The sequence below is a fragment of the Cuculus canorus genome, chromosome 23 (genome assembly GCF_017976375.1).
Source record: "Cuculus canorus isolate bCucCan1 chromosome 23, bCucCan1.pri, whole genome shotgun sequence".
In the NCBI taxonomy this organism is placed as follows: domain Eukaryota; kingdom Metazoa; phylum Chordata; class Aves; order Cuculiformes; family Cuculidae; genus Cuculus; species Cuculus canorus.
This window is the reverse complement of record NC_071423.1, coordinates 253,442-515,782: the sequence shown is the minus strand read 5'-3', so window position 1 is coordinate 515,782 and position 262,341 is coordinate 253,442. Positions and strand designations below refer to the sequence as shown.

Below are 262,341 nucleotides of genomic sequence, written 5' to 3'. Positions count from 1 at the left end.
TTTCCTGGGTTGTCTGGGCTGTCTTTTGAGTGAAGATGGAAGCCCATGGATCCTCCTGCCCAAAACCCCTGTGCGTGCTACCTCCCAAAGGCACCCTGTCCAGTGCCACAATCCTGGTGAACACCAGCAGACAGGTTACTCAGCCCAGGTTTTAATTGACTAGAGCAGAAAAAAAACTGTTTCCATAGCAATTGGGCTGTCAGCCCCAATCTGTACAAAACCAGAGTTAAAAAAAATAAAAGCACCAAAAATATTTTTTTTAAAAAAAAAACACCTCGAAATGGGCATTTATTAAAAATACAAAGATACAAAAGCATCTCTGCCAGCTCACAGTGTCCCTGCCTCCTGGAATCTCTTTAGCAGGGGCTCGTCAGCCCGCAGGGGGAAGGTCAAAGCCCGTTTCTGGTAATACGCGGCGTCCATCGCCAGGTTGTCGATCACATCTGCCAGGAGATGGGCTCTCTCGACAGAGCTGCCCGGCGCGTCGTAGCTCAGGGCGGTGAAATGCACGTGCAGGTGGTAGTAGGAGGGTTGGTAATGCAGGTAGATCCGCAGCTGGGATCCGGGCACACCAAAGCGCTTCACTACAGCTTCCTAAGGAGACAAAAACCCCACGGGTCAGGATTTAGCAATGCACAGTGAGGGCATGGGCAGCTCGAGGCAGGCAGAGCATGGACAGCCAGACCTGGCAATGGACAGAAAGGAGCATCCCCAGATGGCACAAAAGGCAGAGAGAAAGGCAGAAGTGATTTCTGCTTCCTCTATCCTCACAGCAAGGGAGCGGGAGAAGCTGGGAAGGACAGAGCTCTTCCTCGTTCTCTGACAGCCCCTGCAGGGATGGAGCGATGCCTCCAGCCACCCCACGATTCTCCCTCCGTGACGGGACGTGCTCTCCACTTGTATCATTTTCCATTCCACCCTTATCGCCTCGGCTCACTCAGCAAGAAACAGGGATCCTGTTACCAGCCGGTGTAATTAAAAATATCAACGGCAACGGCGAGCTCCGGCACGCTGCCTTGGTTCTCTGCTCAGCACACTGCAGTCCCCTGAGTAATCTCTTAATTAATCTTTTTCCCCAGTGCAATTACTTTTCAAACTTATAACATGGTGAAGGAAAGAGAAGCTATCGCACACCCATCTACTGAGCAAACCCCACAACAGGGCTGGAAAAAACTCATCAGCTCATGGAAACAGTCAATGGGTTGGGAAGGATGTGATTGACCCGAGGAAGGCAGAGCTCGCCTTCTGCGGCTCCCAAATAATGAAGAAACACCAAGCACCTCTGTGCAGCTTCCCAGTGCCCCAGGGGAAGGTGCTGATGGAGCAGCAGGGACAGGAGTCTCTGGGCAGAGATGCCAGAGCCCAGCACAGCCCCCAGCTCACAACAGAACATCATCTCCTGACTGCTGGTCTCCACAGAGATGCCATGCATGGGCTGTGAACTGTGACCTCGTGGCAGACAGGCTGCGCTCTCCCTGGCCAGGACAGCAGTGTCAGACTGGCCTCGCACTTACTTTGCCTTCTTGCAAGACGTTCCTCAGCAGCGGGAGGTGCTCGGCGGTGAGGTCACGCAGTGACTTGATATCCCGTCTGTGGACGAGGGCGATCAGGTAGAGGTCATCCAGCTGTGGGGAGGGAGACAGGATGGTGACAAAGGTGACCACAGGAAGAGCAGGTGGAGGCAGCGGTGCTTTAGGTGTGGCACACCAACCATAGCATCATAGAATGGATTGGTTGGAAAAGACCTTGGAGATCATCTCTGTCCACTATTAAACCACATCTCTGAGCACCTCAGCTTTTAAATCCCTCCAGGGATGGTGATTCCACCACCTCCCTGGGCAGCCTCTGCCACTGCCTGAGAACCCTTTCAGTGAAGAAATTGTTTCAATACCCAATATTAATCTCCCCTGGAGAAACTTGAGGCCATTTCCTCTTGTTTAATTGCTCATCACTTGGGAGAAGAGACCAACACCTGCATGGCTCCAACCTCCTTTCAGGAAGTTGTAGACAGTGACGAGGTCTCCCCTCAGCCTCCTTTTCTCCAGGCTAAACAACCCCAGGTTTCTCAGCCACTCCTCATAGGATTTCTGCTCCAGAGCCTTCCCCAGGTCCATTCCCCTTCTCTGGACATGCTCCAATGCCTCAACGTCCTTCCAAAGTTGCTGCTGCCGTCCTGTCTGACCCATACCCAGGCTGGTTGAATCCAGTAAGGATCTCCCAGTACCAGTCGCACTTGCAAAGTCACTGCGCCTCAAAGCATCATTTTTGGACACACTGGGTTTTGCCTAGGAAGACCGAGAAGAAGAGAGTTTCACACCAAGATGACAAATACCTCCTCAGCTTTGAAGGCTGATCGATCAATCCAGCCTTCCCTACTGAACTCCCAGCACCTGCTGTGCCCTGGCATGTTCCCAACATCCCCTTGAGCATCTCACAAACACCATCCTGGAGCAGATGGAGGCTGGTGGACGAGGTGCTGGTGGGGGGAACTGAGCTCTGGTGGCTGTGGGTTCCACCAACAACCCCCACGCCAGGCCAAACGCAGCTTTTTTGCAGAGCAAGCGAGTGGTTTATCACCACACTCAGACGAGGATTTACAGTGAATCGCAGCAGCCGACACTGTGACTGTACATTTTTCCAAGTGAAAAGCTTCCTGTATTTCCATTGTGCAAACAGCCAGCCACTTTCCAGTCGCACCAGTTCCATAAATAACTATTTTCAAGACTTAATCAGTCACCAGACAACTCCGGTGTGGTAAAATATGGCTCTTCAGCAGCTCTCAGCCAGCCCTCTGGCATCTCCCAAGGCACTCAGAGTTCAATGTTTAACGAGAGGCAGGGTTGTGGATCACTACACTTAAATAAAAGTAAAATTCCCCATCTCCTTCAGCTCAGCCAGCAGCTTTCGGACAGAAACACTGCAAAGTGAAAGGCTTAGGTACTCAGGACCCTGTAGATCTTCTCAGGGCTGTGAGGAACCCATCTGGCTATTCAGAAACTGATGCTTGTGCCAAACGCTGCTCTCAGGACCCCATCTCAGTGCTCTCAGAACACAAAGCTGCTGTTTGCACCCAGCCAGCACAGCCATGCTCGTGGGTCGCTGTGATTCCCAAAGCAGCCTGTACACAGCTCCGGAAAAAGGCATCGTATCAGCTTGTCCTCTTCGGATCAGGGCTGGCTGGTGGGAGGAAAAGCAAACATCTCTTCTCCTTAGAACAACATCTGCATGTTGCTGTTTGAAACAAATAAGCCTGTTGCTAAAAAGGCCTTGAATGATGTCATGCCGGGCATGGTTTCAGGCAACCCCTCAGGGCTCTTGCGGGTTTGAAACCAACTCAAAAGAAATGGAAAAAAACCCCACACCCAGCAGATTTAAAAAAATCCAATTCAAGAAACCAACCGAAGCCACCCTCCAAGCTGCTGTGGCACCCAGGAGGCCAAGGCCAGCAATGGGCACGCAGACTTCACGCTGCAAGTGAGAGATCTTCCTCTCATCAGCCAACCTGAAGCAATTCCAGGTGAGTTCGCAGCCCTTGCAGCAAGGTGCTCAGCCAGCGCAAGGCAATGCTGTGGAAGGAACTTCAAAGTGGAGGACTGTCTCCCTCCCTAATTTCACTGAGCAGCCTGGCCTGTTCGGTGGGACGCAGAGAGAAGCGCTGCTTGTAGCCCTGGGGCTGCCGGGATCAGCTCTGGCTCAGCATCACCCACAGCAAAGAAGAGATTCCTTGGCTCAAAGGCAGGAGTCAACAGCCCTCGCTGGGATGCTGGCTCACCTGCCTGGGAAAAAGACAGGCAACGCAGAAGTCCCACATGGCTCCCGGGATGACAGCGCTCCGGTTCAGCCAGCAGCCATTGGGAAGAAATCAGGAAGATCCTGTTCAGCACACTAAGAGGTAACAGCAGCGCACAGGGAAATCTCTCCTAAAGACAAATCCTACCATTTAAGCACTCCCTGACCATGCTCGCTGCAACACATGGATACAACAGTTCTCTAGAGGAGCTGAAGCACAATTTTTGGCCCACCTATCTCCAGTCTTGATGACAGTTGTGGAGCTCAGATGCAGCGAGCAGGGATTTGCACTGAGGCTTTGCTAGAAGCAAGGAAAGGGACGGTGAGGTGAGCTTTCTACATCCCTCAATATTGCCACCCTGAAAGTAAAGGTCACTGAACAAACATGGTGGCGCAAGTACAACTGCAACCTTTGTAAAGTCTCTCCAGGAAGAAGGTTGCACCTTCCAGTGAGCAAGCAGGAATTCAACCCCCCTCACAGTTCAACAAGGGATTTTTGGAGCAGGTGATGTGCAAAAGCACTTGTGGCCAGAAACCACCCTGCAGTGATGTATTCACCCCATCCTTCCCAACTCACTCCTCTCAGCAACTCTGCACTAGGCCAGAAATGGGTGCTCCCAGCACAGAAACACAGAACTGTGCTGCCCTCAAACAGCTCACGTTCCCATTTCTTTACTTTTTGATCCCCTTTTTCAAGTTTTACTCATACCTTCACCCCAGCCACCAGAAGCATTTTGAGGATCAGAAACACGGATGGGATTTTTTTGACTACGCTGACTTCAAGAGGTACACGCATGGAGTTTCACCTCTCCAGGCACATCTCCAGAAGTACAGACCAAAATGGGCTGGAGCCCAAGGGAATAATGAGCCTCTCCATTTAGGATTACACCCTGGGCTTAAACCCCTCTGCACTTCAGCGAGTGGCAGCTCCCACAAGGGCTCAGGCAGCTGCTCAGAAGCTGATGGCATCTGCTTTATGTTGGGTGGAGGAGAGCGAACTGCAGCAACCGAAGGACAACACGTCTGCCTGGCTGGCACCTACAGCTGAGGCTTGCAAAAAAAAAAAAGACCAAACGCGTTCAGCAGGGAGAAATCCGCAGCTGGACTGAGGTTCAAACAGTCCACAGCAACATTTGGGCTGACACAGGAATGAGAGAGCGAAGCGGACAAATAAATCCCCTGGCAGCAGTAAGCGCAGCCTGGGCTTTGCAGCGACCTGGGCATTGCAGTGTCCACAATAAAGACCCTGGCAATGTCATCAATGACTGACAGTGAGAATAGCAGGGAAACATTCCCCCACGCAGCCCTTCAGCATGCTGTGAGTAGCACAAAAGGGCATGTTTCTTCTGGATTGCCTTCAGGGAAGCCGCATCCCTTCAAAATATCAGAAGAGCAAACAAACCTGGTTTTGATTCCACTTAAAATCAGGAACCAACACAAAGCCATTGCAGGGATCTGGGTTTTCATGGATGATGCGATCAGCCTCAGCCTTCTTCTCCAGGATATTGTACACCCACTGAAAGAGAAACAAGCAATTTATCTTAGAATGGAATCACAGAATGGTTTGGGTCGGCAGGGACCTCAAAGCCCACCCAGTTCCACCCCTGCCATGGGCTGGGACACCTCCCACTGAGGGGCTCCAAGCCCCATCCAACCTGGCCTTGAACAGCCCCAGGGATGGGGCAGCCACCACTGCTCTGGGCAACTTGGGCCAGGGCCTCCCCATCCTCACAGGAAAATATTTTTTCTTAAGATCCCACTTCAATCCCCCCTTTTTCAGCTTAAAGCCAGCAGAGGAAAAAAAAACAGCACCCAGGCACATTTATCCAATCTCATGGATGAGCACACAGTTGCTGAAAGCAGAATATGAAACAAGGAAACCCCAACAACTCGATTCTACGATGACCAAATAATTTCTTGGCAGTTAATATTTGTAGCTCATTATCCACGAAGCGCTCCGACACCAAACTCCAGGCTGTGAAGAGCTCTGCAGAGATGGGGCAGCTCCTTGTGGCCCTGCCAGCTGCCTGAAAGATTCTGGGATGTTTGTTCTCCTCGCAGAAACAAGGAGCAGGCACAACTGGGGGAGGTGTGGGACAGAGGGGGTTTCACCCACAGCAGGAACAGCAGTATTTACCCTGAGAGGATCTGGAGATTGTCCTCCAGGATGGGCTCCAGTAGCGTGGACCCAGACCTGGCTGCTGAACGTGGCCAGATGGAGCTGCTGCAAGCACCAAACAACCTGAGGTGCAGCAGCATTCCTCCTCCACACTCCCACTGGCCAACAGCAGATAGGTCCAGGCATTCTGACAGCTCAGCCACCAGTACAAGCAACTCTGAGCACGCCAGACCTCAGTGAGGCCGGCAGTAGTGGAAGCCAGCTCCAGTGGGGCTCAGCAGACACCTCCCTAACATCACAGGGCTGTTTGCACCTTTCTACCTCCCAGGCTGCACCAACACCTTTACAGCCAGGTCCAGGAAGGGAACTTTGCTGAGTTTTCCCCCATCCCAAGAGGAAGGAGCAGACTGCTAGAAGCCTGAGGCTGGATACAGCTCCAGCTGCTGGCAGCCAGTGCTCACCAGGTGAACACGAAAGGCCTGTGTTCCCTTGGGCAATGCACGTCCTTGGTTTCCTGACCAATGAGAAAATACCTCATTGCTTTTCTTCCCCTCTATTTAAAGCTTGGGCCCTCACACTGCCCATAATCCCTGCTCTGGTTATTGCCCTGTGCTGCTCTTCAAAGCAAAGCACCATCCAGGGAGGAGTTCCAGCTATGGAATGGAAGAGACCAGGAATACAGGAATAAGTGACAAAGCAGAAAGCGCCTTTGCTCTTCCTAGCTTCCTACTTGAGCTCGACCACCCTTCTCTGTCCCCCAAAACGCACTTTACAGTCCAGCCTCAGCCCAGCGTAAGCACTGGACTGCAAAGAGGTCCCCAGCCAGGCCCCCTGGAAGACTGGACAAGGCAGCAGGAAATGGCCAGGGCTTGGAAGCTGAAAATGTTTTGAACCATCATTTCTCCCATCACATTCAGGCACAAAACCCTAAGTGGGCAGCGAAGGTGCAGTCGGTCTTGCAGACACACGGAATGAGCTGGGTTGTGGGTGCTGCGCACATCAGACACTCCAGACACACTCTGCCAAGAGTTTAATTAATCTAATCAAAACTTAGGATCATTGTGAACTGACCTGAATGGATCCTTTGGGAGAAACCAACTCCTTCTCCCTTGATCTGTTTTTTTGCTCAAATGTCTGGCCTTTTCTTGCTAGCAACACCGTCTCAGAGAAGCGCAGGTTCACAAAGCGGTTTGGACAGCACGGCACAAGCCCGCTGTGCTCTGTGACTCTGGAAGAAAAGCAGGGCAGGAAGCTCAGCAGGAAATGAAATTTTGCCCTTAGGGTTTGAGTTTTTCTCATGTGTGCTCTTTTCCCAAGGGTCAAGCTGTCAGTGCCCGAAACAAGCCCCAAACAAGCTCCCCGGCCAGAGAAGCTGCATTTCAAGCCCAGCGCTGCCTCGTAGGATGCGCAGCTCATCAGCCGACTGCTCCTGCTGCTTCCAGCACAAGCCCAGTGGGGCCAACACATGTCCAGAGCCTCGCACCACAATAAAGCCATTCTGTGGAGAGCAGCCATGTTGTGCCTCCTCCAGCAGAAAACAAAGACAACAGAGATGCCTCTGTCATCCCCTCATTCCTGTTACCCTTCACATTTCTCCTTCCGCTCGTCAAATCCAGCTGGATAAAGACACAATCAAACTCCAGAGGTCAAGGACTGACTGCGCAGACCATGATTTCTCCTGATGGTCCCCAGGACCATGTTTCCATGTACAGAAATCAGCTCACAAGCGTTTTGTGGAAGAGGCAGAGTGAGAGCTCAAGCAGACTTTAGCCTTCGGGGCTGAAGCATGGAGGAAACACCCATGCAGGCAGCAGTCTGGTAAAAACACGCTCTTGCCTTTCTCCAGCCATAAATGCTGCCTATCGGTTGCTGCTGCTGCAGCCTTGCTGCCAGCAAGAAAGCCGGGTGATGGAACACAGAAAAGCAGGTGGGCAAGGAGACACTGTGTGCCTGCTGCAGCTTGCGAAGTGCTGCTGGTCCCAGTAGCAGAGAGCAGGATTCACGCTCGTCTGCAAGCATTCAGAAAATAGGCACGGCAACAGTGAGCCAACAGCTGTCCTACTGCTGGTTAACCAGAGATGGGAAAGGCCTGGGGTGGTCTGGTTTGGGGTATTCTTGAGATAAAGGGGGTTATTTTTTAACAGATGGCCTCGGCAGGCCCAGGATTTAGTCTATTCCCCCTTCTGCACAGACTGGCATGAACTGATGCCTAAAGAAGAAAGATAGAGAGACGAATGGTCGGGGAAAAAGCCCATTGCTGTTGTGTGGGAAGACAGGAAAAGCACAGCTTCACCCCATGCAATACAGACCAAAAGGCTGAATGGCAGAGAAGCAATAAGCAAAGCCTGAGGAGTGAGCTGTGATGCAGGAATCTAAGAACAATCTGTCCTTTCCCAGTTCCACAACACCCAGGAGACTCCCAAAAGCCCAACAAAGTGCACCAACGCCCAGGGAGTCGCCCTGGGAAAGGAGGAGGAACGCCTCGGCACAGAACGTCTCCAGGAACTTTGAGAAAGGCGACTTCAGGTCCATCCTCAAGACAAATAGTTTCCCACAAAGATGGAGAAGGATGCCCTAGAGGACAAGAGGATGAGAACACCTGAAGAGAAAGAGAGCCCTGTTCAGCCTCACTGAGCTTACCCCAAAGGTCAGGCAGCCTCCAGAAAATCCGACTGATGCGGAGATGCATTCAGCAAAGCAGGCAGCATCACAGCTCAGGACTAGCAGAAATAATCTGCACCCGCCGCCCTGGAGAAGAGGCTGCCCCGTTTGATGCGAGGGTTTGGAACCACAGAGCTGACCACACACTGATGAGAAAACCACCACGGAGACAGGGACAGTGCTCCTGACTCTTCTGCCTCCAGCTCAGGCTTCAGAGGAGATATCCAACAGCCCAGCGTGTTGAGGGAGGAGACCAGAAGCATCTATCTCTGCAAAAGAGAAGCAGTCGTGCCCGTACCTGGATGCTGAAACTCTGGGACTGGATGAAGGGCAGCGTTATGTTCCTGTAATCCTCCCAGGTTTCACGGACGAGGTGCACTTCCTGACGGAGGTATTTCTGGAGGTGTTTCTCAGTGGCAGGGTACACCACGGTGGCTTTCAGCTCTGGGAACAAAAAGGTTTACTCAGTTACTGTCACAGAAAAGAAACACATTACTTCCCCTTGGTCTCCAACAATCCTGCCTTCCCTACCACACAAACACGTATAAAAGATTCCACTAAAATAGCCGGGTGGGGAAGAACCTCCCTGGCTCCCGCGGCTTTGCTCAGGGAAGGAGAAGCCGACAACACAGCCAGGGCGCTTATCCAGCTCCAGTGGAGGAGTTTGCTGTCTGAAAGGCTTTTCCCACACTCGCTCTTTCAGACCTATTAGCAATATCACAGCAGAGCCAGGGCTCACAGGGAAAAGCTAATGTGCAGCCAACATCACAGACAGAAACAGGACCAGGGGCAGGGGTGCATCTTCCACAAGCTGAAATCTGAAGCTCACAGGATGTCATCGAGCGAGCACCCAGCAACTATCCACAGCCACAAAAGCAGATGTTGCATGAGCTGCAAGCAGTGGGGCCGGCAAAAGGAGCAGCTCCCTTGCAGAGTCCTCAGCTGTTGAGACGCTTGTCCTCCCGCCCCAAGCACAGGAGGCAGAGGCCAAGGGCACAGGGATCGATCCCGAGCAAACAACGCAGGCTGAGGGGTTAACAGGGCACAGGAGGCAGCTGTCACCAACAGGGGAGGATGAAACATGTCATTCTGTGCTCCCAAGTAGGACAGGCTGAGAGACCTTGGGTTGTTCCACTTGGAGAAGAGAAGGCTGCAGGGAGACCTGAGAGCTGCTTTAAGTACTGAAAGGGGCTCCAGGAAAGCCAGGGAGGGGCTGTTGGGATGCATGTCCTCCGACCCCGAGCGCAGGAGGCACAGGTCAAGGGCACAGGGATGACTCCTAAGCAAACGACACAGGCTGAGGGGTTAAGTGGGCACAGGACGAGCTGAGGGCAGAGAGCTGGGCGATTCCCCTGCACTAGCGATAGAGCGCATTGAGCTGTTCCTGCCAACCAGAGGAAAACAACTTAACACTTAACTGCCTCAGAGATTAACACTTGACCGTCTCATTTCTGAGGCACTAAACTGGACGCGAGTGCGTGCTTTGTCAGCCCGGCAGCTCCAACCACAGCAGCAGCAAATCTCACCTGCAGGGGAAAAATATCCTGCTTCGGCCAAGACTGGCTGTACGATCCAGAGCCTGCCATGACTCCAAGGGCTCCAGCAGCGCCACAATCTTCCCAACTAAAGGTAAACCGCTAGAAAACTTCACACATGAAAGGAAAAATCCCATGAGGCTGCACAAAACCCAACTGACTGGACTGGAGTGAAGGGGCTGGGGCACCACAAACACTGCAGCTTGTGCCCAGGGTCTGCCATGCACATGGACACCAAGGGCTACACTCACAGGGTACCAAAGAGCCGTGCTTCCCACTTTATATAAGGATATACACCAGCCAGACATGGACCAGAAATATTTGTTCCTAAAGCTCGGATTTAGGGTGGGTTTGAGTTTTTTTTTAGTCTTCTGGTTGCTGTTTTTTTAAGGTCAGTGCTGCATAAGACAGTGCCTTTTCCTTTCATGCCAAACCCAGCTTAATGAAATCCACAGGAAAATGCTGGTAAGATGAAATATGAAAATGCAAACCACAAGGGCAGTCTGGGCTGATTCCCACCACACACATGTTCAAACAAGGTTGTTTTCCAGGACTCAATGAGCACTTCCAGTGGGATGATGTAATAGCAAAAAAAAAAAAAACAGGGAAGGCTGTAGCAGCTCTGCTCCTCACTGAAAGAGACCAGCAAAGTGCTGTGAAGAGCACAAAAAAGGCCAAAGGTAAGAAAATACCATGTCCAGCCTGAGGCCGAAACTGCTGCAGTTTAATTCCGTAGCCCAGCTCGGGAGCAGGGCCAGCAGCAGCACCTGCTCTGTGCAAGAGCGGTGACAACCATCGTCTGTGAGCTGGCTGGGAGGGGGGTGCAGAGCTCCCTCCTGGCATCCCAGCACCCCCTCAATCCGGGGCGGCTGCTTGCAGTGGGAGAGCCACTTGGGAGACGCCAAATCCGGTGCGAGAGCAGAGAAACCCTCTACGTGCAGCTGCAGGCGAGCAGATGTCTGGGAGAAGAGACAGGGAGAGGCTGTGGTTCGCAAAGCATTATTTCCCTTCCAGAGGTCTCATCAAGCCTCAAACACCCCAGCAAAGCTCGTTAGCATAAATCACCATGGCCAGAGGAGCTGTTTGATAAATGCCCAGAGCCCAATGATCATTAGGGGCCCGCGTACCGGATGCAAAATCCTGGCTAAGGCTGGGCTCAGCCGCAGAGAACATCCACAGCGAGACCAGGCTCACCAGGAAACCTTGGCATGGCCAGCGAGCAGCTGCGTCCAAGCTCCTGCTCCTGGCAAAGCCCACGGGCATCACTGCGCCGCGCCCTGTACACCACGGGGCAGCCGAAAGCCATCCTGGCCTGGGAATGGGGTGAAGAACTGCTGGACAGGTGATGTGAGTCTTTAAACTCGCTGAAGGGTCAGGGATTGTCCGGGCTTATGTCTGAGTCATGTCAGTCAGTGTGTTCCTCAACAACAGCACAGGGATGCCTTGGAATACCTGGGCCTTACTCTGGAAGTCAGGACTGATCACCAGTGAACTGGAGGTTATAAGAAAGGAAGTTTAATTGAAGGAATTTAATGGGCAGGAGGCAGAGGGACTGTGAGGACAGGCAACAGCCAATACGGCAGTTAGCCCTGCAAAGGGCCTTTGAGGGGATGCACGGCACCGTTCTTTCCCCGTCCAGGAGAAAAGGAAGGTTGGATTGACCAGAAACAAAACAACTTCTCTCCTGCTAAAAACAAGAGTAAAAAAACAACACAAACACAAAAAAAACCAAAACCAAATCCTCTGGTCAGTTTGGGAATATCATGGAAAAAAGGCCTGGAGAAAGCTGTCACCAACAGGGGAGGACAAAACAAGTTACTATACTGTGCTCCCTACGAGGACAGGCTGAAAGAGCTGGGGTTGTTCAGCCTGGAGAAGAGAAGGCTCTGGGGAGACCTTAGAGCAGCTTCCAGAACTCTCCAGGAGAGCTGGGAGGGGCTCTTGATCAGGGAATGCAGGGAGAGGATGAGGGGAAAGCGTTTTCAGCTGAAAGACAGGAGATTGAGATGAGAACTTGTGAAAAAAAGTTTTGCTGTGAGGGTGGGGAGGCCCTGGCCCAGGTTGCCCAGAGCAGTGGTGGCTGCCCCATCCCTGGAGGGGTTCCAGGCCAGGTTGGATGGGGCTTGGAGCCCCTGATCCAGTGGGAGGTGTCCGTGCCCATGGCAGGGGGTGGGACTGGATGGGCTAAGAGTCCCTTCTGACCCAAACCTTTCCATGATTCCATGATCCCATTCAGCACCATTAAGTCAGTCCACTGCAGTTTTGTTTTAAACAGATTTAAACACACTGGGAAGCCACGAGAAGCAGGCAGGGCAGGAACAACCTGTTCCTCCCTTTGGGAAGGGGCTCTTTGTCCTCCTTTCATAGCAGAAAGCTGAGTTTTGCCTTACAATCTCCCTGATCCACTCACACTCAGAGGCAGGAAGGTGCCAAGCCCAGAAAGCAGCAGAGAAAGTCGTATTTACACTTTCCCAAGTTTTCTTACCACATGCACCCTCCCTCCTTGTGCACACGTCTCCGCGATGGCTTCCCATTGCCAGGCATCTCCTTTGAAGCAGTCCCAAGCACAACGATGCACGACCTCTCTCCCTTCCTCCGTCTTCACCAGCTCAGTTTTGTGGCCACAACTGCCCAGCAGTCGCAAGTGAACATCTGATTTTAACCACCCCAGGCCAGTACAGCCAGGGCTCTTGTTATGGAGCGAAAGCAAAGCTCACAAGAAAAGGACAAAGCTCCAACAGCTCCCAGTGTCTGAGACCGGCACAAGCCAGGGCAAGCCAAGCGCTGACGGGGACTTCTGCCAAACACTGCCTGGCCCCTGGTTCTCATCCAGCGAACAAAGGCTTGGTGGGTTCCAGCAGCAACAGCTATGGCAAAGAGGGAATCTGCAGGTTCCCAAGCAAAAAAAACCAGAGCAAAACAGGGCAACACATTCCACCTTCCCCAAACCAGTCCTCCCATTCTTTCTGCATCCACCACCCGACGGCTCCCACCACTCCAGGCTCCAGACTTTTATGCCAGTGCAAGTGCAAAGTTTCCTTAGTTGGGTGAGCCCTGCAGGCAGGGAAAGTGTGTGGCAATGCTGGGAGATAAACCAGCTTTCCCTGGGCAGCTCCTGCAGGTTTCTCCAGCTCCTCGCTGCCTGCCACCAGGCCCAGGAAGGCAGGGATGTGTATCACTTCCTGCATGACTGAATACTTTCCCTCCACGCTCTCTCATTTCTCCCACAACTTCTCCACCCCATGTCAGAGAGAGGGAGCCACAGTGTCTCCCTATGTGCTCATTTTCACATGTTTTTAAGAAGCTTCAGCCTGCAGCACAGGGATGAGCCGTGCCCAGAGAGTAAAGACTCCTTCAAGGACTGACAAAGAGTCCTTTACCCACGCCAGCACGACTTTGGTGGAGGCAGCCAAGCAAGAGGCAGCTGCTTCTGGCTAGAAGCAGCAAGCTCTCCTGGCTAAATGGGCACAAGCACCACCAGGAGCTGGATGTTATCAGGGAATGTGTTATGTGAACTATGCGGCTTTTGCAGTCAAGCCTTTGTCAGAAAAAAAACGTTTGCCCTGCTAGGAAAGCAGCCTTTGCTCTCCCGGTGAGGAAGATTCTCAGAGCTGGGGTTTCACCTGCTGGCATCTCACACCTCTAGGTGTAAGCTGCTTCCTAAATCAAGGCAATATCTGGCAACTGGCCTGAAAATGAGTGACACCTGCCTGCCTTTGCCAGGAGCTGCACAGTTCCGACCAGAGGGCACTCTCTCAGACACCACTCCTTCTCACAAACACACTCACACACTCTCTGCTCGCCAGCAGGTGGTTTGGGGTCACCCTTCAGATGAACTCTGACCATTATTAAGCTGATTTCCACGTGTTATGTCCTGGTTTAGCCTGACACCTCTCTTCTGGTGTCCAGTAAAACCCACGAGACAAGCAAGACACGTATGAAGTCTCCTTTCTGACCAACACTGTCTTCCCATGCTCCACACCACTGCCCTCTCAGCCTAAATAACACATCTTTAAGCCGCACCAGAGAGAAATTACACTTCCCAGGACAGAGGGGAGTTGTTTGCTCAGGCAAAGTGCTTCCTCTGGCCTCCCTTTCTCTGCCCTCATCACGCAAACAAAGCAACTGGCCCAGCCCCATGGACTCTTTCACCACCAAGACAAATTGAGCTTTCATCGCGCGGGGCCTGTGTTACGGAATTACGGAATGAGCTTGACTCCACAGAGGGAACAGCATCCAACTCACTTAAAATGAGGAGGCGGAGAGATGGGGAAAAAACATCCACTCCCAGCTATCCAGAAACTTCAGCTGAATGAGGAGCCCCCCGGGGATGCTGGACCACAAAGGCGGCATTGAGAAACGCGCTTCAACAAGGCAGAGGCACCTGGGGGTAGCTCCTCACGCTGCCAACGCGCCCCACGTTGCAAGGCACCTGCAGTCGCGACTCCTCAGCCCGGAGGTTTACCTCACCTTTAGGAAGGGAGAAGCTAAGCGCGGGGGCTGCCCAGGATGTTGTGAAATCCCCGGGGTGAGTTCTTCCTCCACATGACACTGCGACCCAGGACTTTCTGGAGGAACTGCTCGATGCCCGAGCCTGACGACTCTGCACCGCGTTCCGACCGCAGTGTTAACCAGGGGCAAACCTACAGCACCAGGAGACAAAACCCTGCATCTCTCTCACCCTACAGCCAAGACAAATCCACCAGGTCTGCACACGACCACTTGGGCGTCCCGGGATTTCTCCCAAGCCCTGACATTGCCTGCAGCCTTACAGGAAATTTCTCCTTCGTTCTAGGTTTATGAGCTGCATTCCTCATGTCAACTCCCTGCTTGGGCCATGGCTCCGCTCAGAAGGGCAATTTCCTTCCCCTTCTGTGCCAGCCCAGCTGCCTGCCAGTGGCTCATGCAATGTGTGGGCAAAACCCGCTCCATGGCTTGGAATTACTTTGAAGGAAGAAGCCTCCTCACTCAGTCCTCTAAGCTGGGAACCTGGAGGGCCCCACTGAGGCCCACAGTGCCCCCAAGCAGGCGCAGTGATGCCACGGAGAGGGCTGGGAAGCAAAGACGCACCGCTGTGTGATGTTCCTGCAAAACTTGCCTTTCAAAGACTATTTTCAAAGCAATTGAAAAGATAAAGTTTAGCAGAAGGAAGCCGGACGCTTTTCCCCATTCCAACCTGCAAGAGGAACAGCACGAATGCTCACTCAGCCATCCGTGAAACAAACTGCGTGGCTGCACGGGGCAGTCACAGCACAGAAACAGGCGAACCAGAACAACCCCAGCAAAGATTTTTGTTTAACAGGATGTGAAAAGCCCCAGAGTCACCTGGTTTTGCTCCAGCCTCTCAGAAAAAACAGGACCTGTCACAGCACTGACATAGACTGGCAACTCTTGAACAGCTTTTTCACCCCAGCAAGGGCTGGAAAACACCCGGCGTAAGCCTTTAATCAAATAAAACTGTTGCTATTCGAGTAACGCTGGAGTTACAGAGCGCTGCAGCAAAGCACTACAGTGAAGTCAAATGCCAGCAGGGCTGCAGCTGGACAGACCCAAGGGATTTCAGCCTTGCAATGCCACCTCGTGGGAATAGCTGCAAGACGCTGCCGGGAGCGCAGCCGAGTCTGTCCAGCCAGGGCAGCATGGCTCGAACAGCTTCCCACACAGGGCAACTGCAACCACCACGGTGCCATGGGGTTCTCCTGCCACTAATACATGAGCTGGTAGCACTACAACCTCCAACTTTGAGTCCCTGGCAGGACACGAGGTGCTCTGTACAACCCGCAAACTCCCAAAGCCAGACATTGCTTTCTCCTGCACCATGGATACAACACTAAAAGAAGAACATTTTGGGGAAAGCACATCAAATACCCTGAAAATTTTATTTGTGACCGCAACAACACCTTACTTCAGACTGTCACTCTGATTAGTTTTGATCCCGTTAAACTCGTTTGGCTGTCATTGTGTTTATGGAAGCGTCAACGTAAATAATCACTGCACTCCTAGAATTTAAACTCATTCCAGCACCACACGGAAGAGCCCAACCTGCCAGAAGAGCAGACCCGCTGTCAGCAGCGGCCACAAAGCCACAAACACAGGATGCCCTTCTGCCACGACAAGAATCTGGCTCAGAGCATGACAGCCTTCCACAGAAGCTCTGCAACCTGCTCACCTGACCTCGCCATGCTCCGTTATTTCCTGAAGGAGGGATGCGTGAAATCACCAGGATAGGCGGGAAAGGCAGAGGCCAGGTGGTTCCCAGCATTTCCCTCCCTGCAAACATGCTGCTGCCTGTCCACACCAAGCAACGAACGCAAAGCACAGGACAGGATGCCCCGGGTGAGGAGAAGCTGACACATGCGCTGCAGAGACTGTTTTCCAGGTAAACAGGTTTCCAGGTTTTGCTGGTTGATGATAAGCTCAACATGAGCCGGCAATGTGCGCTCGTGGCCCAGAAGGCCAACCACGTCCTGGGCTGCATCCAAAGCAGCGTGGCCAGCAGGGTGAGGGAGGGGATTCTGCCCCTCTATTCCTCTCTTCTGGAATACTGTGTCCAGTTCTGGAATCCTCAATGTAAGAAGAAGATGGAGCTGTTGGAACGGGTCCAGAGGATGGACAAAGATGATCGGAGGGCTGGAGCACCTCCCATACGAGGACAGGCTGAGAGAGTTGGGCTTGTTCAGCCTGGAGAAGGCTCTGAGGAGATCTTACAGTGATCTGAAAGGGGCTACAAGAAAGCTGGAAGGGAACAATTCATAAAAGCTTGTGGTGATAGGACGAGGGAGATCGGGTACAAACTGGAGAGGGGCAGGTTTAGACTGGACATTAGGAAGAATTTCTTCACCATGAGAGTGGTGAGACACTGGCCCAGGTTGCCCATGAAAGGTGTGGCTGCCCCATCCCTGGAGGTGTTCAAGGCCACGTTGGATGGGCCTTGGGCAGCCTGATCCAGTGGGATGTCCCTGCCCATAGCGGAGGGATTGGAACTAGATGGTCTTTTAAGGTCCTTTCCAACCCAAACTATTCTACAATTCTATAAACCTTATGAGGAGACAATTCATTACTGGATTAACTGCCACCACTAAAAAAAAAAACGCACAAGGAAAACTTTCAGCTCTGCAAGCCCTTCTTAGCCTTAAATCAAAGCACAGGCAGATGACTGCAAGTAACCAAGTGATGGCCATTTAAAGGCCAGCTAGTCATGAGCTGAGCCAGGTGTCTGACAGGGCAGGAAAAGGGGGCGGAACACGGCAGCATCCAAAGCCATAGGAGCAATCTGTTCCCACAGATTGGCAGCGATCCACTGCTCTCCCCACCTTGGCCAGGGCAGCTGCTGTCAGCCAAACCACAAGAGGGCTGGCAAGGTCGGGTCCTGCAGTGGTGCTTGCCTGTCTCGTTGCATCCCCTATCTGGCGCCAGCCAACACATGCCGGCTGCCATCCCAGCCACAGCCGCTGCTCCACAGCCGAGCCACAGAGCCAACCACCCTCCCAGGACTCTCCACATGAGACCAGGAGCACTCACCACTCAGCTCCGGGGGAGGATAGAGGTGGTACGTGCTGTAAATGTCATTGCGCATTTGCAGCTCCAGTTTCATGTGCTTCTTCAGCAGCTCTGATATCTTCTCCTCCTGGAAAGGAGTCTTTTCCAGGAGGACTACGGCATTCATTACCTCTCCAGAGGGGCCAGTCACCTGGAATCAGAACAGATAAAGCTGTCAGCCACAATGGACCCAGCACTTGCTGGGGAGTACAAGGCCAGGCCCTGAACACATCCACCCCAGAAACACAGGACACACGCTGCAGCCCCTCAGTTCTCGCATGCAAGCCCAGTCCCAGGGGCAGCACTCGGCCAAAAATAAAGGTCCGTTTGCCCTGAAGCACAGCAGGAATCTGCACCCCATCAGGGAAGCCAGATGTTGTTTTGGGGGAACACAGGATGCAGACAATATCCCGGCCCATCTGCACCTCCCCAGACGCTCTCACCGCCCGCTGCTGCATTCCCACTGGCCCACACCCCTGATTTCATCTCAGACACTTCCACAGTGACTCAGGACCACTGGCCAGGCAGTCAGTGGGTCAGGAAGGGGGCAGAAGCAGGCAGAGGGGTTCAGGCTGTTCTGGAGCAGGGAGTGCTGCTGCCATGCTCCAAGGAACCACAATCCCGATGTGGCCAGAGTGTGCTGGCTTTGGGAGGCAGGGGAGCAGAGCACAGCCTGGAATCACTCCCCTCTGCACCGGAGCCCAGCAAGGCCTCACTGTACACCACATGGGAAGAGCAAAGGGTTCCTTTGGGGCTCCCACTCTGCTTTGCTTGCCGGTCAAAGCAAAGCAGCTTTGTGCCCAGGGGAGCCACCCACCGCCCCTCATCCAACCGCCCTCAAACAGAACCAGTCTTAAACTGCCCGGCCTCTTTGTCTGCTTGGATGTGCAGCTCCAGGAGACAGAAGCTGAGGCAGCTGCATGGCTCCAGCACCACCGGCCTCCCCAGCCATAAAACCTTAAGAGTTACTCCAGATTTCCTTTCCTAGTGTCTGACTGACAGGCCCAACCTATTTACAGCCCCAGAGATAGCATCTTCCTTGCAATTCACTGCCACCTTATCCATCAAATGCGACAAACCCACTCTCAGTACTAAAAGCAACAAAGTGTATCGATAAGCAAAAATGACCCAGGGCTTGAAATAACAGTTCCAGCATGCTGGCACCAAGAACAGTTGCCTCCTGCCACTCACCTTGACGAATTTAAAGAACAGAATCATAGAATCGTCTGGTTGGAAAAGACCCAAGATCATCAAGTCCAACCGCACCTGTCCATTACTGAACCAGATCCCTGAGAACCTCATCCACCAGTCTTTTAAATCCCTCCAGGGATAAGGACTCCACCGCTTCCCTGGGCAGCCTCTGCCAGGGCCTGAGAACACTTTTTATGAAGGATTTTTTCCTAATATCCAATCTGAACCTCCCCAGGCACAATTCAGGCCATTGCCTCTTATCCTGTCCCTTGTTACTGGGGAGAAGAACGCAGCACACACCTCACCACAACCTCCTTTTCGGAAGCTGTGGAGAGTGATGAGGTCTCCCCTAAACCTCCTCTTCTCCAGACTCAACAACCCCAGGTCCCTCAGCTTCTCCCAGAACCCCTGGACTCCAGACCCTGCCCAACTCCATTCCCTTCTTCGGATGCACTCCAGCCCTTCTTAGGCCCAAAACTGAACCCAGGATTCAAGGTGTGGCCTCATCAGCACCGAGTCCAGGGAGACAATCCCTGTCCTGCTCCTGCTGGGCACCCCATGGCTGATCCAAGCCAGGAGCTGGTGGCCTTCTTGGCCCCCTGGGCCACTGCTGGCTCATGTTCAGCTACTATCAGCCAACAACCCAAGGGCCTTTCCCATGGGAAGGGATGGGGTGTGACGGGGGAGGGGGGTGGCCAGGGGAAGAGAGGGGTGACCTCTGTGTGTGTGTGTGAGTGACTTGGGGCAGGGGGGACCTGGAGGAGGTTGTATGTGCTGCGAGGAAGGGTGACCTGAGAGGCGGAGTGACCTGAGGGTGGGGTGACAGAGGGAGGGGGGACAGGGGGAGGGCAGAGTGACCTGAGAAGTTGTGTCTGTGTGACCTGGGTTGGGGAGAGTGGGGCAGGGCGTGACCCCGGGGGGTGGGGTGGGGGGTGCATGTGAGGACCTGCGGGTGGTGACCTGGGGAGGGTGTGACCTAGAGACATAGGTGGTGTGACCTGGGAGGGGGAAGGTGTGACCTGAGGCAGGGAGTGTGACCTGGGAGGGGGTGTGACCTGGCATGTGAGGACTGGGGCAGTGGGCAGGCATGACCAGAGGCGTGTGAGGGCCTGGAGGAGAGGAACGTGTGACCTGGGGGGAAGAGGGGGTGACCAGTCTGTGTGACCTGGGATGTGGGGACCTGGGGGGGAGGGTATGTGGCCTGTGTGGGGCAGGGGATCACGGGGGGCGGGGTGGAGACCGGCGGTATGTGGGGACCGGGGGCACGGGGTGACAGAGGCTGTGTAGGGTCGGGGGACGGGAGGGGAGAGGGGTGACCAGTTCGTGTGTGTGACCTGGGACAGGTGTGACCTGGGAGGGACAATGTAAGCAGGGGCGTGATCTGAGTGGGGTGTGATCTGGGGGGGTGGCCTGGGGGGGTGTCACTGTGTGACCTGAGATCGTGGGGAGTAGGGTGGCGAGGGGGAGGAGTAGCCGGGAGCGTGTGAGGACCAGGGGAGGAAATGCGTGACCTGGGTTGCCCCCAGCCACGCTGAGCCGGGGTAAGAGGCGATGATACCGGGCCGGCCCTGATGGCCGCGGGGCGAGCGGCGCCCCCAGTCCGTCTCAAAGGGGATGGCGGCGCTGGGCCCGACCCCCCCCCGTACCTCCCCGTGCAGGAACACGGCCTTGTCCCGCGCCGACTCCCGCAGCACACGCCGCACGCGCAGCTCCGCCAGCGGGAACGGGGGAGCAGCAGCCGTGGCGACGGCTCCATCGTGGGACGCGGCCTCCTTCTCCTCCTCCTCCCGCTTCCTCTTGGGCCGCGGCGTCTCCGCCATGGCGGACCCGCCCCGCGCTGCGCCTGCGCGGCACCAACGAGAACGCGGGGCAGAGAGGCGCCGGGCCAACGAGTGCGTGGAGCAGAGAGGCACCATTGGGAGCGCCCGCCCCCTGCGGCGCAGAGGTTCAACTCCACCTCGGGGTGCGGGGCGCCTGCCCTGTCCCCCCAACTCGGGGTCACCTCCCCTCTCCCCGAGCACCTTCCTAACCCCGTCAACCCGGAGAGACACCCCCAAACGGGAGGTAAAATACCCCAGAGTTTTAAAAAAAATCTAAAATGGGAAAAAAATATCAAATTAAAAAAAAAAACCCACAAAATTTTAAAAGTGAAAATTAAAATAAATAAATAAATAAAATTTCTGCATTTTCGCAGTTCCAACAAAGCCGGCAAAAGCACCACCGGTGCCTCCCCTACTGCCCCTGCCTGCTGCCTGCTTACCAAGGGACTGGGGAGCTGGGAAGCCATCCAGATGCTGGAGCTCAGGGTTTGGGTGCTGAGCAGTGCAGACATCAGGGTGTCCCAGTGCCCATCCTTGTCCCCATCCCCATTCATATCCCCATGTCCATCCTAGCTTCCATCCCTGTCCCCATCTCCGTTCCCATCATCATCCCCATCATCGTCCCTGTCTCCATCTCCATCCCAGTTCATAGAATAGTTTGGGTTGGAAGGGACCTTAAAGCCCAAACAGTTCCACCCTCTGCCATGGGCAGGGACATCCCCCTGGATCAGGCTGCCCAAGCCCCATCCAACCTGGCCTTCAACACCTCCAGGGATGGGGCAGCCACAGCTTCCCTGAGCAACCTGGGCCAGACCCTCCCCACACTCATCATGGTGAAGAAATTCTTCCTTATGTCCAGTCTAAATCTGTTCCTCTCCAGTCTGTACCCGTTCCCTCTCACCCTATCCCCACAAGCCTTTATGAACAGCCCCTCTCCAGCTTTCCTGGAGCCCCTTCAGGTACTGGAAGGTCACTATAAGATCTCATCAGAGCTTTCTCTTCTCCAGGCTGAACAACCCCAACTCTCTCAGCCTGTCCTCATATGGGAGGTGCTCCAGCCCTCGGATCATCCTTGTAGCGCTCCTCTGGACCCGTTCCAACAGCTCCACCTCCTTCTTACACTGAGGATTCCAGAACTGGACATAGTACTTCAGATGATATCTCACATCATTGGCCCCATCCCTGTCCCCATCCCCACTCCAGTTCCCATCTCCATCCAGCTCCTCCTCATTCCTGTCCCCATCCCCGTTCCTGCCAAGGGCTCCTGGCAGCACGACCCAGACGTGTCTGGCTCCACAGACATTCCGACGCCCCTCTCTGTCTTCGGCTTCTACCTCTGGTCCAAATCATTCAGCTTCACCCCCGAGGTCTGGTGGGACGTGGCTTCATCCAGATCCGCTGGTGGCAGCTCTGCAGCACCCACGGGGATGCCTCTGCCTGCTCCCAGCACTGGTCAGTCCTGCTCATGGAGCTCTGGCACAGCTCCCAGATCACAGAATCGTTAAGATTGGAAAATATCTCCAAGCTCATCCAGTCCAACCACCAGCCCAACCCCTCTGTGACAATTAAACCATGTCCTGAAGCACCACAGCCACATGGTTTTCTGAACCCCTCCAGGGATGGAGACTCCACCCCTGCCCTCGGCAGCCTCTGCCAGGGTTTCACCACTCTGCCAAACGTTCAGTCAATCCTGTGCAACTGCACAGCCCCTTGTGCCTCTCCACCTGGAATCCCTGACCTAGGTTTTGCCAGGGGGCAGGAAATGGTGTGAATTTTCTCTTTCTGGAATAAGGATTTAGATAAACACACCAGGCTTTTTTGAAGGGATGAGAAAGTGTTGTGCCTTACAGAGCTGCACTTTGGTGTCTTTTGGGGAAGGAGAAGAAACCTTTTTGACTTCGGGAAATGGCTTTCCTGTCTTGGAGCAGAGGGCTCTCTGTCTTCAAGAAGACAGCTGAGTGCTCGGGATAAAGAGAGGAGAAGCTGGGAGAGACAGTGCACTTGGCTGGAGCAGAAGGACTTCCTCTGGGAATGCCAAAGGAGGAACTTGGCCTCACCGCAACGAGAAGCAATGCATGCACACGGTGAAAAGCAGACTTATATGGGAAAATCCATGCTTCACCTTTCCCCAGGCAAGGAGGCTTCCCAGGCCCATCCCTGCTGCAGGACAGAATCCCTCCCTGCTCTCATTCCAAGTCCTTTTGAAAGAATCACTCATTCTTTCTAAAGCAAATCTCTTCTTTATTCAATGTCTCCCTCTTCAAAACAGGGCAAAAGAGAAGATCAAACTGTGACGGTGATGGAGAAAGGACGGGATAATGTGGCAACATGCCCAGGGTTTCACCACCACCTTTCTGTACCTGGAACAGAACAATGGCTGCATTCAACCTCAGTAAGAAAGAACAAAAACATTGCTGTATTTAATCAAGGAAGCTCTATGGCAGTACTGCCCACAATTCAACATCTCTCAACCCAACACCTGATGAATACCCAATGTGAGACATCGCTGTCTCAAATTGGTCACAGAGGGATTTGCTTTTGATTCATGATGCAACAACGCATTGGGACGCAGCCAACAGCTCAGTCAGCAACATTGGTGACGGGTATCACTGACGCTGGTCATGAGTTGCTGTGGGAAAGGACACCGGGCTGACCAACATTGTGTCCCAAGCGCAGTGCAAAGGCACCTGCACCCATACACGGGAAGTGATCCTGCCCCTCTACTCCTCTCTTGTGAGACCTCATCTGGAATACTGTGTCCAGTTCTGGAATCCTCAACATAAGAAAGATATGGAGCTGTTGGGACGGGTCCAGAAGAGGCTACAAAGATGATCTGAGGACTGGAGCACCTCCCATAGGAGGACAGGCTGAGAGAGTTGGGGTTGTTCAGCCTGGAGAAGAGAAGACTCTGAGGAGATCTTACAGCGACCTTCCAATACTTGAAGGGGCTCCAGGAAAGCTGGAGAGGGGCTGTTCATAAAGGCTTGTAGGGATAGGATGAGGGGGAACGGGTACAGACTGGAGAGGAGCAGATTTAGACTGGACATTAGGAAGAATTTCTTCACCATGAGAGTTGGGGGACGCTGGCCCAGGTTGCCTAGGGAAGCTGTGGCTGCCCCATATCTGGAGGTGTTCAAGGCCAGGTTGGATGGGCCTTGGGCAGCCTGATCCAGTGGGATGTCCCTGCCCATGGCAGAGGGGTTGGAACTGGATGATCTTTAAGGTCCCTTCCAACCCAAACTATTCTACGATCCTATGATTTGAAATGATCCCAGAGAAATTCACTTGGTACAGTGTGGCCTTAAAACTGCTGGCACCATAAGAGGCCATCGGGGGCAGTTTAAATGGATTAAAAACTCCTATAGGAACAGATCCCAAAATGCATCCAATGGGAAAACATAAAGCAGCACGTCAGAACCTCGCACTGCACTCCAAAATTAAATCCTCACACAACACCACATAATAATTTTATCAATTACTTGGGTAATTCAATGACCTTGTCTATATAATTTACAGGGATAGACTGTGAGGACAGAGCAAAGGTGAGGAATCTGAGGGCTACTGTTAGCAAAACTGGCCCAATCCTAACAGGAACCAGCAGCCGCCTTTCTACCCAGCCCTCTGATGAATCCGCCTGTACCCAAATCACCCCAGGGACCACCACGCTGGCTCTCTGGATCCAGCTGGAGACCCACTGGCCACGATGTTTGTCCTAAAACGTCCCTCAATGGTTTTAAATTAGAAGGGGGAAAATTTAGATTGGACATTAGGAAGAAATTCTTCATAACGACAGCGGGGAAGCCAGGTTGCCCCACCCCTAGAGGGGTTCAAGGCCAGGTTGGATGGGGCTTGGAGCCCCTGATCCAGTGGGAGGTGTCCCTGTCCATGGCAGGGGGTCGAACTGGATGGGGTTTGAGGTGTCTTCCAACTCAAACCATCCCATGATTCTTTGATCCCAGGCAGCAAAACCTGGCATACACCAGGCCTTTCCCTCCCTCACCCCCCTTAAGATGCCCCATGGTTCTTCTGCCGTGGCACTGCCCCTGACCGCGCTCCCAGATTCGCACCCTGGGATCACTCAGGGCAGCTCCGTTTCCTCGTCCCTGAGCACGCAGTGGACGCGCTGCTCTGTGTCGTAATACACCGGCCCGCGGCGCAGACGTGGCTCCTCCCGCTGGTACCAGAGCTGCTCGCTGAACTCCGGGAAGAAGAAGGCAATTTCTCTGCTGGCTGAGGCTGGGGAATCTGCTAGGAAGCAGAGGGAAAGGAGATGAGAGCTGCCAGCCTGGCACCACAAATACCCGCTGAGCTCCCAAGGGAAGGGCAGCACCATCAGGAGAAGCACTAGGCTCGATCACTGCGGGACAAAAGTGAGCAAAGCTTGCAGAAAGGAGCGAATCCTCCACTTTGCCTCTCAGAACAGAAAGCTAGCAAAGACAGATGCCATCCCATCACCCACGCACCCTGAGCTCCGGTCTGGGCCCAACACTCAGCAAAGACAGATGGGGCTACCTGAGCCGTGAGTGGTATTCCTGGTGTCCGTGAGGCCATAAGTTCCTCGGATGGAGTCTGGAACGCTGTTTCGGGCTCGGAATACTTTGGTGGGTCCCATCAGGGATCTCCAGAGGGGAACAGCATCCTCATGGGCCAATATATAAGCCCACATGGGGCCACTGAGGAAAGAACCAGGGAAGAGCAGGAGCAGATATGGTTACAGAGGGCACAGCTCCCTCGTTCCTAGAAATACAGCAAGCGCAAGGAATGCAACCACCACGCCGCGCTCTCCAGGAGGGAATGCAGACTGGCCATGCTACCAGACACGGAGACCATGGCTCAGAAGCAAAGCATTCCCAGAAATGACCTCCTTCATGTGATGGCATCCTCACACCTCCAGGCTGCCACCCCACCAAGTGCTCATGTGGTCCCAGCAGAGCTGGATCCTGACATTTCTGCACCCCTGAGCCCAGTGCTTTCCCTTCACTACACCACCAGCACCAGCTCCCAAGGAGACACATCCCCGGCCGCAGTGGACCCCTCTGGACACAGGAGCATTGCGGGAGCGAGCCAAGTCCAGCCGCGACGCACAGCGGTCTCCCTCAGGCAGGCACCTGGCCATGAACTCCACCAGCCGCTGGTAGAAGAACCGCCCTGCGGGAGACAGGAAGGATCATGGAATCATTCCCATTGGAAAAGACCTTACAAATCATCGAGCCCAACCCTTAGCCCAGCGCTGCCAGCTCCACCATGGAACCACATCCATCAGCACATCCACATGGCTTTAAACCCCTCAGGGATGGAGACTCTGCCACTCTTCCAGAAAAGAAATTTTCCCTAATGTCCAATCTGAACTTCCCCTGGAGCAACCTGAAGCCACTAGCTTTAAACTCGAAGAGGAGAAGTTTAGACCGGATATTAGGAAGACGCTTTTTACGCTGAGAGGCGGGAGGCCCTGGCCCAGGTTGCCCAGAGCAGTGGGGGCTGCCCCATCCCTGGAAGGGTTCAAGGCCAGGTTGGATGGGGCTTGGAGCCCCTGATCCAGTGGGAGGTGTTCCTGCCTATGGCACACGGTGGAACTGGATGGGCTTTGAGGTCCCTTCCAATCCAAATCATGCCATAATTCTATGAAACCTCTTATCCTATCACTTATTACTTGGGAGAAGAGCCCAGCACCTGCCTGGCTCCAGCCTCCTTTCCAGGAGCTGCAAAGAGCTATGAGGTCTCCCCTCAGCCTCCTCTTCTCCAGACTCAACAACCCCAGGTCCCTCACTGCTCCCAGAACCCCGGGGCTCCACCTCCTTCCCCAGCTCCGTTCCCTTCTCTGGACATGCTCCAGCCCCTCAATGCCCTTCTTGGAGTGAGGGACCAAAACTGAACCCAGGATTAGAGGTGTGGCCAAACCAGTGCTGAGTCCAGGGGGAGGATCCCTGCCTTGCTCCTGCTGGCTACCCCATGGCTGATCCAAGCCAGGATGCTGGCGGCCTTCTTGGCCACTTGGGCTACTGCTGGCTCATGTTCATTGTCAACCAACACCCCCAGGTCCTTTTCCATGGCGCAGCTTTCCAGTCACTTGTCCCCACGCCTGGAGCTTCACGGGGTTGTTGTGTGGCAAGTGCAGGACCCGGCATTTGGCCTTGTTGAACCTCATCCCGTTGGGGTTCATGGATCCAGCCTGGCCAGGTCCCTCTGCAGAGCTTCCCTGCCCTCCTGCAGATCAACACGCCCTCCCAGCTTGGTGTCATCCACAAGATGACCAAGGGAGCGCTCTTCTCCAATATTGCAGCTCATTAAAGTGTCCAATATGTTGTCTTGACCCAAAATTATTGTAATGACTCTTGACTTTACTCAAATAGTTTGTGTCTTCTCCACGGGGATCAAACTGCCTCTCCCAGCATCTGACAGCCCTTTCCATGCAGGAATCTCTCCCAGACCCCAGCCTCCCCCAGTCCCTCCCATCCCCCTGCTCGCTCCCCGGGTGCAGATGCTCCCGCTGTCCCCGGCTTACCCGCGTGCTCCTGGTAGAAGTGGCGGCTCTGCCCAAGCTCGCAGCGCAGCTGTTTGGCGCGCACGATGAGGAACTGGTTACGGAGGATGATTTGGTGCACGGCCTGCGGGGTGAGAGGGGCGGCTGGGGTGGGGGAGCATGGCCCAACTGGCCCCACAGAGCCCCGTGGGGCAGAACGGAGCAGGGCAGGGGGGAATGGGGCACCATGGAACGCAGCAGGGTGGAACGCAACGGGGCAGAATGAAGCAGGGCAGAATGGAATGGAACGGGGCAGAACAGAGCAGGGCATAATGGAATGGAACGGGGCAGAACGGAGCAGGGCAGAATGGAATGGGGCAGAACAGGGCAGAGTGGAACGTAATGGGCAGAATGGAATGGAATGGGGCAGAATGGAGCAGGGCGGAATGGAATGGAATGGAATGGAATGGAATGGAATGGAATGGAATGGGGCAGAACAGGGCAGAATGGAACAGAACAGGGCAGAATGGAACAGAACAGAACGGAATGGAATGGAGTGGAACAGGGCAGAATGGAATGGAACAGGGCAGAATGGAGCAGGGCAGAACGGAGCAGGGCAGAATGGAACAGAATGGGGCAGAATGGAGCAGGGCAGAATGGAATGGAATGGGGCAGAATGGAACGGAATGGGGCAGAACTGGAACAGGTTGCCCAGGGAAGCTGTGGCTGCCCCATCCCTGGAGGTGTTCAAGGCCAGGTTGGATGGGCTTTCGGCAGCCTGATCCAGTGGGATGTCCCTGCCCACGGCAGAGGTTGGAACAAGTTGATCTTTAAGGTCCCTTCCAACCTAAACTATTCTATGATCCTATGACTGGGGCAGAATGGGACGGACTGGAACGGAACAGAGCAGAACGGGATGAAGCGGAATGGAACAGGGCAGGACAGGGCAGAATGGGGCAAGATAGGATGGAGCAAGACCGGGCCGAATGGGGCTCAATGGGGCAAAGTGGAGCGAGACAGGGCAGAACGGAGCGGAGCACAATGGAACAGGGGCAGAACGGGGCGGGACAGGGCAACGCGGGTCGCTGCCCTCACCTCGAGCACAAGCGGATGCGCCACGGCGTCCGGCTTGAGCAGCGCCAGCGTCAGCGCCAGCGGCCGCGACCCCCGCGCCGCCATGGGCACCGCCGGCAGCGGCCCGAGCGGCTGCGATTGGCTGGGAAGGGGCTGTGATTGGCTGGGGAGAAAGGAGAGGGGCTGTGATTGGCTGGGGTGGGGCTGTGATTGGCTGGGGAGAAAGGAGAGGGGCTGTGATTGGCTGGAGAGGGAGGGGAGGGGCTGTGATTGGCTGGGGAGAGAGGTGAGGGGCTGTGATTGGCTGGGAGAGAGGGGAGGGGCTGTGATTGGCTGGGGAGGGAGGGGAGGCTATTGGTTGGGGAGGGAGGGGAGGGGCCTGAAGCTGGGACACGGACAGGGACAAGGGGTGGGATGGGGACAGGGGACAGGGGTCAGGGTCAGAGAGGGAGAAGGGTTGAGGCAGGGAGAGGGACAAGAGACAGGGACGAGGGCTGGGACAGGGAGAAGTACAGGGAGAGAGAGGGACGGAGAGGGACAGGGAGAGGGAGAGGAAACAGGGACAAGGGCTGGGGTAACGTCGAGACGGGATGAGGCTGAGGCTGAAGCTTTGGGCAAATCTGTAAATGTCTCCCTCTTTAAAATGGGGCAAAAAAGACCAAACGGTGGTGTTGATGGAGAAAGGATGGGATAACAGGTCTCGGGCTTAGGGGACCGAGCAGACCCGTTCTGGGGGTTCACGGGTGGCTGGGAGGTGCAGAGATCCTGTTCTTTGTTCAGGGGTTGAGGGGGGAGCTGGCAGGGTCAGAGAGGAGCAGGGGAGCAGAGAGGAGGTGAGGAGAGGAGCTGCTGGCTGGGGCTTTTGCCCCGACTCGGCTCCTTTCAGTATTCCACGTGGGGACTGGGGTGTGTTTGATATTAAATTTGCTTTTGGAAGACAGTTGTTAAAGGGATTTCTGATTGATCAAGAGCGATGGGCTGAGACCCCAGTGCGGATCCAAGTGATGCTGAGCAAAGCACAGCACTTGGAATGCACAGTTCAGTCACAGTCCCGATGGGATCCCCATCACTGATCATGGAATCCTGGAATGGTTGAGGGTGGAAGAGGCTTCAAAGCCCCTCCAGTCCCACCCTCTGCCATGGGCAGGGACACCTCCCACTGGATCAGGGGCTCCAATCCTCATCCAACCTGGCCTGGAACCCCTCCAGGGATGGGGCAGCCACCACTGCTCTGGGCAACCTGGGCCAGGGCCTCCCCACCCTCACTCTTGGTGAAGAATTTCTTCCTAATGTGTAATCTAAACTTCCCCCCATGGTCTGGAGGAGGCCATGGAGAAGATGTGGGGGCTGGAGCACCTCCCATATGAGGACAGGCTGAGAGAGTTGCGGTTGTTCAGCCTGGAGAAAAGAAGGCTCTGAGGAGACCTTAGAACAGCCTCTGTCAGTGCCGGAGAATCCTTTTGGTGAAGATTTTTCCCCTGATGTCCAATCTGAACCTGCCCTGGTGCAATTTGAGGCCATTCCCTCTTGTCCTGTCTCCTGTTGCTTGGGAGCAGAGCCCAGCACCCTCCCCACCATGACCTCCTTACAGGCGGTCGTAGACAGCGATGAGGTCTCCCCTCAGCCTCCTCTATTCCAGGCCAGACAACCCCTGCTCCCTCAACTGCTCCTTATAAGACTCGTGTCCTGACAGCATCTGGGTAGAAGCTTGACAGGACCCCCATGATGGGATGGATGAGGGGAACGATTTTGAGCTGCAAGAGGGGAGATTGAGATGAGATCGTGGGAAGAAATGTTTTGCTGTGAGGGTGGGGAGGCCCTGGCCCAGGTTGCCCAGAGCAGTGGTGCTGCCCCATCCCTGGAGGGGTTCCAGGCCAGGTTGGATGGGGCTTGGAGCCCCTGATCCAGTGGGAGGTGTCCCTGCCCATGGCAGGGGGTGGGGCTGGATGGGCTTTGAGGTCCCTTCCACCCGTAACTCGCTGATCCCACGGTCCCATCCCATCTCTCCCCCAGGGATGCAGGGAGCAGCTCGATCACGCAGAGATGTCCATGGGGGCAGCTCCACACTCTTCCAGGGATGGAGAAAGAATGGGGACCCCCCTGGGGGAGGGGGTGTGATGACGTCAGGGCTCCGTGCACCCCCCCTCCCGGTGACGTCACCGCCTCCCCCGCGCGTGCGCAGCGGCTCCGCCCCCCCCGGCAGCTCGGAGGATGCGGGGCTGCAGGTGGGTGCGGGGGGGGCTCTGACGGGGTGGGGACGGGGGGGGTTTGGGTGCACCCCGAGGCCAAGGAGGGGCTGTTTGTTGCAGGAGGGGGGTCGGGGTGCAGCGCAGGGTCACCCGGAGCTGCGGGCATTGGCGGGGGGGGGGGTGTTGCAGCGGGAGGGGGTGCATTGCGGGTGATGCATGTATTGCGGGGTGCGCGGGGGGATGTGGGGTGCAGCGTGGTGCAAGCTGCAGGGGAGTGCTGCAGGGGTGCATTGCGGGGGGGGCTTTTCAGGGGTGCCTGCATTGAGGGTGCAGCTGGGGATAATGGGGGGGGCAGATTTTGAGGGTGCATTGCGGAAGGGGGCACTTCAGGGGATCCCCTTGATAGGGGGGGACAAACGGGGGTCGTTGCGTGCCCCGGGGGCGCTGCGCATCGGCAGCCGTGCAAGGGTGGTGCCTGGTGGGATGCGCAGGCGTGTGGGGGGAGGCATTTTGGGGTGTTTGGGGGCATTTCGGGGTGTTTGGAGGGGGTCCCTGCACGGGCTTGCATGGGGGCGTGCAAGGGTGCAGCGTGTGCCGGGGTGCAGCGTGTGCAGGGTGTGCGTGCAGCTGGGGAGGGTGCATGGGGGGGGTGAATGGTGCAGGTGTTGGGGTGAACGATGCACGCACAGTGTACGTGTCTGGGGGTGCATGCGCAACCCTGCATGCATGCACTAATACATGCTCGCACAATGGATGTTGAGGGTGCATGTATCCACACAGGCACACGCGCGTGGAGATGCGTGTGTGCCGTGTGCACTTACAGCCATGTGCGTGCATCCACCCTGACACGCATGTACTGCCTGAGCAGGCATGCAGCGTGTGTGCACTGTGCATGCAGTGTGCATGTGTTGTGCACGCGTGGACCTTCATCTGCACATACCCAGTGCGTGTGCATCCCATATATGTGCTCTGCGCGTGTGTCCAGGGCTGCACATGTGCAGAGGTGCAGGCAGGCACAGGGTGCATGCGCAGGGGTGCATGCGTGTGCAGGGTGCAGGTGTTCCTGCAGGGTGAGTGCGTGCACAGGTGTGTGTGCATGCACAGAGTGTGTGTGCATGCAGGGTGCATGCTTGTGCAAGGGGTGCATGCATGCACAGGGGTGTGTGCAGGTTGCGTGTGCAGCCTGTATGTGTGTGCAGGAGTGCGTGTGTGCACAGGAGTGCGTGCGTGTGCTGTCTGTGTGTGTGTGCAGGGCTGCGTGACTGCACCATGTGCATGCGTGTGCTGTCTGCGTGTGTGTTCAGGGCTGCGTGACTGCACCATGTGTATGCGTGTGCTGTTTGTGTGCAGGGCTGCGTGTCTGCACCATGTGCATGCGTGTGCTGTCTTTGTGTGTGTGCAGGGCTGCGTGTCTGCACCATGTGCATGCCCGTGCTGTCTTTGTGTGTGTGCAGGGCTGCATGTCTGCACCATGTGCATGCGTGTGCTGTCTGTGTGTGTGTGTGCAGGGCTGCGTGTCTGCATCATGTGCACGCGTGTGCTGTCTGTGTGTGTGTGCTGGACTGCGTGTCTGCACCGGGTGCACACATGTGCTGTCTGCGTGTGTGCAAGGATTTGTGTTCACTGGGTGCGTGAATACACAAGGGTATATGTGTGTGTACAGGGTGTGTGCGTGCACAGGGTGTGTGCACGCAGGGTGTGTGTGTGCACAGGGTGCATGTGTGTGCATGTGTGTGTACACGGGGTACGTGTGTGTGCAGGGTGAGTGTGCAGCCTGTATGTGTGTGCAAAGGTGTGCGCGCACAGGGTGTATGCATGTGCTGTCTGCGTGTCTGTGCAGGGCTGCGTGTCTGCACTGTGTGCACACATGTGCTGTCTGTGTGTATATGCAGGCCTGCGTGTCTGCACCATGTTCATGCGTGTGCTGTCTGTGTGTGTGTGCAGGGCTGCGTGTGTGCACACGTGTGCTGTCTATGTGTGTTTGCAGAGCTGCATGTCTGCACTGGGTGCACGCGTATGCTGCCTGCTTGTGTGCAAGGATTTGTGTTCACTGGGTGCGTGAATATGCAAGGGTACGTGTGTGTACAGGTTGTGTGCGTGCACGGGGTGTGTGTGCACAGGGTGCATGTGTGCACAGGGGTGCATGTGTGTGCATGTGTGTGTACACCAGGTGCATGTGTGTGCAGGGTGAGTGTGCAGCCTGTATGTGTGTGCAAAGGTGTGTGTGCACAAAGGCGTGTGTGCGCAGAGGGTGTATGCGTGTGCTGTCTGTCTCATTGCATGCATGCGCAAGGGTGTGCGTGTGTGCAGGGTGCCTGCATGCACAGGGTACCTGCTCAGGGGTGTGTGCATGCTCAGGGGTGTGTGCATGCTCAGGGGTGCATGCGTGTGCAGAGTGCACGTGTGTGATGGGATGCGTGCTGCAGAGCTGTGCAGCTTTGTGCATGCCCAGTGCTGTGCACGTCAGGTGCCCGTGTGCGCGGTGGGTGCACAGACACGCTGCACACGGGTGCGGGTGTGCAGGGGCACAGGCTGCGCTCAAAGCCCCAGTTTTGCCAGTTTTCCCCCCAAAGCTGCTATCACCAGTGTGATACTGGTGTGTTTCTGCTCTCCTCCCCCTCCCCAGGGAAGCGTAAGCGGGGCTGAGGCCGTGGCACCTGTACTGGGCTGCTACTGCCTTACTCCCAGGTTATTCCTTGCTTCCTCGCGGCTGCTGAGGAGAGCCTGCCGGGACGCTGCCGGTAACCTGGTGAGAGGGTAGTGAGTGGTGTTCCGACACAGCAGATCCGCGCTGAGAATGCTGCTGGGATGCTGAGGTGCTGTCAGGAGTTCGCTGAGATGCCCTCAGGATGCTCTGTGGGCAGTGCTAAAGCATTCTGGGGAGCACTGGGATCTGGCTCTGTGGATACTGGGGTGCTGTGAGGGAGCTGCTGAGGTCTTGTCAGGGCTCCACTAAGGTATTTCCAGCATGGGATCATAGAATTGCTTGGTTGGAAAAGACCTTTGAGATTATTGAGTCCAACCATCCCTGTCCACTACTGAATGATGCCTGAGCACTACATCTGCTTGGCGTTTAAAAACCTTCAGGGATGGGGACTCCACCACCACCCGTTCTGAGAACCCTTGGCATCTTTCCGGGGCTGCCATTGAGATGTTCTTTTGAAGATAATACACTCCATCAGAGCACTCTCAGGTTACCACAACTGCTACAGTTTAGATGCTTTCAGCACAGTAGTGTGGCACGAAGATAATGGCTGGATGGCGCGTTGCACCACCAAGATCTTACCAGGACACTACTAAATGGCTGTGTCCCATCCCACCACTGTTAGGATCCTGTCGGAATGCTGCCTGTATCCTTCTCTGATACCATCAGGGTATTGTTAGGATGTAACTGGGATGGTCCTGGCACAGTGTCGGGATACTCCTACCTGTGCTGGTCCCACACCAGGCGATGCTGAGCGATTCAATGGGTGCTACTGGGATCCTTGCAGTGAGGCACCAAGGTGCTGTCAGGACCCTGCTGAGATGTTATCAGGGCACTGCCTGGACGCTTGGAAGATACCATTGAGATACTCCACAGTGCTATCAAGGCACTGCAGGGTCATTACTAGGATACTTGGGATGCTGGGGGATGGGAAGCTCCACATGAGCCAGGATTGTGCTCTTGCAGCCCAGAAGGCCAACCACGTCCTGGGCTGCATCCAAAGCAGTGGGACCAGCAAGAAGGGAGGGGATTCTGCCCCTCTGCTCTGCTCTGGTGAGACCCAGCCTGTAGCCCTGTGTCCAGTTCTGGAGTCCCAAATATAAGAAGGAGATGGAACTGTTGGTACAGGTCCAGAGGAGGATACAGAGATGGTCCAAGGGCTGGAGCACCTCCCATGCAAGGGCAGACTGAGAGAGCTGGGGTTGTTCAGCCTGGAGAAGAGAAGGCTCTGGGAGACCTTAGAGCAGCTTCCAGTGCTGAAAGGGGCTCCAGGAAAGCTGGGGAGGGACTCTGGATCAGGGCCTGGAGTGAAAGAATGAGAGAGATGGCTTTAAATTGGAAGGGGGAAGATTTAGATTAGACATAAGGAAGAAATTCTTGACACTGAGGGTGGGAAGGCCCTGGCCCAGGTTGCCCAAAGCAGTGGTGGCTGCCCCATCCCTGGAGGGGTTCAAGGCCAGGTTGGATGGGGCTTGGAGCCCCTGATCCAGTGGGAGGTGTCCCTGCCCATGGCAGGGGGTGGGACTGGATAGGCTTTGAGGTCCCTTCCAACCCAAACCATTCCATGATTCTCTAGTACTACGATAGGATCGGGGTACTCCTGTGATACTATCCGGATGTTATCACAGCGCTGCTAAGGTGCTCTCAGGACAGGACTCATTTTTAATTAGGCTGCTGTCAGCATGTGAGTAGAATCAGGAGAATCCTTCTGAGATACTACAGGGACACTGGAGAAGAGACTGGTGGGAAATGCTGGGGCGTTGTCAGGGCTGTTGGGACACTGCTTGCACATCGCTGGTACCAGTGTGATACTTTCAGTCCATGATAGCAGTGAAATAGTGCAAGGATACTACTAGGATACGAGCAGTTCAGTAAAAAAGACAGTCTTACGATCCATTTTACGTGCTGTCAGGGTAGCACTAGGCTGCTTGGGCCACTATTTATGGCTACTAGTAAAGTACTCCAGGTGTAGTGTCAGGATAGCAGCACCTTCCTCTTAAGCAAGGTGCTGTTGGGATACTACTGGGATGCTTCAGAGATGCTGGTGGTGGTGGGAGAGCCCTGGCAGTAGGGTTTCATCCAGCACGGTGGCAGGGAAGGGAGTGGGGAGCCCTGGTGTAACCTGTGAGTAGCCAGTGCCTGACGGCAGCCTCTCCCTGCAGCTAAGGCGACGCGTTGGCGTTGAGGAAAATGGAGGCGCCCCTGGTGAGCCTCGAGGAGGAGTTCGAGGAAGGACCCGGGGACAATGTGGGGACCCCACAACGCACCGCAGACCCAGCGCTGGCCGAGCTGGAGAGCTTCTCAGCCGAGATGATGAGCTTCAAGTCAATGGAGGACCTGGTGCAGGAGTTTGACGAGAAGCTCACTGTCTGCTTCCGCAACTACGACGCTACCACTGAGGGTCTGGCCCCCGTGCGGGGGCATCTCCAGGCGCAGGAGGAGGAGGAGCGCCTCCAGGATGAGGAGTGAGTAAGGCCCCCTATTCTTAGGGACACCCAAAATCCAACCCCCCCAATGCAAACCAGCTCCCTGCATTGCTGCATGGTGGTGCAATGCATTGGAGTAGCAGCGCGTGGCGTAGTAACCCGGTGGTAAGCTTACTTGCACCCTTCCCTGCATGGTGACACGATCACGCACCATGTCAGGAACAGCGCTGGAGTATCCTATGAGTAAGGACTCCCTCAGGCTGCCTTGCGCGCTGGTGGAGTGCTCCCTGCCTGCGACTCAGCCCGCTGCCATCACAGCGCAGGTGTGTGGTGGAGTGGGGCGATGGTGTAGGATCCTTGGAGTGGCTGTGTAGGATCTTTGGAGTAACTGCATAGCATACTTGGAGTAACCATGTTGGATCCTTGAGGCAGCTGTGTAGCATCCTTGGAGTAACTGTGTAGGATCCTTGGAGTGGCTGTATAGCATCCTTGGAGTGGCTGTGTAGCATCCTTGGAGCACCTTTGTAGCATCCTTGGAGTGGCTGTGTAGGATCCTTGGAGTAGACCACCCTTGGGCTCATATGCCTGCTTGCATGACCATGAGATGCATCCCCCATCCCACAGCGTGAAGACCAGCCTGCCCCACCTCAGCATGGTTGTGGAGCACATCGGTGTGGCAGTGGAGTGTTTGATGAGTAACCTTCCTCTAAGTACTATTGCACCTCCTTGCATGCCTGCAAGATCTCCATCACATATGAATGGGCCCTTTGTGCTGTGGCGTGATCGTGCAGAACCTTGGAGCAGTTCTGTAGGATCTGTGGAGCAGCTGTGTAGGGTCATTGATGTGGCTTTGTGGGATCCTTGGAGCAGCTCTGTAGAATCCTTGGAGCAGCTCTGTAGGATCCTTGGAGCAAATCTGTAGGATCCTTGGAGCAACTCTGTAGGATCGTTGGTGTGGCTCTGTAGGATCCTTGGAGCAGCTTTTTAGGATCCTTGGAGCAGCTGTATAGGATCCTCAGAGCATCTCCATAGGATCCATTGAGCAGCTCCATAGGATCCATAGAGAAGCCGTATAGGATCCTACAGCCTCTGGGGTAGGGAGTATAAACCCTGAGTAAGGTATGAGCATAGAGCGTGCAAGCTCTGCACCAAGCCAGGAAACAGCCGATTTGGTGCAAAATCCCTGCAGCTCTGCACCAAGAGAGTGCTGTTTGCATTAAAATCCAAATTTTCATTAAAAATCGGGGTTTTTTTAATTGCAAAATGCCTTTTTTTTTTGTCAAATTTTGTTTCTTTTCAGCCCTCTTTCTGTATTTAATGCCTTTCCAATTGATTTTTCTCTGTCTTTAATTGGAATTATTCCCCAGGCTGCCATTCCTCGCACTCATTTCACCATGCAAAGCGGTTGTTTTCAACCCCAAAACCCCCAAACCCTCCTTATTTTCTTGCGTTTCTTTCCCTCAAACACTCAGTGCCTGAATCACTTTTCATAATTGGCCAAATTATCGGTTTTTCTGAGGCGAACGCGGCTTGGCCCGGTGCCGGGAGCGCTGCGCCGTCGCCGGCAGCCAGCTCGCTGCACCGCTTTGTGCTGTTTATTGTCTTTTTGGGTCATTTTGGGCAAAACAGGGCCTTTTTTTTTCTCTCCTTCTTGAATGAGCCCAGTGTGTGGGGCTGGGGGATGGGCCGGGGCCCTGAAGATGCTGCTTTTCCCTAATTACAACCAATTCTTGCCATAATTAACCCAGAATCCGCTGCTGCCTCTCGCCTGACCCCGCAGGGCCTGGCCCTTTGGGAGAGGGAGCGATAAAAAGGCAAATTTGGGGGGAAAATGGCTTCATTTTGCCTTTCTTTGTTGCGGTTGTGTTAAAAATAGGAGTATGAGGGGGGTTTGAGGCGTGTTGATTTGTGAAATGGAGGATTTTGGGGGGGAAATCGAGATCGGGAGAGGAGGGAGATGGGATAAATGAGGTGGTTTGGGGCGGGGGAGGCGGATGGTTTTGAGGTGCTTTGGAGGGAATTGGGATGCGCATGGAATGAACGCCATTTGTGGGGGGAAAGGACTGTGTTTGCTTTGCTCAGGGAGGGATTGTCTCATTCTTTTTTGTGCCGCCTTCTCCATTTTTGACCTTCTTCTCCATTTTTGACCTTCTTCTCCATTTTTGACCTTTTACTCCATTTTTGATCTTTTTACCAATGTCACCACTTTTCAGCTCTTTCCTCAGTTTTAGTCTTTCTCCTCCTTGTCTTCCTTTTTCTCCGCTTCTCACCTTCTTCCCCTTTTTCCCACTTATTCCCTCTTTCTGTTACATTTTCTTTTTCCCTATTGCCCCCTTTTCCTCATTTTTTCCTTTTTCCCCCTTTTCCTCATTCCCTCCTTCCAAATTTTCCTTTCTCCCCCTTGCCCTTCTTCCCCTGTCCCTGCTTGCACTCCTTTTTCCCTCTTTTTCCCCCTCTTCCCCCCCTTTCCCCCTTTTCTCCTTTTTCAGCCCTTCCCCCCTTTTTCCCCTTTTTCTCCCTTCCCCCCTTTTTCCCCTATTTCCCCTTTTTCCACTTTTCCCCCTTTTGCCCCTTTCCCCCTTTTCCCCCTCTTTCCTCTTTCCCCCTTTCTCTTTTTCCACCCCTTTCCCCTCTTTTCCCCCCTTTTCACCCCTTTCCTCCCTCCCCCTTTTCCCCTTTTCTCCCCTTTTTCCACTCTTCCTCCTTCCCCCCCTTCCCCCTCTTCCCCCCTTTCCCCCCCTTCCCCCTCTTCCCCCCTTTCCCCCATTTCTCCTTTTCACCCCTTTCCCCTCTTCTCTCCCCCTTTTCCCCTTTTCCCCTTTCCCCCCTTTTCCCCATCTTCCCCCCTTTTCCCCACCTTTCCCCCTTTTCTCCTTTTTCATCCCTTTTCCTTCTTCTCTCCCTTTTCCTCCCTTTTCCTCCTTTTCCCCCTTTCCCCTTTTTCTCCCTTTTCACCTATTTTCTCTCCTTCCTCCCTCTTTTCCACTTTTATCACCTTTTCCCTCTTCTTTCCCTTTTTCCCTCTTTTTTTCCCCTTTTTCCCACTTCCCCCCCTTTTTTCCTCTTTTCTCTCTTTTTCCTCTTTTTCACATTTTTTCCCATTTTTTCCCTATTTTACTACACTCCCCCACTCCCTCCCCCCCTTTTGCCCCTCCCCTCTGCATCTTTTTGGGATGAAATTAGGCAAAATCGGTCCAGCCCTGCCGGGAGGGGAGAGCTGGGCACCACAGGAGAGGCTTAGAGAAGAGGGGGTAGAAGGGATCAGGTCAAGTTTGGGGTGTTTTGGTGCATTTTGGGGAATTGGAGCCATGGTTTGGGGTGTTTGGAGGCTGTTTTGGAGGACGTGGGGGCAATTTTGGGGTGTTTTTGGTGTTTCGGATGGCGTTGCAGATTATTTTGGGGGGCGTCAAGGCATCCCAGCTGTGTTTGGGGTTTTTTTCTGCGTGTTTTGATGGATATTTCAGAGCAGCATTTTGAGGGGTTTCAGGGCTGTATTTTGGGCTGTATTTTGGTGTATTTTGGGTGGAAATTTCAAGGTGACAATTTGGGATGTTTCAGGCATTTTGGGGTGCTGTGACTGCATTTTACTGCATTTCGGTGTGTTCCAGGGCAGCATTTGGGGGGTGTTGCCATTTAAGAGAAGGACCTGGGTGTGCTGGTTGACAGCTGACTGAACATGAGCCAGCAGTGTGCCCAGGTGGCCAAGAAGGCCAACAGCATCTTGGCTTGGGTCAGAAATGGGGTCACCAGCAGGTCCAGGGAGGTTATTCTCCCTCTGGACTCAGCACTGGTGAGACCGCACCTTGAGTACTGTGTTCAGTTCTGGGCCCCTCACCACAAGAAGGATATTGAGGCTCTGGAGCGTGTCCAGAGAAGAGCAACAAAGCTGGTGAGGGGGCTGGAGAACAAGTCTTACGAGGAGCGGCTGAGAGAGCTGGGGTTGTTTAGCCTGGAGAAGAGGAGGCTGAGGGGAGACCTTATTACTCTCTACAACTACCTGAAAGGAGGTTGTGGAGAGGAGGGAGCTGGCCTCTTCTCCCAAGTGACAGAGGACAGGACAAGGGGGAATGGTCTGAAGCTCCGCCAGGGGAGGTTCAGGTTGGATATCAGAAAAAAATTCTTCACAGTAAGAGTCATTGGGCACTGGAACAGCTGCCCAGGGAGGTGGTCGAGTCGCCTTCCCTGGAGGTGTTTAAGGAATGGGTGGATGAAGTGCTTAGGGACATGGTTTAAGGGAGTGTTAGGAATGGTTGGACTCGATGATCCAATGGGTCCTTTCCAACCTTGTGATTCTGTGATTCTGTGATTTCCTCTCATCCTGTCACCTGTCACTTGGGAGCGGAACCCAGCACCCACCTCACCACAACCTCCTTTCCAGGAGCTGCAGAGAGCGATAAGGTCTTCCCTCAGTCTTCTCTTCTCCAAACTCAACAGCCTCAGGTCCCTTAGCATCTCCCAGAACCTTTGTTCTCCATCCCCGGATGATCTCTTCCCTGCTCCTGTGGCCACCCCATGGCTGATCCAAGCCAGGATGCTGGTGACCTTCTTGGCCCCTTGGGCCACTGCTGGCTTATGTTCAGCCACTGTTGAACAACACCCCGAGGTCCTTTTCCATGGGGCAGCTTTCCAGCTGCTTTTCCCCAAGCCTCGAGCTCCACAGGGTTATTGTGACCCAAGTGCAGGACCTGGCGCCAACCCCAAGTGTTGAACCTCATCCCGTTGATCTCAGCCCATGGATCCAGCCTGGCCAGGTCCCTCCACAGGGCTTCCCTGCCCTCAAACAGATTGACCCTCCCTCCCAGCTTGGTGTCATCTGCAAACTGGCTGAGGGAGCACTCAATGCCCTCATCCGGATCGTGAATGGAGATGTTGCGTGGCACTGGCCCCATCTCTGAGCCCTGGGGACACCAGCCACCAGCTGGGCTGGGCTCCATCCCCACCACTCGCTGGGCTGGGCCCCCAGGCGGGTTTTCACGCAGCTTTCCCGGCCAGAATTGCTGTGAGAAACTGCGTCAAAAGCTTTGCTAAGGTCCAGGTCCACCACATTCAGAGCCTTTCCCTCATCCATTACGCGGGTCACCTTGTCACAGAAGGAGCTCAGGTTGGTTTGGCAGGACCTACCTCTCATTAACCCACGTTGACTGGTCCTGATCACCTGGTTGTCTTGGGTGTGTTTTGAGGCATCTGGAGACTATTTAGGACACTGTGGTGGCCTCTTTTGGGGGTATTTTGATGGGAACATTTCAGAACGGTGTTTGAGATCACCTCAAGTGCTGAGACAGAATTTTGGGGAACTTTGGGAAATTTTAAGGGCAGTATTTCATGATGATATTTTGAGACACTTTGGTGTCTTCTAGGGCAGCATTAGAGTGTTTGGGGGAGTTTTGGGGATCTCAGTGGTGTTTTGGGATTTTGGAGGGGCATTTAATGGTGTTCTGGAGCTGCATTTTGGGGTGTTTTGAGGCATTTTGGCGTGCCCTTTTGGGACAGCTTTCTGAGAGGCAGCGTTTTGGGATTACCACTCACCACTTGCTTCCCTGCAGGGTCTGGGATGCTCTCACCGATGGCTTTGCACCCCGGGGCTCCCCCCGACCTTGGCTGCTCCCTGAGGCTGAGTCCTCCAGCGGCTCCGACCTCCAGGTACATCCGCGTCCCCTCCTTGACTCCCCTGCACCCCGAGAACACCCTGGTGATGCCCGACAGCTCTCAATGAGTCCTGGGGCTTGGTGACCCTCAGGGCACTGCAAACGACCCAAACCCGCTATATTTTGGGGTGCTGCAGCACCAAGACAGTGAGCGTCCACATTTTAGGAGGAAGACACACTAAAATGTTAAGTTGAAAAATGAAGTGTTTGGTTCAGCAGTCTGGTCTTTGCCAGTTTGCACCCAAGGCAGAGTTGAGTCAGGTATTTCTGGGGTAGAAAATAACGTTTTCCTCATTGTAGTGAGTTTGTGAGTAGTTGTGTTTGGGGGTGTGGGAGGCCTTCAAATATGCCCCAAGTCCACTGAATTTAACCCATTTGGATGTTATGCAGCTTGGTACTAAAGGGCAAAGAGAAGGTAAATTTCTTGGGTTATTTTCTGCTAAAAAGGTGAAATAACCTGTGAAAGGTGGTAAAAAAGAAGATGTCTCCCCATCCAACATCTCCATCCATCACTTCCCCATCTGATATTCCCTTCTGACATTGCCCCATCTAATGTCCCCATCCAGAGACTCCATCTGACCTCTTCCTCATTCAGCTTCACCATCCATCATCTCCCCATCCACCATCCTCATCATCTCCATCCTGCATCTCCAACACCTCTTCATCCAGTGTCACTGTCCAATATACTCATTTCAAACATTTCTCCATCACTTCTCCATCCAAGGTACCTGTACTTCTCCGTGTCCAACTTCCCAGTCCTGTGTTTCCATGCAGCAACTCCCCATTAAACGTTTATCCGTCTCCCTGCAACACTTCCCTATCCCCTCCATCATCTCCCTCTCCAGCATCACCAGCGTCCCCATCCAAGCGTCCCTATGCAAAGTCCCATCCAACATCCCTGTCCAACATTTCCCTATCCAACATCTCCATCCATCTCTGTCCAGTGTCTCTGTCCAACATCCTTCCATCCAATGTCTCCATTCAACATCTCCATCCATCACCTGCCCATCCAGTGTTCCCCTCTGACATCACCCCTACGTCCCCATCCAGCATCTCTTCCCCATTCAACCTCGCCATCCATCCATGCCACATTTTCCCATGCAACAGCTCCCTCCATCTCCATCCAGCGTCCCTATCCAACATCCTTCCACCCAATGTCTCCAACACTCCACCCAACGTGTCCACGCAGTGCCCTCACCCAGTGCCTTTCCACCCATGTCTCCATTCAACGTCTCATCAAGCAACGCCCCATGTCCCCCTGAGCTGTGGTTCCCTGGTGGCTCTCCCAGGGCCATGTCTGTGTCCATGTTGCGGCCAAGCCTGTGCCAGGCCGGGCGTGTGGTGCCACCAAGGCCGCCCAGCCTGTGTCTCCTGCAGCTCTGCGAGAAGGAGGAGGAGGAGCAGGAGGAGGAGGAGGAGCTCACTGAGAGGAGTGAGCAAGACTCGGGCATCAACGAGGAGCCGCTGCTGACAGCTGAGCAGGTACCCCTGGTCCCCATCGGCACTGGAACGCCCATGTGTCCCCCAAAAGTCAGGACTGAGCCCCTCCGGCGTGGCCTCAGCCCACCCCAGCCCCTTCCTCGTGTGCTGAAGGCACAAAAAGAAGGCCAAATCCCATCATCTTGGGATGCAGGGCATGGGATGCAGATCTGGGTGTAGATGGAAGTGGAGGTTGTGTGTGCTGACATGGGATTTGGGTGCAGGTGGGAATGTGGAGTGAGGGTGCTGGGCAGAAAAGGGTGGCAGGGGATGAAAGATGAGAACGTGGGTGTGCAGAGGCAGGACGCGGATGTGGGATGCAGGACGCGGATGTAGGATGCAGAACGCGGATGTGGGATGCAGGACGCGGATGTGGGATGCAGAACGCGGATGTGGGATGCGGGACCCGGATGTGGGATGCGGGACGCGGATGTGGGATGCGGGATGTGGATGTGGGATGCAGGACGTGGATGTGGGATGCGGGACACGGATGTGGGATGCGGGAGACGGATGTGGGATGCAGGACGCGGATGTAGGATGCAGAACGCGGATGTGGGATGCAGGACGCGGATGTGGGATGCAGAACGCGGATGTGGGATGCGGGACCCGGATGTGGGATGCGGGACGCGGATGTGGGATGCGGGATGTGGATGTGGGATGCAGGACGTGGATGTGGGATGCGGGACACGGATGTGGGATGCGGGAGACGGATGTGGGATGCAGGACGCAGATGTGGGATGCGGGACAGGGATGTGGGATGCAGGACATGGATGTGGCATGCGGGACGCAGATGTGGGATGCGGGATGTGGATGCAGAATGCAGATGTGGGATGCAGGGAAGGGGATTTGGATGCAGATGCAGGGTGTGGGTGCTGGATAGAAGGTGCAGGTTCTGAAGCCAGGCTGCAGGTGGAGGATGCAGTGTGAAGGGAGCAGGATGCGGACACCGGTGCAGGATGCCGGTTTAGATGTAGATGCAGGTCTGATTGTGAGTCCCTGTGGTGTGGGACTGTGCGTGGATGGGGAATATGGGGCTTGGATGCAGGTGCAGGATGCAAACAGAGGACACAGGGTGCAGCTAGATACAAATGCAGGTGCAGATGCAGGATAAAGGGAGCAGGATGCAAACGCGAATGTGGGATGCAGGGTCCAGGGTGCCAAAACAGGTGGAGGATGGAAGGAGCAGGTTGCAGGCGTGGATGCAGGACGTGGATGCAGCGTGCAGATGCAGGATGTGGCTGTGGGCTGCAGGGTGTAGGTGTGAGATGGAGGGAGGACAGAGGTGCACATGGAGGACCCTGACGCCCTGCAGGTCATCGAGGAGCTGGAGGAGCTGATGCAGAGCTCGCCTGACCCAGAAGCTGACCCTGAGGGTGATGAGGATGAGGAGGATGAGGAAGAGGAAGAAACTGAGGCCGATGCTGAAGGCGAAGGTGGCGGTGGGGGCACGGAGCCCATAATTCTGCGTGAGCTGCATGCGTTCTCCCCTGCCTTCAACAAGAACTGCTCCTATGAAGGTACAGCCAGGAAAACCCGGCCAGTTGCTTCTTGGGGGCAATTCCAGCCAAATTGGACAATTGAGTCTCTCCAGGATTCAGGGCCAGCTTGCTCCAGTGTTCACGCACTGTTTGGCCAGGAGGGAGCTCTTGGCAAAAAGTGAATCCCATGGGCATTTTGCTTTTAATATTGCTTGAAATCATAGATTCGTGGAATGGGTTGGATTGGAAGGGACCTCAAACCCATCCAGTCCCAACCCCTGCCATGGGCAGGGACACCTTCTACTGGATCAGGGGCTCCAAGCCCCATCCAACCTGGCCTGGAACCCCTCCAGGGATGGGGCAGCCACCACTGCTCTGGGCAACCTGGGCCAGGGCCTCCCCACCCTCACAGCAAAACATTTCTCCCTAAGATCTCATCTCAATCTCCCCTCTTCCACCTCAAAACTGTTCCCCTCGTCATCTCCCTGCACTCCCTGGTCAAGAGCCCCTCTCCTTTTTTCCCGGAGCCCCTTTCCTTACTGGTTGGAACTGGATGGGCTTTGAGGTTGCTTCCAACCCAAACTGTTCCATGATTCTATGATTCCAACCCCTGTGCCATGGGCAGGGACACCTCCCACTGGATCCGGTTGTTCCAAACCCCATCCAACCTGGCCTTGAACCCCTCCAGGATGGGGCAGCTATGACTGCTCGGGGCAGCCTGGACCAGTGCATTTCACTGATTGCTCCAGGCGTCGCATTTACTGCGCGGGGGTTTAATTTATCGCACTGTGCGTTGCATTTACTGTGCCGAGCGTTTCACCAGCTGCGCCGGGCAGCCCGCTAATCACCCCGTGCATCTTGTTAATCACACCTTGCCCACCTCTACTGGCGCGGTGCGTCTCCCTGTCTCTAACTGCGATGCCTGGCTGGCAGGGCTGGGGCGGCTGTCGGCGCGGGAGCTGGCAGCAGCCGCGGGACGTGCGGAGGCGGCGAGCCGGGCACTGTCGGCAGAGCTGGTGGCGCAGTTGGCACGGCGGGATGAGCTGGCGTTTGAGAAGGAGGTGAAGACGGCGTTCATCGGGGCGCTGCTGGCGGTGCAGGGGGAGCAGCGGGAGCAGCGGGAAGCTGCCCGGCGTCGCCGTCGCGACAAGGGGCTCAGTCTGCAAGGGGGGCGTCCCGAGCGCGGGAACCACATGCCCCGCAAGGTGGGTGACACTGCGGGGACAGGAGGGACCCGTGGAAGGGATCGGGATGTGGGAGTGGGGGGACATGGCCAGAGGGATGAGGGAGGGGAGACATGGGACAGGGCGATGAGGGGATGGATCGGGTGACAGCAGATGGGGCAGAGGCATCAATAAGGACGTGGGACGGGGAGGAGGGGACAGGGAATGGGGGACAGCAGATGGGGCAGGGATGTGGGGTGGGGACATGGGACATGGCGATGAGGAGATGGATCGGGTGAGTGGATACAGCAGAGGCGTTGATGGGGACGTGGGACGGGGAGAGGAGGGGGCGGAATGGAGGACAGCGAATGGGGCAGGAATGTGGGGTGGGAATGAGGGGATGAGGGATAGGGGGACGTGGTACAACAGGATATGGGAACAGGAGATGATGGGGTAAGACAGGGACATGGGGAGGGGATTGCAGGGATGGTTTGAGTGACAGTGGATGGGGCAGAGGGACATGGGACAGGACTGAGGGAACATTGACAGGGAGATGTGGGGGCAGGAGGGTGGAGGGACAGGGTCTGGGTGACGGGACAGGCAGAGTGTGGGGCACGGGGGTGAGGGATGGGAGGAGAGGTTGGCAGGACGTGGGACAGGAGGGTGTGGGGACAGGAGAGAGGATGGGGCAAGAGGATGAGGACATGGGAACTGGGAAATTAGGGGCACAGGGGAGATGTGGGAAGAGGGGGACGCTGCCAGAGGGGCGAGGGAGGGGGGACATGGGACAGGGGGATGAGAGGACAGGGGATGAGTGACAGCGGAGGGGACTGGGACATGGGGATGGGGAGTGGAGGGGGACAGTAAAACGAGATGCAGCAACAGGGGAGAGGGAAGAGGGACGTGAGACAGGGCGTGGGGCAGGGGGTGATGTGTAGGGGAACATGAACAGAGAGAGATGGAGACAGGAGGGACGGGGTCTGGGTGATGGGACGGGGCAGGGGGACATGGGACGCGGGGCAGGGGGATGAGGGATAGTGGGACAGGGTGGCAGGACATGGGCTGGGAGGATTCGGGGATGGAAGAATGGATGGGGCAAGGAGATGGGCACATGGGGACAGGAGGATGTGGGGCATGGGTTTACGCATGTGGGGAACAGAGGGACATGGGCACAGAGGGGGGGATGCCGTCGACGGGAGTTGGAGCGAAGGGCAGTGCCCTGGGTGATGTGTGTCCCTGGGAGCGGACAGACTGACACGTGTGTCCCCAGCGCTTCAGCATGGAGGGCATCTCCAGCATCCTGCACTCCGGCCTGCGCCAGACCTTTGGCCCCGCTGCCAGCGAGAAGCAGGTGCCCTTTTCTCCCCAGAATTGCCCAAATCCATCCCCTCTCACCCCATCCCCACTCACCTGTAGCCCCTTTAAATCAGAGCCATGGAATGGGTTGGGTCGGAAGAGACATCAAAACCCATCAGTTCCCCACATGGACAGGGACACCTCCCACTGGACCAGGTTGCTTCAAGCCCCATCCAACCTGGCCTTGCGAATATCCCCATTTTTCACCCCAGAAAAATCCTCCATAAGTAGAGGTTTGCGTTTGGGTGTGGTTTTGCCGCATTCCAGTTACAAGTGGGGTTCCTCAGGGCTCGGTACTGGGTCCAGCCCTGTTCAATGTCTTTATCAATGACCTGGATGAAGGCATTGAGTGCACCCTCAGCAAGTTTGCAGATGACACTAAGCTGGGTGGAAGTGTGGATCTGCTCGAGGGTAGGGAGGCTCTGCAAAGGGATCTGAACAGGACCGCTGGGCCGAGACCAATGGCATGAGGTTCAACAAGGCCAAATGCCGGGTCCTGCACTTGGGGCACAACAACCCTGTGCAGTGCTACAGACTGGGGGAAGAGTGGCTGGAGAGCTGCACGGAGGAGAAGGACCTGGGGGTGCTGGTTGACAGCGACTGAACATGAGCCAGCAGTGTGCCCAGGTGGCCAAGAAGGCCAACGGCATCTTGGCTTGTATCAGAAATGGGGTCACCAGCAGGTCCAGGGAGGTTATTCTCCCTCTGTAGTCAGCACTGGTGAGACCGCACCTTGAGTACTGTGTTCAGTTCTGGATGTTGAGACTCTGGAACGTGTCCAGAGAAGAGCAACGAAGCTGGTGAGGGGGCTGGAGAACAAGTGTTACGAGGAGCAGCTGAGAGAGCTGGGGTTGTTTAGCCTGGAGAAGAGGAGGCTGAGGGGAGACCTTATTACTCTCTACAACTGCCTGAAAGGAAGTTGTGGAGAGGAGGGAGCTGGGCTCTTCTTCCAAGTGACAGGGGACAGGACAAGGGGGAATGGCCTGAAGCTCCATCAGGGGAGGGTCAGGCTGGATATCAGAAAAAAATTCTTCATGGAAAGAGTCGTTGGGCACTGGCAGAGGCTACGGGTGGAGTCACCTTCCCTGGAGGTGTTTAAGGGACGCGTGGATGAAGTGCTTGGGGACATGGTTTAAGGGAGTGTTAGGAATGGTTGGACTGATGATCCAGTGGGTCCTTTCTAACCTGGTGATTCTATGATTCTATGCAATACATTCATCCCCCCTCCCAATTCCTTCAAATTAAATGCTCTCACAGGAGAATTGCAAACACACTCTGCTTTTGCATTGTTTTGGGGGGATTTCTGGAAAAAAGCAGGCAGGTTTGTGGCATCTGGGTGGTGTTTGCGATGTCTTTTTTGTTTGTAGTACCTGAACACGGTGATTCCCTATGAGAAGAAGGGGTCGCCTCCCTCCGTTGAGGACCTGCAGATGCTCACCAACAGTGAGTATGCGTCCGAGCTGCCGTTTAGGGCAGAACCAGCTTGTTTGCATCGCCGCGATGTGGCTGATTTGGGACGTCAGTGCACATTTGGCAGTGGCAGTGGCTGCGGTTTGGGTGCTGCAGCAAATTTGGGGTGCAATCCCCCTTTTTCTTGCATCATTGTAGCACAGGCGATTTGAGGTGCTGCTACCCATGTTGCATCATTGCAACAAAGCCCATTTTTTTGAGGGGAAAGACCTGTTTTGCATCAGGACAGCCCAGCTGGTGTGGGGTGTGATCACCTGTTGTGCATGAACGCAGCACGATGGGTTGTAGCAAAGCCCTTCCTTCATTTTTGCACCCAATTTGGGGACAAAACACTCGGTTTTGGGGGGTAAAACACTCGGTTTGTGTTGCCACAGATCAGCTGATTGGGTATGAAAGAAGGAGGGGTTTTGGATGCTCTCAGAACTGATGCATTGTGGGAAACTCTGGCAATGTCACTGTGGCAATGGTGGGGCTATTTTGAGGGAGAAAGGGACATTTGAGGGGCAGCGGGGCTGGGCTCATGGCTTCATTCCTCCTCGCAGTCCTCTTTGCCATGAAGGAGGGGAATGAGAAGGTGCCCACCCTGCTCACGGATTACATCCTCAAAGGTATCTACTCACTTCATGCATCACCCGTGTACCCAGGGCACGTCCTTCCTGCAGTTCCAATGCAGCCCTTGTTCCTCTGCATCTCCCGTGCATCCCATCTGCCTCCTTGCGCATCTCCCTTGCATCCTTCGTGCCCTCCTGTGCATCGTTGTGCATCTCCCATGCGTCTCAGACGCATCCCTTGCCCATCCCTCATGCAGCCCTTCTGCATCTTCAGTGCATCCTCCGTGAATCCCAGGTACATCTCCTCATGCATCCTTTATGCATCCCCTGTGCATCCTTCGTGCTTCCCTTCTGCATCTCCAATGCATCCTTTGTGCAGGCCTTTCTGCATCCTTGCACACCATTGCAGGTCGCCGTGCATCCTCCAGGCACCTCCCTTGCACTGTTACATGGCCCATCTGCTTCCTTCATGCAGCTTCGTGAGCTCCTGTGCACTCTGAGCCCTCGTGCACCGCTGTGCGTTGCTCATGCATCTCCATTCCTCCTCTGTGCATCACTTGGGTGTCCTTGTGCATCCGTGGGCATCTCCCATACAGCTCATCCATCTCTTGTGCAGCCTCCTGCATCCTCGTGCGTCCCTCGTGCACCATCGTGCCTGCTTCACGTGTTCCTTGTGCATCCCTTGATGTTTCTCCTGCATCCTGAGTGCAGCCCTTTTGCAGCCTCTGGCAGCGCTCGTGCACGCTTCTGCATCCTGAGGCACCCGCATGCCCTCATGCACACTTGTGAATCCTGATCCGTGCTTGTGCGTGGACCTTTGCACACTCCCTTCACCCCTGTGCACACTCGTGTGTCCTCGTGCAACCCCCGTGCTCCCCCTTGCATCATCGGCCACCCTCGTGCATCATTGCACACCCTTGTGCATCCCTTGTGCATCACTGTGTGTGCTCATGCACTATTGTGCATTGTCCCTGTGCACGCTCATGCACTCCCATGCACACTTGTGTGTCCTCACCTGTCCTGGTGCACACTTGTACATCCTCGTGCACACTTATGCATCCTCACGCGTCCCCGTACGCACTCCTGCATCTCCACATACACTCAGGTATCCTCACACATCCTTGTTCGCACTCGTGCTTCCTTCTTCATCTACACGCACAATCACGCATCCTCACGCGTCCCTGTGCACTCTTGTGCATCTTCACGCATCCTCATGCATCCTCTCGTGTCCTTGTGGACACTCGTGCGTCCTTATGCATGCTCATGCATCCTCACGTGTCCCCGTGCACACTTGTGTATCCCCATGCACACTCGTGCATCCTCATGTGTCCCCTTACCCCCTCGTGCGTCCCTGTGTCCCCTCAGGCACTTCACGTGTCCCCTTACCCCCTTGTGCATCCCCGTGCCCCTCGCGTGTCCTTACACATCCCTGTGCACTCATGCATCCTCATGTGTCCCCGTGCCCCCTTGTGCATCCTTACGCATCCCTGTGCACACCCACCCATCCCCATGACCCCTCGTGCGTCCTTACACGTGCCCGTTCCCCCTTGTACATCCCTGCGTCCCCTCGTGCGTCCTCACATGTCCCCTCACCCCCTCATGCGTCCTCATACGTCCCCTTACCCCCTCCTGCATCCCTGTACCCCTTGTGCATCCTCACTTGTCCTCTTACTCCCTCGTACATCCTCGTGGTCCTCTTGCATCCTCGCACGTCCCCTTACCCTCTCCTGCATCCCTGTACCCCTCGTGCATCCTTACATGTCCCTTTGCCCCCTCGTGCATCCCTGTGCAGATTCATGCATCCCCTTGTCCCCTCCTGTGTCCTCACGTCCCCTTACTCCCTCATGCATCCCCTTGCACTCTTGTGCATCCCTGTGTCCCCTCATGCATCTTCGCTTGTCCTCTCACCCCATCATGCACCCCAATACCCCTTGTGTGTCCTCACATGTCCCCTCACCCGCTCGTGCGTCCCCATACACACTCCTGCATCTTCGCTTGTCCCCTCACCCCCTCATGTGTCACTGTGCCCCTTGTGCGTCCTCACGTGTCCCTTTACCCCCTCGTGCAAATGCACACGTCCCCGTTCCCCCTTGTGCATCCCTGTGTCCCATCATGCATCCTCACTTGTTCCCTTGTCCCTTGTGTGTCCCTGTGCCCCTCGTGTGTCCTCACGTGTCCCTGTGCACACTCATGTGTCCCCATGACCCCTCGTGCATCCTCATATGCCCCGTTCCCCCTTGCGCATCCGTGTCCTCTCGTGTGTCCCCGTGCCCCTCATGCATCCTCACTTGTCCCCTCACCCCCTCGTGCATCCCTGTGCACACTCATGCATCCCCTTGTGTCCCCTTACTCTCTCGTGTGTCCCCATTCCCCCTCATGCATCCCTGTGTCCCCTCGTGTGTCCTCACGTGTCCCCTCAACCCCTCGTTCATCCCTGTGTCCCCTCACCCCCTCACGTGTCCCCTCACCCCCTTGTGCATCCCCGTGACCCCTTGTGCATCTTCACATGTCCGTCACCCCCTTGTGCATCCCTGTGTCCCCTCGCCTCCTCATGTGTCCCCTCACTCCCTCACATGTCCGCTCAACCCCTCTTGCGTCCTCACGTGTCCCCTCATTCCCTCCTCACGTGTCCCCTCATTCCCTCAGGTGTCCCCTCGCCCCTTGTGCATCCTGGCATCCCCTGGTGCATCCTCGCGTGTCCCTTCATACGCTCACGTGTCCCCTCACCCCTTTGTGCATCTGTGTGTCCCCTCACCCCCTCACGTGTCCCCTCACCCCTCGTGCATCCCCGTGTCCCCTTGTGCATCCTCACATGTCCCCTTATGTGTCCCCATGTCCCCTCGTGCATCCCTGTGTGCCCTTGTGCGTCCTCACGTGTCCCCTCAACCCCTCCTTCATCCTTGTGTCCCCTCACCCCCTCACGTGTCCCCTTACCCTCTCACATATCCTCTCACCCCCTCAGGTGTCCCTTCACCCCCTCACATGTCCCTGTGTCCCCTCATGCGTCCTCACGTGTCCTCTCATCCCCTCACGTGTCCCCTCACCTCTTGTGCATCCCCGTGTCCCCTTGTGCATCTGTGTGTCCCCTCACCCCCTCAGGTGTCCCCTCACCCCCTCGTGCATCCCGGCGTCCCCTCGTGCCCCGTCCCGCGTTCCCCCCGCGGTGCCCCCCATGTCCGGTGCCCACTGTGCCCTCTCTCTCCACAGTGCTTTGCCCAACCTGATGCGGCGCTGCCCTCGCACCCCCCGACCCCTCCGGCGCCCCCCGAAAATGGGGCCAAACCTGAGGAAAACGGGTCGCCTGTGCCCCCCCACCCCTGCACTCCCCCCTCCTTTGCACAGCTGGGAAATAAATAATTCGTTTCATTAATTAAGCAACCGGCCTGCGGTGTCTCCGTCCCTGCTTGCGATGTTGATTTGCAACTTTGTGGTAGCAAAATGCACTCTTTTAGCACAAAATCCCAACGTGGACATTGCAGCGAGGCTCATGAATATTCCAATATTATAAGATATGCAAATTTGCCACAGCAGATGGGGGCTCAGAAGGCACCAACCTGATCCGAGGGGCAAAATTCAGTTGGAAATTCCATTTTGAAAGGATTTTTCCCTTCTTACCTTTCCTGTAGCCTGATTTTCTGTTAAAGTTGTGCAAAAAAACACCTTTTTTTTTCCCAGGAAATCAACCCGTTAATTAGCGCTGGCTCATTAGGGAATGGGGGGGGAGCTTCCAATTTGGGGAGAAGTACTCAGGTTTGGGGTTTGTCACTCATTTGGGGAAAGAATCCCGAATTTGGGGGGTCTTGGCTCATTTTGGGGAGATTTACTCCTTTTTGGGGAGCATCTCTTGCTTTTGGGGAGCGTCACTTCTTTCTGGGAGGATCCTGGTTTGGGAGAACATCGTTTTGGTGGAATTTCCCTCCTTTTGAGGACTTTTGCTTATTTTGGGAGAGTATGGCTTATTTGGGTGAAACATTTTGGGGAGGCTCAGTTTTGGGGCACCACTCCAAAAAAAGAACTTTTGTTCGGAGAAGAATCCCTCATTTTGGGGAGAAACACATCAATGTTGGGCAAACATCTCTCATTTTGGGGAGATCATCACTTATTTTGGGGGATAATCAGGGATTTTGGGTGGATATAACTCATTTTAGGGTGAGCATCACTGGTTTTGGGGGAGAATCACTCATTTTGGGTGGATATAACTCATTTTAGGATGAGCATCTCTTGGATTTGGGTGAACACTCATTTTGGGGGAGAATCACTGGTTTTTGGAGGATAGAACTCCTGGGGTAAGCATCACGGGGTTTTTTTGGGGGGGGTAGAATTACTTATTTTTGGAGGATATAACACATTTTGGGGTGAGCATCACCCATTTTTGGATGTTTCTATGTAACATTTTGGGAGAAGCATCTTTCATTTTGGGGTAAAATCCCTTTGGACCTCATTTTGGGGCTCCATCATTTGGGGGGGGGGGCATTGTCTTTTGGATGGTTCAATGCTATTTGCACCCCATCACACTTGCAGATTTGGGTCAATTCACCCATTTTAGGAGGCTGATTCCCCAATTTTAGGGGTATTTTGCCCATTTTGGGTTTTTTTTGCCCAGTTCTAGGTTTGCTCCGCTCGCAGGAAAAGCTGCCAATAAAATACAGCTGCGAAACCTCATCTTGTAGTACTTTATAATAAATGGCCATGAATTAATACTAAATTACAATGACTCCTTTATGAAATTACAGATTACATTCACGCCAGACCAGTATCGAAAAATAGGCTTTTCTGCCCATTGCATCACTTGGGTTTTGTTCCCCGGCTGTTTTTTGTTTGGTATTTTTTTTCCTCAACTCTTCAGAGCCTAAAAAAAAAAAAAAGAACAAATCCGGTAAAAAGCCGCAAAACCCAGAAAAAAAATACCTCTTGGAGAAACCTGCGTTTACAGGAGGAACCTGCAGAAGACAATTCCTTTATTCTTTTTGCCCTGCGTCACCCAGGTTTCTCCCCACCGCCACATTTGAGGCGAAATTTGCCCTTTGCTAGCAGTTAAAAAACCCCAAAATATATTTTTTTTTTGCAGAGCTGCCCTCCCCGTGGCTTATTTGGGGTAAAACGCCATCATTTTCCCACTCAGGTGGACAATATCAGGGAGAAACCACCTTCCCAGCAACAATATTGAATCACATCCACCCGGCTGAATCTTAGGTGTCGCCACTCAGTTTTGGGTGAAAAATCTGCATTTTAAAAGCCATTTTCCCCCACTGTTTTCCTGACTGGTGACAAAAACACCTTGGGAAAGTCTTGCTCCTGGCAGGCTTTGCCCCAACTTTGTGTCCAGTCTCAGCCCTTAAAGACGAGGATAGGGTGGGTTTTTTTTTCCAGATCCGATGAGTTTTTAGTCCATAAATTAAAGGGTTTGGGGAAATTCCTCCCTTTTCCAGAGCGCTGCATCCCGAGTCACCAAACGGCCACAGCACTGGGGCCAAAACAGGGAGATACGGGGCAATCCGGTTGGTCAAGAGTGTGAAACAAACCCTCCTCAGATCCAACCCGAAGCAGAATTCACACTCACTGATACATTCACGCCAGCAAGTTGGTATTTATGCCTGTGAAACATCTTTTTTGAGAGGGAAACCCCTAAAACCATCAGTTCTGGGGTTGGTTGGTTGGGTTTTTTTTTCACCAAGAGATCCAAGCGGTGGATGCGGTGGCCCACGGTGAGAACCTGGTGTCGCCCACAGTGTCCGAGCATTGCATGGGGAAAACGGCTTTCCCCTAAAAAATGTTTCTCTTACCAAAAATGAAGGGGAACGGGGAAAATAAGAATAAAACCTGAAAAAAAAAATAATCTGGCCACAATATGTGCCCTGTAAACATGTGTCCTCCACTTGCGAGCAGCGACATGGTGGTCCCCCATGGGCAGCCAGGGCATCCACCAGCGCCTCCGATTTGCTTCTTTTCTCATGAATTTTCTTTTATTCTTGCCATTTTTTAGGCATATTTTGGGGGGGGGGGAATTTTGTTTCCGGTGCTGTCACTGATTTGGGGAGGGGGCAGGAGGAGCTATTCCAGTGAGTCACTGTGATCCAAGCCAAGGTCAGCGCTGGGCGCCACCGGGAGGCCACCAGGCTCTTCCTCCAGCTCTTCCTCCTCTTCTTCCTCCTCCTCCATCTCATCCTCGTCCTCCTCGTCCTCCTCTTCTTCCTCGGTGCCATCAAGGGAGTCGTCGTGGGCCGCCAGCATGGCCTGCTGCATGGCCATGGTGGCTGTGGCTGACGAGAGGGGCTGCAGGTTGTCCATGCTGAGTGAGCCTGAAAATAAGAAAAGAAATATAAACAAGGACTGCATGGTGAATATAAAAACAACAAAATAGTTCATAAACCAGGAGTAGCCCAATCAAAAAGCTACGCTTGACAGAGAACTCTGTAGGGTGTCCCACCTGTCCCAGCCTCTTGTCAAGTCCAACTCAATTTTTTAGCTTGTTAGCTTCATTAAACAAAAAGAAGTCTTCATTTTTGAGCAAGCAGATGCCTAAATTGGTCAATGAGCCTCTTATCTTCTTATCATAGTTTCTGTCTTCCCTTCTCTTTATCTTCCCTCTGTTCGTCTTGTCTGGTCCATGCTCATTTCTGCTCTTCTCGTCTTCTCGACTCTTTGGTTCTCGCTTCATCTGCTCTTCCCATCTTGTCTCATTTGTCTTCTCATCTCTTCATCATTCTCTTCATCTTTTTGTCTCTTTTTCATTTTATCTTCTCTACTCTCCCCATCTCCTCCTTTATCCCCTCTGCAGCACTTCAAGAGACAGCCCAAGTGATGCTCCATAGTGAGTGATCCTTGAGGGCTGTTCCTGTGCTGAGGAGATGGCAGTGCCCCACTGCCCTGTGATGGGCAACTAGATCTTATGGAGAAATGTTCTGCTGTGAGGGTGGGGAGGCCCTGGCCCAGGTTGCCCAGAGCAGTGGTGGCTGCCCCATCCCTGGAGGGGTTCCAGGCCAGGTTGGATGGGGCCTGGAGCCCCTGATCCAGTGGGAGGTGTCCCTGCCCATAGCAGGGGGTGGCGCTGGATGGGCTTGGAGGTCCCTTCCAACCCAAACCTTTCCATGATTCTATGATATTTTTTCCCCACAGGGAGATAAAGAACTCTAGAATTCTTTAATTACCATTTAAGGCCATAATGTAATCATGGCCACCCCACCCAGGACAGACATGAGGGTTTGTCCTTACCATCAGAATTTGTCCCCGAATTGCCCCCCTGCTGCTGCAGGACCCCAGCAGCGATGGAGTTGGGCCAGAACCGCTGGGTGGGCCGGTGCTGAGATTTGATTTTCTTGGCTTTGGGGGCTGGGTCCGGGTTGCTGGCATCGAGCATCGGCTGCAGGATGCGCCGCCGGGCGTTAATGAACCTTCCAGAGAAGACAAAAACCATCCCGGTGAGTCAGAGTCATTACAGTTTTTGAGACAAGACAACAGACAGAACAATTTAATGAGTTGCAATATTGGGGACGAGTGGTTGGAAAGCTGCCGCATGGAAAAGGACGTGGGGGCACTGGTTGACAGCAGCTCGACATGAGCCAGCAGTGACCCAGGTGGCCAAGAAGGCCACCAGCATCCTGGCTTGGATCAGCCATGGGGTGGCCAGCAGGAGGAGGGCAGGGTTCGTCCACCTGCACTCGGTGCTGGTGAGGTCACACCTCGAATCCTGGTTCAGTTTTGGGCCCAAGAAGGACACTGAGGGGCTGGAGCACATCCAGAGAAGGGGATGGAGCTGGGAAAGGAGCTGGAGCCCCGGGGTTCTGGGAGCAGTGAGGGACCTGAGGTTGTTGAGTCTGGAGAAGAGGAAGCTGAGGGGAGACCTCATGGCTCTCTGCAGCTCCTGAAAGGAGGTTGTGATGAGATGGGTGTTAGTCTCTTCTCCCAGATAACAAAGGACAGTAAGAGAGAAAACGGCCTCAAGTTGTGCCAGAGGAGGATTAGATTGGATATTAGGAAAAATTCCTTCCTATCAAGGGTTCTCAGGCTCTGGCAGGGTTATGGCTGAGTCTCCATCCCTGGAGGGGTTCAAACACTGTGGCTGTGGCACTGGGGGACACAGTATAGTAATACGGTGGGTTTGGACTGGATGAGCTGAGTGGTCTTTGCCAACCTTGATGATTCCATGATTCTATGATTCGAATATAAAACCTTTTTGAAAGTGACTGCATGGTCGAAAAAGCTGGGTGGGTTTTTGTTTTTTTTTTACCATTTCCCTTGTCTGTGCAATATTACATCACATTAAGTTTTCCAGCTCCGAGTTGGAGACTGCTGTGTGTTGGGTTTGCCAGAAGAGGGCAGCAAGACATCGCAGACAAATTGAACTGGTAATGAAAGACTTCTAGAGCTCTTTATCTCTCTCTGGGGAAAAAATATCATAGAATCATGGAATGGTTTAGGTTGGAAAGGACCTCAAAGCCCATCCTCAAACCCCCTGCCATGGGCAGGGACACCTCCCACTGGATCAGGGGCTCCAAGCCCCATGCAACCTGGCCTGGAACCCCTCCAGGGATGGGGCAGCCACCACTGCTCTGGGCAACCTGGGCCAGGGCATCCTCAAAAAAACCATTTCCTGCCAAGATCTCATCTCATCTCATCTCATCTCATCTCATCTCATCTCATCTCATCTCATCTCATCTCATCTCATCTCATCTCTTCTCATCTCCCCTCTTTCCGCTCAGAACTGTTCTCCTCGTCCTCTCCCTGCCCTCCCTGATGAGGAGCCCCTCCCCAGCTTTCCAAAGATCTCTGAAGCCAGCACGGGCCACCAACGCGCTCACCAGTTGTTGACTTGCAAGAGGGTCAGGTTGGTTTGGGCGGCGATTTGCCTCTTCTCATCCTCTGTGGGATAGGGGTGCTGGAAAAAAAGAGATGGGGCAGCAAAATGACATCTTTGTGTGCAAACCGTCAGCCCTGAGTGAAAAAAAAAAACCTGAAAACCCATTTTTTTGTTCATTTTCCCACCCTAAATTTGGTAACTTCTTGCATTTGCAAGATGCAAGGCTTAAGGGTGGCGTCTGAGAGCACCACAGTTTCCCCAGTGTCTCTAGGGCTTTTCCAAGGCTCTACATCTCTCATTCCCTGAGAGAAAAATACTACTAATTGGTTAATTTTAGCAATTTTCTAATAATGGTTGTTGGTAAAGATGGGGTTTGGGCTTCAAACCCCACTGTCACCCATAACATTCTTTGTCAGATGCAGCAATTAAACACCCCGGAACATCTGCACTGGGATACCACCAGCACTCAGAGCTTGAACCACCTCCTCCCCATCGTGCTGAAATCCTCTTTTCCAAGCTCCAAAATGAAATTGTTATCAAACCAGCCCTGTGCGTCAGCTTTTGGAGCCCCAGCGTTGATTGACATGACTTGTTTGCTCCCAAAGTAGTGAAGTTTCCTTGAAAAAAACACCCAAAGCCATGGCATGCGGGAGACTTCTGGCCCACTGGGGCCTCACAGATGCCAAAGTGGTTAAAATGGCTCTATTTTGGCAAACTTATCTTCATTTTTTGCACATTTTGTCCAGGATTCCTTCCTTCTGCTGGTGCTACAACCTCCAAAACTCAATAAAATGACGAGCGTCAATGCTCATCAAGAGCAATGAGCACATGATCACATAAACCCACATCATCTATGATGCCAGACAGAGAAATCCCATGGGGAAGCACAAGCATCTTAAGACCATGAGGACCAGGCTGAAAGCAAAGGTCCAACCATTCAGTAGGAGAACAATTTCTTTGAGTTTTTCAATCCAGTTTTGGAAATCTCAAACCATGGGGTTCTCCTGGCACCACGCAGAAAATTGCTTCTCAGTTTCTGGTCTTTCAAATTGCTTTTCTGCTTGCAAATCTGCTCTTCAGTCCTCCAAAAGCATGAAGGATGCACCACAAAGCTTGGGATGGCAGCCCAAGCCAGCGATGCTTTTGTCCTCAATGCAATAAATCCTTAATTTCCCATTTTAAAAGCCTGGGAAGTTCCCAGCTACCTGCTGCTCCATTTCCTGGGTCACATTTTTTTCCCAGGTTGCTCCTAGAAGCCGATATTTTTCATTTTGCTGCTACCTTGGGGAAGGTCCCACCCTCATGAAGACCCTCATGCAACCAGTTTCTGAGTGATGAGTTGCTCAAATTATATAGGTAGAAGGGGTGGTGTAGCTTTTTGGCCTCCTTCCAGCCCTGCTGGTTGGAGAATGGTCTCCTTGCATGAGAACATCCCGTTGCATCCTCTGAGCTCCCTCCTACATCTCCAGTCCCCAAAATGGTCCAGATTTGCAGTTCTGCTTGCTGATGCACCACAACCGTGCCTCCGGGGCAGCTGTCATGGCCCAGTCTACTAGAAAAAGGTGGTTTTGGAGACATCAGCTGTGCAAAAATTCCCAATTACCCATCTGCAAAAATTTGTGGACATCCCCCTCCAGTTTTGCTTGCTTCTTCATGCTTTAAGGGATTATTTTTACCACCTGCAGTGCAAAAAGTCCTGCCCAAATTGCTCCCAAAAGAAAAGCAAAGCCATTTCGTGCCTTAAGATACAAATTCAGATCAACCACCACCTTGATCGTTCGTTTTTAGGAAGGGTTGCCCTTTTTCTCCCTCTTTGCAGGGCATTTTGGCAGCCGCGGGGCTCACCATGAGGTGCTGGAACAGCCAGGAGCGCATGATGTTGGTGGCGTGTTTGGGCAGGACGCCCCGCTTGTTCTTGGACTTCTTGTCCTCACCGTCAAGGAGGGAGGTGAGATCCAAGTTCACCTGCCAAGGGAGAGGAATGGGGAGAGAACTGGCTGAAAACAGTGATGGACAACCCCAAAACTGAGCAAAACCAACGCCAAACCAACCACTGCCGTCAGTCCCCCACAGCATCCTGCTCTCTAAACTGAAAGATATGGATTTGATGGACGGACTGTTCAGTGGATAAGGAATTAGTTGGATGGTTGCATTCAGAGATCAGTGGTCAAAGGCTTGATGTCCACACGGAGAACCATGACAAGTGTTGTCCCTCAAGGGTCGGTACTGGAACCAGCACTGTTTAATATTTCATCAACGATACGGACAGCGAGATTGAGGTCACCCTCAGCAAGTTTGCAGATGACACCAAACTGAGTGGTGTAGTTGTCACACCGGAAGGATGGGATGTCATCCAGAGGGACCTGGACAGGTTGGAGAAGTGGGGCTGTGAGAACCTCATGAGGTTCAACAAGGCCAAGGGCAAGGTCCTACAACTGGATCGGGGCAATCCACTGTTCCAATATAGGAAGTGGGACGATGTGATGGGGAGCTGCCCTGAGGAGGACTTAGGATGCTGGGGGATGAGAAGCTCCACATGAACCGGCAATGCGTGCTTGTAGCCCGGAAACCACCCATCTGCATCCAAAGCAGCGGGACCAGCAGGGAGGGAGGGGATTCTGCCCCTCTGCTCTGCTGAGACCCAACCCAGAGCCCTGTGTTGTTATAGAATCCCCAACATAAGAAGGAGATGGTTGGAACAGGTCCAGAGGAGGCCACAGAGATGATCCCAGGGTTGGAGAACCTCTGCTATGAGGGAGAGGCTGAGAGAGCTGGGGTTGTTCAGCCCGGAGAAGAGAAGGCTCTGGGAGACTTCAGAGCAGCTTCCGGTGCTGAAAGGGGCTCCAGGAAAGCTGGAGAGGGGCTTTGTATCAGGGAGTGCAGGGAGAGGAGGAGGGGGAATGGTTTTCATCTGAAGGAGGGGAGATTGATACAAGATCTTAGGAAGAAATGTCTTCCTGTGAGGGTGGGGAGGCCCTGGCCCAGGTTGCCCAGAGCAGTGGTGGCTGCCCCATCCCTGGAGGGGTTCCAGGCCAGGTTGGATGGAGCTTGGAGCCCCTGATCCAGTGGGAGGTGTTCCTGCCCATGGCAGGGGGTGGAACTGGGTGGGCTTTGAGGTCCTTTTTGATCTGAACCATTCTGTGATTCTGGGGCAAGTGCAAAAAAAAGGGCACTTGGCAGGGAGTGTCCAAAACCCACTTCCCACTCCCCCAAATGCATTAAATCCCTAATTAACCCCAAAATCTCTATTTAACAGCTCCTTTTTTTTGGACAATGCTTTGCGAAGGGCAATGGGCTTTTTCCCCCAGTGGTGGCACCAGCACAGCTGGGGACTGTGGAGTCCATGCTGACAATTGTGGTGCTGATGTTAATGCTGTGATCATTTTCCAAGGAGGAAAACACTTTTACCTTAAAAAAGAAACCCAACATAACCCCCAAAAGAGGAATCTTTCTAAATTTTTCTGATTTTTCTAAATCTGAGGTTAAGCCCCTTAACAAACCTGTGCTCTTCCCTCAGCTCATTCCCACAACGAAGAAAATCATCTTCATTGAGGGAAAATTCATTCCCCCCCCCAAAAAAAACCTAAAAAAGCCCCCCATCTTGCTGCAAGAGAGGTTTTAATGAGCATGAAAGAACAGAACTGAAATCTCAGCGCTTCATCAAAACGTTTCTCCTGGATGAATTAAACATCAGGCCAGCAGGTCCCCGCGATTCCCCTGGGCTCTGGCTGAATAAATCATGCGGGCGGCGCGGGAAGAGCATCCGGAGGTGCTTGTCCGGGGCTCTCGCCCTGCCCCAGTATTCCCTGGGCGCGTGTTTTTCGCACCATGTGAGGTTTTTTGCTGCAAGATTGAAGCCAGTGCCGGTGAGCTATTAAAGAAAGAAATTCAACAAAGCATCGCACGGGGGATAAAACCCGCTGGGAGCTGCCACCCAGCCCCCAAAATGCCTTTTTGTTGTTTCTTTTAGAGGCCCCTGCAATGAAATTAGTGCATTTCAGAGCAAAATTGGCATGGGGGAATTGTTTCTGCTCTGCTCTTGCGCAGCAGCCCAGCAAGGAGAGATGCTGCAGGTTTTTGTCACGGTGGGTGACACCACCACGGGGACAGCACGGTGTCCTAAAACCATCGGTTCCCCCAAAGTGTAGGAATGCAGCCACGGAAACCCTACAGAGATGGTTGCAGGGACAAAAAGGAAGGAAAACAGAGCAAGTGGCTGAAAAATAACCTGGAATACATACAGCAAGGCAGAAAAAAGAGCCTTTAATGAGAGCACCGTGATTGCCGTGCTGGACAGACAATGCCGATGATCCCACATCCGGAATATAAAGGCAATAATATATCATATCATATCATATCATATTGTATCGTAACGATAATCAGCCTGGAGAAGGGAAGGATCTGGGGAGACTTCAGAGCAGCTCCCAGTCCTGAAAGGGGCTCTAAGAAAGCTGCGGAGGGGCTCTGGATAAGTGAGAACATGAGGGGAACGGTTTTCAGCTGAAAGACGAGAGATGGAGATGAGATCTTAGGGAGAAATGTTCTCCTGTGAGAGTGGGGAGCCCCTGGCCGAGGTTGCCCAGAGCAGTGGTGGCTGCCCCATCCCTGGAGCGGTTCAAGGCCAGGTTGGATGGGGTTTGGAGCAACCAGATCCCGTGGGATGTGTCCCTGCCCACGGCACGGGGTTTAAGGATGGACTTTGAGGTCCTTTCCAAGCCAAACCATTCCATGATTCTACATCATTTCATATATTACATTATTTCTTTTATCTTACGTCTCATAATTGTTTATAATATAGCAATAACTGAAGCACTGCTATCATCTGTCAGGTCATTGCTGTCATTTATTTGATACCCCAAAGGTGGCAGATAGGTTTAATCAAAATTTCTTGCTAATTAAACACTTAGAATCATGGAATCATAGAACCCCTAGGTTGGAAAAGACCCTAAAGATTGAATTTATGGAGAAATTGGGTTATTTCCTTGCCGCAGCCACACAAACCATTGTGTCAAATGGAAAATGGGGCCTCACCTGGGTGCTGGGGATCTGCAGGGCACCGGGGGCGATGGCTTGGGCGAGGACCTGGCCCTGCGATGTCACCATCGTCACAGGCTGGTACAAGGCTCCTCCTGCAGAAAGAAGGCAGGTGGGGGGGTACCGACCCCCAAATTCTTCCCCTGAGCTCCCCCGCGGGCCCTACCTGAGACGGCGGGTGAGCTGCTGCCCGCGCTCATGGCCAGGTTGCCCGGCGGGAGCGCGGCGGCCGGCACCACGATGCCCGGCGGCGGGTTGGAAGCGGGCGGCAGCGCCGCAGGCGAGCTCTGCAGCATCTCCTGCGCACAAAACCATCCAAACATCATTTCAAGCACACAAGGTTTTCATTCTTGCCCTCCAATAAATTCATCCCTTCGCCTTTTTTTTTCTCTAACGGGTAAATATTGCAGAAAAGGGGATGTTTTTTTCCATTTTGTTGAAATTAAAAAAATAAAATATAGGTAGAAAATAGAGAAGAAGTAGAAAAATAAGGATTTATGCTTTGCAAAGCTCTACATCTTTAGAAGAAGATTTAGATTGGACATTAGGAAGAAATTCTTCACGCTGAGGGTGGGGAGGCCCTGGCCCAGGTTGCCCAGAGCAGTGGTGGCTGCCCCATCCCTGGAGGGGTTCAAGGCCAGGTTGGATGGGGCTTGGAGCCCCTGATCCAGTGGGAGGTGTCCCTGCCCGTGGCAGAGGGTGAACTGGATGGGCTTTGAGGTCCCTTCCACCCAAACCATTCTGTGACTCTTCAAACTTGTCCTCTTTGTGCAGCTGCTGTTTCCCATAAGGAAAAAAAGAGGGAAACCCCCAGCATAGCAGACAAGAAGGAATTTCTTCAATATTCTTTCTATTCTATTCCCACTTTTGGGGGGTCCTTTGACTGGAACAGGATACAGCAGCATTTGCTGAAACCTGGGACAATTGCCATGGTTTCCCCTTGTCAGAGTAATAGTAAAATAATGAAAATAATTGTAATGTAAGACAATTTTATAGCATTCCTTGCAGCTTCAAGCTAAATTCTTGCAATTTTATCGCTATGAGTTGTAATATTAATATCAGCTCCAGCTCTGGAGTGTCTTCTGCATATGAGAAGCGATTGGAAAAAGCCCAGATTGAAGGTTTATTTGAGTATTTAATGCAGCATTTGGGGAAGGGAAGAGTGGATACAGGGAAACACAGGATGTCCCACAGCCTCAGGCAGGGGTTTGTGTGTTATGCCAATAATATTTAGAAAAATCTAATTTCAAAAGAAGCCCAAGATAAGGACCCAGTTGTGCTTCATCCAGCTGTGACGGGAATAAAGTGCTCCCACTTCTTGAAAAAAAAATCTTTTTAATGGAATCACAGAATGGTTTGGGTTGGAAAGTACATAAAACCCACCCAGTCCCACCCCCTGCCATGGGTAGGGACACCTCCCACTGGATCAGGGGCTCCAAGCTCCCTCCAACCTGGCCTTGAACCCCTCCAGGTATGGGGCAGCCACCACTGCTCTGGGCAACCTGGGCCAGGGCCTCCCCACCCTCACAACAAAGCATTTCTTCACAAGATCTCATCTCAATCTCCTCTCTTTCAGCTCTAAACCATTCCCCCTCCTCCTCTCCCTGCCCTCCCTGATCCAGAGCCCCTCCACAGCTTTCCTGGAGCCCCTTTCAGCAGTGGAAGCTGCTCTAAGGTCTCCCCGCACCCTCTCTTCTCCAGGTTGAACAACCCTAACTCTCTCGGCCTGTCCTCATAGCAGATGTCCTCCAGCCCTCGGATCATCTCCACGGCCTCCTCTGGATTCACTCCAGCAGCTCCATATCCTTCCTGCGCTGAGGACTCCAGAACTGAACACAGGGCTCCAGGTTGGTGTCTCACCAGAGCAGAACAGAGGGGCACAATCCCCTCCCGTGCCTGCTGGTCCCACTGCTTCTGAAGTTCTTCCCCCCTTTCCTACCCCATTTCCCACTCTGCGTCACTTCCCTGGTGTCTGACTGGTTCTCGTTTTTTGAACAAAATGCCAACAAAGGGATTTTTTTCACCTTTTTATTCCATTTCCCTCATTTTGATGCATATCTTCCAGAAACCTATTTCTCGGCTCAAGGAAAGCGGATTTCTCTGGACTAGCGACATGCAGTGACCCTGGCAAAGGTGACCACCCAAACATGGTCAGGTCAGTAAAAGCCTTAGCTTCTGTCTTCCTTGCAATAAAACTACAGAGAGGGTAATTTGAATGCATAAATCAGTTCATTTGACATGAAGTGAGGCTGTGGGGGTGTGGTGCAGCGGAGAGTTAAGGAACCCCTGTGCCCACGTTGATGCATTTCCCATTGCTGTGGGAAAAATGTCATTTTTAGTCCTTTTTATTCACTTTTCCTCACTACATTTATGCTTCCACCAACTTTTTCCCCATCAATTTGCAATAGTTCTGAATAAACTCTGACTTTCCTGCCTGCTTTTGCTTCTAGAATCCCTGCCCACGTTATCCCCTCCCGTGATGCTGAGCCCAAACCATCGCAACCGCTGCCTCTGCCACATTATTTTTGTCCTTTCCAATGAGGAGCTGAATCCTATCAGCCTGTAAATTTTGCTGCAGTTGCCATGAATTTTTGTTTCACCTCCTCAAATGTTCTTTTTCATCGCTACATTAATTAAAAAGTGGAAATATGACCATAAAATATTTGTACTTTTCTACAATATCCCCTCCCCATCTCCAGGCTTTTTGATGAAATGGGTTTGGGTTGGAAAAATGAGGATTTCTCAGCAGACAGAAAGCAAAAACCAAGTCAGTTTTGCATGTCCTCGGATTTGGCTATTGCAAAGCGTCCAGCTAACAAATGCAGTGGAAATGGTCACATGAACCAAAAGGTGGTGCTTGGAGAACATCAGAAGGTAGTTAGATACAGTCAGGGGTAACCAGAGGTTTGGAGCAGCCCGAAGACCCCCAGCTTGCCGCTCCTTTGTTTATCCCTGATTTCTCCAAAAGAAGGGTATCCACACCACCACTTTTGGAAGTGTGTTGGGAAGAAACAGAATCACAGAATCATAGAATCACCAGGTTGGAAAGGACCCATTGGATCATTGAGTCCAACCATTCCTAACACTCCCTTAAACCATGTCCCTGAGCACTTCATCCACCCGTTCCTTAAACACCTTCAGGGAAGGTGACTCGACCCCCTCCCTGGGCAGCCTCTGCCAGTGCCCCATGACTCTTTCCATGAAGAATTTTTTTCTGATATCCAACCCGAACCTCCCCTGGCGGAGCTTCAGGCCATTCCCCCTTGTCCTGTCCCCTGTCACTTGGGAGAAGAGCCCAACTCCCTCCTCTCCACAACCTCCTTTCAGGTAGTTGTAGAGAGCAATAAGGTCTCCCCTCAGCCTCCTCTTCTCCAGGCTAAACAACTCCAGCTCTCTCAGCCGCTCCTCGTAACACTTGTTCTCCAGCCCCCTCACCAGCTTCGTTGCTTGAATGAGTTTGGTTGGAAGGGACCTCAAAGCCCATCCAGTTCCACCCCTGCCACGGGCAGGGACACCTCCCACTGGCTCAGGGCCTCCAAGCCCCATCCAACCTGGCCTGGAACTCCTCCAGGGATGGGGCAGCCACAACTTCTCTGGGCAACCTGGGCCAGGGCCTCCCCACCCTCACGCTAAAGAAAGGGCTGTTTTCCACTCAGGGCTCAGGACCATTTTCAACAGCATTTTACAATGACAAAACCTGCATTTTTTTTCCCTCCCTGGAAAAATTTCTGGTGGCATAGAGGAGAACTGAGCCAAGACACCAGCTCAGGAGTGTCCAAAAGGGCAGAGTATTCATAAGTACTAAAAAAGAAATGAATTTGTGGTGTTTCTACAACGCCAATGGCAAACCAAGGGCGCCCAATGAGAGGGGAGGCTCTGCCTTAAAATAAATATCGATATCTCCAAGAAGATTTAAAAAATATATTTTTTCCCACTAATTGCCTCGGATTGCAAATGCCAGCCAAGTTATCTAACACTCGTGATTTTGCTGCAGTGGAAAATGCTTTGTATTTTAGGACTCAAAGAAGTTTAAATGTTTCCAGCAATTTTGAAGCTTGAGTACAAGAAACGGATCACTAGGGGTCTCTGTGGATCCACATCTCGGCCCGGCAAAATAGCATTTCTCCAAATTAAAAGTCATAGAATCATGGAATGTCCTGAATGGGAAAGGACCTATGGGAAGGGTCTTCCAATGGAAAGGGATCTTCCAATGGGAAGGATCATCGAGTCCAACTCCTGGCCCTGCACAGGATAATGCCAATGTTTACACCATGTGTCTGAGGCTGTTGGCCAAACGCTTCTGGAATACTGTCAGGCTTGGTGCCGTGACTGCTTCCCGGGGAGCTCTTCCCCTGCTCCACGCTCTGGGGGAAGAAACTTTTCCTAATGTCCAACCTAACCCTCCCCTGGCATCTTCCTGCCATTCCCTCGGGTCCAGAGAGAAGAGTGAAAGTGCAGAGAGCGATGCGGTCTCCCCTCAGTCTCCTCCAGGCTGAACAGACCGAGGGACTTTGGCTGCTCCTCACATGCTTCCCCTCCAAACCCTTCACCAACTCCGTGCCCTCCTCTGGACACTCCAGCGGCTTTAGATGCTTTTTATCCTGTGGCTCCCAAACTGCCCCCAGTGCTCAAGGTGGGGCCGCCCCAGTGTGGAGCAGAGCAGAGAAGGACAATCCCCTCCCTCACGTGCAGAGAAGATCTGGTACATATTCTATAGCTCAAAGACCCCCTCTTTGTCACAACAAGGCAACTGTCAAAGACCAAGTGCCCAAGGGTCAATAAGTGCTACAACTCAGTGCTGCTCAAGCCAACGTCCTTCCCCTTGTGCATTACATTTATTTTTGGGTGGCACATATGTAAAAAATTCTATATCATCTTAAGTTTGTGAAATGTATTTGTGCTCAAGTAAAGCTGGGAAAAACTCAAGTTAGCTGGAGAAAAAAGAAATTTAGGAGTTTGGCAAGAGCTGGCCAAACTGAAACTCGAGTAAGATTCAAAGAGCTCCTTCGTGGATGAATGGGTGGGTGGATGGAGGTGAAAAAAAGGTTGGTTTTAAATAACAGAGAAGGCCATGCTTGTCTCCAGGGCAAACTTGAATAAATTAAGATCTATGTGGAGAAGAACTGCGTGAAAGCAGGCCAACCCAACCACCAGCCTCCAAACACCAGCAAGATGGGAAGGAAGAAAAGAAGTCCTTCCAGTCCTTTAAGACCTGCCAGTACTTAGAGGGGGCCTACGGGAAAGCTGCGGAGGGGCTCTGGATCACGATGTGCAGGGATAGAGGAACAGTTTTGAGCTGGAAGAGGGGAGATTGAGATGAGATCTTAGGGAGAAATGTTCTCCTGTGAGGGTGAGGAGGCCCTGGCCCAGGTTGCCCAGAACAGTGGTGGCTGCCCCATCCCTGGAGGGGGTTCAAGGCCAGGTTGGATGGGGCTTGGAGTCCCTGATCCAGTGGGAGGTGTCCCTGCCTGTGACAGGGGATTGGAACTGCGTGGGCTGTGAGGTCCCTTCCAGCCCAAACTGTTCCATGATTCTATGATAAAGAAGAAATGCTGTCCTGAGAACGTCCATATAATCACTGCTAATTTGCTGCAATTCTCACTCAAAACAAGAGCTGAAGAACTCAAGAGTTATCCCAATTGCAATGTCCCTGGCAGTGCTGTGGTTCCCAAAGAGATTGGCTTTGCGGTGGGATTTTTCTCGCAAGTGAAGTGACCTTGCGGACAGTGAGGGCCACTTGGGTGTTGGAAGAAAGTTGAACAGATTTACATGCAGTGTGGGTTAAATTTCCTTCTTTTCCCCATGCAACGAGCACCTCCTCTGTCAGCTCTGTCTGAAAAACTCAAAAAGCATTCAGCAACTGGAGGGAGGGAGTTAAACAGCGTCCGTTGAGGACTTGAGGAGAGTGAGGAAGCCAAGAGAAAACCAACCATGAAAAATGGAAGAAGAGGAATTGCTTGGTGGATTTGCAGTTGCCAATGAAGAGGTTAAAACCGTTCTGCAAAACAAAGCAGAGCACAAAATGAGAAAGTGATGGAGAAAACAGGGTAGAAGAATGTCTATACGGTAACAAAGGTTTGAGGAAGGCTCATCACATTAGTCCGTTCATCCTGGAGGAGAGGAGACTGAGGAGACACCTCATTGCAGTTTACTGCTTCCTCTCACAGGGAGGAGGAGGAGCAGGCCCTGAGCTCTTCTCTCTGGACTCGAGGGAATGGCAGGAAGACGAAGCAGCAGAAGGTTAAGTTAGACATTAGGGAAAGGTTCTTCCCCCAGAGGGTGGTGGAGCACGGGAACAGCTCCCAGGGAAGCAGTCACGGCACCAAGCCTGACAATATTCCAGAAGCGTTTGGCCAACGCCTTCAGCCCCATGGTGTGAATGTTGGGGTTGTCCTGTGCAGGGACAGGAGTTGGACTCGATGAGTCTTGTGGGTCTCTTCCCACCCAGGACATTCCATGATTCTATGAAAAAAACCCGAAGTTTTCACCCAAACTTGGCCAATGCCAGGACTGATCTCCAGACAGGGCGACAGGAGAAGATTGCAGGAACTGCTGAAGCACCAGTTTGGGTCATCTTTTCCCATCACCTCCAGGCATGTTTGCACTTCCAGAATTTCTTGCATTTTTCCTCCCAGAAAGCATAAAGAACACCAAGCCAAGAGTCATCTGGTTTGGATGCTGCAGGGAAACCCAGCCACGATTCTCCTATGATGACATTTTGACAGCTCTTTCCATTCTCTTCGCAGCTTTTTTTGACATTCTTGGCTTTCCATTCCCATCACTTTTTAAGCAAGCTGACCCATAGTAAAAAAAACTTTGCAAAAAATCAATATATTTTGCTTTCATGACCAAGCTGGTGAATCTTCTCACAAAAATGATTGATGCCCCTGCACCCTAAGAACATCTATTTGGTGAGGAACCTCATTCATTGATTTTAATCACATTTCCATTAATTGGTTTAAAAAAAAAATCTTAAATTATTGAGCCCTGAGCTGGTTTATCTGCCCTCAGCATGAGATTAATAGGACAATAATTAGCAAAATCATCCCACTTGCCATTTTTTTAACCACTGATCCCACGATTCTTCCGCTCTCTGGAGCATCCCCAGTCCTTAAAACCAAACTGACAGATATAGAGTATTTCCACCCATTTGTTTTTAAGCATTGTGCAAACTCAAGTACACTCAATGAGTCACAGCTCTCGAGCACTTGACATTTCTTAGTGGGGTAATCAGAAAACATTTGCCCTTGTATCGTCACTGGAATGTCATCCTCATCCCACAACCAGACGAGATTGTTCAGCCTGGAAAGAGGAGGGGAGACCTTCTCGCTCCCTGCTGCTCCCGGAATTGAGGTTGTGGTGAGGTGGGTGTTGGGCTCTTCTCCCAAGTGAAAGGGGACAGGATGAGAGGAAATGGCCTCAAGTCGTGCCAGGAGAGTTTTGATGGGATATTGGGAAAAACCTCTTTACTGACAGAGTGGTGAAGCCCTGGCAGAGGCTGCCCAGGGCAGTGGCGGAGTCTCCATCCCTGGAGGGGTTCAAAAGCTGTGCAGATGTGGCACTTCAGGGCATGGTTCAGTCAGCATGGTGGGGTTGACTGGGTGAGCTTAGAGGTCTTTTCCAACCTTAATGATTCCAGGATTCTCTGAGATGGCAGCTTCTCCTGGTCTGTCACCACGAATATATCAGCTCTTGGTGACTGCTGCAAAGCCCTTCATTGTTGAGCCAATGCTTCCCCTCCAGTTGGGTCCTTCCTGGTTGTGTTCCCATTTATTTAGCAGCTGCCTCCACATCCTCACTTGAATTTCTCAACTTCTGAGTCTTGCCCGGAAGGGAAACGATGGCACCTCTGGGTCTGCAGGAATCAGAGGCGCTTGGTACCTCTCCATGGGCCCGATTATTTTCCAAAGACTTGTGCTAATTTTCTGATATGATCCCCACCTCTTTGTGAGGCACTAAATCCTCATTACTTTTCCTGACCGATGCATTCTAATTAGATCAACACTTAAAAAAAAAAAAACGAAAAGAGGGGGAGAAAAAAAAATCACAATAGCCACAGGACGGCTTTCCATCTCATTAACTCCCTCACTTATTATTTTCATGAAAATTACTGATAAAAAACGTGCATCTCCATTTGCTGGGACCGGGAGCTTCGTCGGCTCATATCTAACATCTCTCTCATCACCCGGGATGCGAGCTGTTGCCATGGTGACACACAATAATAGAAACTAATAAATTACAAACGAGATGCTCGTTGAGCAATTATTGTTCTCTTTTATGCAAGTGTCTTGCTAATTTTGATCATAAGGAATGCTACCATAAAGCAGCGAAGGGATAATAAGTCCATTTCGAGAGATTATTAGAAAATAGAGAGGGGCCAGGGGTTTTTAGATCAGTGATGGAGAGGTTGGTGCTTTCAGGAAACCCAAATATAAAACTTTTTTGGGGGTTTTTCCCTCCCTGGGTTCTGTTGGGAGATTCTAACTTTGCCATGCTTGGAGCCAAGCTGCTAAAAACAACATTGGTTTCCTTTCCAGCACCCTAAAAATGCCCTGAAAAGCTCTAAGAAGGTCCCCATCCCCACCTCCTGTTGGGCCAGAACTGCAGAGCCGCCCAGAGACACCTGGGCTCATCTGTTCCTCAGCACAAGAAGGACACGGGTCTCTTGGAGCAAGTGAGGAAGTCCAGAGGAGAACATGGAGATGATCCGAGGGCTGGAGAACCTCCTGTATGAGAACAGGCTGAGAGGTGGGGTTGTTCAGCCTGGAGAAGAGAAGGCTCTGGGGAGACTTTAGGGCAGCTTCCAGTGCTGAAAGGGGCTCCAGGAAAGCTGGAGAGGGGCTCTGGATCAGGGAGTGCAGGGAGAGAATGGGGGGAACGTTTCTGAGCTGAAAGAGGGGAGATTGAGATGAGATCTTAGGAAGAAATGTTTTGCTGTGAGGGTGGCCCTGGCCCAGGTTGCCCAGAGCAGTGGTGGCTGCCCCATCCCTGGAGGGGTTCCAGGCCAGGTTGGATGGCCTTGGAGCCCCTGATCCCATGGAAGGTGTCCCTGCCCATGGCAGAGGGTGGGACTGGATGGGCTTTGAGATTCCTTCCAACCCAAACCATTCTGCGATTCCATGATTTTTAAGGCGTTACCTGGGGGTGCAGGCTGATGGAGGAGGGGTTGGGGGAGTAGGGCCCCCCTAGGTCGTTCCTGAGTAGGTTGTCGCTGTGCATCTTGGTTTTGAGGCAGGTGATGTAGCGGTTGCAAAAGTCTTTGCACAACTCGTTGACTTTCTCCAGCTCCAGGAGGTGGATGCGCAGCACCTGGATCGCCTTCACCATCTGCACAAGAACACAACGACGGAGTTAAAACCATTATTTACCTCGACACATAGGAAAAAAAACCCAGAAGATCAATAGTTTCTTCCAAAATCTAAACTGGAACCAATCCCTACAGTAGAATTAAATGCATTTCCTCTCTCAACAACCAAAGAAGCCTCCAAAAAATCAATATTCTTGCCCATAACCCATCCCAGCGCCTATTCCTCTGTGCCTCAATCCTATCTCTGAAATCCCAAGAAACCAAAATTCACACTGATTCCCATTGCCTTTGCGGGGATCGCAACCCATGCCCCAAACAAGTCCAAGCCAAAGCCCTGGCTCTTGAAGAGTAGTTGGTTATTCTCCAGGGGCCACTTCTCCTAAGAAGCTTATGGGGCTACAGCTCCGCCGTACGCTGCTGCCAGCACCAAGCCTGGGCCTCATTAAAACGCACCCCATAAATGGTAAAAAATTTACACATAAAACATTCCTCTCACCGAGCTGAAACTTTGAGTTTTACGGCCGCTGTTTGAAATCTTGCATAATATATAAAATTTCAGCTATTCACTCTGGGGCAATAAATCCAATTTTATGTAAGAAAGCGTCTTTTCATTTCAAAGGCTGGGTTTAAGTTGCAAATTTTAGTGGTCATCTTTACAAACTGCGAGTCTTCGTGGTTGGGAAACGTCCCCTGAAATCCAGGGCCAAACCCAACTGATGGCTCCATGATAGAGAAAGCAAATTTTTGGTTGGTGAACTACCGCAATTCTGGGTTGCGGCTGGAAAAATTCTCTTTTTCTGCCCTTTTTTTTGCCTGTTTTTTCCTCCTCTGTGGTTGGTGAAGGCGAAGCACAAGGTGGAAGCATTGCGCCCCGGCTCTTGGTATCCTCTCGGGGCTCAATGGCCATGAAAGTCAATATTCAAGGGCAAAGGCAAGAAGACCTGACACATATATGTATAAAAAATAAATCTCTCAATTATCTCAGCTCATTTGCTTAGGGTCTCATTTTATGTCCCTGCTCCGCTGCGCCGTATATCTGTCCGGATAAAGAGTTACAGTCCGACGGCGTACGTGCACGGGGTTGTAAAAAATACAGATGCTGAATTAATTGACTGTGTGGCACTCAGCAGCTGATTGAGTTGATAATGGTGAGATCTGACCTTTTTCTAATTTCTAATTATGTGCATCTCGGCGGTGAGGAATACATGACTCTTATTCTAATGATGGCTAATGCCGCTGGCCTTTTCATCCCTGCTTTACCAGAGCCAACTTCCAGAGAATAGGTGGTGATCAAAACAAAAAAGGACCACCTAAAAAGTAACCAAAAGAAAACGATGATGGAAATGTGGAAGAAGTGCCAGCTCGGGAGCAGATGGAAATGAGTTTCGGGCACTGCAAGACTTCTTCATCCAAAATTCCCTCTAGTTGGCACTTCCCACCAAAAGGAACAGTCCTTCTTCAGCATCATATCAACCATCTCCTCTGTCTTGGTGGAGGCCCAGCACACTGAGCGAGTTGGATGGCTTTTATAGAAATTCTGGGCATAGAACAGAATACACACACAGATCTATCCTAGAAATGGGGCAAAAATACATGTACATCCATGAATATGAACATATCCAGTGCTGTGAGGTCATCCAGGGGATCAGCGCAACAGCCCATGTCTGAATTTCACCACAAGCATGAACAGCCACTCCAACATATGCCCAAAAATCACGATTGATGGGTTTGTGTTTTTTTTGAAGAAACCATCAAACCCCAGTGAAAACAGCCTCTGTGGACACATCTTCTGCACGGGCCATTTTGGTGGAGCCGTTTCACCTTCAACTATATAGGAGTAAGTTTTCCTCACTCAAAATTTTAGACTGTTTTTAGCCTTCAGCTGATTCCATCTCCCTCCTCGTGCTAAGTCAGTGCATTCACTCTGATCTAACTCAGTGCAACAGGTTTTCTTTTGGTGCACCTCAACATTCAATGCATGTTCAGTCCCCAAACGAAAATCATAGAATCCTAGAGTGATTTCTTTTGGAAAGGACATTAAAGCCCATCCAGTTCCACCTCCTGCCATGGGCAGGGGCACCTCCCACTGGATCAGGGGCTCCAAGCCCCATCCAACCTGGCCTAGAACCCCTCCAGGGATGGGGCAGCCACCACTGCTCTGGGCAACCTGGGCCAGGGCCTCCCCACCCTTGTCATGAAGAATTTCTTCCTAATGTCCAATCTAAATCTCCCCCTAACAATTTAAACCCATACCCCCTCGTCCTATCACTCCAGACCCTTGGAAAAAGTCCCTTCCCAGCTTTCCTGGAGACCCTTTCAGTCCTGGAAGTTTACCCCAGAGCTTCCTCTTCTCCAGGCTGAACAACCCCAACTCTCTCAGCCTGTCCTCAAAGTAGAGGGGCTCCAGCACTTGGATCATCTCTGTGGCCTCCTCTGGACCCACTCCAACAGTTTAATCTCCTTCTTATCTTGGGGATTCCAGAACTGGACACAGGGCTCCAGAATCCAAAATGCTGCTTATTTTGGTCACTCACCCAGAACGATTCTGTTCATGGCTATGAGAGATTGAGAAATCGGCTCAGCAATCTGCAAACGAAGCCTCACATGCCCCATATTTTTTTTTTGTGAGCTTCCAACAGGCTGTTTAGCCACTCCTGATTTTGTGATCTTGCAAATACCCCTCCATAAGCTGAAATCAGGCATAAAAGCTGCAGAATTTTAATCCATCCTGAAACGTTTCTTGGTCTTTTTATGGTAGTTTTTGCACTCGGATGAGCATTGCTCATTCTTCTTCCTTTTATGACAGGTTGTTTGACAAAATCATCTCCTTAATATTTGTAACATTTGGAAAAAGCTGCCTGGGTTTGCTTCTTTTCTGGGATGGAAATCCCTCTGCTACCTGTCCTGTGACACACCAAGACCTGAAGGAACATTTTTGATCATCAGAAGTGGGAAAATTGTCTCTCTGGACCTTAAAAATTTGCTTGCGGAGCACTAGGATGGTGCCATGGACCCGTCTACACTCCTACTTGCCATGGAGATGACATATGGAGGCTTCCTGGACAAAATAACAGGATTTAGGAATGTTTCCTAAGGTCCCCACAAAAGAAAAGCTCCATCCCAAGCAGAGTCTTCCGAGGAACCTTCCAACTGCAATAATAGGGTAGGATGTTTGGGTTGCTACGACAAGGGAGCTACCAAAAATGGTCCAAAATGTCCCAAACCACTGATATGCATCACTCTTTTTTTGGAAAAAGCTGTGATTTTGTCTTGTTTTTAGGACAAGAGCTGACCATCACACTTGAAACGAGATGATGCCAGATGACAATGAAGATGCCATTCCATGTTTTACCCAAGAGCAGTAATTCCTGCAGAGATGGCAAGTTTTGAGGCACAAACCAGTCATCAATCTTGGCTGTTCCCAGAAAATGTGTTGACCTTGTGGCATTTCTGTGGGAAACATGGCCAAAAACTGGGCATGAGTTTGTCCTCACAGGCAATCTCACGGAAAAGGTCAGAGAGAAGGTCCTGAAGAAGGTCTACAGAGAACATTGCCAAGATGACCAATACTACAAATGGAGCTCCAAGATGTTGCCCAAGGTGGTAGATGGCCATAACTTGTTCCTCATCCCCTACCCTCTCCCCACCCCTCAAAAAACACTCTGCCAAGCCCCAGTTGCCTCTACCAGGTTGTCCAGCTCAGGGTCATCACTGAAGAAGGGCTTGTGCTCCTGCTCCTGCTGGTGGACGAAGTTCTCAATGTCAACGTCAAAGCTGGCCGAGGTGATGCACTCGGAGCCCTGCGTTGCTTGCTCGCACTTCTCAAAGAGCAGCGTCAGCAGCGGGAACAGTGGGTGCCTGCAGAGGACAAAGGAGAAGACACCCCCCCATAACACCCACTCTTTTAGGCCTCGTGTCCATTTTCACCCCACATCATCCATCCATTCCCTCCCAGCTTGCAAGAGCCTGGTGGTGCAAACCTCACTCCCAAGTCAATGCTGGCAATGCCCCCTTCCTGGATCTCTTGAAACAATAAAAAAAAAGGTTTAAAATTGCCAAATTCACCAAATTCTCCATCAGGCAGTGACTTCTTACAGCATTTTGGTGCTTTCCATCATTGCATCAAAGCCAGCATTTCCAAAATGTTTTGCCACAGGCTTCAGGGTGGTTGTCTTGGAGCCATCTGCTGTCCTGGTGGTTTTGTATTTTGCGGATCAACATCAGCACCTGATCATCAGTGCCAGTATTTCATCCAAGAAGGTCTCTCTTGGCACCAGATGGGGGTGGGCTGGTACATCTACGAGCCCACAACATCCTTTGGTCCAACCTTACAGTGGGTTGCTCATAGAATCATGGAACGTCCTAAGTGGGAAGGGACCCACAAAGACCGTTGAGTCCAACTCCTGTCCCTGCACAGGACACCCCTACAATTCACATCGTGGGGCTGAGGGCACTGACGAAGCATTTCTGCAGTATTGTCAGACTTGGTGCTGTGACCGCTTCCCTGGGAGCTGATCCAGCGCTCCATCACCCTCTGGGGGGAGAACCTTCTCCTACTGTCCAACCTAACCCTCCCCTGGCATCTTCCCGCCATTCCCTCAGGTCCAGAGAGAAGAGCTCAGCGCCTGCTCCTCCTCCTCCCTGTGTGAGGAAGACGCAGAGTGCAATGAGGTCTCCCCTCAGTGTCCTCTTCTCCAGGCTGAACAGACCAAGGGACTTCTTCAGCTGCTCCTCATACAGAGCCCCTCCCTCAAGACAACTCTTTGTGCTCCATCAAGTACATCCATGTCTACATGTGAAGTGAAAGATGGGTCAAATCCCTCTTCTTTCTTACCATGAGGCAGCTCTTGGCCAACAAAGAGTTGCAGTTCTTCTTGCAAATCCACAATTCGCACTAACGAGGATTTGAAACTGATGCGATGTAGAATGTAAAGACACGTTCAACACCAAAGCACATGGAGAAGCAAGGGATGAAGACAAGGAGTCAGTGCGACCCTCAGCGAGCATCTCATCGTGCAAGTAAAACAAAAATCAAAGTATTGATGGGTTCTTTAAGGGAGAAAAGCAAAATGCTGCTCCAGGGCAGGTCTCCCTGGCACCCCAGTTATTCCAGCGCAATGGGATTTGCTTCAGCGTTTGATCTCCAAAAGATGTCCCCGAAGATGCTTACAAATCGCTTCCTGCTGGTCTTTTCTGAGACAGAGTCAGGCGAAGGGGTTAAACCCCTGGGCTAAGTCTTCATTTGCAGCTGCTAATACCGCCGCATATTATAGTTTAATCTGTCCTGATCCCAGTTTAATGCAAGATTCGCCGAGGCTGGAGTGGGGAAGGGAGGGGGGGAAATCATTTCATAATTCCAGCGGCCCCGATGGGGCTCAGCTCAGGGATATGAAAGGCAAATTCCAAGCAGCGGGTGGAATTATTGAGACTTAGGAACCAGCGGCTCAGCGGCAGGGGCTCACCGCTGCTTCCAGAGCCGCCCCGGCAATCAGGAGCAAAGGAATTACCCCAAGGATGGGGTTTCTTTGCGGGAGGAGGTATTGAAGCCCCTGAGCAATTTGTACCCCTTTGATTTGAGGGGTGCATCCACAAATTGGGGATTGAGATCATTGCTGGCATCACCCACACCCTTTGGTGTTTAATGATTGGGGCAGCGCTGCCACCGACCCTGGCAAATAGCCCGGAGCATGTGGTGAGGAGGTGACGGTTTGCTTCTCAGTGGGAAGTAAGATAAAATAAAGTGGCATAAAATAAAATAAATAATGAAAATAAACCAACACAAAAAATAAAATAAACACAAAAAAATCCCAAATCAAACTAAAGTAAAACAAAAAAAAGGGAGAGGTACAAAAAGGAAAAAAGGGGTTCTTGCTCAGGGAGTGCAGAGCCGGGACAAGAGGGAACAGTTTTGAGCAGAAAGAGGGGAGACTGAGATGAGACCTTAGGGAGAAATGTTCTCCTGTGAGGGTGGGGAGGCCCTGGCCCAGGTTGCCCAGAGCAGCGGTGGCTGCCCCATCCCTGGAGGGGTTCCAGGCCAGGTTGGATGGGGCTTGGAGCCCCTGATCCAGTGGGAGGTGTCCCTGCCCATGGCAGGGGGTGAGAACTAGGTGGGCTTTGAGGTCCCTTCTAACCCAAGCCATTACATGACTCTATGAACCCCCCAGGCTGGGGAAAGGGAGAGCACCAAGGCCCCTCACTGAGTGCAGGCAGAGATGATGGCATGAAAAATGAAAATTGGGAGCTGGATCTCATCCTTGCTATGAAATTTGGGGTGGAATATCCAAGACACACAGGAAAAGAGGAAGATACTCCCCATCGTGAGTGTCACTGAGGTGGAAAATCATCCCTCTTGCACAAGGCAGAGTTTTGGGGTGGAAAAATCTGCTTTTACTGAATATGGTTTTGCAAAACTGTCTGGTTTTCATCCAAAGAAGAGGGCTGAACCAGCCCTGACATTTTCCTGCAGGAGAGAGGTCGTTCGCAGCCACTAATAAAAAGGATTCGACACGGGCTAATAAAGAGAAATGATTTCCTCTAATGGCCTCATTCCACCCCTTCAGCAAAGTTGGTGCTGGGCAGCACCGGGGGACATCACAACCAGGACTTGTTTTATGCGGCTCCAATAGGCACCTCTCCCCCTCCAAAAAAAATGGAAAATAAAGTTAATGCAAAGGAATCCAGGTGTTTCCTACTTGGAAAAATCCAGTTCACAGTGACTGGGGTTGTTTAGAATCAAAGAATCATGATATCGTTTGGTTGCAAAAGTCCTTTGAGATCATAAGTCCAACCATACCTGTCCACTACGGAATCAGATCCCCGAGTCTACACATCTTTTAAATCCCACCAGGGTTTAAGCAATGGTTCCCATGGAAGCATCATCTTTACTGGTCCAAAATCTGTCAGGAAGTCATAAAATCATAGACTCATGGAATGGTTTGCATTGGAAGGGACCTCAAAGCCCATTCAGTTCCACCCCCTGCCACGGGCAGGGACACCTCTCACTGGATCAGGGGCTCCAAGCCCCATCCAACCTGGCCTGGAATCCCTCCAGGGATGGGGCAGCCACCACTGCTCTGGGCACCCTGGGCCAGGGCCTCCCCACCCTCACAGGAGAAAATTTGTCTCTAAGATCTCATCTCATCTCCCCTCTTTCAGCTCAAGTCCTGCCCCGACTGTGAGTGACACAGCCCCACTGGGCAAAACCTGCAGCAGAGCGGAGCTGCTGCTGGACCGGTCCCGGCAAAGATGCTCCATGCCAAGCACGGAGGTGGAAGATTAGTTTTTCTCCCTTTTTTTTCTACTATAGGTGATAAACTCCCTACTAGAAATCAAACACAGCACAGCCTTGTCCAGTGGTTTTTATATTCCCCGTCACTTTTCTGTGGTGATTTCCACCCCGCTTGGTCAACGATGCTCAGAGCAGACACATTCCACCTTGAAACAGCTATTGAAAATTGATAAAAATCCATCCTTCCGCGTGAAGGATCCAGCGCTGGGAGGGCTGAGCCCCTTCGAGGGGATTTGGCAGCTCACGGCACAACCACTGTCCTTAGTAAATCCTGGACAGGTGAATATTCAGACTTTATACGCGCAACAAAAAAAGTCTCCTTTTGGCTGGTACCAAACCATCCCAGTTTGGACAACCAAGTCCGCGTGTGGGACCAGACAATAATTTTCCCCCACTTTTCTGGGTGGGAAATACCTCCAAAAAAAGAGATTTCTGGAATTTCTTGACCTTCAAATGAAGGCTGTAAAAGTTCCAGAGGGGTTTGGTGTTTTCGTTATTACATCCACGCTGCGAACAAAAGGTGATTTTTTTCTCTCAAACGACCTGTTTTGCCTTGGGAGTATTATTTCCATTGCTGGAGAAAATCCGGCTGCAAATCTTAAAACCCTTTTCTACCAAACCTTTGGGTCTTCCTGGGAAGCTGCTGGGCTCATCCCACGCTTTCTTCCTCCCGTCCAGACCTTTTAAACTTGCAATATTTGAATATTTGAAGTCAAAATATTTGAATTTCTTCACTTCCAAGTTGCAGTGTTTTGGTTCACAAGCCCCCATGGCCCTGGCCATTAACGAAAGGCTAATCCTTAACCCTTATTCCTAATTAAATCATAATATTATGCATTACTGTTACATCATTACTGTATACATTATAATAGTGTAAATAATTGTGTATCACTTACATAATTACATATTGCTTTAATAATTATACTATTTACATAATTATAATGTTAGTTATTATAATTATACAAAAACATGACTGCATATATTATAATATTATATAATATTATATATTATTATCTGCAAAGTGACAAATAAAGGGACCAGGCAGGGTCTTCCCTCCAGCGCTCGTTGCTGCCTGCATCCCGTACAGATGCATGAACAGCGTATTTTGGGTTAATACGTGACTTTACTCCTTCTGGGTGCTTTTTTGACCCAGATTTGGATGTTTTCACCATAAAAAAAAAAAAGGCTTATTTGGATTTTCAGGGGAGTGAAGATTTTGGAAGGGGGGGGAGAGGGTGCATAAGGTTATTATTATTACCGATAGCTATTCCTACTAAGAAGGAGCTAACTGCTAATCCCCCCACCTCTGTGTGTTAATTAATGCATTAGAATAATAGCGGATTAATAATGCATTATAAAAATTAATGCATCAATGAATCAATGCATTAACAACTGCATTAATTAATGCATTGCCGAACTGGTGCATGAATAATGCTTTACAATAAGTAATGTATTAATGAACTAATGCATTAATTATTTCTTGCACACCGATATTAGCTTGCATCACCTGTAGACAGCTCGCTTGTCAGCCTCCAGCTGCGCCTGCGGGTCTCCGGCCGCGGTGGGGACCGGCGCGTTGGTGGCCGCTGCCGGCGTCGCAAGATGCACAGGCTGCGCCTTGGTGGGCTGCTGGGCTGTGGCCGTCATCTGGGAGGGGGAACACAAAGGAGGGAGGAAAAAAGGAAGAAAATAAAAAAAATGGGCTTTAGCGCGCTTTTCCAAGAAGTTTTGCAGCCTTCTGCACTGTATTTTTAAAACTGAGGAGGAGGTGACCCGTGATGGGGTCTGAGCAGGGGAATTTGGGGGTGAAAACAAATTTACATCTCACCTGGAATCCGAAATGTTGGGTTCCCCACTTTTTCCCTACGTCTCCCACTTTTCACTTGGGGAAAATACAGGAAGAAATCCCAACATCCTTATTACCCCGCCAGCAAATCTAAGGCGGGGGGGAATTTATTAAGGGATGCTTTGCCCAAGTCCCAGATTAAATCAGCTGCAACGCTGCTGCTGCCAGGGTTTGTTTCCAAGCAGGTATTATTGTCTAGACACACAGGCATCCTTAACTTGCTTCCAAAATTACGTGAGCCTCTGCCAGCTTGACAGGCCCAGGGATGAATAATTTTTGCACCGCGAGAAGCCAACCGAAAAGAAGAAAATAAATCAACCTTTTTTTTTTTTCGCCAATGCCCAAATCACGCAGCTTTATCCCCAGATCACAGCCGCAATGGGGAACACAACATGGCGGGGCTGGAAAACTACAGCAAAATCACATCTGCTGTGCAAGAAGCCACTCTGCTAATCATAGAAAATCATAGAATGACCACGTTGGAAAGGACCCACTGGATCATCGAGTCCAACCATTCCTAACACTCCCTTAAACCATGTCCCTCAGCACTTCATCCACCCATTCCTTAAACACCTCCAGGGAAGGCGACTCGACCCCCTCCCTGGGCAGCCTGTTCCAGTGCCCAACGACTCTTTCTGTGAAGAATTTTTTTCTGATATCCAGCCTGAACCTCCCCTGGCGGAGCTTCAGGCCATTCCCCCTTGTCTGTCCCCTGTCACTGGGGAGAAGAGCCCAACTCCCTCCTCTCCACAACCTCCTTTCAGGCAGTTGTAGAGAGCAATAAGGTCTCCCCTCAGCCTCCTCTTCTCCAGGCTAAACAACCCCAGCTCTCTCAGCCGCTCCTCGTAAGACTTGTTCTCCAGCCCCCTCACCAGCTTCGTTGCTCTTCTCTGGACACGTTCCAGAGCCTCAACATCCTTCTTGTGGTGAGGGGCCCAGAACTGAACACAGTACTCAAGGTGCGGTCTTACCAGTGCTGAATGAACATTTTGCTTTCTGAAATAGTTAAATATATGTTTGCAGATGACACCAAGCTGAGTAGTGCAGTGGCCACACTGGAAGGATGCGATGTCATCCAGAGGGACCTGGACAGGTTGGAGAAGTGGGGCTGTGGGAACATCATGAGGTTCAACAAGGCCAAGGCCATGGTCCTGCACCTGGGTAGGGGCAATCCCTGTTTTCAGTACACGATGGGGGATGACATGATTGGAAGCAGCCCTGCAGAGAAGGACTTGGGGTGCTGGGGATGAGAAGCTCAACATGAGCCGTCAACGTGCACTCACAGCCCAGAAGGCCAATCGTGTCCTGGGCTGCATCCAAAGCAGCGTGGCCAGCAGGGTGAGGGAGGGGATTCTGCCTCTCTGTTCCTCTCTTGTGAGACCTCATCTGGAATCCTGTGTCCAGTTCTGGAATCCTCAACGTAAGAAGGAGATGGAGCTGTTGAGTCCAGAGGAGGCCACAAAGATGATCCGAGGGCTGGAGCACCTCCCATACGAGGACAGGCTGAAAGTTGGGGTTGTTCAGCCTGGAGAAGAGAAGGCTCCAGGGAGACCTTAGAGCAGCTTCCAGTCCTGAAAGGGGCTGCAGGAAAGCTGGGGAGGGACTTTTTCCAAGGGCCTGAGTGGTAGGACAAGGTGGAATGGCTGTAACTTGGAAGGGGAAGGTTTAGATTGCACATTAGGAAGACATTCTTCAGGCTGAGGGCAGCGAGGCCCCAGCCCAGGTTTCCTTCTGTACAGGATTGCACATAATTAGGGACAATTTCCACTTCAAAGTAACAATTTCACTAAAGAAACAGGAATTATTTGCTGCTGGGCTGCAGAGATGCCGCGCAAGGCATCGCTTTGTCCTCACGAGATTCAGTTAGGGGAGAATTTTAATCGATTTGTGTTCAAATGCATCAGCGCCCCCAAATCCTGCAGTTTCAGCTCAAAATCTCAGTGGGAAAATAACACTAAGGGGATGTTTCACCTTCTCTGATGTCGCAATGTCTTAAAAATCACCATTTGCATGTTTTCATCAGTGACTCTTCAATCCTCCCTTCAGCTGGGCAGCAAAGGCACCCTCTGCCTCTTGCTAAATATTATATATATAATTTATTTATTTGTCTGATATTCTTATGCATTTATTTCTGTGTGTATGCATAAATAGTCTATATATATTTGTTTGCCTAATATATGGGTATTTTAGTACTGTGGTTACTTACATATAAATAAAATGGGTGGGTTTTAGATATATATATATAAAAATATCAACACATATTTAAAAGTACATCTGTGTGTACATGTTTATGCCCACTGTCTTCTCCAGCCAAACCCATCCTTGTAGTCAGGTTCTTGACATGAAATAAAGCAGATTTCCCATCTCTCTTAAAAGCTGCGCAAACCCAAGTCGGGCCAAACCCGTGGCCCGTTTTGCTTTTAGAATGTTTGACTTTAATATCTCCTGCCTGACCTTTCACTGCCGAGCCAGAGCTTTTGCTTTTTAATCTCCTTTATTGTTCATAACTCCACAGTTTGACTCCGGCACCTGTAAACTCACCCGGCGCTATTGGATTTCTGACTCTCCCAGCTCAGCAGCCGGTTCGATTCCCACCCCTCTTCCCTTCCCACTGATAAATAAATCAGTGAAAATGTGGTGCTCCTCTCCCAGCAGGTTGGATTTTCCATTTTCCCCCACTTTTTCATCCCAAAACGAAAAGGCAAGCGGATTTGGGAAGTTCCAGCCACACCACTCTTCACCCTCTTTGTTCCCTCTCTTTTCCTCCCTGTTACCTACCTTGAAAATTAGTTTTTAGGCAGGGAAATAACTTACTTTCCACACCTTTTTTTTTTTTCTTTTTAATTTCTTTCCCCTCATCACACTCATTTACTGGGACGCTGAAGCCCTTTTCACATCCTCGCCAGGAGCCAGAGCCCCACAACCCTGCCAAGCTCCTTCCAGCGGCGTCTGCAACTAATTGGGCTATTAACAACAAACCCCTCCTCTGGGGCTGTTCCCCAGCCGTTACCTCACCTTGGGCTAAAGAAAATAATAAAAAAAGAAATACAAATCATAGAAGGACAGAATCATGGAATGGTTTGGGTTGGAAGGGACCTCAAAGCCCATCCAGTTCCACCCCCTGCCATGGGCAGGGACACCTCCCACTGGATCAGGGGCTCCAAGCCCCATCCAGCCTGGCCTTGAACACCTCCAGGGATGGGGCAACCTGGGCCAGGGTCTCCACACCCTCTGCATGAAGAATTTCTTCCTAATGTCTAAACTAAATCTTCCCCCTTCCAAATTAAAACCACTCTCCTCGTCCTCTCTCTGCCTTCCCTGATCCAGAGCCCCTCCCCAGCTTTCCTGGAGCCCCTTTCACCTCTGGAAGCTGCTCTAAGTTCTCCCCAGAGCCTTCTCTTCTCCAGGCTGAAAACCCCAACTCAGCCTGTCCTCGTAGCAGAGGTTCCTGTGAAGGAACAGAACAACCAGCACTGATTTTCCTGCCCTGCACACCTTGCTGTGGCCACTCATCCAAGCTGAGGTCTTCAAAAAACCCTAAAGTGAGGGGGATTTATTGCATTTAAAGCTACGAGATCCCCTGCTCAGTCAGTGGCCGTGAGCTCCTGCAGAGGAATTTCTTCCTAAAGTAGTGAAAAAACCAGAAACATAAAGGAAAAAGGGTTAAATCTGGGAGGTGATGGGCAGTGTCAGGCAGTGTCACCTCAAAAATCCACCTCCAAAGCTCTGCTTTAGTGCAGCCTGGCAGAAACACAGGGGGGTTACGTATTTCTTAAAAACATTTTTTACTTTTGAAAGCAAACCTTTTCATAACATTTTTTACATTTTTGCATATTTTTAATGCATTGTTAAATTCTTTTACTTTTTAACGCAATTTTATTTCTTTTGACCCAGTTTGCATTTTTTACTTTTCAGTTTCTTGTCATTTTTTTATTTTTGAAACTTTTTTTTTAACATCATTTTCTTTACCTTTTTTAAACCTTGAACTTTTTTCCCTTTCCTGCAATGATTTTTGACCTTTTTCTTGAGGGGGGAAATTAAATCCCTACCTGCAGCTTTTGTTTTGCCACTCCATCAAATTTCATACCCAGACCCTGAGCCGGTTCCCCGATGCTCTCCCCCTGCTGACACACTCCCTGCAGCCCTTCCCCTCTCCTCCACCCCCACCTGATGAAGCCACATTTGGCTGCATTTTTGCCTTTCTCCCTACCCTGTATCCCTGCCGGGGTCCAAATGATCCCATCTGAGCATCCTCCTGCCTCTTTTTCCACTGACTTGGGATCCCTGAGGCTGCCCCATCCCTGGAGGGGTTCCAGGCCAGGTTGGATGGGGCTTGGAGCCCCTGATCCAGTGGGAGGTGTCCCTGCCCATGGCAGGGGGTGGGACTGGATGGGCTTTGAGGTCCCTTCCAACCCAAACCATTCCGTGATTCCATGATTCACCATGAGATTCCTCGTCGCCGTCACACAGCGCTAAGGGCCCCAGGAGTTGGGCAGTTTCACTGAGCCGACTGAAAACCCAACATCTCCACCCCACTTTTAATGTATTTTTAAAATAGATTTATACATCAGGTAAGCAATGAATAAATGAAGTTTTCCCTATTTTTAATTTTCCATTTCTGACCTTGATGTAACCACTCTGGTGGGAGGCAAAGCCACTTCCATCACTTCCGCTGAAAATTCCCTTGCATTTTTACTGAAAATGCCTGTTTTCAAAACAACCCCTTTTTGCTCACTTTGCCTATGCAACAGCTCAAGGCTTTCTTTTAATTTATTACAGAAAACATGCGGATTTTGATGCAGCCTCTTTAATTTTCAACAGTTGGAGCTGCCCAGTGAGCGCGATCGGTTTCGGTGATGCTCCGTATCGCACCCCACTAGCAGAAACCAGGGATGATTAGAGAATTTTTTCCCTACAAAACACAGCTTTCCCCATCATTTCTGCTTCATTTTACACATTCCTGACTCCAAGGGCGCTCACTTGCACAGCCTCTGCAGTAAAATATGAAGGCAAACCTCCCCAAACCCCTTTTCTTAGCACTTTTCTGCTCAAAACAACGACAAGAAGCTGGTTCTGTCTCTCATAATTTATTTTTTCTCTTTACCCCTGCCCTTTCTCAGCTCTTCCCGTCTTTGGGAAGGAGAAATTTGTTCAATCTGCTTTTCCAAACCCCGAAGATGTCAAATTTTCAGGTGAAAAGCTCACAGCAGTGGAAGCGTTGAGGCAAAAAAACCTCTTGGCTGCATCTTTTCCTCCAAAACCACTAAACTGGAGGAAAACTACTTGAGCAGCCCCTACAACGGGGGAAAAAGGAGGGATTTGGGCAACGACGCTCCTGAAAGTCCCCCAAATTCAACATATTAAAGCAGGGGGCAGACAAGGGACGGGGATGGGGAAGGTAGGGGGGACATCGCCATGGGATGCTGCAGGGAATCTCAGCTATTTTAGAAGTCCCTTAAATTGCCCATTAGGACTCAAGCGCCGTTACAGCTCCCGCTGCGTAAGCGAGAAAGGCAGCGGGTTCCGAGGCAGGGAAAAGAAAAAAAAGAGGGAAAAAAACCCTCTGGTAGCGGAGCAGCGAAGCGAACAAATGATGACACAGGAGTTGGAGGAGCCATAAAAGCCCCACCAAGGGGTCGTTTGTGAGAAGTGACCTTTTCCCACCGAAGGAGACGAGCCGAAAGGAGACCCGGGTGGCTTCGAGTTGAGGGGCACGGAAGTTGATTTATTTATTTTAGTTCGCAGAGAATGGGTTTGCTTTTTTTTTTTTTTTTTTGCGCAGGGAGGGGGCACTTTTTCTGCTTTTGCAGCTAAGATTTGCACTGAGTCCAGAGGAGGCCATGGAGAGAGATGATGCAAGGGCTGGAGCACATCCCAGATGAGGACAAGCCGAGAGAGTTGGGGTTGTTCAGCCTGGAGGAGAGAAAGCTACGGGGAGATCTTAGAGCAGTTTCTAGTACTGAAAGGGGCTCCAGGAAAGCTGGGGAAGGGCTCTGGAGGGCAGGGAGAGGACGAGAGGGGATGGTTTTGAGCTGAAAGAGGGGAGATTGAGATGAGATCTTAGGAAGAAATGTTTTGCTGTGAGGGTGGGGAGGCCCTGGCCCAGGTTGCCCAGAGCAGTGGTGGCTGCCCCATCCCTGGAGGGGTTCCAGGCCAGGCTGGATGGGTCTTGGAGCCCCTGATCCAGTGGGAGGTGACCCTGCCCATGGCAGGAGGTGGAACTGGATGGGCTTTGAGGTCCCTTCCACCCCAAAGCATTCCAGGATTCTATGATGATTTGCAGCAAACGGGGGGAAACCTCAACATTTCTGCTGCTTTGAACACAGAGGCAGTTCCACACTCAATCCGGATCATTTAGTTATCGCTGCTGGGAAAGTGGAGACATGATGGGGATTTGCCCCCAAAACATCTCATGCTTGGCTGTGAGGTGCAGGACTATCTCCAAAATCCAGTGTCCACCCCCCATCTCCAGCCCACTGGGGTCCTCCAGTAGAGTTTCTCTTGGACAAACTTCCCTTCCTACAATAACTTAACTCCCTAATGACGCTCAGGAAAGTTATTCGACCCCTTAGAGCAACAGTGTAGATGAAATATTTTCCCCCTCCTGCAACTGATTGCCAAAAAAATACCGTAAAATAAATTAAAATGCCATTTCAGTCTTCCTATAGCCAAACCCATCCCAGTTTATCCAGACATTTCATCTTTCCAGCTCATTAACCTCCTTGCTGAAAACACATAGTTTGTCCCCAAACCGTTTAATCTTGGTGATGTGTCAAGAAGGGGTTTAAATTTCGCCAGTCTAAGAAATGGATGTTTTGGGGGTAAAATCATAGAACACAGAACGTCATGAGTTGGAGGGGTTCCAGAAGGACCATCAAGTCCAACTCCTGTCCCTGCACAGGACAATCCCACAACTCACATCATGTTTCTGAGGGTGTTCGCCAAACGCTTCTTGACTATTGTCAGGCTTGGTGCCGTGACTGCTTCCCTGGGAGCTGCTCTGGTGCTCCACCACCCTCTCGGGGAAGAACCTTTTCCTAATGTCCAACCTAACCCTCTCCTAGCATCTTCCTGCCACGCCCTCGGGTCCTACTAGGTTTGTAATGGTCATAATTTAACAAGGGAGGTTCTTTAATGCTGAAGCTCACGGGTATCTGAAGGAGCCCATGGGTGGACACTCACCTGTGGGGTGTCTTGGTAGGGAGGAGGGGGCACTGTCTGGGTGGCCATCATTGTCAGAGCCGGTGCCGGGGAGACATGGTGCATCCTGGGTGGGAGTCACATCGAGAACCTGTGGGAGAAACATTGCTAGAGTATAGGGAGTCTCCTCCCCCCCAGATCACTTGGAAAGGAAACAAAAAGGGACAGAAAGGAGAGGTGACGTTCCTGGTGCAAGTAACCCAGCAAAGTGCTCCACCATCCAGTTCCTGGAAGAAGCCCAAGATGATTTGATGACCCTTATCATAATTTGATGATTATTTGAGATTCATGGATTTGGATAAGGAATGCACTGAGAGACAAGTGAAGCAGGTTGCTGGCAAGGAGAACTTCCCTGGACTCCAAGGACTAAGCTCTTGGAGATGGTGGCTGCCATCAGCGACCCTCAACATATTTTCCCCTTGTGAACCTTGATGCACCCAGGACATTTTCTTTCCACCTACAACCTACAACCTACAATCACTGTGCTTAAATGGGGATTTCCACCCCCTTTGCTCTTATTACTCCTATTTGGAAGCAGGAAGGAAAATCAGAAACACAAATCCTTCCAATTTCTGCAACTATACACCCAAATGCCCCCAAATGATGTGTCTCTGCCTTTAGTCACCATGGAGTCACATCCACAGACGCTGCATGAAACCAGAAGGGACATTGAGTATCCAGTGTTATGTTGACCAACACAGTTGACTTCTTCATTGAGTTTATTAATGCAGTTGACCCATATGTTGAGTTGACCAACCCTATGGAGACTGAATGCACAGAAGTGAGGAAAGAAGGTTCAAACGCTTGATTTGAACGCTCTCTGCATTTTGTAAGAAGGTGACATCTCTTGAAGGGTTCACCCAGTTGCGATGCCCATCGTTGCATTGGTTCCCTGTTGGTTTCACATCTGGAGAGGACTTGCTGCATTGTCCCATGGAAAGCAGAAACACAACAAGTTATGCACAGTCCTCTGATCTAGTGAAGGGATCTACCACAAAGGGCCATTAGTGTTGCCTTTGCCATGGAACGGTGAAGAGGAAGAAACGCTCTTGCACAAGGCAAAGGAATGGGGATAACAATGAGCTCACTTAAAACCACAGCACACTTGGGATCTTTGGATCAGTCTCCACAGTTGTTTGGGGAAGATTTGCAGTACCCTGGTCTTCTCCATGAGATCCATGGTTGTTTGGGGGAAGATTCATATATTCTGGTCCTCTCCGTGAGACTTCAGGCTTTACCGGCATCACCAGACACCAAAAGAATAAATGCACTGAGCCCACATGGAAACCCAAGTGCTGTCTGCACGGGATGAGCATCAACTGCTTTTATTATTTTCCATGAATAAAATGATATTTAAAGTAAGACAGAGCCATGAACTGAGCATCAGTGTGGCCACCAGGTCAGGGGAGGGGATTCTGCCCCTCTACTCCTCTCTCATGAGACCTCATGTGAAGTCCTGTGTCCAGTTCTGGAATCCCGAACATAAGAACATGGATCTGTTGAAAGGAATCCAGAGGAGGCCACAGAGATGATCCAAGGGCTGGAGAAACTCTGCTATGAGGACAGGCTGAGAGAGTTGCGGTTGTTCAACTTGGAGAAGAGAAGGCTGTGGGGAGACCTTAAAGCAGCTTCCAGTGCTGAAAAAGGCTTCAGGAAAGCTGGGGAGGGGCTTTTACAGGGGTCTGGAGTGACAGGATGAGGGAGAATGGCTTTAAATTGGAAGGGGGCAGATTTAAATTAGACATTAGGAAGAATTTCTGTCCACTGAGGGTTATGAGTCCCTGGCCCAGGTTGCCCAGAGCAGTGGTAGCTGCCCCATCCCTGGAGGGGTTCAAGGCCAGGTTGGATGGGGCTTGGAGCCCCTGATCCAGTGGGAGGTGTCCATGGCAGCGGGTGGGACTGAGTGGGCTTTGAGGGTCCTTCCAACCCAAACCATTCCACAGTTCTGTGACTAAGAGAGCACAGCCAAGATCCTGTGCATTGGGAAGGCAGACTGAGGTCCTTGCACAACGCAGACCTCTTGCACCAAGAAGGACATTGAATTTATGGCATTAAAACAATGCTTTTCCTCTTTTTTTTCCCCAACAACAACATAGCAGGAGGTAAAATTATCCGCTTCTAAGTTCACTCGTTGCTTAAAATCCTTGATATCCAATGTTGACACTCAGCTCACAGCTGCAGGCACTCTGCTACCCGTGACCTCCAGGGTCACTAAGGGGAAAACCTCCCCACGAGAAGGAGCTGCAGCTGGAGAAAATCAGAATTTAGTGCTGCGATGGGCTGGATATCTCGGTGGGACACTAAAAATAATAAGAGATTGATATTTTGGAGGAAAAACCCCTGCTTAGCACCTATTGTTCATGCCAGGAACGAGCCTACCTCTGGCACACGGCGATTTATTGCGGGGCGTGAGCTTTTCAGATGAATATATTCCCAGAAGGTGGCAGTCCGGAGCCCAATTAAATATCCGAGTATCATCTAAGCTGCTAAAATCAAGCCGTTCGTTAAGGCTTTATGGGCGTTGATTTGTTTGGAGAATAGGACTTTGAGCCAAATGTTAAAAAAGGGATAAAAATGAGAGACAGCTGTTGCCAGGAGCCGGAAATTTATCTTGGGGAAAACAAATGGACTTGGGTGCCGTAAATATCCAGGGAAGCGCCCGGCCCTCACGGGAAAAGCCAGACGGGGGGTTGGTGTGGGAGCCCCTGGCCATGAATCTCAGGATAACGGCACAGAGCTGTCAGCCCCGCAGATTTACTGACAGCCAAACGCAGGGAACGGTCGAAAGCCGCTACGTTATGCACTGAGGCTTTCTCATTTTTTATTTTGTGCATGAAGCTCTCTTATTTCATATTTTTCATTCTTTTTTTTTTGTTTTGTTTTCCCATCACTTCTATCAATTCAGCCAGGGCAGCTCTTGACCGTAGGTATCCAGATGACACCAGGAGCAGATCATCGCCAACCCCCTGCAGACCAGCTCAAGGCAATGATGACTTCTTGGGCAAAGAGTGGATTTTGAGTGGGCTGGAGGTTAAGGGAGGCAGGAATTGCAGCCAGCTCCCAGAAAGAAATGGTGAGCAATAAAACCCATCAAGGCTCTTTCATTTCCAGAAGCAGCCGTCCTTTAGATTTTGGCAGCAACCTAAGATCAAAGTATCCTAAATTTCCTAATGAAATAAAATTATTCCAGCTATCACTGAAATATTGCCATTAAGCTGGAAATGGATCTTCCAAAAGGCTTGCATCGACCTAAAAGAGTTACAGATTTATAAGCTGCTTTTTTTTTTGCCAGCAGTATCTTACCTCCTCTTTCAAATCAAAATAATTAAAGACTAAGTTGAGAAGTTGGGTTAGGTTTTTTTTAACGTGGTCACTGATGCCTTAGAACATTAAAAAACCAAAGTATTGCAGAGAGTGGCCCACCAACCCTCAGGTGACCTTGATGAATAAACCAGTGATAAACCCGTATTAGAAAAAGAAAATTGCATTGTTTTAGCTGAAAGAAAGGAGATTGAGATGAGATGTTTTGCTGTGAGGGTGGGGAGGCCCTGGCCCAGGTTGCCCAGAGCAGTGGTGGCTGCCCCATCCCTGGAGGGGTTCAAGGCCAGGTTGGATGGGGCTTGGAGCCCCTGATCCAGTGGGAGGTGTCCCTGCCTATGGCAGGGGGTGGAACTGGATCAGCTTTGAGGTCCCCTCTGACCCAAACCATTCCATGACTTTATGCCTCTATGTTACCATTGTCAGCGCACAACATTCCTCTTAGCTACACAAGGTGCAACTCGTTTCCAAATCTCTGGGAAAATGGAAGCTGTTTCTTACGGCCCATTCAGCAGCTTCACCCCAACAGCAAAAGATGTGCTCCATAATGGGGCATTCGACATGGGTAATGATAAAATCCAGTTTTCAGGCATTTCCTCTTCTCTACCCAAAGTTTCAAAATTATTAGAGCTACTTGAGGATGTTTTTTCCAGCCATGGGAAGGTGTTTTTTCTGTATTAAGGGAAGATTCCCTTTTCTAAACTGTATTTTTTAAACATTCCTTTAAAGATCTGCAATGATGCCGTGTCAGTGGTGGTGTCTCCGCAGCCAGCTGCAAGGTTTTTATGCCACTGTCTTCACAGAGAGCTTGTGCACGTGGAAGCTTATGATATATGCATTCATTTTATGCATACATCTAAGTTAAAATGAAGAAATACAGCCGAGGAGGGAGGGAGAGGCTCCTCCAGAGGACGATACATCTCACTGTGAGCGGCGAGCGAGGACAGGTTCACCCTCAGCGGGTGATGCCGACTCTTCATTGGTCACAAAGCAAATCCCGAGCAATCCTCTCACTCTTGAACACCTCATTTCTATCTGCCCACCTGCACCCTTTTTGCTTTTTTTTACCCAAATTCACCCATTATCTTGATAAATGAAGATGAGGTTTTCACAAGCTGTTAACAGACCCCCTTCTGCCACCTCACGCTCATTACAAATAAATGCTATTAAATGCTTGAAAATGGGGAAGAATCCCATTTTTAAAGACATCACCCATCCTTGGTCATTCCTCACGTTCAAGGTTGCTTCCAAGCAGGAGCGTGTGATTCCTCCTCGATATCAGGAGTGTTTGTACTAGAAATATTACTGAGCCAGCAAATAGTTCTGATTTTTTATAGGGATATTTGGTACCCAAATTTCCTCTCTCTGAACTCAGAAGGGATTGTGCACTGCGAGCATCCTTTGCTTTGGGCCACCACGCTGGTTCTCTAAATGTCTCTTCATGCTGTGCTAAAGCACATGGAGGTGATTAATGGCAGCCAGTACAGCTTCACCAGCGGCAAGTCCTGTCTGACCAACTTGGTGGCTTTCTATGATGGGGTAACTGCAGCAGTGGACACGGGTAAACCGACAGATGTGATCTACCTGGACTTCTGTAAAGCCTTTGACACAGTCCCCCACAACATCCTTCTCTCTAAATGGGAGAGATATGGATTTGATGGGTGGATGGTACAGTGGATAAGAAACTGGTTGGATGGTCAGATTCAAAGAGTAGTGGTCAATGGCTCAAAGTCCATATGGAGATTCGTGACAAGTGGTGTCCCTCAGGGGTCCGTACTGGGACTGGCACTGTTTAATATCTTCATCAATGGTATCGACAGCGAGATCGAGGGCACCTCAGCAAGTTTGTGGATGACACCAAGCTGAGTGGTGCAGTTGCCACACTGGAAGGATGTGATGTCATCCAGAGGGACCTGGACAGGTTGGAGAAGTGCGGCTGTGGGAACATCATGAGGTTCAACAAGGCCAAGGCCAAGGTCCTGCACCTGGGCCAGGGCAATCCCTGTTTTCAGTACACGATGGGGGATGATGGGATTGAGAGCAGCCCTGCAGAGAAGGACTTGGGGTGCTGGGGATGAGAAGCTCAACATGAGCCGGCAATGCGCGCTCACAGCCCAGAAGGCCAACCATGTCCTGGGCTGCATCCAAAGCAGTGTGGCCAGCAGGGCGAGGGAGGGGATTCTGCCCTTCTATTCCTCTCTCGTGAGACCTCATCTGGAATCCTGTGTCCAGTTCTGGAATCCTCAACCTAAGAATGAGATGGAGCTACTGGAACGTGTCCAGAAGAGGCTACAAAAATGATCCAAGGGCTGGAGCACCTCCCACACAAGGACAGGCTGAGAGAGTTGGGGTTGTTCAGCCTGGAGAAGAGAAGGCTCTGAAGAGACCTTATAGTGACCTTCCAGTACCTGAAGGGGCTACAGGAAAGCTGGAGAGGGACTGTTCATAAAGGTGATAGGATGAGGGGGAACGGGTATAAACTGGAGAGGGGCAGATTTAGACTGGACATTAGGAAGAATTTCGTCACCATGAGAGTGGTGAAACACTGGCCCAGGTTGCCCAGAGAAGTAGTGGCTGCCCCATTCTGGAGGTGTTCAAGGCCAGGTTGGATGGGCCTTGGGCAGCCTGATCCAGTGGGATGTCCCTGCCCGTGGCAGGGGGTTGGAACTGGATGATCTTTAAGGTCCCTTCCAACCCAAACTATTCTATGATTCTATGATTCTGTGATTCTATGATTCTATGACTCATACCCTTCCCATCACTCAGTTATCAAATATTTCCCAATAAAAAAGGACAAATCATGTGCTTCTGCTACAGCCACGAGCTAAAACAGGTGGAGATTTGATATTTCTGCCGGATAAACTCTAGACCAGAGCAAACACCTTTGCTCTTCTGCTCCTAAAAATAGCTCTTGCATAAGCACTGGGGTAAAAGGCAAAAGGAAATTCCATGCTGAGTGATGCCAAAAACCTCTTGCCCAGCACAAGTTTGGTTTTCCATTGGATGGGACATCTCCCCTGAGCAAGGAGGAAAGCAGCAGTTCTTTATTTATTTCATATTTGCAAATCCTCCCCGCGACTCCAGCTCCACAGGAAGGAAAGGAGGGAGCTGCCACAGTGAATTTCCAATGCGAACGACAATTACCGCTCAACATTTCTCTCCTCCCTGAAGACACCAATCCCTAAACGGCTCCAGGGATATCTCTGCAACATAAACATGAGAATAAAACCTGCAAGAGCCACTCAGAGCTTTAGTAGACAAGGTTAATGTACCTTGAACGGCAGCATTAAACAACTTTGTTCTTCTTTTTAAGTGGAGAGCTGAGACACCTCCATACATTTTCAAGTGTTATTTTTATAGAGGGAGACCATTAAAGCACCTTCCAAAATAAACCAGTGCAGGGAAACATCAAAGAAGCTTCTTCAAAGTAACCTGAAAATCCTTGCGTTTTGTGCAATCCAGCCCCCGGCCCCAGCAAAGCTCCCAACAGAGCAAATGGGGAATATTTTCACAGGGTAAATTAAAAAGCTTTGAAGCAAAACATAACTGAGGAACCCAAAAATGTTCAAATTTCCTCTTGTCGGACCCAAATTGTCCAGGAAAAGTTCCTGATTGCCTTGAGAGTGCTTGTAAAAAATAGGGAGCGGATTAATTTTCCAACAGTTCTTCCCTGCAAGCAATTAACTGTGAATAATTTATGATTAAAATCTTGCTGGACAGATTCAAATCTTGCTTTGCACACTTGGTTTTCAGAGTATCATGGAATGGTTTGGGTCAGAAGGGACCTCAAAGCCCATCCAGTTCCACCTCTTGACAGGGGCAGGGACACCTCCCACTGGATCAGGGGCTCCAAGCCCCATCCAACCTGGCCTTGAACCCCTCCAGGGATGGGGCAGCCACCACTGCTCTGGGCAACCTGCAATAAAAATGCTGCGAGGTTTTGCTGAATTATTTTTATTCCCTGTGCTACACTCGGGAGCAAACTGGACTGGGCCCCACCTCTACACCCATGGAGGCAACCAAAGAACCGCTGTACGCGTGCAAAACACTACAGATGCAGGAATCAAACTCAGATTTTCAGTTTAACTCTTTAAGGATCATAGAATCACAGAATCATGGTGTTGATTGTGTTGGAAGGGACCTCAAAGCTCCCCCCAAAGAAAAAGAAAGGCAACAGTTTAATTCCATGAATGCAATATCCTTCTTGGCGCAAGAGGTCTGTGTTGTGCAAGGCCCCCAGTCTGCCTTCCCAATGCACAGGATCCTGATGGTGCTCTCTTAATTGTAGAACCATGGAATGGTTTGGGTTGGAAGGGACATCAAAGCCCATCCAGTCCCACCCCCTGCCATGGGCAGGGACACCTCCCACTGGATCAGGGGCTCCAAGCCCCATCCAACCTGGCCTGGAACCCCTCCAGGGATGGGGCAGCCACCACTGCTCTGGTCAACCTGGGCCAGGGCCTCCCTGCTCTCACAGCAAAACATTTCTTCCTAAGATCTCACCTAATTTCCACGATTCGACGTGCACAGGAGCGTGCAAGGATTTCCCCATTCGTGGGAAAGCCCCTAAAACAGAGCAATGCTGCAGCACACCTAATAAAACCCTCTCCTCCCTTAAATCTGCCTCGTTTCTTGCTAAATCCCGCTAACGCACTTGCAAATCTTTCCTTTGGGAGAGGGAAAGAAATCCCTTTGGAACCGGCTGTTTTCCTCTTTCCCATATGGCAGATAAATCAGGGCTCCCGACTCGATGACTTTCTGCTTCGCATCCCACTCTCGCAGCTCTCTGCTCCTCCTGCTCTTACCTCCCCTATGAATTTCCTTTTCAAATGCAGAATTCCCAATGAGAAATGACTCTACAAACCAGAAGACAAAAATAACCTTTTCCTTGAGGTGCGTGGGGCTGCCAGTATCAGCAGAGAGTTGTCCCCACCCAAGCCCTGAACCAACTGCGATGTGAGATGCTAGATTCATTGCCCCGGTTTAAATGCTTTTCATTTGCCCATTTGAAAGCAATTTTACAATCATAGAACCACAGAATGGTTTGCGTCAGAAGGGAACTCAAAGCCCATCCATTTCCGTCTCCCACAGGATCAGGGGCTCCAAGCCCCATCCAACCTGGCCTTGAACCCCTCCAGGGATGGGGCAGCCACCACTGCTCTGGGCAACCTGGGCGAGAGCCTCCCCACCCTCACAGCAAAACATTTCTCCCTAAGATCTCATCCCGATCTCCCCTCTTGCAGCTCGAAATCTTTCTCCCTCATCCTCTCCCTGCACTCCCTGATCCAGAGCCCCTCCCCAGCTTTCCTGGAGCCCCTTCAGCACTGGAAGCTGCTCTAAGGTCTCCCTGGAGCCTTCTCCTCTCCAGGCTGCACAACCCCAACTCTTTCAGCCCATCCTCGTATGTGAGGTGCTTCAGCCATCGGATCATCCTTGTGGCCTCCTCTGGACTCGCTCCAACAGATCCATGTCCTTTCCTTGCTATACTTCTAGCCTCAATGACAGAAGAGAGGTTTAAGATGTGACGTGGTGATTTATACCCAGCTAGCTAGGAAGTTACAAATACTTCTGAACTCTTTTAATTTCGCTTAGTTGCACTGTCTTCTCCATTTACTTCAAATGGTAGACCCTAAGATATGTTCAGCCTGGACTGAACCAAACACAATGAGGAAACTCAAGACAAAAACGGACTGGGAAGCATTTACCATGTGAGGCAAATGTGCCAAAGCCTTCTGCAACATTTTTTGCACATTGACAAGAGGCAGAACCTGGCCTTCAAGGTGCCTCTCTCTGGCCAAACGGGCTTCAGGAGGAGGAAATCTGAAATGGTTTTGTGCCTGGAAATTGAGAGGACCCATGTACAAGGTGGAAGAGTGCAAGAGGAATGAAGTTATTACTCAGAAGACATCTTCAGGATAGGTAATTTCTATTATTAATCACTTAGAACAATGCCAGCCTTCTGTTCCAGAAGATAATTTGGTGGAGGTCCATCATCATGTCTTTCCATGCCTTTACTGAGATGTGTCTGGATCATGTTGGCACAGTTTGCTGAATAGGTTGGGTTTGGTCTTCTTGCTGGAGATGTTTCCTGGCCCAGCCCATGCTTGTGTCCTCCACAGACACATATTCGTGTCCTCCTTGGGCTTAGTTTCCTCCATGAAACTCAACTTACCCAAAGCACGTTGCAGGGTAATGAGCCCTTCCACGCAGGCACCGGGCAGCTCACAGCAAAATATGGATTGGAAAGAAGGCATCGAGGCAGGAAGAATCTTGCCAAAAAGAGTTCCTTGTGGTGGCATCAAGGTCCCACAAACCCACCAAAGATTTCAAGGTAACCCCAACCTGCACCTTTATTAGAAAAACAGCAAAACCAGACTAATGAGAAGTTCAGCTTCTTCATCACTACAGTAAGTCCTTGTTTTTGGTCAAGGGAAGAACATCAGCAAGAATCAGGGCTAAAAGGGCAGTATGGAGAAAATAATCCAGTCGTTATAGAATCATAGAATGGGTTGGGTTGGAAGAGACCTCAAAACCCATCCAATTCCAGCCCCTGCCATAGACAGGGACACCTCCCACCGGATCAGGTTGCTCCAAGCCCCATCCAACCTGGCCTCAAACACCTTCAGGGATGGGGCATTGGCTGCTGTTTATTAAAAGGGACTTTCAGAGGACATGAGACTCAAAGGAAGACTCAAAGAGGAGATGCTCTGGTGTGCTGTGGACCAAATGAAGCTTTTGGGTTTTCCCCTGTGATGCTCTCACTCTAAACAACCTCAGATTAGGAAGAAACTAGGCGCTTTTTCAGGATATTTGCAGAAATTGATGGTGGCACCTCCATTTGCAGTGCCCAAAGATTTTTCTTTGCTCCTTAAGGAGAACAGTTGCAGCCAACAGGGTTTTATTTTCTTTGTCATCTGCAGGGTGTCTATGGTTTTGGCACAGATCAAGCACATTTGACACTCTTTGAAGCCCTAATTTTAGCAATCGGGGTTGCCTAAAGGACTGAGAGACCCTTGGTTTCACGTACAGCTTATTTTAAGCTCTGCGTTGCAGTTATTTTTAGCTGGTGACCATTTCGCCACATCCTACTGACGTGCCAAAATTTTGCAGTGATAGCAGCCCATATTTTAGGGTATTTTTACAAACATATATCCGTGTTTTCCTCCAGGCTGGCCACGGCTCACAGGGCTCATAATAACATGTTTTCAGTCCTTGAGCTTTAAAACAAGATTCCCTGCACAGCCTGATTGTTAAAAAACAAAGAAAATCACAGCAAAAAAAAAAAGTATAATTCCCCCCTAAATGCTCACTGTATTTAGGGATGGAGAGATGTAATTTAATATATCCAAAAAGAGCAGAAATTTCCCCAAATGAAGCCCTGCCAAAGTCACGATTCTCCATATCGGGCCAGATTAATATATATAATTGTTCAATTAGTAGCTATAATTAATACAAAGCAAAGCAGCCTTACCGTTTGGGGGGTGCTCGGGGAGCCGCTGTCCTGCAAGCGTCCTCCTGCGCCCCAAAGCCAACGGTTGCTGGGAAGGGATCACAACCTGGGAAAGCAAAGGAGACAGTATTTGAATATTGAGAGGAAATGCTGAAACAAGAAGGCGAAATATTAAGGAGAGAATAAAGCTTTCTGTGCTAAGAAAGGTCTTTTAAGCAAAGGACGAAGCCTTCTGCGCTAGGAAAGGTCTTTCAGCAGCCCTAGCAAAGCCTTGGGGGGCAAATCTGCTCCTCATGCACTTTCTTTTCAGGGTAGTGGGGAAAATAGGAACAATTAAAGTAGGAATAACCCCTTGGAGGGGAAAGCAGGGCTGATGGCTGAGCTAGGTGCCCAGAGTTTTGCCCAGGAGGGCTGAACAACTCCAAGGAAGGGCAAAACCTAAATCAGATTTTTAAAGGTCAAAATGAGTTGTGCCTGGAAAATGAAGACGTGCTCGTTGCAGGTCTCTCTGCAGAGGATGAAGGGCAATGAGGTCCTGTCCGGTCCTTTTGTCTCCTGAAGGGTGGCAGATTCCCAGCACAGGATCCCACTGAGGGTTAGAAGTACAACCTAGGTCTGAAAAGGAGAAAAAAAGGGAAAAAGCAATGAAACAGCACTGGCAATGGCTGTGCCCCCGTTTCGCATCGGCTGTCACCATCCCCCTGGTTAATTAGAATCTTCGCTTGAGTGTAAAAGTGTTTTTACATTGGGCTCAGATGGCACCAACTACAGAAGCGCCATTAACTCAAAACCAGGAGAGCTCCCAGCTGTTATTTAGGAAGGAAAAGGCCATGTGGTTGTTCAAGAAGATGCTGCATCTACCAAGGATTTGGCCTTTCCGAAGGCTGAGGTTGGGATTTCTAGACCCATCTAAGCAGATCCAGTGGAAAACCGAAGACGGGCTCAGCAAGGATCAGCACGGCCGCAGGGGTGTTCTTTGTCTGACTGCCGAAAGAGGAATAAAAGAGAGAAAATTCCCCAGATCTCTGAACGAGCAGCACCTCTAGACAGCCCCTCAGATCTCCATTATATATCTGATAAATGCTCCTTCAGATACATCACCTCCAGATATCACCTCTATCTTAGGTGATAAACATCACCCAAGATCTGCCTGATGTATCTACTTTGAAATACATCTCCTGGTGGAGGGCTGCTCAGATCTTGAATATATGTCCCTTGGAACACATCATCTCTGTCGAGCTACTCACTCCTTCAGTACCCATTGGATCTCTCCCCCTTGATATAAATCACCTCTAAGCAGCTCCTTACCCATACACATCTGACATCTACGTCTCTGATATATGTCACCAGACTGGAGCTCCTCCAATCTCCATTATATATCTGGTACAACTACCACGATATAGATCAGCTGTAGAGAACTCCTCACATCTTCAATATACGTCTGCTATCTACCTTCATCTATATAACCTGGGACAGAGCTCCTCAGGCCGCTGATGTATGGCTGGCACATATCTGTACACACCTTGATCCGCTGTGCTGCTCCGATTTGAAGGTCCATCTGATATGTGTACCTGGATACACATCATCTCTTCAGAGCTCTTCATATCCCCAATATACATCTGATACTCCTACCACGGTGCACACCACCTCCAGAGAGCTCCTCAGATCTCCACGGCTCTACAGAGAGCTATGGCTCGCATGGTGAGGCCACAGAGGAGACACAAGAACCATTGCCCCTGGTTTTAATTCCATCTCAATCCACTTGCAATAAAAATGCTCACATTTATGTGCTCTCACAGAACGTGTCCATCATCGCAGTCAAGAGTACAGGTCCAAAAGACAGAGGTAGATGGGGAAGCTTGCACAGGAAGTGCCATTTCCAGAAACCTGGACATCACTGATGCTGTTGGCCAAGGAGAGATGTAAGCAACTGGGTGATTTCAGGGCAAAAACAGGGCAGAAACCCCCAAAACATGGAAAATTTGGTCAAAGGAGTGAAAGGTCAAGATGCCTCTTGACTTCTCAGGCAAGCGTAGGTCCTGCCAAGAGGTTTAGAGACACAATCTGGGTTATGCTAAGTGCTCGGCAGGGCCTTGAGCCCAAAACTCTTCCATTGCAACAGCAGCTGAAATATTAAGGACATTTATGATCTAGAATAAAAAAAAAAAAACCTATGGGGTTGTGACCTGGAGGAGCACACATGGGCTGAGGCCAAATACACATCGATGACGTCAGACTTGACTACAATGTGATGAAAAAGCTCATGTTTTGCAGCAATCCTTCACTCCTGTAAAGACTTTTTTCCATCCCATGGGAGAGACTTTTGTCATCTGAATTCACCATTCGAACAAAACACAAGGACTGGAGGAAAAGAAGCAGATAAATAAAGCTCTGACAGTGCTAAAAGAGCTCTTGTAGCCTCATTTTTATCCTTGGAGGTGATCGGGGCTGAGGTCTTGGATGCTGCATGCATGTAGGACAAAAATACAGGCTTGTGCAGATTCTGCACAAAGGAGGCCATTCTTGGCCCCATCATGAAGAGCACCAAGATCCAACCCCACTAGGGACAACTTTGCAGGTGGAGATTAGTCTTTTTGAGGCAGTGAACACGTGTAGTGGTTTCAAAAGGCATCCTTTGAAGTTCAGTGGAGGCTTTTGAGGTCCTCCTGACACAAAGGGGAACGGAGGAGATGCCTCCTTCAAGACACTCTACCATGGGCGAGACAAGCCAGCAAGATCCATGGTGACACAGGCACTGATGGTTTCATGGAGCAGCTGCCTGAGGGTCAGAAGCCCCATCAGAAGCCCCATCCTGGAGGTGTTCCAGGCCAGGTTGGATGGGGCTTGGAGGAACCAGATGTAGTGGGGGTGGGACTGGATGGGTGTAAGGTCCCTTCCAGACCAAACCATTCCATGATTCTATGATTCCATAAATGAGACACCATTTATGACAAGCCATCAGCCTCCCAAAATGCCCAAACAAATCCCCAAAAGTCCCCTAAATTCTGATTTACTTGATCTGAATAAAATGCAACAGTAGAGCTGGGAGCCCAGCACCCCAGGACCTCATCCTGTACCTGGGTTGCAAAAAGCCAAGGGCATCCTTGTTAATAAAGATTTAATTAAGTGTAGGAGAATGCTAATAAAGCTGACATTTAGCAAAACAAAATCCAGGATTTTTGCAAAAAGTCTAAGATTTCAGAAAAATAAGGCTTCTCCTGGTGTGTCACCAAGTTTGCAGCAGATCATGACACTTCCACCCTCACCACATCAGTGCTCTTTAATGGTACTCTCATTTTTTAATAAATTTAATGCCAGCTCCTCAGACTGAACTGGAAACCTCAAACCAGTGAAATCCCTAAAAATGCTGCAAGGTTTTGCTGAATTATTTTTATTCCCTGTGCTACACTCGGGAGCAAACTGGACTGGGCTCCACCTCTACACCCATGGAGGCAACCAAAGAACCTCTGTACGCGTGCAAAACACTACAGATGCAGGAATCAAACTCAAATTTTCAGTTTAACTCTTTAAGGATCATAGAATCACAGAATCATGGTGTTGATTGTGTTGGAAGGGACCTCAAAGCTCCCCCCAAAAAAAGAAAAGCAACAGTTTAATTCCATGAATGCAATGTCCTTCTTGGCGCAAGAGGTCTGCGTTGTGCAAGGCCCCCAGTCTGCCTTCCCAATGCACAGGATCCTGACGGTGCTCTCTTAGTCACAGAACCATGGAATGGTTTGGGTTGGAAGGGACCTCAAAGCCCATCCAGTCCCACCCCCTGCCATGGGTAGGGACACCTCCCACTGGATCAGGGGCTCCAAGCCCCATCCAACCTGGCCTTGAACCCCTCCAGGGATGGGGCAGCCACCACTGCTCTGGGCAACCTGGGCCAGGGCCTCCCCACCCTCACAGGAGAACATTTCTCCCTAAGATCTCATCTCAGTCTCCCCTCCTTCAGCTCAAAACCATTCTGCCTTGTTCTATCCCTGCACTTCCTGATCCAGAGCCCCTCCCCAGCTTTCCTGGAGCCCCTTTCAGCACTGAAAGCTGCTCTGAGGTCTCCCCACAGCCTTCTCTTCTCCAGGCTGAAAAACCCCAGCCTGTCCTCATATAGGAGGTGCTCCAGCTCTTGGATCATCTTTGTGGCCTGCTCTGGATCTCCGAGCACTTTGGCAACAGCCACTGCCATCTGCAGTGAGGACCATTGACACAACCCCCTTGGATGTGGTGGTGCTTTCCCATCGGTCCAATTCCTGCAGCATCTCCACCGTCTGGGCAAGGTGGGGCTGCTTGGAAGTATGAAGAGCAATACGGTATTTTCATCCTTCCAACACCCCAATCCCACAAGTTAATCCTGGAAATCCACAAACCCCATCCTTGCTCAGAGAGAGTGAAAAGATTTGATGTGTGCCCACGTTTCTGCAAAAGCAAAGCCATTTGGCCACAAAACGTGGTCCATGAGAGACAAGTCCATGGTTGGAACCCAACTGTAGATGAAGCGTGTTCTGCAAAGGGGGCACATATGGAAATACCCAACACTGCCCCTCCTGGCTGAGAACATCTGGGCACATCTGGGCACAGGGAACAAAAGCAGCCTTGCTACAGCGCACCGATAAATAATGGGAAGGGAAAGTGCCCCACCGAGGCAACACCACTCTGGTCGGCCTCGGGCGAGACACAGGAAACCTCCATAGCCGTGAGGGATGGAACAGTGGGATTAATAACACATCAATTTTAATGCGGGCTGAGTTGTGGGTTTGGGTTTTTTTCCTCCTTTTTCCTTCTTTTTTATTTTTTTCTGCTTCACAAACAGCAAAGTGAATGTTTGAGCATCCCGGCGGGGGGTTAATGAGGACGCTGATTAGTTATTCAGATTTGCCAATGCTGCCTCCATCCATCCTCGGATGGGGGATAACAGGGAAGGGTTTGCAGAGAAAGCTCTTAAAGGCGACCTTGGCTTTCACAGCTCAGGTGAATGCAGGTTTGTGGGAGGCTCATGCTGCAGGGGGTCCCCAGAACTGAAATCCCAGTGCCAGCTTAGAACATCTTGTAGAGAACCCTTAAAGCAGCTTCCAGTACTGAAAGGGGCTCCAGGAAAGCTGGGGAGAGGCTCTTGATCAGGGAGTGCGGGATAAGAAGAGGGGGAACGGTTTTGAGCTGAAAGAGGAGAGATTGAGATGAGATTTTAGGAAGAAATGTTTTCCAGTGAGGGTGGGGAGGCTCTGGCCCAGGTTGCCCAGAGCAGTGGTGGCTGCCCCATCCCTGGAGGGGTTCCAGGCCAGGTTGGATGGGGCTTGGAGACCCTGATCCAGTGGGAGGTGTCCCTACCCATGGCAGGGGTTGGGATTGGATGGGCTTTGAGATCCCTTCCAACCCAAAACGTTCCATGATTCTGTGATTCTATGATTTTTCCATCATCTGAGGGGATGCAAAAAGCTGCTGCCTGTTGGGTCGTGCTGAGTCCTATAAAGGCTGGAGGGAAAGTGTTCAGATTTGGGGGTTTTTTTCCCATGAAAAACAAATTCTTGGGTCCTTATAATAAAATTTTGTGTGCAATTCTGGTCAGAGGCACATGACCAAACCTGATGGATGCAGAGCTGTAGGGATGAAGAGATACATGGATGCAAGGATATAGAGATTAAGAGATGCATGGATGCACAGATGCAAACATCCACGGGTTCAAGGATAGAAGGCAGGACGGATCACCCCATAAACCACCATGTGGCTACAAGAACACCACATCTTCATCACTGCAGTGTTTTACTCAGCATCCCCTAACAGTCACACCCCGTGCTATACCCTCGCCCAAAAGCAAAGAGCTCACCTCCCGCTCCTTGGCCCAGGAATACATTAAGCAGGTTGAACTCACCTACTGCTGGTGTATTTTGGGGGTTATTTTCCAGATTTAGGCTTTTGCTCTTCACCTGCATAAAAAAACCAAAAGGCAATCAGATCAAGCAGATGGCAGGGACCCAAAATGATGCCGCAAAAGGGCTTAAGGGATGGAGCCTGAGTGGCGTTTTGTGGCCATTGCAAAAGAAGCCCGTCAAAAAAAACTAGGCAGTGTTTTAGGATTGTTTTTAGAATTCATTATTTCTTTGCCAAGAAGAAATATTTTAAGCAGGGACAGGGTGGTGACGGCATTTTCTCCACGGTGAATTCACCCCATTTTTATATCCAGGTGGGTCTAGAGACCTCGCTGGCTCTTGCTTTGAGCATCACTCAATCTAGCATTCAACAGAGGTTTGGGGGATAACCCCCCTGGTATTCACCTCACTCCCCAGAACCCCCCAGTCTCCCATAACCTCAAAAGAAAGACAAACTGATTTTATAAAACGGGTCTCTCCATCCCAAACAAGATCTTTTCCCTGGCACCACCTCCAGATGCTTCCATCTCTGTTTTAAACGGCGCGTTAATTGTTCTGAATTAACAGCTCCAGCTGGAGGAGCAAACAAGCAATTTGCAACCTTAAGATAACGCCCAACTTATCTCAAGTGATTTAAGTTGGGCTGATTTTGAGGGGAAATCTCCTGTTTCTGGCTCAAATGCACTGCTCAGAGCTTGGCTAAAAATACATCCCCGGGGACTGACCCACCCATCCAGGAGAGGGATGGGAGAAAAGAAGAAATAAGAAATCTTCACTTTTGGCTTTATTTTAGAGACAGGAGAAACGTAATCCATCCTCTCCACTGTTGGGCAACCCAATGATCACAGGTAGGGCTCATGAATATTTTCTCTCCAACACACTTTCTTTTTCTGTCACATTTACATTTTGTTTCAAAATATTCATATTCAGAAAAAAAGAGATCTTTCAAGCTTCATCCCTTTGCCCTCTTTCATCTCTTGTTGCCTTTTCTTTTCTCACTTGCTGCCAGATAGAGGAGGAGAGAAAGAAAGACTGTGATGATGTTTTGTTTATGACTCTGGATTTTCAACCCACTTTAAATCCTTCCTGACATCACCCCAGGCGTGGGATCCAAGAAGCAAAGTCACAGGATTATAGAATCACAGAATGGTTTGAGTTGGAATGGACCTCAAACCCATCCAGTCCCACCCCCTGCCATGGGCAGGGACACCTCCCACTGGACCGGGGGCTCCAAGCCCCATCCAACCTGGCCTGGAAACCCTCCAGGGATGGGGCAGCCACCACTGCTCTGGGCAACCTGGGCCAGGGCCTCCCCACCCTCACAGCAAAACATTTCCATCTGCATCTACCCAGGCTGTCATGTCTTGTTTCAAGTGGAACAAATGGTGCTGGCAGTGAAAAGGACTCCATAGAAACGATATTTCTCTTATGGGAATGTAAAACTGCTGAGGAAATGCAAGAAAAGCCACCTATGATTACAACCAAGTGCTTGCTGCCAGATCAGGTGGAAGCTCCTCTTGCTACCCCAGCCAAGGTTGAGCTGGGAGTCCATGGACCCCCAATGGCTTTCCAAGAGCACCAAGCACAGGTCCCATCGCACCAGGGTTGTGGATGGAGTCATGGTCCTCTAATAGGGTCTTCTGCTGAAGTTGTGACAGTTCGTCCCCATTTTACAGGGAGCAAAGGGGTTAATTGTGCCCTGAGGACACCAGCATCAAAATGAAACGATGGATCCTTCGCCAATGATGGGAGGCACCTCCAAAATACAGACCCGACACTGGAGGTCATGGGCAACGCTGCTGGGACTGAGGCAGCCCTGGAAGCCTGGAACTCTGGGGCTGAACCGTGACAACCTCCTACCTCACGTAGGAGTAACAGGAGTATAAAGTAACAGGAGAGGCGACAAAGCACTCGAGCACCTTCCCTGGACTCAGCAGCCCTCGATAAGAGACCAAACTACACGGAAGGCAGCCTGACACCGCACTATTCCCAGCGCACCCTGTTACGTAGATTAATCCTTCTTGATGGAGAATTACAATTAGGGCTCCCTCTTAAGGAGATATCAGCAATCAGATATCTTATCAAATGCCACCTCAATTATTCAAATAATCCCCGGCTCTTCGATTTGGGGGCTGTTTAGGGAAAGCAGTCCGATTAATGTGCTGACACTTCCCCATCACGTCCGACATCCTCAACTTCACGTCTGATTACGGAATTTGCATTCAATTTCATTTTATTTTATTTTTTTTTCCATCTGGAGTAAATGAATAATCCGAGTACCTACCCCAGCCTTAATTACATTTGTTAAATTAAAAACCTGGGATGTGAGAAATTTAAATGCACGCGGCTCGGCGGCCAAACCCGCACGTTCAACCTGCCGCAGCCCCACCGCCTCCTGCTCCAGTTTCTCTTCCTTCCCCACAGCCATGCATCAAAGAAATTACAACTAGAAAACAAAAATTCCTTCTAAACGATGAAACAATAGATGATCTTTTGACATTTCCAGCGCTGTTTGCAGGGGAATGAGATAAAATGTAATAAATTCATATACTTCTGTGTGTTTCTTGGCTCCAGCAGCTAAAATTTCCATCTCTTTATGCAGGAGTCCTGGGGAGCAGAAATCCTTGATAATGCCAAACAATTCGACACTTTATTTTCTCTTTACTCTGCACCGCGTAAAACACAGGCTTCAAGCTGCCAGCTGCTGGGAGTGAAACCAGATGCCACATCCCTTTTCCATATGGAAACCAAAATCGCCCTGTCTGGGGGGGTGCGTGCCAGCGCTCCGGGAGCCCATGGTTGCTACCGGCACGCGGCAAAGCCTCTCCTCAACAGCAAAAGATATTATCACCATGGTGTAAGTGTCATTTTTTACACCCAACTTGGTTCGGGACAGATCCCAGTACCATGAGCCCCGGAGAACAGCAGGGAAGGTTCTTCTTAAGCCATCAAAGTCCTTGGAGTGACCTTCCAGTATGGAAAGGGGCTACGGGAAAGCTGGGACGGGGCTCTTTCCAAAAGGTATGGAGTGATAGGACAAGGGGGAATGGCTTTAAACTGGAAGGGGAAAGGTTTAGATTGGACATTAGGAAGAAATTCTTCACAACGAGGGTGGGGAGGCCCTGGCCCAGGTTGCCCAGAGCAGTGGTGGCTGCCCCATCCCTGGAGGGGTTCAAGGCCAGGTTGGATGGGGCTTGGAGCCCCTGATCCAATGGGAGGTGTCCCTGCCCATGGCAGGGGGTGGAACTGAATGGGCTTTGAGGTTCCTTCCAACTCAAACCATTCCATGATTTTGTGACTCTATGATTTTGAAATGAAAAGGCTAAAAAAAAGGGAGGTAGAAATAAACCCACCAAACTTAACATTTTTTTAAATAGCTTTGCAGAAACTCGCTGAATTCTCCTTCATTTGGAGAAAGAGAAACTTATAAAGCTGGAATTAATAGGTGGAGTCAAGGTGGTGGTGAGAAAAGTGTCCAAATAATTAAATAAGAATTAAACATAAACAGAGGAGAGAATATTTCCAGTCTTGGCTGCCTTGGGAGCAAAGATCTTGTACCGCATGATAGGAAATGGCAAATAAATATATTTGGGTGCTGATCTCGATATCAGGGACAGTGAAAACATTCAGAAAAGTCTGTTCTTAGCACTTCCAAAGAGTGAGTTAAAGAACTTTCATTACTTAGTGCAATGGCAATAACCTCCCTGGTTTGAGGCTTGCAAGATCGGCAATAAAACTCAGCTAAAAATATTCCGTAAAGCCACACTCCGGTAAAGTGAGACAGGTGAGGACAGAGACAAAAATAGCTTTTCCTTTTACTCCCAGTGTGCTCACAGCTCACACAACACCTCTGCACTCCAAAGATCCTAGATTTGACTTCCCACCTCCCAAAAATTCCCCTCAAGCGGTGTAACAGCACCCCCAGCCGCCAGGCACAGCGGCAGGATTTGGCCATCAGAGAAGTCCCCTCCAAGCAGGTGGCTCAGATGCCATCTGATGGATGTTGCAAGTCCTCATCCTTTCTGGCTTTCTTCTGCTTTGTTTTGAGTTAACAGTTATGATGCCGGAGGAGAAAACATCATGTTTTAGCAATGAGGTCCCCAGTGAGGCTGTTTAAAAATTCATTAGTGCCATGCAACATATTAGCGATGAATAGTAATTTTAGCTTTTGTACCTACTTCATCGCTTTCTGCACTGCCTTTATTCATCATTTCTGTCATCCTCCCAGCCAAATGGGTCCTGAGACAGAGGGCACCCAAGAAACTGTTGCCCATGTCTCCTGGAAATACCCCATTCAACAGCAAACACTCCCCTGATGTGTTTTGTGTGGAGCTTTTAAGTAAACTAAGGTCACGCTTGTTGAGCTGGCTGGGAGGAAGGAACGTGCCCTGCTCATGGTACGCGTTCCCACTACCTCAAAACTGCAGTCATCCAAGGGCAAGAGCTCATGGCTCCTTCACAGGGTGGGTATTGTGGTATGGAGGATATCATGGGTCCTGGCTTCATCCAGGATGGAGGACGGTGGTCCTCCCCTCCATGGATGGAGATCCTCCGTGGAGGAAGATTTCCCATCCCCGTGCATGAAGATTCTCCTCAAAACCCAAGGAAGAACCCCATAAGCCAAGTATGGTCACACACATTCCTGGATCTGGAGGTAAAGACACTCAAGCCTTACGGATGGAGCACCACAAAAGAAAAAAAATGGAGATCCTCCTAATAGCAGGGATGGGAATTGCCTTGACCGCAAGGATGGGGAACTCTCATCTCTGCAGGTGATCTCCAAAACCCAAGGATGGAGACCCCCAGACCTCAAGGGTGGAGATTCTCCTAACCCCAAGTATGGGGATCACCCCAGCCTTGAGAACGTAGATCCCGAAAAGCGAAGGACCCTCACAACGCTGAGGATGGAGATACCCCATGCTCCAGCAATGGGGTTTCCCCAACCTAAGAATGAAGACCTTCCAAGGAGAGAAATCTCCTCCAGCCCGAAGGCTGAAGAGCCCCAAAACCCAAGGATGGAGACCCCTTTCCCAGTCCCATGGGACATCACTGGCTGCACATCTCACCCACGCAGTCCTGGAGGCATCAACCTGCTCCAGCGATGGCAATCGCAACCCCGAGTGGGCTACCATCCTGCTCCTTTGGGCAGCGAGGAAGGCAGCAGGGACCGAGGAACCTCACCGCATTGGCTGCCTTCAGGTGGACGGCGAAGGCGAGAGGGGGGGTTTGTGGGGACATCTGGAATATATTCCTTTTACAGCATGTTTCATATCCCAGACAGGACCTCAGGAGCCGTTCAGCGGTAGCAGGGCAGCACGGCCCCATGGGTGGGCTGTGGTTTGCGCTTTCCGTGTGACAAAGGGGCTGAGGAGATGGAGCTGACGTTTCCCAAACACAATTTGCTGCCTCTGGGGGCAAATCCAGCCCAAAATTCCAACCTGAACGTCCAAACCGAATCCCACCGCCCACGTCTGAGCCCCACATCGGGCCATTAACGGCCCCATCGCTAATTGGAAATGGCTCTGATGCATTAAACGGCTCTGCAGCTGCGAGGAAAGGCCCTTCGGAAGATTGGGTTGTGTGGTGGAAAAGAAATGAATTGGGAATTTCAACTCTTTTTCAGCAGGTCGAGGCGGCCGCCCGGCCAGAGCCCAGCCCCGTGAGAGGGAAAGTCCTCCTCAGGCATCCAAAAGCGGGGGGATACACCCCCTCCAGCCAACCTACCGAACGCCTGAAGTGATGAAGAGCCCTGAAAACAGGAGGATTTGACCCAAAACACTCCCATGGTGAGGGAAAGCCAGCGACGGAGCCGCAGTGAAAAAAATAGGGATGGTAACGCAGGGAGGACTCAGAGCAGAGCAGGAAGGGGAGGCTGCACCCCTGGGGGCAGTGGGGGGCAGTGATGCAACCCCCAAAGACCGGAAGATGCAGGGATTTACCCCGGGTGCAGGGACTGGAGTGATTTACCCCAGAGAAAGTAAATGATATTTACCCCAAAGCAGTGAACTGCAGCAATTTGCCCCCAGCTGCACTGATTTACACCAGCTGCACTGATTTACACCAGCTGCACTGATTTACACCAGCTGTAACAAGATGCAGGGATTTCCCCCAGGTACAGGGATTTACTCCAGGTACAGGGATTATTTACCTCATGCACATGGACTGACCCCAGCCACACGAATTATTTACCCCAGCCACAAGGATTTACCCCAGACACATGGATTATTTACCCCAGGTGCAGTGATTTACCCCAGCCACAATGATTATTTACCCCATCCACAGGGATTTACCCCATGCACACGGACTGATCCCAGCCACACGAATTATTTACCCCAGCCACAGGGATTTACCCCAGCCACATGGATTATTTACCCCGGGTGCAGTGATTTACCCCAGCCACAATGATTACTTACCCCAGCCACGGGGATTTACCCCATGCACATGGATTTACCCCAGCCAAATGGGTTATTTACCCCAGGTGCAGGAATTTACCCCAGGCACAGGGATTTACCCCAGCTGCGCACACTCTGCTGATTTACCTGATGCCTCCCCACAAACCTCACACCTCCCTGCTTTTCTAAAGCTTCCATGCGGGGAAACCCCAGGCGCAAGCTGCGCTCTCCACAGCCGCCCTTTCTCCAGCGCTAACACATAAAACAACTGTGTTAAACCTCCCAGAGTTCCAAGGCTTTCCCGGCACAGCCCGGCTCCCCATCCACAGCCCTTGGAGCTCATGCAAAATTGAGGGTTTTTTGCATTTTCAGCTGCTGTTTCGCAGTCGGCGGCATCTCAACCCCCCTGTCAGTGAAGTTCAGAGGTATAAAAGATGCAAAATGCCCCTGAATTATTCACATGGAGTTTCAATCGAAGCCCCGCAATGGGATAAAGGGAAGAATCTGGTGGCAGAGCCACAACCCTGGGATGTCTCCTCATCTCTGTTTGGATGGAAAAACCCTTCTTGTATTTACTGGGGAGAAGGGAGAGGAGGAAAATAAGAGGGTTTTCCCCATCCAGAAAGGGCTGGGGAGTGAGGGAATGCAAGGAGCACCCATTTCTCAGGTGTATCCACCCAGAGCAGCTCAGGTGCATTTGCCCTTTGGAGTTACTACTGTTTTCCCAAATTCTTACAAGATTTCAGGAGCAAAATCAAAGTGGGATCATGGGCAGAGAACTTGAACCTCCACCCTGGCAAGAAGAGACTGAAGCAATCCCCAAAAAGGAAAAAAAAAGGATAAGAAACTCAAAAGTGATTTTGCATTTCAAATACAGGAGGGTTTCAAGCAGAAAAAAAAACTGGAAGAGCTTTTTCCTTCCAGTTTTTCCTCTCTGTTTTGCTTCTTTTTGTTTCATTGAGCATCCAGGTGCTCCCAAGCTGGGAATTCCATTTCTCTGCCTCCGACTTGGGGCAAAACCCCAACAATCCAGCACAAGAAAAGAAAAAACAACCGAAAGTAGGACAGCAAGCCCTGCTCAATCCAAACTCAGCTTGATGCTCACTAATTACCCAGTAATAGTATTTATATGCTGCCAGGCATGCTCAGAAATGCAGCTCCTAATAACAGAGGTCCCCATCAATATTAATGTCCCGGCGTGACTCTTGATACCCAGGGACTGACGGGAGACAAAGAAACATCAGAGCAGAGTGGCAGGAGGGCAGAAAATGAACTCAAAAAAATCATCTTTTCTGTGTTTGGCAGGAAGAAAGTGCTCGGGATCAAATGATGGGATTCCCCCTTTGGCTCATATCAGCAAGAAAAGCAAATAGAGATGGGCAAGTTCCCATCTCTGGGGCACAAATCTTCTGGCAGCAGCAAATTTCTCACCATCCATGAGCCCTCCCTCAAACTTTGAGGTTCCCACAGGCAGGAGCAGCCTGGAAAACCTCTTCTCTGCTTGTTATAGGAGTAGATTTCTAAAATTCGGGGCTTGCCACCGACTGGAGTTGCCACGAGACAAACAGCTTCCAGTATTTATCCCTGCAAACGACAGCCCGCTTGACATCCCTCATCCAAAACCCCAGGCTTTGGCTTGGCTCACAAGAAATTATCCTTGAAACAACTGCCTAGGAAGCATCTCTTTCCCAGGAATGCTTCAATATTTAGGGAAAGAGGGAGCACACTCCAAAATTCACCAATATTCTATTGCACATGGAAGGTGGAATGTGGGAGGTGTCCCTCCCCATGGCTGGGGGTGGAATTGAAAGAGCTTTGAGCTCCCTTCCAACCCAAACCATTCCATGATTCCATGATCCTATGAATATTGGCAGAAACGTGGCTATGCAGAGCCCAGCGCGGGCTGCAAACGTGCCCTGGAACTGCTCTGGAATTCCATTAAAAATCTCGTTTCTTAATAATTTCTATGCAGAGACACTTAGCACACCGGGAGCATTTAGGCTGAGTTTAAACTGAGTTAATAAACTATTAATAGCCTTCCGTAAAGCCATGATAGATTTGAGCTGCGTGTGCTCCACACACCTCGGTGCGAGGTGTTACCACTGACCTCTGCGCTCGCTGCGAAAAAGTCACAAGGGAGAGACAAAGGGTCTCCCACAAAAACTGCAGTTCCAGGAAATCAGAGAATCCTGGAATGGTTTGGGCTGGAAGAAGCCTCAAAGCCCATCCAGTCCCACCCCCTGCCATGGGCAGGGACACCTCCCACTGGCTCAGGGGCTCCAAGCCCCATCCAACCTGGCCTGGAACCCCTCCAGGGATGGGGCAGCCACCACTGCTCTGGGCAACCTGGGCCAGGGCCTCCCCACCCTCAGCTTCAAGAATTTCTTCCTAATCTCTAATCTCAATCTTCGCATTCCCCCTTGTCCTATCACTCCCGGCTCTTGGAAAAAGCCCCTCCCCAGCTTTCCTGGAGCCCCTTTCAGCACTGGAAGCTGCTCTAAGATCTCCCCGCAGCCTTCTCCAGGCTGAACAACCCCAGGCTGAACAACCCCAACTCGTTCAGCCTGTCCCCATAGCGGAAGTGCTCCAGCCCTCGGATCATCTCCATGGCCTACCCTGGACTTGCTCCAACAGATCAATGTCCTTCTCATGGAAATAAGCATATTTTCAGGATTTTTTCCATCACAATGAAATCTGGCAATTTGAGAGTAACCATGAGCATTGGGAGTGGTGTTAACCCATGCTGTTCACCAGTTGATTTGCACTGATCCACGCTTGTTTGTTATTAATATTCAAAGAACATTATGAAAGCCACGAAGTCCATATCCGGAAACTCAGCATTAAGATGCTCCAAGATCATCAGCTTTTGGCGCTTTCATTTCCATGGAATTTGAGAATTTCCCCATTTTTAGCCAAATTCAAAGCAAGAAAAAAGCAAAGCCTGGCTTGAAAATAGATGTTTCCCCAATAAACCGCAGTTATGAAGCATTTACTGACACGGATTTATTTGAGCAGTTATTAAAAAATGGCAACAAGTAACGCATTGACTCCAGAGAGAAGCTAATCTTGCCTTGATGACCACAACAGCAATGAGCAACGCATTGGTCCTTCAGAGAGAAGCCAACCCTGCTATGCAGAAGCAGGACTCAAGACAACTGCCCGAGCACTGCCATAAAACCAAATGCCGCTATAAAGTGACTTCAGATACTGCAAAAAATCCACAGGAAGAGACAATCACCACAATTTGGGCTGGAAGGAGCACTCTGCAGCTGTAGGCCTGGCCATCAGTTTTTATCACACTCAAGAAGGTTTAAAGAGCCATCGAGTGACCCAGTGGAAATAGCAATTTTTTATACAGAAATTTTCCCAAAGCCTTCATCACCTCTTTATTAGATATTCCTTAGTTCTGATTTGTGGGAAGAGGACACAAAGTCTATTCCAAGAGGAGCCACTTAGGAGAAGAAGTCAGAAGGCAGAAACGAGCCTTTCTCAGGGAAGGAAGTGTGGATTCCCACTCAGGAGATGCTGATCTGCACTGGAGGATCCAAATCCATCCCCCAAATAAGAGGTTTTCTATATTTCTCTGTCAGAGTGATGGAATAAGAACATTCTCCCACCTTCCAGGTGCTCATCACCTTTTGGGTATTTAGCAATGCTGTTTCTCCTACTAAAACCATGTCAATCCATGAGAAGACCCGTTCCCACCACTCCCAGCCTTGTTGCAATCCTTCCATCAGTATCAGGTAAAACACCCAAATCACCGTGACTGGCAAATCTCTCCCTGCCTCTCCCCCTCCTGACGGCTGCCTTGCCCTGAGGAAGCTCCAAGATCCCCAAAACCCACACAAAACCACAACCAACTCAAAAACTACCCACTAAATCAGAAAAAGAAGCAAACTAACTGGAAACTGATATGAGTCAACACACTGCACGATCAACTTGCCGTCCAGTCACTTGCACTGGACACGCTGGATTATCAGCTCTTGATGTCGGCCCTCTGTTATTTACCATGAAACAGGAGCTGCGAGGACTCAGATATCTAAGAGTAAATGTGATTTTTGAGAGTTGCTGTAGCTTTTCATCGCTCTGTTGAGATATTATTGGCTGATCTCCTACACAGCTGCTCCCCACTGAATAGGCTCATCCCACCTCCAGTATCGTTGGCCATCAACCAGCATGGGAATGAATACAAATCTGGGGGGTTTCAGCTGATGTGACTGACTTGGGGGAGTCCTCAACACAAGAAGGACATGGATCTGTTGGAGCAAGTCCAGAGGAGGACATGGAGACGATCCAAGGGCTGGAACACCTCCAGTACAAGGACAGGCTGAGAGAGTTGGGGTTGTTCAGCCTGGAGAAGACCTAAGAGCAGCTTCTAGTGCTGAAAGGAGCTCCAGGAAAGCTGGGGAGGAGCTCTTGATCAGGGAGTGCAGGGAGAGGATGAGAGGGAATGGTTTTCAGCTGAAAGAGGGGAGATTCAGGTGAGATCTTACAAAGAAAAGTTTCCCTGTGAGAGTGGGGAGGCCCTGGCCCAGGTTGCCCAGAGCAGTGGTGGCTGCCCCATCCCTGGAGGGGTTCAAGGCCAGGTTGGATGGTTCTTGGAGCCCCTGATCCAGTGGGAGGTGTCCCTGCCCATGGCAGGGGGTGGGACTGGATGGGCTTTGAGGTGCCTTCAAACCCAACCCATTCCATGATTCCATGATTTATCTGATACTGCAATTAGATGGAAAAAGCCCTTTCCTTCCTGTCCTTCCTGTCCCATTCCCATCAACGTGGGCAGCCAGAGCAGGTCCAGCCGTGTGACCAGTTTCCTCCAGTAAAGTGGTCAGGACTACTTAAAAACAAAATGGGGGGGGGGAGGGGAGGAGAGAAATATTTGATTTCTTCAGCAATAAATGCTTCTTTTCCAAAGCGCTTGTTCAGAACGGAGAAAAATGGGAAGTTTTGAAATGCCTCCATGAAATTTCAGTTTTGGTTTGTACCAACAGCTTCACTTGTTGCCATTTTAATGGTGTTTTAAGTTGAAATATCAATGGGAAAATAACATTTCAAAATGTCACAACATTTCACGTCTGCTGACAGCACTGATAGTATTTTGCTTCCGTCTGTCCAAACAGAAAACACTTTTGGAATTCCATCATGAAGAAAATATTCAATAGATATTTAAAAAAATCAATATTTTGACTTCTTTGAATGAAAACAAAGTTGAAATGTAATCATAGAATCATAGAATCACTAGGTTGGAAAAGACCCAATGGATCATCGAGTCCAACCATTCCTCCAGGAATATTTCCTCCAGGATGCAAATAATATTTTCTGACAAGCAGTAATCACCAAAAAGTGATCCCAGTGTTTGCTCCCATGGTCTGGGATCACTGCGTGAGAAGAAAAGAGAAAGACGGATTGTTGTTATTGCAGATTCTCAGAAACCCTTTTGCTGGTTATTCATTGAATCATGGAATTATGGAATGGTTTGGGTTGGAAGGGACCTCAAAGCCCATCCAGTTCCACCCCCTGCCATGGGCAGGGACACGTCCCACTGGATCAGGGAAGGGAAGGGAACCAGGCTGGTTGCTGCTTAAAAATCAAATTTTCACTCATTTTTCCGCTTCCAGCAGCAGACGTAAAACTGCAGCATTACAGAATGCGATCCAAACCAGCGCTTTTGGAGCCACTGCTGGTCTGTAAAGCAAGTTTTCCATCCCAAAGCTCCATCATCCTGGGCTCGGACACCCCTGTCACCTCTGCATCACCCCCAAAATTCTCTTTTTTTTGTTTTCTTTTTTGTCTTTTCTCCCCCCAAGCTTGGGCTCCAGCCCCGCGCGGGGAATAAGCGCAATTATCTCGCCTCGCCACATTTTGCCAGCCCTGCCTGAGGTTTAATTAAAGCCAAGCAAAAAACACAGAGGAGAAGCGCTCTGCTCTGATATCGCCCTAGCGCGTGTGGTAGGGAGGGGGGGGAATGGGGAAAAAAAAATGGGAAGAAAATAAAACCTTTATCATAGACTTTGTAATTCTGCAACCCTAGATATTGCTCCTTCATCACAGTTCCTTAAAAAAAAAAATACATATATATCTGGGCACGCATGCCCACAGCAGTGTATATGCACGTATACAGAGACGCCAGATCTGTGCACCCCCTCTCTCTATAAAATATATCTATAAGTGCACCCTAATCCCCTGTAATCTCCTTGAATTATACCCAAACCCCCCTCCTCGCAGGTGACCTTTCCACAAAGGCTGTTTCTATGCCAACAGCATTGTTTGAGCCAGGCGAGAGAAAAAAATACACCATAATAATCTTTAATTTGTGCTTAATTCAGTGCCTTCACCAGTGGGCAGGAGCTGGGTGGTGCCAGAAGAGTCCATCATGGCAAAAAAACCCATCATGGCAAAAAATTAATATTAAAAATCAATTAATATATATGTATTAAAGTGGGGGAGATCTTATCACTGCCTACAACTCCCTCAAAGGAGGATCTTTTGAGGTTGCTGGTGTCTCCTCCCAAGTGATAAGGGACAAGATGAGAGGTAACAGCCTCAAGTTGCACCAGGGCACGTTTAGGTTGGACATCGGGAAATATTTCTTCACCAAAAGGGTTCTCGAGCCCTGGCAGAGGCTGCCCAGGGAGGTGGTGGAGTCCCCACCCCTGGAGGAGTTAAAAGCTGGGCAGATGAGATGCTCAAGGATAGTTCAATAGAGGACAGGGACGGTTGACCTTGATGAGCTCAAAGGGCTTTTCCACCCAAGTGATTCTATAATTCTATGACGCCAACACCTTTGCGGGACTCAGAAGGGAAGAGATTTCCCCTTCACTCCATTGCGTAGAATGTCAATTGAAGAGGATAAAAATACTTGTTGCCTAAGGAACATAAACTCCCAAGCCTGAAAAGACCAGAATTGAACCCAGCATTAATTCCGGTTCTGAAACACAAGTTTTGGCATCTACATTTTGGTGGGGTCAGGGGTTTGGGAGTAGAAATCTGAATTTCAAGCAATCCAACCAGTTTTGCGCCCTTACAGACATTTTTCCACAGCTGGATGCATTTAAAAAGCAGGATGACATTTATAATGAGTTTTCTAAAATCATAAAATCATAGAATCATTGAATGGTTTGGGTTGGAAGGGACCTCAAAGCCCACCCAGTGCCACCCCGTACCATGGGCAGGGACACCTCCCACTGGATCAGGGGCTCCAAGCCCCATCCAACCTGGCCTGGAACCCCTCCAGGGATGGGGCAGCCACCACTGCTCTGGGCAACCTGGGCCAGGGCCTCCCCATCCTCAGAGTGAAGAATTTCTTCCTAATGTTCAATCTAAATATTCCCCCTTCCAATTTAAAGCCATTCCCCCTCGTCCTGTCACTCCACGCCCTTGGAAAAAGCCCCTCCCCAACTTTCCTGGAGTCCCTTTCAGCACTGGAAGATGCTCTAAGGTCTCCCTGGAGCCTCCTCTTCTCCAGGCTGAACAACCCCAACTCTCTCAGCCTGTCCTCGTATGTGAGGTGCTCCAGCCCTTGGATCACCTCCATGACCTGCTCTGGACCTGTTCCAACAGTTCCACGTCCTTCTTATGTTGGAGATTCCAGAACTGGACACAAGGCTCCAGGTTGGGTCTCACCAGAGCAGAACAGAGGGGCAGAATCCCCTCCCTCGCCCTGCTGGTCCCATTGGTTTGGATGCAGCCCAGGACACGGTTGGTTTCTGGGCTGTTGAGCGCACGTTGCCGGCTCATGTGGAGCCTCTCCTCCCCCAGCACCCCAAGTCCTTCTCCTCAGGGCTGCTCCAATAATGTTGCCCCTCATCCTGTAATGAAATCCCAGATCGTCCTAACCCAGATGTAGGACCTCGTCCTTGGCATTGTTGAACCTCAAGAGGTTCAAATTAACAATAAGGGTTAATTCCGAATTCTGGGATCCCGCCCCCATCCGGCCTGGCCTCAGAGCCAGTGCTCGGCATCAGCTCCAGGACATATCCCAGTGGAGCTCAGCTCCAGGGCGAACAGACAGAATCCCTTGGCTGGAAAAGACCTTCAAGATCATCAAGTCCAACCATTCCTGTCCACTACTGAATCATATCCCTAAGCAAAACAGAAAAAACAACTCACGAGGCTTCATTTGATTTCCTCAAACAAAACCGCCATCCATTAACAAATATTCAGATGCACAAATAGGGCCAGAGCGCTAACAGGGCTCGGCCAGAGCAGCCCCTTTTCCAGCAGCATCGAGGGCTTCGACCAGGCTTAAAGCAGCTTTAGGAGTCGGTGGCTGTGGAACTGCTCAGCCCGAGCAGGGAAAACCATACGCAGAGGACAACCATGACTTTTCACATCATAATAAGCTACAAATGTGGAGTGGCAGCAAGGGGAGGGGCAGGGGGGAACTGTGAGCAGTGATGAAAGGGTTTGGGATGGAAGGGAAGCAAGGGAAATCCCCCGTGCTGAGAGACATTCCCAGCACTGAACTGGAGTTCCAAAGGCAACACAGGAGAGGGAATTCCTCACAGCAGCAAAAGACGGAGTTACTGGAATTAATTTGCTGGTGGCAGCAATAAATCAGCTTTACACCAGGACCTGAGACTGAAAGCGGGAAGGGTTTGTGATGGGATGAAAAGCAGAGCCTGCAGGTTCTCAGAGCAGTTTTTGCAGGTTTCCTGTTCCCAGTGCAGTACCTGCAGGTTCCCAGTGCAGCATCTGCAGGTTTCCAGTTCCCAGTGCAGCGCCTGGAGGTTCCCAGTTCCCAGAGCAGCACTTGCAGGTTCCCAGTTCCCAGTTCGGTGCCTGCAGGTTCTCAGTTCCCAGTTCAGCACCTGCAGGTTCCCAGTTCAGTGCCTCCAGGCTCCCAGTTCAGCACGTGCAGGCTCCCAGTCCCCAGTGCTGTAACTGCAGGTTCCCAGTTCCCAGTTCAGCACCTGCAGGGTCCCAGTTCAGTGCCTCCAGGTTCCCAGTTCAGTGCCTCCAGGTTCCCAGTTCCCAGTTCAGCACCTGCAGGTTCCCAGTTCAGTGCCTCCAGGTTCCCAGTGCCTTTTGCAACTCTGAGTGTGAGGCGTGTTTGGGTTTGGGTATTTTTTTTTGCACCAGCCCTTTCCTGGGGAGCTCTGCAGCCCTTCCGTCGCCCCCAGGGCTCATGTTAAGCTTCCTGCAAAACTCAGACCAATGCTTTTCAAATCCTAGCTGGAAAACTCCAGGTGTGAGGGTCAGCACTGCCCTGCTGCATGCACAATGACCATTCCCAGTGTCCTTTTTCCCAAACTAGGGAGTAAAAAAAGCCCTGTCTGGGGGAGAAACGAGCCTCTGTGCCAAGAAAGAGTGGTTTTCACCCAAATTCCTAGATGGGACGGGAGGCCTGTCCATTTGCACGGCTCTGCCAAAAAGAATCACAGAATCACAGAATCACAGAATCACAAGGTTGGAAAGGACCCATTGGATCATCGAGTCCAACCGTTCCTAACACTCCCTAAACCATGTCCCTAAGTACTTCATCCACCCGTTCCTTAAACACCTCCAGGGAAGGTGACTCGACCACCTCCCTGGGCAGCTGTTCCAGTACCCAATGACTCTTACTGTGAAGAATTTTTTTCTGATATCCAACCTGAACCTCCCCTGACGGAGCTTCAGGCCATTCCCTCTAGTCCTGTCCCCTGTCACTTGGGAGAAGAGGCCAGCTCCCTCCTCTCCACAACCTCCTTTCAGGTAGTTGTAGAGAGTAATAAGGTCTCCCCTCAGCCTCCTCTTCTCCAGGCTAAACAACCCCAGCTCTCTCAGCCGCTCCTCATAAGACTTGTTCTCCAGCCCCCTCACCAGCTTCGTTGCTCTTCTCTGGACACGCTCCAGAGCCTCAACATCCTTCTTGTGGTGAGGGGCCCAGAACTGAACACAGTATTCGAGGTGCGGTCTCACCAGTGCCGAGTACAGAGGGAGAATAACCTCCCTGGACCTGCTGGTGACCCCATTTCTGATACAAGCCAAGATGCCATTGGCCTTCTTGGCCACCTGGGCACACTGCTGGCTCATGTTCAGTCGGCTGTCAACCAGCACCCCCAGGTCCTTCTCTTCCGTGCAGCTCTTCAGCCATTCTTCCCCAGTCTGTAGCGCTGCATAGGGTTGTTGTGCCCCAAGTGCAGGACCCGGCATTTGGTCTTGTTAAACCTCATCCCATTGGTCTCGGCCCAGCAGTCCAGCCTGTTCAGATCCCTTTGCAGAGCCTCCCTACCCTCCAGCAGGTCGACACTTCCTCCCAGCTTAGTGTCATCTGCAAACTTGCTGAGGGTGCACTCAATGCCTTCATCCAGGTCATTGATAAAGACATTGAACAGAGCTGGACCCAGTACTGAGCCCTGAGGAACTCCACTTGTGACTGGCCTCCAGCTGGAGTTAACTCCATTGACCACCACTCTCTGGGCCCGGCCATCCAACCAGTTTTCAACCCAGGAGAGTGTGCGCCTGTCCAGGTCAGAGGCTGACAGTTTCTGAAGCAGAATGCTGTGAGAAACTGTGTCAAAGGCTTTACTGAAGTCCAAGAAGACTACATCCACAGCCTTTCCCCCATCCAGTAGTTGAGTGATTTTGTCATAGAAGGTGATCAGGTTAGTTTGGCAAGATCTGCCTTTTGTAAACCCATAAGAATCAACCAATCTTGTAAAAGAATCAACCAATCACAGAATTATAGACTCATGGAATGGTTTGGGTTGGAAGGGACCTCCAAGTCCATCCAGTTCCACCCCCTGCCATGGGCAGGGACACCTCCCACGGGATCAGGGGCTCCAAGTCCCATCCAACCTGGCCTGGAACCCCTCCAGGGATGGGGCAGCCACCACTGCTCTGGGCAACCTGGGCCAGGGCCTCACCATCCTCAGCGTGAAGAATTTCTTCCTAATGTCTAATCTAAATCTTCCTCCTTCCAATTTAAAGTTGTCCCTCTCGTTCTGTTGCTCCAAGCCCTTGGAAAAAGTCCCTCCCCAGCTTTCCTGGAGGCCCTTTCAGTACTGGAACCTGCTCTAAGGTCTCCCTGGAGCCTTCTCTTCTCCAGGATGGATAAACCCAACTCTCCCAGCCTGTCGTCATAGCAGAGGTGCTCCAGCCCTTGGATCACCCTCATTTCCTCCTCTGGACCTGTTATAACACTTCCATCTCCTTCTTATTTTTGCGATTCCAGAACTGGACACAGGACTCCAGGTGGGATCTCATGAGAGAACCAAGAAACCAAAGAAAACAAAGAAAAGGCAAAGAAAAGCAAGGGGGGAAAAAAGAAGGGAAAGCAAAGAAACAGCAAAGAAAAGCTAAATAAGGAAGCAGAAAAAGCAGCGAAAAGCAAAAAAAGCAAGCTCATCAGAGCAGTTTGGGGTCAAAAAGGTTGAAATCAGCTTCCCTGAGCCCCTTTCCTGTCACCCCATAATCCTTCACTTGTGCAAACAGCGGCGCCCAGCAGTGCCCGTGCTCCAGCCACGCTCCTCTGCGCTGGGGCTTTACATAAATCAGAGAAATCTGCTGTGTGTCCAGGGCAGCGAGAGAGGCTGTGCCTGGCATCCCCGTGCCAGCAGCCATTCTGCATTTTGGGGAAGCTGAGACCTGGATTTGGGGGGAATCTGTTCCTTCTCCGTATCTAATAATATGATTTTCCGGTGGCATAGGAAGGGAAAACTCTGTTGCTGAAGCCAAAGCGAGTGTTGTGAATGGATTGGATGTGGTATGTGGTACAGCCAGAGTTAATTTGTCTTCTTTGTAGTAATGCAGCCAGAAAATTCAAGATCTGGATATGGCAGAGAGCGAGAGGAGAGGCCACAACATCATCTAATTCCCGTATATATAGAGACAGTATTATGGTATATGTATTATATAGTATTTTAGTTATTATTCCAATAATATATAATATACTAATCCCAGGTATGATGATATAGTATGGGATGGGATGGGATGGGATGGGATGGGATGGGACGGGATATGATATATGATATGATATATGATATGATATATGATATGATATGATATGATATGATATGATATGATACGATGTGATACGATGTGATGTGATGTGACGTGACGTGATGTGACATGCCATGCCATGCCATGCCATGATATGATATATGGGGAAAATAAATACTTTAGAGTCTTTTTCCCCTATATGATAATATGTATAATTCATTCTGTATTATTTCAATATACCATCTATTATTCTGTTGTGTTGTGTTGCATTACATTATGTTATGTTACGTTACATTACGTTATGTTCTGGAGTCCTCAACATAAGAAGGAGAAGATGGAACTGTTGGAACGGGTCCAGAGGAGGCTACGGAGATGACCCAAGGGCTGGAGGATGTCCTCTGCTATGAGGAGAAGCTGAGAGAGTTGGGGTTGTTCAGCCTGGAGAAGAGAAGGCTGTGGGGAGACCCTAGAGCAGCTTCCAGTGCTGAAAGGGGCTCCAAGAAAGCTGGGGAGGGACCTTTTCCAAGGGCTTGGGGCGATAGAACAAGAGGGACAGCTTTAAATTGGAAGGGGGAAGATTTAGATTGGACATTAGGAAGAAATTCTTCACACTGAGGGTGGGGAGGCCCTGGCCCAGGTTGCCCAGAGCAGTGGTGGCTGCCCCATCCCTGGAGGGGTTCCAGGCCAGGTTGGATGGGGCTTGGAGCCCCTGATCCAGTGGGAGGTGTCCCTGCCCATGGCAGGGGTGGGACTGGATGGGCTTTGAGGTCCCTTCCAACCCAAACCATTCTGTGATTCCATGATTCTATGATTCTATATATGCCTTGGCATGATATGATGTGACGTGACGTGATATGATATGATACGATAGCAATAAAGAGTATGTGTTATCCCCATATATTGGAATATATATAATATAATGGAAATAATATAAAATATATTATGTATATTACATATTTTAATATATGTCATATAGATGTATTTATATATACATGAGCTTCATTGTTTTTCTGGGGTACTTTGGGACTGAAAGGGTCTTTTCCCAGCACCACCTGATGAGAAGGTGGAGACGACATGCCGAGACCCAGGAGATTCTTGCATGATGCAGGTGAAAGAGCTGATTTTGGGAAAAGACAGCTCTTGCACAAGAGGAAAATCTCAGTGGTTTGCAACCCCTGGCACCAAACCCACTACTTTTCCCCCCAGTAAACCCCACTGCCTCGCTCCAGCGATGCTTTCAGTGCTCCAAAATAGTTCAGATGCTCCCAGCGGCAAAAAAAATTGGGATTTTCCTTATTGAGCATCATCCTCGCAGAGAAAATCCAGTGCCTTTCCCCATCCTGAGTATTTTCCTGTATGCGTTTTTCACCCCTTCCTTAATAAAAACCAAGCCAATAAAGTGAAGATGAAAATACATTCATTAGGATTGATAATGCTCATTAAAACTGGCTGGGGAGGAAAGCGCGACTTCACTTCAGAGAAGTAAAGGGGGAAAATGTAAATTCTCCTGCATGGAAAGAGGATATTTCCCTAATCGCCCCAATCAAATGCCGGCGCAATTATCTGTGGCCAACCCAACGGGTTAAAATTATCCTCTTCATCTCCGGACACAGTAAGGAGCCGAAAAATGTTTCATTTTAATAAAAATGAAATCTGGACCCTGCAGAAACCAGCTTCACTAATGACGTGTTTACACAGAAAAAGACAATTTCTATTTAATGGTGATTACTAGCGAGAAGAAATTAAACTTCCCGGAGTAGATGGGTTAGAGATAATGGGAAGAAAAGAAAGTTATTGAGGGGGTGTAAATCAGGGGGGCTGAATCCGCATGTGCTGCTCGCTGGGAGCGCATCCCTGCCTCCCCAGGCTCGCGCGTTGGGGTTTTCTATGCAGAAAACACAGTTATTTTGCTATGAGGACCTTTGTGCCTGTGTGTGCGTTTGCGTGTAAGGAAATACGCGTGTGCTTGCATGTGCAGACACGCAAAGGCAAAGGTGCACGCAAGCGCTTCCAAACATGCATCTGCAAACACAGACTCATAGAATCACGGCATCAGTTGGGTTGGAAGGGACCTCAAAGTTGGAAGGGACCGCACACGGACTCATAGAATCACGGCATCAGTTGGGTTGGAAGGAACCTCAAAGTTGGAAGGAACCGCATCCAGTTCCACCACTTGCATGGATACCTCCTACTGGATCTGGTTGCTCCAAGCCCCATCCAACCTGCCTTGAACCCCTCCAGGGATGAGGCAGCCTGGGCCAGGGCCTCCCCACCCTCCCAGCAAAACATTTCTTCCTGAGATCTCATATCAATCTCCCCTTTTTCAGCCCAAAACTGTTCCCTCTCATCCTGTCCCTGCACTCCTTGATCCAGAGCCCCTTCCCAGCTTTCCTGGAGACCCTTTCAGCACTGGAAGCTGCTCTAAGGTCTCCCCGGAGCCTTCTCTTCTCCAGGCTGAACAACCCCAATGTGCACACACACACACACACAAACCTGCACAACATGCACACGCACACGTGAGCACGGACTCACCCACGCAAACATGCACACGCAGTCATGCGCATGCAAATGCACGCACATGCCCAGGAGTCCTCGCAGCAAAATCCTGATGGGTGCACGTGCACCTTGCCAGGTCCCGCAGCGATGCTCGCAGGTGTCTGGGGCAACTTTTTTGCTCCCACAATAGAATAAAAGAGCAAAGTGGTGTCTAAAGGGCAGAATTCCAGGCTCTGCCTCATCACGGTATGGGTGCTCTTCCTTCTAGTTAATTTTTTTTCAATTATTCTTTTTTTCCAGGGCAAAAATTATCACTTTTTTTTTCCCCAAAAGCCAAGCTGAGATAAGATCTTTTCCCAATAGGCTCCTGCACAGGATGAAACAAGTTTTTTGGTTCCTCTTTGTGCCAAGGCCATTCCCACATCGACCTGTGCAAACCCATCCTGGGGCAAAACCATTTTGACGTCGGGCTTTAATGTCTGCTCTTTTATAAAGCAGAGCAAACATCTGCAGAACAAGCCCAGATGTGAGTCGTTCCCCCCCTAATTCAGGAATTTCAGCTCCCAGGCACATAATAAAGCAGCGTCTGGGATGGTTTAATAATAGTAAAATTAAAATTGTTAGCAAAGCATAATGAAGAATGCGCTTGCAAGGAGGTTTGCAAAGAAAAACCAACCCTGAGATGAAGTCTCCGGGGAACTGTTGGTTCAGAGGAACAGTAAACAACGTGCAGAAATGCAACTTAATTATCTTTACAACCAGTGTACGCAACTGGCTGCTGCAGCTTTCGAGGGATGCGGGAGCAGCAAGGTGCCTGCATCCCCACGCTGAACCCCTTCAAAATAGGGAGAAAAAGGCTTTTTGCAGAGTGCAGCTTGAATGTCAAGTTAAATGATGAAGTGTGGCAGCTCTGGCTCTGTGTTGGTGATGCTCAGAGAATCACAGAATCGTGGAATGGGTTGGGTTGGAAGGGACCTCAAAGCCCATCCAGTTCCACCCCCTGCAATGGGCAGGGACACCTCCCACTGGATCAGGGGCTCCAAGCCCCATCCAACCTGGCCTGGAACCCCTCCAGGGATGGGGCAGCCACCACTGCTCTGGGCAACCTGGGCCAGGGCCTCCCCACCCTCACAGCAAAACATTTCTTCCTAAGATCTTATCTCAATCTCCCCTCTTCAGCTCAAAACCGTTCTCCTTGTCCTTTCCCTGCACTCCCTGATCAAGAGCTTTCTTGGAACCCCTTTCAGTACTGGAAGGCTTCATCCCATTTTCTCACTCACTTGGGCAAAACACAGCTCGTCGGTAATTTTTTTGCTCCATTTGGTTTTTTTTAATCTCATTGCGGCAAGAAAAGTAAACACTTGATCTGAATCTGAGCAGGTCTGACCACACACACGACCACGTCCCCCCTGCATTAACACCAGCCGGGGATCTGCCACCCCCCATCACTCGCCAGGATGCTCCACCCTGAAAAATTGCTGAAAAAAAAGAGGAACGGGGAGTAAGAATTCCTAAATTCACCTCTTCACCCTATGTTTGAGAAAATCCAGACATGGATTGAGTCTTTTACAAAGCACAACTTCCCCTGCACTTCCCTTTTGCATCAGCAAATGCTAAAACATCCAGCCAAAAGTAGATGAAATCAGCAAGATGCTGGATTTGGGGAGGAGAAGCGTCTGGTTTTCACAAGGACTTGGTCTGGGTCAGGAGCAGCTCAGAGGATGCTGGGTGCAGCGGGATGAGCCAGCCCCCATCATAGCCATCGGAAGCATATTTTTATATATATATATATATTTACCTGTATATATAATATATATATTATATATATATTTACCTGTATAAGCTTGAAAACGTGTTAGATTTAAGCTAAGGATGCTGGTGGAGATGCTGGCTAGGAGCAAAGCAACATTTAAAATCAAAGCATGGGGACTGACTAGGAGCAAACCAAAGATGCTGGCTAGGAGCAAACAAAGGATGGCAGATAAATTCAAACTGAAGATGTTGGTTGAAGAAAAGATGCTCTGTAGAACTGAACCCAGGCCACCAGCTAAAATCAAACCAGAGACGCTGGGTAGGATCAAAGCAAGGATGGTGGGCAAGATTAAGTCAAGGACACCAGAATCAAGCCATGGATGCTGGCGCTTATCAAACCAAGGCTGCTGGCTACAAGTAAACCAAAGATGCTCACAAGGGTCAAAGCGAGGACACTGGCTAAGAACAGTACCTAGAAGCAAACTAAAAATGATGGCTAGACTTGAGGCAAGCTAGAAGCAAACCAACAACGCTGGCTGGGATTCAACTAAGGATGCTGGTCAAAATCAAACAGAGGATGCTGACTAAAATCGAACTAAGAATGCTGGTTAAAAACAAACTAAAGATGCTGCGCCGGATCCATGCAAGCATGCTAGCTGGGACTGAACCAAGAACCACAGCTAAAATCGAACCAAAACTGGTGGCTAGGACCAATGCAAAGATGCTGGCTAGGAGCGAATCACAGAGGCAAGCTGATATCAAACCAGCAATGCTGGCTAAAAGCAAAGCTCAGTGACTCTCCATTTTGATCCTACTTTAACAAAAACGCTACTTCTTCCATCTCCCTCAGCTGCCAGCAGCCCACCAAGGCTCCGTGCTGCTTCACAGCCCCTCTGGCGAGGCAGCGATGGGTTTTTTATTAACCTCACTGAACTAGCTGGGAAAAACAGAGATGCTTTCTGGCACAGTTTGGATCCCAGAAGATCCCTCCTGCTTGTGGCTCCAGAGCTAAGGCAGCCTCGGGATGTCTGCATCATGCTGCCCACACAGCGCAGGCACGCCTGTGAGTCAGCTCAACTCAAAACCCCACAGGCTATTCCTCACCACCACGTGTTTCATCAGCAACAAGTCATTTGCTGCCACTGTTTAACTCCTCGCACAGCCCTGATGCATGAATCTGGTGATATTTCATAGAATCACAGAATCATGGAATGGTTTGGACTGGAAGAGACCTTAAAACCCATCCAGACTCACCTCCTGCCATGGGCCGGGACACCTCCCACTGGATCAGGGGCTCCAAGCTCCATCCAACCTGGCCTGGAACCCCTCCAGGGATGGGGCAGCCACCACTGCTCTGGGCAACCTGGGCCAGGGCCTCCCCACCCTCAGTGTGAAGAATTTCTTCCTAATGTCCAATCTAAATCTCCCCTCTTTCAGCTCAAAACCGTGCCCTCTCATCCTAACCCTGCACTCCCTGATCAACAATCACTCCTCAGCTTTCCTGGAGCCCATTTTAGGACTGGAAGCTGCTCTAACGTCTCCCTGGAGCCTTCTCCAGGCTGAACAACCCCATTTCTCTCAGCCTGTCCTCATATGGGAGGTGCTCCAGCCCATGGACCATCCTCATGGCCTCCTCTGGACCTGTTCCAACAGCTCCATGTCCTTCCTGTGCTGAGGACTCCAGAACTGGACACAGGGCTCCAGGTTGGGTCTCACCACAGCAGAGCAGAGGGACAGAACCCCCTCCCTCGCCCTGCTGGTCCCACTGCTTCGGATGCAGCCCAGGACATGGTTTGGCTTTCTGGGCTGCGAGCACACATTGCTGGCTCAGTTTTGGTCAAAAGGCATTTTTTACCCCAAATCTTTTGTAAAACACACACCAATAATTCCTGCCCCCAAATCAGGGTTTGGCTCATTAGTCATGCTCCTCGTCGAGGGATTCAGCTTTTATCAAGGGCTTCCAGCAAGCCCAAATCAGTCCCAACAGCTCATTATCCTCAGTGACTCCCCAAAACCCAGCCTTTAGCTCCCAAGCTCATTAGAAAACCTCAAAGTTTGGGGTTTTGAGAAGGTTGCGGGGGGGACGTTGACACCCGTTTCCATTGGTAGACCCACTATCTGCATGGATGAGTAATTCAGTCCGGCTGTGTCCTTTACCCACCCTCCAAAAAAATTAATACTCGTTATTTGAAATTTAATGAACTGCTTTTTTTAATTCTGTATTTAAAAAAAAAAATATTTTCCCCAGAAACATCTGATTTTTCACTCCCTGAGCTAGATTTAACCCCAGAAGTAACTCCAGAACAGAGAAAGCTGCAAAAAATGGTGTTTTCCCTGCAAAACTAATAGCAATGCAACAGCTAGGGGCAAAAATGCTCCCAAATCCCACAACCAAATGACACCCAGTTTGCAAACAGGACAGAAAATAATTCCTCTGCTGAGCTTTGAAGTCAATGAAGTTGCTTTACAACAATTTTCTGCCCTGAGATGAAGATAAATTAAGCCCCAGGTGTCACTAAAGCCCCGTTCAATGTTGCATCCTATAAAAATATTAATTGCAAAATGGTTTTATAATTATTCTAATAAAGCTGTAGCTCCGGTATGATGAGATGTGATGCTCTGCAACCAGACCAGGTGCTTTTTTTTCCCATGCATTTGAGTGCTGAAATGCCACGATCCGGGGCCAGGGAGGTTTTGACGTGCAGTTATACGAGCTTTATGCTTAATGACGGGTGCCTAATCAAGGTTGGGGAGCGCTGGCTTCGTCAGGAGCCCCTGTGCCAAGTCTGCCCTGCTTTTTTTGAGAAGGTGAGCATCCCTGGCCGTCTGGTTGCTCAGCACCGCAAGGTCACGTCCGCAATAATGAAGGATTTTGGCTCAACGGGTTACAGCATCCTCATCTCATCAGGGCTGCTTTGTGCTCTGCGCCAAAATAATCCCTAATAATAATAATATCCCAAATTATTCTGCCGATTGAATTGGTGTTCGCATTCCCAGGGAAGGAAAAACACGTGGAAAAACAAGAATTCTCTTAAATTCCTTGGAAACAAGAAGGGCTGAAAGCTGAGAGGGGTGCAAGCCCCAAGCAGGGATGCTAAAGAGGATGAGGAAGACACTGGCAAAATAAGGATGAAGGCAGCGGCATGGATCTGTCCTGAAAAGGATCTGCCCCGAAAGGACAGGGCAAAAATTAGCAAGAGTCATCAACTTAACGAAGTGAAGGTCTGTTGTTAATGGAGCTCTGCAGCAGCAGCTGGCAGCCACCTTGACAAAAAGTGCAGGATTTTGCCCCAAATAAGATGCTGAACCAATTTGGATGTGAGGTGAGGATGCAAACGGCTGCACATCATTGCGGACGGGTGCTAGTTGTTGCTTTCCACCCCCTTGGGTGCACAACCTCATCCAAAATCTATCGAAAGGAGAGCTTTCTGCAAAGACAAGCCTGAATTTGCACCACGTCTTGGCTGCCTGAGCATCGTCCGGCACAAAGTCCACCCCTGCCGTCACATGAAATTCAGCCATCCCTATTTTAGAGGTTTTTCTGCTTTCTAAATCTAAAATCATAGCTCAGGATGGATAAAGCCAATCTAAGTACCCCCCAGAAACAGTGTCATCGTAAGTTGCCCCAGTTTTGCAAAGCTGTTCGGCACCTACACACGTTTCAGAAGGCAGCATGTCTTAAAAATGCCATTTTTCTAGGAAAGATCCCACTACACACACCTCGCTAGAAGGTCAGTCAGATATGTAAAAACATAAATGTTCCAGAGTCTTATTTTTTCCTAGAATTATAGAATGGATTAGTTGGAAAATACCTTTGAGATCATCAAGTCCAACCATTCCTGTCCATTACAAAATCATATCCCTGAGCACCTCATTTGCCCATCTTCTAAACCCTTCCAGGGATGTGGACGCTGCCGCCTCCTTGAGCAGCCTCTGCCAGGGCCTGAGAACCCTTTCAATGAAGAACTTTTCCCTGATATCCAACGTAAACCTGCCTTGGCACAGCTTGAGGCCATTTTGTCTCGTCCTGTCACCTGTCACTTGGTTGAAGAGCCCAGCCCCCACCTCACCACAACCTCCTTTCCAGGAGCTGCAGATAGCCATGAGGTCTCCCCTCAGCCTCCTCCAGATTAAACAGCCTCAGGTCCCAAAGCTGCTCCCAGAACCCCGGGGCTCCAGCTCCTTCTCCAGCTCCATTCCCTTCTCCGGATGCGCTCCAACCCCTCAATGTCCTTCTTGGAGTGAGGAATCATAGAATCATAGAATAGTTTGAGTTGGAAGGGACATTAAAGATCATCCAGTTCCAACACCCCTGCCATGGGCAGGGACATCCCACTGGATCAGGCTGCCCAAGGCCCATCCAACCTGGCCTTGAACACCTCCAGGGATGGGGCAGCCACAATCCCCCTGGGCAACCTGGGCCAGTGTCTCACCACTCTCATAGTGAAGGAATTCTTCCTTATATCAAGACTAAATCTGCTCCTCTCCAGTTTATACCTGTTCCCCCTCTTCCTATCCCCACAAGCTTTTATGAACAGCCCCTCTCCAGCTTTTCTGTAGCCCTTTCAGGTACTGGAAGGTCACCACAAGGTCTCCTCGGAGCCTTCTCTTCTCCAGGCTGAACAACCCCAACTCTCTCATCCTGTCCTCATATGGGAGGTGCTCAAACCTATGTGCGGTCTCACCTAATTACAGAACACCGGCGTTATAATAACAGATCCAGACAGATATAATGTAATGTACCCACTATACCCAACACATATCCGACACAAATATCCCACCTGCTGGAAGCATTAACTTCAACTTTCAACTTTTAACTCCTAGTTTTTCTCTCCTTTATCAAACTGCTGCACCTTTCTCAAAATAACCCACTTTTCTCTATTTTTTTGCTTTTTCTCCTCTACCACAATCATGATAATTCACATTTTTCTAAGATGAGCAATCCCCAGATTAAAGCATTTTTCCCTATATTTTGAGGTGTCCCTTGCATCTTGATTCCAAAAATAGCTGTTTTTTGCAGATCTAACAGGCATGATGCTTATGGAAGAGGTGTGCCCATTTCAACCTGAGTTTTACTCATTTTTCAACATCTACCCAAACTCCTGCTCACTCCAGTGGTGCCTCTGGCTCTGAGCATTTCCTTTAACTGGGAATTTTCCTTTTTGGAAGCTTTTTCCATCAGTTACCAGCTGGATTTTGCTTTGCTGTGAAGCCTCACTCCTGTGCTAACGATGGAGCACTCTGGCCCCAAGCATCCTGCTATGGCCAAGAGTTCCAATTTGCCTTTTTTTGCCAAAAAAATAAAGTCCTAGTGGAAGTCAATGCCTTTTTGGTTTTTTGCCAAATAAAAAACCTAAAGACTCAGCTTCCAGCTCCACGTAGCACCAGGATGGAACCTATCTCCAGCCCAGCCCCTGGACCACGTTTGCATTCAGCAAAAGAAGGGAAAGGATTGGGAAAATGGGAAGAGAGGAAGGTTGGGGAAAATTGGAAGAAAATTAAAAAGAATTTTATACAAATAAAAATAATGCTCAAATAGTATCTGTTTAAGGACAGAAAATTACACCCAGCGAGACTTCAGGTTTCAACAAAACCCCCAAAAAGCTTTGCGTCTTCCCCTGGCTGCAGGGCCAATACGACTGGTAGCAGAAATGGGTATTTCATAGCAATAAATTGATGATACTGCTATATATATCTGTATGAGTATTGCTATTATAAACAATCTATACTATATAATATGTAGTGATATAATAATTATATAATAATCTTCCAATCTAAATCTTCCTCCTTCCAATTTAAAGGTGTTCCCTCTCATCCTGTCACTCCAGGCCCTTGTAAAAAGTCCCTCCCTGGCTTTCCTGGAGCCCCTTTCAGCACTGGAAGCTGTTCTAAGGTCTCCCTGGAGCCTTCTCTTTTCAGTCCTGAACAACCCTATCTCTCTCAGCCTAACCTTACATCAAGCACTAGATATTTCTATAACATAGAATTATGTAACATAGTTAATTGTAAATATGTGTATGTTATACTAATATATTATTATGGCAATGTTATATCACAGATACATCATATAATACAGTAACATTATTTTATAGCAACATTATTATATTGCTAGGTATCATATATTTTTATAATATATAAATATACATATTGTATTTATAGCCATAAATAAAGTTTATCGCTAGATACAGCAAAAGGAAAAGGGAAGGATGACAGCTTTTGCAAGCCAGCAGGAATTGAGAGGAAAAATACATTAAAAAAAATCAAATAAAGCCCTAAAATATTCCAGCCTGGATACAGGGATGCCCTGTGCGCATCACGGTCCTGCTGCAAATATCACGGTCCCTAACACCCAGCCAACACCAACCCAGAGCCGCCCCCCTGTATCCTGAGGAAGGTTATCCCGTAAAATCAAAGAAGCTGTTTAAACATCTTTTTTCTCCCCCCCTTTTTTTTTTTTGCCCAGAGCCGGAGCTGGGAATCCATTAGCCTTTAATGAAGTGAAACCCTCATCTTGCCGGAGCCACCTCATTTAGCGCAATTGTTTCGCAGCCATTACGGAAAGACAATTACAAGGAAGCGGCGAGAGTAATTGGAAATGCTGGCGGGAGTTGGGCGAAATGATAATAAATAAAAATATTCCTCCTAATAAGCTTGCCAGGAGGGGGGTGGGCTGGAGAAAATCAACATAATTAGAACTGAACCTCAGCGAGGAAAAACAGACAGCGGGGTGGCGAGCGCTCAGCACGGAGAAGAGGGGGAAAAGTGGAGAAAACTTCATGTTTTGTCCCAAAACCAGCAGGAAAATAACATACTTTTCCTACCTGTTCGAAGCTATCGGCTGCAAAAATGGGTTGGAAAGGGGGATGCTGCCCATGGGGATGCAGGTGATGTTTCTCCGCTACCCAGCCCAAGATGGGTTTGTTCTTCCATATTCTGCTCCAGGCTGAAATTAAAGCAAAAACAAGGCTTAAAAACAGAGTGGTTTTGCTGGCGGGACAGCTTGGAGAAGCACCACCAGGTAACAGGGATTTCTCCACCACAGATGGGGTTTTTTTTGGCAATTTGCAAAAAAAATGCCATTCCTTCAGCCAAAGACTGTCTTATTGCAATAGTCCCTAAGAATAAATGAGCGTTACGGACAGCATCTGGGGGGATTTTGCTTTGCAAAGGAAGGAAAAAGGGTAAATCACGTCGAAAACCCTGCACAAGCGGGCACCGGTGGGTTCCCTGCTTGCTTCTAGAACCCCAGCTTCTTCCCCCAAAATAAGCTCTGTTTCCTGCACAGGCATCCCGGCTCCGTCCCCATCCTCATCCCGTCCCTCATCCCTGCTCTAGCAGCTTCTCCAAAGTATTGTGCAGCAAAAAAGCCCTTTAAATTGAAAGTTTGCACCCCAAAAAGCCACTCAGATAGGGGTTTGGAGCAGAAAAAGTCCTTTAAATTGGGCGTTTGCACCCAAAACCCCCATTCAGGCAGGGATTTGCAGCAAAAAAAGTTCTTTAAATTGCAGATTTTCACCCAAAAAGTCACTCAGACAGAGGACTGCAACAAAAAAAGTCCTTTGAATTGGAGTTTTGAGCAAAAAAAAAAGCCATTCGGGCAGATGCTTGGAAGAAAAAAGTGCTTCAAATTGGGGGTTTGCACCAAAAAAACCCCATTCAGGCAGGGGATGGCAACAAAAAAATGTTCTTTGAGCAAGGATTTCGAGAAAAAAGCCCTTCAACAAAGGGTTTGCACCAAAAAGAGGAATTTAAACGGAGGTTTGCACCCCGAAAAGCCCATAAAGCAAGATCTGCACCAAAAAGTCCTTCCAGCATGAGTTTTGTACCAAAACAGGGTTTTGCACCAAAAAAAAGTCCTTCAAACAGGAGTTTTCACCTAAAAAGAAGGCTTAAAACAGGGATGTTGCATCAAAAGAAGACCTTCAAAAAAACCCCAAATTAATAAAATATCCTCCAAAATAATAAAATATCCTGAATAAACAACAAAATGCCCCCCAAAATAACAAAATGACCTGGATAAATTTAAAAATAACCTCTCAAATAATCAAATATCCCAATTCAATAACAGAATACTGCCCAAAATAGTAAAATATCCCTAATAAATAACAAAATAATCCTGCAAATAATAAAATACCCTGAGTAAATAACAGAATACTGCTCAAAATATTAAAATGTTGTGAATAAATAACAAAATAACCCTCAAATAATAAAATACCCTGAGTAAATAACAAAATACTCCCTAAAACAATAAAATGTCCTGAATAAATAACAAAATAACCCCCCAAATAATAAAATACCCAGAGTAAATGACAAAATAACTCCCCAAATAATAGAATATCTTGAATAAATAACAAAATACCCCACAAAACAATAAACCACCCCAAATCCTGGCTCTAGCCCACAGAAGGTGACTTTCATTTAAAAGCCATGCATGCTATTTTCCTTGCCGATCTCTGGACGGATTGTTATCCCAGAGTGCGATCGCAGATAAAACAGTTCCATTTCGTTTTCTTTTCCTTACGGCGGGACCTTTCGGTGGCACGGGACCCCCTCCCCGCTCCCAGGGAAGTCGCCTCATGCTGAGAGTTAATGTTTCGATAATACATATATATTTTTTCGCTAACATATATCTTTTTTTAATGTTAATTTTCCATATTTCTCCTCGGTCACCAATTATTTGGCTCTCACAGGGGTGATCGCGATCCTTCCTTCGCCTTTCTACCGTCCGTAAGGCACAGGTGACGCTCAAGCCACAATATCACAACTTAACATCATATTAAGTCATATTAAATAGTATTAAATAGTATGAAACATTATTAGATCTTATTAAAGATCTTATTAAAGATCATTAATTATCATCAAATATTATTCAATATCTTGTGAAGCTGCACACACAGATATTTAGGAGCCGCAAAACACCTCTGCTACCGAACTGGGATGCTGCAGCGGGTACCAGTGGGAGATGTTGGTGGCAGATAGGAGTGGTTGGACTCAATGATCCAAGAGGTCTTTTCCAACTTGGTGATTCTGTGATTCTATGTTGGATGAAATTCCTGCAGCTCAAGGGAAAATTGGCCGTCTTTGGAGTTTTTTAGCTCATGGATAGAGGAGGAGGGGAGAGGAAGGCAGTTGTGGTGGCTGCAGGGAGCTGGAATGGCAACATGCATGGAGAACTCAAGGCGTGCAGGGAGTGAGCAGGGGAACAGCACAGAATCACAGAATTGTTTAGGTTGGAAAAGACCTTGAAAATCACAGAGCTCAACTAGAAACCCAGCACTGCCAAGCCACCACTCAATCACAGCCATAAGCACCACATCCACACATCTTTTAAGCCCCTTCAGGGATGGAGACTCCACCACTGCCTTGGGCAGCCTCTGCCAGGGCTTCACCGCTCTGTCAACGAAGAAAATGACCTAATATCCAAACTAAACCTGCCCTGGTGCAACTTGAGGCCATTTCCTCTCATCCTGTCCCTCGTGACTTGGGAGAAGAGCCCAGCGCCCACCTCACCGCAACCTCCTTTCCAGGAGCTGCAGAGAGCCATGAGGTCTCCCCTCAGCCTCCTCTTCTCCACACTCAACAACCCCAGGTCCCTCACTGCTCCCAGAGCCCCGGGGCTCCAGATCCTTCCCCAGCTCTGTTCCCTTCTCCAGACGTGCTCCAGACCCTCAATGTCCTTCTTCTAGCAAGAAGCCCAGAACTGAACCCAGGATTCGAGGCGTGGCCTCACTAGCGCCAAGCCCAGGAGGAGGATCCCTGCCCTGCTCCTGCTGACGACAGCATGGCTGATCCAATCGAGGAGCTGGTGGCCTTCTTGGCCACTCTGGCCACTGCTGGCTCATGTTCAGCCACTGCTGACCAACACCCCCAGGTCCTTTTCCATGGGGCAGCTTTTGAGCTGCTCTTCCCCAAGCCTGTAGCATTGCTTCAGGTTGTTGTGTTCAACGTGCAGGACCTGGCACTTGGCCTCATTGAACCTCATCCCATTGGCCCATGGATCCTGTCCTGATTCCTTTGCAGAGCCTCCCTACCCTCCAGCTGATCAACACTCCTGTCCAACTTGGTGTCATCTGCAAACTGACTGAAGGAGCACTCAATACTCTCAACCAGATCATGGATGAAGATGTTGAACAGAATCGTCTCCAGCTCAGATACCTGATGACACCAATTGTCACTGATGGACTTCAGCTCTGTTCCCCACAACTCTCTGCGCTCGGTCAGTTTTTACCCAGTGAAAAGTACATTTGTCCAAGCTGTGAGCAGCCAGTTTCTCGAGAAGAATGCCATGGGAAACAGTGTCCAAGGCTTTGCCAAAGTCCAGGCAGACATCATTCACAGCCTTTCCCTTGTCCGTCAGGTGGTTCACCTGGTCATGGAAGGAGATTAGGTTGGTCAGACAGGACCTGCCCTTCATAAATACATGCTGGCTGCGCTTGATCCCCAGTTGACGTGCACTTGCCTGGTGAGCCCCTCAAGATGAACCACTCCATGACCTTTCCCAGCACCGAGGTCAGGCTGAGAAGCCTGGAGTTCCCTTGATCCCCTTTCCAGCCCTTCTTGTAGATGGGTGTCACACTGGCAGCCTCCAGCCTGGAACCTCCCTGGTCAGCCAGGACTGTGGATAAATGATGGAGAGTGGCTTGGCAAATTCCTCCACCTCGGTGCTCTCAGACGGATCCCATCTGGCCCCACTGAGTGTCCAGGTGGTGTAGCAGGTCACTAACTGCTTCCTCCTGGGTTAGTGGGGGTTTATCCTGCTCCCCATCCCCGCCTTCCAGCTCAGAGTGCTGGGTACCTGGAGAACAACTGGTCTGACTGTGAAAGATGGAGATGAACAAGGCAATCAGCACGTCAACCTTTTCCTCGTCCTCTGTCACTGTGCTTCCCCCAACATCCACTCAAGGCTGGAGATTCTCCTCAGCCTCCATTTGCTGCTGATCTACTTATAGAAACATTTTTTATTGTCCTTCACCTCAGCAGCCAGATTAACTTCTAGTGGGGCTTTTCCTCCCTGCACAACGTCACAACACCTTTGTAGGCCTCCTGAGTTCCCTACCCCTGCTTCCAAAGACTATAAACTCTCCTTTTCCCCCCTCAAGTTTCACGCAGTGCTCCCTGTTCAACTGGGCTGGTCTCCTCCTGGCCAGTTCATCTGCTCCTGTGCCATTAAGGCTTCTTCCTGGAGGAATGTCCAGCCTCCTGGACTCCTTTGTCCTTCAGGGTTGCCTCCAGGAGACTGTCAACCAAACGCCAACCCCCGTTGGTGAAGGGTTTAGAGGGGAAGACATGTGAGGAGCAACTGAAGTCCCTTGATCTGTTCAGCCTGGAGGAGACTGAGGGGAGACCTTATGGTGCTCTGCACCTTCCTCTCGTGGGGGGGAGGAAGAGCAGGCGCTGAGGTCTTCTCTCACCCGAGGGAATGGCAGGACGATGCCAGGGGAGGGTTAGGTTGGACAATGGGAAAAGGTTCTTCCCCCAGAGGGTGGTGGAGCACTGGAACAGCTCCCAGGGAAGCAGTCACAGCACCAAACCTGATGATATTCCAGAAGCATTTGGCCAATGCCTTCAGCCACACTGTGTGGGGACAGGAGTTGGACTCGATGAGTCTTGTGGGTCCCTTCTGACTCAGGACATTCTGTGATTCTATGATAAAGAGGCCAAAGTCCAACCTCCGACAGCCCAAGGCAGCCGTTCTGCTAAACTCCCCTCACATCTCCAAGAGCTAAGAACTCCATCATTTCATGATCCCTGTGCCCAAGGTGGCCTCCAACCACCACGTGCATGGGACGATCATAGAATCGTTATGGTTGGAAAAGACCCCTAAGCTCATCCAGGCCAACCATCAGCCCAACTCCACCATGCCCACTAAACCATGTCCCCAAGTGCCACATCCACACATCTTTTGAACCCCTCCAGGGGAGGAGACTCCACCACTGCCCTGAGCACCCTCTGCCAGGGTTTCACCATTCTGTCAATAAAGAAATATTTTCCTAGTCTCCAGCCTAAATTTCCCCTGGTGCATCTTGAGGCCATTTCCTCCATTTCCTCTCATCCTGTCCCTTGTTTCTTGGGAGAAGAGACCAGCATCCACCTCACCACAACCTCCTTTCCTGGAGCTGCAGAGAGCGATGAGGTCTCCCCCTCAGCCTTCTCTTCTCCAGAGTCAACAACTCCAGGTCCCTCAGCCACTCCTCGTCCATCTTGTCCTCCAGCCCCTTTCCCAGCCTCATTGCACTAATGATGGATGAACGGGAGGCTGAGGCAAGTGTGCAAGGGGGTGTGCAGGGGACACAGGTGGACAGGTGGTCAGGAGTGTGAGGTGTGCAGGGAAGCATCCATGGGAGCTGGGAAGAGGATGGGAGTGGGAAAGGGATTTACATGGGGGAGAGTGCACATGGGACCTGGGACTGAGCAGGGGTGAGCATGGGTGGGAGCTCAAGATGTGCAAGGAAGTGTGCATGGGAGCTGGGAGTAGGCATGGGATGGGAAGGGGATCGTGCGCAGGAGAGTACATGGAGAATGCACAGAAACGAACATAGAATCATAGAATCATAGAAACATAGAATAGTTTGGGTTGGAAGGGACCTTAATGATCACCTAGGTCCAACCACCCTGTCATGGGCAGGGACATCCCACTGGATCAGGCTGCCCAAGGCCCATCCAACCTGGCCTTGAACACCTCCAGAATGGGGCAGCCACAACCTCCCTGAGCAACCTGGGCCAGTGTCTCACCACTCTCATGGTGAAGAAAATCTTCCTAATGTCCACTCTAAATCTGCCCCTCTCCAGTTTGTATCCGTTCCCCCCTGCCCTATCACCACAAGCCTTTATGAACAGCCCCTCTCCAGCTTCCTTGTAGCCCCTTTCAGGTACTGGAAGGTCGCTGTGAAATCTCCTCTGAGCCTTCTCTTCTCCAGGCTGAACAAGCCCAACTCTCTCAGCCTGTCCTCATGTGGAAGGTGCTTCAGCCCTCCGATCATCCTTGTGCCCTCCTCCAGACCCATTCCAACAGCTCCATCTCCTTCTTATGTTGAGGATTCCAGAACTGGACACAATACTCCAGATGAGGTCTCACAAGAGAGGAACAGAGGGGCAGAATCCCCTCCCTCCCTGCTGGCCACGCTGCTTTGGATGCAGCCCAGGACATGATTGGCCTTCTGGGCTGCGAAGCGCACATTGCCGGCTCATGTCGAGCTTATCAACCAGCACCCCAAGTCCTTCTCTGCAGGGCTGCTCTCAATCACATCATCTCCCATCGCGTACATGGGACCTGGAATCGTGCATGGAGGCGTGCAAGGAATTAGAATCAAAGAATCATAGAATCACTAGGTTGGAAAAGACCTTTGAGATCATCAAGTCCACTACCGAACTAGAAGCCTTTTAAACACCTCCAGGAATGGTGACTCAAATACCTCCCCGGGCAGCCTCTGCCAGTGCCCCAGAACCCTTTCAGTGAAGACTTTTTCCTTGATGTCCAATCTGAACCTGACTTGGTGCAACTTGAGGCCATTTCGTCTCATCCTGCCACCTGTCACTGGGCAGAAGAGCCCAGCACCCACCTCACCACAACCTCCTTTCAGGGAGCTGTAGACAGTGATGGATAAGGTCTCCCCTCAGGCTCCTTTTCTCCAGGCTAAACAACGCCAGGTCCCTCAGCTGTTCCTCATAACCCGTGTTCTCCAAACTGCACAGGGATGGGAGCATGAGGTGTGCAGGGAAGCGAGCACGGAAGGGAGCTGGGAGCGTGCTCAGGAATGTGCCGAGGAATACGCCTGGGAGCACACAAGAAGCACAAGGATCAGCAAGAGAGCTTTGAGCATGCACAGAGGCATCGGTGGGACTGTGGATGGAGGCCGGCGTGGCAGCATGTGTGCGGGGAGCCCACAGGGAATGCACCCAGGAGGCTCCCCCAGCACATGACCACAGCCAAGAATGACACAAAGCGAAAAAGAGACTTGTAGGAAATGTGCAAGAAGTTGATTTTCAACAAAATTTTCTTTCTTTTCCTTCCAGGAGAAGCAAAAGCCAAAGCCACTTTCAACAGTACAAAACAGTTTGGGGTTTATTCCCATGTAAGCGCACATCTGACCCATTGCCAAACACTCCTGCGGCCCCAAATTTTGGTGCCAAAATCTGAAATTTCACTCAACGGCACCTCTTTGTCCAAGGTCTTTCAGCACTCATTCAAAATCCCAATGGATTTGCCAGATTTGGGAAAATTCAGAGCGTTCCTGCCCCCACCAACCGGCCAGCAATGCTGCGAGAGGGCATGGCATCACCTTTGCATGGATGCGACGCTGGGCAGTGAGCAGCCCCGAAATAATAATAACAGTAGTAATAATAATAATAAAAAGAAGAAGAAGAAGAAGAACAAGAAGAAGAAGACAAAGACGACAAAGAAGAGGGGGTAATTTGGGTGTGAAAATGTAAAGTGAATCAGCATCACTGCTGTCAGCGCACAGGGCTACCAGCACCAAGCAAGATGCAAAAGAATTGGTTGTGTAATAATAGATATATAGCTATAAAAATATATAGAGAGTTATATACTACATACAAAAATATAGAAATATATAGTACAAATAATATTTAAATATATATAGTTATGTATTAAATATAACGGATATTTATATATAACTGTATATTTACTATATATTATCTACATTATTATCGACATAAATTGTTAAGAGTATTATGTATTATATATTACATATAATATAAATACATTGTAAATAGACAGAGTCAATATAGTTTATTCTACATACATACCATAAAATTATATATTATCTATACTATCTATGACCCATGTGATGTATTAAATATAATGAAAAAAAGAGAAGAGAAGCTGTGGGGAGAGCTTACAGCAGCTTCTAGTGCCTGAAGAGAGTCACACATAAGTTGGGAAATCATAGAATTCCAAGATTTTATGAATACAGTCTATCACTATTTATCGAGCATTGTATATCGATACACTGCTTATGGAATGACTCTAAGGTCATTCCTTCTCCAGGCTGAACAACCCCAACTCCCTCAGACTGCCTTCTTATAGAAGGTGCTCCAGCCCTCGGATCATCTCCATGGCCTCCTCTGGACCCATTCCAACAGCTCAAACTCTGTCTTATGTTTAGGATTCGAGAACTGGACACAGGGCTCCAGGTGGGTCTCACAGAGCAGAGCAGAGGGGCAGAATCCCCTCCCACCCTGCTGGTCCCACTGCTTTGGATGCAGCCCAGGACATGGGCGGTTTCTCGGCTGTGAGCACATGTTGATGGCTCATGTGGACCCTCTCCTCTGCCAGCATTCTGTTCTATATTGCACTGTATACTGTATGTCGACTATATGTATATGTATTTCATGCAAAATCTGTGGTTCAGCCCAGATTTTAAATAAAATTTATACATTTTATGTCAAAACCTCTGGTTCAGCCCTTAAAGATACCCAAAAAGCTGCAAAAAGACCCCAAATCTTCGCTCACTGCAGCAAGACATCCCCACAAGGGCAGTGCATCCCCCCCGCTCTAAATTCACAGTCTTTACACTAATTTTATAACACAGCTGAGATTTATTTCCAGGGTCAGGATCTTGCACACGAGCCACTTACGGGGATCATTTCTCCTTTCACGGAAATATAGACTAATAACAGCATTTGAGATAGTCAAGATCTAATATCTCAGTCCTATATCTCAATCGATGTATCGTGAGAAATACTGATATTTGAGATATGCAAGCATCTCATTTATAGGGATCGATTTTATTCCATCCTATTCTATTTAATCTGAAGCAAATTTGCTCAGAGATTCCACAGGGGCTTTCGGGAATGGGGATTCTTAGGAGAAAACTCAGCATTGCAATATAGATATAATATCCAATCTAACTGCACAATTTTTGATTCAATGGGACTTGCCTGAATTTGTGAGAAATTCCTTCCTGAAACTCCTGAATTAATTTTCCTGAATTTCCTGAAATTCATGAATTATTTTCTTGGATTTCCTAAATTTCCTTACTTAATTTTCCTAAATTTCCTGATTTTGCTTCCCCAGTGTTGTAGCTCTTTGAAGAAAATCCAATGTATTCTCAAATAAATCCGCCTGTTGCTGAAACACACCAAAACCCCAAAGACAAATTCTGGAGCTAATTTAGAATCTCAAAACCCCATTCTGACTTTTCCCAATCAACCAATTCTAGAGAAGCCAAAACCCTTCTGAATTTGGTACTTTGCAACCACAAATACATCAATTTTTTGATGCATGAGGATCTCAACGCGCAGCTGCACTAGAGCGAAAAAGGGGATGCAGGGAGTGACTCCTCTGTATTTTGGGGGGATGGAAAAGCTTTTTTAGGGTTGCAAAAAATTAATTAATCTGCCAAGGCGATGTTTATATCCCGCATCCCTGTGGGTTTTTTTCGGAAGCTGAGTGGAAAGGTTGATTTAGCCGGCAGCAGCGACGGCTTCACAAACATTTTCCCCTATCCTGCAGGGAGAACCACACCGACCGAAAGGAGATTTAATTAGCAAAAATCTCGTTAGGCAAACGAAATTATCCGTAAGACAATACTCCTCCGGACAGGGGGTATGATTAAACAAAGCCATTAATTGAGAACGGCACTCCAGCAGTCAGCTCGGCTCCAGGCTGGGGGGGTATTTTGAGGAGGGAGGGGGGTGTTAATGGTGAGACCCCTCCCTGCTCCTCGAAAAGCCCTTGAGCATCTCATCAGCGTCTTGATTGCATCATGCAAATTGCAAGCCAGCATGCGCCGACCTGCCGCTAGTTTTTTAGTTTCGTTGCCCCTCAAAATAGGGAAAAAACCTGTATTTTGGAGGCACATGGGCAGGAAACCCCAAATTTAGGTGAGGGGACAGATTGGTACCCACCAGACCAGCGCACCTGCTGAGCACTGTGATGCAAACTCTGTTGTTTGAAGTTATTTAAGTATTTTAGTATTAATTCCAGCTCTTACTCAAGGTTTTTCACCCTAAGGCTGCAGGCGTGTTCACACTGGTCCCTAATGATGCCTGGAAGTGCCGCAGCTTCCACATGTCGTAACGCTAACAGCGTTCGTTTAGACAGCACTGCACTATAGGGAAAGCTAAAATAGCTGATAGCACAAGCTGCTGTGCTTAATAATTCCCCGTGATTTAAAATCTGAGGTTATAACAACCGGTTGGAGGAGAGGAACGTCGCTGTCCTCTTAACCTTTTGCTTTATTAGTGCATTACGGAGACACCTATAAAAAGCATCAATTCAAGGCAAGAGGAGCCTTACCTTTCCCAGGAATTGCTCCAGAATCCCTTAAAAATGGAGAAAAAAAGGGAAAAATCTCATAAAAGAAGCACTCAGGGTTTATATATACGTATATATACGAATTGTCGGGGAACTTGCGCCTGCGCCGCCCCAGCAGTATCCTCCATCTCCAATTTGTAGCATCCCTAAAATGATGCTTTTTATCCCCGCGACGCCTAGAGGAAAGATGCAATATTGCCATCACTATCCAAAACATTGAAAATTTGGCGTTTTTTTGGAGCAGCGTGAAGATGAACTCAGTGCAAATGGCACAGGGGGGCATCAGGTACCGGGGGAGCAAGACAACGGAATGGGTTGACAATGGATGCTGAAGGAATGACTCACCTGTGCCAGCGGGAGGAGCAAGTAATTAAGAAATCCCAATTAAATCCCAATTAAATCCAGGCCAGCAGAGCCTTGCGACCACAGAAGAGAGTTTGCAAACACTCTTGTCAACAGCACCCTCTAATTCTGGGCAAACCCATGGTTTCAATACAGGCTCGGGGACAACGTGATTGGAGCAGTCCTGAGGAGAAGGACTTGGGGTGCTGGGGGAAGAGAAGCTCCATATGAGCCGGCAACGTGCACTCACAGCCCAGAAACCAACCATGTCCTGGGCTGCATCCAAAGCAGTGGGACCAGCAGGGTGAGGGAGGGGATTCTGCCCCTCTGTTCTGCTCCGATGAGACCCAACCTGGAGCCCTATATCCAGTTCTGGAGTCCTCAACATGGAGAAGGACATGGAGCTGTTGGAACAGGTCCACAGGAGGACACGGTGATGGTCCATGGGCTGGAGCACCTCACATACGAGGACAGGCTGAGAGAGTTGGGGTTGTTCAGCCTGGAGAAGAGAAGACTGCGGGGAGACCTTAGAGCAGCTTCCAGTGCTGCAAGGGGCTCCAGGAGAGATGGGGAGGGACTATGGATCAAGGAGTGCAGGGAGAGGATGAGGGGAATGGTTTTAAACTGAAAGAGGGGAGATTGAGATCAGACATGGGAAAGAATTGTTTTCGTGTGAGGGTGGGGAGGCCCTGGCCCAGGCTGCCCAGAGCAGTGGTGGCTGCCCCATCTCTGGAGGGGTTCCAGGCCAGGTTGGATGGGGCTTGGAGCCCCTGATCCAGTGGGAGGTGTCCCTGCCCATGGCAGGAGGTGGAACTGGATGGGCTTTGAGGTCCCTTCCAACCCAAACCATTCTATGATTATGTATCATATTCCCCCAAATACATATATATATAGGTAATATTATACTATAATATATAACATTATTTCATATATATATTTGGGACTACGATATAATATTGTATAATATTTTCCCAATATATTCTATTCTTCAATACATTCGCTCAATATTCCCTAATATTATAAATATATATAATAGATATTATATTCCTCAATATAAATACATATGGGTAACGCAACATAATATATATTTTATAAAATTCCCCATAAATATATATTATTATATATAACATTACCCAATCTATTCCCCCAATGTATTCCTCAACATTATAGATATATTAAAACCACATTTACTATTCCCCAATACATACATGTTCCCTCTTCCCCGTGCGGGATAACCCTGCAACAAAGCAGGATGCCCATCAAAGCAAGGAGCCACCAGCACTGGGTGTTCCTAAGCCATAATATCCCCATTTTTTCCCACGCACGCACCACAGCCACATGTTGACAGCTGGTCACTGGGGCGGATGTCACCCCAAACTCTCCTTTTTCTTTCTCCAGCAGCTGATGAGCACAGCTGCAGTGTGGTTTCTAATTGAATTTACTCTTTTTTTAGCCTTGCTTAATTTTTTTGCTGGCCAGAGGGGTTTGTACTGGAACGAAGTCCCCAAGATCCCACCCTTGGTACACAAAAAAACCCTTGAAAATCTTGTTTTGGGTTTCATCAGAAAATCAGATTTTGCCAAAACGCTCTGTTCTTACAGAAAACTATCGATGGCACCTGGGGCAGGTGGGAATCGTGGATCCTGGTCATCAAATATGAAGAGAAATTCATTTTTGGATGAGACAGGAGTGCCTGGCTTGGCAGAGCAGGATGCGTTCTGCTTGCGGGTGGCTTTGGGAATCGCAGTGAGATGGTGGCTGCTGGGGAATGGAATTTGGGTGCCCTGCAAGGACCACTGCTAGTTAGGGCACCCTGCTTGGGTCTTTAATTGTCTTTGGGTGCCCTGCGAGCATCTTTGCCCATCTGCGTCCCACCGCATGGTCTTTGCTAATTTGGGTGCCAGCTCGGGGCTGTTTCTGATCTGGGTCCCCTACAAGGTTCATTGCTAATTCGGGTGCCCTGTTGGGGGTCTCTAATTTGGGTGCCCTAAGAGGATCTTGGCTAATTAGGGCACCCTGCATGGGTCTTTGCTGATTTGGGTGCACCGCCAGGATTGTCGCTAATTTGAGGTCAATTCATTTGGGTGCCCTGCAAGCATCCTTGCTGATCTGGGTGCCCAGCTGGGGGCTTTATTTTGGGTGCTCTGCAAGGGTCTTTGCTAATTTGGGTGCCCTCTTGAGGTCTCTCATTTGCTCCTCAAACCCCGCGAGAAGCAGGTGACAAGCATCCTCGCAGGGGTACCCAGACAGCTCCCAGGCATCAGTGCATCCCAAAATCCCACCCGCAGCCCCCGCGCTGCATGAACAGCTCATATTTTGCTAATTGTACAAACCTAATGGGGGAAGGCACTGGCAGGGGGAAAAAAAAGGGTAATGGCCATCAGGCCAGCAATAAACCAAAATTAATGGTCCGTGGGCAGAAATCATGTCCACTTAACACCGGCTTTGGAGCTCTAATAGGATAATGGAACACCGAGGGGGTCGCTCCATATGGGGCTGCAAACGGCTCTGCCCGAGCCCCTGCACCCTCCAGAGCAGGAAGATTTTGGGAGGTGAGTGGAGAGAGCAGGAGCATCCTTCTTCCACCTGGAGTGAAGAGCTGCCAGCATCTCAGGAGCTGGGTGTTTTTCAGCTGCTCCAGCCTCCAGGAGTGCAGCTCAGAGGGCAACGCCACTGGAATACCTTGCTGGGGCTGTGCCCGGAGGTGGGGGTATTCTCCTTTTATTTTCTTTTTCTATTCATTTCTCTCTTTTTGTTTTATTTTCCTTCTTTAAAATTTATTTTTCATATTTTCCTTTCCTTCCCTTTCCTTCCCTTTCCTTCCCTTTCCTTTCCTTTCCTTTCCTTTCCTTTCCTTTCCTTTCCTTTCCTTTCCTTTCCTTTCCTTTCCTTTCCTTTCCTTTCCTTTCCTTTCCTTTCCTTTCCTTTCCTTTCCTTTCCTTTCCTTTCCTTTCCTTTCCTTTCCTTTCCTTTCCTTTCCTTTCTCCTTTCCTTTCCTTTCTCCTTTCCTTTCCTTTCCTTTCCTTTCCTTTCCTTTCCTTTCCTTTCCTTTCCTTTCCTTTCTCTTCTCTATTTTTCCAATTGTTATTTTCCTGTATCTCCAATTTTCCTTTTGTTCATTATCTCCTTTCTTTCTTTTCTTTTACAAATTTTCTTTCTCCTTTCCTTTTTTTTTCCCCCACGAGAAAGGAAAACTCAACAACTCCCCTGCTTTATCAGAGGGAAAAATACCACCCAAACCCCTAACACAGCAGCATCCCCAGCAAGCTGACACCACCGCAGCTATGCAACCAGAGGATTCCCAATCCCAACTTTCAGCATCTTCCATCCAACCCTTTCCCCAGACCTGCTACGTTCCATTGAAAATGTCATTATTTCAGGATTTTTGCTCACCCTGGGTTGAAAAACCAAGCACACGAACCCCCCCACACACACACTTTCCTGGCAGAGAGGGATGGGGAGGAGGCAAACACACAACTTTCTCTTTGGATTACGAAAAAACACCCCACAAAAAACTTTCACCAGGGAAGTTTGAGCAAAGCCCTAAATTCCAGGCAAACCAGGATTAAAAGCAGATATGGAGTATTTATATGATGTTGTGGAAATACAGATGCAACACCACCAGACAGACATCACCAGCACTTTTAAAATCTAAAATACACTAGGGGGGAAATTCCTATTTTCCAATCCAGCCAAAAAAAAATTGAAAACCAGTGGGTTTTCTTAATGGCCCAAATCAAACTGGTAACACAACGGTGTTTGCCAGGCTTCTCTCTCCAACCATCCCAAAACCCATCTGCCATCCCCATCTCCGTCCCTGAGACGGCTGCCCACTGATGCCAACCCGCCCACGGAGGATCGAGAGCTTTCTCCTATGAGAAAATCCCAGTTTTTCTCCTTAAAAAAAAGCCAGGAAGACATAATTATTAAAAACTGCTCCTGCTGTTGAGGAGCCACTTGGGGCCAGAGGAGGATGGGGATGAGGGATCCTCCCGGGCTGGACCAAGGATGCTCAGGAATGCTCCAGTTCCCTGTGCACAGAGGAAAAAGTAAGCACGAAGCATGGATATACTCAAATCCCAGCCCTTTCCCACAAGGACACAGGCTATCCATATCGAGAACTCATCCAGGATCGCAGGCACAAGCTGTCTTCATCCCCCCCAAAGCAAAACAAGGAGTGAGCAGTCTCTCATCTAAATAAAACTGCAATATAAGCAAGGGATGCGCTGGTTCGGCTGGGCCACACACGTACCAAAGCTCGTGCTGCCTCGCCAAGGGACGGCAGGGCCGTGCCGTAGAGAGGTTATTTTGGGATGGGATTGCATTTCACCAACCGTCCCCCTTGGTTTCATGTGACACTGACCCAGCATCCCGAAAATAAACAGGCAACAGCTCCCCTGTCTTAAAGGGAATAGAAACATAAATGTTAAATACAATAACAAGCACTCGAATAATTTATATCAATGATTTCACTTATTTTAGATTATTGAAAGGAAGAAGAATAAAGTACATTAAGGGCAAAAAGCACCTTGGATTTCAGCAAATATTTGGATGTCCCATAAATGAAAGGTGCAGCCGACACAGTGATGCTGCTGAGATCTGAAGCTTGAGATAACAGAGAGGTTTTGGGGGGTTTTACCCTCTATTTGGGGAGTTTTCCCATGTAAATAAATAAATAAATAAATAAAAAGCATCACTCTCCAGGCAGGACAGGCTCCTGCCAGTCACATACATACTCAGGGTTTTCTTACCCGAAGCAGCAGCAAAGATGAGATGTTCTGTGTGCCAAAATAGCAAAAACTGTTGGGGAAATTATTGTTCACTGATTTTTTTTTTTCTTGTTTGCTGTCTGCAATGAGCCCAATGGGGATTGCTGCTATTTGGGGCCAAAAATCTTTAATTTAGGATTATCTCCATACCTCCAGCTCCCTAGAGCTGCTTATTATTAAGCGTTAACATAATTTCCTATTATATATGTTATATTACATATTAAAAGAATTTTGCTAAAATAGCCCAATCTCTCCATTGAAAACGATCATTTATCAGCTGGAGAAATAGTTTGCGGCTCTCGCGGGAGATACACATCAAATCTTGCAGCTAAAACCTGCTCAGCAGCAACACTCAAGAGTTATTTTTCACTATGTTTCCGCAGCTTTAGAGACCTCACCTCTGCGTTATTTACTTCCCTTGCTTGCAAACGGGACATTAAGTTCAAAATTCGCGTTATAGCAAAAAAATATAACAGCACGAGGGCAAAGATATTCCCAGGAATGTGAGCATCTGTGACGCTCACATGCTTGAATGCTTGCAGGAAGCCCGCCAGGAGCGCATGCGTGCATCCGAGCGGTGCTTGTCCCAGGAAATCGCTGTCAGATGGAGCACTGGGATGCTTAACTCGTATCAGAAAAGTTATTTTTATTTATGAGTATCCGAGCAGGTCAAGTGCTATCTCACATCTTGCTGGTGGAGGATGCTTTTCCTCCCCTGGAGCTGCGATGGGGAAGACGACACACACCCAGCGCTTGCTCCTGCGTGATCATCGCCTATTATCGACCAATCAATAAATAATTTTCTATTATAAACCAATCAATCCATAATTTCTTACTATAAACCAATCAATCAACAATTTCCTATTATGGATCGATAATTTCCTACTATAAACCAACCAGTCAATAATTTCCTATTATATACCAACCAGTCAATAATTTCCTATTATAAACCAATCAATCAACAATCTTCTATTATAAATCAATCTACAGTTTCCTCTTACAGACCCAATCAATCAATAATTTCCTATTATGAACACACCAATCAATAATTCCCTATTATAAACCAATCAATCAATTTTCTATTATAAATCAATCAAAAATGTCCTATTATAAGTCGATCAATAAATGATTTCCTATTATAAACCAACCAACCCGTGATATTCTATTACGAATCAATCAATCAATAGATTTTTTTATCGCAAGTCAATTAGAATTAACTCAAATTTAATTGGATTTAGGCTCAATCGCTGCCAGGCTAAGTAACCCCGCACATGCCTCCTCCAAAAAGGCGGCATTTAGAGCCGTCCCATCTCATCCCCGCTGCCCTCAGCCCCGGCGATTAATTAAATTAGCACAAAGAGGGGCTTGTTGAGCGTCCCAGCCTCCCAAAGTCGGCTGTCGGACAGGAAACAAAGGGTGGAATTCTGTCTGGTTGACTGCGGGGTGCTGCATGTCCTGGCGGGTGCTGGGGGGTCTCCAGCCCCACAAGCGGCAGCGATGCCAGCGGGTGGGAAACAGCCAGGGCACGATGGGGGGCTGCGGCCGTGGGGCACGGGGTCCTTCGCTCAGAGGGTCCAGCTGAGGGGCTTCACCAGGGGGCTGTGTAGAGGGGCTCGGCTGAGGGGACTTTGCTGAGGGATGTCTTCTAAGGAGGCTTTGCTGAGGGGGCTTCACAATGGGGGTTCAGCTGAGGGGTCTCTGCTGAGAGGGCTTCACAAGGGGGTCTCGGCTGAGGGGTCTCTGCTGAGGGGTCTGTGCAGAGGGGCCTTGGCTGAGGGGGCTCTGCTGAAGGAGTCTCTGCTGAGGGAGCTTTGCTGACAGCTCTTGGCTGAAGGGGCACCTCTGAGGGGTCATAGCAGAGGGATCTTTGCTGAGCGATGTCTTCTGAGGGGTCTTGGCAGAGGGGTCTCTGCTGAGAGGGCTTTGCTGAGAGGGCTCTGATGAGGGGTCTCTGATGAGTGGTCTGTGCTGAGGGGGCTTCACAATGGGCGCTCGGCTGAGGGGTCTCCTCTGAGAGAGCTTTGCTGAGGGGGCTTTGCTGACAGGTCTTGGCTGAGGGGTCTCCTCTGAGAGAGCTTTGCTGAGGGGGCTTTGCTGACAGGTCTTGGCTGAGGGGTCTCCTCTGAGGGGTCTTGGCTGAGGGGTCTCTTATGAGACGGCTCTGCTGAGAGGCCTCTGCTGAGGGGTCTGTGCTGAGGGAGCTTTGCTGAAGGGGTCTCTGCTGATGGATGTCTTCTGAGTGGCCTCCTCTGAGGGGTCTTGGCAGAGGGGTCTCCTCTGAGGGGTCTCTGCTGAGGGGGCCTTGGCTGAGGGGTCTCCTCTGAGGGGTCTCTGCTGAGAGGGCTCTGATGAGGGGTCTCTGCTGAGGGGGCCTTGGCTGAAAGGGTCTCTGCTCAGGGATGTCTTCTGCGGGGGCTTTGCTGAGGGGGCTTCACAATGGGGTCTCCTCTGAGGGTTCTTGGCTGAGAGAGTTTTGCTGAGAGGGCTCTGATGAGGGGTCTCTGATGAGGGGGCTTCACAATGGGCGCTCGGCTGAGGGGTCTCCTCTGAGAGAGCTTTGCTGAGGGGTCTCCCCTGAGGGGTCTTGGCTGAGGCGTCTCTTATGAGAGGGCTTTGCTGAGAAGGCTCTGATGAGGGGTCTGTGCTGAGGGGACTTCACAATGGGGGCTCAGCTGAGGGGACTTTGCTGACAGGTCTGTGCAGAGGGGTCTCTGCTGAGGGGTCTCCTCTGAGCGAGCTTTGCTGAGGGGTCTCGGCTGAAGGGTCTCCTCTGAAGGGGTCTTGGCAGAGGGGGCTCTGCTGAGAGGGTTCTGCTAAGCAGGTTTTACTGAAGGGGCTTTGCAAACCCCACTTCAGGGTGGCCGTGCAGATTCCAGTGCCTTTCAGCTGCTTTTGGTGCCGACCTCCACCACAACATCGGATGAACCAGTAAAGGCAGCGGGCGGGGAAAGGGGAGCCCAAACAGCTGAGCCCTTCCCAACTCATCACAGGAGTGTGAGAGCCCTTCTGCACGGAGCCCCTCTCCGAGCACAATTAATTCAGGGCGAAAAAGCTTCCAGTAATTCCTGCGGGGATAACAGCACCAGGAATTTCTCTAGCTTTCCCCTGCCGAGCCAAATCCCAACATAAATGGTTGCAGGGAAAATAACCCCCTCCCCGATGTCTCTACCTTCAGATAACCTTGGCCACTTTCCAGGTGTTCTGCTATTAAAGATGGTACTAAGTCGCTTTATTTGGTGCTTTTAGCATCAAAATTCTCACCAGCTCCTTCAGCCATGCTGTTTGGGATAGGAATTTTAAAAGGAGAGGAAGAAAATGAAACAATGGTTTTGGAGGTTGTTTAGGTAAGGAGGAATGATTTAGTATGGCATTGGGTGGGATTAACATGGAACAGGTTATGTTAACCAGAAGGAAAAGCCAGGATAGCTCCCAGGATAAGGAGAAAATGCCAAAATGATCATAAAGAGCGAAACACGACTCAATAAAAAGCAGTGGGTGCAACAGCAGGACTTGATGGGGTGAGGTTTGTGTAAGGGAAAAGAGTGGGAATGGGGAATATGTCTATGATGGCTATGGGTTTGGGGCGAGTCACACTCAAAAGCTGCAGGACCATCACTAAAGAAGTACGATCACCTGCAAAACTGCACCAGCACCTCTATAATTTGATGAGCATCCCTAAAATTCCCTCAGCATCCTCAAAATTGGAATGAGCACTCATAGCTGCACCAGCATCCTTAGAAATTGCATCAGCATCGCTAAAACTGCACCAGCACCCCTAAAAGTCACACCATCGTCCCTGAAAACTGAGCCTCCTCAAAAGTGAGACGAGCATCACCAAAATTACCCCAGCATCCCTAAAACTTGTGTGAGCATCCCTAAAACTCACGTGAGCATCCATAAAACCACACCAGCATCACTAAAATTGGATGAGCAACACTTTAAATAGATGAGTATCTCCAAAACTGCATCAGCACCCCTAAAAATCACACCAGTACCCCTGAAATTGCAGCCTCCTCAAAAGTGGGAATAGCACCAACAGATTTACCACAGCATCCCTAAAAATCGCACGAGCATCCCTAAAACTGCACCAGCATCCCTATAATTTGATGAGCATCCCTAAAATTGCAGCATCCTCAAAACTGGAATGAGTATCCCTGTAATTGCACCAGCATCACTAAAAAAACGCATCACCATCCCTGAAACTGCACCAGCATCCATAAAACCACACCAGCATCAGTAAAATTGGATGAGCAACACTAAAAATGGACAAGCATCCCTAAAAATCACACCAGTACCCCTGAAATCGAGCCTCCTCAAAAGTGGGATGAGCAACACCAAAATTGTCCCAATGTCCCTAAAAATCATATAAGCATCCCTAAAACTGCAGCAGCATCCCCGGCACGAGGCGGGAAGGTGGGGAGAGCCGCGGTGAGGCCGCCTTGCCGGCGCTGATAGGGGTTTTAATTATGGGCTCATTACGAGCATCACAGTTATCAGATGAAGCTTCTTCCAGCCAAGCATCCCCGAGGAGCAAGCAGAACCCCGAACCCAGCAGGACCTGGCTCTGCTAACGAAGGGGAGAAGGGAAGGCGGCTGCCAGTCAAGGCTCTCCTAGCGCCTATCCTGGGAAAAGTGATGGATGGGGCGGGAAGTCACGCATCTCCTGGAACATAACGAATCTTTTCCTTAAACGTGTTTCTTTAGGAGCACAAATACAGCAGGCACCACGTCCCGTTTTTCCCCACAGAGAGCCAAGGCGAGGGGTGCTCCAGCCTGAGCCTAGGAAATAAAACTGGGACTAAAATTTGAGCTGGATTAAATCGGTTAAGACTTTGCCTGGAATCTGCTCTTAAACTCGGTTTATCAAAGCCAGCTCATTACGCGACAGAGCCTGACTATTTATTATTGTTTTCTTCTTACTATTTATTTTATTTCTTCTTATTTAATTGCTATTATTTATTAATTGTCTGCTATGTATTATTTATTTATTACTTATTATTATTAAGTCTGCTCTCTGCCATCCTGCTGACACAGCCCCCCAGTTTACGGAACGATTTGCTGGAAGCCGAACAGCATTGGTGGTCTCAATATTGGCCAAAAGGACCATTTCCATCTACCGAATGACTTCCAAACACATTTAAAATGCTGTTTTTAAAGGTTACAACGTACTCCAGAAACCAAGGGGTGGCCACGGCAGATCAGCGCCTGACAAAATGCCCCGCTTAATTTTTTTTTATGGCGATTAATTAATTGCCGGAGTTAAGAGATGTTGGATCTGGCACCGAGATATAAAGAAACCAATTTCTGCACGTAAATGCACTAAAAGACCTTTCCAGACACTTCGTATAAATGGGATTTTCTTGGGATTGAGATAATAAATAATAATAATTTTTAACTACTCCAGCAAAGTCCACAGGCTCGGAATCCAGATGCGGGGTTTAATCACTTTATCTCAACGGGTGAGTCCTGAGGAGAAGCAAGGTCAGAGAGAATATGCAGGATGCAAAAAGAGGGACCACGAGCGCAGGATGGGGGATGCTCCAGAGGGAAGCCCCCCACCCACCACCTCTGCACTGATTATTGTAATTATTGATTACGAGCAGATCAAGGGTCTGATAGAATGGAAGACCTGAAGGGAGTTTGGCTCATCAACCTCGCTTGCAGAGGGTCTTCCCTTTGGTATGAGGTAACAGAAAGAGCCTGGAAAATAGGGAATAAACCAGAAGATAGCAGGAGGGATGAGAACAGTCAGGCAGGTCAAAGTGTCTTTTTCTGTGATAGGCACAAAAGTTCCCAAATCTCACCCCGGCATCACCACTGGCTCCAGGCAGCGGTGGCCAGACAGAGAAACCAGCAGCACACGACAAAAAATTCCATTTAAATTTATTGCTGGGGAGCATTAAAAACGTCCCAAGCGGTTTCCATCCCCCAGCGCAAGGGGAATCGGCTGCGGGAGCAGGGAGCTGGCAATCGCTGCTCTAAAACTCGCCGGAGTCGCTGCGAGTTGTGTATCAAATCATTGTAAGGGCTTTATAAACTGCACGGTGCCTCTGGCGTACCGGGAGCGATCTGGCTGCTCCTGCCTCCGCCAGAGAATCCCAAGGATAACGCGCTGATAGGATCAGGGGGAATGGAACCACAGACATGAAATACCAAGGGGGTTAATTCCTTGGAGAAGTTGTTGTTGGGGGGGGGGGATTCCAGCATCCTCCACGGCGTGGGAGGGAGCTGAGCATCCGCGAGGACCCCAGCAACTCGGGGGAGCCCTGGACTGGTGTGCAGGAGGGAGGGGGGAGGAAAAGGGGGGAAAGAAAAAAGGTAAAATGAAGAACGGAAAACAGAGAAAAAGAGGGGGAAAGGAAAAGAAAAATGGTAAAAAAGGCTGAAGGAAATAGGCCAAAAATAAGATTTTAAAAAGGGAAAGAGAAAAAGGAGGAAAAAAGGAAAAAGGAAAAAAGGGGGGAAAAGGAAAAAAGAAAAAAGGGGGGAAAAAAAAGGAAAAAAGAAAAAAGAAAAAAGAAAAAAGGAAAAAGGAAAAAGGAAAAAAGGAAAAAAGGAAAAAAGGAAAAAAGGGAAAAAGGGAAAAAGGGGAAAAAGGAAAAAAAAGAGGAAAAGGGCAAAAGGGAAAAAAGGAAAAAGGGAGGCGAAATGGGGAGGGGGAATGGTGGGGAATGGTGGGGAATGGTGGAGAATGGGAGGATGAAAGGGAGGGGAAAGAGGAAAAATGGAGAGAAAAGAGGAGGATGGGGGAAAGGAAGAAAGGGGGGAAAAGGGGAAAAAGGGAGAGAAAGGGGAAAGGAAGGGAAGAGGGAGAAGGAAGGGAAGAGGAGCGGAAAAGAACGGAGGGGGAAGGAAGGGAAGGGTAAGAAGGAAAATGGGGAGACAGCAGGGGGAAAGGAAAATGGGAGGAAAGAGGGGGGAAGGATAGGGAAAAGCATAGGAAAGGGTAGGAATGGCAGAGGGAAGTGGGGGCAAAGGGGCGCAGGGCCACTGCTCAGCTCCCGGCCAGGGCCCCGCAGATTCCCAGACCCAACTCTGGTTTCCAGAGCCATCCTGGATGAAATATAAACTCGGGATGAAATCAAACAGGAATCTCTTCCCGCAGTCAGGGTTGTTGTTGGCTGGATTTAGGGGATACATGAACAGGAGGAAGCAGCAAAAGGGAGAAATGACCCCAGAAAATGGGGGGTTGCTTGCAAATTCCTCATGGTTTTGGCAATCTGTTATTAAAGGCGAAAGCTTTCCCGAGCATCCCAGGGTGAGGGGCTCGCAAACCTCTCCTCCATCGCACCCCAGCGCTCAGGGCTCCTGGAGAGCAGCAGCAGTGCCGCCTCCGTGCTGGAATCACCGGGACCTTTGGGGGGTGCTGGGATATTTGGGGTTCCACTGCTTGGATTATCCTGGGGTGGGACAGGGCATACAGCATGGGATGCTGGAAGACTGCTGAAGCACTGGATGGAGAAGAAAATTCAATAGTAAAACATAACAGAAAATAATAAATAAAATTATTTTTAAAAAATTAAAAATAAAATGCAAAATAATAAAAAAAGACTAAAGAATAAACGCTTTGATGTGGTGCTTGGGGACCTGGTTGAGTGGTGGACTCGGGAAAGGGAGGTTTATGGTTGGAGTCGATGATCTTATAGGTCTTTTCCAACCTGAATGATTCTGTGATTGTATGGAAATGAAATAAATTAAAAAATAAAATAAAATAAAATAAAATCTAAACAAACAAACAAATGAAACTTTGAGGGTGACAGAAAATGCTTTCGAGTTGGAACAGCCCTGAGTGGGAGCTCTCAACCAGCCGCATCCTTTCCCCAAGCCCCTGCCCCGCTCCCCCTTCTCTATTCCCCGGCAGCAGCTGCATCTTCTCAGCCGCGCAGAGCATCCCATCCCACTGGAGCAGCCCTGACCCAAAACCAGCCCTTTGTGGCCTCTCCAGCAAGAAGAAAAAAGCCAAAATAACACGCCAGGAGCTCACAGATGTTTCCCAACAGCAGATTTAACCGGAGGCGAGGACGAAGGAGGGGGATTTTGCCCTTCGGTAGAGGGAAGGCCACAAAAATACAAGATGATCAGGCAGGGAGGAGAGGCGAGGCCAAATTCCCATCTTATTTATACAGCTGCCACACACAACTGGGCAAAAGCAACCTCATCCCGCCGGGATCACAGCTGCATCCGACCAGATCGTGGCTCCATTCTGTCCCAGAGGGGCTGCGTCTCCCCTAGGGATCACCTGGAGCATCACCTGAGTCCTTGCAAGGCTGGGGATGGGGACAAATCCAGGTCTGAATTTAACTGGGAATTAATTCTCATCCCTCCAAATTATTATTTTGAGATGATGTCTTAACGATGTGATTAATTCATATGAAATAATTCATTTTTCTGCTAATTAGAGGGCAGTTGTTAACACTCTTTTTGGTGATGGTGAAAATTATTTGGGAATCAAGTTATTTGATGGCGCGCAGGATACTAAATTCCAGCGAGAGTTGTGTGGATCCAGCAAATTATCCGACTAAGACATTGAAAAAAGCAGCTTTTCCATATCACAGAGTGAGATCAGGATGGAGAAACCCCAGGATGGGGTGCTGGGATGCATGGAGGGTACCCACAAACTGGAACGGAGGACGCTGATGCTCTCTCCTGCTTCCCCACTGGGGTCAGGAATGCCCAATCGCCCCTCACTTATCCCTAACCATGGCAAAAGTTTCCACTCGACTTCAGGAGTCTGTTGCTAAAAAAAAGCCAGACATTGGAAAGAAGGATTTATCCAGAGCCAGGGGAGGGTGCTCAGCACCACAAACCGCTCTGGGCAGCATTTGAATTGATCCTCGCCCACTTTGTGCCATCCTTGCCATGGGTATCCCCACCCCTCGTCCCCCATCCCATCGCCACCACTAATTACACCACTTATTTTAAGCCAGAGCAGCTTCCAGGAAAAACAAATCCAGCCAAACTGGGGGTGTCCCAGCACGCTGGGCTGTTCTCCATGTCCTCAGGAATCACCCCTGGGGATCCATTGCACATGTCTAACCTGACGGCACAGCGGAAGCGGGATGCGGGTGGTACCCGGAGGCACAATGCGACCCCCACATCCCTCGGGATGGGGATGGGTCAGTGGAGGATGCTCTTCCCAACAGGACTGTGCCACTGTCTAAGTTTCCTGGGAGGAAACAACCCAAACCCTATTATCGCTTGGAGGCTGATGGATGCTGCTGGTGGACTGGAAAAGCTACATTGTAATCTGAAAGTTCACCACAAAAGCAAAAATCACCCAAAATCGAAGGCTGCTGTGTCCAGGACTCACTTTATCCAGGAGATGGGAGAAAAGGTTATTCCTAGGTGCTCCAGTGGGATAAAACCCTCCCCCCAACACAACTTTCTGTATTTACTTAAAATAAAAATAGATTTCCTTGAAGCAAAGGAGATTTCCTTAAAAATAAGATATTCCTTAAAAAGGGAATTCCTAAAAAAAAACTATATTTCCTTAAGAAAAAAGAGATCACCTTAAAAACAGATTTCCTTAAAAAGAAAAGGATATTTCCTTACATGAAAAGGAGTTTTCCTTGAAAAAGAGGGAGATTTCCTTTCCCTCCCAGAAATGACGGAGAGAGAAAGGAAGCTGTTCTCGCACACCCCGCGGGATGTGGGACAGCATTTTTATCCCCTTCCCCCCCACTCCATGGAGTTGGGGGTGTTTGGGGTCAGATCCACAGCACACGTTATCGCTCTCGTGTTCACATAAAGGGGTCACAGCCGCCTCCGATGCTGTTTTGGGGGGTGGAGGGGGGAGCCATGGCTGCAAATTGCCTTAACCTCCCCCCCATTTTGGGATGCTGGGGAGCATAGCATCTCCTTCCCTGCCTGATGCCGCCAGCTCCCCTATTAACCTCGCCCGTAATTAGCCTCAAGCAATTAACTTTTGCCCCTAATGGAGGAATCTCGGTGCGAGGAGTGAAATAAAATGGGAGGGAGGGGAAAATAAAAAAGCAGGAATCCCAATCCCATCATCCGGCTGCTCTGTATGGATTCAACTCCCCCAAAAGGTGTTATTTTTTGACCCAAATCACCTAAAAATCCAATTTGTAGATCCAAATTCCTCTCCCCATACATGCAGGGCTGCAAACAGCCCCCAAACCATCAGACCCCAGAGGTTTTGGGGTTGTTTTTTTTTCCTTCACCCCCTTTTTCCGCCACAGGGAAAGATGCCAAATACACGGAGTCAGTGCTTTGGGAGGCGCGACGCCCAGAAGTTTCACCAGAGCTGAGCCATGCGCCACTTCTTCCCCAACTTTTTAGGATTTAGGGGTAAAATAAGTCTAAAAAAAGTAAATCGAAGTGGTTCCCCCTCTCCTGTTTTCTGCCTTGTCCTGGCAGGCGGCTGCCCCCACATCCCGGCCAAAAATAATCCATCCCCCCCTTTCCCTTAATCCCATCGCCCGGCTGAGAGCTTGGAAATATCCTGCCAGGTTTAGGGTTTCCCGTTACCCGGCGGGCGGCAAGATAGTGGGAGAAAAGATCCTTGGGAGCAAGAAAAACCGGGAAGAACCCAAACAAAGAGCAGCAGCCAGAGCCCAGGTTGAGCTTCGGTGCTCGCCGAGGACCGCGACGGAGCAGAGGGACACGGAGCCCTCGGTAAAACTTCCTGAGCCGCCCAGCGCTGCCGGCCGAGGCACCCGTCTGCAGATGGAAATACACTCCAGAATTCAAAGGCCGTTCAAACTAATCTGAATTAGCCCCCAAAAGCGCCCCCAGCACCGCTAAGCAGCTCCCAAGAGGGACTTGTGGTGTTGGTCCAGCGCCACAGGCACGGGAGGGATGGGATGGGGTGGCGTCCGGGGGAAACTGGGGGCACTGGGAGAACTGGGTGCAACACCAGATAGGGGAGCAGGAGGGGAACTGGGAGAACTCGATTCAGTGATGGGGAACTGGGGGGCACTGGGAGAACTGGGTGCAATACAGGATAGGGGAGCAGGAGAGGAACCGGGGGGCACTGGGAGAATGGGGTGCAACACAGGACAGGGGAGCAGGAGAGGAACCGGGGGGCACTGGGAGAATGGGGTGCAACACAGGACAGGGGAGCAGGAGGGGAATGGGGGGCACTGGGAAAACTGGATGCAACACAGGACAGGGGAGCAGTAGGGGAACTGGAGGACACTGGGAGAACTGGGTGCGATGGGGGATAGGGGAGCAGGAGGGGAACTGGCAGGCACTGGGAGAACTGGGGGCAGTTGGGGGACACTGGGAAAACTGGGTACAACGCAGGATATGGGAGCAGGAGGGGAACTGGGAGGCACTGGAAGAACTGAGAGCAGCAGAGGAACTGGGGGGCACTGGGAGAATGGGGTGCAACATGGAATAGAGGAGCAGGAGGGAAACTGGGGGGAACTGGGATAAATAGGTGCAGCAGGGGACGGGGGAGCATGTGGGAATCTGGGGGGCAACGGGGAGAACTGGGTGCAGCTGGGGAACTGGGGAACACTGGGAGAACTGAATGCAACATGGGATAGGGGAGCAGCAGGGAAACTGGGAGGCACTGGGAAAACCGGGAGCAGCAGGGGACAGGGGAGCACAAGGGAAACTGGGGGGTACTGGGAAAACTGGATACAACACAAGATAGGGGAGCAGGAGGGGAACTGGGAGAACTGGGTGCAGTGACAGCCAAGGGAGCGCTAGGAGAACTGGAGAGGTACTGGGAGAGCAGGGAGCAGCAGGTGACAGGGGAGCAAGAGGGCACTGAGGGGCACTGGGAGAACTGGGTGCAGCAGGGGAAACGGGAGCACAAGGAGAACTGGGTGCAGTGGGACACAGGAGCAGGAGGGAACTGGGAGAACTGGGTGCAGTGGGGGACAGGGGAGCACAAGGAGAACTGGTAGCAGTGGGAGAACTGGGTGCAATGGGGGATAGGGGAGCAGGAGCGGAATTGGGAGGCTCTGGGAGAAGCATGGGACAGCGGAGCAGGAGGAAACTGGCGGCACTGGGTGCCAGAGGGGACAGGGGAGCAGGAGAGAAGCACAGGGGCTCCCCTGGGAGCAGTGGGTGCCCGGGGGTGCCGAGGGGGTACCCGGCCCACGTGGGGGCTGCGGACAAAGCCCCCCCAGCCGGTGGGGGCAACTTTCCAGCTGGGAATGGCAAGGGGAGGGATGAAAGGGAGCAACCCTCTTAGGGAGGGCTGTGACCTGGGGGAACTCTGTAGTCATGGGAGGGCACAGGGGGAGGGCTGGGGGCTGCAGAGGGGGCTGCAACCCCGGGGGGTCCGTAACTGGCTGGGGGGCTGGAACCCGGGGGGCTCTGCAGGCATAGGAGAGGGTGCAACTGGCGGGGGGTGGGCTGCAGAAGGGGTTGCAAACCGGCTAAGGGGGGGTCTCCAGCCCCAGGGGTCTCAGTCACAGGGGCTGCAGAAGGGGCTGCGACCCCCGAGGGCTCTGCAACCGGTCGAGGAGGGGCTGCGAACCGGCTTGGAGGGCTGTGGGCATTGGAGGGGGGGAACCGGCCGGGGGAGGGGGAAAGCTGCAACCGGTCAGAGGGGCTGCAAACCGGCCGGGGGTTCTGCAGGCATTGGGAGGGGGGGCAAACGCTCAGGGGGGCTGCAGAAGAGACCGGACGGGGAGCTGCGATCCCCCGAGGGCTCTGCAGCCGGTCAGGGTGTGCTGCAGAGGGGGTGCAACCGGCTGGGGGGGCTGCGACCACCGAGAACTCTGCAAGAGGTGCGGGGGGTCTGCAGCCAGTCAGGGTGGATTGCAGAGGGGCTGCGACCCCAGGGGCTCTAGAGGTATTGGAAGGGGTGCAACGGGTCGGGGGGGTCGCAGGGGGGCTGCGACTCCGGGGGGGGGGGGCTCCGCAGGCATTGGAAGGGGTGCAGCCGGTCGGGGGGGGCTGCAGCCGGTCAGGGGGGGCCGCGACCCCCGGGGCTCTGCAACCATGGGAGCTGCAGAGCGGACCGCGAACCGGCTGGGGGGCTGCGACCCCCCCCGGGGGGCACCGGGATCGGCCGAGGGGACTAGGGGTGCGGGGTGGCAGCCGCGAGGGTCCCCGCAGCCCCCCGAAACCACCGCAACCCACCAGGGGGAAGGGAGGGCGGGGGGGAACCGCAGAGAACCGCAACGGCGGGGGAACCGCAGCGCTGGTGGAAACCGGGCACCCGCGGAAAAGAGGGAGCAGGCGGCGCGGAACGACGAGAGCGGTAGAACCCGGGAGCGATGGGGGTGGGGGGGGTGTCCCGGTCCCTGCCGCACGTGCCCCGGCGCCCGGGCCGCTTTGTCCGCGGCGCACGGCGCGGCTCCGCCCGCCCCCGCGCGGCGGCCGCCGGTGAGTGACAGCCTACCTGCCCGCCAATCTTCATCACACCGACACCGGCCTGACAGCGCGGCCGCCGCTCGCCGCCCGCCCGGCCCCGCCGCGCCGCCGCGGGAACCGCCCCGGGACCCGCCCCCCGAGGCCGCGCCCCCCGCCGCCAGCCGCCCCGCCCGTTGGACACGCCCCAAAGGCCGCGCCCCCGCCGCGGGGGCCACGCCCCCTCCATGACACGCCCTTGCTGTCCGCGGTCCCTCCCTATTGGCCACGCCCCCTCCCGGCCACGCCCCCTGCGATGGCCGCGCCTCCTGCCGCACACGGCCTGGACCGTTGGACACGCCCCCGCCTGGCCACGCCCCCAGAGCTGTGGCCACGCCCCCGGCAGCCCCGCACCGCAACGGGACTTCCTCCCTTCGGGCCACGCCCCTCCCCCCGCGATGGCCACGCCCCTCTGTCACCTACCGGTGGTCCCCATTGGCCATGCCCTCTTCCGACCACGCCCCCACCGCTATGGCCACGCCCCTAACGACGCCCCTTGGTGACCACGCCTCCGCATGGCCACGCCCCTCCCGCCCGCAGCCCGTCCCCATTGGCCACGCCCCCGCCGTTATGGCCGCGCCCCCACCGCTGCCTTTTGCCGTGTCCCAAGGTGTGGTCACGCCCCTATCTGCCATGCCACGGCGATTGGCTACGCCCCCGACCACAGCCCCGTGGCGATTGGCCCGGCACCTCTCCGAACCACGCCTCCTTTGTTTCCAGGGCTCATCCCCATTGGCCATGGCCACGCCCCCACAACTGTGTTTGGCCACGCCCCGTCCTTTGGCCCCGCTCCCACAGCCCGACACCCTCGCTGGAATCGGCCCCCTCCCTACCATGCCCCCTATAGCCCCTCCTGGCCACGCCCCTACGGCCGCGATAGGGTATATGGCCACCCCCCTCTGTGGTTGGCCACGCCTCCACCGCGATTGGCCCCTTAGCGAGACACCCACCACGCCCCCTCATGACCGCGCCCCTCCGCGTTTGGGATGCGGCCTTTAGCCACGCCCCTGTCGTAGCCACGCCCCACGCTCAGCCCCTCCCGCGCTGAGACACGCTCCTCTCTTAGCCTCTCTCCTTTACCCAAGCAGCCCCCTTCGCCACGCCCTCTGCCTTGGTCCGGTATCAAGCCACGCCCCCGTTCTGACCACGCCCCCGCTCTCAGCCACGTCCTTAATCCCTCGCCCTTTCGTCACGCCCCTCATAGCCACGCCCCCACTCAGACACACGTTTCGCTTAGCCACGGCCCCTGAACTTGACCATGCCCCTTTAGCCACGCCTCTTTTCATTGCCCGCACTCTGCCCCCTGCTGGACGGCGCCTCTTGCCCCCCCTTTGCCCCCAGACAGCCCCTGCCCAGCAGTCTGATCCAATGGGAGCCCCTGATCCAATGGGAGGTGTCCCTGCCCATGGCAGGGGGTGGGACTGGGTGGGCTTTGAGGTCCCTTCAAGCCCAAACTATGCTGTGATTCTATGGTCTTTACAGTCATGGCACCCCAAAAGCCGCTTCCCCGAGGGAAACACTCCAGTGGTGGGAGCATCTCTCAGTCACTGTTAATTGTGGAGAACTCAGATGGAGTTCTCCACAACCAACCCCTAAATTTTGCCCACAAGAATGAACACCTCCTCCTTCTTCTCCCCAGGGACCTGCAGGTGAGATTTTATCATGGAAGCATGGAATGGTTTGGGTTGGAAGGGACCTCAAAGCCCATCCAGTCCCACCCCTGCCATGGGCAGGGAAACCTCCCACTGGATCAGGGGCTCCAAGCCCCATCCAACCTGGCCTTGAACCCCTCCAGGGATGGGGCAGCCACAACTGCTCTGGGCAACTTGGGCCAGGGCCTCCCCACCCTCACAGGAAGACATTTCTCCCTAAGATCTCATCTCCATCTCCCCTCTTTTTTGCTCAAAGCCGTTCCCCTTCATCCCATCTCTGCCCTCCCTGATCCAGAGACCCTCCCCAGCTTTCCTGGAGCCCCTTTCAGTACTGGAAGCTGCTCTAAGTTCTCCTCAGAGCCTTCTGTTCTCCAGGCTGAACAACCCCAACTCTCTCAGCCTGTGCTCAGATGGGAGGTGTTCCGGCCCTCAGATCATCTCCATGTCCTCCTCCAGACCCATTCCAACAGTTCTATCTCCTTATCCTTTTACCTGGAGTCCCTTTCACTGGGAGCACTGGGGGCACTGGGTTCTGCAGCCAAATTTCCCCACAGTTTATTCCAGCAGCCACAGGGACAGATTTTTCCATCTCAGCCCTGGCCACAGTTTAGTTTCTCCCAATTTTCCATCCCCTTCCCCAATAAAAAACGCTGTCAAAGCTGTGTTTGGTACAAAACGCTGAGGGGTTTTTTCTGAGGAATATTGGATGGGAAAGATAATCCCTTGAAACAGCCCTGGAATTCTTTTTGGATTGGGTTAAAATCAGCTCCAAGGTTTCTCAGCAGGAAGCGCCAGCCAGTGGCAAGAAATGATGCATAAGAGGTGGCTGTGGGGTCAGGATGTGATAGGAAAGGTGGAAAAGGAGGTGGTGGTGAGATGAGTGCTAGGCTCTTCTCCCAAGTGACAGGTGACAGGATGAGAGAAAATGGCCTCAAGCTGCACCAGGGCAGGTTTAGATTGGATATTAGGAAGTATTTCTTCATGGAAAGGCTTCTCGGGCACTGGCAGAGGCTGCCAGGGAGGTGGTGGAGTCCCATCCCTGGAGGGGTTTAAAAGCCTGGTAGATGAGGTGCTCAGGGATGGTTCAGTAGAGGACAGGAGTGGTTGAATCACAAACGTCTTTTCCAACCAAGCAAATGATACTATGTAAAACAAGCTTAAACCTAAGGCTCTGAACTCAAAACGCCCCCTTTTCCCCTCCCCATTTCCCAGGGCATGCAACCACTGGCAAAACCCTCTTCCTAAATCCTTCTTTCCAGCTTATTCCCTCCAAAAAGCCTCTGAAAAATATTTGCTCCAACATTTGTGCCTCACGTTGGAGATCAGCCGCTAAAACACAGGGATCTCCTTTGGATCGGTGGTGGGAGAGGGACTAAAAAGAGAGGGTTCCTGCCTGGGCTGCATCCATAACGTAAGGAGAGAGGCAGTGGGTGGGATGCGCTCCCCACCCTCCGATGCATCGTGAGGTCGGAGCATCCCCCAATTGTTGACGAACCTGCAGTAAGGATTTCTAAGGATCTCTTGCCTTGTAAATCAGCCACCCGGATGGTTCTCCCCCTCATCCTTGTTCTGCAGGAGCTGTCAAGGACAAGGAGCCGTAAAGCTGCCACTGGGAAAAACAGAGCTGGGATTGTTCAGAAGCTGGAGAATCTGAATGGGAGAGAGAAAGGGAGGCAGAAACCCCATCATTTTGGTGCCAAAGGACCGTGGGATCATCCACATTCCGCATGGCTTCTTGAAAACCAGAGAGGAAAAGAGGGTGGGTACACACGGGGTGTAGTTTAAGCCCCATCATTGGCTGAAAATGCCCAGGTGCTCAATATTTTAGGGTTCTCCTGATTCTTCTGGTGCCAGCAGCAGCAAGCAGACCACATTTGCTCCTCGAGCATCCCAAGTGAATTCCTGGAGCATCCCATGGTGCTGGTCAATGAGAAGCTCGACATGAGCCGGCAATGAGCACTCGCAGCCCAGAAGGCCAACCATGTCCTGGGCTGCATCCAAAGCAGCGTGGCCAGCAGGGCGAGGGAGGGAATTCTGCCTCTCTGTTCCTCTCTTGGGAGACCTCAACTGGAATACTGTGTCCAGTTCTGGAATCCTCAACATAAGAAGGAGATGGAGCTGTTGGAACCAGCCCAGAGGAGGCTACAAAGATAATCTGAGGGCTGGAGCACCTCCCATACGAGAACAGGCTGAGAGAGTTGAGGTTGTTCAGCCTGGAGAAGAGAAGGCTATGGGGAGACCTTATGGCAACCTTCCAGTGCCTGAAGGGGCTCCAGGAAAGCTGGAGAAGGACTGTTCATAAAGGCTTGTGGGGATAGGACGAGGGGGAACGGGTACAAACTGCAGAGGGGCAGATTTAGACTGGACATTAGGAAGAATTTCTTCATCTGAGAGTGGTGAGGCCCTGGCCCAGGTTGCCCAGGGAAGCTGGGGCTGCCCCATCCCTGGGGGTGTTCAAGGCCAAGTTGGATGGGTCTTGGGCAGCCTGATCCAGGGGGATGTCCCTGCCCGTGGCAGAGGGGAGTGGAACTAGATGATCTTTAAGGTCTCTTCCAACCCTAACTATTCTATGATTCTACGTTTGCTTCTCAAGCATCCCATGTAGCGTGGCCTCGATTTTTCCTCCACAAGTGCAAAAGCTGCTTCTTCCCTGGAGAGTTTTTTTCCAGAGGTTAATTATCATTCCTGGTTTAAAACAACGGCACCTGATTTCCCAGTGGAATTGGCTCCACTCCGGCATCCGGCCAGGGGGTCTCACTGTAGGTTTTTTTGTGGTAAATTAAAAGCCTCCTGCACTCAGTCTGGGGGGGGTCGCTCCAAAAAAAAAAGCATCTTTCTGCTGTACCAGGTCACCCCTAGAGGGTTCCTTTAGTTTTTGGTCAGATCTTGTCCCACCAGCCCTGAGCCCCCCTATCTGCCTGGTGGGAGGAGGGATTTTTGGCAGCATCCCTGCTGGGATCAGAGAATCATAGAATCATTAAGGTTGGAAAAGTTCTCCAAGCTCATCCAGTCCAACCGTGCCCACTCAACCATGTCCTGAAGTGCCACGGCCACATGGTTTCTGAAGCACTCCATGGATGGAGACTCCATCACTGCCCTCAGCAGCCTCTGCCGGGGCTTCACCACTCTGTCAGCAAAAAAATGTTTCCCAATATCCCATCTAAACCTGTCCTGGTGCAATTTGAGGCTGTTTCCTCTCATCCTGTCCCTTGTGGTTTGAGAGAAGAGATGACGCAAAGCCCGGCTTCCCCAGGAGCTCTGGCAGTCACCACCCACCTCTCCCTGCCCTGAACACCCTCCGGCACCTTCAACCTGGGTCGGATCCAGGTGGAAGAGATGTCCAAACCCCAAAACCAACAAACCCCTTGCTCAAACACCTTATCCTGCATCCCAACTAAAGCCAGGGCTTGGACTTCCCTCTTCACTCAGGGGTCCCCCAAAATCTGTGACTGTGGCATTCAGAGCTGGGGTATCACGGCGTGAGGGAGTTTTGCACACTCAAAGTTGGTGCCTTACATATCTAATTAACACAAACTAATCAGTGCTTATTGAAGACCCCCCAGATCGTTCCTTCTCCAAAGTGACGAGCACTCGCAGCAAGTTTGTTGAAATATTAAACACTTTGCAAGAGCAGCAACATCGAAAACCAGTGATATTTACATTTTTACATAACAAGCTTCAGGAGGAAACAAATTACATAAAATATAGCGGTTTCGTCTCCATCGTTTGACTGCTCCTCCATAAATAATTCAATTCTCTTTCCAAGATTGCCTCATTGCTCGTGTCGGGTTTCTCTAAGAAAACTGTGGCAGGATACTCTGAAAAATACATAAGAGTGAAGCCGAGTGAATTATTAAAGGCAGATTTTATGGCCAGGACAGAGTTTTTGGATGTAGACCCAGCTGGGGCTCCTACAGCCGAGCAATGGGTTGGAGGGAGAGGAGATCCCCTCCAACGGGAAGTTGGCTGCGTGGGAGGATGTCCGACCCCCTCGGGAGTTAAAGGATGCTCAAAAGAGATCCCTAAGGAAAATTTGGGACTTGTTTAGGATCAGATGCTGCTCCAGACAGTCCCAGCTTGGAGGGTGGTGGTATCCACGAGCCCTGCATCCCTGCAGCTGTGTTGCAGTCATAGAATCATGGAATGGTTTGGGTTGGAAGGGACCTCAAAGCCCATCCAGTTCCACCCCCTGCCATGGGCAGGGACACCTCCCACTGGATCAGGAGCTCCAAGCCCCATCCAACCTGGCCTTGAATAATAAGAGAATGAACCCAAAAGATCTACAGAACCAAAGCAACAGTGTCATTTTTGAAGCCACCATACATCCTGAACAGTCTCTGACACACAAACAAGAGCAAGTAACACTATGCAGGTTTGACAACTATTAATAAATCCACAGGAGAATAGAATTAAAGGCTTTATCCATTGGGACAAGGAGGATGTATTAAGAATAACTGATCGATGCTGGGATGGCTTGATATTCCCAGAGGTTTCCCCATGCAAGATTAAATAAAATCAAAGCTTCTTTCTTGTGCGGGATTGATGGATCAATAATAAAGGAAACTAGAGCCAAAGGAAAGGATTTTTCCTTGTTGTTGGCTCTGCCAAGCAGCCAGGCTTGAGGAGAAAACACTGAAAAAAAAGGATTTCTCAAGCCCAGTGCTGGCTGAGCAGGAGTTAATGATAGCTCGCTAATGATGACACTTGGCGATCCTGCTGGACAAATGACAAGTTATACAGATTTGATTGGAACCCCCCTCCACCAGCTCTCTCCTTTTTACTGCTGAATTTCAAAACACAAGCAGCTCAGGGCTGGCTCTTGCTGCCCCTGCGTGCTCTCCCACACAAAGTTACTGTGAGTGTCCCCCTGGCAGATCCTTTCCCAAGCATTTCCAGGGATAGAAACAACAAAAAAAAAGGAGAATCTGGATGTTTAAGGTGCCTTACCTCCAGCACTTGGAGTCTGTTTCCCGAAGAGAACACTGATCGGTTGAGATGGGCTGGAGGGATACACAAAACAAACCTAAACGATCATAAAACTACAGGTTGTACAAACACCGGGAAAACAAAACCTAGGGCTGATGAATGAGATAAGCCAGGTGAAGCGATAACCACCACCTCACAGGTTATTTTGGACTTGGATCTCGGTGGAGGCTGGGTACCAGCCAGCAGAAGTGAGACGGAGATGCTGGATCCCACTCTTTTAAATTCTGGCTCCACCTGAGATGTTCCCTCACCTTGGCTGGTGTTCAGCATCCCTTCCCCACCTTGGCTGGGGTTCGGTCCCCTCGGGGAGTTCGGTCACAGTATTTCTTTCCCAAGCGATGCCGCGCGGCACCGAGCACTGGCCCAGCTCGGAGGAGCCAGTGGAGGGAGAAGCAGCGAGATGGTCACAACTCTTTAAAGATGCAAATTGAGAAGCAGCCATCATAACCAGAGAGCTCTGCTAATTCTCTTATGAGTATGCAGATTTCAACATCAACTTTTCCTAGGATTATTTGTTTTATTTAGCAATAAATTTAATGCTGGGTCCCTGAAGCAAGGAGACAGATGGACTATAAACTTGGAATTTTGAGTAGCTTTCCTCCCTCAGGTTGGTGTCATCTTTGATCTCTCCTGAAATTACATCTAGGAGAGTTTGCAGGGACTGAATTCAGCTTTTTTACAGCCCCCAAAGCCAGCAGCCTTTTCATTTTTTTCTGGTTTGCATGAGTGATCCAAAAGGATCTTAAATGCCATGGAAATGATTCCTGCCCTGGGCTGCTGGAGTTTCCTCAGGGACTTCTGTTGGACCCATGTACCCGGCCCCATCGGCCGTGAAACACAAGCGGTTGTGATCCTGATCCCTCCCATCCAGGGAATGAGAAACAAGAGAGAGACTTGTTGGCTGGACACTAAAACAGCTTTAATGGAACAAGAAAGAAAAGAATGAAAATACTTAATAAGAAAATAATAAAATATATACAAATATACAAAATCAACCTCCACAATGACTACATCACCACGGCAGAACAGGCATGGTGAAAGGTCCTGGGCTGCTCTCATTGGCAAGTGGGAGCTGAACTCAGAACACACGGGTCTAGGATCACAGGCAGGAGGACAGATGAGGTCCCTATGAGGCACCAACCATCAAAGAAGAGAGCTTGACCCTCATGATCCCTCAGCTTTATCCCGAGTTTGAAGTACGTGGGATGGAATCATCTGCTGGTCAGTTTGGGGTCCCTTTTCCACCCCTTTCACTTAGGACATTCCACCAACCTGATGATGGCTTCATCTTCATAGGGACAGCTGTAAGCAATGACTTATAGCAACGGATAATCACAAACTTTAAGTGTTATCCTTCTAGAGATAGACACTGTCTGGAAACCATGCAGTTAAAGTGAAAAATGTGCAGCTGAAGCGGTGGATCCTCCTTCTCTGGAGGAGGTCAAAAACCACGTGGCCAAGGCACTTTGGGGCATGATTTAGTCAGCACGGTGGGGTTGGTCTGGCAGTTGAACTGGATGAGCTTAGAGGCCTTTTCCAACCTTAATGATTCCATGATTTTATGATTCTATGATTAAGTTTCAGAAAATGGAGTTATTTACACAGCCGAGGTTGAGCTGGAAAGTTAAAGAATTGGTTCTGCTTTAGCTCAAACCAGAACAACACGGGGAAACCAAAGTACCACATAGCACCTCCTCCACAGGCAAAAGAAAGTATAATAAGTTTTATGCACCTATTGGGACACAAAGATCCCCAAATCCAACACCAAAACCCCAAGGATAAAATCAAACAGTGTCCTTGGAGAACACTGGCGTGTGGTGCTGGGAGGATCAGGGTCACGATGCAGCAGAAAGGATTTGCCTCCTATTTTTTTTTTTTGTCATCCACCAGCAATTAAAAACTCAAGATGAAGGTGAGGGGAAACACCTGGGAGGTCAGTGCAGCCCAGGGAAGTCCCCAGGGGCTGGTTCACCTCCACCTCGGGGTTGTCCACACATGGTAGGACAAAGCCATGTTGATTGAGCGCTGTATGGCTAGATACATGAGAACATCCCTTCTGCCCGTGACCCTGAGCTATGTGAAAATCCAAAACGTTATTTTGGGGTGTAAAAGCCACATCCCTCATGCTCAGGAATTGGAGAGAGGAGAGCTTAAGGGCAACCCTGTGGCTTTTGAAGGAAGCTCCCAGGAGCCAGGCAGCACTTTGACCTTGCTGCTCTAAGCCAGCCTATTCCCACCAGGACTCATTTCCATGCCACCACACACAAATAAGGAAAGGAATTCAATTTTTGAAAGAAACCCCAACAACAGCAGCAGCCGCATCGTTTCCACGCTGCCACCTGGGAACAGGGGAAAAAATCGATCGACGTCAAATGAAAAAGGGTGAGAGCAAGGTGTTGCAAGGAGCAGAGGATAAAATTGTAATTAAAACTGCCAACACGGTTGGCTGCCAAAAGAAATCAAAGTCTTGGGAACTGCAGCCACTGCCAGGCACGTGGCCCACAGGTCTGGGCCATTTTAGCAGTTGTTGGTTGCCCACGGCCACCCAACATCCCATGGACAGACAGCACCCGTCAGCGTTGCCAATCCTTTCCAATAAGGAGACATTATTGACCGCTTAATTGCAATGGAATTATTACGGATGAACATATTATAGGCACATTAAAGTCTAATGAGTGGCTGGTGATTAATGCCATTACAAGGAATACCAAAAGAACTAATGATGATGAGCTACTTAAAGTGAAGTGTCAAGGGTTCTGTTATCAATGACTCTGTGGTTTCTCAGCTGAAAACTCTTGGATTGGAAGGAGGAAGAGGTGGAAATGGGTAAAGGCAAGTGGTTTCCAGAAGGAACGACACAAGGAGGTCCCCTGTTGATGCTCTTTTAAGGATAAGATTGATGGGCAACAGCGTTTCTTGGAGAAACGTATGAGAAGTAGAGCTTTCTTGGAAAAACATCTCACCATGGGCTTTAGCACCTTCGATAATGCCATTATAAAACCAAATTATATTGTTTAGCATCTCCCCAGACGCTGTTCTCACCTTCCTTTCTCCCCTCAACTTTATATTCATTTTCCATCAGTCCTTCCACTCCTGCCTTTAGCTTTCCCTCTGCTCCATCACTTGCAGCACCCAGAGAGGGTTCTACAACCCAATTTAAATCTCTCTGGTGGTTTCTCTCCTCCTTCCTCCACTTGGCTGGATCAGATTTTGTTATGATATCACCCACCGGTTTGGATCCCACAGGGAAATGTCCTTCCATGTGGGCATGGCAACATTTCAGCAACCCCAGAAGACAAATATGGGACCTTTTCCTGTAGGGTTTTTAGGGAAATCCCTCTGCAGTGGCTTTAACTCCAGAGAGCCAAGTATCAAAAAGCCCTATTCGCCCTGATTTACAAACTGACCGGACTGAATTTAAATTGCATTTATTTTAAAAAGTCACTAAAACCATAAAAAGGACAAATTTCCTCCCACTTGGGAGTGTTCTGAACCATAAGGAGTGATGACTGAGGCCCCCTCTCTTCCTCTATCTGCCTTCTCCAAGTGCTTCTCGGTTGGGGTCAGACTCGTCCCACCATGGGAAATGCTTTCACTCTTTCACCTCCCACCACCCGGGGCCTCTTTTGGAGCTTTTAGAGTCATCGCCTCTTGCTGGGATGGGATTTATTTTTTATTTTAAAAGTTACTTCGTATGGCATTTTATTATTTTCCAAACATGGCAGGATTTGTTCTGTTTGAAGTCTTCCATCCTCATTTCCCGTCAGGACGATTAAAATTGATTTCTGCCATCAGCAAGAGAAAGATAATCCTAAGTGGGAGAGCGCTGGATCCCCACCGGAGCCATTACAAACTCTCTCCTAGTGTTTTAACTTTCTTTTCTTGGGTATTTCTCTTCAGAAAAGGACAGCTTGGTGCTTCTCAGCTCCTCGCCTCCTCCAAGAAGTTAGGGAGATCTGTTTAACCTTGTGTATTTCCATCGCAGAGAGCGGATGGGGGGATTAAAATAGCTCTTGTTTACTACTGCTGCCCTCCTGGAGGTTTATTTAGAGGAGTAATTGGATCCTCTCAACGCCTTCGCTTTGCTTTCTCGGGCTCTGCATCCTCCGACCCCATCCCCGCACCTGTCCCAGTTTGTATCTGGGCAAACTGAAATGGGATGCATTTTCCCCATTGCGTTAAGCTGGGTGGTTCCCAGCACAGCCGGGGGCTTTGCAGGAGGAGGACGAAGGTATCAGGGCTGGAAAACCATCTCCAAGGTATAAAACTTCCAGCTGCTGAGGGAGATGTGGAAATAACGGGCACAGGGGGCAGGCGGCACATGGGGACTATTTTTAAACCCAGAAAAATAAATCAAGTAAAATAATTAAAATAAATCCAAAATGTTTTAAAAATAAATAAAGTAAATTTAAAAAAATAAATAAATTTAAAAATCAATTAAATCACTTAAACTTTGAATACCCTAAATAAATTTTGAAATACACCAAAACACCCTAAAATATGAGCAGCATCTTTTCAGGCTGGAGGATCCCGGGGCCCCACAACCACCTCACTCCTGCATGAGTCTCTGTAAGCAAATTTATGCAAATGAGAGGGGTTGGTGTTTCCTATTGCACCCCGGGGGGAGATGATGGGTTTGCACCAACATCGCAAGAGCTTGGCTTTCCCTGGTTGCTCCCCCTGGGCTCCCAGCCCATGAGAAGCCACCCCAAAGAGAGGGTCCCCAGCCAGGTCCCCACCATCTACCGGCATCCCCACCACAAGACTTAAACACCTCTACAAGAGAGCAATTTAACGCCATCCCCAGCTTAAGCTCCATATCTACCGGGCGTGAAATTAGTTCCAGCAAGCTGCAAATTTGCCGCTAATAAAAATATTTAGCAATTCACTAGTCTTTAAATCAGGAGCAGAATATTTCCCTGCTTGCATCAACGCCTGTTTCTTTTTAATTCTAATATGGGAGCGCCAGGGAGCTCCAGCTGTAAAACTGCAAGTCTGACAACTGCGCAAAGAGCTTTAAATCAATTCCTCCAGCGCTTCCAACTCTGCCGACGAGAGTTTGATCGTAACAGTGTTTGATATGAGATCACTGTGGTCATTTTTGGCCACCAGGATGAGCCAGGCAGGGTGGATTTGCAGATTTTAACCCCAAAAAGACTAACTTGACCCAAGCCCACGCCGTTTCCAGAGTCCGTTCCTTGAGCGGTGTCTTACAGAAGAGCTTTGATCCATCTGATCCTGCTTTGCAGCCCTTGAAGGAAGGTGACCTCTCTAACCCGATGGGGCCAAGTGTTTAATTAACCTTGCTGCTAATTGCATCTCTCTGTGCAGCCCATTTTGTCAGATTCCAACACAAGGATCTTGTTCATATCTTTGCCAGGAAACGCTGCAACCCTCTTATCTTTCTATTGGGCAAGGACATCTGCAGTGCTGCAGCATCCTTTGAATCGTTCCTGGGCAGGACAGCATCTCCCATCCACAGGTGACCTCCTGAATTGTTTGTGTCCAACTAAACCCTTTGTGCTGGGTTTTGCTGGGCTTTGAGCATGCAGCAGCATCCAGATAACTCTGCTTCTCCTTATTTAAAGCGCAGCATCACTTGAGGGCTGCATGGCACCTCAATTATTGATACAAAATATGTTGGACCAAATAGGTTGGATTAATTGTTACCACGCTCTTTGTCATCAGTTTGAGGTGTCCTGTCCATAGCAAGGGTGTGGGCGCAAATCAAAAGTCTCCGAGGAACTCAATGTGCCGACATCCCCACACCAGCCGGGATCCTGGAAAGAAACACCACAGAGATGAAGATTCTTCCAGAGTCAGGGAACCGCTGCAAACGGCATGAAAATCCTCAATTCCTGCTGCTTCCCTACACATTTTATGGCCACTGTTGCTTTTCCTCCGCTTTCTTTTCCAGGTGCAGCACAGCTCAATGACAAAGCAAAAAACGGCACCAAATCCTGGCAGGGAAAAGCTGGGAAAAAGTTTGGTGTAGGACAACAATGAGTTATTCTTTGGCCATAAAACCTTTGCGTTCAACTGCCCCTGTAGGGCCAATCCCTGCCCAGGAATCTCTGGTGCTGGAGGAGGCAGAGAGAAAGAAGAAGGCATTTAGGATGATGTGGGTCATCACACATGGTTGATGAGAACTCCACAAGAGCCAGCAACGTGCACTCACAGCCCAGAAGGCCAACCATGTCCTGGGCTGCATCCAAAGCAATGGGACCAGCAGGGAAGGAGGGGATTCTGCCCCTCTGCTCTGCTCTGGTGACACCCAACCTGGAATCTTGCATCCAGTTCTGGAATCCACAGCACAGGAAGGACATGGAGCTGTGGGAGCGAGTCCAGAGGAGGCCACAAAGACGGTCCAAGGGTTGGAGAACCTCTGCTATGAGGACAGGCTGAGACAGTTGGGGTTGTTCAGCCTGGAGAAGAGAAGGCTACGGGTAGAACTTAGAGCAGCTTTCGGTGCTGAAAGGGGCTCCAGGAAAGCTGGGGAGGGGCTCTGGATCAGGGAGTGCAGGGAGAGGAGAAGGGGAATGGTTCTGAGCTGAAAGAGGGGAGATTGAGATGACATCTTAGGAAGCAGATCATCTTATCACCATGAGAGTGGTGAGACACTGGCACAGGTTGCCCAGAGCAGTGGTGGCTGCCTCATCCCTGGAGGTGCTCAAGGCCAGGTTGGATGGAACTTGGAGCCCCTGATCCAGTGGGATGTCCCTGCCCATGGCAGTGGGGTTGGAACTAGATGACCTTTAAGGTCCCTTCCAACCCAAACTATTCTATGATACTATGATACTATGATACTATGAAGAAATATTTCCCTGTGAGGGTGGGGAGGCTCTGGCCCAGGTTGCCCAGAGCAGTGGTGGCTGCCCCATCCCTGGAGGGGTTCCAGGCCAGGTTGGATGGGGCTTGGAGCCCCTGATCCAGTGGGAGGTGTCCCTGCCCATGGCAGGGGGTGGGACAGGATGGGCTTGGAGGTCCCTTCCCGCCCAAACCATTCCATGATTCTATGATTTTGGATTATCGTGGGCTGCTGAGATTTTCATCTCACAGTCTTAGTGCTTGAGTTGACATGAACCCAGCTCCACTGGACACAACAGGTAGGATTAAAACAAACAAGCAGCATGGCTAGAAGCTCAGCTGCTGAGGCATACGTCAGGTATATTCTTCAACATCTGGACAAATATCTGGTCCATAGAATGGTCCAGAAGTGTTTTAAATAGCTGGATGATTCCAGCTTTGGATTTGCTTTCCGTTGTCATTGATGGCATCAAGAAACTAGCAAGCAGCACCAAGAGGAGATGAAGGAGACAATAAATACTGAAAGAGCCAGTCGAAATGCAAAAAGGTCAAAGATGCTGTTGTAAAAGCTGCAGATAAAAGGTAGAAGAGAAAATTTGATAAAGGAAGGGTCTCATTGGTCAATGACCAAAAAAATATCATTTTTAGATGGAAAGCAAATGGATGGAAGAGGAATGGCAAAGGATAAGGTTTTCTATGGAAACAGGGCTATGGAGATGAAATTTGGGCTTTCACAAACTACTGGGGTCCAAAACTGCAAAGAAATGGGAAAACAGAGAGAAGCAAAGGGAGATCCTCTAGCAGCAGGAGGAAATTTATCATTTTGGATTGCCAGTGGGGAATCGTGGAAGGGAAGGGTTGGGGAACCAATGGTGAAGATGGACATTGCCAGTGTGGGCTTTGCAGAGGGGAAAAAAGCCCTCTCTGGTGGGATTAATGGCTCAAGGCGGCACGGGAAGGTGTTTGTTACCAAACATATGCTTTTGCTGTGTTGGCAGGAGGATCCTACGCGATGCCAAACACAGGCAGGTGTCGGAGACAGCGTGCACTCTGCTTGCCGAACCGGTTGGTGTCACACTGGCACCTTTGATTCCATCGCAGGAGAAGGCAGGTTGGTGCCTCACAGCGTAATTAATTGCTGCTTTATTCCTCCCATTGCAAGAAATGACAGAAGGGAAACAACAGTTACGTGACATTTCATGCAGTCAAAGTAGCATCAGACTCCGAGTAGTTGAGAGGAAAACTGAATATCTCAAGGCATTTACTTTTTCTCAGGTTAACTGGTGTGTGAGCTGTGAGCACCAGCGTGGAGTCACCGCTCCAACCATGCCGGTCAGAGTCTGATGGGTGAGAGCAATAAGGAAGAAACAGGATGCAAGAGCAGGCAGAAAAGTGGGTTTAAAATGGCAATCCCTCTTGTCTTTATATCCAAAGATGCTCTGTGCATCGACAAACCTCAGCCCGAGGCCCCAGCGTGGCCGTCTCACAGCAGCGCAAACCCTGTCTGTGTCCAGCCATGGTTGTGTTAACCAAATCGGTCTGGTTTGGGCCCCAAAGAGCAAAACCCCTGGGACTGGGGGTTGAAGCCTGCCTCGAGCACAGATGCTCCCGGCAGCGGGGTGGGCAGGAGCCGGCAGCGACAGCAACGAGCAGCGTGGGGTTCATAAAGCACAGACCAGTCTGCAACGGGGCGCGGGAGGGTAGGGAATTCCCATTCCATTGGCAGCACCTTCCAGGAGCAGGATAGGGGCACCAGCGGCAGGAGGAGGGTCCGGTGAGCTCCATGCTGTCAGGAGAGCCGGGGCTGGGATCAGGTTCAGGACTGGGATTGGGATTGGGACTGACACCAGGATCAGGACCAGGACTGGGATAGAGAGCAGCATTGGGATCAGCACCAGGACTGGGGATTGAGATTGGAATCAGAACCTGGATGGGGATTGGGCTCAGGATGGGAAACGGGACTGGGATGGGGATCGGGATTGGGGCTGAAATTACAGTCAGGACTGGGATGGGAATTGGGATAGAGATAGGGATTGGGAGTGGGACAGGGATAGGGATCGGGACCGGAATAGGGGTGGGGATCAGGATTGGACTGGCATGAAGATGCGGATGTGGCTGAGGACTGGGCTGGGGACGGGGATGGGGATGGGGATAGGGACGGGGATAGGGATAAGGACCGGGATGGGGATGAGGATTGGGATGGGGATAAGGACCGGGATGGGGATAGGAATGGGGATGGGGACGGGGATGGGAATAAGGACCGGGATGGGGACGGGGATAAGGACCAGGATGGGGACGGAGTTGGGAATGGGGACAGGGATAGGGGGTGGGGATGAGCACCGGGACGGGGACGGCGATGGGGATGGGGAGGGGGTTGTGGTCCAGCACCGCCCCACGCTCAGCCCGTGCCCCCCCGCAGCGCAGCCAATGGAAAGCGCCGGGCGGGAGCGAGGCTGCGCCGATTGGCCGCGTGGGGCAGGGCGGTTGCCAGGGGCAGCGGCGGCCCACGCTGATTAGCTGCGAGGGGCGGGGTGGTTGCTATGGGAAACGGAGACCCACGCTGATTGGCTGCGCGCGGCGAGGCGGTTCCTATGGGAAGCGGCTGGCGGCGCCGATTGGCTGTGGCGGCGCGGGCGGAAGCGGCGGGAGGTGCCGATTGGCTGAGGGGGCGGGACGGTTGCTAGGCGAAGCGGCGGGAGCCCCGCTCGGCCCCGTGAGGCGGGCGGCATGGCGGGGACGGCGCTGGGCCCGGGGGTGCTGCTGCTGCCGCTGCTGTGGGCGCCGGCGCTGCTGTTGGCGCTGGCGCTGCCCCGGGCGGCCAGGCGGGCGCGGTGAGCGGGGCGGGGCTGGGCCGGGGTTGGGGGCGGGGGTCGGGGCCGCCCCGAGCCCGGCCCGAGTCCTGTCGGGCCCTCCTGCAGGTCGGCGGCGCTGGCGGCGGCGCTGGGGGCCGCGGGGGCCTCGGCCGCACTGCTACTGTGGCCCCGCGGGCAGCAGGAACCCGCCTCGAGCGGCGACCGGGAGGTGAGAGCGGGGAACGGGGCGGCCGGGGAGCGGGGGGGCCGCAAAGCGACGGGCAGGGACACCTCCCGCTGAATCGGGGGCTCCGAGCCCCATCCAGCCTGGCCTTGCGCACCTCCAGGGATGGGGCAGTCACCACTGCTCTGGGCATCCTGGGCCAGGGCTTCCCCGTGCTCACAGCAAAACCTTTCTTCCCAAGATTTCATCTCAATCTCCCCTCTTTCAGCTCAAACCCGTTCTCCTTCATCCTCTCCCTGCACACCCTGATCAAGAGTTCCTCCCCAGCTTTCCTGGAGCCTCTTTCATTCCTGGAAGCTGCTCTAAGGTCTCCCCACAGCCTTCTCTTCTCCAGGCCGAAAAAAAACCAACTCTCTCAGCCTGTCCTCATACAGGAGGTTCTCCAGCTCTCAGATCATCTCCATGGCCTCCTCTGGACCCGCTCCAACAGCTCCATGTCCTTCCTGTGCTGAGCACTAGAGAGCTTTACACAGGACTCCAGATTTGGTCTCACCAGAGCAGAGGGGCAGACTTCCCTCCCTCACCCTGCTGGTCCCACTGCTTTGGATGCAGCCCAGGACACGGTTTGGTTTTCTGGGCTGCAAATGGACGTTGCCAGCTGATGTCTAGCTTCTCATCCCCCAGCAGCCCAAGGCCTTCTCCTCAGGGCTGCTCGCAATCCGTTCTCAGCTCAGCCTGGATTTGTTCTTGGGATTGCCCCAACCTCAGTACCCCAGTGCAGGACCTTGCCCTTGGCCTTATTGAACTCCATGGGGTTCGCACAGCCCTGCCTCTCCAGCCTGCCCGGGTCCCTCTGAATGCTATCCCTGCTCTCCAGTGTTGCTGAACAACTTGGTGTCGTTGGCAAACCTGCTGAGTGTGCCCTTAATCCCACCGTCCATTTCTGTGACAAAGATGTTAAGCCTTCTCTATACTGAACAACCCTAACTTTCTCAGCCTTTCCTCAGAGTGGAGATGCTCCAGCCCTCATATCACATCTGTGAAAAAATTTTTTCAAAAAAGGGTCATCAGGCGCTGGCAGAGGCTGCCCAGGGAGGGGGTGGAGTCCCCATCCCTAGAGTTGTTTAAAAGATGAGTAGACAAGGTACTGAGGGATATGGTTTAGTGTCAAATAGGAATGGTTTGACTCAATGATCTAAGAGGTCTTTTCCCAACCTAGTGGTGCTATGATCATCTCTGTGAGCTCCTCTGGACTCGCTCCAACAGCTCCATGTCCTTCTTATGTTGAGGATTCCAGAACTGGGTCCTGGTGAGGTCTCCTGGGAGCAGAACAGAGGGGGAGAATCGCCTCCCTCAGCAGGCTGGCAATGATCCCTAAGAGTGCCCTGGGGATGATCAGCTTGGCCCTTATTCTGTCTGCTGCTGCCTGCCTCTGTCTCCCATCACGCCTTGGCCCATGCCAGTAGCCCCATGGCAGTAGTTTTGATAATTTTCCTTCTAATTTGTCAGCTTTTCACTTCCCTCAGCTCTTTTTTTCTGCTTTGAAGGCTAGTAACAGCGGTTTGTCTCTTCCGTAGGTCACTACGGCACCCAAGGACGGATTCCCCTGTGTTTTTATCCAGCCCCTTGCCCACCCTCTCAGATGCAGGATCTCCCCCAGTTGTGGGTCATATTGTGCTGCCTGCCCACCCGCTGCCTGTACTGCTATCCCAAGCTTTCCCCGAGCTCTTTGAACTTTGGTTACATGAAGTTTTGTGGCATTTTAGGTGCCGTTTCCTTAGTTCTATTATTAATGCACATTAATTATTGCTCTTCTCGATCTTGATCTGTGTAAATCCCTACTAAAGACACTTGAAAGTTTTTCCTTTTCCCTGCTTTCATGGGATCTCCTCGTGCAAAGGTTGTGAGCGAGATGAAGGGCACCCGAGCACATGTTTGTGCCCAGGAGGCCAACAGAAATCGAAAGCTTTTTTTTTTTCTTTTTGGTTCTTCAATTGGACTGGACCTGCCCTGCCTATCAATAATACATGACCTGGGCTTTCTGCACCAAAACTCTGCTAATTGGCTAATTAAAAAGCGAAACGTGCAGCAGGAGCCAAGGCGTCCCCCACAAGAGACTTTCCACAGCAACACCAAGGCTGAGCATGTGCTAATGCGATTGACACAGCTGAGCTGGGGGTGGGCGAAGCTCCGGGGCAGCCTCAGGAGCTGAGGGGGTGGTTTCATAACCAGCTATCTCCTGGTTGCCTTCTCATTGTGTCTCACGTTGCTACTGTATCTTCTATTTTTTAATCGTTTGGATTTTTTTCTCCCATCTCCCTTCTAAAAGGAGTGAACTGATCAGTTTTGTGTAGTGCTGGGAGATTTGTGTCTGGGGAGAGCTGCTGCAGGATTTTACTCTTGTTTCTTCCCTGTGCTGCTCCTTTCCTCCGTGTTCACTGTCCCATGAGTGGCTTTTTTTTCAGAGGAAAAGGGTTCTTCTTCCAGTCATTTGTCACACACCCCACTTCCCATGGAGAGCACCCATGTCAGGAGTGAAAAGTGAGGGGAGAAAACTGGGGGAACTCTAAAGGTTTTCTTCCTGGAGTGGGTGATCCTCTTTTCAAGGATGCTCCCTCTAGGCTCCTGGAGCAGACTGAGGCTTAGCGCTCTGCACTTTCCTCACACAGGGAGGAGGAAGAGCAGGCGCTGAGCTCTTCTCTCTGAACCTGAGGGGATGGCAGGAAGGTGCCAGGGAAGGGTTAGGTTGGACATCAGGAAAAGGTTCTTCCCCAGAGGGTGGCGGAGCACGGGAACAGCTCCCAGGGAAGCAGTCACAGCACCAAGCCTGCCAATATTCCAGAAGTGTTTGGCCAATGCCCTCAGCCCATGGTGTGAATTGTGGGGTTGTCCTGTGCAGGGACAGGAGTGTCCTGTGCAGGGACAGGAGTTGGACTCAATCATCCTTGTGGGTTGCTTCCAACTCAGGACATTTATGATTCTATGAGTCTGTAATGTGTGTTGTGGTCTTTTTTTTTCCACTCTCTGCAGATCGTGGACACTTTCTTGATCGGCCGCTTCATTCTCCTGGCCACGATGAGTCTGATCTTTCTTGGGTGCTTGTTCCTGCTCCTGATTTACCACCTTATGGAGCCAGTGTACGCCAAACCGCTCCACAGCAGGTAGCAGCAGCTGGAGGCAGCAAGCCCTGGGAAGAGGAAATCCTAATTTCACGGTAATAAACCAGGAAGGAAGGCCAGGAGACGCTTCTGTAGGTGAACACATTGTTTTTTTCTGAGCTCAGAAAGAGCTGGCAAAACAGGCAAAGTGTGTTGCTTGCACCCAGCACTGTGCGTTTCATCTTCAGAAGCAGAGTTTGGGCTGAGCAGTAGCGCCTTCCTCTCCAGAGACTCTGCAGACTGCAAAGGTGCTTTTAACCTCTCTCTTTTCTCTTTTACAGGAGAGTTGAAATCCGTGCACTTGGCAGTAGGCTTGATTCAGTGAATTGAACTGAGCTGAGGTGGTTTGTTATTATCTACATGAGATGGCTTGTTATTTTTTCAACCTTTGTTTAGTAAAACTCTCTGAGAAACCCTTGACTCAGTCTTTTTTTCTCCCGGAATGTCACCTTTCGGTGACCGTGTCTCTGTGTGGGGTTATGGAGAGCTGGGGACAGTCATTTTGGCCATTTCTCCTCTGTTGTCTCTATAATTGGCCCTGTCTAGGCTTCCTGCAGCATTCCCAAGAACAAGTGTTCCGGCTGAGTGTTCTGGCTTCATGTGATGGGGGAACGGAAGCGTGGGATTATTCCCTGTTACTTGAAACTGGAGGATCAAGGGGAGGTATTTCCAGGCTGTCTGTAAACCTGAGGCTTTGGAGTGGGGACAGAACAATATGCAAAATAATGCCAAAATGGGCAAATTAAAATTCCCCCCAGCACAAGGATGCAGGGGGAAGCCAGGTCCTGCCTCCCTGCGCTAAACAATCCTGCCAGCCCACAAAAAAAACCCTCTTGCCCTTCAAGGATTGTGTGATACCTGAGTCTCCTGTGTGTTTCAGGAGCTCAAGGTGTTATCCTGTGGCAGGGAGCCAAAGGTTCTTGGTTGCTGCTCCTCTACAATAGAAAACTATTGTTCACATTAGCACTGAAAGCAGGAATTGACTCCAATACCTTCCTGCTTGACGACATAAAATGTTTTTCATGTTATTCAGCAGCCACAATGGAGTCAAATCCCGTTTTCCCCCCTGCTTTGCCCTGCCTGAGCTACCCCTCAATAGCCATGGCTTATTTCCTTGCATGAACTCTCACAAGGCTTTTAACTTGCTTGCAGGAGGAAAGCATTTCAGTGGCCCAGGGCATCACGCGACCGTTTCAGAGCAGGGAAGGAGGCTTTATCATCCACACCGTGCCAGCGAGCGGTTCCCCCAGGTGCCCGTGGTAGCCGGGTGAGGTCAGTTCTGTTACAGCTTGTGTTTCCGAGCCCCAGAGGGATGAAGCGGCTCAGTTTTTCACGGTCGAGCAGGCAGCAGGTATTGCTGTGAGGTTGAAGCCAAGCACGAGACAGCACAGCAGCCCTGAGCTGCTTTCAGGGCCAATACAGCCAAAACCCGAGGGCAAGGCACTCGGCTCTCACAGAGTTTTATTTCTTCCTATTTTAGAGAGTATTTTGCTATTTTTCATTTTGAACTGAAGATGGTGAACAGTAAATGAAAGAACCAGCCCTGTCCTGCTAGCTGTCAGTCACAAAATATTGCTGTCGGGACACAAAAAATGAATAAGGCAGAGCTAGCGGGCTCAGGGATGACACTTCCCCTGCAGAAAATGCCCCAGCACCCAGGAGCCCTGACTTGGTCAGCTAAAACCGTGTAAGTACATCTCAAACAAAGGCAGAGCAGAGGTGTCTCTGCTTTTTGAGTTCCATAAAGTCTCAGTCCTTCCCTATCCCAAAGCCTATGTCCAAGGGAGTTGAACTATCGTGTTAAGGAACATGCTAAGCATTTATGCAACACAAGTGCATCGGGTCTCCTGGTGATTTCAAAGTTATGCCTGAAACAAAATTCATATTTAATTCATCATCTTAATAACATTGATGAACATGAAGCTGGTCTTGCAGCTCACTCCGGCTTTGCTGTGTCTTTATTCTGTGCTTGTGCGGATTCAGAGAGCCTCGGTGAGGCTGCGGCACCAAATTGTGCTGGCTGGAGACGGTGGCATTTTGCCGGGCTTCGAAGTCCCACAGATGAGGAAACCATGGCAAAAGCACCTGGGGCACTAACAAAAACAACCCTAAAAGCAGAGGGGTTAAGCTTCTTCCAGTTTCACACCATGAACTAACCCAAGATATTTGCTTTTTACATCCCCTTAACCTGTTAGTGACTAAAATCACTCACAAGGATGACCGTGCTGGGGGTAATACGGGGAGGGTGAAACGCTGTGCTGCAGGAGGGACGTGGGAGCTCTGGCAAGAGGAGGCCATTTCAGCGTTTTACCCAAAATCCTATTAATGAGGGAAAGAGCCTTACGTGCTCTTGTTCCCCCAAGGACATTTCCAGCTCCATCCTCATCCTTCACCATCCTCGGCAGTGGGGACCTGCTGGCTGGATGAACACAGCAGCCCGTGCGCTCTCTGTGTATTTATTTATTCTGGGCCATTCTGCTCCTCCCCATGCAGGGGCTTTCCAGACGGTTCCTGTTTATTTTCGGGAAAGGAAAGACCACGTCAAGGAATTGGTATGAGCCGGAGCTGCTTTCCAACCAGCCCCAAATGGTGATGTTTTTGCTGCCGGCACCCACCCAACCTTTCAGCTTCTTTGCTCTCACATCCAACTCTGTCTAGCGCCCCGATTTTCTTTTTCTTCGCAATTAATGTGGAGCAGGAGGGCTGGCTTGGCTGAAATCCCAGCCTCTCAGATGCTGGTGAAGGTGTTGGGAGCTAGGGAGATGCAGTAGCCAAGGTGCCCTGCTCTGTCCAGCTGCAAGCAAATAATCCCAGCTTTCCTCTTGCGGCAGAGGAATGTTGGGCGCTCCATGTCCCAAGGAGCCAGCCCTGCGCAGGGAAAAAGCCTGCTAAATCCCATCGAGAGAAACCTTGTGCCAAAAGGGATGTTTGCACAAGATACCACATGTGCCAGGAGAAGGGCAGCCAGGCTGCTTTCAGGTCAGGTGGGAAAACAGCCCTTTTCCCCCCTAAATTCCCTGCCTGGCTCGTTAGAAACAAGCAGGGATGCTCCCACACCAGGATGCTCATCCCAGGCTCAGGCAATCCCAGGACAGCTGCTTCTTCCTGCTGGAGGCCAGGCAGTGAATGGTGCCGGAGCAGAGATGGAGGGAGAGCAAGGATCTGCAGGAGAAATTCCGTGATTTAATGTTCTTGAATGACAGCAATTCCTCACGCCTTGTGCTGGGCTCTGCCAGCACTTAATTACCCTCACTGGTAAAAGCCGGCCTCTTATTTCCACCTTGACTTTGCTGACTTCAGCTTCCCTGCCGCTGAGCCCCGCTTTGCCTTTGGCTGCTAATTAAAAAGCCCTTCAGCGTTCACTGGCTGCTCCTTGCATAGGTAATTACGGACCATGCCCCAGCCACCTCTTCACCTTCACGGCAGCCCAGCACACCGGCCATTTTCCTCCATAACATGTGTAACCCCTTCCCAGGCTGCTTCCCGGCAAAACTCGGTCGAAACAACATCACCTGGGTGTTCTCTATGGAAAAACACCCAGGGATGCGCGCTAAAACGCCCACAGGAGAGTTGAGTGCTGGCATTGGGGAATAGGGATGCTCCCCTCACGTGTCATGCTCACTCCAATTGTGTTGCCTGTGGAGGGGAGCCCTGGAGCTATAGAATCATGGAATGGTTTGGGTTGGAAGGGACCTCAAAGCCCATTCAGCTCCACCCTCTGCCATGCTAGGAGAGCAGGGTCCATGGTTACCAAAGGAACTCCCAGTTTGGGGCACAAAATGTTTTCCCACCCACAGGACAGCAGCAGACACGTGTTGGTGTTCTGCTGGCTCACCCAGCCCCCTCGCAGCAATCCATGGCAGCAGGATAAGCACCAGCCCCTTCTCCAGCAGAGGACAAACAAGACGAGGTGAGGCAGCCTTCTCCTGGAGGAGCTCAGCTCCATTTAAACAGTGCTTTGGCTGGGGCAGCCCCAAGGGATCCCCCACTGCCTTCCTGCCCGCCCCTCGGTCTCCAAAATCACAGTGAATCTGGGGTTTTCTTTGGCATTTGGCTCCTTATTTGTTTTATGTTTCAAACCGCCGTGGGCTGTCTGCCCTTTCTCCTTGCTCCCAGCAACGCAGCCAAGGCTGCTCAGACTTTCCAAACATGAGCAGAACACGGCTCAGGCCTAAATTTGTCCTGGAAAACTAAGAGCAGCTAAATAAGCAGACAGGAGGGAGGGAGCGAAAGAGGAAGAATGGGGGAAAAAAGAGGAAGAAAGGGGGAAAAACAAAGCCAAACCAACTTGATGTTGCAATGACCTCCTCTGCGTGTCAGGGGTCGTGGCATTTTTTGCTTGAAAATGTATTTCGATCCCTCTCTCCTGCTCCACAGTTGAGCAAAGTGAAAGCTCAGTCACACATGCACTGAAATAAGCGTTCTCAGCCCGGTGCATGAGGCAGAGTGGCATCTCTGCTGGCACCATCAACCTTGTGCCACCGGAGGCCACATTTGCCAGGAGCCGCATGGCCAGTGATGCCATGGTGTCAGCCCTTCACCTGCACTGGGAACAGACCCTGTCACAGAATCACAGAATCACAGAATCACCAGGTTGGGAAGGACCCACTGGATCATCGAGTCCAACCATTCCTAACACTCCCTAAACCATGTCCCTCAGCACTTCATCCACCCGTTCCTTAAACACCTCCAGGGAAGGTGACTCGACCACCTCCCTGGGCAGCTTGTTCCAGTGCCCAATGACTCTTACTGTGAAGAATTTTTTTCTGATATCCAACCTGAACCTCCCCTGGTGCAGCTTGAGGCCATTCCCTCTTGTCCTGTCCTCTGTCACTTGGGAGAAGAGGCCAGCTCCCTCCTCTCCACAACCTCCTTTCAGGTAGTTGTAGAGAGTAATAAGGTGTCCCCTCAGCCTCCTCTTCTCCAGGCTAAACAACCCCAGCTCTCTCAGCTGCTCCTCATAAGACTTGTTCTCCAGCCCCCTCACCAGCTTCGTTGCTCTTCTCTGGACACGCTCCAGAGCCTCAACATCCTTCTTGTGGTGAGGGGCCCAGAACTGAACACAGTATTTGAGGTGCGGTCTCACCAGTGCTGAGTACAGAGGGAGAATAACCTCCCTGGACCTGCTGGTGACCCCATTTCTGATACAAGCCAAGATGCCGTTGGCCTTCTTGGCCATCTGGGCACACTGCTGGCTCATGTTCAGTCGGCTGTCAACCAGCACCCCCAGGTCCTTCTCTTCCGTGCAGCTCTTCAGCCATTCTTCCCCCAGTCTGTAGCGCTGCATAGGGTTGTTGTGCCCCAAGTGCAGGACCCGGCATTTGGCCTTGTTAAACCTCATCCCATTGGTCTCGGCCCAGCAGTCCAGCCTGTTCAGATCCCTTTGCAGAGCCTCCCTACCCTCCAGCAGATCCACACTTCCTCCCAGCTTAGTGTCATCTGCAAACTTGCTGAGGGTGCACTCAATGCCTTCATCCAGATCATTGATAAAGACATTGAACAGAACTGGACCCAGTACTGAGCCCTGAGGAACCCCACTTGTGACTGGCCTCCAGCTGGAGTTAACTCCATTGACCACCACTCTCTGGGCCCGGCCATCCAACCAGTTTTCAACCCAGGAGAGTGTACGCCTGTCCAGGCCAGAGGCTGACAGTTTCTGAAGCAGAAAGCTGTGAGAAACTGTGTCAAAGGCTTTACTGAAGTCCAAGAAGACTACATCCACAGCCTTACCCCCATCCAGTAGTCGAGTGATTTTGTCATAGAAGGTGATCAGTTTAGTTTGGCAAGATCTGCCCTTTGTAAACCCATGTTGACTGGGCCTGATCACCCGGTTCTCTTGCATGGGCTTCATGATAGCACTCAAGATCACCTGTTCCATGACTTTCCCCGGCACTGAGGTGAGACTGACAGGCCTGTAGTTCCCTGGATCCTCTCTGCAACCCTTCTTGTATATGGGCACAACATCAGCCATCCTCCAGTCTAGTGGAACTTCCCCAGTCAGCCAGGACCTCTGGAAGATGATGGATAGGGGTTTGGAAAGGACATCCACCAGCTCCTTCAATACTCTTGGGTGGATCCCATCTGGCCCCATAGACTTGTGGGTGTCTAGCTGGGCAAGCAAGTCTCTAACCGCCTCCTCTTGGATCATGGGAGCCTCAATCTGCCGTGACGCCTCTCCTTGTGGCTCCATCAGAGTTTGCCCCAGGGTGGGGGTTGTTTTGCTGGGAACAAGGGAAATTGGGGAGTTTGCTTCTCACTGCCTGCCCCATCATTTCTCCTGCAGATTCCCAGGAACCTGCACAGCACCAGCAAGTTTTCAAGCCCCACTGAGCATCTTCAGTCAGCGTGGCGGGAACTGAAGGCTACCACCATCCTTGCCAAGTTGCCTGTGCCCTGTGTGCCGATCCATCGCCGTGCAGGATTTACAGGGGAGCGGCTCCAACTGGCCAGCAGGTTTTCTTCCTTTTTTTTTTTATCCCCTTCACTGATGAAATCAGCACTTAGTAAAATTACATCAGGCCCAGATGTTTTCTCTTCATGTTAAGATCCAAGGAGGTGAAGTTAAGAGTTCAGAGTTACACCAGACATAAATGCAGGCCCAGGCACCCAGTGCTGCTCTGCTTTGGGTGCAGAGACGGAGCCTGGTTGGCACAATCCCTCCATGACAAGCAGGCTGGGAAACGCACCCCATGGCTCACAAACACCGCGTGCACCCGGCTCCTCACGCATCAAAGCTGGGTCCCCCTATGAGCGCACAGCTGGCCCCTGCCTTAATCTCAGACCACCTTAGCTTGGAGGAGCCCACGTGACTGGCAGGTTTAACCTCGCAAGGACTCCTGAGCACCTGTCAGATGGCTTCTCCTAATCAGGATGCAGCTAACGAAGATCATCAGCCACCCATGCTGCACTGATAGTGGCCACAGTGTGTGAGCAGCTCTTTGCCGTGGCACAGGCGCTGATGCATGGCTACGGGTCCTTCTTTCTGGGTAAATGGTGCACCTGGTCCAGCGGGAGGTGTCCCTGGCCACAGCAGGGGGGTGGAACTGGGTGGTCTTCAAGTTCTCTTCCAACCCAAACCATTACATCATACTATGAAATCAGGAAATGCAATAGTCAGGAAAAATGCTGGTTTGGGTTTATTTTGTCAGTGGGATGAGACAAGGATCAAAACCAGCTTAGTGTGGGCTCCATGAAAAGACCAGGGATCTTCTCTATGTAGAATAAGTGGCACTTTGTTGGTGAGGCTGTGCCTTTAAGTGTTCTCTCAACTGAGAGAGATGGGATTGTTCAGCCTGGAGAAGAGAAGGCTCGAGGGAGACCTTAGAGCAGCTTCCAGTGCTGAAAGGGGCTCCAGGAAAGCTGGGAAGGGGCTCTGGATCAGGGTGGGGCTCTTGATCAGGGAGGGCAGGGATAGGACAAGGAGCAATGGTTTTCAGCTGAAAGAGGGGAGGTTGAGATGAAGAAATATTTTCCTGTGAGTGTGGGGAGGCCCTGGCCCAGGTTGCCCAGAGCAGTGGTGGCTGCCCCATCCCTGGAGGTGTTCAAGGCCAGGTTGGATGGGGCTTGGAGCCCCTGATCCAGTGGGAGATGTCCCTGCCTATGGCACGCGGTGGAACTGGATGGGCTTTGAGGTTCCTTTCTGACCCAAACCATTCCATGACTCCATGATTCGGTGCTGTCCTCCTGGTCTGATATCCTGAAATACCAAGTGCTGGGATGGTGCAGGCTTGCAAACAAGAGGCTCCATGTGGAGACAACCAAGAAGGGTGTGATCACCACCCCCAGGTTCATGCAGGCCTGGCCGAGCCCCACCAGGAAAGGGCATGGAGTGGCAACACAGTTTTTGTACGTTTTTATTAATAAACCGGCTGACGGTGAAGAATCGGCCCAGAAAACCGGCCAGCCGGGGCCCTCGGACGGCTCCTCACCGCTGCCTTCCTCCAAAGCAAACCCATGTTGGCCATACGAGCTCGCAGGGCCATGCCTGAGGTTATGCCTCGGCTCTGCCGAGACGAACACACTCCTGCGTGCCCCAGCCGCTCTCCTCCCTCCAGGCCTCTCCGCTCGGGGCGGCTCACAGGGGGGAATGTCAAAACTCCTTAAACCTGTGGGGAGAGAAGCGGGCAGCTGAGCATAGCGGGTGCCTTTCATTTGGCATTGGGATTGACGATGGGTGCAGCGGAGCTGCCAGGGAGATGGAAAGGAAAAATGGCTCTGCCGTGAAACCCCAGTGCCCATTTGCACTGCAAGCCCGGAGAAGAAAGGTGCAAGGAGAAGATTCAGCCACCAATTTGTTTCTGGCCAAAGCTGAAATATCCCCAAAACCCCTCAGCATTTGCGCCTCCTCTCCACAAGCTGCTCCAGAGAAAACGTGCTCCCCAAAGCCCTCTGAGGTGCTGAAGTTTTGCCATAGACTGAGCCAGCTGCTTCCCCCAGCACAGAACAGCTGGATTTTAGTGCAAATGAGATCGGTGTGAACCCGGCCAGGACAATGCTGGCCCCAACCAGCCCCAGCGCAGGAGAATGGAGCCCCACAGCCCTCCACCAGTGGCCAGCAAAGGAGATTTGGGCCGCACTTACCACAGCGCAAGGCCCAGACTATTGGTCTTTCACCTGCAAACACAAGACACGAAGGACCAAATGTTCCTGGGGGTCCAGCACCCCACTGCCAGGACTGGCGGTGGCCGTCCCCTTGGTGCTCCCAGGGGTTTGGTGGCGATTGGATCTGGGCCAGTGCTGATTAACTGGATGATCTTTAAGGTCCCTTTCAACTCAAACCATTCAACCATTCTGTGATTCGTGTTATTGACACCCTTGCTGCAGTGATTTGGCCACGATTTGATTAGCGAGCCCACAGTCTGTGTAATCAAGCTCATTAGCACAGATGGGCAAGTCAGCCTATAAATTTGGCTGTTTCGAGTGATTAATCTATGTTTTGCTAATTGGGCATCTGAGCTCATGTCTCGTAAGTCACCCAGAGACAGGGATGCGCTGCCTGCCTGCCCATCCGCACTCTCTCCCCCAGCCATCATGACTGGATCCTTTGATTCCCAAATCTTGATCTCAGCCCTTAAATTATCAGCAGAGCCGCAGTTTCTAGGCTGAGCCTGCCAAGCGAAACTTGAAATCACAGTGAATCAGGCTTCTGTTTGCATTTAATCCTCAGGGCTCAAGCGGGGATACTCACACCGAGCTACTTCCCATCCAGCACTGACTCTGTTAGTTGCACGCTAGAGCTACAAAGACACAAGGACGGCTTGTTTAGCATCAAGAGAGTTTCATGGGGCATGGATGGCTAAAATCCCCCAGGTCCTGCCCTGGCCAGAGGTAGGAATGTCTTTGTGCCCACAGGAGCGAGATGTTGGGCAGACGGTGACACAAAGCCCAATGTGATGCCCGCACGGCGATGCAGCATTGACAGCAAGGGATAACAAACATCTTTCTGGAGCAGCAGCAACACCGTGTTTTGGCATCGTGGGGCCAGAGGCTGCCCCGGGGCAGTACATACGTACCCTCTCTTCCGCACCATGCAGCCACACCACCCGCGAACCTCTTTGACCACCACACGAGCGAGTAGCTGCAGGAGGAAAAGTGGAGGATCATGATGGGACCGATAGCCACCAGCCTTGCTTTGGCATGAGCGTCTATATTGCTGGGAGATAAATTTTAAGGCTCTTCCCAGGGAAGACTGCATGATCTAAAACCATGCATGAAAGAGGTCCTTGGGAAAAGCCAAGTGGATGGTGGCAAAGGTTTGGAGTCCATACAGGGCTTTGTAATTTGCCCTGTGCCTGGCTGTCTCCCAAGGACTATCCCTGCCCTCTGCCGGCAAGTGAGCGGCTAAAATGGAGCCCTTGAGTTTCCAGGCTAGCAAAATAACTCCTGCTGGGAAAGGACGTACCAGGCAAGCCAAGACATCAGCTGCTATCAACATGTAGAAGACATTATTCCAGCCAGTGGGGGAGATGAGCCCTGCGAGCAGCGGCCCTAGTGCTGCACCTGCAAGGGCACACGAGGCAAGTTAGGAGATGGGGGAGAGGGGACCAGAACCTCCCAGCACCACAGCACCGGTGGAAATCAGTGCTCAGCATCCTCTGAGCGTACGTACCTACAGATCCTGTGCCGTCAATGATGGCTGTGACGGTAGAAAGTGCTCTGGAGTTTCCTTTGAGAGACTCATGGGTTCCCTGTTGGGATGAAGGAGTGAAATGTAAGGAGGAAAAGTGGCTTTGGGGTCTGCAGCCAGCAAGTCCTAATGTGAAGCCATTCACATCCCAAGCAGCAATTCCCAAGCAGCAGACCCAGCCATGGATGGGGAGATCAAACTTGGACAGTGCCTGTAGCCAAACGACAACAAAATCGAGATTGCCACCAGTGGGCAGTAATCGCAGGCCATATCCCAAGACATTTTCTCTTGTGCATAGAGGGAGATGCAATGGGGTCAAACCGGAGTCATGCAGCCAAGGTGGAAAAGCAATAGGAGAAAAGCCATGTTTAAGAGAGGGTATGGACCACAGCATGGGGTGTGACAGCCCGGCCTTTCTCTGCTGGGCTTTGCAGGCACTGGAGAACAAAGCTGGAAAGCAGAAATGGCAGCAAACATCCCTCCAGGAAAGAGGGAGTGGGATTTGGGTGGGCGAGGCAGCGGGGATGAGGGGTCCAAGGCGTGCTTCTTACCAAATCTGCTGACACCGCTGTCGTGATGAGAGCGTAGGGCCCGTTAACCAGAGCACCACATATGATCAGCATCGCTGCGAGGAACAAAATGGTCACAGAGATTAAGTGCAGGCAGCAGCAGGACATCGGTCCCTCATCCAGATCTGTGTGCTGATGTTGCCATCGCACGTGTCCGCCACCTGCTCATCTCTGTTTTCCCTAGGAGCTCCCACCCAGCAGGCAGCAAACGCTTAACCAGCACCACCCACCCCCAGACTCCAAACCAAGAGCCCAGCTTGAGAGGAGAAATAAAGGCAGGTGATTCTGCAGCATCTCCCACTGCCTCTTCGGAGCCGGCCGTGCTAAGGAGCCACTTACCTACTGATGTGCCGATGCCATTCTGGCCAACATGATTATACAGGAACAGCTGGAAAAGAGACACGAGATGAACTGGTTATGGCTATCCCAGCTGTTTTCCCAAGTGTTTTCCTTGCAGCAATACCCTGAGGACAGGATGGACAAGGTGGGGTCCTGAATTATTGTTGGTACCAGGCTTTGCAGCCCTCCTAAGCTATGCGGTGTTAGAAGAGGAGAGCACCAGCCAGGATGGGAGCCCAGCCCCTGGCTCCGCGTCCCGCTGTCTGCCTGCCAGATTAAATACCTGGCAAACAGAGGTGCTACCATGATTTATGGCCCAGCGAGGCTCATGCGCTGGCTGGAGCCAGATGGTAATTTGCCCCCCTGGCGCTATCGAGGGATGTGGAGGTGATGCGGCCTCTCTGCTTTTCAGTGTGCGCCAGCTTCTTCGGACGGTAGAGGTTTGCAGCCCAGAGCCAGCCAGGCTTGGATTACACGTAATTAGCTGTGGGTTTGTGGCAGCAAAGCCAAATGAGCTCCGTGCAGGTGCTCAGGAAGGATGTCCTGGCCAAAGAAGTGGAGCACAAGGCTGTCAGCATGAGTGCTTTGGGAATGCAGAGCAGAGAGATGAAATCTGGGCTGCTCAGTGGAACCCCCAAGGCTTTAAGACAGGGCAGGGTTATGGCAGGATGGAGGGAAAAAAACCCTAAGGGGTTTTACTTTAGCTGTCAAGGACTCAATAATCCCCTCCCAGCCCCCAGATCCGGAGGTCCACTCTGGGAACATCTGGGCACACCCTTGATCCCAGCTCTCATCTCAGCCAAGCACGTGACCCAGGCGTTTGGGAAGAGGAAGGCAGCCATGATTCAAAGGAGCCGGAGGAGAAGAAACCCTTGTGACTGTTTTTTCCCCACGTGACAACGCACCATGGGAGCAGCGATGACCAGCATCACGCAGCACGTGGTGGCTCGGCCGCCGGTGTAGTCAGAGATGAGTCCTGCCAAGATCCCACCTACAAGAAAGAGTCACAGGTGTTGGTCAAGCTGCCCCAGCTGCAAAGCTTTGCCCTGGTTTAGCCCAAAATTCTATGGGATGCTGTGCTGTAATGCTCTTTCATCCCCCAGCTTTTGAGTGAGATGCTCCCAAAGTTAAATCTAACAATATCAGAGTGAGGAGCTTTGGTTTATCCACACCGCTTTCTCCCTGCAGATGTTTCCCTACACCTGCCCAAAGCTCTGATCCCTTTCATGCCTGCAAGATGTATTATTTAGGAGAAAGGTGAGCCTGAGCAAGAAGGACCCAAGGAAAGGTGTTGTGATGGTCACCTGAATGGCAAAAGTGAGGGACATCTGCTGCCTGCTGAGTGCTGTGAACACTGAATAGACCTCACTGCAGGGCTCCATGGAGAGCAATTCCCATCAAAGCCAGGGCTGTCCCCAAACCATCCCCAATCTACCCCAACTGCCCAGGCACGAACCAAAAATGCCCCCGACGTCAAAGAGCGTTGACAAGTCCCCAGCTTCCTTGGCCCCAAAATGAGCTGCAAGGGAGAGAAGAGGGATGAGACGATGCTGCCCTTGCCACGCTTGCTCCTGCCTCACCCTCCCCTAGAGCTCACCGACGTTCACGATGTAGAGAGGCAGCCAGTAGAGGAAGGTGTAGCTCACCAGCTTGGCAAAGAGCAGGCAAAGGGAGAACTCCACCACACCCTGGGAGGACAGGAGGAGACATCAGAGGAGCTTTTTTCTCCCAGGCCTCCTGCAGGTGGTGAGTTTCCCCCTGTTGATGGGGTGAGCTGCCCTGGATTTGCTCTTCCCTCCATCCTGATCACAACGTAAGGGGTGTCCCATGACTCACGGGTATCTTGAGTGCCCCGAGGAAGCTGATGGCTTCAGGCTTCTCGGCTGGTTCCTTGGTGCTGTTGGAGTCATCTCCGCTGCTCTGGCCTGAGACTCTCAGCGGCCCCTCATTGGAGGTGACTGCTTCGGGGTCCTTCTCTTTGGAGGTCACCCCTCCAGTGTCCTCCTCATCGGAGGCCATCTAAAAGGCAAAAGCATGAGATGTGGCTCTTGTTGCTGCAATGGGCTGAGCCATCAGAGCGGCCAGGACACGCCCCTGGGGATGCTCAGACCGCAATAGCAATGTGGAATAACAGAACATCGCTCTGATTTTTGATGTTATGACCTGACACCCCAGTTGTTTTGCTCTAAACTGAGCAACCCAGCCTAGTACGAGCCCGTTGGGAATTGATGGAACTCACGTGATGCATAGGTGGGCTGCAGCCAACATCCTCGGGATCTGCAGAGAGAAAGGAGATCCTGTGAGTGCCTGGACCGGCCCTGCTCCAGCACCTCTCGCCACAAGGGAGAAATGTGGGGCTGTGAACCCCCACCCAGGGCTGGGCTGTGTCTCTGGCGCCCACTTCCCAGCAGCAAAAAACCCTGGTCAGATCCCAAAGGGAATCCCAAATTGTTCCCACAAAGACAGGCCAAGAGGAGCGAGTGGCACAGGGTGCAAGCCTGCCTGGGCGATCCCAAAGGATGCTGAGCACTTCTGTGGTGGCCAGGTCCACATCCCTGCTTGCCACAAGCTGGAAAGAAGTATTTGGGTTGCCCGAAACACTCAGAGATGGGTAAGGAGAAAAATTATGGCCCTGCTGGTCTTGCTGTTCCACTGAGCATCTGCTGTGTCCCGGATTGTGCCACTCACACTCCACAAGAAAGAAGAAGCAGATGATGCCCATGACAGCGATGATGATGCCAGGCACAACAAAGGAGAAGCCCCAGGCGGAGGAAACCCAGATGCCAGCGATGAGTGACCCTAAGATGTTGCCAACGGAGGAGTGCGAGTTCCAGATGCCCATGATGAAACCTCTCCTGTCAGCGACAGAGTTGGGGTTGGCATCGCGAGGGCCAACAGGGACCAGAACCAGGGTGGGATACGCTGGAGAATCACTCACTTTCCCTTCCCGAACCAATTCCCGACGCATGTCACGACAGAAGGCCAGCCGGTCGTCTGCACCAGCCCATTGCAGACCTGGCAAGAGACAGGCAGCATCACACAGCACTGTTGGCACCCGGCAAGTGCCAACAGGATCCACGGAGCACAGCCCATCCCAAAGCCGTCCAGAAAATGCTTGGTTTGGGTACTTTTTCTTCCCTCTGGGGCAATCCCAGAGCCATTCGCGTTGTTCCTGTGGCTAAATCAGGAGCGGCTGGTGTTGCCAAACCAGCAGTCCACCCTGCTCGGCAAGACCGGCGCGCCCGGTGGTTTCGGCACCCACGCTACTCGTAACTGGGTTTTGCGGGGAGTGGAAATGCCCAGCGTGCTCCCGCTCAGAAACTGGGCCACCACTGATCCCTAAAAGCCACCAAAAATCTGGGATGTGGCCAGGGCAGTAAAATCCAGAGGCTGTGCACCTCTGGCGCAGACACACCTGCATGATGATGAAGTACCAGAGGACATGGATGTTCCAGAAGTAGCCAAGGCCGAAGAGCGCGGTGAAGAGCCCACTCACCACCATCCCCGCCGACAGGTAGTACCGCAGTGGGAGGCGCTCCCCGAAAATGCCGCTGTAGAGAGGGGGAAGAGCATTGACAGGGGCTGTCACAGGTGATGCCACTGATGGGCATCATCGCACCAAGTTGGTGCCCGAATCCCAAGTGGATCCCAGCACCTGGATGCTTTCCCGTTAGCACAACCTGATGGAAACCAGTTTGGGACTGGTGCAAACTGGCGCGCGGAAAAAAAGGGGTGCAAAGGCCCTGGATACCTGATAAACATCCCAATGGCATAGGCCACCAGGAAGGCATTATCCAACGCCCCGAAAAGCTCGTTGTAGTTGTCCCCATCTGCAAAAGAAATACCAGGGCCACATCAGCCTGGCCCCCACACAGTTTTCCCTCCCTGTGGCTGCTGGCTGGTCCTCATCCCCCATCCCTGGGGAGGGGCAGCTCTAGGACTGTGGCCAGGCGCCAGCAGCTTTGGCACCCTGTCCCATCCCGGCCCCGATTTCACCACCCACTGCTGCCCTTTGGCCCGGGGACACAGGGCACATTAATTACCTCCGGGTGCCTAATGAGCAGCCGGCCCCCTGCCAAAACCTCTGGCTGTGACCCGGCTCGGGGTAACAGGGGCGCTCAGCCTTACCGAAGGGTGCCCAGCTGCACCAGGCGCTGCTGTTGGAGTCATTGTGGGGGTTCGGACCCAAGGCTGAGCAGTTGGGGTGCAGCTGGCTCTGCGGGGAGAGAGAAGAAGGGGTGAATCTCCAGACCCTCCCATCCCCACATCTCCTCTCCCCGCGCCTGGGGCGAGGTCGGAGCGAACCTTGATGATGCTGATGGGTTTTCGGGAGAGGTGGTAGCTGGTGTAGCAGAGGAAGGTCAGCACCAGCGTCAGGCCCCGATACCTGTGGGATGGAGAGACCGGAGGGGTCAGGGTTAGGGGGATGAGGATGGGGAAGGGTGGCAAAGCCCAGCCCAGCGGGGATGTCTCAGCTGCTGTCTTGGATTAGCCGTGCTCTTCCTTCCCAGCTCTAAAACCCATGCTTTTTTGAGAAAATTATCCAGTGAGATATGCTGAGCTGGGAGGGAGGTGCCCAGCACAGCCAGTGGCCCGGGATGCGGTGTCAGGGCAGCTGGGTGTCTGTGGGGGCACTGAGTGGTGTTTCCACCTCCTCAAGCCACCAACCCGGCAAACCATAGGGTGAGCAAGTGCTTTCCCGGCATCACGAGTGGAAACAGGACACGAGAGGGCGGCTGATTCATCCTCACTCCTGGTGTTGATACAAAATAGTGTGGTGGTGGGGATATGCCCCGAGCGATATCCAGTTCCTCTGCCTTTATCCCCTTTGCTTGAATGACATGCAAGAAAATAGGGGGGAAATAGGGTCTGGGCTTGGGGCTGGGGCTGCTGCTCCCAGCAAAGCTGATGGATAAAGCCTGGAGAGTCCCGAATAGGATCCAGCACCTTCCAGAGCAGGATGAGCATCCCCGAGGAGTTTAGGGAATGACTGTTTAGAGAAGGGTTTGCAGAGGGTTTTATGGCAGCACAGAGGATGTGAGCGGTCGGGGAAGCTGCGGCTCTGGGCAATGTCACGGGGTTGCTCCACATTTAGAAAAAAATAAAGCCAAAAAAAAAAAAAAGTGCATTTTGGCAGTTTTGGCCCGTCCTGCTCTTCACCGCAGCTTCACTTGACAGTGCTGCAGGGATTAAAGGCTCCGAGACTGCACCGCAGCTGAAGAATTCCTGGTTCCCAACACAAAAAAAGACAACCCCACCCCAAAAAAAAAATCCTGCAGGGCTGATCCGAGAGGAGCAGAGAGGCTGTGGGGACGAAAGGGAAGAGAAACTTCACGTGCGGTATCCAGCTCAGCCAGAGGCTTAGGGTCTTTTATACCCCATGTGTTCTGGCAGAGGAAAAAATCACAGCTGAGGGACGAGTGCGGGAGTGTTTGGACATAGGCTGTGAAAAATAAATATATTGAATGAACTAGATGGGCATGGGGCTCATCGCCCTCACCACAAGGGAGGAGAACCAGATCCTGTGTTGGCCACATCCCGCCAAACTGTGAGGGTGAGGCCCCAGCACGCGCGGGAGGGACAGCTTGAGGCTGCCCATCGCGGGGTGCCCGTGTCCCCCCGCCTGCCCCACAGCGCCCGAGGGGCTCGGGGTGCTACATCCTGGCATGGGGCGAGTTCCCGGCCGTGCTCAGTGCTGGTTGCTGCACCAGATTCGCTCACAATGGACCCAGTGGCCAAGGGTTGATGATGGCACCCGGGCAAGCGGCCCCGAGTCCAGGGCCAGTTCTGAGCATGATGCTGGTCCCTGAGTGACCCTGGTCCAGTGTTAATCCCTGAGCAAGTGATTCGTGGTCCCCAGCCGGTGCCCGTCCCAGTGCTGGAGCCCAGCCCAATCTCCCCATCCCGGTGCCCATCCTGGTTCTAGTGCCCATCCTGGTGTCTTCTGCTCACTGGCTGTCCCAGTCCAATCCCCTGCATCCCAGTGCCCCCCAGTGCACCCCTATGCCCATCCTGGACCCCCCCTGAACCCCCCACCGCTCACTGGCTGTCCCGGCCTGATCCCCCTGTGCCGGTGCCCCCATCCCAATCCCGATGCCCCACCCCAGTGCCGGTCCCCATCCCGCTGCACGTCAGTGCCTCCTGGTCCCCATCCCAGTGCCCATGCCCCTATCCCGGTGTTCTCCTGTCCCTGTGCTCCTATCCCAATGCCCCCCCGTGCCTGTCCCGGTGCTCCCATCCCAGTCCCCACTCACCGGCTGTCCCGGCCCGATCCCCTGCATCCCGGTGCGCATCCCGCCCAGTGCCCCTATCCCAGTCCCGGTGCCCTCCGGTGCCCCATTCCCGGTGTCCCGATCCCGGTCCCGGTGCCTCTACCCTATGTCCTCCCCCGGTGCCGCGTTCACCGCCTGTCTCTGCGAGACCGCGATCCCCCAATCCCGGTGCCCATCCCGGTGTCCCCACTCCCACCGGCTGTCCCTGCTCAGATTCCAATCCCGATTGCCCTCTTCCTGTCCCAGTGCCCCTATCCCGGTTTCCCTATTCCGGTTTCCTTTCCGGTTCCCATCCCGAACCCCCTCTCCCGTTCCTCGCTCACCGGCTGTCCCGATTTCCCTATCCCTGTTCCCCTATCCCGGTTCCTCCATCCCGGTCCCCCATCCCGGTTCCTCCATCCCGGTCCCCTATCCTTGTTCCCCGACCCCGGTTCCTCCACCCCGGTTCCCTATTCCTGTTCCCCCATCCCGCTTCCCCCATCTCTCTTCCCATCCCGGTCCCCCATCCCTGTTCCCCCTATCCCGGTCCCCGTCCCGGTGCCGCTCACCGGCTGTCCCGGGGCAGGGCGCGCAGCAACCGCACTCCCGGGGCGAGCGCTGCCCTCATGCCGCCGGCTCCCCCCGCTCCCCCCGCCGCTCCTTTTCACGGCTCCGGCCCCGCCCCGGCCCCGCCCCCCCCCCCCCCCCCCCCCCCCCCCCCCCCCCCCCCCCCCCCCCCCCCCCAGCCTCCCGCCGGGGGAGGATCCCGGTGCCGGGTCAGGATCCCGGGTCAGGAGAAATCCCAGCACTCCAAGGATCCCAATGGACTCCACGGGATGGAGCAGATGAGGGGCACAATCCTCCATACAAGGATCCCAATGGACCCCACGAGATGGAGCAGATGAGGGGCACAATCCTCCATACAAGGATCCCAACGGACCCCAAGGGATGGAGCAGATGAGGGGCTCAATCCTCCATCCAAGGATCCCAATGGACTCCACGGGATGGAACAGATGAGGGGCACAATCCTCCATCCAAGGATCCCAACGGACCCCAAGGGATGGAGCAGATGAGGGGCTCAATCCTCCATACAAGGATCCCAACGGACCCCAAGTGATGGAGCAGATGAGGGGCACAATCCTTCATCCAAGGATCCCAATGGACTCCACGGGATGGAGCAGATGAGGGGCGCAATCCTTCATCCAAGGATCCCAATAGACACCACGGGATGGAGCAGATGAGAGGCGCAATCCTTCATCCAAGGATCCCAGTGGACACCACGGGATGGAGCAGATGAGGGGCACTATCCTCCATCCAAGGATCCCAGTGGACACCACGGGATGGAGCAGATGAGGGGTGAAATCCCCCGTTCAAGGACCCCACAGACACTGTGGGATGGAGCAGAGCAAGGAACAGAATCCCCTGCTCTCCAAGGATCCCACGGACACTGTGGGATGGAGCCAAGCGAGGGGCAGAATCCCCCCATCAGAGGATTCCATGGACACCGTGGGATGGAGTCAACTGAGGGACAGACCATAGGGTTGAGGCATAGCGATGGTTTTATTTAACCAGTTCCTCCCAGGCCCTCCAGGAGCCACTCCGGCCCCTTTGGAGAGGTGGAAAGGGGGGTCCCCAGGACATGAGCGAGGGCTTGGCGACCTGCCAAGGAAACACTTGTCCTCATCTGCCCCAGCGCAGAGCCCTGCCCCGAAATCAGCTCAAAAATGCATTTGCAGCTTTAGCCCTTTGCTTCCCCGGCCCCACCGCACGCAAAAACCTCCCAGGCCGGATCCTGCCCTGCACGATTCCGCCTCGACACCCCTGATTAGGTCTGCGGTGCCTTCCCCTGACGCAAACAGTGGTTAATAAACAGCACCCGCCACCACAAATCAGCCCGTGAATGATTGTCCAGTGTGAGCGGGGAACGGAGGAGCATCCTTCGCCACGGCTCAGCGCCTCTGCTACCTCTGGACCGGGGTCACAGGTTTGCTTCGCACCAGGCGGGATGGGAAGAAGGAAATCACCCGGCACACTCAGCCACCCATCCTTCCTGCCATGGTTAATATTAGAGAGGTGGCAGGAGAGGGCCAAAGAGCAGCAAATATTAATGCTGGGCTAGGGTGCGACTTCCATCCAGGAACACGTTACCCACACGTGTCATTTCTCCAGGGAAAAAAGGTGTGGATTTTAAACACAGAGAAGAACAGCAGCATCACTGCATCATGGCAGCAAATTGGTAAAAACAATTGCGCTCCAGCTCCGCGCACCGAGGGGCTGCGGCAGCGCAGCAGAGCCATGCTCACCCCCAGAGCAAACACATTTTTCCTAGGAAAAAAACTCCTTTCCACAGCAAAATAGAGGCTGGAGGAGTGCAAGAAGCTGGGTGGATAGTAGTGGAGGAGAGGTCCTCCCCAGGAAGAACGGGAAGGAGCAATAAATACCCAACTCTGGAGCACAACTGGAGAGGCACGAGCTGGTGACAGCCATAGGGAAATGGAGAAAAGGGAGTGGGAAGGAAGAGCCACCTTCCCTAGAGGTGTTTAAAAAAGGGTGTAGATGTGGCACTTGAGGACGTGGTTTAATAGGCATGGTGAAGTTGGGCCAACACTGTTGGATTTTTCCAACCTTAATGATTCCATGATTTAACCAAGAGGTTAGAAACTGGGAGGGTCTCTAATGCCAGGAGCTGGTTAGCCCCTGTACCTCATTTCTCCTCATCTCACACTCCAGACGAGACCAACAATCCTTGAGAACAGTTTATTCCTAAAAATTGAAGTACCCACCTCTAAACCAGCCCCACAATCGGCTCCTTCGCACCAACTGTCGTCCGCGCGTCTGGTCCAGCCAAGCACACGTGGAGCTGAGCGGGAGGTGCAGCTCAAACCCAAGCAAAGGAGCAGGAGCGTAAAGGCGCTGTCGTGGATGGAGCAGCCAGGACCGGGCAGAGCCGGGATCTCTACTTCCAGCAGTGCTCAAAGTGAGGGGGCTGGGCACCACGGCTGCCCCAACTCACCGAGGCTGCTGCAGGCGAGCGCAGAGCACGGCCAGGTCTTGGAAGGGAAGCCTTGCTGACGGGGTCCTGTCCCTGGGGTCGCAGGACGAGATGAGGGACTGCAGAGCGTGGCTGTAGGCTGAGGGACACAGAGGCAGCATTAGCCGACGAGCATTTCACTTATGACCAGCGACCGGGACCAGCCTTTCACCATGGAGCAGAGAGAACAACTGTTTTTTAATATAAATCAACATTTTTTTAGCTTTCCACAGGCTTGTTTGCACATTCTGCAAAGCCCTGACCACAAAGTAGTACGCCAACCAATGCTGGACAGCCAAACGTTTTTATAAAGCCCCAATTTCTCTATTACTTTCCCCCTAAAAGACAAGTCCCAGTTGCTCTGCCAGGTATTTTTCTAGGCTGTGCTCAAGATCAGAGTCCTCAGCACAGAAAGGACACAGATCTGTCACAGCGAGTCCAGAGGAACCCACAGAGATGATCTGAGGGCTGGAGTACCTCTGCTATGAGGACAGACTGAGAGAGTTGAGGTGTTTCAGCCTGGAGAAGAGAAGGCTGTGGGGAGACCTTAGAGCAGCTTCCAGTGCTGAAAGGGGCTCCAGGAAAGCTGGGGAGGGGCTCTTGATTAGGCAGTGCAGGGAGAGGACAAGGGGAACGGTTTTGAGCTGAAAGAGGGGAGATTGAGATGACATCTTAGGAAGAAATGTCTTCCTGTGAGGGTGGGGAGGCCCTGGCCCAGGTTGCCCAGAGCAGTGGTGGCTGCCCCATCCCTGGAGAGGTTCAAGGCCAGGCTGGATGGGTCTTGGAGCCCCTGATCCAGTGGGAGGTGTCCCTGCCCATGGCAGGGGGTGGCACTGGATGGGCTTTGAGGTCCCTTCCAACCCAAACCTTTACAGGATCGGTGCCTCTTCTTCCTCAAAAGCAGGAGCTCCTACCTTTGTGATTTTTGTAGAAGATGCAGTTGTTAGCACAGGTATCCGGGTGGGAGTCCCAGAAATCGGACCCACAGGAGCACAGTGGGGGCAAGTCGATGTTACAGAGTTTTATCTTCTCCCTTATCTGAGCTCTTAGAGCTTCAATGTACCTGCAAGGGATAAAATGTTCACACTGTGCCAGTAACATCCAGCTCTGCGCAAGGAGAGGGGATCCAGTCATACCTCATGTACTCCTTATTCCGCTTCTGTTTCTCCTTAGCCTTTTTCCCTCTTCTCTCCTCCAGTTTAAGCTGGGACAGGGTTTCACAGGCTCCCTCTCCCGGGGTGGGTTCTGGCTGCTTAGCCATCTCCTGCATCCTCTGCTCTTCCACCTGGCGCTGGTTTTCCTTCTTGCTCTTAATCCTGTGGGCACACACATGCTTAGGGAAGGACCTTCCCCATCCCAAACCTCCATTCCCCACTGGTCCCCGTCTATAAGATCCAGGCAAGGGGATGGAGACGCTGCTTTGACCCAAACAACCCCCAGCAAGCAAAATCAACTCTGCACCAATTGCAGCATTGACTTCCTAACAACTTTAAATACAAAATGGTCAAAAATACTTTCCAAGTCTCCTTTCTTTTCCTGATATGGAAATATTGGCCAGTGAATTCTCTCCTGTCCTTGACCTCTTCCCACCTGTTACTTTTTTCATCATCCTGGACTTCTCCTTCCAGCTCCCTGCTGCATCACATGCACACACGCTCCTGTTATGAAGTGCCAACTGCAATTCCCCAAAGGAGCTGCTCCTTCCAAAACCAAGAGCCACGTCTAGGCTTTTAATAAACACCAGAAAAGACCAAGAGCTCAGCTTCCCCACCTCTAGTTTCTCCTGATGTTGGGGCACCCTGGGTCCTACTGTAAGCCGTCCTTACAGCTTCTGGGATGGGGGCACAACAGGAGAGTGCTGGGTACAACAGAGAAGCTCCAAAGATCCCACATCTATTTCAAAACAGGCTTTAAGGGGCATTTTTAATCAAATCTTCCTCTGTTTCCCCCACCTGCCTTGCACCTACTCGGCACCTCAGCCCTGTTGGTGGGAGCTGGGCTGTACAAGCCACACCAAAGGCACAGCACGTTCCCTTGAGTAGTAGCAATTACAGAGCACAAAGGCTTTAAGCTGAAGCATCTGCCATTTCATTCCCTCTGATGACCAAATGCAATAACACATTACAGGCAAACAGTGCCAAAAGGCATTAAAATAAAAAAGTCTAGGCTGGGTAGGAGCCAGGGGGAGGACACACAATCAAACGAGGCATTTTGGGATGTTCCTGCATTTATGGGGTCAAATCTTGACATCAAGAGGGAAAGTGCTGAAGCCAAACATCTTCAGTCAAGTTATAAACTCCAAAATGTTTTTTAAATGAAGTGGTAATAGAGCCTTAACTACTCCCCCATAAATCCTCTGCTATAGAAACCAAGGCCAAGGCCAACTTAAGGCTTTACACGAAGTAATTACAAAACCAGCTCTTTTCCGCATATGCTCTGAGCAGCTTTCGGCTCGAACAGCACCCCTGCAACCAGGACAAACACATACAGTGAATGGTATCGCACTAACTCGGAACTCCCTGGTGTCTCACCAGCACTTGCAGGGCAGAAGGTCTCTGTAGCTCCCCAGTGCCAATTTAAATGTCAAGAATGCGGTGGGAGGAGCCTTTCTTTAGCCTTGCAATTCCTCACCAAAAAGTGACCATGAAAATCCTGCCCCTGGGTGCCTGCCCTGCTCTCGCAGAACCTGGAGAGGATGTGGTCAGAGCTCCATCATTTTATTTTACAACAAGGCAGAGACAAAAAGAAAAAAAATAAACCCACCCCTAAAACATCTTTCCTATTTTGGTGTGAGCTTGCAGAGCTCCTCCTTAAGGAACTCCCGGAACAGGAGAAAATGACTAAACACCAAAACAAGTGCTGATACTTTTACACAGATAATGTTCTCAACTCTGGAACAAACACTGGGAAATATTTTTATTACACTATATACGTTTATAGCTGTGAGGGTGAAGGGTCTGACATTAAAATACCCAGAGATAAAGACCAGCTTAATGACATGACCTCACCTCAAAGTTTCTAAGCAGAGACTGTTGCACAGAACAGAAACAGGCTGCCCAGGGAGGTGGTAGAGTCCCCATCCCTGGAGATGTTTAAAAAGCAGATAGATGAGGTGCTTGGGGACATCACTTAGTAGTGGACAGGTACCATTGGAGTTGATGATCTCTAAGGTCTTTTCCAACCTATTGATTCTATGAGTCTATGATAGGAGCTTGGGATCAGCTCCCAGGGGTTACAGTTTAGTAAGCTAAGACTCTCCCAGCCCAATGTTTCAGCTCCTAACTCCTATCCAAGGTGCACGGGGACTCAAAGTAAAGGAGAAGCACTGAGCACCTCTGAAGGGCTCGACATGTCCCTAGGGTTACCCCTGGGGGGCTGGTTGAATAAATTCCACCCCAGGGTTCACAGACTGGGCACTGAAATAAACCCAGGGGACGAGGTAGGCTTTCCAACTGGTGTATGTGGCATATGGCGGAGCTTCTCTCAACGTACTCCCCGATTTCTGAAAAGCTGATAAAGTGTTGGGTTTAACCCATTAGGGGCAGCTTGCAGCCAGAGGCAGAATGCTGCCCATCATGGGGGAGGGGGATCCTATCAAGCTGGATAGTATTCCCAGAGCCTCTGCAATTCATAGGATCGTGGAATGGTTTGAGTTGGAAGGAACCTCAAAGCCCACCCAGTCCCACCTCCTGCCATGGGCAGGGACACCTCCCACTGGATCAGGGGCTCCAAGACTCATCCAACCTGGCCTGGAACCCCTCCAGGGATGGGGCAGCCACCACCGCTCTGGGCAACCTGGGCCAGAGCCTCCCCACCCTCACAGCAAAACATTTCTTCCTAAGACCTCATCTCAATCTCCCCTCTTGCAGCTTCAATCCGTCCCCTCATCCTGTCCCTGCCCAAGAGCCCCTCCCCAGCTTCCCTGGAGCCCCCTTTGGGTGCAGAAGTGCTTTCCAAAACACCACTGTCTGTCCCCACCAGCCAAGCATGAAAGACCTTTCCAGCCCTAAGAATGGCCCTGGCAGCAATGAAGGGGGTGGTACCAAGGGGTTGGTGCTCAGCCACACAAACTCACTCAGCGATTCTCTTCTGCCTCTCCCTCTGCCTCTGCTGTTCCCTCACTTGCTCTCGCTCGATGCTCATGAAGAGGCGCCTGTACCTCAGGTACTCATTTTGACGCTGCGGGAAAGAAAAGGCACCTTAGAGAAGGAGACATCAGCCCTCAGCTTGATTCCTGGAGCACACGTCTGTCGGCAGAGAAACCTCGCTTCCTCCCCAGATCCTCAAACGTCCTCCTAGCACATGTGCCCTGGGACAGAGAAGCTGGAGAGATGGCAGTTAGCTAGGAGAGAACTAAGACATCTTGGAGTGTCAGAAAGCATTGTACCAGCATCCCTCGATCGAACCTCCCTATGGACGGAAGCTCTGCCACCTGAGAAATTCCTGAACGCTCACTTTCCTGGTGGTAGAAGAGCGGATTTCCACTCGAACCCTCTTCACCAGAGAGCTAAAAGCTACAGGCCATGGATTTTGATCCATCTTGGGGCTGGTGGTCCTTTGCGCTTCACTGGAAGCCTGCACCTCCAAAAAAAATGAACAGTGCAACACCGAGCTGGACCCTGTATGAGCAGGAGAACCACAGAGGTGGCAGAGTTGCTGAGACAAATCCAAGAGCCCTGCAGGGAACAACTCCTACACAGGCACTCCCACATAAAGAGGTTTAATGTCTGGGCTTCTACTTAACCCCACAGATGCACAAGAGCAGGGAAACCTCCTGGCTGAAGCTCACACCTCAAGTCCTCCCACCCGCATAGGAATCAGTGGGTACACAGTGAGTCTGAGTCCACAAGGCCAGAAAGTCTAAAGCGCAGATTTTTCCTCATCGACACCACGTCTTGGGCTGCGTTCATCCATCTCACTCAGCAGAGAAAGCCCCGCAGAGCTGGAGATAAAAGAGCAGGAGGGATTGCCAGGCTGAAAGGGGAGAGAGCTGGGTGGAAAAAACCCATGCGGAAGACAGTACTGCAAAACCAGTTATCTTAGAGTGGATCAGAGCCAAGGAGATAAAAAGCAAGGGGCAGGGGGAGCTGCTGGGTGAAGGAACAGCTTGATAGGCCCCAGATGCTGTCACACTGTCCAGAAACCACAACCGGATTGTGGATCAGCTGGTTGGAAAAATGCATGTAAAGAACAATAAAACCATGCAGTTCCTTCAAAGTCCTGTGGAGTTCTACACTGTAAGCTGCAAGAAAGCCAACTATAGAAGAGGGAAGTGTTCTTCTTCACATCAGAAAGCAGGAGGAAAATAAAACTCACTTCCTTTAGGCGTCCAAAAGAAACATCTTCTCTTACATCACATACATTAGCACGAGGCAAACAGTCCCCAGCGCAGGCTGGAAAGCCCCGGTCACTCGATCGGACACTCAGCATTGGTCTGTGCTGGAAAGCAACCAGTCCGGTGCCTGTTGGGTGCCAATATGGCAGAAAGCTTTGTATTCTCAGCCTCACACACAATCAAGATAAAGGGAGGCTTGTTCTTTCCTTCTTTTAAGCATTTTTGGCAGCTCCCATCTCTCTCCATGCAACGGAAAGCAATAGTTTTGGTTTGCCAGGCAAAATAAATGAAGGCTGTTTCTCCTCCCGCCCTTCCATGTTATTCAAACCCCAGATTTTGCAGGAGGAGCATGTGATGGTCACACTTACGGTCACAGCAGACCATTAAAAAAGAACTCGGTAGCTTTGCCCAAGACCTGAGACACCATCAGCCCTCACAAACCTAGCAGATGCTTCATACATTAAGGCTGCTCTTGAGGCTTCTTATCTGAGCCGGCAGCAACCGCTGCACTCAACGCCTTCCAGTCCTGAAATGGAGACAAAACAATAAGGACTTGGCTCCAGCAGACAAACCTGTTTCTTGGTTTCCTCTTGGTCTACACCATCCCAGAGTAGGAGAGGAGGTTGGCAATCGGTGTGCGGCCGCTGGGGAGGCTCGAGTGAGGTCAAGTCCTTCACTGATCCATGGCAGAACTGGAAGACAATGTAAGAAAGTAGGATCAGCATCTTCACAGTCAAGTTTCTCATCTTCCCCCAGCAAAATACTTCTCCATGCATGACCCCTACAGTCACCAATGGGGTAACTCACCCCTTTCTTTGGGGTACAGGTTCACTATAGACACATGAGAAACGTATGACACCTCCCTGCTGAAGCTTGAGCACCAAAGCTTTATCAAAACACGTCTAAAGGTATCCCTGGAGGAGGTTCCCTGTTTAGTTTAAAACTGGATTCATACCTCCCTCCTCTTCAAACTTTCATTCTGAACTCTGTGAAGTGCAAGAAAAATGACAATAAGAAGAGGGTCAAGAGAGCCCAAAAGCTCAGTGTAGACCTCTGCCTTCTTCCGTCTGCTCAATATTTGTCAAGCCAGTATTTCTGCTCCTGGGTGAAATCCCTAGCAAGAGCTACAGGATTTGCCAACTATTCCAGGTAGTCAGAGCAAAGCATTTCCACACCTCAGATGTTAACAAAAGAGGAATCGATAAATACATGAGCTCAGTCCTCACAAACAGACAGATTCCGGCTGCCTCAAAGGGGGGGGTTTCCCCAGCCCCAAGGCACAGGAGTCACCACAGCACATTCTCCCTTCTGACGCAAGGCTGTTTTTCTCTCTTTTCTAGGAGGTTTATGGCTGATTGGATGCAGCACCCACAGCTCTCCCACCTGCTGCTGCCTGCAAGCAGGGCAGCTGGAGCAGAGCACTGCAGGTCCTGCTGGCTGCACTTGGCGGATCACGGTTAAGCACACAATGCAATTGCACCCTCAGTTTCAGATTTCCACTGAGCACCAGCCAACTGGCACCAGGAGGCAGGCACAAATAAAACCACTTTGGAAGCCAAAGCTGAAAGATGAAAGCAGCAAAACAGAAGCCATCAATCTTGCTTAGCTCTGACACTGCTCTCAAGCCTGTTTTGATGACAGTAGACTCAAGAGTTAACAAGGCCTGAGGGAGGAACTGCTCTACTCCAACAGCAGCTCCACCATCTCTGCTGAAATGAATCCAATGATTTAAACCCTTTAATAGCAACTGGCCCAGCCCTTTTCAAGTCTTACCTTTTCAAATTCAATTTTGATGTAGAAGTCATCATCTTGCTCAGCCTGATGTGGGGCTGTCCCCTGGTCCTGCAGTTCAGCTGGAAGATCATGGTGTCCTGCGAGAAGCAGTTCCTCATTCTCATCTGCTGCGGGCATCGTGGCAGTCTTGCAAGACTCTGGTTTCTGGAGAAGGGAGGAGGCGAGTGTAAATATGGAATTGAAACGCGGCTGCTTTGATGCCAAGGGCAAACTCAACACCCTCACACACAGGTAAGAGGTAGCTTTAACCTAAGGGTGCTTGTTCTGCAGAACAGCTGAGATCTGGCAAGCAGCAACACAACGTGTTTGAGAATCACTGCAGGGCACGAGAGCCAGAAAATCACACTTTAGTAGGACAACCTGTGATTACGTTCTCACCAGCTGCACAAACAGAAGGAGTGATGTGTGTGGGGCAAAGGAAAGACAAGGAGAAAACCTCTCCAGGCACTGTTTCGCAACTGCAAGGAGATGGGGGGTGGTAGGATCTCCAGAGCGATGCTTGGGTGGATAGCGCACTACTTCAGATGGTGAGTGGGCAAGCTCCCCGCTGGCAGTTAACAATATTTTGAGATGCAGCAGATTGTTTCCTACAAACTAAGAAATCGAAATGCCAGAAGCAAGCTTGGAGCCAGAATGGGTTTTTTCCTTGCCTGCGTCTGTTCAGGAAGGGAAGAACGGGACAGAGGGAACAGACAGAGGGAGACAATGGATCAAAGGAGGAGAGCAGGTCATGCCAGGGATCCCTCAAGATGGCTCTGCTGCAATACGGGAAGGATGGAGTTAGTCTGAACATGAAATTATTTGATAGACTTAGAGAAATTCCTACCAACCCTGTTACGGAAACAACACAGAAAGAGCTTCTTTGGTGAGGAAAAGGGAATAGGAAAGAACAGTTATTACTCTGTAAGGATGCTCTGAAGTCCTCAATGTAGAAGGAAATGAAACTGGCCAGGGGGAGGCGGTGGGGGGAAGAAAACAACCTTGGTGAGTGATCAGTTGGGGAAAAGAATTTGGGACATACAGCAGTCTGCCAGCCCCAAAAGGCAAAGCAGCTGAATATCTGGTGAACAGGATCGTCTGAAAAACAGGATAGGTCATCTCCATGCAATTACCATCTACGTATCCGCTTGGGAAAGCAGGGAAGAAACACAGAATGGTTTTGACCTGAAAAGAATTCTCTGGGAGAGAGGAAGAGCAATGATTTTGGGAACACGGACCACCAACTGCACGGAATGCGACTCTTGAGAAGGAAGGAGTAAAAAGAATGGCAGAAACTAGGCCTGAAGGAAAAGTGGCAGCTCCTTCAAACTGAGCAAGGGAAAACTGTCTGGCTAGAGTGAAAAGACAAGCGGTGCTGTGTGAGACAGCCCTGGCAGAGCCCCGGGCTCTTTCTGTGCCCATGATCCAAGTGAGCATGGAGGAAGTGGAACATGGGTCAGATTATTGAAGGAATCATGCAGGAGTCAACACAAGCACGTGGGGACAAAACAACAAAACAAGTGCCAGAAAGGCCAAAGCTCTAAGTAGAATATGAGAGATCAAGGTAACAACTCAGCTTTAGTAAGAGAGACTAAAGGACACGCTCCTCAAGCAGGGCAGCTATCAGAAGACACGAGCAGCAGCAGCATTTTATCCTTCTGGGCATCAGCAGTCAGCCCAGGGCACACTCTGAGCTCACAGCAGCAGCCAGAACAAGACTGGATTATCATTGGGAAGGAAAAGTCCAATTATTCTGCAGAGCTGAGGTTTTTCAGCAGTCAGGATCTGCCCTGGGTTACTGCCAGGAGGGGCAGACAAGCCGCTAAGAGCACCCACCAGCCGCAAAGGAAGCCCAGTTCATCAAAAAAGGGCACAAGGAGTATCTGTGTTTAAATAAAGGAAACATCAAAGATAAACTCTTGAGGCTAAAATCTTAACTGGGAAAACAAGAGGAAATCACTTTGTAAACTGCCTGTAAGGTGCTAGAAAACAAGATAAGCAGCAACCAGCATAAATGTATCAAGAACAAGTCATGGCTAGCTAGTGTGAATTTCTCCTGCAACCAAAGAGGCCTCAGGCAAAGCACAGCAGCAATCTTGATTTTAACTTAGCTTTTGACTTCTAACCCTGCTTTGATGCAGCCTATTCAGCACTTGTGTAAGGAAATGCCTGTTAGATGGAGCTGTTACATCGGAGCTGCAACACTGACTAAAACCACCATCCAGATGCAGTCTCAGGAGTTCTCTGCACAAAAATAAAGTCAAAACTTGATGGGCCCTGCTTGATGATTTCATTACCAGCCTGGATGATGGTAGCACCTTGATTACATCTGCTGACTCCACCGAGCCACTTCAAGTTGAAGAATTGAGAACAGGCTAAAAGTGTTTGGGTTCAACCTAAAGAAACCAACTGGAATGGACAGCACAAGGGAATTCCACAAGGACGAACGTCAAAGGCAAGGCAGTGCACTCTGGCAGCAATTACCAGGGGCGGCCCCGGCAGCCTTTTGCACATGAAGAGAAGGGAATAAGCTGCTGTCCTGCCGAGTTGCAAACACAGCCAACCTTCATACATGGAGAAAGAATCAGATTAAAATTAGAGCTTTTTACCTCTAGTATCTTGGAGTAATAAAAGAGTAACGCAATAAATCAATAAATTCCTCCTAGAATTAATTGCCTATGGAAGCTGTTAAGTCCTCTTTGCCTGAGGTTTGAGAGCAGAGTTGAGCAGGTTTGGGCAGGACAATGGCCCAGGATTCCTGCCAGCTGTGATGACTCTCCACTGGACTCCCACACATCCCACTTGCTGTCTCTGGTTTGCATGGGCAGTATGCACTCTATTATCTATATCAGGTTTGAGTGCTGCTAATAGCCAAGTAATGAATCATTCCATATTGCTGAGCAGTCTGGAGGCACTGAGCACAGGATGTATCTTTAGTGTCCGAGATAGACAGGAGGCTTTTTAATCCATAATTACACCGTTTCTGTAACCTTTGTTTGCAAAGCTCACTGCCTTGAACAGAAATCCAACAGCATATGGAGGAGGAAGAGACAGGCTAGCCCTTACATAAAAGGTATTTTCTAGATAACAGCCAGCCAAGAGCTACTTCACCTTTGATGAACCCAAGAAAGAGATGGGAATGAAGAATTGCAAGATGGGCAGGAAACTGGCTCCAAAGGAGGCAATAAGGCAAAATACCAGGTTGGGTTGCTGCTGGTGTTCTCCAGGCTGGACAAAAGATGGCAGTTTAAGAAAGGTTTTGGCACAGAAAGCAAGATAATAGCTAAAAAAAAATAATAATAAAAAAAAAGCTGTGCTTGAGCACTGGAGTGATAAAAGCAGGATGAAATTCAGCAGAACAAAAAGCGAGGCACTGGGGACTGACCTCCTCACACGGGTTCTGTGCACTGCTTTGAGGAAAGCAGATGCTTGCCAACAATTCCCTACCAGAAACCAACCCTGGGTGCAGAAAACCCTCTAGTTTTCTTTGCCACCCACAGGAAACAAGGGATTGAGGCAATGGGAAGAGTTGTTGAGGTTTGTTGAAGAAATAAAGGCACCTAAGGGGAGGGCTGATCATCACATGCCTCCCAGATACCCAGATCATAATCTCAGCATTTAAAAAGTTTTTTTTGCATTCTAGTTGCCTTATTTATTTCTTGTTAGTTTGCAAAGAGAGGAATTTTTCACCCACTTTATCCTGCTGCTTTCTCTGAAAGACGGCAAGAACAGAACCCTTGGGCCACCAGAATCCAGTGGCTGGTCAGTAAAGCCCAGTTTGTCTCACTTTTGCTGGAGATTCACCAGACTATTCCTTGGATTCCCTACTTAGAGCCAGACCTTCAACAAGGTTAACTCCTCTCGCCCTGCCCCAGGCACCCCCTCACTCACCTCTTGCCTCCAGACACCACTGGGGAGTTGGGGAGAACCCATCCCTTGGGGCACGGTTTTGCAAGACGCCAGCCTGCGCCGAACTTGCTTCATGGTTTTGCTAAGCTGCCGTTCAGAGGGAAAGGGAGAGACAAGACCAAAGAAGAGGTCACTGGCTGCCTTCTGGGAGGGCTATGCCGAGGTGAGCTGTACAGAAGAGATTACCTGATGGACCCTGCTCCAACCAAGGTACTATACCAAGGCAGCACAACAAAACACACAATCAGCCTTGCAATTGGGTACAAGGTAACCTGTAATCCCAGGTCTCTTTCAGAGCTGCCCCAGTGCCTTGAAACCACAGCCCAAGCACAGGAAAGGACTTGGTTACAGCTCATTCGCTCCCAAATCGCTTTGCTGAGTTGCCAAAAGTCCCGGATGATCCTGCCCAGTGTCCAAACCAAAAGTGAATGCTCCAAGGGAGGCAGTGCTTGAACCAGAATAAGTCCAGCTCCTAGGCGAACACACATGCTATCTAAAATACCAAATGCATCACACAATCTTCATTAAAAGCAGATTAAAAGAGTCCCCAAGGCAGGCTTTTCAAGATTCTGTGATCCCATTCTCCTTCTCCACAGGACACAGGCTGCAAGGAGGTGGCACCACCTAGTGCATCCTCTCAGACACAACCAGCCTGCACAGTAACGAGTCTTTGCATCCAGATGGAAAATTCACTGTATGTATTCACAAGCAGCAGGGCAAGGACAACCACAGCATCCTCCAAGACAGCATTTATTCTCAGTTTTGAGGCTCTAATAAGAGCTACGGAGGAGTATAACAGCATGGACTCAATGATCTTAAAGGTCTTCTCTAGCCAAAACCATTCTGATTCCATGAAGAAGCCAGAGTGAAAGTGTAAGCCCACGTTGCACTCAGTACGAGAAAAAAAAAATGGGGATGTGTTGGAAAAGAGAAAATCACAGAATGGTTTGGGTTGGAAGGGACCTCAAAGCACATCCAGTCCTATCCCCTCCCTCGGGCAGGGACACCTCCCACTGGATCAGGGGCTCCAAGCTCCATCCAACCTGGTCTGGAACCCTTCCAGTGATGGGGCAGCCACCACTGCTCTGGGCAACCTGGGCCAGGGCCTCCCCACCCTCACAGCAAAACATCTCATCTCAATCTCCCCTCTTTCAGCTTAAACATTCCCCCTCATCCTATCCCTGCTCTCCCTGATCCAGAGCCCCTCCCCAGCTTTCCTGGAGCCCCTTTCAGGACTGGAAGCTGCTCGCCAGAGCCTTCTCTTCTCCAGGCTGAACAATCTCCATTTCAAACCACAAGCATGATGAAGTTGGGATGAAGAATGCAGGAGGGGAATGGCTCACCTGGGCAGCTTGCTGCTGGAACGGCTCACTTGGTATCCCTTGCTGCTGTGCCAGGCCGGCACAAACGCCGGGACCACAGATGGCGGGCACAGGGCAGCTCCGGAACAGGCACGTATTCTTCCTGGGGGTCAAGCGCAGCGCAAAGTCCGCGTACTGCACGGCAATGCTGCTCTCTCTCTCTGCCTGCCCAGACACAGACCCCAGAGTTAAAAAGCCATGTGTAAATCCCTAAGCATCGCCTAGCAGGACATGGCTCATGCTGCATGAGAGCTGCTGGCTCAGTTTGGTGGCATTTCTTGGGAGGGACATTTTTGATTGCCACGCTGAGAGGGACACGAACAGCGCTCAGGCTCCCAGGGGCTGAAGGCACCTGTGGGCTCTCAGTCTAGAGCAGTTCTAGCAGAGTTACACCTCACTCATCCTCACTCAGCCACACCTCCCAAACCCTGGAAAGAGCCCAAACACCCCAGCAGTGGCCAACACTGTTGCCATTTCAGTGCACTCCCTTTTTGCTCCACAGTCAGCTTCTGGCAAGGGTTCCTGGCAGTTGTTTAAGAGTAGAAAGGATTAAATATATTCACAGGATAACCTAGAACAAGCCCACAGGGAACCACGAATGTGGAGACAGCCAGAAAGTATTGCTTGTGAAATATCTGACTGTCTTGGAACAGGGATAGCAGAAACATGCTATTACAATCCAGAAACAACCACACCACTCACAGCTCTGGCCTGGCTGTTTTTTAACACCATGCAATTCTGCACAGGGCACCGAGATTCTGTTCTGCTGCCCAAGAGACAGTGACCTTTCTGCAGGGAGGCAAAGGGCTTATAAAGCACCTTCAGCAGCATCGCAAGCCAAGGTGTCACGCTGACTTTGCTTGAGGGGACATACAGGCTTTGCCGTGGCCATGCACTGCCTCACCTTTCCTCATTTACACCCTGACTGCAGGTCCAGTGGGTTTTTTTTCCTTATTTACACTGGTTTCAGAGGAGTTTCTCCTGCAAGACTCCTCACGAGGCAGGGCCAAAGATCTGCTTACCGCTTCGTAGGACTTCTGCAGCTGCTGCCTTCTTCGCATCCTGACCTGCTGGTTTACCCGCTGCTTCACCTCTCCCTGGAAACGCCTCAGGCTGGCTGCTTTCTCCCTCTGCAGCTCCTTCAGCTCTTTCTCCACCTGAGACACTGAAGCCTGCAAGAGGTAAAAGCAGTTTTCACATGATTTTTGCTACATGGCATCATTACAGCAGATTGTATTCTATCTTGCCTTCCCACACCTGCAACTACAAGCCAGGCAACCAGCACCCAGAGCAAACTTAACCATGTTTCGTTTCAAAATCTGTGCAGAAACAGCTTGGACAATGTCTCCGAGTTATTATGAGCTTGGATCAAATCTAGCCAGCCAGATATAGCGTGCACACCTCCTCCTTTAACACGTTGCAATGTACACAGAAAGAAAAAAGAAGGCAGCCTCACACAGCAGGTCCCAGCTCCTTCTGCCTCGAAAGGATGCTCAAATCAAAAGGCTGAGCCCGGGTTGTTCAGCCTTGAGAAGGGAAGGCTCCACGGAGACCTTAGAGCAGCTTCCAGTGCTGAAAGGGGCTCCAGGAAAGCTGGGGAGGGGCTTTTTACAAGGCCCTGGAGTGACAGGACAAGGCAGAATGGCTTTAAATTGTAAGGGGGAAGATTTAGATTAGACATTAGGAAGAAATTCTTCACGCAGAGGGTGGGAGCCTCTTGGGGTGAAATTGGGTGGGCTTTGAGGTCCCTTCCAACCCAAACCATTCCATGATTCTATGAAATATTCAGGGCCCAGATGCGAAAGGAACAGTTCAGCTTCTGATCCCATTAATGATCTGCAAGGCTGGACGCGTATCAGGGCAGCAGCTTACAGAGCATGTAGCTGCTCTGTTTCTCATCTGAAGATTTAAAAAAAAATAAAATAAAAAAAAAAATCAGTGTTTTGTAGGGTTCTCACTTGAAGTCTTTCCAGGCAATTCTGCTGCTACTGCCACGAGGTAAAGCAAACCGGCATCACTCTCCCTGCAGTCACCACAGTGAGGGAGGAGGAAAGGAGCAAGTCTGAAAATCAACTTAGTAAACACTGGGTTGGATTATCCCTGCATCCTGCTGACTGCCAGGAACATCACCAGCAGCAAAGCAAGGGCACCACAACCACCCAAAGGCAGGTGGGGAGAAATCAACACTGTTAACACTGAAGCCAAGGCGGAGCTGCACGAAATGGCCCCATGGGCAACTTGCTTCACTCCCTGATGGCTGTCTCATCAGCAATTCTGATGGAAGAGGTATAAATCATTGACTCATAGAACAGTTTGGGTTGGGAGAGACCTCAAAGCCCATCCAGATCCAGCCCCGCATCATACGTAGGGACACCTCCCACTGGATCAGGGGCTCCAAGCCCCATCCAACCTGGCCTTGAACCCCTCCAGGGATGGGGCAGCCACCACTGCTCTGGGCAACCTGGGCCAGGGCCTCCCCATCCTCAGCGTGAAGAATTTCTTCCTAATGTCCAATCTAAATCTCCCCCTTCCTATTTAAAGTCATGCCTCCCCATCCTATCACTCCAAGCCTTTGTAAAAAGCTCCTCCCCAGCTTTCCTGGAGCTCCTTTCAGTAATGGAAGCTGCTTTATGGTCTTCCCGTAGCCTTAATATGATCTGCTGGTGAATAAAAAGATATTAAACATGCTGTGATAACACTGCACACCTTCATCCACACCCGACAGCTCCTGTGCCGGGGGGTAGGACTGGGAGCACCCAGTTCCCTCAGAGCAGTCAAGAAGAGTTTGGCTTCCCCAGAAGTTCCACGGTGCCGAGATGGATGTTATGTGGAATATGGAGATGATTCATTTCCATATATTATCTCAACCTTTTAGGATTTAAATTACAATATGGAAATAAATCATCTCCGAAGGGCAGGAGCTTCTGTAACATTTAGACATTAATTACAGGGGACTGAACTCATCATCGTGTATTTAATGCACTTTTAGTCCTCCTATAATAACCCTCAAAGCAGAAATCCCTGAGATAAGCACCGATAAAAGAGTTTTTAAGCGTTTCTAATGGGGCACAGCAGAGATTGGCTCCAGACCCTAAAACTTTCAACTTTTTTTTTTTTTAAATCAGCAACGTGGAACAAATTCCCAGCTTCCTGACATCCTTCATGGATGAATGGCAAGGCAAGACAAAGCGCAGCATCGACACCAGGGGAGAACCAGGCAGCCACGATCGGCACGGGCACCTCAAATGCCAACCTATGGTGCGGAGCTCCAAACCTAGCACTGACGAACCAGGAACAGCAATAAACCACTCGTTTTATAAAATCAGTTTGTCTTTCTTTTGAGGTTATGGGAGACTGGGGGGTTCTGGGGAGTGAGGTGAATACCAGGGGGGTTATCCCCCAAACCTCTGTTGAATGCTAGATTGAGTGATGCTCAAAGCAAGAGCCAGCGAGGTCTCTAGACCCACCTGGATATAAAAATGGGGTGAATTCACCGCAAGAGCCAGCGAGGTCTCTAGACCCACCTGGATATAAAAATGGGGTGAATTCACCGTGGAGAAAATGCCGTCACCACCCTGTCCCTGCTTAAAATATTTCTTCTTGGCAAAGAAATAATGAATTCTAAAAACAATCCTAAAACACTGCCTAGTTTTTTTTGACGGGCTTCTTTTGCAATGGCCACAAAACGCCACTCGGGCTCCATCCCTTAAGCCCTTTTGGGTCCCTGCCATCTGCTTGCTCTGATTGCCTTTTGTTTTTTTTATGCAGGTGAAGAGCAAAAGCCTAAATCTGGAAAATAACCCCCAAAATACACCAGCAGTAGGTGAGTTCAACCTGCTTAATGTATTCCTGGGCCAAGGAGCGGGAGGTGAGCTCTTTGCTTTTGGGCGAGGGTATAGCACGGGGTGTGACTGTTAGGGGATGCTGAGTAAAACACTGCAGCGATGAAGATGTGGTGTTCTTGTAGCCACATGGTGGTTTATGGGGTGATCCGTCCTGCCTTCTATCTTTGAACCCGTGGATGTTTGCATCTGTGCATCCATGCATCTCTTAATCCCTACATCCTTGCATCCATGTATCTCTTCATCCTTACAGCTCTGCATCCATCAGGTTTGGTCATGTGCCTCTGAACAGAATTGCACACAAAATTTTATTATAAGGACCCAAGAATTTGTTTTTCATGGGAAAAAAAAAACCCAAATCTGAACACTTTCCCTCCAGCCTTTATAGGACTCAGCACGACCCAACAGGCAGCAGCTTTTTGCATCCCCTCAGATGATGGAAAAATCATAGAATCACAGAATCATGGAACGTTTTGGGTTGGAAGGGACCTCAAAGCACATCCAATCCCAACCCCTGCCATGGGTAGGGACACCTCCCACTGGATCAGGGGCTCCAAGCCTCATCCAACCTGGCCTGGAACCCTTCCACGGATGGGGCAGCCACCACTGCTCTGGGCAACCTGGGCCAGAGCCTCCCCACCCTCACAGGAAGCATTTCTTCCTACGGTCTCATCTCAGTCTCCTCTCTTTCATCTTCAAACCGTTCCCTTCATCCTCTCCCTGCACTCCCTGATCCAGAGCCTCTCCCCAGCTTTCCTGGAGCCCCTTTTAAGTACCGGAAGCTGCTTTAAGGTCTTCCCAGAGTCTTCTCTTCTCCAGGGTGAACAACCACAACTCTCTCAGCCTGTTGTGGTACAGAAGGTGCTCCAGCCCTTGGAACATCAAACCCAGAGGTCCAGCTAAAATTCAGAGCACTGAGCGCACAGCACAGATAATGAAGCAATCAACAGCTGATTAGAGCCCTGCCAGGATTCCTCACCCTGACTGATTCTTATAACAGATGCATTTCTCCTAAAAAAAACGCAGGTAATTTGAGGAGAATCAACTCAGGGCCTATGTAAATACAACACCTGCCTACATGGGCACCACAGCCATTTCTGCCTCTACCCAAAATCACTAAAATAATTTTTCTTTTTAGGAGTGTTGCTCCTGGCTGCCTTCGGAGAAGAAGCCCCTTTTCAACTCCAATTGCCCCCGTGGAGTTTACTGAAGCAACTAGGGGGGTTGGAGATATCCCTGGGCAGTCAGCCCAGCCCGGAGGGAGCACAGGCCCCCGCAGCACTCACAAAGGCCAGGCTCTGCTGTGGCCCTGCTGGGGCACTCTCCACCCAGATACCGACAGGGGCCACGCTCTGGTTCCGCTGGGCCAGCACGCGACAGCTCTGCCACGGGGGTCTTGTCTGGTGCCCCCTCAGCCGCTCCTTTGAGGGTGGCACCATCCTGGCACCGCGATGGTGTCAGCCCTGAGGAACAGGAGAGGAGCAGAGCGTGACCTCAGGCCCCCTGACCTGCGCCCACAGCCCCCCACCCTGTCCGACAGCCCATCTCGTGTCCTCCATGGCCGCTTCCCTTCCTCATGGGGTGCCCTGCTGCTGCCTTCCCCCACAGCCCCCAGTTATCCACCCCAGGGCACCCCACAGTAGCCCTGCAGCGTCCCCACCTCCCCAGCTGGACTAGGGACCCCCAAGGCACACACCCACCCCAGTGCACCCCCTAATCTCTATCGGCTCACTCCCCCAAAGCCCACAGTGCTCCCCATCACCCATGAGCACCGCCAAACATTGCACCTCCAACCCTGCACCTCCTCTCCTCACATCTGGGCACCCCCAAACCCAGCACGCCCTCCCCTCACCCCTTGGGCAACCCTAAACCCCTGCACCCCCTCTCCTCCTCACCCCTGGGCACCCCCAAAACCTGCATCCCCTCTCCTCCTCACTCCTAGGCACCTCCAACCCCTGCACTCCCTTCCCTTACACCTGGGAACCCTCAAACTCTGCACCCCCTCCCCTCACCCCTCGGGCACCCCTAAACACTGCACCCCCTCCCCTCCCACCTGGGCACCCCCAAACTCTGAATGCCCTCTCCTCCACACTCCTGGGCAGCCCTAAATGCTGCACCCCCTCCCCTTAGCCCGGGAATCCCCAAAGCTGGAACTCCCTCACCCCTGAGCACCCCAAAATCCCTGCACCCCCTCCCCTTGGGCGCCCCAGGCCCCACCAACCGCCGCTTCCGCCTCAACCAACGCTTTCAGTCCCGGCGCTACTTCCGCCCTGTTGGCCCCGCCCACAGCCCCAGCGCAACCAATCGCAGCCCCGCCCACAGCCCCGCCACAGCCAATCGCAGCCCCGCCCCCGCCAGCCAGTAGCAGCCCCGCCCACAGCCCCCCGCAGCCTATCATAGCCCCGCCCACAGCCCCGCCCCAACCAGTCTCAGCCCCGCCCACATCCCCGCCCACAGCCTGGCCGCAGCCAATCGCAGCCCCGCCCCGGCAGCCCTCAGCCCCTCCCACCTTCCCTGGTCCTGAAGTCGCCGGTTCACGTCCCACTCTGGGCAGTGGTATTGGTGGTGTGGAGTGTGGGAGTGTGGGTGATTATTTGTCCTCTGTGTCCCCCTGAGGACCCGGGAAGCGTCGCCCGAGCACCCTGAATCACTGACTGGAGCATCCCAGAAGCACCCCCAGAGAACTGAAAGCCCCCCAATATCCCTATAGTGTCCCCTATGGCAGCCCTGAATCCCCGTCAGTTATCAGACACGAGAGCCCCCCCATCGCGTTGCCCCAAAGCATCTCCCCCCACCCCTACACCACCCCCAAAACGTCCCTCAGAGCATCTCCCTGAATGTCTGTTCTCAGAGCCCTCCTAGAAGTGCCCCCAAACACGTCCCTATAGCATCCCCCCAAAGCTTCTCCTGACACCGAAATCACCAGCGAATCAACTATTTCTGACTCGTTTTGGAGGGTTAGAAAGCAAATGCCCTTTCTCAGGCCTGGGCACACGGGCAGGGGTCTCCATCGCTCGCCTGCGGTCAGACAAGAGCTGGGACAGAAGAGATTTCACACTTACACGCTTGTGTATAAATTCACCCAGAAATGTTACGCCCATTCTGTCACTTTACAAAGACTCATTTTAACGTTATTATGAACGTCACAGCAGTCGAAACTCTGCTTGTTTGGAGCTTTGGAGGTGGCTCTGTCTGACCTTGCCTTTGAGATGGGGAAAGGCTGCAAAGAGAGGTGATTATAGAATAAGACACCTCTCTTCAGCACAGACCACACTGAACACAAAACATCATCTCCAAAGAATGAACAGTGCCTGGAAAACACCATTTTAAAGAAAATCTGCTCTCAGAGGAACATCCTGTTTACTTTTCAAAAAATACAACTACTGAGATGAAACTGAACTCTACTTTAGCTTAAATCACCAATATTCCACTTTTTGGAATAGGAACTACTTTTTGTGTCTTTCCATCCCACTGGAATGGGATCCTGGAAGGCCTCGGCCCCCTCTCGGGCCAGGGACCCCTCGGGTTGGGGTCTCACTGGGGTGCGGAGCGCGGCAGGCCTCAGCCCGCTGCCCCACATCCCGCTGCCCTATTCAGCGATGCCCGAGGAACCGGCGCTAATTGGCACCGGAGCTGGAATGAAGCCCGGATACGGCTGTAGCTTCTTTTTAAAGCCTGGGAAGAATGAAAAAAAAAAAAAAAAGGGGGAGGGAACTTTGAAAATGCTTTGAAAAATGCCCCCACCCCCCATATTTATGGGATGCTCAGAGCCCTAAATCCCATGGGATTCTCCATGGAAGGGTTGGCAAACCTTAGTTGGGCTCGATGGGTGATACCCCCAACCTCAAGCTTCACCCCAGGGTGGGGAAATTGCGGAGCTGGAGGGCTGTAACAGGGGGAAAACTGCAAATCGGAGTGTTTTCTCCCCAAATAAATGTCAGCTCAAGGCCGCCGGGGGAGGCAAAAGCCGCCAGGACACAGGGCTCTATTGAGAAAGGAGAGAACAAAAACAACAAAAAAAAAAAAGGGAAAAAAAAATAAATAAATGAGCTGGGCTGAAGGCCAGGCCGGGAGCGCCGAGGGACGTGCTCAGAGTGGGGAAGCGGAGCGACTCGGGGGGCGAGCCTGCCTGAAATGTGGGGAGCGCTGGCCGCCCCGCGGGGCCACCCCGCTCCCCCCTGCTTGCTGCCCGTCACCTGGCTCCTGGTGCTGCACACAGGTAGGGAGCTGGCCCAGTTTTGCATGGGGTTTTCCTTGTTTTCCATGGGTTTTCCTCCTTTTCCATGGGTTTTCCTTATTTTCCCTGGTTTGGGGGGTTTCCAGATGGAGGATGGGGTGGTGGTACCCAGTGATGGGGGCGGGAGGGGTGCTGCGCTGTCAAGTAGCCCCTTCGCTTGGGAGAGGTAAAAAAAGGGAGGAAAATTTGGAATAAAAACTGGGAAAAACACTTCCAGACCCCAGCAAATCTTTCTGGGGAGTGGACCCAGCACTGCCCCTCTCCAAGCTTCTCCCCAGTTTTTCAATTTTGCCTTAAAACCCCTTTTTGCTCATTTTTCCAGCATCCCCAGTTCCATTTCCTTACCCATCCTTCAGCTTTTCCAAAAAGCCCTTTTCGCCCCGTTTCTAGGTTTGCTGCCATTTGCACCGTCCTGCTGCAACCTTGGTTGCATCCAGCATTCCTTCCCTACGCATCCACACTCAGGGGTTCAGTGAGCCCCAAAACAGCCCTAACCCGGATCTGGCAAAGCTGAAAATCACCTGCAATGATTCTGCCCCATTTTCCCATCGTTTGGATCCCAACTCAGCCCCGGGGAGGCCCCATTTCCCTCTGGATGAGCCAAAGATGCAAAGCCAAGCCAGGCAGTTTTGCACTTTGCCAGCTTCGATTTACACCCCAAAAAAACATCTGTGCTACATCCAGGGAACCCCAAAAAATACTCTTGGATTTTCCCCAAGGAATAGGGATTCAGTCCATGAAATAGTGGGAAAAAAAAGATTTTTGGTGGTTTTTTTTCAGAAAGAGCCTTCCGGGAAGTGTGGGAAATTGCCATCCCTAGGGCAGGGACATTGTAGAAGATGAGAATAGTGCCTCATTTATTAATTAATTCCCAGATTTATTAATTAACTCCCAGATTTATTACCCAGAACAGAGAAAAATATAGTTATTGGGTTAAAAAAAGGGAAGGAATGATTAAAAAGCAGCGATTTGGGGTGCACAGGGTGCAAGGATGCATTACAAAGCACATGCCCATCCCGTGCCAAGGTTTTTCCCTAGGGGGGGTCCCTACATTTTTCAGATCAGGGCATGTTTCCAGGGCCAAGCTCCACGCTGCCAGCGAGGACGGACGGACGGACGCTGCATATCAATAGGTCCCATGACTTTTCGGGCTTGTTTAAAGCCTTTCTTGCTCCCGCTTCACCCTCCCCAGATGGTTTTCCCACTCTCCCCCCCTCTTCAATCTGGGGTTTGTTTGCTGTCCGATGATGGCATCCGGATGGGGGAATGAGGCTGCGGTGTTTTCGGGAGAAAGGCTGTTTTGGGGTCCCTCCCTCCAAAAAAAAATCAGTTTTATCCAGTTTTCCCCTGCCTTTTTTTGGCTTAAAACCAGAGTGAGGAGCATTTTGTGCGCACCATCATGCAGTTCTGCAACTGGAGATGGGTTTGTCTGGACTGGAACTGTGTAGCTGGAGGGGGTGATGCAAAAATCCCCCCTGTGCAGTTTTTGGGATGATAGATGCATCTTCTCAAAGGGTGACATCACTCTGGACGCAGACAGCTCCCACCCGCGGGTGCTGTTTTTGGGGCAATGCGTACATGGCTGCAAGGTATCGCATTGACTCGGGTGCGGAGGGTGCACCCTTGTTCATTTTTGGGGGGCTGCTGCCACCCCTGAGGGCAGAGACGCCCCACGGAAGGATTGGGCAAAAGGGAGGGCTGGGCAATCACAACCACAGGGAGGTTAAGAGGACAAGGACTGGGTTTTGCCCCCAGGACACAGATGGATGGACAGCTCGGGAAGCGCAAGGCTGGACAGCAGCCCTGCAGAAAGGGATAGGGGGGTTCTGGGGGTTCTGGCCCACGGCAAGTTGGTCACGAGCCAGCAGTGCTCTGGCAGCCAAGAGGGCAACCGTGTCCTGGGTGCATCCAGCACAGCATCACCCACCGTGCGAGGGAGGGGATTGTCCTGCTCTGCTCCGTACTGGGGCGGCCCCACCTTGAGCACTGGGGGCAGTTTGGGAGCCACGGGATACGAACGGTCTAAAACTGTTGGAGTGTCCAGAGGAGGGCACAGAGTTGGTGAAGGATTTGGAGAGGAAGTGTGTGAGCAGCAGCCAAAGTCCCTCGGTCTTTTCGGCCCGGAGGAGACTGAGGGGAGACCCCATCACGCTCTGCACTTTCACTCTTCTCTCTGGACCCGAGGGAATGGCAGGAAGATGCCAGGGAAGGGTTAGGTTGGACATCAGGAAAAGGTTCTTCCCCCAGAGGGTGGTGGAGCATGGGAACAGCTCCCAGGGAAGCAGTCACAGCACCAAGCCTGACAATATTCCAGAAGCGTTTGGCCAATGCTCTCAGCCATACGGTGTGAATTGTGGGATTGTCCTGTGCAGGGACAGCAGTTGGACTCGATGGTTCTTGTGGGATCCTTCCCACCCAGGACATTCTGTGATTCTACAACACATCTTTGCAGAGAGTTACATCCACCGAGCTGCAGCAGCGCTCCCACCCTCCCATGCAGGTTTGGGAGGTGATGCATGCATTTCTGCAAAGCATTGTGCTCACCCACCCATGGGGGCGCTCCACCCCATGCATTTTTGGGGCTTGATGCATGCATTTTTGCAGATGATTCGTTGCACCAGCCTGGACGCAGGAGTACTCCCACCCCGCCATGCACTTGGGGGTGATGCCTGTACCTTTGCAAAGGCTTGTACTGACCCCCTGTGCCTGATGCACTTTTTGGGGTGATGGATGCATTTTTCAAAGGGTTCTGTCAGCCTGGATTCAGGAGCGCTCCCAACCCAAATGAAGTTTTGGGGTGATTGAAGCATCTCTGCAAAGCCTTACAGTGACCTGGATGAAGGAGGGCTCCCGCATTGATGGGCTTTTCAGGATCATAGAATCATAGAATCATAGAATCATAGAATCATGGAATGGTTTGAGTTGGAAGGGACCTCAAAGCCTATCCAGTCCCAACCCCTGCCATGGGCAGGGACACCTCCCACTGGATCAGGGGCTCCAAGCCCCATCCAACCTGGCCTGGAACCCCTCCAGGGATGGGGCAGCCACCACTGCTCTGGGCAACCTGGGCCAGGGCCTCCCCACCCTCAGCATGAAGAATTTCCTCGTTACGTCCTGCCTAAATCTTCCCCCTTCCAATTTAAAACCCCTTTCCCTCATTCTGTTGCTCCAGGCCTTTGTAAAAAGCTCCTTCCCAGCATTCCTGGAGCCCCTTTCAGTCCTGGAAGCTGCTCTAAGGTCTCCCTGGAGCCTTCTCCAGGCTGAACAATCCCAACTCTCTCAGCCTGTCCTCATATGGACGGTGCTCCAGGCCTCAGATCATCCTTGTAAGCCCTTTTCTGGGCCCATTCCAACAGCTCTGTACCCTTCTGTGTTGAGGATTCCAGAACTGGACATGAAAGAGTTGTGCAAACCAACCACTTTCATGGTTCTTCAGCATCCTGGCCCAGGTGAAGCATTTTGGGGGCGCTCAGCCCTTCTCTGGGAGGGGGTTCCTGGAGGACGCTCCCCTCCCATGCATTTTTGGGGTGCGATGCATACATCTATGCAGAGTTGCACCCACTTGGCTGCAGCAGTGCTCCCACCCTGTGGAGCAGGTGTGGGGTGCGATGCACATATGTCTGCAAAGCACTGCATCAACCCGGTCACAGGAGGGCTCCTTGCACTGCATTTTTGAGGCATAATGCATGCGTTTTTGCAGAGGGTTGGTTGCATCAGCCTGGCTGCATCAGTGCTCTCACCCCTATGCACCTTTTGAGGGTTATGCCTGTACCCTGGCAAAGGGTTGCACTGCACTCCCGTGCCTGATGCACTCTTGGGGGTGATGGATGCATTCTCCAAAGGGCTGCAACCACATGGATGCAGGAGCAGTCCCGCCCCTTGATGCAATTTTGAGCCAATGCATGCATCCTCGCAAAGCCCTGCAGTGACCAGGATGCGGGAGGATGCCCTGCAGTGACCTGGGTGCTCCATTGATGCAGCTTTTCAGGATGAAAGGGTCGGGCAAACCACCTACTTGCACCGTCGTTAGGCGTCTGAGCATGGGTGAAGCATTTTGGGGCCACTCAGCTCTTCTCCGGGAGGGGTTTCCCCATTTTTCTCTGGGCTTGGAGGACCAGGCAGCCTGTCCAGACTTGCCACCCCACTGTGTCTCCCCACCCCAAGGTCTGCTGGCAGGAGTGAACATCACTAGCCCCACGCCGCTGGTGCGTGGCACGGCGGGCAAAGCGGCGCTGCTGTCGGTGCGCTATACCAGTGCCAGTGCTGACAAACCGGTGGTCAAGTGGCAGCTGAAGCGTGACAAGCCCGTCACTGTCGTCCAGTCCATCGGCACTGAGATCATCGGCAATCTACGGCCCGATTACCGCGACCGCATCCGGGTGCTGGAGAACGGCTCATTGCTCATCAGCCCCTTGCAGTTGGCCGATGAAGGTGCTTACGAGGTGGAGGTGTCCATCACCGATGACACCTTCACCGGCGAAAAGACCATCAACCTCACCGTGGACAGTAAGTGCAGGAAGGATGTTCAGTGGAGATCAGGTTCTCCATGGGATGTCTTCCCTACCTGCTTTTTGGGAGGATTTTTTTTCTGGGTGGGGGGTGGTTTCAGGGGTTCAACTACCCCATGAAGCCAAGCTACAGCCCTGGTGGGGTTTTGAATTGCTTTATCCCATTCCCTGTGCCCATCCCCTGAGGTGTGCCATCAGTCTGGTTGCCCTGCTTGCCCACAGTCCCCATCTCGAAGCCGCAAGTGCTGGTGGCCTCCTCAACGGTACTGGAGCTCAGCGAGTTCTTCACCCTCAACTGCTCACACGAGAATGGGACAAAACCCACCTATACATGGCTGAAGGATGGGCGGCCGCTGAGCAACGATTCCCGCCTGCTCCTCTCTCCTGACCAGAAGATCCTCACTATTACCCGTGTCCTCATGGCCGATGATGATGTCTACAGCTGCCTGGTGGAGAACCCAATCAGTCACGGCCGCAGTGTCCCCGTGAAGATCACTGTCTACCGTAAGCCACCCATTCCCCTGCCCTGCACCCCTGGGGCTGCCCATCACTTGCAGATGTTCCCTGCTAAAATTTGGGGGGTGTTGTGTCCCCTCATTCCTCTTCCCCAGGCCGGAGCTCCCTTTACATCATCCTCTCTACGGGCGGCATCTTCCTTCTCGTCACCCTGGTGACAGTTTGTGCCTGCTGGAAACCCTCCAAGAAGTACGGCTGGGGGTAAAGCGGGAGCCAGAGGGGGTTCCTCTTATCCTGTTCCATCTTCTTCCATCTCATCTTGTTCCAACCCATCCTGCCTTGATCCATCTTTCCTGACACATTTCAACTCATCTTGTCCCATCCCAACCTGCCTTGATCCATCTTTCCTGACACATCCCATTCCATCTCAACTCATCTTGTCCCAACTTGTTACATCTCACTCATCCCATCCCATCTTGTTCCATCTTTTTCCCATCCCATCCCATCCTACTCTGTCCATCTCCCTCCCTGCCATGCTGAGCCCTTTCCCTGTTGAACCATGGGCCATTCCCACCCTGTGGTGCCGACGCTGCCCCATCCCCTGTCCCTCCCATAGGGAGAAGCGTCAAGCGGAGCAACAACCGGCCTCCGAGTACCCTGAGCAGGACGAGGAGCGCATGAAACACGAGGGTGAGTGCCGGCCTCGCTGTGGCAGTGGCGTGTTGGGGACGCCAACGCTGCTGGCGCGGTCAGCACCGCCTTGCCTCCCCACAGCCGAGGGCATCCCGCGCAGTGGCGAGCACGAGCGCAAGAACCCGGTGGCCCTCTACATCCTCAAGGACAAGGTGAGAGGCTGGCAGTGCCTGGGCTTTGTGCCACGGGGCTGAGTCCCTCATGCTTCACTCACTTGTCCACCCTTGGCTTTTGGCAGGACTCACCGGAGGCAGAGGAGGATTCGCCACCTGAACCCCGCACCGCCATCGAACCGGGTTATGCCAGCTCGCCCATCCCGGCTGCCGGCCGCTCGCCGGGGCCTGTGGGGCGTTCCACTCGCCGTTACCATCGCTCACCAGCTCGCTCACCTGCCTCGACGCGGACGCACAGGTCGCCACCGGGTTCACCGGCACGTTCCCGAGGTGCCCCACGGCTGCTGCGGACTGCCGGCGTCCATGTCATCCGGGAGCAGGAGGAGGCCAACGCCGTGGAGATCAGTGCCTGACGGCGAGGACACGTGTGCACTTTGGTGGAGGCGAGCGAGCGGGGACACTGGCACAGCCCCGCACCCGCCACCGGGCGTTGCTCGGCTGGGCGTAAAGTCACTAATTTGCTATTGATCCCACCCGGAGCTCCCCTCTTCCATCCCCTGCCTTCCCGGGGCACCACTTGAATGGATTTCTTGCCGCAGGGAGTGCGCAGAAAGCACGTCCGCTTTCCAGGAGGGTGCACACAGCTTGTGGAGCCAGAGTGCAAGAGGGCGTTTGCGGAGCATGGAAAGAGTGTGTGTGCACTGCGCAGAGTTGGACCATGCAAGAGGACATGCACACCACGCAGAGAAAGCATGCGCACAGCGTGCAAGAGGGCATGCTTTGAGCACGTGGATAGAGCGTGCACAGAGAGCACGCATGGAGCATGCAAGAGGGCATGCAGAGGGAGGATGCATGGAGGATGCAGAGGGAGCACGCAGGGAGCATGCACGGAGGGTGCAGAGGGATACTCCCTGCGCAGGAGCATGCAGAAAGTATGCACAGAGCAAACAGTGCCCAGAGTGTGCAAAAGGGTGTGCGTGCAACATGCAGAAAGAGCGCATCCAGCATGCACAAGGGTGTCACACGCAGAAAAAGCATGTGCAGAATATGTGGAGAGGGCACGCATGAAGTGTGCAGAAAGAGCATGCACTGAGTGTGCAAGAGGACATGCACAGGGCGTGTGGACAAAGAGTGCAAGAGGGCATGCAGAGAGGTGTGCGTGCATAAAGAGAGCATGCACAGAGCATGCGAGAATCTGGGCGTAAAGCACGGAGAGAGCGTGCACAGAGCGCGTGAGAGTGCACGTGTAGCATGCAGCAGGGACACGCATAGAGCATGCAGCTATGGCTGCATGGAGACCGTGCGCGTGGGGAGCGTGGAACAAGCACAGGGCGTGCGGAACAGCCTGTGTGCGGCCTTTGGGAGAGTGTGCCAGCAGCTGGAATGCTCTCCGAGTGCATGTGTGGTGTGCAGAGAACATGAGTGCGCAGAGCAGGCACAGAACTGTGGCGAGAGTGTGCATGCAGGGTTTGCAGGGAGCGTGCACACCATGCAGGGAGAGCGTGCCTGCAGTGTGAGAAACCAGCAGGCATGGAGCTGGCAGGAGGGCATGCTCAGAGCATGCAGGGGTGTGCACAGAGGGTGTGAAACAAGGGTGCACAGAGTGTGTGAAATGAGCATGCACAGCGCATGCAGGTGAAACCATGTGAAAAGCATGCAGCACAGCCCATGCACCAAGCATGCAGATAAGACCATGTGCAAAGCGCTCGGCGCAGCCCGTGCGCAATGTGTGTGGATAAAACCATGCACAAAGCGTGCAGCACAGCCTAAGAGCAGCACGTGCAGACAAAACCATGCGTAAAGCATGAGGTGCAGCCCATGCGCAGCGTGCAGATAAAACCGTGCACAGAGCACGCAGCGCAGCCCATGCGCAGAGCTGACACCGGTACATGGGGAGCACATGCACCACACGCCGAGTGAGCTCCCCATGCATGCAGGAGCTGCTGTGCCCACCCGCTGCAGCGCACAGTCTCCTGCCCGAAGGCGCCCAGCCCTGCGTGTGGCATGCTGTGCCAGCACCCGCACTTGCCCAAGTGCACCCGCACTCAGGCAGCCAAATTAGGGGGCTCCTTTGTCCCCCCTGGGCTCCCTGGCTGCCCCGTCCCCTAAACATGGGCTCAAGGCCCTGCGCTGCAGCTGGCTTTTCTGTGCGGCCCCCTCTCGTTTCGGGGGTGCCTCTCCCCAAGGCCTTCCCGGGAAATAGGTTTAGGATGAGAAGCAGCGAGCGGCTGGCACTGCGAGCCGTGCCCCGGGGTGGGTGCCACGGCGCCCCAGGGTGCTCAGGGTGCGCTACTAACCAATAAACTAAATGTGCTACCCTGCGGCAGCGGCACCCGGAGGTGTCATTGTGGGACAGGGTGACCCCACTGGGAGGGGGGACCATGAAAGGCGTGTGAGCTGCAAATGATGAGCTCAACACAGCCAGCTTGAACACAAAGCTAAGCCTGCAGAGCCTGGGAGACCCCAGTCTGTTCACTCTGGTCCCTGCTGTTGGCATCGCCAGCTGAGAGCTCCATTTGTCTCAGTTCATCTTCCTCTGAACACGGCAGGAGGGGGCAAAGTTCTTCTGGTTAATTAAATTTGTTAATGGCATCCCCAGCACTGCTGCCTCTGGGTGCTGCTGGTGCCGCCACAACTGGGTGCGCCCACCACCGCAGCTCGCCTGAGCCATTCGTGTCCAGCTCTGCGCATTCCTCAGCCCCCGTGTCCGGCTATTGTCCCCCCCCATCCGGAGCCAGATCCGGCCCCGGTGCTGGAGCGGGACTTGGGGAGGAAGCAGGAGGGCCGGCGGGGCCAGCATGGCGCGCGGCTGGGCGACAGTGCTGGCCTTGGGGCTCTGCCTCGCCGCGCTGCACCACGGAGGTGAGTTTGGGGTGAAAACAACCCAAAACACCAAAACATCCACCCCTGCTGCCACCCACCAGGGCTGAGACTGTGCCTGCTCGGTGCACCCACCCCATCCCACTACATCTCTGCCACCCCACAGGCTGCTATCCCCCCAGCGTGGGCACAGCACCACAAAATGCGGCAGGTAAGGACACGCTGCGGGGACCGTGGAGGTGGGGGACCCCAAAAATCCCATCCCATCCCATCCCCTCTGTCCCCTCCCCACCGCAGCCCTGCGGGACAATTTCCGCCTGCAGCCGGGGGATTTGGTGGCCACGGCTGGCCAAGTGTTGGAGCTGGATTGCGTGCCACCCTTGGGGCATCCCGAACCCCTCGTCACCTGGAAGAAGGATGGGGTGACCTTGAACTTGACTGGTGACCGGTACGTAGTCACCAACGGGAAGTTGCGGGTGGCACCGGCACAACGGAGTGACTCCGGGCTCTATGTCTGCGTGGCAGCCAACATGGCAGGCGAGAGGGAGAGCCGCGGTGCCCACGTCTCTGTCCTTGGTAAGCCAAGGGTCTCCCGTGGGTGGTGGACACATCACACGCAACCTTGGTGCCCCATCCTTGGTGTCTTCCTGCAGAGAAGCCGGCCATCGTGCGGCGCTCAGGTGATACCGTGGTGGTGGCCGGCACCACCGTGGAGCTGGGCTGCAGTGTCCAAGGTGACCCAGTGCCGCGGGTGCAGTGGCACAAGGAGCGTGGGGACCTGCCCTGGGGCAGGTAGGTGGTGGCAGGGTGGAGACGTCCCATCACCAGGATGGGGCAGCAATGGGGCTGATGGAGACCTGGTGACCCACAGGCATGAGATGGACCAAGAGCACACGTTGCGCCTCTACGCTGTGACACCTGCCGACGCCGGCACCTACGTGTGTACGGCACAGAGCCCGCTGGGCACCGCTGCCATCACCGTCCGCCTCCGCGTGGAGGGTCAGTGGTGGGACCTCTGTGGGACCTCACCCACACAGGCACTGAGGGTCATCTGGGGGTCCATGCAAGGGGAGCCATCTAACACGGTCCATCTAATGGAGTTCATCCAAGGGGAGTCTGTCAAGGGGGTCCAACAGGGGTCTATCCAAGAAAAGTCCATTCAAAGAGGTCTATCCAATGGGATCCATCAAACAGTCCATCCCACTGAATCATCTAAGGGAGTCCATTCAAGGAGGTTCCATCAAAGGGGGCATTCCAAGGGAGGGTTTATCTTAGGAGGTCCGTCTAAAGGTATCCATCCAGCAGCATCCATCCCTGAGGTCCATCTAAGCTTGTCCATCTAAGGGAATGCATCCAAGAGGATCCATTCAAATGGGGGTCAGTCTAAGGCAGTCTATCCAATTGGATCTATCAAAGAGGGATCCAGCCAAGGGAAGCCCAGCCAAGAGAGTCTATCTTAGGAGGATCTACCCAAGTGGCTTCATCCAAGCACATTCATTTAAGTGGGTCTGTTTGGGAGAAGAGTCCATTAAAGGGGATCCAAGGAGAGGTTCCATCCAAAGGGTTTAGCCAATAAGGTTGGTTGCATCAATGGGAGTCAATCATGTGGTCCATCAAAGGAGGTCCACCAAGGAGGTGTTCATCCAAGGGGTCTGTTTGAGTGAGTCCATCCAAGGAGACATCAGGTTCTCCAGGCATGGGTCTCTGAGGTGAGTGCCTGGATGGGTGCTCGGTGACCTGCTTCTGGCTGGTGCTGTCATTAGCCTCCTTCTGCCCCACAGACCGGCTGCCGACGGGCCAGCGGGAGGCAGCACCGTGGGACCTGCTGGCCCTGCGCCTGCACCTGGACAACGGCACCGTGCTGCCCACCGCTGCCGTCCAGCTCCACTGGCGGGTTGGTGTGATGCTGGGGTGTTCCCACCAGAGGGGTGGGATGGGACACAGGGATGAAGCTGGATCTCCATCCTCATGTCCCGTCTGCATCCAACCGCGCCTGTAAACCTTGCCATCTCCACCAGATGTTGATGCCTGCACCGGTGCCGGAGGGCTACCTGGTGCTTTACCGCAGCTTGCTCCCAGTAAGCACCTCCTGGGTCCAACATGACGCCGGCAGGGAGCTCAGCACCATCATTCCCAGACTCCGCAGGGGCTACAAGTATGAGTTCAAGGTCCGCCCCTACGCTGGGGTGACCCAGGGTGTGGACAGCAACAGCAGGCACCTCTGGGTACCTGAGGAAGGTGCGTTGGGTGTCTCCAGGGATGCCTGGGTGGAGGATGGGGGGGTCCAGAGGGTCTCAGCATGTCTGTCCCAGCAGTGCCAAGCGCGGCACCCCGGTACATCACTGTGAGCCAGGCTGCGACGGGGAACAGAACCATGGTTGTGAGCTGGGAGCCACCTCCTCCTGAAGCCCACAACGGCATCATCCGGGGCTACAAGGTTTGGGATGACAGGGCAGGGAGTGGTGCTGAGGGACTTCAGGCCAAAGAGGGTCCACCCAGAGGGTCTGTCTAAAGGGGATCTGTCCGAGAAGGGAGCCTGTCAAAGGTGGGGACCTCTACAAGGGTGGCGATCCGAGGAGCGCCTGTCCAAGGGAGGATCATAAAAGGGGTCCATCAGCAGGATCTTCAACAAGGGATTTCATCCAAAGGGGCCAGCCAAGGCGGAGGTCCATCCCAGAGAATCCATTCTAGCGACATTCATCCAAGGGAGCTTATCCAAAGGGGTCCATCTCAGAGGATTCATCCAAAGGGCTCCATCCACGAGGGATCCATCAATGGGGGTCCATCAAGGAGATTTATCTCAGGGGGCCCATCCAAGGGGGTCCATCCCAGGGGATTCATCCAAGAGGAACCATGTGAAGGGATACATCAAAGTGGGATCCATCAATGGGGGCCTATCAAGGGAATTCATCTAAGGGGACCCATCCTCTTGGTGGTTGCCAGATCTGGTCAACGGGTGAGGGCTGGGAGCACCCCACCAACAGGACAGTGGACGGAGACACCCATCGCCTGGAAACCACCGTCTCAAGCCCTGGGGCGAATTCTGTGTCCAGGTGGCAGCTTTCAATGGCGCAGGGCTGGGGGTCCCCAGCAATGCCACCTGCAGCGTCCTGGGTAGGGACGGGGAGCGAGGTGGGGTGCAGCTGGGGTCGGGGTGATGCCACAGCAGTGACGTTGGTGGGACCCTTGCAGGGCTGATGGTGGGGAGCAGTGGGGTGGCCCAGGCACTGCAGCAGCCCGCGGTCATCGCAGCCGCCGGCTCCCTGCTCTGGTTGGCTTTGCTCGCCCTCCTCCTCCTCATCTGCCAACGTCGTGCCAGCCAGGACGCCGCGGCCCACCAGTGAGCAGCTGTGGGGCGGGGGGCACGAGGGGTCCCTGGGGTGGCGTGTCCTGACCACTTTCCTGGCCCCACAGGCTGGTGGCCAGGGACTCGCCATGGCTTGGTGGTCCCTGGAAACCTGGCTGTGGCCCCCAGACCCTGAGCAGCAGCAGCAGCCTCAGCAGCCGCCTCCTGGGCAGTGACGGCCGAGACCCCCACCCCTCCTGTGAGCCCCCCCAGAGTTGTGCCAGGGGACCCCCACCCCTCCTGTGAGCCCCTCCCCCACTGTGCCATGGGACACCCACCCCTCCTGTGAGCCCCCCCACTGTGCCATGGGAACCCCACCCCTCCTGTGAGACCCCCCCCCCATGGTGACATGGAACTCCCACCCCTCCTGTGAGACCCCCAGAGTTGTGCCAGGGGACCCCACCCCTTCCTGTGAGCCCCTCCCCCACTGTGCCATGGGACACCCACCCCTCCTGTGAGCCCCCCCACTGTGCCATGGGAACCTCACCCCTCCTGTGAAACCCCCAACTTGGGACCCTCCCCTCCTGTGAGAACCCCCCATAATGCCATGGGACCTCCCACCCATTCTAGTGAGACCCCCAACATGGGACCCCCCTCCTCTGAGACCCCCCTCATTGTGCCATGGGACCCCCCCCCGTGAGACCCCCACACACTGTGCCATGGGACCCCCCTTCCCTCTTGTGAGACCCCCCTATGATGCCATGGGACCCCCACCCCTCCTGTGAGCCCCCTCCTTGTGCCATGGGACCCCCACCCCTCCTGTAAGACCCCCCCATGATGCCATGGGACCCCCCCATCCTGTGAGAGCCCACCTTGGGGCCCTCCACCCATCCTAGTGAGATCCCCCAGTGATGCCACATAACCGCCATCCCTCCTGTGAGACCCCCACCTTGGGACCCTCTCCTCCTGTGAGAACCCCCCCATTGTGCCATGGGACCCCCATCACGGGACCCCAGCTCCCGTGAGCCCCCCACCATGATGCCATTGGGCCCCCATCCATCCTAGTGAGACCCCTACCATAGGACCCCACCCCTCCTGTGAGACCCCCCCATAATGCCATGAGAACTCCCACCCATTCTAGTGAGACCCCCAACATGGGACCCCCTTCCTCTGAGACCCCCCCTCACTGTGCCCTGGCCCCCCCACCCCTCCAGTGAGACCCCTCCATTTTGCCATGGGACCCCCTTCCCTCTTGTGAGACCCCCTCCATGATGCCATGGGACCCCCCACCCATCCTAGCGAGACTCCCCATGACACCACAGGACCCCCACCCAGTTCCTCAGGACTCACCTACTGCCATGGGACCCTCACGGTGTCCAGTAAAGGGTGACCAAGATTCCGTCCCCCCATCCCCGTCCCTGGGACCCCCATGCAGAACAATGGGGCCCCCAAACCATCCAAGTGAGCCCCTGGAGTGAGACCCCCACCCAAAGCCAGAGGACCCCCACCCATCCCAGTGAGACCCACCACGTGATGCCATGGGATCTCCACCCAGAGCCATGGGACCCACATGATGCCCTGGGACCCCCACTCAGATCCATGGGACCCCCACACAGAGCCATGGGACCCACATGATGCCCTGGGACCCCCACTCAGATCCATGGGACCCCCACCCAGAGCCATGGGACCCACATGATGCCCTGGGACCCCCACTCAGATCCATGGGACCCCCACCCAGAGCCATGGGACCCACATGATGCCCTGGGACCTCCACTCAGATCCACGGGACCCCCACTCAGAGCCATGGGACCCCACATGATGCCTTGGGACCCCCACCCAGAGCCATGGGACCCACATGATGCCCTGGGACCTCCACTCAGATCCATGGGACCCCCACCCAGAGCCATGAGACTCCACATGATGCCTTGGGACCCCCACCAGAGCCATGGGGACCCACATGATGCCTTGGGACCCCCACCTAGAGCCATAGGACCCCACGTGATGCCTTGGGACCCCCACTCAGAGCCATGGGACCCACACATGATGCCTTGGGACCCCCACTCAGAGCCATGGGACCCCCACATGATGCCCTGGAAACCCCACCTAGAGCCATAGAACCCCACATGATGCCTTGGGACCCCCACCCAGAGCCATGAGACCCCCACCCAGAGCCATGGGACCCCCCAGATGATGCTGTGGGACCCCCACCCCAAGCCAGGTGCCCTGGCTCTGTGGGCACAGTCTAGAGGGGAGGTGAGGGGTCTCAGGCTTCCCAGCTCAGCACCCATGGGTGCTCCGGTTCCTCTCCCTGTTCCAGCCCTGTCCTTGGAGCCCCCCAGCCCCCACGGGGATGGGGGACACCCCGGGGTGCGCTCGTCACCCAGCACCCCCCGGCCCTGTGCCCTGGGACCGCATCCACAAACGAGGTGGGTACGGGGACACGGGGGTTTTGCGGGGGGACGCGGGGACACTGGTCAGTGGCTCATGGCCCCGTGTCCCCACACAGAGCTGCACCAGGTGCACAGCACCCCTCTGCTCCTGGGGGCACCCATCCCCATGGGCGGAGGCGAGTGGGGCGCGGAGTTGGGGCTGGCGGCGAGGTGGCGTCAGCAAAGGGTCCAGGACGGTGACACAGCCACCACCACCACGGCCGGAGGGGACCCGTGGCGGCCACTGGTCTTCAGCTCCCCGAAACCATGGCGGGACAGGGCCTTGTTGGGCTCTGGTGTCCCCACACCATCAGTGACACCTCCACGACGGCCTCATGCATGGCACCCACCAGTGACCCGGTAAGTGCGGGCGTCCCCACCCTGGGGACGTCGGTGGGTGCCCCACACCCCAGCCCCAAGCGGCAAAAGTCACCGTGTCCCTTGCACTGCAGGTGCGCGGCCACCGCACTCCCCAGGGACACGTCCCCGGCCACCAGGCGCCCCAAGGACACGTCCTCAGACATTGGGATCCACAGGGCCACATCCCCCACCACCAGGTGCCCCAGGAACATGTCCCCAGCCACCAGAAACCCCAAGGACACATCCCCAGCCACTGGGATCCCCAAGGACATGTCCCCAGCCACCAGGCATCCCAAGGACACATCCCCAGTCACTGGGATCCCCAAGGACATGTCTCCAGCCACCAGACACCCCAAGAACCTGTTCCCAGTCACTGGGATCCCCAGAGAGACATCTTTGGACACCAGGTGCCCCAGGGACACGTCCACGGTTACCAGACACCCCAGGGACACGTCCCCAGTCATCGGGATCCCTAAGGACACATCCCCAGCTACCAGGTGCCCCAAAGACACGTCCCCAGCCACCAAGTGCCCCAAGGACACGTCCCCAGCCATTGGGATCCCTACGGACACATCCCCAGCCACCAAGTGCCCCAAGGGCACTTCCCCATCCATTGGGATCCCTAAGGACACGTCCCCAGCCACCAAGTGCCCCAAGGACATGTCCCCAGCCATTGGGATCCCTAAGGACACGTCCCCAGCCACCGAGTGCCCCAAGGACACGTCCCCAGTCACTGGGATCCCCAAGGATGTGTCACCAGGAACCAGGCACCTCAGGGAAATGTCTCTAGTCTCTGAGAACCTCAAGGACATGTTCCTGGCCAACAGGCACCCCAAGGAGACATCTCCAACCACCAGGTGCCCCAAGGACACGTCCCCCACCACTGGGATCCCAGTGGATGCATCTCTGGACAGCCAGTGTCCCAGGGACACATCTCTGGTCACTGACAGCCCCAGGGAGGTGTCACTGGTCACAAGGCACCCCAGGGACATGTCCCTGGTCTTTGAGAACCCCAAAGGCATGTTCCTGGCCAGCAGGCACCCCAAGGACTCACCAGCCACCAGGCAGCAGAGGGACACAATCTTGGCCTCCAGGCAATCCGGGGACACAACCCTGGTCACCGAGTGCTCCAAGGACATGTCCCCAGCCACCAGCCACCCCAGCCACTCCTCACCAGTGAGCAGACACCAGAGGGACACGTCACCAGCCACCAGGCACCCCAAGGACATCTTCCTGGCTAGTGGACACCCAAGAAACACGTCCGCAGACACTAGGCTACCCAAGGAGAAGTCCCTGCACACCAGGTACTACAGGGACACTTTCCTGGCCACCAGGTGCCCCATCACGTCCCTGGCCACCAAGCACCCCAGGGACTCATCACCGGTGACCAGGCATCCAATGGACACATTTTTGGCCAACAGATACCCGAAGGACATGTCACCAGCCACCAGCTATGCAAAGGACATGTCCCCAGATGCCAGGCACCCCAGGGACACACCTCCCATCACCAGGCACCCTGAGGAGATGTCCCCAGTCACCAGTTCCTGCAAGGACATGTTCTTGGTCACCAGGTACCCCAAGGATTTGTCCCTGCCCGCCTGGTGTCCTAGGGACCTATCACTGATGACCAGGTGTCCAAGCGACATGTTACTGATCACCAGGTACCCCGAAGCCGTGTCACCAGGCACCAGCCATCCCATGGACACATCCCCAGCCACTGGGCACCCGAGGGACACATCTCCAGTCACCAGACACCCTGAAGAGATGTCCCCAGTCACTGGTCACTGGAGAGACATGCTTCTGGGCAACAGGTACCTCAAGGACGTGTTCCTAGGAGCCAGCCACCCCAGGGACCCCTCACTGGTAACCAGGCACCAAAGGTACATGTTCCTGACCACCAGGTACCCCAAGGACATATCTCCAGCCACCAGGCACCCAAGGGACAGGTCTCCAGTCACTGGACGTCTCTCGCCAGTGTTCAGTGATGGGGTCCTCACACCGCAGCGAGTGGCCGAGGACCTTGAGATGGACCAAGACACCCCATGCCCCAGGTACCTCCCATCCTCCTGGGACACCGCATGGTGGCAGGATCTCCTGGTGCCAGTGGTGTCCCCACTGTGTTCCTCACAGCCCCACAGCACTAACCACACCACGGTCCTTCTCACCACCACACACCTACGGCTACATCTATGGGCCACCAGCGTCCGAGCTGGGTGAGGAAGAGGAGGAAGAGGAGGAGGAGGAAGAGCAACCAGAGACAAGGGACTCTCCAGGGGGGTCACTGCTCAACGGTTGGGGCTCTGTCTCTGAGGACAACTTTGCCAGCGCCCGCTGCAGCTTGGTGAGCTCCTGTGATGGCTCCTTCCTCCTGGACGCAAGCTTCGCCCGGGCGCTGACCGTGGCTGTTGATGGCCTCTGCTTCAGCCTCGATGACACCGACGGGGGCTACAGGGGTGAGCGAGGTATCTCTGCCCCTGAGCACAGTCACCTCCCGGCAGAGGTGGCCCTGTTGTGACACTATGGTGGTGCCACCTTCTCCTGCCTTCCTGGCAGGTCCCTCGCCACCACCATCACCCTTGGACGAGGTTTTCTTGCCCGAGGTCCCCATTCCTCCCTGGGACTGGGGGGCAGTGCTGAGGATCTCGCAGAGAGCTGGGATGGAGGCAGCTGCGGGCATCCTACAGCACGGTGAGCGGCACCCTGACGCGGGGCGATGGGCACCAGGGGCAGAGTGGATGTCACCTATGGCGGGGGGGTAGAGAGTGTCCTTTTTCTTTCCAGGTGGCCACAGGTCAGCAAGTGGCATCCCCTGGGCCAGAGGGGGCAGCGAGACAGGAGGGACAGGAGCACGGCAGTGCAGGACACGGCAAGGCCAGAGTCCTCTCAGCTCAGCTAAAAACCAGCTTTATTAAGCAGCTCCCCAAAAGGGGTGTTTCTGCTACCAAAAGCCACCCATAAAGGGTGGGAGGCACCAGGGTGGGTGGGTGGCCCTCTTTCCCTAGCATCCTTGTCCTCCCCAAGTGTCCTTATCCTCCCCAGAGCCCTTATTCCTGCCCAATATCCTCATCCTACCCAAATGGCCTCACCCTCCTCCTCCCAAGAGTCCTCATTCCTCCCCAGCATCCTCATCCCTCAACAACCCTCTTCCAGCCCAAGCACATTGCACATCCCAACTGTTCCCATCCTTGTCCTCCCCAAGAGTCCCGGCCCCTCCCCATCCTCCTCAAGCATCCTTGTCCCCCCAAGCATGCTCATCCCTCCTCCCCCAGTGTCCTTGTCCTCCCAGTCATCCTTGTCAACACCAAGCACTATTGTCCAACCCAAGTGTCCTTGTCCTTTCAGAAGGTCATTGTCCCCTGGACTGTGCTCATCCCGCTGACTGTTCTCACTCCTTCTGACAGTCCTTGTCCTTCCTGACCATCCACATCCTTCCTCAGCATCCTTACCCCACCTCAATCATCCTTGGCCATCTCTCAAGTGTCCTCATCCCTCCCAAGTCACCTTGTTCTTCTGGAATGTCCTTGTTCCTCCTCCAAGTGTCCCCATCCCTCTTGAGCATCTTCATCCCTCCCCAGCTTCTTCATCCCCCCCAACTCTCCTTGTCCCCAGGTTCTCATCCCTCCCAACTGTCCCTGTCCCCACCTCGCGCTGCCGCCCCTGACCGCTGCCTCTGCACAACCCTCTTTACACAGTGCCACTCAGAAATAAATGAACATCCCCCCCATCCTCCCCGTGTCCCCAATCCCACAACCCCAGCCCTGCCACCACCTCGCCCTCTGCTTTATCTCTTCTCCTGGGCTGGGCAAGGAAAGGGGGGTCCCGGGCGGCGGCGATGCCCGGTCCCTTTGCTGGCATCCCCCGCCGTCCGGCTGCTCCCCGACCCGTGGCCGCGGGAGCTGGTGGAGCCCTTGGACGAGATGCTGCCCATGGTGGAGCAGCTGCTGGACGCTGGACCCCAGGGTGGGCAGGAGGGTTTGCTGTATGGGATGAGCTCCTCTGCAAGGGAGGGGGTGAGGTTGGGGGGCTGGCGGCGGTGCCCCCCCAACCCCTGGGGCACAGGGTGGCTGCTCCAGTTTACCTGCACGGGACAGGCACTGGGGGACCTTGTGCTCAGCCCTGCTCGGCTCCTGCTCGGGGCACGGGCCGGGAGTCTCTCCTGGTGGTGGCACTGGTGGCGGTGGCAGCTCTGGGGCAGAGGAGAGAGTTGAGCCCCCCTGAACCCCCCGGGCCCCCCATTCCCCTCCCCACTCACCTCCCAGCTGCTTTTCCCGGCGATAGCGGCTGCATTTGGGCTTTGGGTGACTTTTCATGGTCCCCCCACGAGGTTTCCCTGCAGGTGGTGGCAGAGTCAGCCCCCCCTGCAGGTGACACCCCTGTCCCACCCAAAGGGACCCCCAGGCTCACCAGTGGTGGCGAGGCAGCGGGCTCGGGGCAAGGGGCGCTCGCTGGCATCTGGGCTCGGCGCGGGGCTGCCGGCATGGGGAGTGGGGCTGGCACCGCGGGGGGGGCTCCTGGCAGAGAGGGGGGGAAGCTGTGCTGGTGCCGGGCTGTGCCGGGACAGGGAGAAGCTGATTTGCAGTGGCACAGCTGGATGCCAACAGCATGGGAAGGCTGGAGTGGCACAGCTGGATGGCAATGGCTTGGTTGGGTTGAAGTGCCACAGCTGGAGGAGTGTGGTGGAACGGCTGGGTGGCAGTGCCACAGCTGGATCACAGCTGCGCCACAGGGTTGCAAAAGCATGGCTGTAGCACAGCTGGATTATGAGCATATTGATCCGCTGCAGCCACACAGCTGGATTGCAGCACAACTGTATTGCCAGCACAGCTGGACTGCAACGCCACGACGGGATTGCAATCGCACAGCTGGGCTTCAGCTACACAGCTGGGCCGCAGCACAGCTGGATCACAGCACAGCTGGATTGCCAGTGCACAGCTGGATAGCAATAGTACATCTGGCCCCTAATGGCACAGCTGCATGGCAGTAGCATGGCCAGGATTGCGATGGCATTGCCAGATTGTGGCAGAGCCGGCCACGGCAGCACAGCTGGATGGCGATGTCCCAGCCAGCTCACAGCAGCGTATCCACATCGTGATGGCACAACTGGATTGTGACGGCACAGCTGGATTGTCACGGCACAGCCAGCCCACAGCACCACACATGGTTCATGACAGCATGGCTGGAGCACAACCGGACAGCAGGGTGGTGACAACATGGATAGATCTGGAGCGCGGTGGGACATCCACGCCCCAGTGAGACATCCAGACCCCAATGGACCATGATGGCACAGTGGGGGCAGATCGTGACAATGTGGCTGAATTGCTATGGAACATCCAGATCCCAGTGGAATGTCCAGACCCCGATGGGACATCTGGATGCCAATGACACAGCCAGACCACCATGGCATGGCAAGGTTGGATTGTGACAAGATGGCTGGATTGCAATGGGACATGCAGACCATGGGGGCACATCTAGACCCTGATGGGACATCCAAGCGCCAATGGCAGAGCCGAACCAAGCAAGGCCCATCTCCTACCAGGGCAGACGGGGGCTATCGAAGTCGTGGAGTCGGGACACGTCCTCAGCAGTGCGGGGTGATGGTGTCAGCGTGACGGTGGACCGGCAGCTGGAGGGATCGGCGGGTGAGGATGCGGTGGTGGCACAGGGGACATCCTCACTGGGGTACCACTCCTCCATCCCCAACCTGCTGGGTGTGGACCACAAGGTGGGTGCTGGGGCCAGCATGCCCCGGCCTCCCAGCTCCCACACTCACCCTTCAGCTGGCTGTTCATCTTCTTCCTCCTCCTCCTCCTGAGTGCATCGGCTGAGCTCACTGGCTGAGGGCGGTGGGGGCAGCATCTCCATCCAGCTCACTGCCGGCGGTTTCACCGCTTGCCCCAGCTTCCTCCCTTTGGCCCCTGCAGTGAGGAAGTATTACAGAACCAGAGAAACTGGAATGGTTTGGGTTGGAAGGGACCTCAAAGCCCATCCAGTCCCACCCCCTGCCATGGGCAGGGACACCTCCCACTGGATCAGGGGCTCCAAGACCCATCCAACCTGGCCTGGAACCCCTCCAGGGATGGGGCAGCCACCACTGCTCTGGGCAACCTGGGCCAGGGCCTCCCCACCCTCAGCGTGAAGAATTTCTTTCTAATGTCTCATCTCAATCTCACCTCTTTCAGCTGAAAACCGTTCCCCCTCATCCTCTCCCTGATCCAGAGCCCCTCCCCAACTTTCCTGGAGCCCCTTTCAGGACTGGAAGCTGCTCTAAGCTCTCCCTGGAGATGCTGGGGGAGGCTGTGGAGAGGAGACCCTGCCATCAGCACCTACGTGTCCCCCCAACCCGAGCCGCCACCCTACCATGCTCGGCCCAGACACGGGGTGCCTGGGGGACCAGGGTTTCCACCGGCTGGAGCCCCGCTGCTGCGTAGGGGGCCTCGTGCTGCGAGAACGGACGGGGAAAGCTGTGGAGCTCCTCGCCCTCTGCCTCGATGGTGCTGTACACCGGCCCCTCACCAGCGCCTGCCCCAAACTGCTCCGTCTGGGCAATGTAACGGGTGATGCCAGCATCTGCAGGAGGCGACCAGCACCCTCAGCATCGACTGTGACCCCCCGAATCCAAGCCGCCCACCCCTACAATGCCCACTCACCATTGTAGTATCTCTCGGGGTTCCCCAAGCAGCCCGTAGCGCCGGCCATGCTGCCACCACGCCACGCGTCTGCCAGCCACAGGTAACCCCCGCCAGCGGCTGTCCTGCAAGGAAACGGGGTGAAGGGATGCAGGCGGCTGATGTTGGGGGTCCCGGGGAGCAGGATGGACACTGGGGGCTCACCTGGGGCTTCCACGCATGGGAGCCGGGAAGGCGACTGAGGAAAGAGGGGAGGGTGAAGGCGGTGAGGGGCCACGCCGGGTCCCCACAACACTCATCGCCTTGCTGGTGGGAGTATAGGTGAAGGATGCTGGAACGAGAGAGGCAGGGGGTGGCCAGGGGTGGGGATGGGTGCCCGGGGTGCCCTGGGGTTAGCAGGCAGTGAGAAAGACTTTGAGAGGCTGGAGCATGTCTGGAGAAGGGAACGGAACTGGGGAAGGGGCTGGAGAACAAGGGTTATGGAGCACAAGGGTTATGAGGAGCAGCTGAGGGACCTGGGGCTGTTGAATCTGGAGAATCACAGAATCACAGAATCATAGAATCATAGACTCACAGAATAGTTTGGGTTGGAAGGGACCTTAAAGATCATCTAATTCCAACTCCCCTGCCATGGGCAGGGATATCCCACTGGATCAGGCTGCCCAAGGCCCATCCAACCTGGCCTTGAACACCTCCAGGGAGAAGAGGAGGCTGAGGGGAGATCTCATTGCTCTCTGCAACCACCTGACAGGAGGTCGTGGTGAGGTGGATGCTGGTCTCTCCTCCCCAATGATGGGTGGCAGGACGAGAGGAAATGGCCTCAGTTTGCACCAGAGCAGGTTTAGGTTGGACATCAGGGAAAACGTCTTCACTGAAAGTGAAGTGCCACCAGTACAGGGCTCCCAGTGCTGAGCATCCTTCCCACGCATCCCTCCCGTTGGGTCCTGGCAGAGGCTGGCCAGGGAGGTGGTGGAGTCCCCAACTCTGGAGGTGTTTAAAAGCTGGGCAGATGTGGTGCTCAGGGATGGTTCAGTCGAGGGCAGGGATGGTTGGACTCTATGATCTCAAAGGTCTTTTCCAACCAAGTGTTTCTACGATTACATGGTTCTGTACCAGTGAAGTGGCTCAGTTCCTTCTTCCTCCTGCGGCGGCTGTAGACCCAGATGGCGAAGGCAGTGAGGACAACCCAGCAGGCACCGCCGACACCGGCAATGAAGGCTGGCCGCCTGGCCACCTCAGCCAGATGCTCCGTCACGCTGCTCCCACCCGCCGGCCCCGTGTCCTGCTCCACCAGGGGGGCTGCAGGCAACATGGGGAAGGGAGACAGACCAGGGGTGCCAAGGAGCCATCCCTAGTGCCGGAGTGACCCTGGCCAACCCCACCCATGGGCACGGTGGTGGCAACTAGAGACTCACCAATGCTGATGGGGACAGGGGCACTGGGGACGCCGATGCCGGCACTAGTGGCGGCAGCAACTTCAGCGTGGTAAGGGACACCGGGGACCAGACCCCTCAGCACTGCCACCAGCACTGTCCCCTCCACGCTCTGGTTGATGTGGAAGCGGCTCTCGTTGCCCAAACACCAGATCTGGGGAGCGAGGGACCTGTCATGATATGATGGGACACAGAGGGGATCTGCCACCTCCCCGCCACCACCCACCCTTACCTGGTAGGTGCGGATGACACCATTGTGCTCGGCCGGTGGCGGTGGCTGCCAGGAGATGCGGATGCTGGTGCCATTACTGGCCACACTGACAGCTCGTGGCGGAGCACTGGGGGCTGCCGGGAGGGGACACAGGGTGTCACCTCCAGGATGTCCCCAGGGAGCCTTGGCCATCGCCTCCATCCCCACACTCACCTGCCTCGGGGGTGCGCAAGGCACGTACGGCGCTGTCGGGCCCTTGGAGGTGATGGAAGTAGGGTTGGACCTTGACCTCGTAGTCCTGGCCTCGGCGCAGGTCGGTGAGCAGAGCCTCCCGCTCCCCCGGCACCTGCGCCTCCTCCCAGCGCCCACCACGCAATCGATAGAGCACACGGTAGCCCTGAAGGAAGGGTGCTTGGCGCTCCACCTGGGGACCCAACAGGAGGGATGGGTGGGAAGGATGCTCAGCACTGGGAGCCCTGTCCTAGTGGAACGGCACGGCACTCACAGTCCAGGAGAGGCGAACAGCGCCCGTCGGCAGCACCACGGGCTCCTGCAGGTGCACGGCCACTTGTGCCAGCTCCTGCTGTGCCTGTTTGGGATCCAGGCCTTGTTGAGTGGGGCTGATGTCTGCTGAGAACATGAGAGGGTGGTGGGTCCATGAGGCACCTCCATCTGCATCTTTGGACAGGGGTGCATGCAAGAGTGGGGAATCCTTGGGCAACTCCACTGGTGTCACCGAGTGGGGATGCACCTAAGGGTGATGGGTCTGTGAGAACCTCCACTGGCATCACCAAGCAGGGATGAACCCAAGGGTGATGGGTGCACGGGCACCTCCATTAATGTCACCAAATGAAGATGCGCCCAAGGGTGGTGGGTTCATTGGAGCCTCCATGGGCAATAAGGAATGGAGATGTACACAAAGGAGGATGTACACAGCTCCATCAGCATCATAAGGCGGAGATGGACTCAAGAGTGCGTTCATGAACACCTCGGTTGGCATCACTGCTGGGTCTCACCTTGGGTGCGCACAGGCTCCGAGATGCCGCTGGGGTCGCTGAGGCCATAGGCGTTGACCGCCCGCACCAAAAAGAGGTAGATGGTGTTGGGGACAAGGCCACTCACCGTGTGGGTCTCGCCCTCTACATCAGCTGCCACTGTCTGCCATGGGCCACCCACTGCCTGGCTGCCAGGAGACAGGGGTGACCCGTGGCACGGTGGCACTGCGCCACTACGTCACCTCTGCAGCCAGAGAGGATGCTTGCGGGATACCTGAAAGCCTCCACAATGTAAGAGGTGACATCAGTGGCACCACTGTCCTCATTCCCTTTCCAGCTCAGGGTGACGCTGCTTTTGGTGACATTGGTGACCACAGGGGTGGAGGGTGGCCTGGGAAGGACGCCGAGCTCAGGCCATGGTGAGGAGAGGCTGGATCCTTCATCTGTGGAAAGATGCATGGAGATCTGGGATGGCTGCATCCCCAGTGCCACAGTGTCCCTGGTGCGGTGACATCCCTGTGACCCACCTTGCACCTCCAAGGAGCCACCCCAACGTGTCTCACCCGCTGAGCTGGTGGCCACGCACTCATAGTGCCCAGAGTCTGTCACCTACGAAGGGAAGAGCTCCTGCCCCATCACCCTGAGCACCCACCCTCTTTACACCCATCACCCCAAGCACCCACCAATCCTTGCACACACTCACATGAGCACCCAACCAACCTGAGCACCCATCTCCTCTAGTATCTACTACCCCTTGCACCCACTCACCTGAACACCCAGCACCCACCTACCTAAGCACCCACCATGCCTTGCACCCACTTCTCTGAGGACCCACCATGCATTGTACCCCCCCACCCTGAGCACCCACCCCTCTAAGCACCCACCACCCTGAAAACCCACCCTCCTGAGCACCCACCACTCCTTGCACATGCTGCCTATTGCACCCATCCACCTGAGAACCCACCACACCTTGTACCCATCACCCTTTGCACCCTCAACCCAAAGCACCTACCACCATGAGTACCCACTGCCCATTGAACCCACCACCCCCTGCACCCTCCACCTTGAGTACCCACCCCTCTGAGCACCCACCCACATGAGCACCCACCACCCTTCGCACATGCTGCCTGTCGCACCCACCCACCCGAGAACCCACCAACACTATGAGCACCCACCACCTTTTGCACTGTCAACCCAAAGCACCCACTGACCTGAGCATCCACCACCCTGAGCACCCCCCACCTTGAGCACCCACCATGCATTGCAACCCCAACCCTGAGCACCCCCCACCCTGAGTACACACCACCCCTTGCACCTTCAACCCAAAGCACCCACTGACCTGAGCGCCCACTCCCCTGAGCATCCCCCACCCCTTGCACCCCCAACTCCTGTAACATCCCCTGCCCCTGGGTGCTGTGGGTGCCATGCGCCCGCTCTGTCCCAGCTCACCCGGAGCGCACTGATCCGCAGGGTGCCGTTCTCCAGCAGGCTGGCTCGGGGCTGGGCACCCACCAGGGCGCTGCCATCTTTCCACCACCCCACGCTGGCCGGGGGGTCCCCGTTCCCCACATGGCATGGCAGCCGCGCCGTGGCACCCACCGGCAGTAGCGTGTGGTTGGCAGGTCCCTGGTGGATCACGGGCGGGTGCTGTGCAGCCGGCACTGCAGGAGAATCGGGCTCTTGCACCCTTGGAAGCGCTCGGTGCCGGCAGGGTCACTCGTGCACCGAGTGCGCCGGGGCTCTGCAGCGCAGGACTTACCCTCTGCCACATCCAGCCGGGCCCTGGCCAGGACGCTGCCGGCCACGCTGACCGCCTGGCACAGGTAACGCCCGGCATCGGCCGGCCGCACGTCGGCGATGGTGATGGCACCACCAGGGCTCACGGAAAATCGGGCAGCGGAGTGAGGGGGCTGCCCGGGAAACAGCAGGGTCTGGGGGGAGGGAGCGTACAGAGGGGCACTGAGTGGAGGAGAGAGTGGGGTGGGGACAAGGACATGGAAAGGGATGGAGATGGGAAGGGTGGGATGGGGATGGGGACAGGGTTGGGGCAGGAATGGGGATAAGGATGGGGCCAGGAATGGGGACAGGGATGGGGACAGGGATGGGGCGCCAGGGATAAGGACAACGATGGGGATAGGAATGAGGACAAGGATGGGGACAGGAATGGGGACAAGGGTGGGGACAGGGATGAGAACAAGGATGGGGCCAGGAATGGGGACAAGGATGGTGACAGGGATGAGGACAGGAATTAGGACAGGGATGGGGTCAGGGATGGGTGGGATGGGGATAGGGACAGGTTCGGGGCAGGAACAGGGATGAGGATGGGGACAAGGACGGGATGGAGACATGGACAAGGACAGGGATGGGATGGGGATAGAGACAGGGATGGGGACGGCAATGGGGATGGAGACAGGGACAAGGACAGGGCTGGGGCAGACCTGGCTGCCCTCCTTCTGCCAAAACACGGCGGGCGGTGGGTTGCCCTTGCTCTGGCACTGGAAGGTCACACTCTGGCCGGGGGTGACGGTCTGGTCGCGGGGCCCGGTGACGAGCTGGGGGGGCACTGCCGCAGCGCGGCCAGAGAGGAGGGCTCGCCCGGCACTTTGCCAGCACCCTCGGGCACTCCCTTTGGGGACCGTCCCTTACCGTGCACAGTGAGGGTGCCTGAGGCTTCCGAACGGCCCACGCTGTTGTCGGCCACGCAGGTGTAGGTGCCTTCATCCTCCGGCTGCAGGCGGCTGATCCGCAGGGTGTTGTCGGGCAGCACCTCCCACCTGGGGAGGGGGCACCCAGAGAGGTCGTCGTGCCAGCAGGGTGCCATGGGGTGCTGCGGGGATGTGGGAGGAGGTGGGGATGCGATGGGGATGCGGGATGCAGGCAAGATGTGGGATGTCATGGGGATGTGGGATGTGATGGGGATGTAGGTACAACGGGGATGTGGGATGCAATGGAAACAGAAGGATGCGATGGAAACAGAAGGATGCAATGGAAATGTGGGGTGTGATGAGGATGAGGGATACAATCAAGATGTGGAATGTGGTGGGAATGTGAGATGCAACAGAGGTGGGAGTTGCAATGTGGATGTGGAATGCGATGGGGATACAGGAGGTGGTGGGGATGCATCAGGATAAAAGAGGTGATGGGGATGCGATGGGGATGTGTTGAAGACATAAGATGTAACAGTGAAGTGAGGTGTCATGGAGTGATGGACACACAATGGGGATGCAGGAAGGAACGGAGATGCAGGATGCAATGGGGACATGAGACGCAACGTAGATGTGTGATGGGATGAGATGCAGGATGTGAGGGGGATGTCATGGGCATGCAGACTGCAACAAAGCTAGGAGATGCTCCCAGCACACCATGCCAGCACGCAGCGATGCCGCCTGGCTGCACCGCAGACATCACCCTGGCCCCTGCACCAGCCCCCTCGCCCTCGCTTACCTTCCCGGTGGCAGTTCTCCCTCCTCCTTGCGCCAGCGAGCCAATGGCTGCGGGTCTCCCAGCGCCTCGCAGGGAAACTCTGCCGTCCCCTCCACCAGCACCGCTTGGTTGAGGGGCCTCTTGCTGAACATTGGGCGCTCTGCGGGGTGGCCGTCAGTCCCGTCTGGAAGGCACCCACCCCTTGACACCTCGAAAATGACACCCCTGTCCCCACTTACCGAAGACCACCAGCTCGGCCGGCTGGCTGTACCGCTCCCCCACCACGTTGGTGGCCACGCAGACATAGATGCCAGCATCGCTCTTGCGAGTGCTGGCCAACATCAGCTTCCCACCGCGGATCTGAAGGGCAATGCAGCTCAGCCAGGGAGGGCTCAGCCCCCACATTCAACCCTGATTTTGGGGATGTCCCCCAAAATCTCTTACCGTCAGGCGCTCATCCTTGTCGCTGAGCCAGGCACCGTTCTTTTTCCAGGAGACGCTGGGTTCGGGGTGGCCGCGAGGTGGGATGCACTCCAGGACCGCTGGTTCACCCACAGCCACCACCACATCCCCAGGGGGCTGCCGGAAATCATCCCGCAGTACTGGGGGGGGGGGAAGCATGACATCAGCCCTGCCTCAGTTTCCCCAGCCTGACATCCCTTGTGCAGGGGATCCCTCCCCTTTCCCAGCATGAGAAGATAAACCTCACTGATATTTCAGTTAAGGTCAGCAGGACCAGGATCCGACCCTAATCCAGGGAGTAACTCCCCCCACCCTGCAAATCCAGCCCTGTGTCCCCCAGTGATCCAAGGGCTGGAGTTCCTGAACGAGGACAGGCTGAGAGAGTTGGGGTTTTTCAGCCTGGAGAAGAGAAGGCTCCGAGGACACCTTAGAGCAGCTTCCAAGACTGAAAGGGACTCCAGGAAAGCTGGGGAGGGACTTTTTGTAAAGGTCTGGAATGACAGGACAAGGGGGGATGGCTTTAAATTGTAAGAGGGAAGATTGAGATTAGACATTAGGAGGGGCTCTTGATCAGGGAGTGCAGGGATAGGATGAGCGGATGGTTTTGAGCTGAAAGACGGGAGACTGAGACGAGATTTTAGGACGAAGTGTTCTCCTGTGAGGGTGGGGAGGCCCTGGCCCAGGTTGCCCAGAGCAGTGGTGGCTGCCCCATCCCTGGAGGGGTTCCAGGCCAGGTTGGATGGGGCTTGGAGCCCCTGATCCAGTGGGAGGTGTCCCTGCCCATGGCAGGGGGTGGGACTGGATAGGCTTTGAGATCCCTTCCAGCCCAAAACATTCCATGATTCCATGACTCTCTGGTGACTGAACTAAATCCACATCTGAGCCAAAGCCCAGCCGGATTTAACTCCAGCATCGCACTCCTTCTGAGTCTGACCCTGAGCCTCAGCTCAGCTGGAACCGTGGAGCTGGGGGTGGCACCAGGGACATTATTTTCACTTCTTTTCACTTCTTTTCGCTTCTTTTCACTTATTTTCACTTCTTTTCGCTTCTTTTCACTTATTTTCACTTAGTAGTGCCAGGCCTGGAGCTTTGCAGCCACCCGTTTCAGCAGCCGCCACACCGGGCTGAGCTCAGTGGTGATACCCAACCCCCCCAATGTCCCCCCAGCATCTTCCCACCACCCTCCCCCAGGGCGCTCACCAGCCACCTCCAGGGAGGCATTCCTGCTGGTGGCCTCCCCCAGGTAATTCCTGGCCACGCAGACATAGACCCCCTCATCAGGCTTCCCCCGACGGCCATGGAGGATGCGCAGGAAGAAGAGGGACCCCCCTGGCAGAAGGGTGCGGTGGGACCGAGGGTCCTCCTGGTCTGTCTCCACCTTTTCCCCATCCTTGTACCACTCCACCACTGGGGACGGGCGTCCCTCGGCTTTGCAGCTCAGGGTGGCCGGTTCCCCCTTGGAGACGAGGAGATCCGTGGGGTGCTCCACGATACGGGGTGCCACATCCTCCAGCTGAGGGTAGGACCCTGTGCACAAAACAGGGAGGTGGTGCCCATTGCCCTCCTATGGCGGTGGGCAAGGGGTGTGGGGAGCTGAGCATCCCCCATCGTCTTGCAGGGCACTTTTCCAGCACTATCGCCTGCTCGGTGACTGAGAGGAGACGAAGTGTGGCCCACGCTTAGTCCAGTGCATCCCCCTCACTGCACAGGGAAGGCAAGCGGCAGCGAGGCGGCTGGTGTAATGGGTGCCGGGGCCAGGGTGCAGCCTGGCAGCATCACTGCATGTTGACATGGTGTGCTTGGAGCATACCCCAGCCTTGGTCCCTCAGCCCGTATCCCCACGGCATCCCCATCCCATCACATGACTACACTGCATCCCACATCCCCGCTGCATCCTGCATCTACATTGCTTCCTGCATCCTCATCACCTCCTGTATCCCCATCACATCTCACACCCACACTGCAACCCCGACCTCTGTTGCATCCCACATTCCCATTGCATTCCACATTCTGATTTTATCCCTCATCCCCGTCATACCCCACATTTCCATTTCAACCCTCTGTTTCCATCACATAGTGCATCCCCATCGCATCCCGCATCCCCATCGCATCCCGCATCCCCATCGCATCCCACATCCCCATCGCATCCCACATTCCCATTGCATCCCGCATCCCCATCGCATCCTGCATCCCCATTGCATCCCACATCCCCATCGCATCCTGCATCCCCATCGCATCCTGCATCCCCATTGCATCCCGCATCCCCATCGCATCCTGCATCCCCATTGCATCCCACATCCCCATCGCATCCTGCATCCCCATCGCATCCCGCATCCCCATCGCATCCCGCATCCCCATCGCATATGATTCTCATATCCCCATCACATCCCGCATCCCCATCGCATCCCACATCCCCATCGCATCCCGCATCCCCATTGCATCCCACATCCCCATTGCATCCCGCATCCCCATCGCATCCCACATCCCCATTGATTCTCATATCCCCATCACATCCCGCATCCCCATTGCATCCCACATCCCCATCACATCCGGCATCCCACATCCCCATCCCTCATCCCCATCGCATCCCACATCCCCATCACACCCCGCATTCCTGCTGATAGGGCAGGAGCAGTGGGAGGGGGTCAGACCTTGCATCCCCAGGAGTGGGGACAGGTGCAAAAAGCAGCTCTGCTCCCAGGAACATCCCTTTTCTGCCCAGTTTCCAGCTGGGGAGAGGGTGTTGGGGCAGAGCGGAGCTGGCACTGAATCACCCCAGAAAGGCTTTTATTCCATCAGCTGTGAGTGATGATTTTCGGCAGCAGAGCTGGTAATGCCGGGGTGCCGAAAATGCTTAGTTTTAATTTGAAAAAAACCCCATATTGGGTCTGTGGGGCTGCTCCAGGGAAATCCCCACCATTAAGGCACAGGAATTAATGAATGCTCATTAATGGCGATATAATTAATGCTGATTAATGCTGGGATATAACTGGCTGGGTATGGATGATTTGACCCCCCTCCCCGTGTCCCCAGTGCCACCCCCAGCTGCCACTGCAATTCAGGCTGTGGTCACCGAGCGTCACTGCTGTCCCAGAGTCCAGCTGCACACGCACACGCCATCGCACACCCAGATGGGTATGAGCACACACATGCACGTGAACACACCCATGAACATGCATCAGCATACGCTTGCCCTTATAGTGTGCGTGCACTTACAGACACACATGTACACGCACACACACATGGGTCCACATAAGCACGTGTGCTCAGGCAGACATGCATTTGCAGATGCACACATGTGCACATCTCTGCACGGCCACACACGTGTACCAGCGGGGTGCGCAAGCATGCACACACATGTGCACGCATGTACGCAGACCCATGCATGCACACCATGCACACATGCCCTCCATTTGCACACACACGTGCACACGCATGCACACCCATATGGGGGCCCCCCCCATATAGGGGGGCCCATATGCCCCCTATATGCACACGCACATGTACACGCATGCACGCAGCCCCACGCATGCACACCATACACTTTGCCCCCCATTTGCACACACATGTGCACATGCCTGCACGCAGCCCCACGCATGCCCCCATGCACGCATGCCCCCCATTTGCACACACACATGCACACACATGCACACACACGCACGCAGCCCCACGCATGCACACCATGTGCACATGCCCCCCCCATTTGCACACACGCTTGCACACGCCTCCTGCCCCAGCTCCCGAGCATCCATTGGGGGGGGGGGGGGGGGGGGCTGTGATTCGGGGCACCCTGGGATGGGTTGCCATGGGGACAGGATGCAGCTGCCATGGGGACGTGGAGGGATGCTGCAGGGTACCGGGCACCCCGTGGGGCAGCAGCGGGGTGGGGTGGGCGCAGCAGGGGCCACGGGGGCCGCAGCTGGCCCGGTGGCTAATTGGGACATGCGGGGGGGTCAGGCCAGGCTCCCCCCTGCGCCAGGCTGCCTGCACCAAGGAGGGGTTTCTGTGGGGGTTTGGGGACCGTACCCCCAACCAGCCCCCTTCCCAGAGCCAGCTGGAAGTGGAAGATCAGGCTAAAAAGGAGGGGGAAAGCTCAAAAAAGTGCTTAAAATTCAGACGGACACCGCCTCCCTTGTCCCCCCCTCCCGGGCTCTCCTGCTCTGCCCTCCTCTCCATTCCAGCTCAGGGACACGGGGCCAGTTTGGGGACATGGGGATGGGCTGGGGGTGTGGGATCCCTCCCAGCTCATAGTCCAGGGCTTGGTTTGGGAACACCGAGGTCCCTCCTAACTTGGGGACATGGGATTGGTTTAGGGACATAGGGCTGGTTTGGGGACACAGAGTTTTTTGGAGACATGGAGATGGTCTGGGGACATGGGGGTGGTTTGGGGTATGGGGTCTCTCCTGGATCAGGGTTTAGGGGTTGGTTTGATGACACAGAACAGTTTAGGAACACCGGGGACGCTCCTGGCTCAGAAACATGGGGATGGTTTGGGGACACAGGGCTGAGTCTGGCTCAGAATCTGGGAATTGGTGTCTGGACACGGGGGCGATTTGGGGGCACTGGGTCACCCCCGTTTCAGCTGCATAGGATCAGCAAAGGGACACGGGGACAACTTAGAGACACTGGATCAGTCCCATTTCACAGTCTGGGAGTCGGTGTAGGGACATAAGACTGGTTTGGGAACAGGAGTTTGCCCCTGGTTTGTGATTTGGGGACACCAGACTGGTCTGGGGACACCAGGTTGGTGCCGGTTTGGGGTCACAGGAACTGTCTGGGGACACAGCATCGCTCCCAATTCATGGTATGGGGACGTCCCGGAGTGGGGACACAGGACATGGGGCCAGTCCTGGTTTGGGGACATGGCGAAGGTCCCAGCTTGGGGACGTGGGGTAAGTCTGGAGAAGTGGGGCAGGTCCCGATTTGGGAATGTAGGGCCAATCCTGGCTTGGGGGCACAGGGCGAGTGCCGTTTTGGGGACATGAGGCAGGTCCCAGTTTGGGGACACAGAGCCGGTCCCGGTTTGGGGGCGCAGGGCAGGTCCCGGTTCTGCGTTGTGGAGCTGGTCCCGATTTGGAGCCCCAGCCTGGGGACACGCGGCAGGTCCTGCTTTGGGGTCCCTGTTCGGGGTCTCGGTTCGGTGACACGGGTCGGGTCCCGATCTGGGGACACCGGGCAGGTCTCGGTCTGGGGACGTGACTACAGGTCACGAACCCCCAGGTTCGGGGTCCTGATTTGGGGTCCCGGTTTTGTGACACAAGACATCGTCCCTGTTCGGTGACACGGGTCCGGTCCCTGTTTGGGGACACCGGGCAGGTCCCTGTTTGGGGTCCCGGTTTAGGGTCTCAGTTCGGTGACAACAGGCAGGTTCCAGTTTGGGGACGAGAGGACGGGTCCCTATTTGGGGTCCTGATTCTGTGACACGGAAACCGTCCCAGTTCGGTGACACGGGTCCGGTCCCGGTTTGGGGACACCGGGCAGGTGCCGGTGGGGTCCCGGGGAGCCGCTCACGTACCGTTGGCCCCGGGTGGCGGCAGCGCCGCGAGGCTGCGGTTGGTGCCGAGCAGGAGCCGCGAGGAGTTGGAGCCCTCGGCCGGCAGCGAGTCCGCGAACAGGTTCATCTGCAGCAGCGTCTTCAGCAGGTACCGCAGCATCCCGGCTCGGATCCGATCGGCCCGATCCGGCCCCGCTCCGCCCAGCCCGGCCCTGTTCGGATCAGCCCAGCTCGGATCAACCCAGCTCGGATCAGCCCAGCTCGGCTCAGCCCGGATCAGCCCGGCCCAGCCTAGCTCGGATCAGTCCAGCTTTGATCAACTCAGCTCGGATCAGCCCAGCCCAGCCCTGCTCGGATCAGCCCAGCTCAGATCAGCCCAGCTCAGATCAACCTAGCTCGGATCAGCCCAGCCCAGCCCTGCCCGGATCAACCCAGCTCGGATCAGCCCAACCCAGCTCGAATCAATCCAGCCCGGATCAACCCAGTCCACCTCAGCTCAGCTCAGCTTAGCTCGAATCAGTCCCGCTCAACCCAGCCTAGCCCAGCTCGGATCAGCCCAGCCCAGCTCAGCTCGGCTCGGCTCAGCTCGGCTTAGCTCGGCTCAGTCCCGCTCAGCCCAGCCCGGCTCAGCACGGCTCGGATCAGCCCCGCAAGGCTAAACCCAGCCCTGCTCAGCCCAGCCCGGCTCAGCCCAGCCCCGCTCAGCCCCGCTTGGCTCAGCCCCGCTCGGCTCCGCCGGACACCCGGCACCGCCCCCGTGTCCGGCGGGGAGGGGGAGGGCGGAGAGAGGGGGGTCCCGGCCCCCTGTTTGGGGAGGGGGGGGCCCCCGGGTGGGGGCTGCCCGGCAGGGAGAGGGGGGATGGGGGTGGCCGGAGGAGGGGGGGCAAAGGGAGAAGCGGGCGTTGGAGGGAAGAGAAGGAAGGGGGGGAAGAGGCAGCAGCTGCCTGACCTCATCCCGAATGACCCCCCATCACTCCGGGGGGTTGGGACTCCCCAGGGGAAGGCGGGACCCCTCAGTGCACCCCGAAAGGCAGCGTCGCCCCCGTCCCCAGGGAGCAGGCGGGGGAGGGGGAGGCGCTTCTAGGGGGGCCGGGACCCCAGTGGCCTTGATCCTGGAGGGAGGAAGAGTGGGAGCATCTGCCCCATTGCAAGATGCCTCCTGAATTCATAATCAGCAACTAGCTAATTAAGGGGAGAGGCTGCTATGTGAAGAAATGCAGCTTCTCCAGCAAGCACCCCATTATGGGGGGGGGGTCGTTATGGGAGAGTCATAATCAGGGAGTCATTATGGGGGGGTCGTGATGGGGGGTGCATTATGGAGGGGTTTATTATGGGAGATTCATTATGGCTGAGTCATTATGGGGGGGTTGTTATGGGGGGTTCATTATGGAGGAGTTCATTATGGGGTGTTCATTATGAAGGGGTTTGTTACAGAGGGTCATTACGGATGCACTAATGACGTTCCAATTAGGCAAAGGTGGGGGTGATGCCTGGGTTGGGGGAGAGGGGGACTCTGGGGTGTGGAGATCCGTGGGGTGTTGGGTGCAGAGGGGAAGGGGCAACGTGGGGGCAACACATCTGCAAACACCTCTGGGGTGCGGTGGGCAAAGGCAGCAGGAAAAGGGCCCTCACATCTGGATGGGGAGAGGCTCAACATCTTCATAAATCTGCCCCACCTCCCCGCAAAGAGGGCACAGCTGGGAGGAAAAGGGGACTTGGCAGCACATCTGGGCCACGAAGGACCTCAGAGGGGTTCGCGTCTGGGGGGGCTGAGGGATGCACACACGTTCAGACAAACATCTGGAGGGTCAGGTCACCGCAGAAGCGGTCCCAGGGCCACAGCTGGATGCACACCTGAAGGCACAGGGATGCTTGTGCACATCTGGAGAGCCGGGCGCTTTGCAGCTGCACACATCTGGAGGCAAAAGTAGGAGACAGGGGGATGCACATCTGGAGAGCTGACACAACTGCCCTCCCTCCTTTCCAGAGCTGTGCCAGAGCCACAGACAGGAGCATATTTGGACCCTTGTGCACATCTGGGACTGCTCTGCACCCTCCGGTCCGTATCGCACCTGCTCTGCCCAGTCCCGGTCCTGGCAGCGCACGGGGACACAGTCATTATCCCCCCCCCCAGCTCGTAGCCAGGCCTGGAGAAAGCAAATAAATATGGATTTCATCAGACCACAAAGCTTCTCCGCTTCTCCTGCCGGGGAGGGGTGTGTGTGTCTCAGGAGGCCCAGTGGGATCCAAACAAAAGAAGAAATAAATTATCTGTCGACTAACGGGTTTATCCAACTCTTATCCACATAACTCTCTAGGATGGGAATTGAAGGTGATGCTGGAATTAAACGCTGGGATGTTTGTCCCCCTCTCTCCTTTGGGGCATCCCTGGGGATGGATGGGGCATCCCCAGCGCAGGAAGAGGAGGTGGAAGAGGACGTTAATCCTGGAAATGGGATGGAACAGGACATTAATCCTGGGAAGAGGGGGCGGAAGGGGATGTTAAAGCTTTGTGGCCTCTTTTCATGGAGTCACTTTGAAAAGAGGGGAGTTGGTAATGGGAATCTTGGAGGGTTTGGGGAGCCCCAGAGATTCCCCCTCACTGTGAACCCCACTGCGAGGCCTGAGGCTGCAGTGATGGGTGCCCAGTGCTGGCACGTGTATTCCCACCCCTGATCGCCACTCAGAGAGGCCTTGGGGTGGGGAAAGGAGACAAAGGAGATGCCTCATCCCAATGGATAATCCCCCCTCAGGATTCATCCCTGATAATCAGCTGGGCAAACAGCGGGCGCCGGGGCATCGCCTCCTTGTTAGCAGATTTATTACTGCTGCAGCAGCGTTTAATTGCCTTTGATTTGGCGATTAGTGGCTGTTTGCGCAGGCTTCGCCCAGACCCTTCACTGCCACGGCCCAAAGTTCCCCCCCCCAAATGGTTTGGCAGGGGGGAGGCTTCCCCTGGACTTTGTTATTCCTCCTTCTTTTCACTGTCTCCCTATTCCTTCCCTGTTTTCCCAGCTCCCCAGGCTCATCCCTGTGCAGCACCAGGGTGGGGGAACTGAGGCACGAATGCAATTGCAGTAATGGTAACGGGGGGGACACTGGGGTGCTTTGGGGGTGACACTGGGGTGCTTTGGGGGAGGATACGCTAAGGGATAATGCTGGGATGTTCTAGTGCAGCGTACTGGGATGCTGTAGGGAATGACACCGAGATGCTTTAGGGACGATGGGTGGATGCTTTAGGGAATAATGCTGGCATGCCCGAAGGAACGATGCTGGAATGGTTTCAGGGAGCATACCAGAATGCTGGAGGGATGATGGTTTCTTTAAGGAATCATACTGGGATGTTTTAGGGGAGCATATGGGGATGAAAATATGGTTGTTGAGCATATGGTTGATGAGAAGCTCGACATGAGCCGTCAACGTGCACTCGCAGCCCAGAAGGCCAATCATGTCCTGGGCTGCATCCAAAGCAGCGTGGCCAGCAGGGAAAGGGAGGGGATTCTGCCCCTCTGTTCCTCTCTTGGGAGACCTCATCTGGAGTACTGTGTCCAGTTCTGGAATCCTCAACGTAAGAAAGAGATGAAGCTGTCGGAATGGGTCCACTGGAGGTTACAAAGGTGATCCGAGGGCTGGAGCACCTCTCATACGAGAACAGGCTGAGAGAGTTGGGGTTGTTCAGCCTGGAGAAGAGAAGGCTCCTTATAGCGACCTTCCAGTACCTGAAGGGGCTACAGGAAAGCTGGAGAGGGGCTGTTCATAAAGGTGATAGGATGAGGGGGAACGGGTATAAACTGGAGAGGGGCAGATTTAGACTGGACATTAGGAAGAATTTCTTCACCATGAGAGTGGTGAGACACTGGCACAGGTTGCCCAGGGGGGTTGTGGCTGCCCCATCCCTGGAGGTGTTCAAGGCCAGGTTGGATGGACCTTGGGCAGCCTGATCCAGTGGGATGTCCCTGCCCATGGCGGGGGGTGGGACAGGATGATCTTTAAGGTCCCTTCCAACCCAAACTATTCTACGATCCTACAATGCTCTAGGAGGTGTCACTGGCATGCGTTGGTGGATGTTGCTGGGATGCTTTAGCGGGGTTATGCCAGGAGGCTTCGGCGGATGGTGCTGGGATGCACAGAGGGATGCCAGGATGTCTTAGGGGATGGTAGAGAGATGCTTCAGGTGAGCACACTGGGATACTTCGGATGACAGTGGGATGCTTTACAGCGTGATACTGGGATGCTTTAGGGGATGGCGCCAGGGTGTGCTAAGTGATCATAGAATCATAGAATCACGAAGCTGGAAAATACCTCTTGGATCATCGAGTCCAACCATTCCTATCTGCCATTAAACCATGTCCCTGAGCACTTCATCTACCCATATTTTAAACACCTCCAGGGATGGGGGACACCACCACCTCCCTGGGCAGCCTCTGCCAGGGCCCGATGACCCATTTGGTGAAACCATTTCTGTGATAATGCTGGGATGTTCCAGGAGAGCACATTGAGATGCATTTGGGGATGATGGAAGGGGAGAACACCAGGATGGTGTAGGGTTTGATACCTCAATACTTTAGCGGATGGTGCTGGATGCTTTGGGGGGTGACACTGGGAAGCTTTAGGGGAGCAGGTTGAGCTGCTGTAGGGTATGACCCAGGGTTGTTCTGTGGGACAGCGTGGTGATGCCTCGGAGGACGGGTGTCAGGCTGTCTTTCCTCCACGCCTGGCAGATGCGGGAGGCCGGCGGGTTGAGGTCTCCTCGCGGGGCATCCCAGCCCGCCTCATTACCACCGTCTTTGGGAAGCCGGAGCCCATGTGTTCTTGAGACAAGCGACTCGGGGTATATTAACATCCCATTTCCACCTCTTTAATATAGAGTTTGTTGAGATCATTTATCAGCCAAGCCTCCCTTCAGGGCCAGGGGAAGCCGGGCAGAGCTTGGCAGCTGGGTCACGGCGAGAGGCGAGGGCTGCTCGTCCCTGAAGGAAGCTGAGTTCGGGTTTAACAGGTAGTGGCTCATGTGCGAATCGCTAGTTTGGGACCAGCACATCATTGGGAAAGTCTCTATCAAAGCTGGGCTTAATTGGGTGGAAGGCTTGTTTGCATGGCTGTTAATGGGGGATCAGAGGACGGGGGACCCAACGCTGACGGCCCTACAAAGGCAAGCAATTACTTGCTTGTCTGCATTATGTATTAACCCATCTGGGGCCGGGATATTGACTTTGAAAAGCAGACAAAGGCGGAGGCGTGACGATATTCCCCACACCGTATTAGCCCGCCTGGGTCCCCTTTGTGCGGCTGGCAGGGCAGCTGGATGTGGGATGCAGCCCCTGAGGATGCTGCTGGTTACTGGGGTGTGGCAGCAGGGCGCTGCCTCCCCAGCATCCCCACATCCTCCTAAATATTGCATCCAGCACCTTTTCTCCTCTTTCATCAGGCACCACGCTTTCCTGCCCGCAGCCACATCTCGGGATAATTAGACCGTGGGCCTTAATTAGCCACCATCACTGTTAATAAGTTTATACTTCTTTCCAGGAGTGTATTTTGGCAATAGGCAGGTAATTATGAACAGGTCAGTAAAGTGCAGGAAACACTGGTCTGTGTCTATTGACTCATCTGCTTGCCTTTTTGGCTGGTTGTTCATTATCGT

At 52.4% G+C, this 262,341-nt stretch overlaps 10 protein-coding genes and 1 long non-coding RNA gene across 28 annotated transcripts; 4 read left to right on the top strand and 7 right to left on the bottom strand.

Annotated features, from left to right (window-relative positions):
* Positions 1–264: 264 nt before the first annotated feature.
* DCPS (decapping enzyme, scavenger) lies at positions 265–20,699 on the bottom strand. Its single transcript, XM_054087042.1, has 6 exons — positions 20,481–20,699; positions 17,626–17,794; positions 8,868–9,013; positions 5,192–5,305; positions 1,515–1,625; positions 265–594 (listed from the first exon to the last, which is right to left on the bottom strand). Exons 1-6 carry the CDS (start codon positions 20,652–20,654, stop codon positions 328–330), a joined length of 981 nt encoding a protein of 326 aa, XP_053943017.1. The 5' UTR covers positions 20,655–20,699; the 3' UTR covers positions 265–327.
* Positions 20,700–21,891: 1,192 nt separating this feature from the next.
* Positions 21,892–28,329, bottom strand: NME6 (NME/NM23 nucleoside diphosphate kinase 6). Of its 2 annotated transcripts, none has more exons than XM_054086989.1 (6): positions 28,210–28,329; positions 27,157–27,259; positions 25,763–25,802; positions 25,167–25,327; positions 24,722–24,902; positions 21,892–23,014 (listed from the first exon to the last, which is right to left on the bottom strand). In XM_054086989.1, exons 1-5 carry the CDS (start codon positions 28,291–28,293, stop codon positions 24,733–24,735), a joined length of 558 nt encoding a protein of 185 aa, XP_053942964.1. In that variant the 5' UTR covers positions 28,294–28,329; the 3' UTR covers positions 21,892–23,014; positions 24,722–24,732. The 2 variants fall into 2 exon arrangements, with proteins under 2 accessions (XP_053942964.1, XP_053942965.1); XM_054086990.1 differs by having other exon boundaries at positions 21,905–23,014; positions 24,722–24,899.
* A 1,987-nt stretch (positions 28,330–30,316) lies between these two features.
* On the top strand, positions 30,317–52,012 carry FEZ1 (fasciculation and elongation protein zeta 1). 5 transcript variants are annotated; one of them, XM_054086858.1, is made up of 12 exons: positions 30,382–30,413; positions 33,004–33,126; positions 35,244–35,546; positions 41,051–41,147; positions 41,719–41,876; positions 42,442–42,634; positions 43,944–44,148; positions 45,043–45,314; positions 46,543–46,623; positions 47,996–48,071; positions 48,641–48,706; positions 51,857–52,012. In XM_054086858.1, exons 3-12 carry the CDS (start codon positions 35,272–35,274, stop codon positions 51,871–51,873), a joined length of 1,440 nt encoding a protein of 479 aa, XP_053942833.1. In that variant the 5' UTR covers positions 30,382–30,413; positions 33,004–33,126; positions 35,244–35,271; the 3' UTR covers positions 51,874–52,012. The 5 variants fall into 5 exon arrangements, with proteins under 5 accessions (XP_053942834.1, XP_053942833.1, XP_053942835.1 ...); XM_054086860.1 differs by having other exon boundaries at positions 30,384–30,413; positions 41,748–41,876; positions 42,530–42,634; positions 51,857–52,011; XM_054086859.1 differs by lacking the exon at positions 33,004–33,126 and having other exon boundaries at positions 30,317–30,413.
* Positions 52,013–54,643: 2,631 nt separating this feature from the next.
* Positions 54,644–163,139, bottom strand: PKNOX2 (PBX/knotted 1 homeobox 2). Of its 4 annotated transcripts, none has more exons than XM_054086864.1 (15): positions 163,032–163,139; positions 134,128–134,258; positions 104,759–104,813; positions 99,364–99,504; positions 98,911–98,995; positions 88,104–88,212; positions 80,583–80,722; positions 75,474–75,645; positions 71,619–71,807; positions 62,647–62,779; positions 62,478–62,575; positions 59,292–59,411; positions 57,448–57,524; positions 55,862–56,040; positions 54,644–54,948 (listed from the first exon to the last, which is right to left on the bottom strand). In XM_054086864.1, exons 6-15 carry the CDS (start codon positions 88,185–88,187, stop codon positions 54,701–54,703), a joined length of 1,440 nt encoding a protein of 479 aa, XP_053942839.1. In that variant the 5' UTR covers positions 88,188–88,212; positions 98,911–98,995; positions 99,364–99,504; positions 104,759–104,813; positions 134,128–134,258; positions 163,032–163,139; the 3' UTR covers positions 54,644–54,700. The 4 variants fall into 4 exon arrangements, with proteins under 4 accessions (XP_053942839.1, XP_053942838.1, XP_053942841.1 ...); XM_054086863.1 differs by having other exon boundaries at positions 134,137–134,258; XM_054086866.1 differs by lacking the exon at positions 104,759–104,813 and having other exon boundaries at positions 134,137–134,258.
* Positions 163,140–179,159: 16,020 nt separating this feature from the next.
* On the top strand, positions 179,160–193,646 carry TMEM218 (transmembrane protein 218). The gene is made up of 6 exons (XM_054087075.1): positions 179,160–179,315; positions 179,403–179,505; positions 182,491–182,674; positions 182,900–186,528; positions 188,902–189,071; positions 193,498–193,646. Exons 1-3 carry the CDS (start codon positions 179,212–179,214, stop codon positions 182,623–182,625), a joined length of 342 nt encoding a protein of 113 aa, XP_053943050.1. The 5' UTR covers positions 179,160–179,211; the 3' UTR covers positions 182,626–182,674; positions 182,900–186,528; positions 188,902–189,071; positions 193,498–193,646.
* Positions 190,455–200,580, bottom strand: SLC37A2 (solute carrier family 37 member 2). Of its 3 annotated transcripts, XM_054087072.1 has the most exons (20): positions 200,473–200,580; positions 197,958–198,039; positions 197,781–197,868; positions 197,404–197,482; positions 197,068–197,203; positions 196,591–196,667; positions 196,341–196,507; positions 195,892–195,929; positions 195,489–195,671; positions 195,250–195,340; positions 195,109–195,171; positions 194,558–194,643; positions 193,653–193,701; positions 193,296–193,369; positions 192,727–192,805; positions 192,520–192,617; positions 192,131–192,195; positions 191,806–191,854; positions 191,199–191,231; positions 190,455–190,723 (listed from the first exon to the last, which is right to left on the bottom strand). In XM_054087072.1, exons 1-18 carry the CDS (start codon positions 200,529–200,531, stop codon positions 191,812–191,814), a joined length of 1,557 nt encoding a protein of 518 aa, XP_053943047.1. In that variant the 5' UTR covers positions 200,532–200,580; the 3' UTR covers positions 190,455–190,723; positions 191,199–191,231; positions 191,806–191,811. The 3 variants fall into 3 exon arrangements, with proteins under 3 accessions (XP_053943047.1, XP_053943048.1, XP_053943049.1); XM_054087073.1 differs by lacking the exon at positions 191,199–191,231; XM_054087074.1 differs by lacking the exons at positions 191,199–191,231; positions 191,806–191,854.
* A 180-nt stretch (positions 200,581–200,760) lies between these two features.
* CCDC15 (coiled-coil domain containing 15) lies at positions 200,761–221,446 on the bottom strand. 4 transcript variants are annotated; one of them, XM_054087102.1, is made up of 11 exons: positions 221,398–221,431; positions 220,441–220,617; positions 216,335–216,484; positions 215,295–215,477; positions 213,934–214,038; positions 210,043–210,207; positions 208,842–208,961; positions 207,010–207,113; positions 204,071–204,250; positions 203,849–203,997; positions 201,096–203,034 (listed from the first exon to the last, which is right to left on the bottom strand). In XM_054087102.1, the coding sequence occupies exons 2-11, from the start codon at positions 220,591–220,593 to the stop codon at positions 202,913–202,915; spliced, it is 1,431 nt and encodes a 476-aa protein (XP_053943077.1). In that variant the 5' UTR covers positions 220,594–220,617; positions 221,398–221,431; the 3' UTR covers positions 201,096–202,912. The 4 variants fall into 4 exon arrangements, with proteins under 4 accessions (XP_053943078.1, XP_053943077.1, XP_053943075.1 ...); XM_054087100.1 differs by having other exon boundaries at positions 221,372–221,423; XM_054087099.1 differs by having other exon boundaries at positions 201,098–203,034; positions 221,376–221,446.
* On the bottom strand, positions 218,632–219,906 carry LOC128854377 (uncharacterized). The gene is made up of 2 exons (XR_008453432.1): positions 218,837–219,906; positions 218,632–218,779 (listed from the first exon to the last, which is right to left on the bottom strand). It is a non-coding gene; the product is annotated as an uncharacterized LOC128854377 (long non-coding RNA).
* Positions 221,447–223,198: 1,752 nt separating the features above from the next.
* On the top strand, positions 223,199–229,585 carry HEPACAM (hepatic and glial cell adhesion molecule). 5 transcript variants are annotated; one of them, XM_054087032.1, is made up of 7 exons: positions 223,199–223,373; positions 227,556–227,897; positions 228,086–228,403; positions 228,511–228,616; positions 228,972–229,045; positions 229,130–229,200; positions 229,287–229,585. In XM_054087032.1, exons 1-7 carry the CDS (start codon positions 223,289–223,291, stop codon positions 229,572–229,574), a joined length of 1,284 nt encoding a protein of 427 aa, XP_053943007.1. In that variant the 5' UTR covers positions 223,199–223,288; the 3' UTR covers positions 229,575–229,585. The 5 variants fall into 5 exon arrangements, with proteins under 5 accessions (XP_053943007.1, XP_053943008.1, XP_053943006.1 ...); XM_054087033.1 differs by having other exon boundaries at positions 223,202–223,373; positions 228,511–228,604; XM_054087035.1 differs by having other exon boundaries at positions 223,203–223,373; positions 228,122–228,403.
* A 2,359-nt stretch (positions 229,586–231,944) lies between these two features.
* ROBO4 (roundabout guidance receptor 4) lies at positions 231,945–241,754 on the top strand. The gene is given in 22 exon segments (XM_054087030.1): positions 231,945–232,023; positions 232,148–232,192; positions 232,279–232,557; positions 232,635–232,773; positions 232,853–232,980; positions 233,763–233,875; positions 234,000–234,219; positions 234,297–234,418; positions 234,925–235,015; positions 235,018–235,095; positions 235,174–235,321; positions 235,396–235,526; positions 237,585–237,670; positions 237,672–237,693; positions 237,774–238,056; positions 238,149–239,360; positions 239,478–239,627; positions 239,718–239,867; positions 239,937–240,107; positions 240,187–240,509; positions 240,610–240,744; positions 240,838–241,754. Coding segments are annotated over 22 exon segments (4,221 nt in total). The 5' UTR covers positions 231,945–231,959; the 3' UTR covers positions 240,969–241,754.
* Positions 241,755–241,818: 64 nt separating this feature from the next.
* Positions 241,819–258,577, bottom strand: ROBO3 (roundabout guidance receptor 3). Its single transcript, XM_054087029.1, has 27 exons — positions 258,555–258,577; positions 256,722–256,912; positions 252,407–252,733; positions 251,189–251,346; positions 250,984–251,104; positions 250,766–250,904; positions 249,968–250,095; positions 249,760–249,884; positions 249,081–249,252; positions 248,771–248,982; positions 247,849–247,930; positions 247,596–247,764; positions 247,343–247,509; positions 246,832–246,953; positions 246,540–246,750; positions 246,348–246,460; positions 246,098–246,269; positions 245,796–245,981; positions 244,887–245,013; positions 244,704–244,807; positions 244,414–244,623; positions 243,827–243,971; positions 243,590–243,757; positions 242,461–242,567; positions 242,309–242,386; positions 242,135–242,242; positions 241,819–242,052 (listed from the first exon to the last, which is right to left on the bottom strand). The coding sequence occupies exons 2-27, from the start codon at positions 256,858–256,860 to the stop codon at positions 241,838–241,840; spliced, it is 4,005 nt and encodes a 1,334-aa protein (XP_053943004.1). The 5' UTR covers positions 256,861–256,912; positions 258,555–258,577; the 3' UTR covers positions 241,819–241,837.
* Between the last annotated feature and the right edge of the window lie 3,764 nt (positions 258,578–262,341).

Bases quoted from the DNA above. Each gene is read 5' to 3' on its own strand.
- DCPS (XM_054087042.1), bottom strand. From the start codon at position 20,654: ATGGCGGAGACGCCGCGGCCCAAGAGGAAGCGGGAGGAGGAGGAGAAG. The intron at 5,306-8,867 runs GTACGGGCACGA...TTTCTCTTTCAG, and splicing joins CCCAGAGTTTCAGCATCCAG to TGGGTGTACAATATCCTGGA. The intron at 1,626-5,191 runs GTTTGTTTGCTC...CCCTCCCCACAG, and splicing joins TTAAGTGGAATCAAAACCAG to CTGGATGACCTCTACCTGAT.
- NME6 (XM_054086989.1), bottom strand. From the start codon at position 28,293: ATGGCGGCGCGGGGGTCGCGGCCGCTGGCGCTGACGCTGGCGCTGCTC. The intron at 27,260-28,209 runs GTGAGGGCAGCG...CTCACCCCGCAG, and splicing joins CGCATCCGCTTGTGCTCGAG to GCCGTGCACCAAATCATCCT. The intron at 25,803-27,156 runs GTAAGCCGGGGA...TGTCTCCCGCAG, and splicing joins CTTCTACCAGGAGCACGCGG to GGCGGTTCTTCTACCAGCGG.
- FEZ1 (XM_054086859.1), top strand. From the start codon at position 35,272: ATGGAGGCGCCCCTGGTGAGCCTCGAGGAGGAGTTCGAGGAAGGACCC. The intron at 45,315-46,542 runs GTGGGTGACACT...GTGTGTCCCCAG, and splicing joins GGAACCACATGCCCCGCAAG to CGCTTCAGCATGGAGGGCAT. The intron at 48,072-48,640 runs GTGAGTATGCGT...TCCTCCTCGCAG, and splicing joins CCTGCAGATGCTCACCAACA to TCCTCTTTGCCATGAAGGAG.
- PKNOX2 (XM_054086864.1), bottom strand. From the start codon at position 88,187: ATGCACCATGTCTCCCCGGCACCGGCTCTGACAATGATGGCCACCCAG. The intron at 80,723-88,103 runs GTGAGTGTCCAC...TCCCCCTCCCAG, and splicing joins CCTACCAAGACACCCCACAG to ATGACGGCCACAGCCCAGCA. The intron at 59,412-62,477 runs GTGAGGCCCCAT...CTCCCTTGGCAG, and splicing joins TGCAGATCCCCAGCACCCAG to GTGAACTTGGATCTCACCTC.
- TMEM218 (XM_054087075.1), top strand. From the start codon at position 179,212: ATGGCGGGGACGGCGCTGGGCCCGGGGGTGCTGCTGCTGCCGCTGCTG. The intron at 179,316-179,402 runs GTGAGCGGGGCG...GCCCTCCTGCAG, and splicing joins CGGGCGGCCAGGCGGGCGCG to GTCGGCGGCGCTGGCGGCGG. The intron at 179,506-182,490 runs GTGAGAGCGGGG...CACTCTCTGCAG, and splicing joins CCTCGAGCGGCGACCGGGAG to ATCGTGGACACTTTCTTGAT.
- SLC37A2 (XM_054087072.1), bottom strand. From the start codon at position 200,531: ATGAGGGCAGCGCTCGCCCCGGGAGTGCGGTTGCTGCGCGCCCTGCCC. The intron at 196,668-197,067 runs GTGTGTCTGCGC...GTCTCTTGCCAG, and splicing joins GGTACTTCATCATCATGCAG to GTCTGCAATGGGCTGGTGCA. The intron at 196,508-196,590 runs GTGAGTGATTCT...TGTCGCTGACAG, and splicing joins AATTGGTTCGGGAAGGGAAA to GAGAGGTTTCATCATGGGCA.
- CCDC15 (XM_054087099.1), bottom strand. From the start codon at position 220,593: ATGGTGCCACCCTCAAAGGAGCGGCTGAGGGGGCACCAGACAAGACCC. The intron at 210,208-213,933 runs GTGAGTGAGGGG...TCCCTTCTCCAG, and splicing joins GTGGTGTCTGGAGGCAAGAG to AAACCAGAGTCTTGCAAGAC. The intron at 203,035-203,848 runs GTAGGAGCTCCT...TGTGTCCCTCAG, and splicing joins CTTCTACAAAAATCACAAAG to CCTACAGCCACGCTCTGCAG.
- HEPACAM (XM_054087031.1), top strand. From the start codon at position 223,289: ATGTGGGGAGCGCTGGCCGCCCCGCGGGGCCACCCCGCTCCCCCCTGC. The intron at 228,605-228,971 runs GTACGGCTGGGG...TCCCTCCCATAG, and splicing joins TGCTGGAAACCCTCCAAGAA to GGAGAAGCGTCAAGCGGAGC. The intron at 229,201-229,286 runs GTGAGAGGCTGG...GGCTTTTGGCAG, and splicing joins TCTACATCCTCAAGGACAAG to GACTCACCGGAGGCAGAGGA.
- ROBO3 (XM_054087029.1), bottom strand. From the start codon at position 256,860: ATGCTGCGGTACCTGCTGAAGACGCTGCTGCAGATGAACCTGTTCGCG. The intron at 246,954-247,342 runs GTGAGACCCAGC...TGTTCTCAGCAG, and splicing joins GGAGCCTGTGCGCACCCAAG to ACATCAGCCCCACTCAACAA. The intron at 243,972-244,413 runs GTAGGGTGGCGG...TCCTCACTGCAG, and splicing joins CCGTGTCTGGGCCGAGCATG to GGGCCAAAGGGAGGAAGCTG.